This window comes from Vitis riparia, chromosome 10, assembly GCF_004353265.1.
Source record: "Vitis riparia cultivar Riparia Gloire de Montpellier isolate 1030 chromosome 10, EGFV_Vit.rip_1.0, whole genome shotgun sequence".
NCBI lineage: Eukaryota > Viridiplantae > Streptophyta > Magnoliopsida > Vitales > Vitaceae > Vitis > Vitis riparia.
The window spans coordinates 18,321,693-18,583,856 of NC_048440.1; the positions used below are offsets into that span (position 1 = coordinate 18,321,693).

Below are 262,164 nucleotides of genomic sequence, written 5' to 3' on the forward strand. Positions count from 1 at the left end.
TTATTTATTCCATCTAATTAACTATGGTTTTTAATTATTATTTTTTATCATTAATCATGAAATTGTTTTCTTAAATCTAATATTTCCTTTCTAGACAAAGATATTTTAAATTGTGACGATTTAAAATTAAATTAAAAATGAAATAGTAAAAAATTCCTATTGATAGATAAAAATAAATTTATACTAAAATATATCATTTTTTTCAACAATTATTTTCATTTTTTTCTAAAATTTCAATTTTTGACAATTGATGATTTAATTATCATAATAAATGGGTATTACAGTAATGTTATACCAATGTGGATGTCTAATAAGAAATGTTCAAAACCAATACTGACAACGATAATTTTAAGTCGAATTCATAAATGCCTAGGAGTCAACATCGACAATGACAATTTTAATAAAAAGTTACAAAATTATTCTGAATCTAATATTAACAACTATAGTATTAATGAATATACTGTTACCAATATTGGCAATTGTGATTTTAAATCATATTCAAAATTGGTCTAAAACTAATATTAATAAGATATTAGAACAATAGCTATAAATACAGTTTTAATTAATTTGTTAATATTGATTTTAAGCTTGATCGGAATTTGTACTGAAAATCAATGGCCATATTCACGTGGTTATCCACGTATTCAGCCGAAAAAACATCTATTACACGAATTGTTTCACTTTCAATCAATTCGTACAGTTTTTTTTAGATAACATATGTATTGTTCATAAAAAACAAGCATGTTGAATCAGTGAAATGGAGACTGATGAGGATAGATGTAGACATGTAGTATTGGAAATTAATGACTGGTAGGTCACTGATCAATCCAAGCGTGCTAAGTCTCTGGACGGCACGAATCCTTTACATTCAGACTTCAACTTGCTCAAAGCACGAGAAATCAAACACGGAACCCACTCCCATGTGAAGCTATTTTTTTGGTTGGATTCTCAAGATTCCTAAGGCCATCGGTTGCGGCTATTAAAAGAATTTGTTGGACCCTTAAAATTGTCCCAGGAATTTCGAAGGACAAGACCCCAATAACCACGGGTATTTTCTTAATTTTCAAAAGCTATATCTATATAATGTTTTCCTCTAGGAATTTGGTAAAATATTTTCAGTATAGGGGTTATTGGGAAGAGAGGATCTAATCTAAAACATATCTTCTAAACATGTTTTCAAAGTAATAAAAGTGAATTTAAGAAATGATATTTGCTAAAAGAATGATCCATTCTAATACATCTCCTAAACCCGAGGCAGTAAACTAGCACTTTAATGCATTTCCTATCCAAAGGTACTGAACTCTCGTAATGAAGTTGTTGTTCTCCTACTCAATAGTCTCTTGTATAGGCATACTAACTACACTATCATCTCTATTTAGTCCATTTCAAGTCATCCCCAAGTAACTCATCAACTCTAAATTATTGTAATGAGATAAGTATAGGTACAATCTCAATCATGTCACCATTTGTACCTCTAGGTTGCTCAACTCTATAAAAAGCTTTAAAGGTTTGATCTTTTAGAAATGCTACATCCTTTCTTCTCAAAGTCTTCTTTTGGCTAGATATTATAGCCTAAACCTAATTCATCATCATTACACTAAATGAAAATGTGTAGAATTACCTTATCATTGAGCTTAAATTTCTATTCTGTATAAACATAAACAAAAGCTTTATACCAAAGACCCTTTAGTGAAAATACATATTTTCTTATCCATGCTTTCTCTAAAGTCCCAAAGTTTAATAAAATTGATAAAGATCTATTTATCAAATATTATGCAATTTGAGTAACTTCATTCCAGAACATCTTAGGTAATTTTGCAGTTTTCAACATACTCCTAATCTTCTTAATAATCAAGGGCTGAGCTAGGAAAGTGTTTGAGATGGGGCTTTATATAGAACTTATTTCAAGGGGGTAGAATAGCATCAAACTTCTAATATAGTTTGGTAGTAATTAAGTTAGCTAATTACTTAAAAACTTTAGGTTTTTGGTTCAATTCTCATTACCTACTATATTTTTAGCAAAATTTCAAGGGGCATTTACCCCACCTAGGCATTCCTTGGATCCACCACTTAATGATGATATGATTCATTCTCTAAACTATATCATCATGTTGTAGTGTGTTTGAAACTTTTTTCTCACGTCTTATACCATACTTGAAGCAATAAGCTTCAAACTCCCTCACCTTCATTGTTAAATCTTATAAATATTTCAACTTTTTCCTTCTCTCTTTTACTACCATGGCATGGAACCATAGAAAAACTTAATTAAAGACTTAATCCTTTGACCTTGACAAGTAAGCTCATACTTTTTTTTTTAGTATCACTATAAAATTTATAAAAAAAAAAAAAAGAAAATTGAGTTTTGCCAACCCATTTAAGTTGGATTTAAGCTATCACAAATTTTTAGCACACCTACTCTATCACAAATTGAATTACCCATCACTTATATGTAATTTTTTCATCAACAATAATTGTAACAATAAATATTCGTTAACAAAAATGTATTATAGCGATGGATTTACACCATTGCAAATCAACCAATATATTTCGTTACAAGAATAATTTATCATAAAAAATAAATGATCACAAACAATTTTTTTAATGAAAATTACTATTCAACAAAATAGTATTGTTCCTATAATGGATTCTAACCGACAAAAATACCAATATACATAATTTGTTTTGAAAAAATTTTGTGTAATAAATATGAATTCTTTTTATAATAGTTATATAATAAATATGATCTAGCAAGTGACAAGATAATATAATGATGATTTTTTTTTTCAATTTCATATAATGTTAACCAATACCAATTTATAACAAAACATATTTTTTAATCATAAAATTTTTAATATTTCTATATTCTTAATATTTTCATAACTACTTTTTTTGTCCGGAAGAAATCATTTAAAATATTAATGTATTTTGAAATATTTTTAGCATTTAATTAATGTTTTGTTGTATGATATTGATAATATATTTGATTTATATATATTTTTCTTATCTTTTTTGTAAAAAAAAAATTAAAAATCATGATTCTTTTAATTTTTTAATAGTTAATTTTTAACCATAATTTGATAAAATAAAATAAAATTTTGGCTTTTTTTATTTTTCATAGGATAGTTTTCTAGAGAAAAATTCATGATTTTTTAAAATATCATATCCTTTTCTAAAAGAAATATAATTTTTACTTCATAATAAAATAAATATTAATTTGATTTAAAATTCTCATATATCTTTAAATAAATATTTCATTCTTTTTTTTAACTTTAACTAATTCTTTATTTTTCTAAGTTTTTTTTTGCTAATATTTTTTTTTTCTTTTTGGTTGAAGATGTTCTAGATTCGCTTCAACTTATTTTGGTAATCTAAGAAGTGTTCTAGAAATTTTTAACCGATGCTAATCTATACATTATTAAGTTTTTGTTATTTAGCAATAAGTTAGTGTATAATTTGTATTAGTTTAGTAACGATCTTTTCTATCTTTTTTTTTTGTCCTAAATAAATCAATAATGATTTTATATTGCAAGTATTGCATGGAGAAATATGTTATCAAGAAAGAAGATTTACAAAAGAATATATGTACCCTTTAGATTAAAATATCTTCTTCAACAAATGATTTATTGATAATAGTAACATAGGTTATCCGTTGGTAAATAAATGAAAATTAATTATTAAATCATCTTTATTCTTTATTTATGACTACCAACTTACTATATATATTGGTAAGAATGATGGTTTTTGTTTGCATTTTTTAAATCGGCTTATCCTATTGGCAATAATGATGGTAAAACTCCATAAATAGTCTATTACCAAAAACTTTTATTTTATTTACATTTTCCAACCAATTAATCCATCAATAGCCAAATTATACTATAATTATAAGGTAAAAACAAATATCATTTTTATGACGAATTCAAAAAAACAAAAATCTTTTGTTTGAATTTACAATAAATTGATTCAAAAAAATATATATTTTTGCCTTTATTATGCTTCTTAAGAAAATAAAAACCAATAATTTAGTTTTTTTTTATGAAATTCATGTCCTCTATAGGAATATTTTAAAAAAATTAATTAATAAAAAAACAGGTTTAGGATTACAAAACAATTAATTTATTATTTTAAGCCAAAATAACAACTTATTAGTTTTTTATTTTTCTCAACCTTAAACTCTATTAAAATAATTTAAAATTCCATTTTTATTCCATTGGGTTTTCAAAGAATCCACAAAAAAAGTATTTTAATTTTTTGTTTTCATCTCATTTTCGTTAGAGAATTTGGAGTTTTGGCATTTATTGAATTCTTTTACATATTAAAAAAAAAAAATCATTCACATTTATTAATAACGTTTATAGGATGTTTGCCTATTTTTATTTTTCAATTTTTGTTTTTTAACTAAAAATTTGGAAATAATTTGGAAAATCATGTTTGGTAATATATTTCTACTTTCGGGTTTTCAAATTTGATAGTAAAGATTAAGAAAAATAATTAAGGCATAAAAATTTAGGAAAAAAAATATAACATGTTTAGTTTTTTATCGTATAATTGAAAATTCATTTATAATTTAAAAATATTGGATGGGAGAAAGGGACACCCTAAGGTTCGTGCTTCACAAGGTTTTTCAACCACTTGTCTTGTCCAAAAAAGGAAATGCCCAAGCATCGCGTGAATTTCAAGTCTACACGTCTCCAGTGCTACTGTACCAGCCTGACGTGTTGAAAATTGTCGGTACATGAATGTCCTGGATCACGGAATAAATCAGCCACCGTATGAACTTAATTGCGGCGCTACCGTATATGTCACCATTAATGAATCAGCCACAAAATATGTAGCAGTATAAGTAGCTTGCTCAAGGTCGATGCTTTCACTCCTGCGCACATTAGTAGCTAGAAAAAGATACTTGTGTTTTTGTATCTCTTAATTTTCAATGGAATCATCGCATTCCATAATTGAAGCTCTACTTAGGAAGATCAAGGATGAGATGTTCTCATCTGTTGATCTCTACTCTTTTGTTTCCCCTTCTGCTTATGACACTGCATGGCTAGCAATGGTTCCAGGTGGGAATGATGGACGGCCCATGTTCGGGGAATGCTTGAATTGGGTTGTGAATAACCAGAGAGAAGGTGGGTTCTGGGGAGAGTCGGATGGATATGGCAATCCCACCATTGATTGTCTTCCTGCAACTCTTGCCTGCATGCTTGCACTCAAAACTTGGGGTGTTGGGAGTGGAAATTTGGAGAGAGGTACTACCATGGCTATTAATACATTGCCACCTTTTTCTTTTTGAATCTTTCACTGTGTCATAGTCATTCCACCAGTAGAAGGTAGGCTCTGTACTCCAACTGATAGAAGTGTAATTACCTTTTTTCCATACTTCAGGGTTGGCCTTCATCCATGACAACACAGAGAAGCTTCTCGCAGAAAATCATGCCCGCTGTCCTCGTTGGTTTGCCATCGTTTTCCCTGCAATGATTGAACTTGCCCAAAAAACAGGTTTAGAGATTGTCTTCTCAGATGAGTTGGAAGAAGTTCTGACAAATATTTTCCACCACAGACAACGGATTCTGGAAAGGTATGCGGTTTTGCATTTAGAAATAGGTGTTTAATTTTTAAAGCATTAATACTAGTCTTTTGTTTTCAATCATTTTGACTGAAACGCTTCTCCAACCAGACACTCTCTGTAAATAATCTTGATTTTGTACATAAAAAATAAACCCACGTACGTGCATGCATTTGCAGCGAAGAACTCGTTGATAAGTACCATTATCCCCCATTACTATCATACCTTGAAACCTTGCCTTTGTGGTATGGTATCGATGAAGAAGACATAGTGAAGCATTTGAGTGAGGACGGCTCCATGTTCCAATCTCCCTCTGCCACAGTTTGTGCATTCATTACTACCCGAAACAGAAAGTGTATGAATTACCTGCAAGCTCTTGTTCAAAGATTTCCTCATGGAGGTTAGAGAAGTTCTCTAACTCTTTATATCCACCAAACTAAATAATTAGTATGCAGGATTCATTTAGACACTAGATTTTTAACTTTACTATTTGATGCAGTTCCATCAATGTATCCCATGGATGAACAGCTTATACAGCTTAGCATGGTCGACCATTTACAGAAGCTTGGGTTGGCCTATCGTTTCGATAAAGAGATTGAAAATATTTTAGAACATGTTTTCAGGTACCGATCGAATTAATTACCATTGAGTTCGTGTTTGAAAATAGCCCCTTTTTAATTTGTCGTACGAAATTTCAGCCATTACCTGAGCCAAGAGCAGCTGCCGCAGCAGAGTTTGGTGCCAGTTCAAATATACAGGGACGCTTTAGCTTTCCGACTTCTGCGGATGCATGGATATCATGTTTCTCCATGTATGAATTTTGGTCCATCCTCACATTCACACACATAAACGGAAGATAGTTATACTAACTATATAAAACGTTTTTGCTTTTACAGGGAGCTTTGGTTGGTTTTTAAATCATCAAGACATTCTAACACATATGGAAGAGGACTGTGAATACTTCTCAAGTGTAATGTATAATGTTTATAGAGCCACTGACCTTACCTTTTCAGGGGAATATGAACTTCAGGAGGCCAGATCATTTGCAAGGAAGTTACTTGACAAAACATTATCACTGGGAATCAGAGGTGATAATGTCGCTATGTTCCCCAACTTTCATACACTGGTAGTTTTCGATTGATCTCTTCAATATCTACTGGCGGAACTTAGAACATATATTCTTCTGCTCTACTCTTTTTGTTGTTGGTGGTTGATTTTTTTTTTTTTCTTTTTCTGACTTTATAGATAATTTTGGACGAATAATTTGGAAAATTTGATGAATTTGTATGATATTTGTACAAATTTTTCACTTATCCAAAGTGGACAGTAAATTCAACTTCAGGCAAAGTTAGATTTTGACCAAGAAAATAAATGTTCAATTTCTGTCCCCAGTATCAAACAAGACACATGGAACAGAAGTCTTTGACTTCGTAACATGGAAAAGTTTTCTTGCCATTTGCCCGTACCCAGGACCAGCAGGCATTGTAACAGTGAAGATTTTTGTGGAAAAACCAAGCATGAAAACTTTCATGATAGTTTATTTTTTCTTCCATTTCTGTTTTGCAAGAAACATATATTCATTTTCTTTCAAAGGCTTAACTATACAAAAATGGATTATTCAATTGCTGATACCATCATCATCTATAGTGATACGATTGCATTATTTCATGCATGCATATAGATTGAGCATGAGCTAAGTCTTCCCTGGATCGCTCGGTTGGATCATCTGGATCATAGGATGTGGATTGAACAACAATATAAAAACAATACTTTATGGACTGGGAAGGCCTCATTCTACAGGTATAAAGATGTTCCAAGTTTGAATCCACTGAGCACGGTAAAAGGTCTCATTAGCATCTCCTATAAAAATTAAATGAAACCAGGTTATCATGTTTTCATGATGAAGGGCTAATGCAACTAGCGGTGAAGAACTATGAACTGCGTCAGGCAATCTTCAAGAGTGAGCTGGAGGAGCTTAAAAGGTCTTACCTAATTTTAAGATATAAATTCATAGTTGACATAAATGTCTGCGTATGCATGTAAATTCATCAATAGCATCTGAGCACAGTGAAACTGCAGGTGGTGTAAGGACTGGGGCCTCACTGACATGGGATTTGGTCGAGAGAAGACCACGTATTGTTACTTTGCAGTGGCCGCTAGTAGTTCCCTCCCTCATGACTCCGCAGTGCGAACCATAGTTGCAAAGAGCGCAATATTAGTTACAGTTGCAGATGACTTTTTTGATACCAAAGGTTCCCTGGATGAGTTGGAAAGCCTCACTGAGGCCGTTGGCAGGTATATGAACTAATAACAGAAACAAATTTCCCTAATTAATTTTTCTTTAATTTCATGTACACCAGTGTATAAGTAGTCCTCGTCTTACTTCCTCTAATTTTTGTATGACAGATGGAATGGTAAAGGCTTGAGCAGCCACAGCAAGACCATCTTTGATGCCCTTGACAATCTTGTGAGGGACATGACAGAGAAACACCTCCACCAACAAGGAAGTGACATTATCAATGATCTCCAAGATATCGTGAGCATTCCAATCAGCATTACTGTGTCAATTCTTCCCTATGTTATCCACTAAATTAATCCTGAAATATTCATGTGGTTTTTGTATGAAGTGGTATGAAACATTTGCTTCGTGGCTGGTGGAAACCAAGTGGAGTAGAATTGGATATATTCCATCCATGCATGAATACCTAGATACTGGCATGATCTCCATTGCTACGCACACCCTAGTTCTTCCAGCTTCGTGTTTTTTGAATCCAAACTTACCAAAATGCAAACTGAAACCTTCTCAGTATGAAACCATTACGAAACTGCTCATGGTTATAGCTCGTCTGTTGAATGACATACAAAGCCACCAGGTGATGAATTAATTAAAACCTGGTCATGGATATTTCATTGTTAATTAATTCTTGGGTTTAATACTATTATGAGAAGCTAATACCTACGATTAATTCTGACAGAAGGAGCAAGAGGAAGGGAAGTTCAACTTTGTGTCACTCTATTCGAAAGAAAACCAAGGGGCGGATACCGAAGATTCAATTTCTTATATGACAGACATAATGGATGAGAAGAAGAAAGGGTTACTGGAACATGCTTTAATAGATGGCTTGGATGATTTGCCCAAGCCATGCAAGCATCTCCACCTATCATGTTTCAAAGTGTTTCAGATGTTTTTCAACTCTGGAAACCGATTCGACTCCAACACTGAATTGGTTCATGACATCAATAAGGCAATTTATATTCCTTTGGAAGTTCAAACCTCAAAGCCCTTGAAGCCTCCGCCACCTCATGCTGGACCAAAGAAGGCAAATTCAACTATGAACACTCATTTTGATCAAATCTACAAACCTTGGCTAAAACCCAGTTTCACCATGCACTGGATTTCTCCGAAAATAAGAGACGGCTCTGGGAAAATGTCCATTTCCCTGAAACTCAAACTATGTTTCGTTTGAATCTGTTTATGAACCAATGTATGCTGCATGCTCGAATGTCTTTAGCTGGTACGGAATCTACGGATCATGTCAAGACGTTTTATGATGTTGTGTGTGGATGATATGTGCTGTATCCATCTAATTAGCTATAATTTTTAATTATTATTTTTTATTATTTATCATGAAATTGTTTTCTTAAATCTAATATTTCCTTTCTAGACAAAGATATTTTAAATTGTGACTATTTAAAATTAAATTGAAAATGAAATAGTAAAAAATTCCTATTGAAAGATAAAATTAAATTTGTACTAAAATATATCTTTTTTTTCAACAATTATTTTATTTTTTCTAAAATTTGAATTTTTGACAATTAATGATGATTTATCATAATATATAGGCTTTACTATAATGTTATACCAATGTGGATGTCTAATAAGAAATGTCCAAAACCAATACCGACAAGGATAACTTTAAGGCTATGTTTGGTTCCCGGAAAATTTGAGGGAAAATGCGAGGGAAAGAAAATACAAAGGAAAAGTAGAAGGAAAGAAAAAATGAAAGAAAATAAAAAAAATAGATTAAAAGTTGATAAATTATTTTTTTTGTTACTTCAAACTCATTTTATTTATTTTAACTCATTAATATAAAGATTAAATAATTTAAAAATACATAAGTTTTTAATTAGTTTTAATTATATTTGATTTTCTTTGATATTTTTCATAGGACAATCAAACATGAGAAAATCATTTTCCTTACCATTTTTTTCTTTCCTTTATACTTTTCGGGACCAAACATAGCCTAAGTCAAATTCATAAATGGCTAGAGTCACCATCGACAATGACAATTTTAATAAAAAGTTACAAAATTATTCTGAATCTAATATTAACAACTATAGTATTAATGAATATACTGTTTACCAATATTGGCAATGGTGATTTTAAATCATATTCAAAATTGGTCTAAAACTAATATTAATAAGATATTAGACTAATAGCGATAAATACAGTTTTAATTAATTTGTTAATATTAATTTTAAGCTTGATTGGAATTTGTACTGAAATCAATGGCCATATTCACGTGGTTATCCACGTATGCAGCCGAAAAAACATCTATTACACGAATTGTTTCACTTTCAATCAATTCGTACAGTGTTTGAAGATAACACGTGTATTGTTCATAAAAAAACAAGCATGCTGAATCAGTGAAATGGAGACTGATGAGGATAGATGTAGACATGTAGTATTGGAAATTAATGAATGGTGGGTCACTGATCACTCCAAGCGTGCTAACTCTCTGGACGGTACGAATCCTTTACATTCAAAATTCAACTTGCTCAAAGCACGAGAAATCAAACACGGAACCCTACTCCCATGTGAAGCCATTTTTTTGGTTGGATTCTCAAGATTCCTAAGGCCATCGGTGGACTCTTCTCAGTATTACGATAATTTAAAAAAGTTATGCTTAAATTATTGTAGTAAAAGAAGTTATTACAAATATATGGTAGTTTTTGTCATCTAGGAAAGAGGAGAGAGAAGAAAGGGTAAACGGATAAATTTTTTTTAAAACCAAAATCATCTTTTCAAATTTCAAAAGACGAAATCGTCTTTTCAAAAGACGATTTTAAAAAAATTTCAAAAGGGAAATCGTTTCTTCAAGAGACAAATTCCCATGAAAATATATATATATATATTTTAATTTAGGAATTTTTTTTAAAGAAAAATATTTTTTTTTCCATGAGAACTTATCTCTTGAAGAGACGAGGAATTGTTTTTTTTTTAAATATATATATATAAAATTTTTTTTCATGAAACTCGTCTCTTGAAGAGACGAGTTCCCTTGAGGATTTTTTATTTTTTATTTTTTATAATTGGGGAATTTTTTTTTCATGGGAACTCTTCTCTTCAAGAATTTTAAACTCGTCTCTTGAGGAATTGTTTTTTTTTTTTTTTTTAATTTGGGAATTTAAAAAAATATATATTTTTTTTTCATGGAACTCGTCTCTTCAAGAGACGAGTTCCCTTGAGGAATTTTTTTTTTTTTTATATAATTTTTTTTTTTTTTTATATATAATTTAATTTTTTTTTAAATATATATATATATATATATATTCATGGAACTCGTCTCTTGAAGAGACGAGTTCCCTTGAGGAATTTTTTTTTTTTTTTTTATAATTTGAGAATTTTTTTAAAATATATATATATATATATATATATATTTTCGTGGAATTCGTCTCTTCAAGAGACGAGTTCCCTTGAGGAATTTTTTTTTTTTTTTTTTATAAATGGGGAATTTTTTATAAAAAAATATTTTTTTTTTCATGGAACTCGTCTCTTGAAGAGACGATTTCCCTTTTAAAATTTTTTTAAAATCGTCTTTTGAAAAGACGATTTCGTCTTTTGAAAAGACGATTTCGTCTTTTAAAATCTGAAAAGATGATTTTGGTTTAAAAAAAATTTATCTGTTCACCCTCACTCCTCTCTCCTATCTCCTCTCTCCTAGGTGGCAAAAACTACCGTATATTTGTAATAACTTCTACTACTACTATAATTTAAGCATAACTTTTTTAAATTACCGTACCATTGAGAAAAGTCCGGCCATCGGTTGCGGCTATTAAAAGAATTTGTTGGACCCTTAAAATTGTCCCAGGATTTTCGAAGGACAAGACCCCAATAACCACGGGTATTTTCTTAATTTTCAAAAGCTATATCTATATAATGTTTTCCTCTAGGAATTTGGTAAAATATTTTCAGTATAGGGGTTATTGGGAAGAGAGGATCTAATCTAAAACATATCTTCTAAACATGTTTTCAAAGTAATAAAAGTGAATTTAAGAAATGATATTTGCTAAAAGAATGATCCATTCTAATACATCTCCTAAACCCAAGGCAGTAAACTAGCACTTTAATGCATTTCCTATCCAAAGATACTGAACTCTCCTAATGAGGTTATTGTTCTCCTACTCAATACTCTCTTGTATAGGCATACTAACTGCACTATCATCTCTATTTAGTCCATTCCAGTCATCTCCAAGTAACTCATCAACTCTAGATTGTTGTATTGATCAGATAAGTATAGGTACTATCTCAATCAAGTCACCATTTGTACCTCTAGGTTGCTCAACTCTATAAAAAGCTTCTAAGGTTTGATCTTTTAGAAATGCTACATTCTTTCTTCTCAAAGTCTTCTTTTGGCTAGATATTATAGCCTAAACCTAATTCATCATCATTACACTAAATGAAAATGTGTAGAATTACCTTCTCATTGAGCTTAAATTTTTATTATGTATAAACATATACAAAAGCTTTATACCCAAAGACCCTTGAGTGAAAATACATATTTTCTTATCCATGCTTTCTCTAAAGTCCCAAAGTTTAATAAAATTGATAAAGATCTATTTATCAAATAATATGCAATTCGAGTAACTTCATTCTAGAACATCTTAGGTAATTTTGCAGTTTTCAACATACTCCTAATCTTCTTAATAATCAAGGGCTGAGCTAGGAAAGTGTTTGAGAGGATGCTTTATATAGAACTTATTTCAAGGGGGTAGAATAGCATCAAACTTCTAATATAGTTTGGTAGTAAGTTAGCTAATTACTTAAAAACTTTAGGTTTTTGGTTCAATTCTCATTACCTACTATATTTTTAGCAAAATTTAAAGGGGCATTTACCCCACCTAGGCACTCCTTGGATCCGCCACTTAATGATGATATGATTCATTCTCTAAACTATATCATCATGTTGTAGTGTGTTTGAAACTTTTTTCTCACGTCTTATACCATACTTGAAGCAATAAGCTTCAAACTTCCTCACCTTCATTGTTAAATCTTATAAATATTTCAACTTTTTCCTTGTCTCTTTTACTACCATGGCATGGAACTATAGAAAAACTTAATTAAAGACTTAATCCTTTGACCTTGACAAGTAAGCTCATACTTTTTTTTTTAGTATCACTATAAAATTTATAAAAAAAAAAAAATTGAGTTTTGCCAACCCATTTAAGTTGGATTTAAGCTATCACAAATTTTTAGCACACCTACTCTATCACAAATTGAATTACCCATCACTTATATGTAATTTTTTCATCAACAATAATTGTAACAATAAATATTCGTTAACAAAAATGTATTATTGCGATGGATTTAAACCATTGCAAATCAACCAATATATTTGGTTACGAGAATAATTTATCATAAAAAATAAATGATCACAAACAATTTTTTTAATGAAAATTACTATTCAACAAAATAGTATTGTTCCTATAATGGATTCTAACCGACAAAAATACCAATATACATAATTTGTTTTGAAAATATTTTGTGTAATAAATATGAATTCTTTTTATAACAGTTATATAATAAATATGTCTTCAAATTGATTATTTGTAGTTTTTTTCATTCATACTTTCATTCGTTCATGTACAGAGTATATATAGAGGGTAATCACCATTCTAAGAATGGGAAAGAATGATACGAAGAAATAATGATATAAGGAAATAACAACTAATATCCTAATATCTCAACTTTCCTAATATCTCAATATTCCTAATATCTCAATATTCCTAGTATCTCAATATTCCTAATATCTCAATATTCATAATATCTCAACTTTCCTAATATCTAAACATTCCTAATATCTCAACACTAAATGATATAAGGAAATAATGATATAAGGAAAGCATTCCTAATATCTCAACACTCCCCCTCAAGTTGGTGCATAGATGTCACACATGCCCAACTTGTCTAAAAAATTTGAGAACACTTGACTTGAGACAGCTTTGGTAAGGATATCGGCCAATTGATCTTCTGATCGAATCTTAGGCAATTCCACAATCTTATCATCCAACTTTTCCTTAATGAAGAATCTATCCACCTCGACATGCTTTGTACGATCATGTTGTACTGGATTATGAGCAATATCACATGCAGCTTTATTGTCACAAAACAATCGGATTGGTTGCCTAGATAGGTAACCTAAATCCTGTAAGAGGAGTCTTAGCCATAATGCCTCACAAAGTCCTAGAGCCATACCTCTAAATTCCGCTTCTGCACTTGAACGAGCGACGACATTCTGTTTCTTACTTTTCCATGTCACAAGATTACCACCTACAAAGGTAAAGTAACCAGATGTAGATCGCCTATCATCCACTGCACCAGCCCAATCAGCATCAGTATATACTTCTATACTCTGATGATCAACATTTTTTGCGAATAAAATTCCCTTCCCAGGAGCATTCTTCAAATACCTCAAAATACGCATGATTGCATTCATATGTTGTTCTCCAGGATTATGCATGTATTGACTCACTACACTCAATGCATAAGCAAGATCTGGTCTTGTATGAGCTAAGTACATTAATCTCCCCACAAGTCTTTGGTATCTTCCCTTATCGGTTGATACTTGATTAGGCTCAACACACAATTTCAGACCTTCTTCTATTGGTGTGTTAATAGGTTGACATCCCGACATTCCAGTCTCTTGTAAAAGATCTAAGGCATACTTTCTTTGAGACAGAAAAATTCCTTCACTTGATCGAGAAACTTCAATCCCAAGAAAGTATTTCAGAGGACCTAGATCTTTCATTTCGAATTCTCTAGATAGATAATTTTGTAGAGCTTTTCTTTCTTCAGGATCATTTCCTGTAACTACCATGTCATCCACATATACGATGAGTGCCGTAATCTTACCATGTTGTTTTTTTAGGAACAAAGTGTGATCTGAATTACTTTGACGATAGCCAAAAGCTCTCATTGACTTTGTGAACCTTCCAAACCATGCTCTCGGGGATTGCTTCAACCCATACAATGACTTCTTCAATTTGCACACCTTCTGACATTGCTTTTCTGACACCATGCGTCCTGGTGGAAGATCCATATATACTTCTTCAGATAACTCGCCATGCAAAAAAGCATTTTTCACATCAAATTGTTGTAATGGCCAATCTAGGTTTGCAGCTAAAGACAGTAATACTCGAATTGTGTTGATCTTAGCTACAGGTGCAAATGTCTCTGTGTAGTCAATTCCATAAGTTTGAGTGTACCCTTTTGCTACCAGTCTTGCTTTAAATCGTTCAATACTACCATCTGCCTTGTACTTCACAGTATAGATCCAACGACACCCAACTGGCTTCTTTCCTGGTGGACATTCTACGAGTTCCCATGTTTCATTCTTCTGCAATGATTTCATCTCTTCATTCATGGCTGCTTTCCACCTTGGATCAGCTAAGGCTTCCTGCACACTGTTAGGAATAGCTACAGTAGATAATTGATTTACAAATGACTTATTTGATTCAGACAAACGATGGGTAGACACATAGTTGCTCATGGGATATTTGACTTTAGTAGACAATTCAGGTTCATATGTGGGTTTAGGAATACCTCTATTATGACGATGTGGTAACCGTTTCATGAATGGATCAGGCTCCAAATTAAGAACACCCTCAACAGACGACGATTGGTTTGGTATTTCAATGAAGACATCTTCGGACCCAAATTGTTAACCACTCATATCCAACTCATCCACTTCCTGGTTCACTAGTTCAGATTGTCCAGATTCATCTTCTTCAGAAATATGATAATCATAATCGAGAGTCTGAATTTCCTTATGGTACTCCCCCTGAAGTTCAGACTCGGATGAAAAATACATTGAATCTTCTTGAAACACCACATCCATTGTAATATACATATGTCGAGTTGGAGGATGGTAACATCGATATCCCTTTTTGTGCAATGCATATCCAACAAACACACATTGCAATGCATGGGAAGTTAACTTGGTGCGTTGGTGCTTGTGTAGATGCACAAATGCCACGCAACCAAAAACACGAGGAGGTAGATTTGGGACGGTTGGGGCAACTACGGCATTAGTAAGAGCTTGGAGAGGTGTTTGAAAGTTAATTGAGCTAGAAGGTACCCGATTGATCAAGTATGCGGCAGATGTGATTGCTTCTCCCCAATAAGATATTGGTGTTTTTGCTGCTATCAAGGAAGCACGAACAACCTCTAACAAGTGTCGATTTTTTCGTTCAGCAACTCCATTTTGCTGGGGTGTATTGGAACAAGTAGTCTGATGAATGATGCCATGTCCTTCCAAATACTTTTGAAGATCAGAACTTTGATATTCTCCACCATTATCACTACGCAAAACCCGAACCTTTGCATTGTATTGAGTTTCAATCATTTTATGAAATTTTTGAAACAACAAGTTCACTTCATCTTTGGTCTTCATCAAGCATAACCATGTCATTCTGGTACAATCATCAATAAAAGTAACAAACCAACGTGAGCCATTCAAAGTTGGGACTTTGGATGGGCCCCAAACATCAGAATGTATAACCATAAAAGGAAACGGACTTTTATTCAAAATTAACGGAAACGAAGCACGATGACTTTTAGCCAATTCACAAATATCACAACGGAAACCAAAAATATCACTCTTTGCAAACAAACTAGGAAACAATTTTTTTAAATAACCAAAGGAAGCATGTCCCAGACGTCGATGCCACAACCAAATTTCAGACTTTTTCTTCTCCCCCTCAGATCCATCTGCCATCAAGCCTTGTTGCAACTTATTTGAATCCTTTGACTGCAAGTCCAAGTAATAGAGTTTTCCCCGTTTAATACCACAACCAATCGTCTGTCTTGTTTGGATGTCCTTAATCACACAAAATTCAGGCCAAAAAATGACAATACAAGATAAGGCTGTAGTGATTTGAGAAACTGACAAAAGATTGTAATCTAAAGATGGAACAACTAAAACAGAATCCAAATTCAAAGTATCAGTAAGAGTTAAGGATCCTTCCCCAATAACTGGGGTTGTGTTACCATTAGCTGTGGAAACAATTTTTTGTGAGGAAGGTCTAAGGGGTGAAACCTGTCTAGAATCAAAAGTCATATGATCTGTAGCACCAGAATCAATTATCCATGTACTATTAATAACAGGTGTAAAAGTATTTAAAAACTTACCACCATGATCAGTAGCGGCTACCAATGCAGAGGCTTTCTCAGCAACATTAGCCTCTGTTTTTATTTCGGCAACAATTGCAGTCGAGGTTTTCTTGGAATCCTTCTTTCGTTGATCACGATTATTATAATTAATAACAAAGTGTTGATAGCCTAAACATGATCTAAAGGTCCATGGTTCAAACCCTCGGTTCCTTATTGTTTTCCTGGTCATACCAAAAGTCGTTGCTTTGAAATTGTGGGATATCCAGATTGGTGGGACCAGTCTTATTGCAGTGAGTGCATTTGAAGGTTGACTTATCAATATTAGGGCTTGTCTTAGGATGGTTGATCGTTGTCGGACTACCATAGCGACAAAATATCCAGGATTTCAGTTCCATGGCTCTGATACCATCTTCAAATTGATAAATTGTAGTTTTTTTCATTCATACTTTCATTCGTTCATGTACAGAGTATATATAGAGGGTAATCACCATTCTAAGAATAGGAAAGAATGATACAAAGAAATAATGATATAAGGAAATAACAACTAATATCCTAATATCTCAACTTTCCTAATATCTCAATATTCCTAATATCTCAATATTCCTAGTATCTCAATATTCCTAATATCTCAATATTCATAATATCTCAACTTTCCTAATATCTAAACATTCCTAATATCTCAACACTAAATGATATAAGGAAATAATGATATAAGGAAAGCATTCCTAATATCTCAACAATATGATCTAGCAAGTGATGAGATAATATAATGATGATTTTTTTTTTTCAATTTCATATAATGTTAACCAATACCAATTTACAACAAAACATATTTTTTAATCATAAAATTTTTAATATTTCTATATTCTTAATATTTTCATAACTACTTTTTTTGTCCGTTCGGAAGAAATCATTTAAAATATTAATGTATTTTGAAATATTTTTAGCATTTAATTAATGTTTTGTTGTATGATATTGATAATATATTTGATTTATATATATTTTTCTTATCTTTTTTGTAAAAAAAAAATTAAAAATCATGATTCTTTTAATTTTTTAATAGTTAATTTTTAACCATAATTTGATAAAATAAAATAAAAATTAGGGTTTTTTTTATTTTTCATAGGATAGTTTTCTAGAGAAAAATTCATGATTTTTTAAAATATCATATCCTTTTCTAAAAGAAATATAATTTTTACTTCATAATAAAATAAATATTAATTTGATTTAAAATTTTCATATATTTTTAAATAAATATTTCATTCTTTTTTTTAACTTTAACTAATTCTTTATTTTTCTAAGTTTTTCTTTTTGCTAATATTTTTTTTTTCTTTTTGGTTGAAGATGCTCTAGATTCGCTTCAACTTATTTTGGTAATCTAAGAAGTGTTCTAGAAATTTTTAACTGATGCTAATCTATACATTATTAAGCTTTTGTTATTTAGCAATAAGTTAGTGTATAATTTGTATTAGTTTAGTAATGATCTTTTCTATCTTTTTTTTTTGTCCTAAATAAATCAATAATGATTTTATATTGCAAGTATTGCATGGAGAAATATGTTATCAAGAAAGAAGATTTACAAAAGAATATATGTACCCTTTAGATTAAAATATCTTCTTCAACAAATGATTTATTGATAATAGTAACATAGGTTATCCGTTGGTAAATAAATGAAAATTAATTATTAAATCATCTTTATTCTTTATTTATGACTACCAACTTACTATATATATTGGTAAGAATGATGGTTTTTGTTTGCATTTTTTAAATCAGCTTATCCTATTGGCAATAATGATGGTAAAACTCCATAAATAGTCTATTACCAAAAACTTTTATTTTATTTACATTTTCCAACCAATTAATCCATCAATAGCAACAATTATACTATAATTATAAGGTAAAAACAAATATCATTTTTATGACGAATTCAAAAAAACAAAAATCTTTTGTTTGAATTTACAATAAATTGATTCAAAAATATATATATTTTTGCCTTTATTATGCTTCTTAAGAAAATAAAAACCAATAATTTAGTTTTTTTTTATGAAATTCATGTCCTCTATAAGAATATTTTAAAAAATTAATTAATAAAAAACAGGTTTAGGATTACAAAACAATTAATTTATTATTTTAAGCCAAATAACAACTTATTAGTTTTTTATTTTTCTCAATCTTAAACTCTATTAAAATAATTTAAAATTCCATTTTTATTCCATTGGGTTTTCAAAGAATCCACAAAAAAAGTATTTTACTTTTTTGTTTTCATCTCGTTTTCGTTAGTGAATTTGGATTTTCTGCATTTATTGAATTCTTTTACATATTAAAAAAAAAAAACCATTCACATTTAATAACGTTCATAGGATGTTTGCCTACTTTTATTTTTCAATTTTTGTTTTTTAACTAAAAATTTGGAAATAATTTGGAAAATCATGTTTGGTAATATATTTCTACTTTCGGGTTTTCAAATTTGATAGTAAAGATTAAGAAAAATAATTAAGGCATAAAAATTTAGGAAAAAAAATATAACATGTTTAGTTTTTTTTCGTATAATTGAAAATTCATTTATAATTTAAAAATATTGGATGGGAGAAAGGGACACCCTAAGGTTCGTGCTTCACAAGGTTTTTCAACCACTTGCCTTGTCCAAAAAAGGAAAAGCCCAAGCATCGCGTGAATTTCAAGTCTACACGTCTCCAGTGCTACTGTACCAGCCAGATGTGTTGAAAATTCTCGGTACATGAATGTCCTGGATCACGGGCCACCGTATGAACGCTACGGTATATGTCACCATTAATGAATCAGCCACAAAATATGTAACAGTATAAGTAGCTTGCTCAAGGTCGATGCTTTCACTCCTGCGCACATTAGTAGCTAGAAAAAGATACTTGTGTTTTTGTATCTCTTAATTTTCAATGGAATCATCGCATTCCATAATTGAAGCTCTACTTAGGAAGATCAAGGATGAGATGTTCTCATCTGTTGATCTCTACTCTTTTGTTTCCCCTTCTGCTTATGACACTGCATGGCTAGCCATGGTTCCAGGTGGGAATGATGGACGGCCCATGTTCGGGGAATGCTTGAATTGGGTTGTGAATAACCAGAGAGAAGGTGGGTTCTGGGGAGAGTCGGATGGATATGGCAATCCCACCATTGATTGTCTTCCTGCAACTCTTGCCTGCATGCTTGCACTCAAAACTTGGGGTGTTGGGAGTGGAAATTTGGAGAGAGGTACTACCATGGCTATTAATACATTGCCACCTTTTTCTTTTTGAATCTTTCACTGTGTCATAGTCATTCCACCAGTAGAAGGTAGCATGAATGCGCCTTAAAGCTACTTTAAGCGGCTTGCAGAAATAAATATAAATACGTTTCTATACATACCAGGTAATAATTGGTCAAAAGGAGGCAAAGTCTGGGAAAGGCGTGCGGTGTCCTATAATTGTGTCTTTCTTACTCATCATTTTGTTCACTTTATGGCAAGTTAATATAGTTTTCTTTTATGTTTTTTAGTTCTTCTTTTTTTAAAAAAAAATTATCTCTCTTATTAAGTGAATATAGGCTCTGTACTCCGACTGATAGAAGTGTGATTACCTTTTTTCCATACTTCAGGGTTGGCCTTCATCCATGACAACACAGAGAAGCTTCTCGCAGAAAATCATGGCCGCTGTCCTCGTTGGTTTGCCATCGTTTTGCCTGCAATGATTGAACTTGCCCAAAAAACAGGTTTAGAGATTGTCTTCTCAGATGAGTTGGAAGAAGTTCTGACAAATATTTTCCACCACAGACAACGGATTCTGGAAAGGTATGCGTTTTTGCATTTAGAAATAGGTGTTTAATTTTTAAAGCATTAGTACTAGTCTTTTGTTTTCAATCATTTTGACTGAAACGCTTCTCCAACCAGACACTCTCTGTAAATAATCTTGATTTTGTACATAAAGAATAAACCCACGTACGTACATGCATTTGCAGGGAAGAACTCGTTGATAAGTACCATTATCCCCCATTACTGTCATACCTTGAAACCTTGCCTTTGTGGTATGGTATCGATGAAGAAGACATAGTGAAGCATTTGAGTGAGGACGGCTCCATGTTCCAATCTCCCTCTGCCACAGTTTGTGCATTCATTACTACCCGAAACAGAAAGTGTATGAATTACCTGCAAGCTCTTGTTCAAAGATTTCCTCATGGAGGTTAGAGAAGTTCTCTAACTCTTTATATCCACCAAACTAAATAATTAGTATGCAGGATTCATTTAGACACTAGATTTTTAACTTTACTATTTGATGCAGTTCCATCAATGTATCCCATGGATGAACAGCTTATACAGCTTATCATGGTCGACCATTTACAGAAGCTTGGGTTGGCCGATCATTTCCATAAAGAGATTGAAAATATTTTAGAACATGTTTATAGGTACCGATCGAATTAATTACCATTGAGTTCATGTTTGAAAATAGCTTTTTTTTAATTTGTCGTACGAAATTTCAGCCATTACATGAGCCAAGAGCAGCTGCCGCAGCAGAGTTTGGTGCCAGTTCAAATATACAGGGACGCTTTAGCTTTCCGACTTCTGCGGATGCATGGATATCATGTTTCTCCATGTAGGAATTTTGGTCCATCCTTATATTCACACACATAAACGGAAGCTAGTTATGCTAACTATATAAATGTTTTTGCCTTTGCAGGGAGCTTTTGTTGGTTTTTAAATCATCAAGACATTCTAACACACATGGAAGAGGACTGTGAATACTTCTCAAGTGTAATGTATAATGTTTATAGGGCCACTGACCTTACCTTTTCAGGGGAATATGAACTTCAGGAGGCCAGATCATTTGCACGGAAGTTACTTAAGAAAACATTATCACTGGGAATCAGAGGTGATAATGTTGCTATGTTCCCCAACTTTCATGCACTGGTAGTTTTCGATTCTCTTCAATGGCCATTAGCAGTAACTTAGAACATATGTCAACCTGGGCCCAATTTGGTGAACTCATTAACCACAGTAATTTCAGAAATTTGGGCCAAAAATTAACAAGATAAATATATCATATATCTTTTTCTCCGCTTTACCTTTGTTGTTTTTTTTTTTTTGTGGTTTTTACTGTCTTTCCAGATACTATTGGAGGAATAATTTGGAAATTTTGGTGAATTTGCATTACATTTGTGAAAAAAAAAAAATTGACTTAACCAAAGTGGAGAAAAAAAAAAGGTTGAATTTCTGTCCCAATGCAAAAGGCAAAGGCCTTTTTTGTTGGGTCTTTTCTGTCCCCAGTATCAACCAAGACACATGGGGCAGAAATATTCAATTGCTAATACCATCAACAATAATCATACTGATACGACTGCATTATGCCATGCACATAGATTGAGAATGAGCTAGATCTTCCTTGGATGGCACGGTTGGATCACCTGGATCATAGAATGTGCATTGAACAATTATGTGAAATCAACACTCAATGGACTGGCAAGGCCTCATTTTACAGGTATATATCAAGATGGTGAAAGTTAGAATTGATTGAAAACCTGCAGTAAAAGGTATATATATATCATCAGCATCTCATAGCAAACTTCAATAAAACCAGGTTATCTTGCTTTCATAATGACGTTCTAATGCAACTAGCAGTGAAGAATTATGAGTTTCGCCAGGCAATCTATAAGAGTGAGCTGGAGGAGCTGAAAAGGTATTATACAATTTTGTCAGATGCTAGCTGGATATATGCACACGTGTTTGTAGATGTAGCCTGGAAAATATCTATGTATTAATTTCCTCAATAGCATCTGAGTACATAGAAATTGTAGGTGGTGTGAGGACTGGGGCCTTAGTAACATGGGATTTGGTCGAGAGAAAACAACCTACTGTTACTTTGCGGTGGCTGTGGCTTGTAGTTTCCTGCCTCATGACTCTGAAGTGAGAATGATAGTTGCAAAGAGTGGAATACTGATCATAGTTGCAGATGATTTTTTCGATACCAAAGGTTCACTGAACGAGTTGGAAAGCCTCACTGAAGCAGTTCGAAGGTATATATATATATATATATGAACTAGTAAGGGAAACAAGTTGCTTTCATTAATTTAATTCGGTTCTACAGTATATGTATAAGTAATGTTAATCCTACTTCCTCCGATTTTGATATGACAGATGGAATGGTAAGGACTTGAGCAGCCACAGCAAGACTATCTTCGCTGCCCTGGACAACCTTGTGAGTGGTATGGCAGCAAAGCACCTTCATCAACAAGGAAACGACATTACAGGAGATCTTCAAGATATAGTAATCTCTCCAATTAATCAACATTATTATATTAATTCTTTCATATGTAATCCACTAATTAATCCTGAAATGTGCTTTTTGTATGAAGTGGTATGAAACATTTGCCTCATGGTTGCTGGAAACAAAGTGGAGTAAAAGTGGATATATTCCATCAAAGCATGAATACCTAGATAATGCCAGGATCTCCGTTGCCACACAGACCATGGTCCTTCCAGCTTCTTGTTTTCTGAACCCAGGCTCACCGGAATGCAAACTGAAGCATTTTCAGAATGGAAGCATTACAAAATTGCTCATGGTTGTAGCTCGTTTGTTGAACGATACACAAAGCTACCAGGTGATTATTATTTGGACCTCTATGTTAATATATCCTTAATTTTATGAGAAGCTAATACTCCATGAGTTCTGACAGAAGGAGCAAGAGGAAGGGAAATTGAACTTTGTGTTACTCCACTTGAAAGAAAACCCAAAGGCAACCATTGAAGATTCAATTTCTTTCACGAAAGCCATATTGGATGAGAAGAGGAAGGAATTACTGGAACATGCTTTAATGGATGACTTAGATGATTTGCCTAAACCATGCAAGCAGCTTCACCTATCATGTTTCAAAGTATTTCAGATGTGTTACAACTCTAGCAATCGATTCGACTCCAACACTGAATTACTTCATGACATTAATAGGGCCATTTATATTCCTTTGAAAGTTCAAACGTCAAAGCCCTTGAAGCTTTTGCCATATCATGCTAGACCAAAGAAGGAAAATTCAAAGATCAGCAGTACTTGCTTTGATCAAACCTACAAACCTCGGGTAAAACCCAGTTTCATCATGCACCGGATTCCTCCCAAAATAAGAGACGGCTGTGGGAAAGTGCCCATCTCCCTGAATCTCAAACTATGTTTCGTTTGAGTCTTTTTATATAAATCAACGTATGCAGCTCTAATGTCTTTAGCTGACACGGATCCTAGCAAGACGTGCTGGCGCGTTGTAGTTTCAACCAAAAAACAGAGTAAACAGTCCACCAAAAACAGAGGATACCTTTTTATCTTTCAAATTTTTTTTTTTTTTTTTTTTGGTACAGTGCAAGTTACAAAACCAAATGTAAAGAGAATTTAACCTGAGCAAATCTCTCCACGTGGAAGCATACCAACCACTCAACAATAAAAAACAAAAAAATAATTATTACATAATTGCAACCCAAACATGGCATAGTCACATTATGTTACATTCTCCCCCCTGATGCCATGTTCTTCCACTCCCAAAATCTTTTTTGAAATGGACAAACTTCTCCTAAGGTAATGCTTTTAGTGAGGTATCAGCTTCCTGCACTTCTGATTTACGGTGCATCAGTTGAATCTCAGCATCTGAAATAGCTTTTCTAATAAAATGGATTCCACTTCCAAAAGCTTTTTAAAATGGACAAACTTCTCCAAAGTAATGCTTTAATTTAGTGAAGAAATCAACTACATGCTCATTTGATTTAGAGTATATCAATTGAATCCCACCTAAAATGGTTCTTTTAATAAAATAATATTTTACTTTAATATGTCTAGTCGAAAATCATAGTTTTTTACCATGGTTATAATAGATTTATTGTCACAAAGTAGCTTTGTTGCCCCATTTTCCTTCTCCTTAATATCTTCTAAAATTCTTCTCAATCATATGGTTTAAAAAGTTGTCAACCAAGTTGGAATGTACTTTGCTTTGGTAGAGGATTGAGCCATCTATCCTTGCTTTTGTAAGACCCAAGTTTCATGTTATCAACCCAACCACCCCAATCATTATCATAAATATTCTTGAAATGTTTTATTACATGTTTTATATTACCTTACAAATATCTCAAGACTCTTTTTGCTGCTCCAAAATGTGCATGACTAGAAGAGTGCATGAATCTTAAAAACAATCTTGTTGCAAACATGATGCCTGGTCTTATTGCAATGAGATATAGGATATTTCCAACAAGGCTTCTGAAGTCACTTTCATGAATCTTCTTCAACTTTTCATTCATGATTAAAAGAAAGGGTAGATGCAGGATTGTAACCGACCATGCCAAGCTTTTTGAGGATATATTTAACAGACTTTTTGACAATTAACCACTATGTTTTCTTCTTAATAGACTTCAATTCCCAAAAAAATAATACATTTTCGGTCTTCAAATCATTTTTGGTTATTATAGTACTTGCCCACTTTTTTATATATAATGGCAAAAAAAAATATATAATTATATTTTTATTATAAATAATATCAATTTTATATTTTAAAAGTATCTCTTAAATTATTTTAAGAGATACTTATTTAGAAAATATTTTATTAAGAAATAAAGGATGACAATAATACATTTCTCTCAAGTCCAACCTATTAAACAAGTATATACAAAGATTCAAATAACTAAACACATTTTTCTTATTGTTTCCTTTTAAAAAAAGGGGGATTTAAATAAATAAATAAACCCTTTTTTTCCTTATTTTTCCAATCAAAGAATAAGGTGTTTATTTTTTTTTCTTCATTTAATTATTATAATTATTATTTTCTTTATAAATATGTAAACATTTATTAATAATATAATCTAATATGTAAACTTTTTAAGAGATGAACTTTTTCTTTATAATTCTGCAGGTTTTTTTCTTGGTTTCACCAAATGTCTCCAATATGAGAGATTTCCAAGGAAAATACCCATCATGATATACTTTAGATATTTTTCCAAATCATCAAAATTTCTCCAATTTTAAATTTTGTTATATTTGGATAGAATCAATACCACCTGTAAAAGAATCAAAATATTGTACAGTCTGACCGAGAGAAACAATTATCAGTATTAAATTTAAATTTTTCTCGGATTACATATTAATCGATGTTGACTTACCAAACTAATTATAAAACATATCCTTTAAACATAGTTTTCAAAGTAATGAATGTGAATTTAAGAAAAATTACATGTTTTGCACTTCTCTATAGATTTAATAAACACTCAAATTTTTTAATTGTACCTGAAAAACAAAGAAAATAAATAAGAAAATCAAAACATCATTCAAAATTCTATCACAGGGAAATCACAAGAGCGTAAGATTGAAGGGTGAGATGTCTTGGTTTGTTGATATAAACTCTTTTGTTTTTTTGTTTTATTTATGATTTTTTTTTAAATATGTATAGACATTATTTGTTTTGATCCTAATAGATCCTATAAACTTTAAAATATGTGTATTTACACATTTTCTAGGGTTCTATAGATAGAATCTCATATAAGTTTGGGGATTGATGCTTTTTGAGAGATCAAATAGAGTCCCTCCTGTTGGGACGTCATTTGTTTTTGTCCGGGCAGGGCCGCAGAGTATTTTTTTGGCTCTGTGCCAGTCATGGGCATCATAGAGTGATCTCCCCAGGATTCGAACTTGGGTCCTGTAGGCCTTAAGGCTTAGGACGTTGCCCTCCTGGTACCATTTGGGCATGTCCAGATAGGGATATGCTATCGTCTGGATGCGATGTTCGCAAGTGTCGTGTGCTTCTCCCTGAAGGAGTCCGGATAGGGGAGCACGCCACGTGTCCTCTTGGAGGAGTCCGAATGGAGTTGTTCCGGATAGAGATGCGCGTCACGTGTCATTAGGGGAGGGGTCCCTGCACCTCCCATATCAGGGTTGAATATCAACTTTAGATATTATCCCCCACTTTGTGAAGGGAAATAGACAAAGTCCCGCAACAAGCTCCCTCTCATGTAGAATTTGACCATTTACATAATTTTCCTTTAATTTGCGTCACTTTGCTTCCTCAAATTTTTGTTCCACGGATGAAATGGAAAAGTCTTGAGCAGCTACAGCAAGAATATTATCTAATAAAGAGGTTTTCTAAGGGATACATCTTCGGTGACACACAGCTCATTGAGAGTGGACACTTCAATCACTTGATTTGTAGCATAGATGGCTAAGAGTTGACCTTTAGAGGCATGTGTATCACTTCTGTCGGATCATCCACTGTACCACGTAGTACATGCGTTCTATACATACAAGGACAATAGTGACATAATACACACCATTGAGGGCAAGAGTCCTCACAAACAATTGTCTTAAGACTCATTCACTCTTTCTTTGAAACACATGATTCACCATTCATGGGAAGCTTATAAATGATCCTACTAATTCAAACAACAGAAAATATATGAAGTCGCCATTTTTATTATATATCTTCAGTGAAAACATAGTCTTGCACCTATACTTCAGTATACATCTCTCAAAGTACAAAAGCGAGGAGGAATGGAGAGGATTTGGAATCTTTTAGCTACATGATTGCGGATAAGTAAATCTCTTGTCCTCTACTTTCTTTGCAGCCAAACAGGCTAAAAAAAGAAGGAAAAAGATAGTTATATTTAATCAAGAAAAAAAAAAACATTCATACGCCTTGTTATTTTCTGTTTCGGCTGTGTTCTGCTGCGTAAAACAAACCACAGTGAACATAGTTGCAGCCAGGAGAAATGAAAGTGGAGATTTAACTTTGACAAGGTGGAGATTCTCCCTGGAGAAAGGCTGAGAAGAATGCAAGTGACTCGCTTGGTTTGAAGACAGGAACAGCATGACCAGCACCTCTAAATGTGGCGAATGTGAGGCCCTTGTATTCTTGAAACCACCCACTAACCTGAACCAAATGAAACTCCACTTTGATTAGTAAAAACTGTACTTCATGCTTCATTCGATGCACATACAGAAAGTAAGTGGTGAAAAGAATAATGGGGCTTGCTTTAAATTAAATTTTGCATCAAGAAAAATGGGTTCCATTTAGAATGTCAAAGTACAATTCAATCAGCAGACTTCAAAGGGATTTATTGATACAGTCAGCCTGAAATTTTTTTCCAGTACCATCCAAGAAATTTAAGAATTTGATGATCTTAAATGCTAACACCGTTCATATTTGTCTGAATTTTTTACAATCAATCCAACAAGAAGAACTCATCATATAGTGACGCAACCAACTGATTTTTTATTATTAGCATGACACAATCTTTGAGAACTCTAGGAAGCTTGATTATATGTAATTCAGGCCCTTCACAATATTACCAAACATGAATTGTTAGTCCATGTTTAGAACAAAAATCTATTAACCCAACTTTTCTATCTTTTTTTTTTTCTTTTTTTTTTGTTTTTGCAATTTTTAGAAATTACATATTTAAGTCTAGGGATTACCTGTTGCTGGTGGTACCAGGGCCTCCATGCCCTAGTGATAGGCAGTTTCAGAGTACTTAAGCAGTATCTTGTGGAGAGCACAGGAACTCTTCCATCTGTATCTCCACTGAGACCAGAAAAGAATGTGTTAAAGATCAAAAGAACATTCAACGCAATCTCTAGAAGCTGGTATGAGGGGGGAACATGTACCTGTAAACCCATATTCTGAGTCCTCCTGCAATAAGCTTCCGGTATATGGGAAGAACAGAGGGCTGTGATTGTGACCAGTTAACAAATATATCCGCACTGCACCCAGACAATAAAGCAAACTGTTCAGCTACTACTAAAGAAACCATATATTTCTATGCACTTTTCCTCAATACTTTGAAGTTCCAAGTCGATTAATTAAATTCCCTATCTGCCCTTGTGGATGCTGCTACGTGGTTAAATGATATGAAAGCCATCAGAAAGAAGCAGGGAAAGGGAAACTTCATTACTTGCAGATGCTCCAGTTCTTGACTCGGTGACCATCGCTGACATGGAGGGCCTTCTGAACATCTGCTCTGTTGTAGAAAGCTTTTGCATAGTCATCAAGGCATGGATCATAACCACCCATGATCCTTGGCATCTAGGAAACAAATCCCATCACCATTACAAAAATTAAATTAAATAGATTGAAGGTGCCTAAATTTCTACACATCAGAATCTTTTTGTTTCACCAAATTGGAATTTGGTAAAAATAGGTCATCCATAAATATAATTTGATATCTCAAAGGATTGTTGCCCAGTTATCTGACCACTTCAAAGAAGTGAAAATTGCTGCCATACTGAAAAAGCAAAAACAGAATTGAATAAATTTGACTGATCACTCACCATCCTAGATGTTCGCTTAAAGAGTACTTGCATGGAATTGTCATCCGAACGTTTTGAAGTTTTTGTGCAGACTGAAGTGTAAAGGCTATAGATATCTATCCGCTTATACTGGTCAAGTACTTCACCCACGGCGTCACTGCAGTTATCGTTGCTCCATGGATCCTCGCTGTAGAAATCACAGTTTTCTCTGATAATTTTATGAGTTTCATCTGACACCACAGCGTGGCTCCAAGCATAATCCACCAGACCTCTCCAATCATCCGCATCACATGTTTCAGGATTACCCAACTGTGCTTCAACAAAGTAACCATAAATTGATTGCTAATAAACCATGATCAATTCGAATAAAAATGACAAACTCAGTGATGGGAGACAGCTTCTTACAGAATTTTATTTGAAACTATGCAAGATAAATCAGCAAAAGATGATGTGAGGGAATGAAGGCAATAACCATAAAATGGAATCATGGACAATGAGAGCAATTAAAGATTAGTAAAGAGATCCATGAGTAGTGGGTAAAGATTAGGTCTAAAAACATTACCAAGATACCCCTGAGATCAATAAAAAGAGAAGGATCCTTGTTCTTGTCATAGATGACCTCAGCCAGCTCTGGAACATATTTTCCTGTTGATGCAAGTGGTGGACTAGTGGGGTTATTACTAGGATGTCAATCAACATGTATGTAGAAAAGGGTTGTTGAGGTGAAATACCTGCATAGCTCTCCCCTGCAATATAAAATATCCGCTTTCTGTATGATGGGAACTTGAGGAACCACTTATGCAGGAAAGCATAATTGTCGTTTGCTAATATAAACAGTCCACAGAACAAAAGTTGATGCAGAATAATTAGATTAAAAATCACATGGTCTGAAAATGTTCAATATGTGTAGAGATATATCTGATAAATAGATACATGTCTGCAAAATGTGTAGAAGCAAAAGAATAAGTTAATTACAAGTATAGCTATTTTCATATGCTTTGGAAATTTGCTTATATCTGACCTGTAAAGTCATCCCCAAGCTTTTCATAGTCACTAGTTGTATTTGAGTATGAAAAGCCAACTCCAACAGGAGATTCCAGGAATAACATGTTGGCTTCTGCATGTCACAGAAAAAAGGAATCTTTACTGTAAGTTTTGTGGTCATCATGGTGTAGTACTATATTGAGGTGAGGGTATGAAATTATTTGGACTAAATATTCTTGGAAATGGGTAAACAGGCAAATGAATACAGTTACTTGTGATCATAAATATCCCATACCTCTATTCCATGAGTAGGGATTGAATTTAAGTCCATGGCCATCAGTGTCCACGATAAAAGGACCAATTTCTTGTGTTGCACCATATCCCACAGAAGAGCACCCAGGACCTGAAACATAAAGCATCTTGTCACCTTATTAGCAGACATGGAATCAAGGAATCAAATGGAGTTGTTGAATGGGAACTCTTTGGATGAGTTGTAAATGACGAAAAAGAATGACCTCCACCAAAAGATAACTAATCAAAGGGATAATCACAAATACACCCTTGAAAAAAGAACCTTATGTTTATTGGTGAAAGGCTTGTTGTTTAATATGTGGGATTGTCTAAAGACAAAGCAGCATAAAAAAATTTATATGGGAACATGTCTGTGGCCGTGTGTATGCACGTGTTTGTGTGTGTATGTATGTGTCGTGGTCAAAAGGTTGGTATTGGAATCTGGATGACCATAAAGGTTACTAAAAGATGATTAAAATTTCTTCCCACCAAATGTTGCAGATTTTAGAACGATACACCATGTTCAATTGTGCATCTTTTGCTTTAGACCCAGTCGGACTTGTTATTCCGGCATCTCCTAATTCATTATAGATGTCACCATGGATAGACTACCAGAATGGGGAAGGGCACCAGGCAGAAGAACTAATTACACGGCATGTCTGATGTCTCCAAGTAATGCCACCTATATAAATATATACATGTAGGGAGATAGATAGAGAGAGATAATAGAATATTGTATATGCTCACCTCCATTAAGCCACAGCACCAAAGGTTTCTCATTGGGTTGAGTTGTGGCCTCATAGAACCAGTAAAAGAGCGCCCTTCCATTCTCTTCATTCACTGTTACATACCCAGCATAGTGCCGGAAATCGACAGCAGGCTGGCCAGGCAAGTCGGTTACAAGATCCTCATTTCCCAATGAGTTCAATCCCTTGTCATTAGTCCATTGTCGACTATGTCTATCGGCCATAACAGGCTCCATAGAGAATACAGAAACAAGGGCCAGAAAAGTGAGGAAAACCATGACCTGCAGTGCAAAATCCATTAAAGGACAAATCAACAATTTAGAGACAAGTTCCTACACCAGGATGGAATACACCAAGATCAACATGCCTATATATATACTGATGGAACTACTTGTATCCGCTAATCCATGATTAATAAATCAATTTTTAAATCAAATATGAAAGAAGATTCCTACGTGGCAACTCTCTTTTATTGGGTCGACAATTATATGGCATGTGAGGTGGATTTGAGGCCGGTTGAAGGGCTTTTTCTGCATGAGCGAGGTTGGGTGGAGCTACCAGTTCTTTTGTGGGTTGTTGAAGTATAATCACGATAACAACATCCAGAAATGTTTTCTTTCTTTCCCTTTTTTTTTTTCCTAATACGTCTCAGCTCCTTTAGTTTCTTCACAAAGGAAGATCTTTTTCCTTGGTTTCAAGAATGACTTCTTATAAACGAGCAGAGTCGACTAATATGCAGAAAACTCAACTTATTGCCTTCAAGCAGACAACTCTGCATAACAAAAGCTTTACTAAATCTATAGTTACCAAAGATGTCATGAATAATTTTAGAGAAATACGAGTACGATCCTGGTAATTACAGCAGGTAGATTCACTAAATTCATAACAGCCATTTTAATTAGGAAAGGGTTATATTTAGACAAGATTAATTGTGAATATTTATATCTAGATTTCATTAGATTACATTGGGAAATCTTAAGTAACCTCCAAGAAATATCAATAAATCCCCTTTTTTAACCGTTACACACGTCATATACTGATATTTATATACATCAAGGCAACAAAGCACATAGAACCCATCTCAGAAAGCAATGATGATGAAAAATTAAGCCATTACAAATCATCCTTTCCATGATTGTAGAGGGGAGAAATGGCTTACTATGGAAGGACAGTGATATGGAGTCTGAGGACTCCATAATAATAGCTCAGCCCCGTCAAAGTAGGAAGTAAATATCTGCAGATTTTTTATCATATCGGATAGGATTGATTTCCTTATATTAGATCACTTGGTTATCTATACAAAAAAGTCAGGTCAATGCTGTCGAGTGAGCAATTGTAGTAGGTTCATGACTTTCTAATGGGAATCATTACTGCAATCCAATCTGACCTGCCAATGAAGCGGAACAACACTTAACTCCTTTCTTTTATAAAATAAAATAAAACCACTATTATCATTCTGCTTTCAAGTTTTGCCACTTCCAACAGAAATTTAAGCAGCATCAATCAACACTATATATTTAATATCCCACTGTACTGTCCCTGCCCTAGCTCAGAAGGTCATATAGATGTCCAAGCAAGATTAGGGCTGTCAAGTAAAGAGTAAAATTTAGATAAAACACAAACCAACCCCCCACTACACCCACAGAAGATACTACTGAATAAAAAATATGGCCTGTAGCCCAATCCAACTAGGGTTTCAAGACAAAATTAGAAGGCAAATTTCACTATTGGCCAAACCTGCATAAAAGAGGAAATCTAAGTGGTTTACTTGTGGATATGCCAACCAATGTACCGTTTTAGAAATCCCTTGATTCTAAACTAACCCATCACAATCCAAAGCTAAAAGATAGACCATTTTAACGTGAGAACTACTATTATAAAGTCAACAACAGGGTATAAATATTCATTGCATAAAATGGCTAAACTAGGTCACGGCACGTGGTGACTCTTTTCTGTGTTAATTATAACGTGGAAGTGCCAAGTGGAAAGACACTGGCATATATTCCAAAATGGTGGTGCCTTTAAAATATACCAAAAGGTAAGCTGTTTTTAGGAATCTCATCATCAAAGAGTAGAAAGATGGGGGTTTTGTGGCGAACCTTGTGGGCTGTGACTCTTGAATCCGAAAGGACTGAGAGAACCAAACAAGTTGAATGTTGAACAATGACTTGGACTCCAACTTTATTTAGTTGAATAATGAGATGGAAATCATCTCTTGATTATTCGATTAATACCCTAGTTGTATGTCTAGTTTGTCATAGGTTACTTAGAGATGATCTTAGATCAATCTACTCCATGGGGTTTGTACATGGCTTTTCCTACTTATAATGTGCCTTCAACATGAACATACATGGCAACCCTCAATTATATAGTTTAAACTAACTTACAGATAGTTATGTATGAATCTCGCCATATTTCAAACTCGGAAATTCTGAAGGATAGCTTACTGTATGCATACAAAGTCATCAGAGGATGAATCTAGGAATAGTTCATTTTTAAACCTAATTATGCTGTATAAATCTTTGTGGCATACATTTGGATCAGTATGGTCAGGAAAGTATGGAGAATTAAATTATTATTTTATGTCCAGAACGCTGCTTATATATGAAAGCATTAGACTAATGAAACATGCATCATCTTGGCACCACAACATGGTTCCAATGAGGGGTTTGCCACTTATACACCTACTCCACGCATAGCATGACCAAATTAACCTTATATTGGCCAATGGATCTCCACCTACTCTCTCTATAGACTCGTGAGGTCATTTCCTTTTGTATCGACTCACCAATCCGCACCATTTAAGTGGGGGGTCGGTCAATGTAAAGAAGGAAAAGTGCAAATCTGTGCGAAGCTCATTAGCATTTAGCTTCTCATTTAATTAATATTTCAAACTATTATGTATCACAGCATGAGCTTAAACACCCATAATGTTTGATGTATGACCTTGGTGCTCCGACTCAGTCCTTATCTGACCAATTATAACCATAAGGAGACACGTAATTAAATAGGATAAACTGCACGTCAATTTTTCATTGGTCGCACTTCTCACCAAGACCATTTACTAAACTCCTATAGGGGCTCAGAATCTATTTATTTTTCTCTTTAATTTCCACTGTATCATGTAAGCAATGATCCAACAAATGACCTCAAAGTTGATGTAAAGCGCACCATCTAATGGCTTCATATCACCTCTCCTAACAACTCTGATCTCATATCCTCAACAACCCACAAATAGTTGAGTGCCATGGAGACAAGATCCGATCGCTTCATATCGTGTCTTAGACCTAATAAACCATATAAATATTCATATATATACGTCGGAATGACAGCAAGCTCAGGTAAAAAGAAAAGAGGAAAAAAAAAAGAAGGAAAAGCTCATTAAAAGACTGTTTAACCTGAATCTGAGCAGCAGCTTTGCTCTCAGATTGTTTCCCATGCATTTGTTTAATATAGAAACTAGACCTAACAAAAGTTCAAAAAACTGGTACATGGCGTGAAGAGTAAGTCGTGGCATCCATGCTTGCAAACTACGCAAATCAGGCAGTTAAGCACTACTATATATCAAACTTCATTATCATACTGCATGCCCCAATGGGATTAGTGGCTTTAGGATGTTTTACAGTATGCATATGTGTATATATATTGCTTTATGGGACTTCCGTTTGTTCTTTCTTCTTTTTCTAGATTCGAACTCCAAGAAACCTAACAACCAAAATAATCTTCTTCCTTTGCTCATGGGTTCCAAAAGCAAACTTCGGAACACATAATGCATCATAACAAGCAAAAAGGACATAGCATATAATCCATGCCATGCTGTCCACTCAAAGGCGTAGTGCAGATAGTTGAACTTTTGAGACAAAAACCATGTCCCTGGGCTTTCCACAGAGCAGTTAAAAACTGAGAGAATACACATATATATTGTTGAATATTTTTAGTCTATATCGTTTGAGTAGCTAGTGCGGATGCAACATCCAGCATTAAATCTTTCAGTTAAAATAATATCCAATAATTATACACATATATACCTTCATTTGATTACTCGGAGATAGATAGCTATAGTGCATAAAGAGGTGCATCCAATGACCTACATATCCCCTATTTTTGTTCAGTCGAGAGACCAGAAATTAAGACACTGATGACTCAAATTAAAAAGTCGTGCCTCTTGCAATCAAGTTCAAAAGTTGCGCGATACCGAACATTACTAGTAATAATAAAGATGGCTGTGAAATGGCCTTTCTCACATCAAAGTTTCCCATTAAGGTTTATGCAAAGTCTAGGACATGTCTTGGAAAAGGTGAGAAGTCCAAGTTATTTTCTTCTTAGTTTTACCTAAAACATGAGAGATGTCTATGAACAATGGTATCTTTGCATTTAAAAGCATCTGATCCACTAATGTCCTTTCAGGTCTTCTCAAAAGAAATGAGGGAAAGATAGAAGGCGAGGCCCCAAGTCCTCTAGGCACTAGAAATATGTTTACACGGGGCTCATTCATTCCACCTACTATGCGCTTTCTCCTTGTCAGTCCATGACTATGAGTAGGAGAAACGTGGTCAATGTACAGATAAAAGAGTGGTTTGATGGGTGACGTCTGATAGGTGACGTTGGTGCTGCTATTCAAATTGTAGTGAATCATTTTGAAAGCACAAGAGGACATATTAGCATATGCGACAAACTGCGCCTAAAGTTGTACCTAACCAGAAATCAGATTCTGATAAGCCTCGGCTTGGGTGTTACTACTGTTTGTTTTTCTTCTCAATAGGTAATTTATGGTCTAATCTGTCACCTTATAGTTGGGACAGAGCACAAGCATTTGCATCTTTTCCTAATTATGGCGGGCTCCATTGTGAGAGTTATCAAGTTCATGATGATCTAAGGACCATAAAGCTCTATGATTAATCAACTCATAGAATGTCCCACAATGTAACAGTATAAGAGAAGACCCTTTGTCACATGTCACAAGTCACAACTAGCCAAATGCCATGCAGGGTCAAGTTGGGTTGTCAGGGAAGCGCACTGGTTCCATAACAGCTTTTCAAATCATGCATGGGCCAGTTTACAAGATTCAGATTATGAGGTTCCTTTCGTAGTAAAACAGCACCCCAAAATTTGATTCTTTTACCCCTCAAAATTTGATTCTTGTATACTCTTACATGTATAGCAAAATATAGCATTGATAAATATTTATATACAAATATTAACTTTGACTAAGAATGCCATCCACGCTAAAATATTTTATGCACAATGTATATTCTCAGTGTTGATATTAATTTCCAAAGTAAAAATGTTTTGTGGTCATTGTACGTTCTCCACATGGATTTTAATTTTCAAAGTAAATCTTTTGCACATGCTTATGACTATTGCATATTCTCCACGTGGATGTCAATTTCCAAAGTAAAAATGTTTTATATTCTCTACGCGAATATTAATTTTCAAAGCAAAATGTTTCATTGGAATTATATATTCACATATTAATTTCTAAAGTAAGCTAATGTTTATTTTTTTTACTTAATTTTAAATAGAATTTTAATGTTTAATAGTGTTAAGTATTAACAATTTATTTTTTTAATATTTTATTTTTATTAAGTATAAAAAAAAATTAACATGTCATTTTTTTTTATTTAAAAAAAATCAAATATTTTAATTTTTTTCTATTTAACAAAAATCTTATAATAAGTTATAAAAAGATAGAAAAACAAACGACTTAAAAGTTTGAAATCAAATTACTTTTACCAAAAAACTAAAAAAAACAAACATTTTCTAAATTTTGAAATATTTTTTGTCATCGTATATTCTCCATGTGGTTATTAATTTCCAAAGTAAATCTTTTTCAGAAATCTTTCCGGCCACCCACCTTTGCCTACCACAATAGAAAATGATGCCAAATAGAAAGCAAAATCAGGATTATTGCTGCAGCCTAAATCTATGCTACCAAACCCTATTTCCACATTCAGTTTCTTTAGGGTTTTTTGTTTTCTTTTTTTTTTATTTTGATGATAGATTCCTACCCTCCACTAAGAAAAGCAGCAAGGGGAGATTTGATGGCCTGCCTATTGTTGGTCTGGTTCCTTATCTTGAAGGATAAACCCAAAGCTTTAATGATTCTTATAGAGTAATCTGGCCATGGAAAGATATGCAGTCCTCTCTTTGGCCTCTAGTCAAATAATAGACTAAAAAGTGCAGAAAGAAATATTGTTACCTTATCTTAGTCGGACCATTATCAGACTTCGTCCAATGGAAATCTTAATTCTGGAAGGTATAGCTCTTGAGTTCCGAGCCTTCTCTCCCTTTTGAATTACTTTATCGGCCGTTCATACACTGTTCCTCGATCACGTTCCAACTTTTGACTCCCACAAGCCAGTATCAACTCCATGGAAAGAATAAACTTAAGTTACCTTTCCTCTTTTTTCTCTTTTCTGACTCGTCTCATTACCATAAAATTTGGTCAAGTGGACCATCTAATTTGAGTACTTTGAACAGCCCTGAAGCGAAAAAGTTTCAAGAATTCACAAATCAAAAAATTAGCTGTCTCTGGTCTTTTATTCTTTTTCTCTTCTTTTTTCTTTTTCCCATTTTCAGTGCTCCAATTTCAGAATCCTGAAAGAACAATAAGTGTTTCCCAATTTTGAAATTTGAGAGAATTTAATTCTTGAGAATAATTTTTTCACTAAAAAAACTTTTGCTCTCACAATTCAAAATTCCTTTTCCATAAAACTTACTTTCCTTATTTTTATACCTTTCCAATTTACTAAATATTTTAAATTTAGAATCTTATTTTTATAATAATTAATTCCATTAAAAGTATCCAAATATTAACTTTAATAATATAGGATTCTCCTAAGATAAATTTAAGAAAAATATTTAAAATCGTTGAGAATATTTTTTTTTTTGCTCTCACAATTCAAAATTCCTTTTCCATACAACTTTCTTTATTTTTATACCTTTCAAATTTACTAAATATCCTAAATTTAGAATCTTCATAATAATTTATTCTATTAAAATTATCAAAACATTAACTCTTAATAATATCATCTTTGATAAGTTCCTTAATAATAAATTATCGAAGTCCTTTTCATTTTCAGTCACCGTTGAGAGCATTTGGATTTAAATTTTAGTTGATGCATAGTTGTTTTTATTTTCAATACCAATTCACTTCTAGTAGAAAGTCCTTTACTTATGTCTACTGTCAGTTGAGTAAATGAGGGAAATAAGTGAGGAGAGTGAGTGATTTTTCTTCTTCATTAAGATACAAAGCCACAATTTTTTAGGTTGATTTTGGGTTAGCTAATGCAAGGGAAATTGCCTCATTGTTGTCACCACATGCCACCATTCCTTGAGAATGTCCTGAGTTGATGGTGGAGTAATATTCAAGGTAACGAGTCTTTAGATAGTTATACCCAAGTCTCCTTTAGAACCATTTGGATTAATCGAGGAAGTGAAAACCCTTCTAATGGTGTTGATCATGGACATGGGTCACCATATTTGCACTACAAGGAGACAAGATAATGAAGGCGATAACTCTCTCTCTTTCTCTAATTTTTCTCTTTGATTAATTTTCAATTAATTGATTGCTTATTTTCATCACTAAAGCTTAAAGAACCTTTTCCTTTCATTTTATTTAACACACCATAATTTCACTCTTTCTCAAGAGTCAATAGTAGCATTCCAAATTACCAAAAACAACTCACTATCCTCGTGAAAAAACAATACTCAAATATTTTCCCAACTATATTACCGTCGCGGTTCTTGCAATTGGGAATCCAACTTGTAGATAATTGATACTTTTTTAGGGAAAGATTTTGACAGACTTCGCCCAAGTATTTTTTTTAAGGGTAATTTAGGAAATTACTAATAATAATTTAATTAGTTAATTAATTAATTTAATAAAAAGGAAGAGGGGTAAAAGCGTAATTTTACGAATAAATATCCTAGGTATAAATTAGAAATTTTATTCTTTTTGTTCTTTTCTGAATAGAGTTCCTGTTCATAGAATCCCAGAGACGTAAGGTTGGAGTCAAATTTCAAGGTTGGAGTCAAATTTCAAGGTTGAAGAACAGATCTTTATAGATAAGATTCTAACCCCTAGTTTAATATTTTAGATTTATTGGTTAATTTCAAATACACTAGATATTTTTTGGAAAACCCAAATCTAGATTAGGGTTAGTTTATTTTATTTTTAATTCGTTTTAATATCAAAATAATAAAAAATTTAAGATTTTGATTTTATTATTGGAATTTGGGAGATCTTAAGTTTTATTAGATGAAAAAAAAAAGAAGAAAAAAAATTTCCTTGGAAAGTTTCGATTTTAGGTTAGGGTTAATTTTATTAAAAAAAAAAAAAAAAAAAGGAACGCGTGTGCACAGCACTGGAAGGAAGGAAGGAAGGGAAAGAAAAAAAAAAGGCGTATGCGTGTTCTGTGCTACTGGAAGCAAGGAGAGAAAAAAAAAAAAAAAAAAGAGGGCGTGTGCCAAATGGAAGGAAGCCTTTTATATATATATAATGAATCATGATGATGGCAATGGAAAAAAAAAAAAAAAAAACTTGCTTTTTGGTTTGGTGTACCCGAGACATGAGTGGCTTTTGAATTGGTTAATTAAAAAATAATAATAATAATATTTAGTTTTAGATTAATAAATAAGATAATAGTAATAATGTTTTTTTTGTAATAAATAGAATGAGAGAATTAGCAAAATATATATATTATATATATAGAATTTTATAATGAAATAAAATTGTAATTTAATTAAATTAGTAATGTGTTATTAGAAACAAATTGAGAATTTATTAATTTTAATTAAATAAGGAATAGAGTAATTAAATTATTACTTTGTTAATCAGAAATATTAATCTTAACATTTAGGAATTTTTAGGATTATCAGATTTATATTTTGAGGTAAATAGTAATAGTGGTCTTTTTATTGTGTTAGCCTGTTAGGTGAGGAGTAGACTTTTCAGGGTTATTTTTCTTTCAAGGTCTTTGCATATTTTGAGGTAGGGGAAGTTAATGCAATATTTATAAAATTAAATTATTTTATATGTTATTTTGAATTGGGGAAAAGAAAATGATATTTTGTTACCATGCATGGATCAAACTGTTTTGCACTAAATATTATATTGGAATATTTTGTTTTATTTATGACACAAAATATGGAGATATTATGTTGTGTAAATTTGAATACTTGAACAAAAACATCACTCTGGTTTATTTGGCCCTTGTCAACGGGATATAATAGTTGACTATTCGGCCCTGTCAACAGGATATAATAGTTGACCTTTACATTTCATGGTGGGAATATAATTAATTTGGACACCAGCCTCTAGGGGTTTGGTTAGAGGTTACTAGTACTAGTAGTGTTTGGTTCCGTCCACCAAGAACAATTTGAGGCTAGCCACCCATTTGAAAAGTCCCACCTAATTGGGCATTTGATATTTGATAACCAGAGTAATGAAAATTGAATGGATTTGATTGAATCTTATGTGAAAGTGTTTGAATTTGATATGAAAATGGTTGGTTGAATTTTGAATATATTAGTATTTTTGAAACTCTGATATTTGATGAGAAAAAAAAATGATGATATCTCCTATTTGAAATGAAAATATTTGATCCATGAACTACAATAATAATCCTTATTGGGCTGTGAGCTCATTCTCAATTATTGAAAACTTTTCAGGTACTCTTAGTTCGGGTGAGGAGTGATGGCTAGGCTGAGGAATGGTCATCATTAGGATTTGACTTAGGATTTTATGTTGGATTTTGTTTAACTGTTAGTTATGTTCATTTGGATCCTTTGGTATTAGGAAGTTATTTGGATATTAATCCTTCAAATTTTATGTTAGATCAAAGTTGAGTTTTGGAGATTTTGAAATTGGTTCTAGTACTTGAATTGTTTAAGTTTGCAAATATTTGGACAATGGATTTTGGATAATGGATGTTTTAGTTTTGAAATTGAATTTTGAGGATTTTAGATTTTGTTCCGCTACTCTGAACAGGTATTTGGTAGTTGGTAACTTCCAATTACAAGATAATTGTTTGGGTCAGGTTACATTGTAAGCCTTCAGGTTTGAAGTGTGAATTGACCATCACGCCCTTGGAGTGGGTCTTGGGGTGTGACAGAGTGGTATCAGAGCACTAGGTTTTGATCTTGATGGGAATTTGAATTGGTTTAGATTGGAGATAGATGAGTGACGCATTTGTTTAAGTTTTAGTTTCATTTAGTATAAATTCCAATTCTTTCTTTATTTGGAAATTTTCTAATTGGTTCTTTAGTGACTAATTTAGTTATGCCTTATTATTTTAGGACATCATGCCACCAAGAAGAGCAGCTTCTTCACAAAACAGTCAGCTAATGATGATGTACCTCCAGTTGAGGGTTTGCCTCCTGTGAGTGCAGAAAGGATCTATAGGTATCTTGGGACACTAGCTAGTTTAGTTGAACGCCAAGCTCAAGTTGTTGGGACTAATGTTTAGGGACAGTCTTCATCTTCAAGGGGTAGCTCTTTTGATGACTTCAAGAAATTGGGTCCTCCTTACTTTTCTGGTGCTATAGATCCCACAGAGGCAGAGGCTTGGATCCTTAAGATGGAGAAATTCTTTGGTGTAATAGATTGCTCTGAGGAACAAAAAGCCTCTTATGCAGCTTTTATGTTAGATAAAGAGGCAGATCATTGGTGGCGTATGACTAGGAGACTTTTGGAGGATCAGGGACCCATAACATGGAGACAATTTAGGGAGGCTTTCTACAAGAAGTATTTCCCTGATAGTGTTAGGCGGTAGAAGGTGGGAGAGTTTATTCTTTTGGAACAGGGGGATATGACTGTGGCTTAGTATGAGGCCAAATTTACAGAGTTATCACGTTTTTCCCCACAGTTGATGACTTTTGGAGGATCAGGGACCCATAACATGGAGACAATTTAGGGAGGCTTTCTACAAGAAGTATTTCCTTGACAGTGTTAGGCGGCAGAAAGTGGGAGAGTTTATTCGTTTGGAACAGGGGGATATGACTGTGGCTTAGAATGAGGCCAAATAAACAGAGTTATCATGTTTTTCCCCACAGTTGATTGCTACAGAGGAGGAAAAGGCATTAAAGTTTCAGGATGGATTGAAGCCTTATTTGAAGAACAAGATATCTATTCTGAAGCTTGGTGTCTATTCAGAGGTTGTTGATAGAGCCCTTATAGCAGAGAAAGATAATGAGGAGCTTCATCAGTATAGGGAACAGCAAAGGAAGCGAAATAGGAGTGATGGTGCTCGTGGTAATCAAGCACAGCGAAAGTCTACATCAGGAATAAATCAGAATAAAGGGAAGGCAGCGCAAAATTTAGATGGGGCTTGTTCTACTTGTGGTAAGAAGCATGGGGGTAGGCCATGGTATAGAGACACTGGAGCTTGCTTTGGTTGTGGGAAACAAGGACATTTGTTCAGAGATTGTCCAGAGAATAGGAAGTTCATCACTGGGAAGCCTAAAGAGGAAAATAAGGAGGATAAACAGAAACCCAAAGCCCAAGGGCGGGTGTTTGATATGACTCATCGAGATGCTCAGGCCACTTCTGATGTGGTGACAGGTACTCTCCGAATCCACACCTTATTTGCTAGAGTCTTGATTGATCCTGGATCAACACACTCTTTTGTTTCAGTATCTTTTGCTGGTTTGTTGGGTATGCATGTTGCTAGCATGGACTTTGATTTGATTGTTGCTACTCCTGTGGGAGATTCTGTTGTGGCCAATAGAATGCTTAGAAATTGTATTGTGATGATTGGTTATAGGGAAATGTCAGTTGACTTAGTACTCCTTGACCTTCAGGATTTTGATGTGATTTGGGGGATGGATTGGTTAGCTTCCTACCATGCCTCTGTTGACTGTTTTGAGAAAAGGGTGACGTTTAGTATTCCTGGTCAACCTAAGTTTAGTTTTGAAGAGAAGCATGTGGACAGACCACTGCGTATGATCTCAGCCTTGCGAGCTAGTAGCTTGCTCAAGAAGGGTTGCCAATGATTTTTGGCTAGTGTGATGAGTAATGAAAGTGATTTGAAGTTGGAAGACATACCCATAGTAAGGGAGTATCCTGATGTCTTTCCAAAGGATTTGCCTGGCTTGCCACCAGAGAGAGAGGTGGAGTTCACCATCGATCTAGTACCAGGAACAAGTCCTATGTCTAAGGCCCCATACAGGATGGCACCTGTGGAGCTTAAGGAGTTGAAAGTTCAGCTTCAGGAGTTATTAGACAAGGGTTTTATCAGGCCCAGTGTTTCACCTTAGGGAGTTCCTGTTCTATTTGTGAAAAAGAAGGATGGCTCAATGAGACTTTGCATTGACTATAGGGAGTTGAATAAGATGACAGTGAGGAACAAGTATCTCATTCCTCGAATTGACGATTTGTTTAATCAGCTACAAGGTGTTTGTGTGTTCTCTAAGATTGATCTTCGGTCTGGTTATCATCAGTTAAGGGTTAGAAGTGAAGATGTACCCAAGACTGCTTTTCGAACTAGATACAGGCATTATGAGTTTTTGGTTATGCCTTTTGGTTTGACTAATGCACCTGCTGCTTTTATGGACTTAATGAATAGGGTATTCAAGCCTTATCTAGATCAGTTTGTGGTGGTTTTTATAGATGACATCTTGGTGTACTCAAGAAGTAGAGAGGAGCATGATGGCCATTTGAGTATTGTATTACAGACCCTCAGAGATAAGCAGTTGTATGCTAAACTGAAGAAGTGTGAGTTTTGGTTAGACCGAATTTCTTTCCTTGGGCATGTGGTAAGCAATGATGGCATCTCAGTTGACCCTAGAAATGTAGATGCTGTAGCTAATTGGAGAAGACCTAGTACTGTGACTGAGATTCGAAGTTTCTTGGGACTTGCTGGTTACTATAGGCGGTTTATAGAAAGGTTCTCTAAGATTGCCCTATCTTTAACTAAGTTGACACATAAGGGAGTTAAGTTTGAGTGGTCTAATGATTGTGAATGTAACTTCCAAGAGTTGAAGAATAGATTAGTGTCAGCTCCTATTTTGACTATCCCTTCAGGTTCAGGAGGATTTGTGGTGTATAGTGATGCCTCTCATTAGGGTTAGGGTTGTGTTCTTATGCAGCATGGGAGAGTTGTAGCTTATGCTTCTAGACAGTTGAAGCCTTATGAAAGGAACTACCCTACTCATGATTTGGAGTTAGCTGCTATGGTTTTTGCACTTAAGATTTGGAGACATTTTCTTTTTGGTGAAACTTGTGAGATATTCATAGATCATAAGAGTTTGAAGTATCTATTTTCCCAAAAGGAGTTGAACATGAGACAGAGAAGATGAATAAAACTACTTAAGGATTATGATTGTATTATTCAGTATCATCTTGGGAAGGCGAATGTTGTAGCTGATGCCTTGAGTAGGAAGTCAGTTGGTTCTCTAGCAGCTATTAGAGGCTGTCAAAAGCAGTTACTTGAAGAGTTGAGGAGTCTACAAGTCCACTTTCAAGTTATGGGCTTAGGAGCACTTGTAGCAAATTTCAGAGTACAACCAGACTTAGTTGGGAGAATTAAGACCCTACAAAAGAATGATTCCCAATTAGTGCAAGTTATGGAGGAAGTTAAGAGGGGCAATAAGCCTAATTTTGTTTTATCAGATGATGAAATCTTGAGATTTAGGACTAGACTTTGTGTCCCAAATGATGAAGACTTAAGGAGGGAGCTTTTAGAGGAAGCTCATTGTTCCAAGGTTGCAATCCACCCAGGAGGGACAAAGATGTACAAGGATTTGAGGCAAAACTATTGGTGGTCAGGTATGAAGAGTGATATTGCACAATTTGTGGCTCAGTGTTTAGTGTGTCAACAGGTGAAGGCTGAGCATCAGCGACCAGCAGGGTCTTTGCAGCCACTTGCTATTCCTGAGTGGAAGTGGGAGCATATTACCATGGATTTTGTGATAGAATTGCCAAGAACCTTAGGAGGTAATAATGCTATTTGGGTGATTGTTGATCGGTTGACAAAGTCTGCTCACTTTTTGCCTATGAAAGTCAACTTTTCTTTAGATCGTTTAGCTTCTCTTTATGTGAAGGAGATTGTGAGAATGCATGGAGTACCAGTTTCTATAGTGTCTGACAGAGATCCTCGTTTCACTTCTAGATTCTGGCATAGTCTACAAAAAGCTTTGGGCACTAAGTTGAGTTTTAGTACTGCTTTCCATCCTCAAACTAATGGCCAATCAGAAAGGGTAATTCAGGTTTTGGAAGACTTGTTGAGAGCTTGTATTTTGGACCTGCAAGGTAATTGGGATGATCATTTACCTTTAGTAGAGTTTGCCTATAACAATAGTTTTCAAGCTAGCATTGGGATGGCACCTTTTGAGGCATTGTATTGTAGAAAATGTCGATCTCCTATATGTTGGAATGATGTTGGAGAAAGGAAACTTTTAGGGCCTAAACTTGTGTAGTTGACTGTTGAAAAAGTTGCTTTGATTAAAGAAAGATTAAAAGCAGCTCAAAGTAGACATAAGAGTTATGCTGATAATCGTAGGCGAGATTTGGAGTTTGAGGTGGGTGATCATGTGTTCTTGAAAGTTTCACCTATGTAGTCTGTGATGAGATTTGGGAGAAAAGGAAAACATAATCCTCGTTTTGTGGGTCCATTTGAAATATTAGAAAGAGTAGGCACTTTGGCACATAAAGTAGTCTTGCCCCCAAGCCTATCTAAGATTCATAATGTTTTCCATGTTTCAACCTTGAGGAAGTATAATTATGATCCCTCTCATGTTGTGGAGTTGGAGCCTATTCAAATTTCTGAGGACTTGACATATGAAGAAGTGCCCTTTCAGATTGTAGTTGTAATGGATAAAGTACTACGTCATGCTGTTGTCAAATTGGTAAAGGTTCAATGGAGCAACCATAGTGTTCGTGAAGCTACTTGGGAGTTAGAAGAAGAGATGAGAGAAAAACATCCTCAATTATTTCAAGACTCAGGTATGTCAAGTTTAGAGGACTAAACTTTTGTTAAGGAGGGGAGGATGTAACGCCCAAGTATTTTTTTTAAGGGTAATTTAGGAAATTACTAATAATAATTCAATTAGTTAATTAATTAATTTAATAAAAATGAAGAAGGGTAAAAGCGTAATTTTACCAATAAATACCCTAGGTATAAATTAGAAATTTTATTCTTTCCGTTCTTTTCTTAATAGAGTTCCTGTTCGCAGAATTCCAAAGAACGTAAGGTTGGAGTCAGATTTCAGGGTTGAAGAACAGATCTCTATAAGTAAGATTCTAACCCCTAGTTTAATATTTTAGATTAATTGGTTAATTTCAAATACATTAGATATCTTTTGGAAAACCCAAATCTAGATTAGGGTTAGTTTATTTTATTTTTAATTCGTTTTAATATCAAAATAATAAAAAATTTAAGATTTTGATTTTATTATTGGAATTTGGGAGATCTTAAGTTTTATTAGATGAAAAAAAAAATCCTTGGAAAGTTTCGATTTTAGGTTAGGGTTAATTTTATTAAAAAAAGAAAGAAAAAAAAAAAAAAAAAACGCGTGTGCACAGCACTGGAAGGAAGGAATGAAGGAAAAAAAAAGGCGTACGCGTGTTCTGTGCTACTGGAAGCAAGGAGAGAAAAAAAAAAAAAAAAAAAAGCGTGTGCCAAATGGAAGGAAGCCTTTTATATATATATATAATGAATCATGATGATGGCAATGGAAAAAAAAAAAAAAAACCTTGCTTTTTGGTTTGGTGTACCCGAGACATGAGTGGCTTTTGAATTGGTTAATTAAAAAATAATAATAATAATATTTAGTTTTAGATTAATAAATAAGATAATAGTAATAATGTTTTTTTTTTGTAATAAATAGAATGAGAGAATTAGGAAAATATATATTATATATATATAGAATTTTATAATGAAATAAAATTGTAATTTAATTAAATTAGTAATGTGTTATTAGAAACAAATTGAGAATTTATTAATTTTAATTAAATAAGGAATAGAGTAATTAAATTATTACTTTGTTAATCAGAAATATTAATCTTAACATTTAGGAATTTTTAGGATTATCATATTTATATTTTGAGGTAAATAGTAGTAGTGGTCTTTTTATTGTGTTAGGTGAGGAGTAGACTTTTCAGGGTTATTTTTCCTTCAATGTCTTTGCATATTTTGAAGTAGGGGAAGTTAATGCAATATTTATAAAATTAAATTATTTTATATGTTATTTTGAATTGGGGAAAAGAAAATGATATTTTGTTACCATGTATGGATCAAACTGTTTTGCACTAAATATTATGTTGAATATTTTGTTTTATTTATGACACAAAATATGGAGATATTATGTTGTGTAAATTTGAATACTTGAACAAAAACAATCACTCTGGTTTATTTGGCCCTTGTCAACGGGATATAATAGTTGACTTTTATATTTCATGGTGAGAATGTAATTGATTTGAACCCCAGCCCCTAGGGGTTTGGTTAGAGGTTACTAGTACTAGTAGTGTTTGGTTCCGTCCACCAGGAACAATTTGAGGCTAGCCACCCATTTGAAAAGTCTCACCTAATTGGGCATTTGATATTTGATAACCAGAGTAATGAAAATTGAATGGATTTGATTGAATATTATGTGAAAGTGTTTGAATTTGATATGAAAATGGTTGGTTGAATTTTGAATATATTAGTATTTTTGAAACTCTGATATTTGATGAGAAAAAAAAATGATGATATCTCCTATTTGAAATGAAAATATTTGATCCATGAACTGCATTAATATTCCTTATTGGGTTGTGAGCTCATTCCCAATTGTTGAAAACTTTTCAGGTACTCTTAGTTCGGGTGAAGAGTGATGGCTAGGCTGAGGAATGGTCATCATTAGGATTTGACTTAGGATTTTATGTTGGATTTTGTTTAACTGTTAGTTATGTTCATTTGGATCCTTTGGTTATAGGAAGTTATTTGGATATTGATCCTTCAAATTTTATGTTAGATCAAAGTTGAGTTTTGGAGATTTTGAAATTGGTTCTAGTACTTGAATTGTTTAAGTTTGCAAATATTTGGACAATGGATTTTGGATAGTGGATGTTTTAGTTTTGAAATTGAATTTTGAGGATTTTAGATTTTGTTCCGCTACTCTGAACAGGTATTTGGTAGTTGGTAACTTCCAATTACAAGATAATTGTTTGGGTCAGGTTACACTGTAAGCCTTCGGGTTTGAAGTGTGAATTGACCATCACGCCCTTGGAGTGGGTCTTGGGGCGTGACACTTCGTATTCTCACACATCAACACACTCTTAAAAAAATCGACAAGCACACCTAAATCAAAGCCACTTATCATGATTGTGTGCCTGACAATCAATGTCATGATGGTAGGTCTTATCCAACATATGAACCATACACATTTGTGCACTCATTATAGAAAACTCATCTTGATAATCAACATGAGTCATCTCTCCAATCAAGAGGTAATGTAGTGCTACAACCTCAAATGGATTATCTGAGTTCATGAACCAGTTATAAATAATTCATCAACTATTATGGAAACTCATGATTTAAATCTTTCATATAACTCCTAATACACTCAAGTCATATACAATGAAAGTGATGTAAGCTTAAATGCTTAAATTAATCATAATGCATAAATTAGATAATAAAGAGACATTGAAATCATAAATATAAATAAAATCGTATATTGTTACATCATATCATGATTTTCAAGGCTTTATCCTAACAATACGTTCACTATTTGGAAAAGGTCATTCATAATTTCCCAAGGTTTCTTAGATATTGATTTAAATAAGGGTGAATACATCTCTTGAATGCTTACATGATAACATCCATGTTACACACTTCCATACATAGCATAACTTGCCCAAAATTCCTCATGAAATCCTGTATAGATTCCAACTTCGACATGACATTAATATTTATGGTTACACATTAGATAGGAACTATGGTAAGTCATAACATTGGCTATTGGGTAGTCATGATCTAATTGGTGTCAATGAAAGTTATGGATAAGATTAATGGTGGTTAGTTAGCACTCCATGTTGCCCTCTCACTAGGAAGTTGTGGATAGATTTATCCCATCAACAATGGCTTAGAAATTGTTGTTAATGGCTTAGAAATTATTGCTAATGGCGCCCTAATGCCAAGAAGCCTTTGTTTCCTCTCCAGCACTAGAGAACATCGAATAAAAGACTCATATAAAATAATAATAAAGAAAAATTCACATGTCCATGCTAGAAGTTTTGAAATTCAAGTCCTCTAAATTCTCACCCTACCTTACTCATAGCATTCATTTTCCTACCTAAAAAAACCCAAGTAAGCATCTCATTGAACAATAGTAACTTGTCACCCTCAAAAAATGAGACATTAAAAAAGCCCAAGCCACTTAAGTGGGCCTAAGCATAAATAATCCCATCATAGGATTGAGTCTTAGCCCAACATTACCAAAAAAAAAACACCATAATGCATCTAACACATGAGAACAAGAACTAGCTTAGTGGGAAAGAGTCCATAAGTGTTTAGTCTCAAACACTAATGTCCAATCTTACAGATTGATTAAAATAGAAGGTGATGTGCTCATAAGAAACCATCATAGCATAAGGAGCCATCTTGTTATGGCAACTAAGGTGGCCCTACCAATGTTGCCACTATGAATACCTATCAAAGGGTTGACATGTCCTATCAGCATAAAACATTCATGATTGTCTATCTACTACAGTATGGACAAATCTGACCAACTAATAACAACCCAAGCATGATAATTATGGCCCCACCTATGAAAATAAGGTTGATCAATCAAACAAAGATCAACCTAACATCACTCCTAGTCCAACAAAACCATAGTTAACAAACAGGGGTTTACATCCCTTGAAACATCTGCTCACTTCTCATATACAACTTCATACTCAATGTTGAAGTTAAACAATCAATTTTAGTCAATCCTTTTGCTCACATTTCATCATAGGATGTTATACAAACTTGATCATCAAATGGGCACAATGGAGAGGTTTCGACTAACCTTGTTTGCAAGAGAGGTTGCCTTTATAGAGTGTATTAACCAACTTAATGCGATATAAATGGTATCAGAGTCAATCCTCGACCCCAATGTGAGGGTTTGTTTAGCTCTATAAGTAGTGTTTGTCTGTTTGGTCCCATAATCTGATGGAACACAATAAGAACGTTGTGTTTGCATAAGAAATGTTTGTGATATCTCACATCGGATAGAAAAGAAAATTATTAGCATTATATAAGTATAGGTTTCTCTTAATCTTGTAGATGTGTTTTAAAATTATGAAGGTCCCTTTAGACCCAAAGTGGATAATATCCACACGATTAGGTGTGAGTCATTATAAATAGTATCAGAGTACATCTTCGATTCCAATGTGAGGGTTTGTTTGGCCTCATAAGGGGCGTCTGTTTGGTTTCATAATCCCATGGGACACGATGAGGACATTGTGTATGCATGGAGGGAGTTTGTGATATCTCACATCGAATAGGATAAAAAGTTTTTGGCACTATATAAGTATGGGTTATTCTTAACCTTATAAACGTATTTTAAAGTTGTAAGGGTCTTTTTGGGTTTAAAGCGAACAATGTCTATACGGTTGGGTGCAGGTCGTTACAAATGGTATTGGAGAGATCTCCGACCTCAGTATGAGAGTTTGTTTAGCCCTATAAGAGGGGTGTTTATTTGTTTAACCTCATAATCTCATGGTATACAATGAGGATATTGTGTCTACATGGGGAGTGTTTGTACCATCCCACATTGGATATGAGGGAAAGTTCGTAACGCTATACAAATATGAACTTCTTTTAATCATGTACACATGTTTTAAAGCTGTAATGGTCTTTTGAGCCTAGAGTGGACAATATCCACATAGTTTGGTATAGGTCGTTATAAATGAAGTCAAAGTCAATCATCGATCTTGATGTAGGGGTTTGTTTAACCCTGTGAAGGGTGTTTGTCTGTTTGGTCTGGGGGTATTTGTGATATCCCATATCAAATAGAGGAAAAAGTTATTAACATTATATAAGTATAGGTCCTTTTTAATTTTATAAATGCATTTTAAAGTCATTAGGACCCTTTTAGGCCTTAAACGGATAACAAGACGGGTGTGCAATGGCCGGATGGTATTATGTTGATAGTGGCGGTACCTTCAGCAGCAAGCCATGAGTATAATATAGAAGTTTTGAGCATAAAGAGGCGGCCGGATTTGGTCCTGTTTTAGTGAGAATGCAACTTTACCATCTTGTTGCTGTTGATCAACCGCTCAACTTGCCATTGCCGAGTCAACCGAGTCACTCAGCCCAACTCAATCCCAAATCAGTAACCCAACACATCACGAAAAGTCAGTATTGAACCAACCAAAATCTCCAGAACCGAGTAGAGGCCACCACTGCTAACGCCAACCAAAAGTCCCCCAAGAATGGATGAAACAGACCACCAAAATCGCCCCTATTTTTGGGGAAACACCCCAGAAGAAGAGTACTACAATCTCCAAGGAATCAAATCCTCCAAATCACTGTTCACCTCTCCCAGAGGCCTGTCCCTCTTCACCAGATCATGGCAGCCCCTTTCCACTCCACCCCGCGCCCTTATCTGTATGGTCCACGGCTATGGCAACGACATCAGCTGGACCTTCCAAGCCACTCCAATTTTCCTTGCCCAGATGGGTTTCGCCTGCTTCGCCCTTGACCTTCAAGGTCATGGCCAATCAGAAGGCCTCAAGGCCTACGTCCCCAACGTCGACCTTGTGGTTGAAGATTGCGTCTCCTTCTTCAATTCAATCAAACAGGACGTTTCCTTCCATGGATTGCCCTCAATTTTGTACGGGGAGTCGATGGGCGGCGCTATCTGTCTGCTGATTCATTTATCAAACCCTAATTCATTTCAAGGCGCTATTCTGGTGGCACCCATGTGTAAAATCTCAGACAATGTCAGACCCAGATGGCCAATTCCTCAAATCCTCACATTTCTTGCCAGATTCTTTCCCACCTTGCCGATTGTACCGACCCCAGATATCTTGGACAAGTCTGTGAAAGTTCCTGAAAAGAAAATTATTGCAGCAATGAATCCTCTAAGATATAAGGGGAAACCAAGATTGGGTACTGTTGTTGAGCTTCTGAGGATTACTGATTACTTGAGTCAAAAACTGGGTGAGGTGAAACTTCCATTTATTGTGCTTCATGGCAGTGCAGATGCTGTGACCGATCCGGATGTGAGCAGAGCTCTGTATGAAGAGGCCAAAAGTGAAGATAAGACTATAAAGATTTACTACGGGATGATGCATTCTCTGCTGTTTGGAGAGACCGATGAGAATGTTGATATTGTTCGTCGTGAAATTCTGTCGTGGTTGAATGACAGATTTTGAATTTTTAGAAGCTCTGCATGACGCCATATATTTATCATCCATTTACATTCTGAGTCGAATTTCAAGCTTTAATATTAAGTTTTATATTTATCATCCATTATATTTCGGAGTGAAACTTCAATCTTTCTAAGATTCACTCATCTGCATAAGACTATGTTATTAGCATTGATGACAAACAATACAGAGAGCTGTGTGAGAAATCTTACAGAGTTCCATTTGTATGCTTGCCCAATTCCAGCTAAATTAGTTTTGGAGGTTTTTGTGGTTTATGTTTTTCTAGAAGAATGATAAGAAAACCCCCTAGAATTTCCAGGAAATTGCGAGGGAATGCAATGTACAGTGGTTGTGGGCATGCATGGTCCTGGAATGAGGCAAAAATGTTGGAAAAACTTGATGATAGTGAAACCAAATGGGATTATTCTGTGCTCATACAGGGAAGTGGTGTAGGATTGAGTGGATTAACCTAGTTATTGAAGTGTGATTTTATTCAGGTATATTTGACACTTTCTTCTCCATATGTTCAGGTGCTATGACTCTTATGACAATTAAATCTTAATACCATTAAAAGGCCTACTACAATGACTTCCCCGTAATACTTTGGTTAATTAACCCTCGAGGTTGTAAAGTGAAAGAGAGAAAAAAAAACACTAAATACAATTAGAATGATTACTAGGATGCCTGTTCGCATAAGGGAGAAAGAGATTTTTTTTTAAAAGAAAAAAATAAGGTCCCACCGAGATTTGAACTCGGGTTACTGGATTCAGAGTCCAATGTCCTGACCACTAGACCATGGGACCAAGTTGAACTGAAGAGCTTAATATTCACTTAAATCGTGTGCCCATCTTCACATCCAACAAAGAAGTTTTCCCAACTCATAACAAAAAAGATAGATATTTTAAATTTTAATTTAAAAAAATAAATAAATAAATAAAAATAAAAGTTCAGTTTATGGGGTCTCATTTTCTTGTTGAAGCACTTCAGCAAAACGTTACCCTGGACTGTGCTCAAAATGAATTAACAATTTAAGATTTAAACTACAATCCACCAAAGCGTACACAGACAGAAACATCAAACAGTCCCTCTCCTCCTGGTCGCCACCATAACAGACTTTGATGCTCTTAATTACATCTCAATGTATCAGACTCTGAAAAAGGGCAATAAAATCATGTTTCAACTTGTTTAACATCATTCACTGATGCATTGCAGCTCCTTGGAATGCAATAACAAATGCCTTTCCAAGTTAACCCCAGGACATAAAAAATAAAAGTGCTGTCCACTGAAAAGAAATATGATCAAATTTATGAATCAAACTACCATATATAAACATAATGTGTATTCTAAAACAAATCCAAAGTTGTAGATCAAAAATGAAGGTGGGGTGAAAGAAAAAAAATCCCTATCATTTACAAATTTGAAGAAAAGAATCCATCACTGAACTCTTCATCTTTACTTGCTGTAGGTTATTTAACTCCTATACAATGTAATGGGAGACAAATCATTAACCAAAAAATGGACCATGTGAGAAACAAAAACCAAAAAAATGGATCATGTCAAGTCTCTGCTAAAGACTATTCACATAATCTTCTTGTTAAAGGAGCCACCATTTTCCTTACTCCTCTTGGATCTATTGTTAAGTAAAAGCTTTTCATCTATGGAGCTTCTGCTGCTGCGGCCGCTGCCACTTCCAAAAATTTTGGGGGAAAGAGGGGCCCAGGTGGGCAAAAATGCCATCCGATTAACATTAAAAAATATCCCAATCATACCATGAACAGGTATTTCAAGTCATCCACTGTAAGGCGAGTCTGACGACTACCAGTTTCATCCTCTCCAAATGCAGATGCAACCATCTCTCTCTTCTTTTGCTGCAAAACCAAAGTATTCCTTAAAACATTGCAATCAAATTTGTTGTGGGAGGAACAAGAAACACAAACCAAGTGTTTATTCAAATTATGGTAATGATTAATATAAATCAATGTTATAAAGGAACAATTCTGGCACATAGTTAGAATGACCTTGGATCATGTCATTCTAACTCACAAATGCAATTATTTGTCATTGTTACTAAGCATAAAAATCAAGTTTTGATTGGAAACATAAAACCCACCTTAGTCTCGTCCTCTCCCCACACCCCCTTCCTCTTCCAATTTCTCATAACAGTATAGTGTACCAATTCCTCTTATGTCGATTAAGTACTCCCTCCAACTTAGCATACATGTAACCATATCTAATTCTATTCTATTTTATCATGCCACTCATCCAACATTATATTTTCAGTACTGCCAGTCATGTCATGTGTATTTTACTACTTAACTGCCCTAAATTACATTCTATGAGTCATTGCTGGTCTTACAGCTGTCATATAAGGCATTCCTGACAATTGAGTACATACCCAGAAACCCCTAATTCATCCATCCAGCTCAAGTTTTGGGCAAAATCCTCTTCAATCTCTCCTTATGGATAATGAAGGCTCTTTTTGGAATGGCTGGAAGCCAATTGGGCATCATTGTACCTTCTAGTTAAGTGCTTCCTCAAAAAAGAAATGTGTTTCACCCCCAGCTTTATTGAAAAGAGTTTTTTCAAGGCCTCATAAATCTTCTACTATAAAGTGTTCCAATGTATGATTAACACAATGCAAAACTCTTTTCACCAGTCAGAAAGAGCGTTTTTGGCCAATCAAGTAGCTGCATCAGAGAAGACCAAGTCTGGTCACTCAGTGATATCTTTTGACCAATTTCAATCAGATCCTCATACTTGAGCCCAGGCTCAAGTGGTAAGAGGTTGAAGTACGGATGTAGGAGGTTCCAAATTGAAGACCAACAGATACAAGAAAAAAATGAGACCTATAAAAAATAATAAATAAAAAATAAAAAAATCAATTAGATGCTCATTCTCATCTCAAAGTTCTCCACTATTAAATCCCATAGTAATAACCATAGTCCTTAAAAGAATTTGCTTGTAATGCATCTCACCAAAAGTCATTTGTATGTTTCCAGTTCACAAATTGCAAGCACCATGATTGGTTTATGTATCCCAATTAATTCATTAATAAAGAGTGGGAAAAAAAAGGGAAGGAAGTACTTGGTTGACCCTGGACAACTGAAAACAAAGGTAAAAATTTACAGGAACAGATGAAAATAATACCTGAAGGGCTAAAATTCGATCTTCAACTGTATCTTTTACAGTTAATCGTAAAACTGTGACAGGACGGGTCTGCCCAATTCGATGCGCCCTATCAATTGCCTGATCTTCAGTCGTAGGATTCCACCATAGATCCAGTAGAAGAACATGGCAAGCAGCAACCATGTTTAGTCCAAGACTAGCGGCTTTCAAAGACATAATCATAACAGAGACCTAGATGAAGAGGAATCAAACATCAGAAACAAATGAGTGGGAAAATGCAGGTTTCAGCATAATTGAATCAAAATGCTTTGAAATTAGTGCTCCATCAATGATGATTTTAGATACTTCTAAGATATCAAAGCATAGTATCAAGAGAAACAGATTCTCACAAACCTCTGGCAGGGTATTGAAATCTTTCACTGCTTTATCTCTGGCAACAACAGACATTGTTCCATCAAGCCTTCTGTACTGAATGGAAGAATTTTTAAGACAAGATTCAAGCAAATCCAGCATCCTTGTCCACTGGGAGAAGACAATTGCTTTCTCTCCCACTACTGTAATTGAACCTTTGTCCAAAACCACATTTTTTTCATCACAAGTTTCCTTGAGCAATCCCTCTGAATGAGAATCAGACAAGTTTTCAAGACCACTGGTGGTTTCATTAGAAGATTTCAAAGAACTATTTCCCAATGTACAATCCCGTGGTTTAGATAGAGATTGCAGAACCTCAAGTGCAGCCCTAATTTTGGAAGAATCATACAAGCGACTCTCTGGACAAGGCTCATGAGCTTCAACAAGTTCAGAACCCGAGCAATGATGGGAAATATCCTGAACAGGCAGGTCAGAGAGAGAACTTTTCAAAGTGGCTTTTGAAAACACTGAAGATACATTGAGTTGAACTTTGCAGTTGGTGCTGGGACATTGATTTTCATCACTTGTAAGATGTTCACAGATGCATTGGTTGCAGAAAACATGACCACAGATTGAAACAACAGCATCTTCAGGTGGATCCTATAAAACATCAAATAGGTGTGTCAGAAAGCAAAAGCCTCAATGTAAACTAAGTATGGATTTCAAAGAGAACTTAAGGATTTTTAGCAGAAACAGAAACAGATGAAATATCAGTTGGGGAGATATTCAGAGAACTCATGATTTATGGCCATGAGCAAGCAAATAAAAAATCTAATCCATAGATTTCCTGAAACTCACATTCATAAAGGAAGTTGATAATAAGAACCTTCATGCAAAAATATAACTGCTATCATCGCCACTATGACTATATTTCTTTTCCCATAATGAGATTCTGACCAACTAATCTGTCCTAAGTGAATGAATTTAGATGATGAAGATTCAACAACATAAAATTAGGCCACTTTCTTAGTTGAAAAGGATTATTTTTACCAATTTGCATGTACTTTGTACAACATGCATTGGACTATACAGCCACCTGAAACTGCACCACAACCCAAACCCAACACCCTCCCCCCTTTCATCCCAAACCACTTCACTGGTGGATGAACCACATGTAATCATTGCCAGGACAAGATTAAAAGACTAAAAGAGGAATAGCCATGCTAACCATAAGAAGTTATAACAATCAGCTAAGAAAGAAAGATGAGGAAAAACATGCAAGAAGGTTAAGAGCTAAATTTAACCCACATCAATATTTATCTGAAGTCGGGATGTACCTATGCGGTGTTAAAGAACAAAAAAAAAAAAAGACAATACAGATGAAAGTAGGTCCATAGGGACAATAAACATACATTGCAGATGCCACAAATTGCCAAAGAACCTTCTAAACAATTCAGAAGATAAATTTGTTTCTCCCGAGAAAGTTTCTTTGCCATCTCAACAGAAGATCTCCACACAGAATTAGAATTGTATCCCTTAACAAGAAGAGGGTGATCACAAGCTTGTCGAAGGCGCAATAGCATCAACAAAATGTTAACATAATTTTGTTTCACAGTCCCAGCAGCTGCATAGACCTGAATGATAACCAATCCATAAGAGGTTAAAAGTCATAATTAAGACAGTTAAATATGGTAATGAGTTTATCACATAAGATTATGTGTATAACTTTAGGCAAAATTTTGGACCAGAAACTATATTGGAATTATTTGAAGTATAAAATTAGTTTCAGAAGATATAAAATGCAGAATTGTAAATCTTTAGGGAAAAAAAAAATAGATTAGTAAATTCAGTGTCAAGCTCCAAATCACATTCCTATAAAACCATACTTCAAACTGAGCACGTGAATCGGCCTCTAGTCTGGAGTAGAAATCTCGTTCCTCCTTTGAAAAATCCACTTTCTTCAGTTCTACTGATTTGGGTGGCAAGGTAATAATCGGTTCCCCATCGAGAAGTGTGCCTATAGAAAACAATTACCATCAAATGTTCATGAGAAAAATAGGATCCACGATGACCAGGTCACTGTAGTTGTACAGTCTATAGAATACTCATCATAGTGGAAAAAATCAAGAAAAAAATGCATTTTCTATGCATATAAAATGACGATAAGGCCATGCAGATTATTATATGCATCAACAGACCATTAAAAAACTATTATTATAATAATAATTTAAAATTTAAAATATTAAAAAAAAAAAAAAGGAATTAAATAAAGAAAAAGGAAGAAGAAGCTGAAAGAAGTAACCTATCTATAGTTTATGTTTTACATTGAGGTTATCAGATAAAAGTTGAATTGGACATATGTCCAAGACAAGAGACGCACCCAAAGGGATACATCTCACCGGCATCTGTAACTGTAAACCAACTTTGTATTGTAAAAGGTTTCCCTATAAACCAGGCCCTTTAATTCCACTCAAGGCAAACAACCAAAAACCTAAGTGACAGTGTGACCCTTATTTGTACATATATATTTATTGGAGAAAGAGAGGTAAAACAATTTCCTTAAATATCAAAAAGTACCAGATGATTTTTATGACAAGTGAACAACATTTGCAACTATAGGATGGGGAGAGTCACGCCAGAAGAAACAGGCACTAAGCCTCCAAGTGGAATAGTGAAGGACAATTCAATGCATCAGAAATTTTACAGTTGAAGGAGGCAACAGGAAATGCTCTAACAATTTTAAGGTAATATGAAGCCAAACCAAGCATTGTACTCAAGAAAGATCAAAAGATTAACTTAGAAATTTATTAGGAAGAAAATGAATTAATGAGAACAAACCCTCATCAGTATAGTCTCACCTTTTGTGCGCCTTAGCATTATTGTCTTCAAGACAGCTTGCAGCTTCCTGTAACCATTTGTTGGATTCCTAGTAATGGGAACCTTTATTGTAGAACAGAACGACTTATAGACAGCATAAGGATCATATCTGAGGAATCTGAAGTAGCTATACAGATCATCAACTGCATTCTGGATAGGAGTCCCTGACAAGCACCACCTTCGTTTAGCACGAAGTCCCCAACAGGCCCTAGCTACTTGAGTTCTGTGATTCTTGATGCTCTGGGCCTCATCTAGGACAACTCTAAACCACCCAACCCTTGCAAGAGGACGAGCAACTGACTCAAGCAATGCACCATCCATTGCCTTCTTGTCCTTCAAACACTTTTTATCTGAAGAGGGAGGATATTTCCTTTTCTTATTCGAAGAAAGTTCCGTAGGTGATACATGAGCTTCTGGCTTCACCTTCTCCTCGTCATCTTTATCAACAAGGGGTTGCTTCGGAACCTCCATGCTAACAATGGAATATGTTGTAAGAACAACATCATACCTCGCGAGCTCACAAGGATCCTTCGTTCTATTGCTTCCATGGTACACTAGAACAGATAGCTTAGCTTTGCTAGTTACCTTGCTACGCAACTCCTCAGCCCATTGCCGAAGGACACTCGTGGGACAAACAACAAGGGTTCCAGCAGCTGGCCTTCCCTTTCCTTGCACAAAAGCATTTTCTTTTTTCATTGAACTTCCATGTGACATAACTTCACATGAATCAGCAGCCTGCTTTGTTCCATCAAGTTCTGGAACCTTATCATCATCTTCATCAAGATTTAATGTTTCCAGTTCACTTTGTTTCATATCCTCTTGACATGCTCGTGAAGACGTAGGCCTTTCCTTAAGTATAAGGGCAATTGTTGACACTGTTTTCCCCAATCCCTGCAAGAGAATTTTGTATAAACCAGATATAATTGATTTTATTGGCAGTGCACCACCAAGTGGTGTTAAGAAATTATAATCAGAAAAACATCTAGGAAATCAACCTGATCATCTGCAAGAATTCCTCCAGAGCAATGTAAGCTAGCTGTCTCCTTTTGGACCATCCATGACAGAGCTATTCGCTGTTCAAAACTTTAGTTAGATTTGATTGAACACATACATGCACAAAGAGTAAGGGGGAACCAAATTCTAGTTGGAGATATCATTTTCTGATAGCATGGCAAATTTTTTTTTTTTTTTTTTTTTTTGATAGCATGGAAACATGTACACAGTAGAAAAATGGTAGAAGACACACTGACATCAATTGCAAAAGAATATCAATTCATTTTGCACCAGTTGTTTTGATATCAATTAGTTGAACACCAGTTGATTTCTACCACTATAAACATTTAATCTAAGATTGTTGACTTGAGTTTAAATCCACTCCCCATGCAAAGCAGGATTTCCCTGCACCAGATGGGGAAATCTGGGTCCAGCTTAGTGTAAAAAGGCATCTTTTTCCATTAATGTTAAGCTGAAATCAATGGTTAAACATAACAAGTGAGAGGGACAAGAAGATATGTGGTAACCCCAGGAGAGGATTGAGAAATCATATATCCAAGGTGGAGAGACTGTCTAGGCTTTTTGGCCAACTGGTAGAATACAATATCCAATATCCAAGATTCGTGCAAAGCAAATAATGATTTTTAGAGCTTGATATTCCACAACAGTTCAGGGAGCAGCTATGCATACAAATATTACCTTGTTTTTTTAAAAAAAAACATTCGGTCTTACTATTATCTTATATGGTTCCAGTAAGTGTAGTGATGGATCAAGTTGCCAGCCACCATTGAATTGGTTTTTGGCTTAAGACACACCTTTAATGTATCAAGAATGTTCCCCATTCCAGGTACTAACAAAACTCATACCACAGATCACCCCGATTTATTTGAAGGTTGCCACATCAGATCCCTCAAAAAGCATGTCCTTATGACAACAAGACCTTCAACTGTGATCTATTCAAGTGTTCTCCATCAATTTCAGGAAGTTTAACAGCTCATCGATTGTGGAATTGTTGATACGCAATAGAATAAAATGCATTAAAAGTGCCTGAAGATGGATGCACCAAAGAACACAGGATGTATACAAGAGGCACCATCAGGCAATCAGAAAGAAAGAAAGAAAACAGAAAACAACCTCCCTGATAGAGACAAGTGGCAGCCAACTTTAAAAGTTTATCAGAGGCGCAAAGGAGTGGGCTCCAAGGCCCAAGCTTTAATTTGGCACTCTCTAGATGATAATGGGCTTAGTTGGGATCTTATATAAGTTAATATGAGTTTAGCCTAGAAAGTACTTTCAAAAATTAAGTTATGGGCTTAGTCAATGGTTAAAGTTACCATTTTTAGTCATTATTGTTGTCATTTTCCAACAGTCTTTAATGTGGTCGGTAATCAGTCCAAGCTTGTCATTTTCAAGTTGCATTTATTGTGTCTAGTTCCAAGGAGTTATAAGTCCCCAGAAAAGTCTTATATAGAAGTTGATTAATCTTTTGGAACGAATCAATCAATGAATGAATTTTCAGCAGCCAGTTTTTCCTTTGTGTGATGCAAAGACTACTTGGGTGTGAAGCCTAAGGTTTCTAGGAGTGATTCATAAGGTCCTTTCAATTATACTCTCCCTGCATTTTACTTTCTATACTGCATCACTCCCTCTTCCTACTTTGAACTCAATCAACCTACAAAGCCTATCATAGTCAAGATCCTGTCAGCTACATACACTCTAACCCAATCCAAAAAAGTACACAGAAAGGAATTTAATTGCTTGACCAAAACCGAAAATTTCCATAAATTCAAGCAAAAGAAACAAACTCCATACCTGGTGTCTCAAGAGAGGAACCGTCAAAACACCATCTGGTGGGCTAGCTTCTGACTTTGGCTGAGAAAGATCCTATAATGTGTCACAAAGCAGTCTTGTCAACCTTTAGTCATAAAAAACTTAATTTGAAAAGTTCAATAGCTACGAGGAAACAATTACTCTTTTAATAACAAGTCAAGAATCTGCAATACCATGTCCCCACATAGATATTCTGGGAGCATAACTAGCATGATGTATTTCTATACCATCACTGCTATGTAATAAACCAATCATTTTTGGTGTAAGCATAATTTTTCCCAAAACACCAAACGACATCTTAAATAGAAGAAAATCAATAATTGCACATATTTTAAATTGTGCCTACTAGGCCCGTCTAGCACAAAGTCCCTAACAGAGATTTAATGTGGATGGAGAGATGATGTGATGTTAGGAGATTGTGCACAGTACATACCACACCTCTAATTGTTTTTCTAAAAACAGACTATCAAAGAATAACATATATTTGTGGTATAGAACAAATCGATTTGGCCAGACAAATTAATAGCCATGGAAGAAAATAAAATTGGTATAAAATGGATGTGATGTCACCAAGGAAATATTTAAAGGATCTAAGCAATTCAACCAAAACATTATGCTACCCTTGATGCCTAGCATCCAAAATACACTTCATTAGAAACAGGGTTTCTGCAATTACAGGAAGAAGGATAAGAATATAATATAATAAGATGCAGTGTGTGATCAACAAAACATACCTCACGCAGTACTGCAGGACAACAAAACTTTCTGAGATCAATTTGATACTGGCTAATAGTGTAGATTTCATTTTTATTTCAAACCACTTCAAAATATTTCAATTTAGCCTTACACAAAACATTTCAAAATATCAAAAATCTATATCAATGTTAAATATAGAGTAAAAACTGTCATCTGTGCAATCAATTTAAAACACAAGAATATAATGACTTCCATACTTTCCGTAAAGACAACATAATTCAGTAAATGCACATTGAAACAAAGTAAATAATCAAAAGCAAGGCAAGCTAACCTGCAAAGCAACTCGGAAAATTAATCTTTCGTCATTTGTCCTATTCCTCATGCCTACCACACCTGTGTTATGAAGGGAATCACTATAACGTTGTGTACTAACAAGGGACTTTCCAAGCAGTAGAGACGAATTTGAGCGCACAGGCTCACTGATGTCTTCAAGAATGCATATATCAGTGTCATCATCAATGTGGGATCTGTGATCTAAGGAATTACTCTGAATTGATTCAGGGCTTACTTTTGAAAGATAGGACCCCATGCTCTTAGGTTGAATCAGTTTACCCTCTTTTTCATCCTTTATGTAATCCAACTGTTTATTGCTCACTGTGGATTGTTTAACAGATGGAATCAATTGCTCAGACACAGTATCCAAAGGACCACCCCCAGATTGGCTTCTACCAGAAAGTTCATCACCAATAACTTGACAATGACGTGGTCTTTTTGATGCCAGATATAAATCCTCATTTTCATCCTTAGCATCAAATAAATTTTTCTTACTTGATATAAAAGGTGGGAAACAACTCAGCATCTGCCTCGAGTTTTTGTCAGCAAAGACTCTAGCATCAACACCAAGAGAAAATTTGTCATTGACAGCTTCATCAACAACTTCATTGGGTTGGCATATTCCAGGTGCAACAAGTTCATCTTTTCTCTCATCCTTTATGCAAATCGCTCGCCTTTTGTTTGACATGTATGACTGGCTGCAAGTTGATAGCTGTATTGATCTAATATCATCATTAGATCCATAACCAGCATTAGAAGAAGAATTTCCACTGGTGGGCGAAACATAATTACTACCTTCATGATTGAAATTAAGTCCCTTTACATCAGAGTAATTATTCAGCCCTTTTTGGACAAAACTACTTGCTCTTGCATCCTGAGATAAATTCATCTTACTGTTTAAGCATGTATTCTCAGCTGAAAGCTCCTCGTTTTCATCCTTCATGTTGATCAGCATTTCTTCACTGCTTGGCATAAATTGAAGATCAAAACAATCAGGCATATATTGACTTGAAGGATCAGAAAAAAGTGAACCATCTGCACTGAGACAATACTGCACAGCTGAATAATCCTCACTATTTTCATATACAACATCAGGAATTTGACAGATGCTGGACTCAGTATGATTGACATCGTGTGAAGATATATCTGCATCTCTGAGAGATATTGTCATAGATGTACATGAATATTTTCCTCCTGTAACTAGGTCCCCTGTACTCTTTTCAATTGCAGGTTCATAACTTCCCAAACCTATATCTGAGTTCTCTGTGACCATGCTGTTTGAAGCATCTGCAAATGTCAGAAAACACAAGTCAACATTTCCATCCTAAATTTTAGAATCACACACAAAATGAACAGGAAGCAACAATAACATATCTCTAGTGGATGCTCACATACATTCAGAATGAATTTCCACTCCCATGTGCTTGAACTGAGCTTCAGTATCACCATTAAGGTGATTAAGATCCAAACCATTGGTATAATCTGAAGCATAGTTAGAATTTCCTGCAGCAAAACTAAATGCAGTACTACAATTAGGTATTTCATATTGGATTTCCTTACTATCAACTCTGTTGTATGACAGAGCATCTTGAGAAACTCCACTCCTCTCCTTGCAGCAAGTTTCCTGTCCTGAAACATGTGATATCCAATCATTGAGACTCCCAGAACCACTACGCACAGGAGAGCCAGCATGTGCTGAGGGCAGCTTTGCACACTCAATAATAGAATTCCCCGCAGACTCAAACAAACCATCCGATCCCCTTGTTATAGAATGTGAAGCCTCTGAGTTGAATGAATATCTCAGAAACTCATCCCCCAAAGATGATGCCCTGCCTAACTCCTGGAATCCTAATAAAATTCAAAGAAATTGCAGAAACTGAACATATTACAGCCTAGTCTCCCACAGTAAACCAAAACACATAAATCTCAAAAACAATCAAGAAGAATAAAACTCAGTAAGATTCATTTACCATGTGGCTGGGAGTTATCATGGTGGCCAAAATCAGGAGCAGACTCATCTTGAGACACATTTTTAAATGGAAAATCCTCTGGACTACTCTGCAAATTGTAGCTCATGTGTTCAGAATCTAATGAATGCTAATTAACAAACTAAAGGTTTCATTGACTTAAAGGACAAGCAGACAAGGAACGCCATTGACTAAAAAGCCTGGCATGCCACACAACCCATAATTATAGTTTTCTGTTTAGTATTTACAAGAGTGATTATTAATCCAACTATTTCAACCCTACTCAATTGAAGTCACATGGACTGCCCCATTCATATTATATAAGATCATCAATCCAAACCACCCAGTTATATCACAGAATGAAGATTAATAACCAATGATTCCCCTTCCCCGCCCCCGCCCCCCTTTTATTTTATTTTTATTTTTTATAGGCAAACAGGGAATTAATAACCACTTGATGCAACATCAACATCGAATGTAGGCATGGATAAAAATCAACAAGAAACATCCAAGTTCATCCTAGAAGCAGCTCAAAGTGTTGTTTCACCAAAAGTCCAACCCACTCCACTTGATGCCATATTATATAAATCAAGGTTAAAAGTAAACATTGAGTTTGAGCCCCAAACAAAATTAAAAAGTAAAAAAAATTAAAAACAAATAAGAAATCAGTAACAGAAGACCTGGAAGTAAACAGGTCCAAATATTTTTGAGTCCTTGCACTCTTCTGATTTTTCTTGAATACCCACAAAGTGAATCCAAAATAGTTCTAACCTAACAAGATCAGTCCCTTAAAGTTACAATCCAGTCAGGAACTTTTTTTTCTTTTTTTTGATTGGGAATCCAATCAGAACAATTAAATCCAATTTTTCAGATTATTACAGTGCAAGAAATAAATAGCATGATAATAAAAGATGCATGTACCAAAGATGTGTAGATACATTGAGAACAAGAACAAAAACAATGGAGCCCAACCACTGACACGATCCACTAAAAAGTTTAAATGGTTCCTTGCTGCTTATACACTTTCTGAAGACACTTCGAACCAATCATTGGGCTAATCTTGATGCAATCTGACGGACGTCAGAGTTCCAGATCATCTCAATAGGTAATTACTCCTGTTTAAATCCCACAAAGAAGTTCCACTTTGCATGTCTTCCACCTCCACCTTTCTTTCCTTGTGAGCTGTGCCTTCCGTACCTTCCAATTCTTCTAAGCACACACACCTTTCACTCATCTCATTCGCACCTCCACCTTTCATTTCACACACACTTCACATCTCCAACCTTTTTCATTCCTAATTAGTACCTTCTCTCAAGTGGGTTTGGAAAAGGTTTCAGTTTTTTTTTTTTTTTTTTTTTAGGCAATCAACCAATCTACAAAATCTATCATAAACAATATATGGTTCTCTATATACACCCTAGCCCAATTCACAAAAGTATACATAAAATCGGATTTGAAAGCTTGGCCAAACTACTCAACATCATTAAAATCCCTCTTATTCCTTTCCTTCCAAAGAGTCCACAACAAGCACAAGGGAGCAGCCCTCCATGCTTTTTTCGACTTCTTCCCCACGAAAGAGTCAAGCCAACCCGACAAGTTCCTTCTAACTAAAGAATGCATCACCAAAACCACTCCAAAAAGAGAATAAATCAACAACCACAATATTCTTGCTTAGGAACAATGCGGAAGCAAATCGTTTCCTCCTCACCTTGAAAAAGGTTTCTATATGATTGACCTTTTTCTCTCAAACAGCTTTTGAAAAAAATTCAAAAGTTACGAAAATTTTTAAATGATCTTTCTATTTCAAATAATGATTTTGAGAAGGCTAAATAAGAAAATTATGGTATAAAACCTAAGAAAAGCTTATTTAAACAGACTTGGAGAGTTTAATTTTATTGGGGGTGAAAAGAGGAAAGTTGAAACCAAATATGAAAGTAGAGGACTACTGGTCCAACCTCTCAATTTTACAAGAGGCAACCTTGATCAGCCGAGAGGTGAGCAACCTCAACCGACTGATCAGTAGGCCTCCTAAAAGCTTAAAGCCTAATCCATAATTAAATAAAAATTCAATCATTTCTACTTTAGGAAAACTTGAACTGAACTTGATTTTCAATTTAAAGAATTAGAACTCTTCAAAATTAATTTTTCAAAAAAATGAAAGTCTCATTTAAACGTAGGTTGTCAACTCGTTCACTAATTTTTTGGTTAATTCTTATAAAAATATTATGTTTTTTTAGTTGATAGATCCATATAAGCATAATTTTAAAATATATAAATTAAATAAATAAACCACTGTTTTTTATCTTTAAACTACAATTCAAACAACCATTTCCAAGAAGTAAAAGATATAGATAGCAGAATAAAATTGCTAAAAGATAAACATGAAACTTATGCTTACTAATGAAAAATGACTTAACATTTTTTTATTATTATTATTTGCTTCCTACAATAAAGATAATTTATTTATTTTTTGGATAGGTACAATAAAGATAAATATCGCCTTATCTTGACCAAAATATATAACTTGATATTTAAATTGGATAGTCAAAGCTCATCAGAATACAGAATTTGAGCTAGCAATTTTATACAATAACAATATGTATTAATAAATCTTGAATTTTCCAAAAAAAAATGGCAAGTAATACTAAATTTTTGCCACACCTCCTCCATGCCTTAAAACAATATGACTGGCGCATTAATAAAAATTGGCATTCTGGATCAACAAAAATTACAGTAGGGAGAGCTTTATACAAATATTTAATTTTGTTGCAAACAAACAAACATGCATGCACACATACATATATATAAAGGTTTCATCTTCAGCCATATCCAACCTTTTGCGTACTATGATGTGTCATCTCTTTGGCGCTTATTTATAAAATCGTACTATTTTCTTATCAAAAAAAATCAGCCACAAACCACCAAGGTGGCCTAGTTGGTTAGGGCAAATGGTGGGATGTGTGGTAGAGGCACACGGTTCTAGGTTCGAATCCTACCGCCAATTAAATAACCTAATTTACCCGATGTTGGTTGTTGTGGGCACCATTAGCACCCCAAAATTTGAGTCCCCATAAAGAGTCCTAAGGGTTTGGCCATGGAACATTCCTCAATCATCAAAAAAAAATCAATCATTTCCAAGTATCTACATGCATTATTGGCACCCCTTGCACCGGAGTGCATAAAAAATATGCAAACCTAGACATGTACCATCACACATTCCAAGTAAATTAGCCTCTTACTATTACTTGGTCTAGACACTCAATCCCACTTTGCAAATCATGAAATCACTAGTTTATATGAAACCAAGACTCTGAGCTTGCCAAGGTTTCTCTAGGAAGGTGATCTCCTAGATTAAACAGCCACAATATTTAAGTACTTGATGATAACCAGAGGTCCAAGCCACTATTTTACCAATTTAATACAAGAAAGTTCATCCTACCAAAATTCAAGTCAGTGGCAGTTGTAAGGTTGGGGGAAGAGGTTAGCATGTTGCAAGGTGACATCTTTATCCTAGGGAGATGGCTAATTTTACTGAAAATGTGCAAATTGTTGGAGAATATCCAAAGAAGTGGAAGGCTGGAGGGTTCAAATGATTCACATCATGAACAAAATAATAGCAAGAAAATGGACTGTGTAGAGTTGGTAGGGGAAACGTGGAGGGTGAAAGTGGGGGTGAAAGCAGGGCCATGTTCTTTTTTGGGAATTTAGGAGCTGGGGATGATTGGTTTGCTAAATGCTTAGCTTGTATGAAGTTGGACTTATCGCACAAAGATATCACAAAGAGATTGCAAAAGTTTCTGCAAGTGGTTATCTTTTCTTAGTTACCAGTTCTGAGGAATTCATTTCATCATGACATGTGGTGTAAGGATATCATTTTAAACTTCATTCCCATGAGTTCTTTTAGCATTGCACAGATTCAGGATAATGCACAATTAGGAGATTGAAGCAGCTCCCCCCATTTTGAGAATTTCAATATACAAGAACATTGATGTGGCAGGAGAACATGCTAGAATAGGAGGGAGGTTAATCAGAATGACTCCTTTTTGGTGAAGTCCCTTTCAGGGATGTTCTTATAAAAATAACGTTTTTAAAAAAAGGGTCCTATTTTGGGATGTTGACATCAAACAATGGTGAAGAAATCCTAGTTATGTGGTTTGGGTCTCATTTACCAAGCTAAAGGTAGCTTCTAACTTGACTACTGAAGGCAAGATGTTATGGTTGATAACTAGATTAGTAAGTGAAAGTGTTCTTAGTAATCAGTGCACCGAACGGGGGAAAGAATTGATGATTTAGTTTGCCAAGGCATTTTCCCTTTGTTCATCAGATAATTTTTCACTTTTTGGGAAGTTTTTGGCAATCCCTTGTGGATAGAAGTGTGTTGGTAAAGGGTGTTGTGGTGGGCCTGCTGAGATTGGGTCATGCTCAAAGGATCAGCCCAGAGGTCTTTTTTTTTTTTTTTTTTTTGATAAGTAAAAAAGAAGTGCATTAATAAAGAGGCAAAAAACTACAAAGCATACAGGGGGTATACAAGGCGGCTAGGGCCTCAAAAAATAAAGACAAAAAGATCACCTCCCCTTAAGTGGATGCTACCCACTCCAGGAAGCCTATAAGAGAGAAAGCCTCCTCACCTAAATACGATCAGCCCAAAGGTCTTTTTTGCAACCCTTTTAATAGTGTTGTGGGTTAAAAGGCCCAAGAGTGTTAAGTGGCATCCTTCTGTGGGAGATGCTTCAACGATCTCCATGGCAACCTTCATCGATCTCCTTCTAAAGGAGATGCTCTAGGGTCAAGTGGAGTGGGTTTCAAGAGTTGAGGCCCTCTTGGCAAAAGCGACTAGATTTGAAGGTAGGCCATCTCTTTCCCCTCATCCTCTTCCGTCTTTTGCTAGTCCACCCGTCTTCGATAATGACCTAGAGTTTCAATTAAAGGCAAGGCACTTCTTGGGGCTTTTGGATTTTGAAAGTCAACCGCTAAGGATGACGCTTCAATATGGCAATCTATTGGATCTTTCCAGGAGTACAGTCATTCGGATAAGGAGATGATGAGCAGGGCTGCGGAGTTGGAGCCCTTTGAGGGCATAGAGTCTGGATGCATTTAGTTGGGGGAGGAGCGTAGCCCTAATAGCCCTCCCAATTTGTTTGACAAGTTCAGTACCTTTGTGGGGATGCCAATTGAAGGTTTTGAAAAGGATATCAATACCCTTTTGAGGAAATTGGCGACAAAAAGTGGACATGAGGTCAAGGTCTCTAGGGAAAAGAGGAAATCTCTCTTCTATTCCCGTTTAGAGAGAGAAGTCTGAAAACTAGTGTGATCGGTTAATTACAATAGTTCTCGCTCATAGTCAGGGGAAGGGGAGGAGCTTCGGGGATTCAACACTTAGTTTGTGAGGCTGCTTTTTTGTTGCCAGGTGGTTTTGAGAGAGTTTTGGTTGCAACTGGGTTTAGGGGGGAGTTTGTGTCTTCTCCAGATTGTATCTCAATTGGTGTAGGTTGGGGGTGCCCTTTGGTTTAGGGGTTGGTCATTGTTAGGGCGCTGGGTGTTCACTTTTCTTTTCTTTCTTTTGCTTGCCTTTTGGCGTTAATTGTATACTTCATGTGTGCTTTGTTGCACCATTTTGCAAACACTTTTAATATATTTTTCCTTATTTACCTATCAAAAAAAAAAAAAAAGGTCTCTTTCGCCAATAACAGGTGATTTGTCCTAACATGGAAGTAGTCTATTTTGAGAGAGTGGCTTTTGTTGGGTGTATTTAAATATAAAAGAACAGGAAGATGTTTTAAATGATGTGGAGCTCCTTCTATTGACTATTACTTAAGTTCATCAGTCAGTGAAATTAACTTGTAAAAATTGAAAGAGTAAACCCCTTCATTCTCTATATTCTCTGAATTTTCAACCATGGTTGTGCCTTACCATGGAAGTAGTCTAATTTGTGGAGGTGGGTTTTGTTTGGTGCACTTTAAAAGAAGTGGAAGAAATTTGTTGATATGGAGATCCATCCATAGACTATGACTTAGTTCGACAGTAGGTGAAATTAACTTGAGAAAATTATTTTAGGGAAGTGTAAAAACCCTACATCCTCTATACTCTCTGAATTTTTTACTATTAATCGGATAGTCTATTTATTGAGAAAACATCAACACATGATTATTTGTGTCCATTCAGAGAATACGTCAGTAACAATTCACAAAGTATCATCTTGTGTTGGCCCAATACATCGGTTGAAAGGGTAACTGATTCATAAAATAAAGAACTGATTAATTAAACCATCAACCACCCACGATTCAAATAATAAATCTAGCACTCAAGCAGCAGACTCTCTTAAATCCTTGGCACTGCTAACATCTTCTGAAATTGCACATTAGAATTAACCGTCCCCACCGCCTGTACTACGAACAAACATATCCAATACCCGTTATACACAAATCTTGTCTGACAACATATATATTGGAAAACACTAACCCGAAGTTGAAACTAATCTACCGCCGAACAAATGAAGCAATAAAAAGTAACCCTACCCCACTAAACCAAAGCTGAAAACAAAAATCATACTAAGACAGTGCCACCAAAAAATCCACAATAAATTAACAAAGTGCATATCCAGAAACCGCAAAAATTTCCCTTATTGGTACATAATTCCAACCCTCTTGCAATAAAGCAGTACCAATTACCAAACCCTACCTGCATGGGATCTGGATCCTCGCCAAGAATGGAGTAAAACGACTCCAGATCGATCGATAACTCCTCGTCATCGGCCGAAAATTCGTTGAACGAAAAATCCCAATTATTGTCCGCCATCATCATCGGCATCAAATCATATGAACAAAAAAAACCCTAATTTCCTGAACCTGAAAACCCTAATTCTGTAGCAATCGAGGCAACCGCATTCCGAAGCCAACCAAGCACTAAGAATTTAGAGACAGGAGAGAAAGTTCCGAGAAAGTTCGGTGCGGTTTCGTACCAGAAGGATCAGTGTGAGACAAAGTCGTCGTGAAGAATATGGTGGCGAGGATGCGCAGTTTATAGGGTTGGGAGAGGTGATGGTGCGTAGGTTAAGGACTTTTTCTTTAATTTTTCGTTGCTGTGCCTCGGTTTTTTTCCTTCTATTTTTTTATTTTCCTCCTTTTCTCTTTATACTGCCGTTTTGAATTTCGGAGGAGGGGGGTGTGGAAAGTGAGGCACCCGGTTATTCTACGCCTTCTTGTCCTTTTCACACTCGGATTATGTTTACCAGACAGCAAGAGGATATTATCGTCAAACTACTACGTAGAACGGTAGAAGTGTAGAACCATGCCACCTCCATCTTTTTCCTCATTTGTAGGAGCCTAAATTCTAGATTATTGCGCCCAACATTCACTTCCACGCTTCTTGACTTTAACTCGCCTTGATTAATTTATTTTACCGCCTTCCCACTCGCCTTCTTAATTCTGATTATTATAGTACCTCAAAAAAAAAAATATATATATATATATATATTTAAGGCTTGAAATTAAAAAAAAAAATCCACATTAATAATATCTCGTGCGTGTTCTTAATTTATAGATGTATTGTATGAAATTAAATTATCACTGTTGCTATGGTTGAATAGCTTGTTTATTATAATACTTTTAGTTAGTCGACCACCTTATATTTTATTAATATCTTGTGGATAACTATGTATATGTGGTTCTACTTCTTAGAAAAGTATTACGAATCAAACAACTTTTTGTCTGATACAATCGAGAGTAAATGATCTTTATATGATGATAATGGCACAAGTTCTTTCGAATATCCTTCTCATCTCATCGTTACTAGAAAAATTTAGAAAAAACATAATAGCATCTAGATGAATTTAAAATTTTTTTTAAAGATCCTATTAATTTTATACAATTATATGTATTACTATGTAAAAATTAATTTAATTTATATTTAAATTCTTCATTTTTTAATATATATAAGGTAATAAATTACATCACTTTGGGTCTAATGTGAATTGCTTGATTTTAAAACCGTGAGGGCTTATTGAACCCGAGTAAACAATGTCTACATGATTGTGAGTGAATTGCTTTATAAATTATATCAGAATTGATCCTCTACCCCAATATGAGAGTTTATTAAGACTCATGATAAATGTTTATATATTCGAACTCCGTAATTTTTATGGGATGTTTGTGATGTCCCACAACGAATATGGGATAAAGTATTTTATTATATATATGTAAGGACTTCTCCTAATTTTGTACATATGTTTTAAAATTGTAAAGGTCTCTTTAGATAAAAAATTGACAATATCTAAAAGGGTGGGTTGTTATATATAAACTTAAAAATCATAATTTTTTTATTTATAAATTATATTTATTTTTAATATAATTAATTTTTTTATATTTTAAAAAGAATTAAATAATACCAAAAAATATGAAAAATTCTCTTGCAATCCAGGGGACAAGAGGATTGACGTGGACTCAACATTTCTGTTCCCGTGTGAAATGTGAAATTAGTCCAATGTGTGCCAACTGCCAAGTCATTGACTATCATTAAAAACATATTCCCTCATGCCATATATAGCTTAGTATTTTATTAACCGACTGAGAGTAGCAGAGGAAATAAGCGAGTATTTTACTTGTATTTTCCCGCTGGAAACACGCTTCACACGCGCAATCGGGAAGCGTGAAAATTTTCAAAATTTCTAGACATGGATGCTTTTATTGGTGAGTACTTGCAAGGAAGAAGAAGATTGATGGTCGTTTTTCAGTAATGAATTAGAAGGGTTGATACTGACGCCTCGACGCGATTTAGCCGACCTGCCCTATCGTATGAATCGTACAACTTTTAGAGTTGGAACATTATATGATGTCAGCGGTAATCCAACTTATTGTATAACGGTCAAATATAAGTAAATTTTTTAATACTTTTTTTAAATTAAAGTTTTTATATTTTAGAAATAAAAATAAAAAATACTTCTTCTTCTGTTTCTTCTAAATTTTTAACATAATATTAAAATATAAAAAATTAATTTATTCAATACTATCCCCAAATCAAATATAAAATTAAAAAATGCATCAAGTAATCCACTTTTAAATAAAATGATGAAAAATTAAAATAAATTAGATTCACAATTAAAAATAATTGAGAGTGTTAATTTCATTAATCACTTTGATGTTTAGGCTAAATACATTTAGATTACATTTGATTGACGGGATAGAAAAAAATATGATATGTATATTTTGAGATATCTTATTTGATAAAAGATATACAAGATGTGATATAATTTAATATTAAATTAAATGGGTATCATATCTTAGAGTAACATATCCAATAAAATGTGTTATGTTATATTTATATTTAATTTGTAGTACCAATAAAAAAAAATTAAATATAGCTTATTTTTCAATGTTTAAAATACAAAAATTATAATATTTTTATTTAAAAAAAAATAAAATTTATCTTACGTTTAACAATATTCATAATTAAAATATTTAAATTTTATAAATAAATTTTTTATATTGTTGAATATACACAAATAACACACACACACATATATATATATATATATAACAATACGACATTATTTTATTATATATTTTATAGATATTATTTTTTAGTTTTTTTTAACCTGAATTTAATTTTATAATAAAAAAATTATTTTAAGTAATATAACAAATAAAAAATTTGTTATAATGAGATATGTATACCCACTTTAGGTTAAGACCTCCTGGATAAATGGGATATATATAGAAAAAAGAAAAAATAATATATAAATATAATATATCTCCCTATTGATCCTATTGTGATTAGTCAAACATCTAATAGGATATGATATCTCCTTTCTTATCTCATCTTATGTTATATATAGTTAATAAAATATCACTTTAGGTTATATTTAGTTTGTTAGATATTACACGAGATAGGATAAAAAATAAATAAACAATACGTTTTATCTCATGTTCGATTAGTAATGCAATAAGATAAGTTATTTTATCACTATTCTTATTATATGTTTAAATAGATATATAGTAAGTGGTGGAATATATTATCATCATATTTTTTATATATATTTTACACGTGACATTTACATGGGATATGTAGATCTTATATTTTAATTTATTTACATATCAAATGTATAATTGATATAAAAATTACGGTGAATAATACATCTCAATGGTTATCATATTTTATGTTTGGTTAAAACTATAACGGGATTGGTAAAATAACTTATCTTATTAAATTACATATCAAATATAAGGTATGATCAATATTATTATTTTTTTTTCTATCCGATATTATATCCCATCAACTAAACATAACTTGAATTATTATCATAAACTAATTACTCCAGATATTTAATATGAAAATAAAAGATAACTTACTCAATAACTGGAAATTATACATAATATTCAGGATGTCGTAAATAAAAAAATCAATTTCAATATGTTTAATTTATGCATTTTTTTAGGTGAACCATTGTGTCAAGCAAGAAAATTAGAAAACATTTTAAGTTTAGGCTACAAGAAAATGGAAGATTTAGATGTTTTTACTAGTAAGATTTTTATGGTAGTAATCAAACTTACAAGAAATGATAATTTTAGACATGGTCTTCTTATAATATTTGTTGAAAGAGTTAAATTAAAAACCAACGAGATTAGAAGGAGTAATTCTATATGAATCTTTTATATATGATAAAATTATTAATCATATTAATCAATACATTTTCTCTTTATGCTATTTACTAAAAATAAACGTTATAATTAAAAATGATCTTAGACCAAGTGAAAAAGAGCTATGTTCATTTTGTAACCAATATAAATATTTGGCATAGTATTTTCATACATACTTCAAATATTTGGAATTGTAAGCTTACAAATATATACCTCTACATACTCTTGAGCTTGTTTTTTTGAACACTTTATTTGTCAAACAATCGAACTCCGTCTTGCCTATATATATATATATATTATGTTTGGTCTTTTTATTTTTTTAATTGCTCGAACTTCTAGATTCAGACTTTTCCATGCATGGATGTCAAATAATATTTTTCTTCTCATTTATATAGTATTTTTCATAATTTTTTTTTACTTCTAAATCATTTCTTAATTTTGCATAATTATTTTTCAACTTTTTATAAAAGGCTTTTCATGAAAAATTATACAACGAATAAGGCCCTATAAGAAAATCATATTATTCAAGCAAAATATATAAAAATAATTAGAATTGGTTATAAATGTGTTAAAATTCAGTTATGTTATCAATTGAACTTAAAAAAAAATGATTTTTTTTTTGCTTAAATTATGGTTGAGAATAATTAAGTGGAGAGATTGGAGGCTAATGCACAGGTAAAATTATTATTTTTGAGTTGATGGGTAAATAAGATAAATGCAAAGTTAAATTTAATAAATTCAAATATAATTTTCATTACTAGAATAGTAAAAAGATGTCAAAAGTAAAGTCAAACAAAACATATACAAGTTTTCACGTAAGTGTCGACATTGGACCCCTTCAAGAAATAGTTAAAAGCAAAGAATCCCATGACATAGGAAAAAAAATTAAAATTTTCATATCAAACAAAAATGTTCATATAAAATAAAAACAAATTAATTTTTAAAAATTTCACACAACTTTTATCTTAAGAACATATTATATAGCTCAAATTTTAGGATATTGGAAATATATTAAATTACTATTTTCGAATTATTACGTTCTAAATAAAAATAATAAACTATATAACAATCAATATTATAAATGTTTTAATCATATAAAAATAAGTAGATTTAATATTTAATAGTATTGAAACATTAACAAAAATATATAAACTATATAAATAAGATTTTTTTAGTAGGGTGATAGTTCTATAAGGATAGATTGCCTATCTTTTCTTTCATTTCAAGAAAAATACGATCCGGTGGGGGCTAATTCAAGACGAGTTTTCAAGAAATTGCTCGAGTTTTAATAATATCGATGAGATGAGTGAAATCGTTATCCGAATGCAAAAATATTCATAATGTTTAGTAGCTTATCGATGACTTCTTATTTATCAAATTGTGAAACTCAAAATTGATTTAAATATGATTAAATTTATCATGAATTGAAAATCCAAAACTGGCTTAAACCCCGATTAAATTGATCATGGATTAAAAATCTTCAAATCCAATGGATACTCCGTGTTACTACGAGATTTGAAATCAGCCCATTACAACCGAATGGTTCAAAGAAATAATTGATTAAATTGGGCCGGCTCAGGATCAGCCCATTGTCAGCTGTCCAATGCGAAACTTACGGTGTACATCGCTTTGGGGCTTTCGGTTGCAGTATAAGAAGCCCGGAGCTCCATCTGCACAAAGCATTCATTAATTTCGGTCCGAACGCTGAGTTTCGTTACATCGCTGAGTTCCGATTCATCTCCGAGTTCAAGGTACTGCTTCGATCTCTATTCCCAATTCAAACAATCTACTTCCAGGCGAGATACAATCCCTTGGATGTTGAGGAAATACTTCTAGGTTAGATAAAAAAACTCTGGATGCCGAGAAAATAATGAGAAAATGAAAAAAAAAATAGAAAGATTGAATTGTAATTTTTTTCCCCCACAATCTGGGGCTCCAGAAGAGAGAAGATAACACTTTATCTAGAACTCGTATGACGCTCTGGCTTAGTTGATTTGATTCTTTTGTTTCTTTAGTTCTTTGTTTGGGACTGGCAACCAAGAAAGTGGGAGAGCCGACATAGGAGTCAAAATGTGGTTTTCTTTTATCTTTCTTCATTTTCTTGGTAACCAAGCAGAGGATCGGATTTTACTCGAGTGCTTTATAACTTGGGAATGCTATTCTTGGAAGTTTTGAAATCTAGGGTTTCTTTTTGAACAGGCGAGGAACTATTGCAAGTTTGGATTACAGCTGAGAATGAAATTTATTTTAGATTGACTGTCTTTGTTGTTTGGGAATGTTTTCTGCTATAAAAATAGATTTAGTTTAGATGCAGAGAAAATATGATAAAAGTATATTAAATTTTGAATTGTAAAGTTTTCACCACCGATGATTCGGGGATGCAGAAAAATACCAGTTTAATTAAAATTCACACAGACTGATTGGGACCTAGATATTTAATTGCATTTTATATTTTGTTTTGGAAGTAAAAGATCAGACATAGCATAAAAAATGAAAACGTTGTTTTCTTTTATTGCTCTATTTTCTTTGAAACCAAACATAGGTTTTCTTTTTGAATGCTTTAATTTTTAAATGCTATTGCTGAAAAATTTGAATTCTTGAATTTCATTTTGGACTACAACTAAGCTAGAATTTTGGGTTGGAATTTTCCTTTTTCTTTTTATAATTTCCTATTCACACTCCCACACTTCTTTTGTTTTTTCTCTATTTTTGTTCACACACATTTTTGTTTTTTTGTTTTTTTTTTTCCTTTCTTTTTTATTTATTTTTTACCGACTTCATGGCACAAAATATTCCATTAGTTTATATAAAAGTACAAAAATTTGTTGTTTATAGGTGATGGGGAATTGCTGACTGCAAAAGAGGGGCCACAGAAAGGACCTGAGCTGGGACTTTGGGCTTGTGCTCAGACCTGATGAAAATTTTTCAAAAATCTGGTGCCATACACAAACTTTTAGAAAGGAAGGAATCAACAGAAACAAGGTTGAGTTGTTGGAAGAATCAAACAAAAAGGTCTGTTTCTTTGAAATTTTCTTGGAAAACATGCTAAAAATTTTCAACGGCAAGTTTTCCACACTGTTGTAGTTTATATAATATAGACATTCCACAATTGAGAACTTGCAATCTTTAATGTATTAAGGTTCAAGTCCAAAATCCAAAAAAAATGCCCAAAGGGAAATCTACTTCTGCAAACTGATATGGGGTTAATGCGAAGGGAAAAAGGAAGAGATAAAAAAGGAAGAGATCTTTTGAATGCCATGCTTATTTCAATTTTCATTTTAGTGTTTTTTTTTCTTTTTAATTTGTTGAACTCAAATTGTAGTTTTGCTGATTGGATTTGGTGTTTATTTGGGTTTTGCAGGGGATTTTAGCTGTTTTGATGGGTTTGGAGGCCATGTTGTGATGTCATTATTCTGTATTGTTATTCGTGAGCTTGAAGAGATTGTATCCATGGTAACTGACCCCAGTCCTGGTTCTAGTTTTCGGCTTGATTGGTTATTTATGGTTTAGGGTAGCCATCATATTTCAACTCCAAAATTTTCTGTATGGGCAGCACCATGCTTTGTATTTATGCAATTGCTACTGTCTCATTAAACAGAGAGGATGTAGCTGAATGAAAAGATCCAATCTAATGTATAAAGAAATGAAGATGTTATCTAGAGATAGATTTTGCTTTTTAATGAGTTGATGTCATGACAGTTGGGTATGAAAAGACGGTATTAAGTTATTAATTGATGTTATGACGATTTGGTATCCCATGGAACTGATCAGTTGTCTTCTTTAGAGAGCCAGGGAAGGGTGTTATTTTTTGGGACTTAAGGTGAGGGGGAGAGGTGGCGGGTTTGGAGGTGTCTCATTTTTTGTTTGCAGATGATACTCTTTATCTTTTGTGAGGCTTACTGTTATCAAATGGTCCATCTAGGCTGCTTGCTCATGTGGTTATAAGCTATTCCAGGGCTGAAAGTTAACTTAGAAAAGAGTGAGCTGATTCCGATTGGAATGGTGGAGAATGAAGAGGATGCATGGGTGTCCATCTGGGTGCATCTTTTAGATCAGTGGCCGTTTGGGTGGGGTGGAAGAGCAGTTTCGCAAAAGGTTGTCAAAGTGAAAAAGACAATATATATATATCCAAAGGAGGAAGGCTTATGTTGATCAAGAGCAGATTATCCGGTCTGCTCATATACTTTATGTCCTTGTTTAGTATTTTGAGGAAAATTAGATTGAGAGTTGAGAATATTCAAAGGGATTTCATATGGGGTAAAGAGATTTGAACACCTTTTATAGTCGAACATCCTTTTTTGTGGGAATGGAAAAAGAGTGAAGTTTTAGAAGGATAGGTGGTGTGAGGATGAGCCTTTGTGTATATCTTTCCCATGTTTGTATGCCTTAATCATATCAAAGGATGCTTGGGTGGTGGATTTATGGAACTAGATAGGGGAGTGGGGTTTTGTTTTTCTAAACACTTGAATGATTGGGAGTTGGACAATGTAGAGGCTTTCCTTTCTAGGTTGCAAGGAATGTCAATGAATAGTGTAGAGGACAAGGTGTTGTGGATGGATTCAAGGAAGGATAAGTTGTCTATTAAGTCTTTATATGCAGCCTTGGGCATGGGTACAAAGCTAGTTTTTTCTCATGGGAAGTGAGTTGTGGAAAGGTGTTGATGCCGAACAAGCTTGAAAGGAGAGAGTGGTCATTGGCTAATAGATGTTATCTTTGTAAAGTTGAAGAAGAATCCATTGATCATATCCTCCTTCGTTGCACTGAGGCGAAGGTTTTGTGGAAAAAGTGAGTGGTCATTTGCTCTGTTTTGTGTTTATTGAGTGCAATCTTGTTAGCGAGAAACTCTTTTAGGGTGACATGGATCCTTTGTGGGCAAAAGAAATTAGAAGGTTTAAAGAGCAACTCTCTTGTGCATTTTTTGGACAATATAAAAAGAAAGGAACTGAAGGTCTTTTGATTATGAGGAGCACTCAGATTATGCTCTGAAAAGTTCTTTTATTAGAAATCTTTTCTTGTGGATGAAATTGTTAATAGATGTAGGTACTATGCCTTTAATCAATTTTGATGATTGGTTGGGCTCTCGCTATGAGAGGGGTATTGTTTTTTGTATCCTCTCTGTTTGGATGTGCATTTTGGTGCTCATTGTATACATCATATTTACTTTGAAGCGCTAGTTTTTTTGTGTTTATTTATAAAATTTTATCATTTGCCCATCAAGAAGAAAAAAAAATCCCATGGAACTGAGTGGCTCCATCTTATGTTTTCCATGGATCTTTAAGGAGCAAACCTATTGTGTTCAATGGGACCAATGCATAAAAAGATAGGGTTTTAGGAGTTTTCAAAAAACAGCCTTTGAATTTTGTGCTGTCACTGGGATGACATTTCTTGTAATGAAATATTTCATGATGATTGATTTGTATGGTGAATTTTATATAAAAGACACATGATGCAATTCAATAGGTGTCCAAATATGGCATGAAAGTGAATTGGCATGCTTTGTGGTGGTGTCTAAATTTCTTTGATTCCAGTCTAAATAATATTTTGTTTGCCCATTAAAAAAAAAATGTTTCCAGGCTTCATCAAAGAAAGTGATCACGAGAGAGGAGTGGGAGAGAAAGCTCAATGATGTAAAGATTAGGAAAGAAGATATGAACAAACTAGTGATGAATTTTCTTGTCACTGAGGGTTATGTTGATGCTGCAGAAAAGTTCCGAATGGAATCTGGAACAGAACGTATCCTTTTGTGGTTTTTGATGCCCTATTACTTTTCTTGATGCCTAATATTGGTGTCTTGGCAACATTCGATTTTTAGCTGTAAAGCTTATCCTTATTGATAAATAGCAGACATAGATCTTGCAACAATAACAGATCGCATGGCTGTTAAGAAGGCAGTACAGTGTGGGAATGTTGAGGATGCAATTGAGAAAGTAAATGATTTGAATCCTGAGGTATGTTGATCTATGATCATCTTCACAAGGGAGTATTTTTGTATTGATAGTTTTGAATGTGAAATGTTAAATATGATTGCTTCATCCTTTACATTATTGCATCAGTCAAGCATGTTTCAATGAGGTTTTATATTACTAACATTCCTTTATCTGACCATTACATTTATTTATTTATTTGTTATTTTTTTTATTGTTGTGGGTGGGTGGTTTATTGGAAGTGGCATGAAGAATATGCCTATTTGACTTGAAACTGAGGGTCTGGACTTCATATCTTTTGGTTAATAAGGTCATGTAGAAGTTAACATTTGAAGTGGCCAACCTTAGATGGTTGCTTGTATGACATAATAAAGTTCTAGAAGTTTTGTTTTCCGGAGTACTTTCTGAATTGACCTTAATGGCCTTATAAATTTGCTTCATTCTAGAATATTTGGGGAAATATTAGGTTCTTTTCATTTCCTTGGGCCATTTATTGTATTATAAAGAATAATTTAGTAGCCGTAGGGACATTTTTCTGTCCCTATCTTTTCTTCTCTTAATTAAATTACTGGTATCATGAAAATTGAAGTGAAATGGTGTAGGTGAAATGGAAAAGAGCTTGTCCGCATGTAACGCAAAGGTTAGTCTGTCAGATACTGTATGCTACTAATGTCCCTCCTTAGCTTCTATTTAGGATCTATATTGCTATTTTTTGGCAATTGAGAGTTGATTTGTACGTATGAAAAATTACTTTATGTATCTAGAGAAAATAAAAGGAAAAACAAAAAAAAAGTATGTTGAGCTTGTTCTCAAAGTTCAGCTTAAGCATACTTCAAGTAGATTACGGAGACACAGTTCCGCCATCTATGCACTAAAAGTTGGTGGGGAATAACACTGGAAATATCCTTTGAAAACTTGCAAGAGAAGAGGAACCAGCTTTGATGGTCAAGTCTTAATTGGCAATTCTGATGATGATCTAGTTTCTCTTTATTTTGTCAAGTTTTTGCTTTAGTTTGTTCTTATTTTAATTTGTTAAGTTTCTAGTTTAGTTGGTGGTTGACTCTTTGTCAAATTTCTGTTTCTTAGTTTTCTTGGTATATTAGAAAAGTTTTTATTTCTTTTAGTTTCTAAATGATATTCATTTTCTATATCTTTTTTATTCTTGCATTAAAAAACAAGGAATTTGGAAAGTTATCCTATTAGGAAAGAGTGATAAGAGTCATATATACCTTTCTAGTCTTTCAAAGTAAAGAATCAGAATTTTAATAAAGAATTTCAGCATTTATTCTGCTTTCTCTTAGGCGTGAGATTGCTTAGAAAACCCTAAGTATAAACCTTGTGTGATTGCCAAAGATTTCCTTTCTTCTTTTTCAGCCGTCTTTTATTGTTTTCACCTCATTATATAACTCAAGAACCAGAAATTTTAAGATCCTGCACATAAATTCTCACCTGTCATGAGAATTTGTAAGCAAGAACTTCCTAAAGGTTGAAAATACATCCAGCATTTTCAAGAAGTCAATACCACCTTTTAGCCATTTTCTTTTATATCTATGGCTGCTTTATAGTTAAGTCAAACATGGTGCTCTTTCTTTTATTTCTTTTTTAATATAATTCTTGTTTTCATTTTCTAAAGTTGCAAGCCAGAGTTACATTCTAAAGTGGAACCTTGGAGTTACCCTTGCTATCTAGTATAGTACTAACTAGTAACAAGAACATGCTTTGATGTTTGAGAATCACACAAAATTCATATTTGCTGTTATGGTTCCTATAACTTTGGACATGTCGTGAGCCACAAAATTTATCCTTTTTGGTTTTCTTTATGCAGATATTAGATACAAATCCCCAACTATTTTTCCATCTCCAACAGCAAAGGTTGATAGAACTGATTCGGAATGGAAAAGTAGATGAGGCTCTGGAGTTTGCTCAGGAGGAGCTCGCACCAAGGGGAGAAGAAAATGTAATTCTCAGCTTCTTGTAACACTATTTTGGCTGCTTATCTTTGGATATAATAGTGTTGTTATGGAAGCCTTGTTTCACCCTAAAACAAATGATTTTTGTTCACTGCATTGTTCATTTACTTGTTAATAAAAGTTGAATGTTATGCCAAATTTGAAGGCTAGTATTGCTTTTATTGGAAGGCTCTTGCTCCTATGTTTTAGTATTGAATCTGTTCTCTTTGCATTGCCATGATGCTCATACCTGGGGCTAAGCAAATTGGAGGTTTTTGCAGCAAAGCTTTTTAGAAGAGTTGGAAAAGACTGTTGCGCTGTTGGCATTTGAAGATTTCTCTAACTGCCCTGTTGGTGAACTCCTGGACATATCACAACGCCTGAAGACAGCAAGCGAGGTGAATGCAGCCATCCTTACAAGCCAGAGTCATGAAAAGGGTTAGTCTTCTTTCCTTCTATAAATACAGCATATTGGATGCCCAGTTTGAATGTGCTGCTCAACAGTTTCTTTACTGCGTGGCAGTCACAATATATGGAATTATAGTTCTTAGTTGCTAGTCTGGTAGATTATTTCATCTTTTCAGAGTCATTTCGCATGTACATGCTTGCTACTGGTTAGAATTTTCCATTTTTTTTTATCCACAGTTTGCCAGGTTTGGTTTTCATTTTTAAATATATTGATAAGGAAAAACATCAACAGTAGATAATTTTTTTTTTGAGAAAATTATTTTAAAATTTTATAATTGGCTGGTTTCTAGTTAATTGGGCAATGACATTGCTAATTATTGCTGTCCCAACTGTGTTAATATCCGCAGTCTAATTCTTTTCAATGGAAATATCCAAGAGTTGTAAGTTTGCTGTTTGATTGAACCAGATCCAAAACTTCCCAGTTTGTTAAAGATGCTGATTTGGGCCCAGAACCAACTTGATGACAAAGCTGCTTATCCTCGCATAAATGATTTGTCTACTGCCAGGCTCGAAGATCCTGCTGTGTGAAAGGTGAGGAAGGTTATTCTAAGAGGTATTCAGGTTTGAGCAAAATGTAATTGAATGGAATGGAAATTCATGCATGTACTTCTATTTTAGAATCAATGTTGCTACTTTGTCCCCTCCATATTCCTTTTATGAAGCTTTGGTTGTTAACACTGTCTCCCCCCTCAAAATCTGTTCACTGGTTTTGAGTACTTGTACAGATGACTGTCAATGCTCTTCCCTCTCTTTTGAATGTTAAGACTGCAGGGATTCCTATTGTTAATGTGAAGCAAGACTATTGGGAGAATATATTGGTGATTGTGTTTTCCTTGCCAAACTGCATGTTATGCGATTATGGCAGCTAGCAATACTACTGACATAAACTGTGGTGCTCGATTCCATTGAGAACTGTATAGTTTCTGATAGAAGTAAAAAACACCATTTTTTGACTGGTGCGCTGTTGAGTAATGCACATTGGAACATGATTGGGAAGTTGGGATGCCATGTAACCTTAAGAGAGAAACATGGTAAAGAGCTAGAGATTCTGATTGAACGCAAAAGCACCATTGATTGATTGGCTCATACCTTGATGCTTACCTCTAGGTGGGGTTATGCAAATTAGCCTTAATGTTCTGGCCTCGATATAGCGTGATTGATGCTTAAGCCTCACTCTATTGAGTTTAGTCTTGAGCTATAGCCTTGAGGCTATTGAGGCTTAAGCCTCAAATATTCAAAGGGTTTTAATCGGTTTAGGCTCCATTATGGGCTTTTTGTAAATATCTTATAAGAGGTTTTTGGGTCCAAGTCTAAAGTTTAGCCTCTTACGAAGTAAGAGCTTAGGTGGCTATCAATTAATTCTTTAATTGAAGAGAACAAAAAATTGAGAATAAGAAATAAAGTTGTAATAATTGGTGAGATCTTAGATAATCATTATATAAATAAAGGAAAAAAGTATTATAGTTGATGGATGAAGAAGGAGAGGGGATTGACAATAACAATGAAAGGGAGGATAATAAAGCGATTTGGTATGATTACGATTCCTCTGAGGATTCTACTAATGATTTTGCTAAACATTATTTGATGAAAGATGTACTAAGTTGGTTGAGGTGCCTCACCTCGGTCCAAATCCGGCTTTAGCCTTTTTAAGCCTTCTAAAATGTGGGATGTTGGTGCAAGGAGTAATGCAAATTGGGAGAGAACCAGTTTGGCCTTTCAGAATGTAATGACACCATTGATTGAGTTGACGCGGTGATAACGCACATTAGGACATGGTGCGGATGCCATGACATAACTGCGTGTGAGAGCGAGTGAAGGTAAGTGATGCGCGAGGTGTCCAAGAGCAGAGAGAGAGAGAGGGAGAGAGTAAAATAAAATAATTAAGGAACTGCTTCTATTTCGCTCCGAAAAGTTTAAAAAAACAAGCAAAGCATAAAATAGTACCGCCTACAGATCCAGACTCGCAGAACAAACTGAAAAAGGCCGACTAGTGTCCCCGGATATAGACCTTAATTAGGTTTTACCCACAGAACATAGACCCAGGTAGTGCTGTTGCTCACTGGATGCTCCTCAAGTTTTCCCTCTTGAAATCTATCTGCTCCACCTTCCAAATGGCAGCAACCATCATCGAAGTTAAGCGCATAGCTGGAGGGATCATACTGGAACCTCAATTGCTGCTTTTTCCCATTCTTCAAAGCCTTCTTCAGCGCTGCCCTCATTCTCCAGAAAAGGCTTCTGCATTGCCTTTTACTGTAAGTATTCATCCACACTAAGCTTCCAACCACACCCATATTCATATATATTCTCTCTATCCTAGCCAATCACACTATATTATTTACTTTCCCCTTTTCAATCTCCACTTTCAAATAGTGACCCAGAAAACCAGGAAGTTGGTTAGCAATTTTTTCTGGGTCCGGAACTTCACAAACTCAAGAGAGAAGTGACTTGCAACGTCTGTTTAAGAGCCAGAGAGTCGAATAAAAACACCCCCTAAGGGAGAAGAGAAGAGACTTCAACCTTGAGAGCCTAAAGCAAATTCAAAATGCAATCTTTTGGGTCTTTCAAAGAAGCTGCGCAGTTTCATTTGCAGCCTCCACAGTGCTGCTTTACCCAACATAGGGATGCTAAAATTCCATGTTCCACAAATAATATATATTCTGTATATATAAAAAGAAAGAGAGGAAGCAGTGGGCAGAGAGCCTCTCTAGGGTCCTATCACCATCAGAATATAGTTGTGAGTTGTGACATTACAAATGGTGTTCTTATTCGTCATCTTTACCCCAATTCCTCGTCTCTCACACCCATCAATTCGTCGTCCCACTTGTTTTCTACTGGGTCTTTTTGAGTCACAGAATTAAAATGAATATTTTAATAAATTTACTTCAATTTCCAAAATTCAGATTCTTGGAGATGAAGGGTGATAAATGAATATGAGGTAGTGCGGGGGGATGTATATTGAAGATGATGGAGATGAGGCCCTGTTGATACCCTCAATCGGCCATTGATCCATCAAATCAAATTAACCTTTTTGCTCGTAACTGCTTTGTACCCAACAAAAGGCGATATTGGAAAATGTGGGCTTCTTCTCTTCCTTCTTTTTGTCTTCACCTTCAAAGCCATCTTGCTTCTCCATATTCTCATTTAAGTTCCCTTGTCTCATCCTGCAGCATCCTTCCCCCTCCTTCCTCTTGCCATCCAATGCTCTTCACCTTCATCACTGGTGATGGTGGTGGGTCCTCCGTCGGATGACCTGTCATTCTAGCCAATAAGGCAAACTTCTTTCCTAGACCTTGGCTTCCCCACTCTCTACACCACTGCTATGGATGTGGGTGTTGATGGGGTTTTCTCCTTACCCATGGATGTGGAAGGGTCTGGTTCGCCACTTGGCATTTTCTTCAAATAGGGTCCATCTTTTTCTGAATCCTATCATCATGATCAATGATTTTGTTAGGTGATCACATGTCTCGATCAATGATTGCCAAATTTGAAAAGCATTTGGCAAAGCCAAATTCTTCTTGCCACAATGAACATTCACTCATTACTTCCCTCCCCCCACTCCCCATCTCTCTCAAATATAGCTGGATTTTGGGATTTTCCCATGCAAGTCTCATCCCTTTCATCGCTTTCTTGATGGTGCTCGTTCATGAGCCTTTTCCAAAATGTTCTGCAGCACACCCAAAGTCCTCTGTGGGTGTTTGAAAATTCTTTCGGAAATCTGTAGTCTTGCCATCTCTTGTCAATTCTCTCTGTTTTATGGTGGGTACGTTTAATTACTGATCCAAATATTACCAATCTCTTGTCAATTTAGTTAAATGCTTACATAGCCACCAAGTCTGGGATTTTCAGTGGAACCAAGCAAATATATCATGGTAAGTCACTGTTGTTCAAGTATAACCATACAAGCCCCACTGGATAGCTATAAATCTACATTTTCAAACTATCAATTAATTTAGCACACTTTTTTTTATTATAAGCAGCAAATAAAACGTTTTTATTTATTTATTTATTTTTTATTTTTTTTGTTATAGTTTAATAAAAGCTTTTGAGTATGTGGGTAATCTTACAAAAAGAAAATAATGAAAATAAATCTTCTCATAAAAGATTTTTCTCTTTTAAGTACAAATTAGAAGCTATATCATAACCAATGAAACTTTAAAACTACTATTCTTTTCATCATTATAACGGCTTTGATTTTAGTCTAACTTCTAATTGAAGTCAAAAGCCAAAAAAGATTCCATACCAGACCTTTATCATGTTGAGAAAACATTGATTTCAAATGATGTGTTGTACTTGCACTTCCATGTATTGACAGCCCCATTAAAGATGTTGGATGGATTGTTCATGGTGTTAATTTCAGGCTTGAGTTGTTGGGCTTTTGATGATTCGTGATAGCCCAACCACAGTGTGCCCACATAAAGTGTGTATGTGGGCAGTCCATTTACTTCAAAGAAACTACCCAAACAGTTTGCTTGGTTTTCATCGCATATAAACAAGTCTGAAAGGTTCAAAAGTGGCTTCCTTTTCTTATTACATTTTTTTTCCCAATTTTGTAAGTTCCACAAGTTCACAAAAGGAGCAACCCAGTTAAAAAATTATGCCCTTTACTTTCTGAAAAAAGGAGGGTCAGTTCTTGATAAGCAAACCCAATGTCTAGAGCCCAACTTTATTGTATTGGCTCAAGGAAAGCAAGTGTTTGATATGAGATTCCAGATGTCATATCTATATACATATATATTGAGGATGTAGCTTCCTATTCTTTTCAGGTACCTTTTTCAGTTTCTTATCCTGTTTTTCTGTCACGCGGTTTTAGTAGGAATTGTTATTCTATAGTGAGGATGGGCACACTGAGGATTAAAGGCATGCCTTTATAGTGCTGGTGCCCCCTTTCTTCGAACATGTTCTTTAACCCAATAAAGAAATCAAAGGTTGAACAATCAACATGGCATATGATCTTTTCTTCTAGAATTAACAACACTTTCACATTGAGACCTCACAAGAGTTGGTTTGGCAGCTTCTCTCGTTTGATTCACCTGAGCTTTTCCTTGGATTTAACATAATTTTATGCTACAAGAAAGGACAATGTGAGAGACAATGACCCACCAAAATAAACCCAAAGAATTAATCAATGGCGACAACAAAATTCATGGAAATCCACTCCAATTGCTTTGATGCCGCCACACCCACCACCAATCCTAATCCCTGTTCGATGCTCACAATCCACCCTCCCATTGGTTTCTCCGCCTGCTTCTCCTATATCATCTACTCCTCTGCTATCTTCATTTCTCCCATTTGACAAATCATACATAGGAGTCTGTTGCAGTAATCCACCATGACCATCTCCCCCCCCACCACTCCAATGGGTTCCCTCCCCTCCCCACAGCGGACCACCACCCCACCGCCATCCCCGGAAAACACCTCCTCCAGGTATCGGGTCATGGCCTCGTTTTGCCTGAGAGAGCCAGCACCAAATGCGAATGTGTCCAATTGGATAGAGTGTTACAATCCATGTGACAACACTTGGACTTACGTTAACCCAGTTCCTGGACTCGCTGACAACCAAGTCTTGAAAGGCTTCGCCATGGTTTCTCTAGGCGACTCCATTTTCATAATTGGCGGCCGCCTCTGCCGCAAGGACAGGGCACGGGGTGAGGAGTTTATCGAGGTGGACGTGGAGGTTCTTTCAACAGTTTTGCGTTACAATGTGACTACTACCCAATGGTCAAAATGCACACCACTCGGCACCCCACGGTATGACTTTGCATGCACGGTTTGTGAAAATAAAATCTACGTGGCAGGGGGCAAATCCACCCTGGAAAGCGCACGTGGGATATCCTTAGCTGAGGTGTTCGACCCCGCCCTCAATGTGTGGACACCTCTCCCTAACATGAGCACCCTAAGGTACAAATGTGTAGGCGTGACATGGCAAGCGAAGATCCTAGTGGTTGGAGGATTTGCTGACAGGTTGGACTCGGACCGAACCGTGCCCTGCGCGTTGGAGCGCAGTTCAGCTGAGTTGTTCGACCCGAGCAGTGGAAGATGGGACCTGATGGTAGGGATGTGGCAGCTGGACGTACCACCTAATCAAATTGTAGTGGTGGATGGAAATTTGTTTAGCTCGGGGGATTGCCTCAAGGCTTGGAAAGGTCACATTGAGGCATATGATATGAACCTCAACATATGGAACATAGTGGATGGGTCACAGCTGCAAACCCTCTGCTCCCCACTTTACCTCACAGTGGCACCACTTGGAACCCTTCTATATTTCTTGGCAGGCTATAGAAGAGGAGCCGGGGGCTCATCCAACTTCATATCCATGGTCCATGTCTTCGACACTTTGGCTGACGAAGATGCCTGGAGGGACTTGGAGCCTATTCAAGAGGTTGGCGACAAAGAGCTTTGCAGCCATGGTTGTGTTGTTCAACTTTCTAAGTAACTTATATATAACATACATGCGTCTACCTATACCTTTTTCCATATATCATACAGTACTTTATGTCTATCTTCCTCAAGTCATCGCATTACTTGTGCTATAGAACAAGGTCAGATATACTGAGTTCAATGAGTTCAATTTCTCATGTAATCACAATCTATGCCAATTTTTTTTTTTTTTATAATGTTAAAAAATGTATTTGCCCAATCTAGTTTAAAATGAAAGCATTATTGCAAATTAACATTAATGGCAAGTCACACAAAGTATGGTGGTGGGCATGGGTTGCAGTGCACATGACTGATCTTGGGGGTTTGCCAAGCCCACAATAAATAAAAAAAGAAAAAGAAAAAAAAACAAGTGTTGATCTAAAATTAGTAAGGGGTGAGTGACCCAAATGATGATTAGATGTTGTTGGGTCGGTCTCAAAAAGGTCCAAAACTGCCCTTTGTCATGGTCCATGGACATCCACAATGTGGGCCCTGGCCCACAGGTGCAACCCCACTGGGCTCCACCCACCGTCTTGAGGTGGTTGGGTGCATCAAGTGTTAACCATACAGGCCCGCAGAAAAGAAATAGCCCAAGAAGAAGCCCTCTTCCAGCAGCATCAAAAGAAGAGAAAGGGGGGTCAACAAAAACTCTCAGAAAAGGGGGAAAAAAAGGTGGGGGGAGGGGGTCCATCACGTGAGCCACGCACGAGGCAGCTGACACCGTCAAAACTCAGAATTATTTCTACAGTCCAACACGCAATCGCACGTGCAGTGATGGAGCCAGAAGGGGGTGAAGGTGATGTTTGACCCGTGGGACATTGACTGGATCGGAAGGCAGAGCGGAAATAGGAGATAGGGAGAGATCGAGGCCGTCCAAAGGGGTGGTCTGGGGAGAAACAACGTGGGGATGGGAGGTGGTCGGGGGGAGACAAGAGGGTGGGGTTTGAAAGTCTTTAAGGGTTTGGGGTTAATGGGTTTCACACTCGGATGAGGACGCCTCCAGCTAAAGCCACGTGGCTAGAGCATGCTGATAGAGACACGTGGAATAGGAGGACAGGTGGGGACCATGGGAATCCAGGGGGCTTGGGAGACATGGAGCATCCCTCCGACATTTTGCATGTGACTATGTAACCTCTGTTTAATTAAAATGGCCCTCCTTTCCTCTTTGGCCTTCCCTTCACTTGTCACCCATTTAATTTCAATATAAATAATTTCCAAATATCCTTTATTTTATTTTTTATTTTAAGATTATCTTTCAGTTTTAGATATGGTACATGAATTCTACTTTCAGGCACGAATATCCACAATTAGGTATTGTGGTTCACACTTACAAATTCATAATCTTGATGACATGGCATGAACTGCCAGGTAAGACGATACGTGAGCAGCACACATGGAGGTGGGGGGTGGGAGCAAGCATGAGACAAGACCTTTTCTCGAGAAAAAAATGAGACGTACTTTTCTTTCTCAGTTTCCCATGAAACCCTTTGTGGTATAGGCTCTGTAGCCTCTCTAGGTCTCCAATTTCTTGACTTGGACTGTAGCACCAATACTTCACCCACACGTTTCCGCATAATCTCAGGATTGCCACTTATCCTGAGACCATCAGATAGGTTTCAGAACTGGGTTCCCTACCTCGATGAGGAGTACTGTCAGAGTGGCATTTTTTGTGTAAATATTGGTCCCAAGCTAGGGTATTTGTCAGGCAGTGAGTACATGCGTGGACAAGATATTGGGCCGGGCCCAGTCAGTTATATCTCTGATTTTGAAAAGGTAATTTATGGAGCTGGCGGGGCCCAAGCCACAGATTAAATTTGCTTAACAATAAAATTGAATCGATTACTTATGGAGCTGGACGTTGGCGCACTTGTTGTGCTTGATGGTGAGCCTTAATTCGATCCCCAACTACAAGTTGGCTGCCCTTTTTTAAATTTCCAAGATTGAGTAATTGGGTCAAGGGATCCATAAATGATGTCTACAAGGAATTGTTTTAAATTTGAGGTGGAGTTGTAGAAAGTGGGCCAAGTTAGATCCAGGAAAAATCTAGTTGTTTCAAAAAAAATAAAAATTTAGCCATGGAAGATGTCAACTCTCTAACTAACAAATGTATTTTTTTTTTATTGCATTATTATTATTATTATTTTAGGGTTTGGGGGAAGGGTAGAAGAAGAGAGAGACAAGGGATAACTGCTAAGACAGGCTGAGGCCCAAATGGAGGCCCAACTTGTTGTGATGCTTAAATAAATAAACTGAGAGGTCCATTTCAACTGCCAAAATCAGGTGCCATTTTGTATAATATCCCAAAAAAAAAAAGAAAAAAAAGAAGAGAAAAATAAAAAGAAAGCAAAGCAGAGGAGAAGTAGAAGAAGAATCAACCACCTATCCAAATTCCAAAGCGCTCTCTTCTCTCTCTCCTTTTTCCAACCTCAGCCTCCTCTCTGTAAAGCTACTCCCACATGCTCCTCTCACTCTCTTTTGGGAGGCTAAGTCACAGGTTTAAGTCCCAATACTGTTGCCTCTGATAAGGTCTAAAGCCCTACCATCACTCCATCCATATGTCTATTTGTCTACTTTCAACGCTTTCTTTGTATACAACTGCAGTGTCATGAAGAACAACTGGGCTACGTTGTTCCAGAGCTTCTACTTCTGGAGTGTGCTTTAATACGTGAAAAGAAAGAGAAATGGGAGAACAGAGTGGTTGGAGTTGGCCACCAACTGGGGCTCCGGCGAACGTGCAGAGAGAGGAGCACTGGAGGCATTTTGACAACTCTGTCAATGCGGTGTCATTTGGGTTCGTTGCCACTGCCATTCTCATCTCCATGTTCCTTGTCATGGCTATCTTTGAGAGGTTTCTCAGACCCACGCCACCTTCTCTATCGCCGGCCACCGGCAGGGACCGCGGGGATGTCGAGTCCCAGATGGGGTTCAATGGGAAGCTTGGTCACCCATCACCTAAAGTAAGTATAACCCATGTGTTTGCTTTTATTACATGCTTCTTTTTAACTTGTGGGTCACATCCTAAATTGCTAATTAGTGAGAAAATGCACAATTTTCTGTTTGGTTCTCGCCTCTCGGGAGCGGAAAGGAAGGAAAATGCCTGCAAGTGCCTCTGTTTTTCTAGTGTTTTTAACTTTTCCCTTTTCAAGTCTTCTCTTTTTCCTTTCTCTCAAGCTTTCTGTTGACCGAATGATTTTCATTTTGACAGAAAATTAATTGCTTTCTTTTCTCTTTTGTGTTTGTTTTGACGGTTTTGGGTGGTTATTTTGTTTTCTGTAGATAGTGATGATTACTTGTCTGACATAAAGTTTTTCACTTGCAAGTAGTTTTCTTTGTGGTAATTTTATGAATTTCAGAGATTTCCCAGTCCTATATTTGGCTTGTTTATACCACCTCTTTATTTAATAAACGATGTTTTGCAAAGGATTTATAGCATTTATGGAGGTTGCTGTAGATATTTCCTTTTTTCATGGTGATTTCAAGGCTTTTTTTTTTTTTTCTCCTCTTTTCATTTTCCCTTCCCCTCAAAATATATAGCCTTCTCAGTTTCATGGGGCTTGTGATTTTTCCTTTAACCACCATATCATCTCTGGAAAACCCAAAAGAGGTTTTTGATCACATTATATAGACCATTTTAATCTGCTAGACCCTGGCCTTCCAAATTCTTGGAATGGCCATACCCCCAGCCATGTCTATCATATTTGTCTGTGTTCTGTAATAAAAATGTTTCATCCCTTGCTGGTGCCTAATAGATAACTAGCTCAACATTTGGCTAATCATTTGAACTGATTTAATGGGCATTGAACTTCAGAAAATTGAGTTCCATTCTAGAATGGGCAAACTTCAATCCAGAGTGACCTAAGTTGATAGAATGATAGATTTTGTGTAGACCATGGCATTAGTAGATTTTCTGTTTGGTAAGGATTCAATTGCTTTTTACCCAATCTTATTTTCCAATCAACTTCTTCAAATGTCCACAAAAACTAGGATATATCTCTGGCAACATCATTGTCCTTTTGAATTTTCTTCTCATCCAAATTTATAATTTTCCATCAAAATTTTCTATGTTAATATTCTGTGCTGTCTTGTAATTATGATTGCTGGGCAATGGCCCGGCTAAGTAGTTGTCTGCTGAATGATTGGTCCCAACCAAACAGTCTGGGGACTATTTGTACTTCTTGGTGTCTAGCCCCATTTCTGTACATGGTGGGCATTAGGCCCCATCAGTGCCAACCTTTATGATGCTCCGCATGGCCATCACCGAGGGTCAGGGACAGGTAGTCAACCTTTCTTTGTGGGCGAGTCTTTGTTTATTGTCTTTTTGCTTGGAGTTTTAAATGTGTATCAAACTAGCTTCTATAAACTTATTTACCTACTAAATTATGAATTAGCATGTGTGTGCTTTGTCTAGTAGTAGGAGATGATCAAAGTTAATTTGTTTTAAAGTATACCCTGCGGGTGCATCGCTTTAATTGATACCTACCTTCTCTGGAACATGTAAGGCCCACCATCAAATGTAACCTTATTGTTCAATTGGAAGGAAACCTTTGGGGTTTGTCCTCTACTTAATGTTGCTTTTAGCTACAGAAAAAAGGAATAATCAAGGATTTTTGAGAATTCAAGTGGCCTTCAGTAGATGATATTATGATCCCATTGCTGTGGTAAATTTGAATGACAAAATGGGTATAAGTGATCAAATCTCCAAGATGGGGCCCTCCATTTGTGCGGTCTAAATCACTTCGTATGTTACACTTGTGTATCAATTGTGCTCGAGGACCCACATTTACTGTACTGGATTCAGACACTTGAGGCTTATGGTTTATTAACATTTTTAGGATCCAAGGAGGAAGTTTATAATTGTGGTCTTTTCAAGGCTCACCCTCACTGATGGTCACCAAGCACACAAACAAAGTATCTGAGTTAGTCCAATATGTAAAGACAAGTGACAAGAGCACCATGTACGATTTTGTTACTTGATGTGTTGTTGTCATTCATGGTGAATGTGATCTGAGATCATCAAAAAAATGAAGCCTAGACCCGATGTTATGAATTTGTTCTCAGATCTAGGTCTAGAACTTGAAACTTCAAATGTAATTCCTAAAAAAGAGAAAAAAAAAATCCCATGTGAGACTTATTGTTAAGTAGAAGATCCCTTTGCTTTATGGGAAAAAGAAATTATATGTTCTCCAGCTACACTATTTCTATATTATATCATCTAAATAAAGTGCCGACACGTCTCAGCCTCCACCATTTATATTCTGACCATTATATGAGAAAGAAGATGTTAAATATGTATGTAGGTTCTTGGGATAATTTATTCATTATGTGCTGAAGAAAACGAAAAACAAAAAATGATTAATAATAGGAAGAGACATGTAGGAAAACTGCAAAGAAACACCACCATGTGATTGGATTTGATGGATTTGTTTATTTTTTTCTGCTGTTGTTCACTTTCCTTTTTTCACTTGCCAGATGATTCCTTATCATTCAGTGATGTCCAAATGACAGAAAAGAAAAACTTGGGTATTTGTTAAGGTAACTGATGTGGTTGGTGAAGAACCTGCTCAATGACTTACTAGGGTAGTTTTGAGCCTTTGTGGTTATTATCTGCAGCTTCTAATGGTTTATCTTGTATGTACCTACATACTTGATACTTTTAAACCTAGTGACCTAACAAACAAACAAGTTTGGTTCTTGCCCTTTTTCATAATGCTGATGTTCTTATGGGATGTCATTTGTTTTGTTTCGATGAAGGTTTCAGTTCTAATTGTTATGTTTGTGGCTGGTATTGATGATTGTTCCTTGCCAATGCACCTGCATGCATGACACTGCTGATCAACTGACAAACAAACTAGCAGTTTAGTTTTTGCACATTTTCACGATGTTAGCATTATGTGATTTCTTATATTATGGCTTATGGCCCTTTGATAGGAGCAGCTGATAGAAAGACACTTGGCATATCCCCATAACTAGATTACTCTGGCTTTTCCTTTTCATTTCTGAACATCCTTCTTCTGGGCATGACATAGCTTCTTTAGATGCAATTTCCTATCATTCAAATCAATTGACTTTTCTCTCTTCAAAAATCTGCAGATGACTGTGTATGCAAGGGGAGTTTCAGTGTTGATGCCTGGAGAAGATATCCCGACATTCATTGCACATCCAGCTCCTGTGCCTTGTCCACCAGATCGCATCCCATGGCCTCTCAAAGAACATAATTCAACTGCCAATCCCTCCTCAAACTCCAACAATATTGCAGACACGACGAACCAAGCTTCAACATGATAACACTGAATACCAGAAACATCTGCTTTTCACATCATCATTCTCTGCTGATGAGATAAAGTTCTACTCTACTTGGTTGAAGGTGCACGAGCAAATATGTAAAGTTTGAACTTGAGGTCAAACCTGCCTGGAAGCTTCATGTTCTCTGTGTAAATAGGATTTAGTTGCTTACAGTGGGTTGGCTGGTTTAGTATATCCTTCCTAATCAGATCTGAAGCATCTGTAGGCACAGGCCTATTTTACATGTCCATGTTTTTCCATATTTTTCAGATTTTCCAAATGTAATTTGATTGGATTGCATATCAAATGGGTGAGTCTCCATGTACCAAAGGAGGGAAAAAAAAGGGGGGAAAGTAAGAGGCTACTATTACGTATTAAAAGGGCAGGCTGAGGGAGTATTTTTCAGTTTTCACAAGTATGTGCAAAGTATCCATTTGTGATATTTGAGAATCCATTCTTCTTTAATATCTGATGATCCGCTTTTCCAAGCACAAAAGTGTGCCCATTCACTTCCCCTACCTCAAAGTCTGCCCATTGTTGTGGTGCTTGGTAATTAAACCATTCTCCTGTACCAAGCATGAGAGTGCTCATTTGTTGTGCTTGAGACCCCATGATTCTTCATTTTCCTATCACAAACAGCAATTTAGATAATATTTTTGTTTCGCACCAGCCAAGGCCCATTGCCAGATCCTACGGCAGTTCAGTACTATGTTTACAATGTTACACCTCCTAAGCTAAAGGAGGCAGCCCCATTTAATAAACCGATGTGGGCAGGCACGTTGTTCCACCGTATTGAGGCAGACCTGAAGTTGGTTTTCGATGCGTCCCATCTTTACTCCCTCGTGTGGCACCCAACTTATCGATCCAGGCTGAGCTACACCATTATTACCGTCAACAAACTAACTAGAAACATTACATCCTAACAACTCGGCAGGCCTGAAAAGGGAGGAAGACAACGTTCTATTGCAAGGAACCCAAAGGGCAAAATTGGGGACTTCTTTATATGGGAAAATGGGGTTCCACCGCCCATAGCGTCACTCATAAAAATACAACTCATAAGCGCGCCTAGAGGCCTGAATGGCTGAATCGAACCGCCCAAAAGCCCAATTTTAAAATAGCAGATACTGAAGGAAAGTTCAGAGTGGTGGACAGGCTAAAATGTCACCATCCGAATCCCATTGAGTCACAAAAAAACAAAAATCAAATATAGCAGGCTTGAATTTTGAACTTGGGAAACTTCCAACATTCCTTTTCTTTCATTGATTTTCACACACGATTGGGTTGGAAAAGATTTGGTTTTGTCTGGTTGATAGACAAAGACGAAGACGGAAAAGAGTCCAAAAAGGCCCAATACTGCCTTTTCAATTCAATTCATAGAGTGTCCCCCACTCCCACCAAGTTCAGTTTTAAAAGAAGGATGGACTACTAAATACTAATCCATTCCGTTGTCTTCATGCCCCAACGGCTCTCCCACGACTGGGATTCCCGCTAAGATGCCCCAAACTTCAACCCATCATTTAATGTAGATTTGTCTTAAATAACCCTTTTTCGTCAGCATATTTTTGTTTTTAAACTCACTCATTTGAATCATATCACAACCTACTTATTTTTGCCTTCTGTTTTTGTTCTTCTCTCTTGAGCTAGTTTTTCTGGGAAAGACCTCAAATATAGTAGCTTGTTCATGCTTCCCCTTTCAGACTTGCCTCTTGTGCTTCAAAATAGTTTTTCCAAGGACCCTCGTTGATTTGGTGGGTTGTGAGGATATGTGTAGTTTGATGGGACCATAAGCTTACACAGTGGTACCACAATTTGTTGGCATTTCTCTCATTCAAAACTAGGAGTCTTGTCTTTAAGCTCCAACCATGACTAACCAAACACAGCACCAGAAACACCCAAAAAATTTAAATTTACATTTTACAGTCCAAGAGGTTCAAGTATGAGTGGAGTGTTGTGGGCTAGTCACTAGTGGACCAATGCCCATGCATCAGGATGGAGGACCACAGCACTTGACAATCAAGACACTCAACCACTCTGTGCTCATCTACCAAAACACATTAATTCCTCTTTCGCTTGCTAAAAAACAAAGTGAGGAGCCACCCAATCGAACACTTATTACAATTATAATTTTTTTTATATTTTGTTTTTCAGTTTCTAGTAGTACATTTACTTAATGACCAAAAATAAAGGGTTGGTTTGTGCCTTGTGGTACGTTGAAACCCATAGTGTGAATGCAATGTTGGTGATTGCGTATAAAGATAGGCGGTGCAGGAACAGAGTGAAAAAAATTAGGTCAATTACTGGCACTACGTAACCAGGTACCCAAAACTGTGACACAGAGCAATCATGGCAAGTTTCAGTGAGAGAGTGACAAAGCTTCCAATCCCGATATTGACCTTTGACTTCTATCTACATGACTACAACAAAACAAAAGTGGATGAAGAAAGAAGCGGGGTCTACTAGCCGGCGATCCTAATTCCGGCACTCTCCCTATCCAAGACCATTCACTGGAGGGACCACAATTTGATTCCCTCCCGGGAGATTCCTACAGAAAGATGAAACATTCTAACGACACCAGGGGATTTTCCAGTGACTCGTTCGTCGCCGGCGGCGGCGGCCACTTCCCTTCCTTCTCCGTCTGCTCTACATTTCTGCTACTTCCGGGCGCCCCCGCCGCCGCCGGAACACGGCAAGGGGATTGCCCTGTCTTCCTTGCTGATGGGCTCCGTCCGATGCCGGATCTAGAAGCTCCATTATCGGAACGCGTAGCAGGGGACCTGGACCTCCGTGCGCCATTCTCGCTAGAGTCCCGCCGGCGCCTATCGATTTGCCTCACCGTAGGCTGACTCCCGTCTCTGGCGGAAACTGACCTCACTTTGCCAGGCGACGGTTCGGACCTCCTGGCCGGTGACTTTCCCACCCCCCACTCTCTCTTCCCTCCTAAATCCCCAGAAGGAGGGCGATGGTTGCTCAGGAACCTGGCCGGAGACCTCAACACCCTCTGCCGCACCTCACACTCGTCCCGGCTCCGCTCATCGTCGTCTCTCCTCTCGGTAATGGTGGTCGTGGAAACACTCTCGCTCATGCTACAAATCTCAGAAATTTCAGAAATCTCTTCTACAGTACTAACTGGAACTTTCTCTTGGATCTTCTCCTCTTCTTCAACCTTCTTCAACGCCAGTTTGGGAGAGGGAGGGGTAGTATTCTCTTCTTCTACTTCGGTAGGAGGGGGTTTGGGTGCGGGAGTTTCGGAGAGCACTTCCTTGACAGCCTCCTCCTCCATCAAAGGAGGCGGAGTAGCTTTGCCCTCACATCCTCTGCTATAATCCGAAGGCCAATGCTGATGCTGCTGTTTCTGTTTCTGTTGCTGTTTTAGAGGGGTGGAGGTGCTAACACAACAACCCATCTGAAATTAATAGCAGTAGCTACTAATGATGGAGGTTTAGGGTTTTTGTCACTGGCATTGCGCCTGATTTGGGAGGCGACGTGATTTTCCGGCTGAGATCAGAACAGAAGAAGCAGGTGGGAGTATTAATAGGAGCTGGTGATGAAGACCATGGGAGTCATGGGAGGGAGGGTAGTTGATAATTGGCGAATGGATTTTGGGGGGCCACTGTAAATGTATTTAATGTAGAAAAGCTCCACGAATTCTATTTCCTTTTCACTGGGGAGTTGGGAGGGGGGGCCTGTGCCTTGGTTTCTCGTGATCCGTGCCGCATCACTCTCCCTGAATTTTCAACAAGTGGCGCATGTTCTGTTTTTTTATTTTTTTTCTTCTCTCTACTTTTTTCCACCGCCGATACATGTGATGTCCCCAGAATGGGCGTCCCACCGGGTCACCATTCCTAAACATTGAAGATGGACAAGTGGGTGGGCCCATGGACTAATGAGTGATCCGACGGAGACCATGTCTTGAATATACTAAACCGATAAAAGATCACAACCGTCCAATCAGACATTCTCAGGTCAATTCATGATGTGGAAGATATGGGGGCCCTCACAGCTATTGTTCTTCATCAAATCCCCCTCTTCTTCGAGAACCCAGACTGAGCAATTGATGACAGTGCAAAAAGCCAAACCTAAAATAAATGATAAAAAAGGGCAATAATGATGGGAAAGTGGCAAGACAGATGAGGCTACAAAGTGAAACAAACCCCATGTTGGTTCAGGTTTATTAAATAGAGACGGGGATAGCAGAGATCTAAAAACCGAAGATCTCCAATAAAATAGCTACTGAACAACATCTGAGAACAAATTGAGTTGAATATACAGGTGGATGAGCAGATGAAAGTAAAACAATAAATAAAAGAGTCAAAGACAGGTGGATAAGCCGCGATATTATTAAAGAACCTCTCTTTTTATTCAGGCAGCAGGGAGGGGTGAAGGAGATGATGACGCCCAGGACATGGCCCGATCTGCGTCAATCATGGACTTGATGTAGAATTCACCCGCCTTGTATGAAGACCTCACCATGGGTCCTGAGGCCACGTACCGAAATCCCTGCCCACACACGGGAGCATATGTTACATTTAACTGCCTAATAAAACAACAAATACATGTGTCTATTTGACCTTATATCATTCAGTGTTTGACGACCGACAGACATGCAAACACAGAACCCAATCCAGCCTTGCAAATCACTGGTAAAAACCACACAAACATGGTACAAAGAAAATGCATCCAAGGATGAATTCCCTTAAGCTTCCCACCCCCAATACCTTTCCTTGAACTCTAAGCACAGCAATACAGGGACTATGGTGTTCTCTAATAGAATTTTCCAGGTTCTACTCTTCTCAAACACCATATGAAGACAAAATTATGAAGTTACTAAGAAAGATGAAATGGTGAATTGGTTTGGGGTGTTAAAACCAAGGACAAGAAGAAAACAAAGATCTACCATCCAAAGGAAAAATAATTTTTATTAGCACCAGATTGACAAGATTATAAGTCACCAATTAGCCAAGGAGATTGGTAACAGTCTTAGTTGAAACATGAACAAAGCACTAAAATCATGCACAAAATTAAGCACTCTGAAATATCATCTTACAGGACTAGCCAAATCAGCATAAAGTGTTTAGATGCAACCTGAACAAAAAAATTAGAAGGAAAAGAAAAACTAAGAACTCATGCCAAGAAGTGAAAATCATGTCTGGCACAACTAGAACTTTGATGCCTGTAAATGATGAAAAGCACCTTAAGGTGGGACAACATTCAAACAAATGATGATCAGCACCTCAAAATGGTGACAACATTCAAACAAATGATGATCAGCACCTCAAAATGGTGACAACATTCAAACAAATGATGACCAGCACCTCAAGGTGGTGACAACATTCAAATTCTAGTCATTACAATCAGATAAAAATGATTAAAACAATGGTACATGCAATCAGGAAAATATGCAAAGGACCTTGATGGACCACAAAGATAATATTGAAGGGCACGTAATTCAATAATACTGTAAATTTACGTGCCCATACATATCGAACAATTCTAAGTGAGGTTCCCACAAGAAAGAAAGCACAGAAAAATATGAAGGAAACAAGAAAATGGTGACAAAAGAACTAAAAAAGAAGCAATCGAAGTGAAATTCAACGACACATGCAGGTGAAGTATGATATAGCTCATTGATGGTGTAGCAATGACAATCATAAGGATATGTATGGTCACTGGAATACATAAGAGAACATAAAACAATGAGGTTTTACATGTCCCAAAAGTAAATGAGGGGTCAAAGCATACCATATCCATGCCAAGTATTCGATATTTCTCAAAAGCCTCAGGAGTAATGTATTCAGACACTGGCATATGACGCTTTGACGGTCTCATATACTGACCAAAGGTCATGACATCAACACCTGCAGCCCTGACCTTTTCCATAGTTCTCACTACTTGATCAGGTGTTTCCCCACATCCCAACATTATTGATGTCTTGGTTAGTGTACCGGCATCAGCATATTCTTTGGCTAACTTTAGAACTTCCAAAGATTGCTTGAAATTAGCACGGTGGTCCCGAACTGCACTTTGAAGCTCTTCAACCGTCTCAATATTGTGAGCAAAAACATCTAATCCAGATTTAGAAACTTTTTCCACACAGCCAGGGTCTCCTCGGAAGTCAGGAACTACACAATTCCCAACAATAAAAACCAGGTTTAGAAAGAATGAACCATGAGAGCAACTGGGAAATTCTAGAGGTGAAAATAAAAATGATTCCTTGAAGGTTGGTTTCCATGAAATATCAACCAACGTTCAGTCTGCATTGTCATGGAGTGCAATCTGGTATTTTATACAAAAAGCAATAAAGCAGATTACTACCAAGGGCTTCAATCAGCATATTGGGCTTCAGAATCTTCAATTTCTGTACCGTCTCAGCAAAATGACCACTCCCTTGATCAGGTAAATCATCACGATCAACACTTGTAATCACAACATAATCCAGACCCCAGGATGCAATAGCCTCAGCAACCTTGGAGGGTTCATCTGGATCAGGAGGGGGAGGGGTTCGTGATGTCTTGACGTTGCAGAATCTGAAAAGAAGCAAGTAAATGTCTGTATAATAAAATTTCAGTCAAGAACCCTCACTTCTTAGAAAAAATCTCACAATTGCTTTTTATCTGAGAATTGGGGCAAAATCACAAACAATCACAAGCCACAATGTTTTGCTGTCAGATATTTACCTTGAAACAAATTAAAATGCTTCACCTTATATTTGCATTATCCACTTGACATTTCTCAACACTCGTTACTGCATTCATTATAATAACTCTTAAAGAAAACAACTACTGCGGCTCCATTTGGATTATGAAAAATTTGCACAAAAGTACGAGGAAAGGGGAAAAAAACGGAAACAGGAACAAGAATAAAAATCAAATTTATCATCAATAATTTTTTCTATCATGTTTCTGCAATTTTATCTCTTCTATATAGAGAATGAAAAATTTTAAATGTATAAGTATTTAATTTCTTTTATTTTCATTTCTATGCCATTTGGAGTCTAAACATTGTAATCCTCAGAGTGGCAAATACAAAGCAAACACCCCGAATCACCAATGGAGAATATGAAAACTGAGAACAATCCCAGTCCTAATCTTTAACAAGCAGAAACATTATTCATTGGCATAGTTCTAGCATACTATGTGGCATTAATGCCAAGTGTATCGGTGTCTAAAACATCAACCTACAGAATTCATGATATCACAACACAAGGATATTACCTTCTTTTTTTTTTGACAAAAAAATAATAATAATAAGGAGAAAATTTATGTTATTAAAAACAAACATGGACATATTAATATACTAAAAAAAACCCTTATTTATCTAATAAACAAAGAAACAAAAATACTGAAAAAGTATTCAAAACTTTAAAATGCTGACCTAAAAGGTTATGTGTCCCTTCACCATGAAATTGCATAGGCATACAACAAATATTAACACATTTTTATAATATTAATTGAAAACGGCATTCCTCTAGTTAAGAAGCGAGTTCTCACATATTGTTAATCATTTTCATGACAGATGGTATACTTATGAAACAATCAGAGCCATGTTTGAATGATTGATTGTGCAAGAAATTGTGCTGATTTTTTGTTTTTTTTTTTTGTGTTTTGGATTCATAAAATATATTATTTTTATTTATTTATTTTTGTCCTTACTAAGACTTGAAACTGGAACCTCCCACAGCCCTACCCCAACCTTGTACCAGCAAAAAGTTACACTGATTAAATGAGGTTTAATTAGATTCAGAAAAGGGAGAGAGAGAGATTGAGCAACATGATCAAAAGGTTTCTAAATGCACTTCAACCATACAAGGAAATTGAATAAAATCAAATGGCAATACTCATTCAATAATGCTGATTTTTTGGACAAATGATTTTTCAATTAAATAAGCCAACTACATGGTGTGATATTAGTTGATCATATATGAGCCCATGCTTCCTGACTGCAACAAACCAGCCATAACATTAACTTGTTTTTTTTTTTTTGATAGACAACATTAGCTTGTGACATCATCACACATTAGTACATTTACAAGGGGAGAAGTATAGGTGCCATCCTGTCTGCAACGTAAGTCATGACCAAAGCCTTTACTTTTTGTTTCCTGATAACATAAATTCAGAGGATGCTTGTAGTGTTACTTAACAAGCTTATTGTAGAATTAAACCTCTTGTATAGATATGGTAGCAGCAAGATGGAAGAGGATGGAGTTGGGTATTGCAGGATAATAATATGAAAACAAAGAATGAAAGTACAAAAAGAATGGTTCTAAAGAAGTATTAGTTCAAAAATTAGAACCAGTATTCAATCGCAATGTGACTATAACATTCATCAAAAGATAATAACAAATGTGAACACAACATAAACTACAAAAATGTAAAGTAGTTCAGAGTAGATGTCATGAAACAAAATTTTACTTCAACTAGTTAAAAACATAAACTTCCTCTGGCAGACTTAGTTTAACAGTCAAAGAGGTAAAAAGAATACCCACTCAGCGAGAATACAGGCTTTACCAGGAGTACCAACACCAACTGAAATTAACTTCACACCAGCTGAATCAAATGTTTCTTTTTACATATTTAAACATTTTTACAATGTTATGTTTGACATTTTATTTGTTTACCCTCTCTTTGCTTGGTGAGAAAGCTGCAGAATGGAAAGAAAGTGGTATATATTGTGATTTTTCAAGTTTAGTTTTTAATTTGGCATACTATCTGTTTTATAGGTTTTGGAATATTGGAAAATCTAAGCACCGTGTTTTTTTTTTTTTTTTCTCACTGAATATTTATTAGTTATGTAGTTTTGAATTTTTGAAAGCAATAATGTTGAATATTTATTAGTCATGTACTTTTGAATTTTTGAAAGCAATAATGTTGAATATTTATTAGTCATGTAGTTTTGGTTTTCTGAAAGTTAACTGGCTTGTGATTATTGCTGGAGTTTGGAAACTGGGATTCAAACTTTTGTTTTTCCTTCTCTTCCTCTATATTCTAAGCAATCTAAAAGAGGATTGGGGTTTATTGGTAGTTTGAGTCTGTAATGGCAATGAGAATGACTGTCAACCAATTAGATATTTTGGAAAATGATTGAAAATTTTAATTAAAAAAATTACCAACTAGTTTTTTCTCTTTCCCTTAAATTTTCTCTCAGATCAAATGCAGGGTTTGTGAATTTTCCGTATTTTGGTTGATAGATTAATAGAATTTATGCTTTATGCAGTTTTTTGGAATTGGTGGAGGTTCAGATGACAAAATCAGGTTTTTTGGGGGGAAAATTATGATGATTAGATGAATATAAAGCTTTTGGATAAATTCCAAGCTATGGAGTTCCCTTGTATTTCTGAATGGATTTGCTGATGTGGAATGCTACCAAGTGTTTGTGTTCCAATATTTTGTTGGAAAGTCTGTATATCCTGTTGTCCTAGAAGCTGCCAATACAGCGTTTCGTGATAAAAATGTAGTATTGATATTAAACTCTAACAAGAGAACTCACGACAGTAACATCAACTTTGGATGGGTTAAAATTTGTCATAGCAAAATGCCAAGAACCAAGATACACAGCATTCATGTGAAGCTGTTTTGAAATTCCAAGAACTTATGACTGTTTCCATTTTCAAAATCTAATATCCTTTTGCTTTTTTGCTTTTTTGTTTTTTTCTAAACTCTTTATTTTTAAAGAAATTTATATTCCGTACAAAATTTCTACCCAATACTGTTTCCTCCTGATCTTCTGATTATTCTTACCTTTACTTTCTTTTTCATTGTCATTAACTCTAATTCCCATTTCATAACGTTATAAAACCAAAGCCTAGCTTGCTGTGATTTGACTATAGGTAGCAACCTTAAGATTATTCTACAGTAGGTTTGGTATTGAAGGAAATTAGTAAAGGTTTTGAAGTTACTGGCACAATTTATGCAACCATGACTCAAGGCCATAGTCTCATAATGCAACAACGATTGGTTGTGCCAAAGATAAAACAGAGAAGGATCCATGTAATTAGTTCCCTCCTTCGATTTGCTGTGTGTACCCACAAACTCTCACCAAGATTTTCTTGCAGTAAGTCTAATAAGTAGATTCATTCCTCAGTATGTGTCTCTAATTTTGAGAAATTTGTTTGTGGTTGCCAAATGCCTAGAACTGAGAGGGAGAGGTTATATGCATTACCTGGGGAACCTAGTGTTTTAGTGGTCCAGAGAAAAAACCATAGAAAATAATGTGCTTGTGGGGTGCTGATGGTTCTAGGAAGAGATCTGGGATCAGTCTTTGAGGTGGGGCTACTGCTTTTCTAGGCATAGGGATATAAGATCAACCCAGATTCTCATACTTATTCTTCCTTGTCCTCCCACCACATTTAATGGAAAAAAGATAATACCCAGCTCCAAACATCCAGAGCCAGAAACAGAGACCTACCTCTGTGTGTGTGTGTGTGTGTGAGCCTGTGAGGGGGTAGGGGGGGTGGGGGGGATAGTGCTCATTTTCAGAGGTGGTGGAGATACCACCATGTTCAGTGTCATGAACCTAAATGGACCAGCTATTGCACCATATCCTAAACAGAGCGGGATTCTACATAACTACTACTTTCCTGTTTACCAAACAATTCTATGTTCTAAAGAGGAAAAAAAGAAGTGGAGAAAGATAACAAAATGTTGACTAACAAATATGATCTCTTTTTCTTCAATTCATCAGAAGTCGAGAGAGCTATTCTCGAAGCTGTCATAAAGGATTGAGGTTTCACATTTTAAGGGAAATTTGATCGAATTTAACATTATCACAATAAAATTCCAAAACCTTGAGCTAAAACCAATAAAAATTTTGAGCTTGATTACAGCCATGCGGATAGCAACTGTCACTGCACCAGCAAACTGAATTCAACATGCTAACAGAACATATCTACCATCTACATATGGGAGATCATGGAAAAATCAAAATCTGCAGCTTGCAATTTCAGTCCATGGAAAAAGGGCCCAGGGCCAAAAATGAACTGAATAGTGGTATTGATATTAAACTCTAACAAGAGAACTCACCACAGGAACATCAACTTTGGATGGGTTAAAATTTGTCTAAGCAAAATGCCAAGAACCTACATAAACAGCATTCATTGTGAAGCCAATTTCAAATTCCAAGAACTTATGACTGTTTCCATTTTCAAAATCCAATATTTTTTTGGTTTCTTTTTTTTTTTCCTAAACTCTTTATTTTTTCTTCCAACTTCAACTTCACAATCAAATCACCAAATTCAAATACTAGAACCCATCTAGGCAAATCAAATTCATTGGGCCGATATTGATGCTCCAGGTCATGTAGGACTGTGATTCATAAACCCAATCTAAAATGGCCAACAGAACACGACCGAATTCGGAGCATCTCGAATCAACGAAACAACCAAACATTCAAACATCAAAACCACCTACAAAAATCAAAATCATGAAATTGAAGGAATCAAAACTACCTGCATCCACGAGTGCAGGTGTCACCCAAGATCATGATGGTCGCAGTGGCAGTGCCGGTCTCGCCACCGGACCAGCACTCGCTCATGTTGGGGCAGCGGGCCTCTTCGCAGACCGTGTGGAGGTTCAATTGGCGGAGCTTTTTCTTGATCTGGGTATATTTGGCACCGCCCGGGATAGACTCCTTCATCCATTTGGGCTTAGGGAGAGGCTTCTTCTTGGTTCCTACCTCGACGGAATAATCATCGGAAGTCTGGAGGCGGACAAAGTCTGAAAGGGAGGGGGATTCAACGGCAAGGCGATGGCGGAGGGAGGCTAGGGTTTGAGGTGGTTCGGGGTTTGTAGGAGGAGAAGAGCAGTGGCGGAGAGAGATGAGTGAGGATAATAGAAGGACAGAATTGTTATGGTTATGGCGGTGGTGCCGGAGGGCCAGTGATGAAAGGCGTGTATACATTTCTCCGCTAATTTGGCTAATCGGCTGTGGCTCTCTCCGTATCTCTGATTTGGTGTGTGTAGGCGTGGAGATTGGGTGGCACAGGTCAGCCAACCAACCTTGATTCACTTGAAATTTTATTCCATCGTTGATCGGACTTGATGAACTATTTTTCTGATCTTATAAGTACATAACCAAGGGTTAAAAATATCAAAAATTACGAAAATATCCGTGATTGAATTTTACGAAAGCATTGCAAATTCAGACAAAAATATGGATGAAATAAAAATTCATAAAAATATGAAACAATTAAAAATAAAAATATAATAATACACCTATTAAATTTATTTTATTACAAAAATTAATATATATAATACACATAAAATAAAATTTTTAATGCTTCATACCCTTAAAAATTTGTGATATTTCAGGTGGAATTTGAAATATATTTTTTATTAAATATTTAAAAATAATAATATATATGTGTAGACCCTCATATGGGGCTTGTTTTTTTCATTTGCTGCAGGTCACACTTCTTGCCAAATGGAGGGCTCTTAAAGAGCCAAATGCTGCTTCCTGGTTGGGTGGTCAGTGAATCGGGTAGTGGGTTGAAAATGCAATGGGGTGGAGACACCTGTTGAAGGATATTCAGATGAGCTTTTTGGCTGTTAGATGGGTGTCTTTTTCTGTTGGAGAAGGAGCGTATCTGCAGGTGGAGGTGGTGCTTTTTCAGGGAGAGAGAATGAGTTTTTGAGAGTGAGGAGCAGCAAGCTAGAGGGGAGTGGTGTTTTTGGTTGCTGTTTTGGGGCAAAGAGGAGGAGCGTATGAGAGAGTTGAGAGGAGAGGAAATCTTCTGAGAACTTGAGGTGAGCTCAGAGAGAAAACCAGAGGTTCAAGGGTAGCTAGGGGAGGAGCTCTTTCTGGCGGGGGCTACTAGTTGAGGAGAGGAGAAACACAACAGTCTCCTTCCTCATTTCAGCTGAAGGGAAGCCTTTCAGGTGCATTTTCTGGACCATATACTTGTTGCAGTAGTTTTCCTTGATATTGTTATGACTGTGTTATGAATAGTATATGCCTTGTTCTTCATATAAAATTTATTTAATAGTGATTCGATTCCTTTTTATCTCTTCATTGGGTGCTTGAGTCATATCTTTGGGTCCCATTTCCACTTATTTTCCCACCTATACATGAGCCTATTGCCTCCAATATGAAAGAGAGTTTGGGTCAGTGTCTTCTTTGGTTCAGTTGATACTCTGTTTTTGTGCTTGTTCCCTTGTTGTTCATACTTTATTCTCGATGGCCATTCATGCCCTCTAAGGAGAAGAGTTTTTGGCCAGCATTGCCTTGATTTCTGCATGGGCACAGTTTGTGAGTTTGGGTAGCAGTTGTTTCGTTTGTTCGTGAGATTGCTAGGTTATTTTGCTAAAAAAGATTGGTGACGGCCATAGCAAGGCATTAATGCTATGTCTCAGCTATTGATGATTCTGGATACATATTCGAGCCTCAACAAGGGCAAGGTTGTCGCCCACCCATCAAATATGAGATACTGTTGCTTAGAGAATAGAGGTTTGGATGTTCAGTTGATAGTGTTAACAGAGAAGAAAAGGCCTCATTTGAACACTGTGTCATCCCCCATAGCCTGAAACTCCAGTGTTTTCCCCCGGTTATCGAAGCGTTGATGCAACTTACCTCCAGTGTCAGAATCAAAAGCTTGTTCAGCAGTTAGAGGTGCAGAAGCATGAGTTGCATGATCTTGAAGACAGAATCAAAGAATTAAAAGACGAGCCAACTTCATATGATGACATGTTGATTACCATGAACCAACTATGGAGTCAGTTGGTTGATGATTTAATCCTACTTGGAGTACGAGCGGGGAAAGGTCAAAATGCTATGCAAACCTTGGGCCATGCAGACCATCCTTGGGGTCTGATTCCGTCATGTCCTGTTGAGGAGATATTTCTCTGTAGGCTGCTACAAACATATTCTTTTGAAAGCAATGGGAGTGATGGAATTGTTAAAAATGCTAAAGAAGCCCTTGCTTTGCAACATTCTCCTACTCTGGAGTTGATGAAACCTCTGGAAGATACCATCGATGCTTAGAGGGTCAAAACAGAAAGCATAGCACAGGCTTTACATGGAAAGCTATCTGCAAAAGATGCTATCATCCAATTAAGTAAGATTGATGTTTTGATGAAAGAGGAGGCTAAAAACTACGTGAGTGTTGAGGCCTCGCGTCCTTGGTGATCCACGTAGTTTCCAAATGGGTGGACGCACGATCTCAACCAATATAGATTCTTGATTCAATCGTCCCTGCAAAAGGTGTCCAGACAGGGCGTCCGGACACACCCTCCGATGGCTTTGTCAGTCATGGTAAGAGAGATAAATCAGTTGGTCTTTTACTAGGTATTGCAAGCTTACCTTCCTCTTTGTGCGAAGGTTCATATATGTAGTACCAGAAGCTCTGTTTCCCTCTTTAATGGTAGGGAGATATTTTGGCTTTGTCATGATGCCACTAGGTGGTGGCAGGACCATCATCACCCTACGGGCGGCTGATAGAGATCGTGGGAGGCGCCGTGACTGTCAGAGATCGTGGGAAGTGACTTGCTGTCACTTCATTCCTATCCTTTCACTCTGCAGGTGGCGGAACGTGGGCCATGGCAGGCTGTTGTGATGACGTGCAAGACTTGCCTACTTCAATCAATGATCCGGACAAAACATATCCGGATAGGATATGTCGATCGTCCGAATGTGACATGGCGGTTTGCCCGGATGTGATGCTTGCGAGTGTCCGTGTGCCTCTCCTAGAGGAAGTCCGGATAGGAGAAGCGCGCCACGTGTACTCTTAGGAAGATCCGGATGGGTTTGATCCGAATAAGATTGCGTGCCACGTGCCATCAGGGGATATGCGCCACGTGTCATCAAGGGGAGGGGTTCCTACAATGCCCCCCTTTTTTAACTTGTCGATTTTGCCTGAGCAAAAATGGGCGGGTTAAAAAATAATTGCTTTTTTGAAACTGATGTTGCTTTTTGCGCTCATTGGGCCACGTGGCGAGCGGGGGCGAAGAGAGAGAGGAGCATTTATGATGAGCCGTCGTCTCTGGGTATTCTGAGGCAGCATGTCGTTTCAAATGATGGCGTAGCTGAGCATTTGGGATACCGAGGGGCTATCTCCCTATAAATAGCAGACCGTTCCTTCATTTTGCATTTTTTCTACTGCGTTTTTTCTGTTATTGCTTCTTCTATCTTCTGCGTACCTTCGTTTTTTGAGTGAAGCTTCTAGGGTTTTCTACCGGCAATACTTCGCGTCGTGATGGTGACTCCATTTGCGGTTTTCAACCCTATTTTTCCAGTTTCCCCTCGGTACGTTCGCTTTGCTTGTCTTTTGTGCTTGTTTTGTTGATTGTTTTTGGCTTGCTTTGGGCAAGTTGCTTACGACTGAGTGTTGATATTTGGTTGCTAGGGTTTTTTTGGGGGGTTCTTGTCTGTGTTTTGGGTGTGTTTAAGGTTTCTGTTGCCCCCATGTGCTTTTTGTGGGGTATTGAATCGTCTTTGGGGTGGAGTTTGAGGTTTGTGGGGTTGGCTTATTGTGTTTGACTGTTGGAATTCTTCCATGTAGATTCTGTTTCATCCCTAGGCTAAAAAATGTCTGCCAACAAGGAAGTTACCTCACCTGGTTCGTCCAGCGATGCTCATGCCGAGAAATCTATGGATAAGTTGAGTGTAAAGGAGTTTCGTGAGCGCTTTTGTATTCCAAATGGCGTGCTTGTGGAACTTATAGATGGAGAGGTCGTATCGACTGAGGAGTCGGAGGACCATGCCATTGTGTTCACCAAGGAGCAATTTAATGCTGGGCTCTGATTCCCCCTTTCGTCGCTGTTCAAGGAATTCCTTCACTTCACTCAGATTCCTCCAGTTTACATCCACCCTAATATGGTCCGGGTGCTGATGGGATGCAGCATCCTAAGCATGCTTTTCAACCTAGACCTCTTGCTGCTGGAGGTTCTTTTTGTCTACTCCCTGAAGAAGGGAAATTTTTAGCATGGTTGCCCATCTGCCTTCCCTTCAACTGGTGACTGAGCTGTCGGATTCGACGAAGGGAGGAGCGAAGGGACATGTGCTGGTCCGGGGTGCCTGGGCGGGGCTATTGGAGCATTCGGAGAGGCCATTTTCCCCCAACCATTCGTTGGTGCTTCCGGGTAAGACAGCTTGCGGGGTTTGTCCGACATTCGTTTTGTTGTTTTTCTTGTTGGGGTTTATCAGATGGCTTAATGTCTTTGTTTGTTGATAACGCAGGTCCGGACAAGAGGGGTCGCGTAGTCGAGTGGGTAGAAAAAGTGTCATTCGCTCGTCTAAACAAGTTATTTGAGATTACTGCTGTTGAGAGGCATCATAAGACGTTGCTTACTGCGCAGAACCTGCTGTCCGTTGTTCGGGAGCGCCAAACATATATTGTCAATATTCTCCCCAGGAAGCTGCCAAAGAAGGTAGTGCCTGGGGAACATTATGTTTTAAAAGACCTTCCATTCTACGCGGAGGTGCGGAAGGCAGACACCCGAACACCAAAGTCCGTCTCACTAAGCGGGAGAAGAAAAAACAAGAAGGGCTTTTGCGGAAGGCTCCGGGTGGCAAACGGCCCGTGTCTGCTCCACCTGCTGACTCTCCAACGAAAAAGAAGAGGAAGTTGGTCCTTAATAAAGGAAAAAAAATAAAACTCCCAACTCCCCCGAAGGAGTTTGTACCACCGCCGGTCACTTTTGTAAGGGGATTAACAATAAGAGAGCCAGAAAATCCCCTCATGCCTTCTATTTCAAGCGGCTCCGGACATCTTGCGGGTCTGAACCATTCGGGGCCTTCACTGAGAGTGGCTGGACGTCTGGCTGTTCTGGCTGAGGAGGCTACTTCAATAAATCAGCTCGGCTCTCCCTATCCGGATGCGGATGCAGCCGGGACCCCTTGTGCTACAACCTTGCCTCATTCGACACCTCCATCGGCAGAAATGGGGGCAGAAAGTCAAGGTTTGTCTCATTGCGAGCCAAGCCCTCATGCCCTTGTACCGGTGAAGGGACCAGCTACGAGGAGGTCGCGTTCGGCGCGTGACTTGAAGTCTAGCCTCGTCAGGCGGCTTCAGGATCGGTTCTTGGAAACCATCGAAGTCAGCTGCTCGTTCGTCCAGGAGGATCATCCGACGGGTAGTGAGACGGAGGCGGAAGAAGAGAACCCAGCCACCTCGGTGCTGGTCCCGGATGGGGTTTCACCCGGAGAGACCCAGCCGACCGGGAATGATGGGGCCCTTAATCCGGAGGAGGAGTCACACCTTAATGTCTCATCAGGGGGAAGTCCTGTTGATGATGCAGCTTGCATCTCCGCTAGCCCTTTCAGCTACGCGGAGATGGAGGAGATGCTGAAACGGATTCCATCCGGCTCAGACGTTGCTACGCCTTCAGCAAAAATGTTCGAAGTAGTGGAAATGGTATATTTTACTTGTTGATTTTTCTCACCACACTGATGTGTTTGTCGCATGGTTTGTAACTTTGTTCTTCTTGTTTGTGTGTTTTTTCTGCAGCTGGTGAGTGGCATTCGCGGCATGGCTCAACAACGTGATCTTTTTTCTGACCTGCTGCGAACTGCTAATTATACGAAGGCCTTCGTCTCTCAGCGAAAAAACGATGAAAAGAAACTGCGCTTGAGACTGGAGCAGGGCGAAGCCAGTTTATCCGCTGCTCGAGAGGACAACGAGGCTCTCCGGGTAGAGCTTGCTGAGGCAAAGAGTTGGGAGGAATCTACGGACGCCCGCCTGCTTGAGGCGGAGGACAAGATGGCCCTCTTGAGGGAGGAGGTGAGCCAACTCTGGACGGAGGTATCTATTGAGAAAAAGCAAAGAAATGATTTGCAACTGCGTTTATTAGCGCAAAAAGAGGAGCTGGAGGTCGAGTTTGCTGCAGAAATGGAGGAACTTGAAGCGGACTACCAGAAACAAGTAGATGAAATGTACTTCTTCGACTATCGCTGTTGTATGAAGAAACATGGTATCAAGCGGGACGTCCCTTCAATTTCCCCGGGTGAAGAGGAGAAGCTGTGCGACAAGCCTGCTCAATGAGAGCTTTTCTTTTTGTAATAATTTTTTTTACTGCTATCTTCTCTCTGTATTTTGTAGTCCGGAGAACTCTTTGTATGTAATTTTTCACAAGTATCAATAAAATATACTTATTCAAATTGCGTTTCTATCTTTTGTCTCATCTTTCATTGGTAATATTGTTTTATATTAGATACATTCCATGGTCATTGCAATGGTGTCCCGTCTAGCTTTTGTAGATGATAGGCTCCACTTTTACTTGCTTTAGACACTATATAGGGGCCTTCCCAGTTGGCTTGGAACTTTCCTCCTCCTATATCAGCGGTATTTTCGAAAACTTTTCTAAGGACCAGCGTACCATTTTTTAAGCTTATGGGCCTTACTTTGCGATTGTAGTGAGTTGATGCCCTTTGTTGATAGTTTGTCATCCGAATGGATGCAGTTTCTCTTACTTCGTCTGCCCAGTCCAAGTTTCTTCCTAACTCTGCATTCGCATCATCCTGGCTTCCTGCCTCAGTCCGGATAATGGGTAGCCCTATTTCTGTAAGAATGATTGCGTCCATACCGTATGCGAGGGCGAAGGGAGTGTTTCCTGTCGAACGTCCGGGTGTGGTTCGATAAGCCCATAGGACGCCGGGTAGCTCTTCCACCCACTTTCCTTTGGCTTGCTCGAGCCTCTTTTTTAAGGCAGTTATCAGTGTCTTGTTTGTGGCCTCCGCTTGGCCATTGCTTTGAGGATAACGTGGGGTGGAGTATGAGTTCCGGATGTTTAGTTCTGAACAGAAATTCCGGAAAACTTTACTATCAAACTGTGGACCGTTGTCAGCTATGATGGTTTGGGGAATTCCAAAGCGGCAAATGATATTCTTCCATACGAACTTGGTGACATCTTTGTCCTTGATGCTAGCATATGCTTCAGCTTCCACCCATTTACTGAAGTAATCCGTGGCGACGAACAGGAATTTCTTCTAGGCAGGTGCGGCTGGGAGGGGTCCCACTATGTCCATGCCCCACTGCGCGAAGGGCCAAGGGTCTGAAATTGGTTTCAATGCCTCTGATGGCATATGTGGAATGGGGGCATGCCTTTGACTTTTGTCACATTTTTTGACATAGGCTGTAGCATCTTTCTTCATTGTGGGCCAGTAATATCCTTGCAAATGGGCCCTATGTGCTAAAGATCGTCCTCCAGCATGATTTCCACATACTCCCTCGTGTAATTCAGCTAATACATAGAGGGCCTCTGAATAGTTTAGGCATCGAAGGTAGGGACCTGTGAAAGACCGTTTGTATAAGTGGCCCCCAACCATGGTGAAACTGGCGGCTTGTACCCAGACCTTGTGTGCCTGTTTGGGGTCTTCGGGCAGGGTACCTGTCCGAAGGTACTCTATAATGTCGTTCGTCCATTCTTGGCTATCTGCTTGATTTACCTCAATAGTATTGCAAGTGAAGACTTCCGTGACGGAAGGGTTGGTTTGCACATGTATAGGCAACAATATGGCTTCTTTGATGGGAAGGGAGGCGGCTATGCCTACCAAGGCGTCGGCGTGCCCATTTTCAGTTCGCTTAATTTTTTCTATCGTCCACTCGGCGAATCGTTGTAAGGTGTCCCTTACTTTAGCCAGATATCGTGCCATGCGCGCATCGTTAGCTTCGTATTTCTTCTGGACGTGTCTTACCACGAGTTGGGAATCACTATAGATCCGGAGTTTGGAGATGGATAGAGCTAGGGCGAGATCCATTCCGGATAGGATGGCCTCATATTCGGCTTCATTGGTAAAGGCGAGGAATCCTAGTCGGATGGCTTGTTCCAGATGTTCTCTAGTTGGGGATTGCAACAGGAGCCCTACCCCGGATCCTGACGATCGGGAGGCTCCATCGACTCGCAAAGTCCACCATTCTTCTTCGCTTCGTTCCTTGTGTTGGATGGGCCTTCGGGAGTATTCCAGCACGAAGTCAACCATCACTTGGCCTTTTATGGACAATCTGGGTTGGAACTCGATTCCAAATTCGCTCAATTCTATGGCCCATTGAAGCATTCTCCCGGTTAGGTCTGGTTTGTGCAGGATGTTGCGAAGGGGTTGGTCAGTTAGCACGACCACCGGGTGGGCTTGGAAGTATGGACAGAGTTTCTGGGTGGCACTTCGAAGAGTTAAGGCCGTTAGTTCCATTTTTGAATATCTAGTTTCTACGTCTGTTAACTCTCTGCTGACGTAGTAGATAGGTTTCTATTCCTTAGGCGATGGGCAACGGAATAGAACAGCGCTAATTGCCCATTCTGACACAGCCAGGTACATATACAATTTTTCTCTGGGGAGGGGGCTGCTTAGAATGGGTGGTTCCATGAGGCAACGCTTAATTTTTTCGAAAGCGTTTTGACAGCTGTCTGTCCACCCGCTTGCTCCCGCCCTGCGGATTGCCAAGAAGAAGGGTTGTAGTTCATCAGTGAAGCGGGCTATGAAACGCCCTAGCGCAACAAGCTTGCCTGTGAGGCACTGTAACTCCTTCTTGCTTCTGGGGGGTGGTGTTTCCATGACTGCCTTGACTTGATCTGGACTAATCTCTATCTCCCTTTGGCTGACCATAAATCTCAGGAATTTGCCAGCATTTACACCAAAGGCGCATTTAGAAGGATTCAACTTCATGCCATATTTCCTCAAGAGGTGAAAAACTTCTTGCAAGTGGAGAACATGCTCCTCTCGGGTTTTGCTTTTAACCACGATATCGTCAATATATACTTCTACTGTGCGGCCGATTAGAGGTTTGAATATCTTTGTCATCAATCTCTGATAAGTGACGCCAACGTTTTTGAGTCTGAATGGCATGACTTTGTAGCAATAGAGGTCGTGTGGTGTTATGAAGACTGTTTTTTCTTCGTCAGCTGGGGCCATGGGGATTTGGTGGTATCCAGAGAAGGCGTCCAAGAAGGAGAGCATCCCTTGCCCGGCGGTGGAATCCACAATTTGATCTATTCGTGGCAAAGGGAAACTGTCTTTTGGACATGCATTATTGAGGTTGGTGTAATCGACGCACACCCGTCATTTGCCTTCCTTTTTGGGTATCACTACTACATTTGCCAACCAGTCCGGATACTCTACTTCTTTGATGAATCTGGCTTCCAGCAACTTGTCAATCTCATCCTGGATGATCCTTTGCCTGTCCAAGTGGAAACGTCTAACCCTCTGCCGGATGGGTTTTGATGTTGGTAAGACGTTAAGTTTATGAGAGACGATGGAGGGGTGAATTCCCTTCATATCTGAATGCGCCCATGAGAAAACATCATGGTTTTGTCGGAGGGTGTTTTGAATGTTCCGGATCTCCTCAGGAGTCAAGAGGGAACTGGTATACGTAAGGTGAGTACCTTCTTCCGAAATTTGGATTGTTTGCAAGGGATCCGCTACCGGGGATCTTTGTCCGTCGGGCATAGTGATTGCTATTGGTCAAGAGCGTGGGTGGACTCAGGGAGGGGTTTGTCCTCTTGGCTGGTCCCTGCTTCTCGCGCTATCTGGTAGCATTGGCGAGCGGCTAACTGGCTGCTATACAGGTTGATTTGCCCATCCTCGGTAAGAAAGTTTACCATCTTATGATATGTGGAGGGGATGGCTTTCATGTAGTGCAGTCATGTGCGCCCCAAGATAACATTGAAGGGTGATAAATCTTGTACCGCCGAAAACTGAATGTTGAGAGTGACTGGGCTAGCTTAGACTGGCAGCACAATGTCTCCCAAGGAAATGGTTGATGCCCCGTTGAACCCGGACAAGATTCGTCCAGGGTTTTCGAGACCAACTAGATTGTGTCCCATGTGGCTTATCACCGATGCTTGCACCAGATCGGCTGAGCTGCCTGGGTCAATTAAGATGCGTCTTACGTCGAACTTGTCTATCCCCAAGGCTAGAATGAGGGCATCGCGGTGTGGTCGCAATATCCGTGTGGGGTCTACTGGTGGGAAAATGATTGTCCCGTCTATGGGGCGGGGGCCCCCCCAGTTACCCTAGGCCGAATGGAGTTGATACGCTCACGCGCCATTGCTTCCCGCAACAATTTCTGTCTTTTTCGTTTGGAGTCGTATTCCTCATCCGATGGGTCTCCATTAATGTAGTTTATGACGGCTTTAGGGGCGGCTGGAACCGTGGGGGTTCCAGAGTCGTGATTCCGGGAAGCGTCTCTATTTCTGGCGTTTGAGCGGGGGTATTGCCTCAAATGTCCAGCCTTTATAAGCCTTTCCACTAAATACTGGAGGCTCATGTATGTCTCCGTTGTATGGCCATGCTCCTTGTGGTAGACGCATTTTTTAGTATGATCCCTTCTGGATGGGTCCGTTCCAAGGGGTCTAAGCCACCTGAAATCGGACATGTCTTAGATCAAAGGGAGAAGCTTCTCATAAGTTATGGAGAGGGGTGTGAGGGGCGGCATTTCTGGGCGACTCGGCCCTTCCTGCCTTCAATCGGATGGCCTTGGCCTGTTTGGAAGTTTGGCACTCCTCTCCGCACCACTTTTGAATGTCTGTCCGGCAACCAAGACTTGCTGCTGGGTGACTGCTCGTACGTCATCCTCGAGCATTGAGTATTTGTTGGCACGCTGGAACAAGTCGCCCATCGTCGTGGGAGGCTTCTTAGCGAGTGATTCGAAAAATGGGGTGCCTGGACAGACACTTCGCTTGAATATCTGTAGGACAGCATCCATGCTGCAAGCTTCCACCTGTAGGACGGCCTGACCAAACCGCTTCACGAATTCCCTTAAGGACTCATTGTTCTTCATTTTTATGTTTTGCAGAGTGCTGATGTTTTGTTTATGCCGAGCGGAGCATAGGTATTGTCCCACGAAGACTTCCGATAAGTCTCTGAAATTATCAACAGAGTTGAGAGGTAGGCGGTGAAACCATGAGAGGGTCTGCCCTTGTAGGCTGGCGGGGAATACTTTGCATAGCAACGCGTCGTTGCCTATATCGAGAGTCATGAGCTGTCGATAATGCATGATATGATCGAAGGGGTCGCTGGACCCATCATACGCGGAGAATTTGGGTACGAGGAATCCCCTTGGGGGCTCGTAATGAATGATATGAGAGCAAAAAGGCGTGGAGAGCATGTCGTCTAGCCTTTTGCTGATGGAGCCAATGGGTGGCTCATTTAGGAGGTTTCTCCCAACTTGTCGTGCCGCTTGGTGTGGGGGAACATCCTGCACCATAGGGGTGACCAAGGGGTCACGGTGCGGGAGAACGTTTTGTGGCATAGGGGTGACCGTAGGATCATGGTGCACTCCCCATGTGGTGGCTATTGGTGGCCTTGGCCTACCAGGCTCTTGGGGGCCCAGTCTTGCACGCATCGCGCCCGACAACTGGGATCTTCTGTCACGTTGTCTTTTAGACGAGAAACGAGTAGAGTCTGAGTTTTCGTCATGGGGAGCTTGAGGCATGGGTGTGTGTGGCTCACGTGGCCTAGCGTTGCATGTTCCAGGGACTGCTCCCGCCGTTTCAGGGTATATCAACTCTGGCTTTGGCCTTGAGTTTGCTACCTGGCTTCTTGAATGCTGATGAGGGAGAGGCCCCGTCGATGAAGCCTGAATGCGTAGCACCGCGTTTTCTTTTCTTAATTTTATTGTTTCCTAGAGGAGAGTTTGCAGTTGTCGTTCGCTTGCCAACTGTCTCTTTTCGATGGCTCGGCGCCACTCAGAATTATCTTCTTGTCCCCTACCAGATGAACGGCTTCGGGAAGGTGTGGCCATCTTTGCTAGTGACTGAATCAGTAATTTTCCCACATACGGCACCAATGTTGAGACCTCGCGTCCTTGGTGATCCACATAGTTTCCAAATGGGTGGACGCACGATCTCAACCAATATAGATTCTTGATTCAATCATCCCTGCAAAAGGCGTCCGGACAGGGCGTCTGGACACACCCTCCGATGGCTTTGTCAGTCATGGTAAGAGAGATAAATCAGTTGGCCTTTTACTAGGTATTGCAAGCTTACCTTCCTCTTTGTGCGAAGGTTCATATATGTAGTACCAGAAGCTCTGTTTCCCTCTTTAATGGTAGGGAGATATTTTGGCTTTGTCATGATGCCACTAGGTGGTGGCAGGACCATCATCACCCTACGGGCGGCTGACAGAGATCGTGGGAGGCGCCGTGACTGTCAGAGATCGTGGGAAGTGACTTGCTGTCACTTCATTCCTGTCCTTTCACTCTGCAGGTGGCGGAACGTGGGCCATGGTAGGCTGTTGTGATGACGTGCAAGACTTGCCTACTTCAATCAATGATCCGAACAAAACATATCCGGATAGGATATGTCGATCGTCCGGATGTGACATGACGATTTGCCCGGATGTGATGCTTGCGAGTGTCCGTGTGCCTCTCCTAGAGGAAGTCTAGATAGGAGAAGCGCGCCACGTGTACTCTTAGGAAGATCCAGATGAGTTTGATCCGGATAAGATTGCGTGCCACGTGCCATCAGGGGATATGCGCCACGTGTCATCAGGGGGAGGGGTCCCTACAGTGAGGTGAGCTGGAAGAAAGCATGGCAGAACTTGAAGAAAGTAGAAGAAAGCTAGTTAATCTGAAAATGCAAAATGATGTAGCATCTGTTGGTGCATACCCCAATTCAGGGTGCTATAAATGGAAGCTTGTCCCCTGAAAAGCATGCAGACAGGACAATGGATTCCAGAGAATTGAAGGATTCAGTTGAGGAAACAAAGATACTGGCAACTGACCGTCTTTTTGAGCTCCATAAGGTGCAGGAAGATAATCTAATCTTGTCCAAACAGTAGCAAGATCTACAGAATGAACTGAAGGATGACAAATAGGTGTATTCATCTCGACCTCATACTTTACTCAATGATCAGCTCCAACATTGGAATGCTGAAGTAGAACGATGCAAATTACTGATAGATTCTCTCCAGGCTGACAGGGCTTAGGTTGTGCAAAGGTGGAAAGAACTGAATGATAAATCAAAATTGGCTGATGATGCCAGGCCACTTGGAAGAGCTAGAGATACAGGCCTTGCCTTTGGGGCTGTTGCTTCTGCTGATAGATCAGCACTAGTATAGATTGGTTGCACTACCATGTTGGTTGTTGTTAAGATGGAGGTCATGACACCACCAAAGGAGTCACCTGATGAAGGTTCGACAGCTATAGAATTCTACATGCCTCCAATTTGTTCTCCACTTGTCTGGCCTAGTAGGCCAGCTGAGGAAGCTCCAATTGTTTCAAAGCAACTATCTGACACTATTTTAAGTTCTGGCATGATTAATTTGAAAGAATTATCCTAGGTCAGTGGCAAAGCTGCTTGGATGGCCTACCTGGACATGTATTGTTTGGACGCGGATGGTTCTCCGTTTGATGCTGCATATAGACTTATGATGAATGAGAAAATCAGTCAGTCAATTTTGGTTAGTGACGAAATGCGGGGTCATAATATGTGATTTTTTAAAAAATATATTTAGAATTTTACTTACAAATTTATATATATTTTATATTTAATTAATATATAAAATATAAATAAAGACTCGAGGTTTTATATTTTTAATAATCTGTTAAAATCAAACATTCCATGTTTTTGACCCACGTAACCAATCCCAGATTATTGAAAAAAAATCCAAAATTACCCATAAAATTTCGGGAAAATCGGATATTATCGGAAAAAATATCAAAAAAATCTTGATAAAATCTTTTCACAGGTCCGGATATCGAAATTATCAGCTAAATATCTAAAAATCCAAAATATCGAAATTATGGCTAAATATCTCCATTTAATTATTAAAAAATCCAAAAAATCAATATGTAACCGTTTTTTAAAACATCTAACAATAGTTTTTAACAACATTTTTTAATATTTTATAAAATAAAACTTTATTTAAAAATTTAAATATTTTAAACTTATTTTTAATATTTTCAAAATAAATTTTATATTTGAAACTTTGTTTTTAATTATTATACATGTTTTTATATAATTATTTTTTAAAACAATTTTTTAAAAAATATAAGTGATAATAATTAAATGATGTTTTTTGAAATAATATATTTTTTGTTTTTTTTAAATATAAAATGGTTTTTTAATTATTAAAAATTTGTTTGGAAACTATTTTTTAATTTAGAATAAAAAAACACAATTTGTAACAAAAAATTATTTTTTATTTGTGTTTTTTTGGATAACATCTTTGAGATGTTTTATGTTATTTTTTGAATGATTATTTTAAAAAATAATTATATAAATATGTAGACTGTAATTTTTTTTAAATATATCTAAAAATATTTTAAAATGTTAAATTTTTATTTTATAAAAATCAAATAACAATTTTTAAAATGGTTATTAAAAAATTATTTTTCATAATTATTTTTTGAAAAAGTTATCAAATTACTTTTATTTTTTTATTTAAAAAAATTGTTATAAAAAACAGTTCCCAAACGTCCCATAAGGAAAATCTTCGGCATCCAACGATTCTGGGAGAAGACAGCTATACCTGTACGCGTAGATGATTGATTGCTACAAGTTAGTGAAGGAAGGAATGACACAAACAAATTTAAAAGGAATGTAATGGAAAAAGGATGCCCCCCTTCTAAGCAATGGCCCTATGTCGTCGATCATTCAGCGTCTCGTTAAAGCAACGGCCCCTGTGCGAGGAAGGTGATTTTCAGTGGGGGTGAATTGTTGGTTGATTATTACTTGCTAACAACATTTGTATGGTGGTCACTGGTCACACGCCTACCACCAAAAAGTTGGTGGAGGTTAGGGTTTTAAGGGCGGGAGCAATTGAATCTGACCCACTTTAAAGTTTAAACCCCCATCTAAATCATAGACCCAGTCACTTTTTTAAAGTTGAACCAAAAATTATGGCAATCTTTGTATAATCATATGATATTTGTGGGGTTCCACCCTCATACTTTTCTCTTTGATTATGGTCTAGTGGATTGGGTGATTAAGGACAAGTACAACTGGACAAAGGGAAAAGATAGGACGGAGGATTAAAATAATATATAAAATGAATAAAGAAGATAAAAGTTACACATAGAATTTTTTAAGTATGACGTGGCATTCCCTTTTTTAATTGAGGCGATGGGTAGCCTTGGGATATTCAAACTAAATTTTTCTAGACTATATTTGATTTAAATATTATTTAAACAAGATAATATTTCTTATATTATATTTGATTTTCATATATAGAGGTTTATCATATATTATTTGATGATAATATATTGATTATTAAACTATTTGTTATATACCATTTCAAACAAACAAGTAAGAAATAAGAAGTAGAAAAGGGTACTTATAAAGTTTGATAATTATGAACAAGTAGTTTTTTTATTAAAGTATATAACATGAATTTGATTCGAATTCACCCATTTAATAATTTATAACTCTAAATTATTTAAATTATTTTAAATAAATAAATCAATGTCTTATGTAATTTAACATGGTTATTAAATAAGAATATCTAATCATTAAATAAGTCATATGATAATTTACCTATTTAATAATTTGATAGTATCTGAACTTATATTTTTAACTTAATTATTATTGGTGTCGGATTTGGTTAGTCTCTAATATGATATTAACGTGATATACCGGCATGAATAATGACTCATAATTTAGTCAATTGTAAATAATTTTTATTTTTTTTTCATAAAAGAATATTAAATCTACATAGATAGAAATTCTCAAACAATAATGGACGGCTAATAAAATACTATAAAAAGCAAACATATCTATTTAAAAAAAATGTAAGGTGTCAATCAGTTAAATATTAAATATTATTATTATAATATAATCCTAACAATACTCCACTTTTGTTCCTAAAAAATTAAAATGGAATTAAATTACTTGAGGAGGTCAATGGGAATTAAAAGATTCAACTCATCCAAAACCTATTAAACCTTTAACAACTCCTTCAAAAATTATACAACATACATATGGTACCATTCAAATAGAATTTAGTTCAACTTCTAGATATTCATTTAATCAAGATTTTGTGTCTATGAGACCTTCTACTTCGAATGCAAGCTTAAATGATGTTGATTTTACTCAAAAAATTTCTATTCTTGTATATCAATAATAAGAATCTCCTCCTGTGTCACCTACTCATTCAGATATGTATCCTAATCAAGTCAATATTATTCATAAGAAAAATTATAAAATGACTCATTTTACTCATAATGTAGAATGGATAAAATCATATTATTTTGTCCCTTATAATAATATTAAAATAGCTTATTTTCAAACACTTCCTCCTCAAGCTATAAATGCATTAAGAAAACAATATGAAAAACATATGAATCAAAATAAAATGACAATTCATTTTTTCTATTGGTTTTTCCAACTTAGAAAATAAAGAAAACAAATTATAACTTTAAGAAATGAAGAAGGACATCAATAAGCAATAAAACATACAGAAAATGTTCAAAGAATTTCAACAATGGTTCCCAACCACCCTTAAATAATCATCAATTTAATTTTGATAACAATTCAATTTCTGCCTCACCCTTCAAAATTTCAAGAACTAAAGATGAACAAAGTCCCATAATTTACAAATATATTAGACAAGTTCAACAACAATTAAATTATACAAATCATTATCTTCAACATTTAAATCAACAAACAACAAAAATTTCTCAATTTTTGTTTTTTTCTGTCCGGGAGGGAGAATAGGAGAAACATCATCAAAATCTAAATTTCTTCAACTTTATCATCATCATCATCTTTCAAGACTTTAAAACAACCTTTTATTATTCCTATAAATGCTACAAAATCAAATATTCAATTAGCAACACCAGCATAAACAATGTTAAAAGAAATACAACTTAAATTAGATAAACTCAGTATTAATGATATTAATCAAAATAAAAATCAAATTCCAACTATAACAAAAAGAAAATCAGAAATCAATAAAATAGAAGAATAGTTCAAAATGTCTCATGATTCAATGGTAAAACCCCCTACAACGGTTAATGCAATTTCTAATAATTTTGTAAGTAGAAAAAATTATTATTCAAAACCCTATTTTTTCTCTAATGTTCAATTAGAAAAAATAAATTATCAATTAGCTGCTAGTTATGATGGTAGTAGTTTTTATGAATGGAATAGAGATGGAATAAGTGAACATTAAATAATTAATTTACTTCATGAAATGATTATGGTTGATAGTGCTTGTAGAATCAAGACTAGTAATTATAACTTTCATGTTATCGGTGCCTTAGTCATAGGATTCACTAGTTTACTTAAAGGTTGGTGGGATCATTATCTGAGTCAAAATGATAGAGAATACATATTAAATGCAAAAAAACAATAATCAAATAAAAAGGAACGTCAGTCAAATCTTATAAATAAATTGTTGTCAATACATTAATATTTGCAATAACAAAACATTTCATAGGAGATCTAGTCTATTTTCAAGAAAGAAGTTCTGAAACCCTTAATAATCTTAGATGTCAAAAACTTCAATATTTCAAGTGATATAAAGATATGTTTTTAGTCAAAGTTATGTAAAGACATGATTGTGGAAGTTATTATTGGAAATAAAAATTTATATTTGGTTTACCCACTTTATTTGCAGAAAATGTTAGACAAATAATAAGAAATATTCATAATGGAAAAATTCTCTATGAGTCATTAACATATGGAGAATTAATTACTTTCATCAATAATAAAGGTTTAACCCTTTATACATATCTCAAATTAAAGAGTCAAATGAAAAAAAGAAAAACAAGATAGTAAAAAAAATTAGGAAAATTTTGTTCATATCATGGTTATGATACAATAATAACCCCTTCAAAAATAAAAAATAAAAAAAGTAATACAAAAGGCAAAAAAAAACCCTCAACAAAGTCAAAATTTCAAAAGAAGTTTTTAAAATTTAATCCTAATAAATCAAAAACTTCAAATAAATCAATTATAAAAAAAGAAAACACCCACATGTTCTAACCCTTCAAGTTATGAAATGCATTGCATCCTAATGAATACAGATCTTGAAAGTTTTAATTGCAGGAAAATTGCAGAAGAATCTAAAGCTACATTTTCAAAATCTTTTCAAAATTATTTTTCAACACTTTTTGATAAAAGCCTAGAATTTCAAAATTCAAGATTTTCATTTTTCAAGCAAAAGATTTTGAATCTTCCTCAATACCTTAGACAAATAATCAGTCAAAAGACTCAATCTATATGGGAAGCAAAGAAATAGTATATCATGTGATTTCTTGCTGATTGTAACACATTTGGAATTATTATTCAAGGAATGAGTTTCACTTGGATTTCTCATTATGACAACACTTATAATGATTGTCCAAATATTGATCCTTTGTGTAAGGAAATTTCATTAGAAATGCATGACTGTAAGTGTACTCTTACTTACAGTATTTGCAAAGTCGACATTAACTTAGACAGTTATAAGTCGATAGTCATCAAATTCAATAATAAGTCAATAGAACGAACTTTTTCTCTCCTCATGGATTATGGAGTTTTTTTATCAACTAATTTTCGTCCATCTTGATCAAATTGATGGATTTGAAAGAAAGTTAGCAGTTTGTGTTTTAAATGTCTTCATCAAAGATTTCAAATCAGTTTAATTCGTTATCAAAAGCAAGCCTTTTGAATGGTCAAATGATGGAGGAGTTTACTTGACTTAACATATCATCATTCTTAAAGCCAATAAGAGAAAATATCAATTGTTTGGTACAAAGATCTCTTTGCTCTGTACTAAATTCAGTCTAAAAAAACATCAAACATTAGAGGTCAAGAATGATCGCAAGAAATCTTGATTATGAGATTTATAGTTCTTCTAACTATAATCACATTGCTGAATACAATATTCAAAAAATCATCTCTGCAACTAATTTTTCAGAAGTTCCTCTTTTGTTCCAAACTCAATTTACTTATCTTGTTGATAAGTACAAAAAATAGTATGTCATTGAAAAAGAAGCTCAACAAAGCTTTGAAAAATATCTCTTAGAAATGCTCAGTTAAGAGATATAAAGAATCTTTTGTACATTTGCATATTTGTACATTTGTCCCCTTATATTTATCCAGTAAAAAAAAAAAAATTGTGAAAAGTATGTAAAGAATGAATTGTGAAAAATGTAAAAATAAACAAATAAATAAAAAATCAAAAGTCAAAAAGTAATGAATAGTAGTGAATAGTAGTTTTTGTCTACTACTACAAAATGCAACCAAGGTGGAGAAAGGGAAAATAATGAGAATTTTTTCTCTTTTGAAGTCATCTGACAAGAAAAGAAAATTCTTCTCCTTCTGCATACTTCAAGAAACAAGGCTTGAACACGTGGTGACGGATTTCAAAAATTTATCAAGAATGAAGACTCAAAAAGACTCAAGTCCGACTTCATCGTCTATAAATAGCAAAACTAATTTTCTCACAAGGCAAAACTTGGGAGAGTAAGAAAGTGTTGGAAATCCTGATAGTTCAAGAGTGCAAGCGTAGTGTTCTAAAAAATTATTTCTCTTGCCTTTGTAATTTCCTCTTTCAGAAATTCTAGTTCAGAAATTCTAGTTCTTTGTATTCATTACCCTACTGTCAACAAACTTGTATTCAACAACTATCTGTAATCAAGGTATATTTTCATATTCAAATATTTGTATTTTTATGATTAAATTTCTACAACAAATTAGATAGTAATTATTTATGTTTTTATACTTGAAGATCATTAGACAAAATTAATTTATTGTTTTATGCTTGGAGAATTATGTTGTATGTATGAACTATTATATGTCCTTATTTAAACAAGATAATATTTCTTATATTATATTTGATTTTCATATATACAGACTTATCATATATTATTCGATGATAATATATTATTTGTTATATACCATTTCAAATAAACAAGTAAGAAATAAAAAGTAGAAAACGATACTTATAAGGTTTGATAATGTTTTATGAACAAGTAGTTTTTTCATTAATGTATATAACATGAATTTGATTCAAATTCACCGATTTATTAATTTATAACTCTAAACTATTTAAATTATTTTAAATTAATTAATTAATTAAATCATAGATATGTCGTATGTAATTTAACATGATTATTAAATAAGAATATCTAATTATTAAATAAGTCACATAATAATTTACCTATTTAATAATTTGATAGTATCTGCCTTATATTTTTAAAATAATTATTATTGGTGTCGGATTTGGTTAGTCTCTAACATGATATGAACGTGATTTACCAACATAAATTGTGACTCATAATCTAGTACATTGTAAATGATTTTTATTTTTTTCATAAAAGAATATTAAATCTACATAAATAGAAATTCCCAAACAAGAATGACGGCTAACAAAATACTATAAAAAGCAAACATATCCATTTAAAAAAAAGGTAAGGAGTCCCACAAATGAAAGTTGAAAGATATGAATAAAAATTTATTAGATAGGGGTGAAAAATGATTACAATTGAATTTATTTATTTTTTAAAATAAAAACATATACAAGACTTCTCTAGAATCATGGTAACGTTGGGAAAGCGTGGGCCCAGAATTGACTAAAAGATTCCGCTTTCAAAAATATTTGCTTTTGGCTCTCTACTGCTCACACCTTTTGCTTCCCAAAAACCAGAGGTTGCTGATTCTTCACTCGCTTAATCTCTCTACAGGGTTAGGGTTTTGTTTTCTGCATCGATCATCCATCAATTCTGTGGGGTTTGTTCTGCTACTGAAACTCTGTACGTAAGCGTGGATTTTGTTTTGTTTTTATGAAAATTTCTTTTGATGTTGTTTTAGGGTTGGAATTCGAGGAGTTTGGTTTGGGTTTTCCAAGAGAAGAGAAAGCTGTTGGCTTCAGGCGGGCTTTTAGGATGGGTCATTCGAACTGGGAGAGGTGTGCGCGTGTTTTCCTGGGGTTGGTAGTGATATTATCTGTCCGGATTTCGAGCGGATACACTGACCTGCGCGATGGTAACTACAGTGTTCGCGTTTCCTAATTTTTTTGTTTGGTTTTAGTATGATTTGGTAGCCTGATGCTAGGTTATGTTTTGTTTATGTATCATTGTTATGTTGGGTTTTAGTTTGATGTTTTTGGAATCTGAATTGAAGTTGTGTTTACGTGGAAGTTCAAGGGCACTGTTTTTAGTCCAATCTTTCTGGGCCTGAATGTAACTTGGTTTAGGTTGGTAAATTTCAGTCTAATCTTGGACAGAAGGAAGATTTCTAACTTTTTAACTGGTTGGTGGATCATTTTAAGGATTTTGTTTTTTCCCAACTGCTTAGCCTAACTAATTGAGAAAGTTGAAATGCTTTTCCTAAAATTTAATAGTTTCACCCAAGTTTCCAAATTTTCAGTTGGGCTTTTGGCCGACCAAATTTGCTCTCAGATTGGCTGTGAAACCCGATGTTTGGTAGACACTCTGACCTAATTTTAAAAACCATGATGCAAGTTTATATTGAATATTTTAATTTTTTGACTGATTCGTTTTTTCTCTTTTGTTTTTTTGTTTTTTTGTTTGTTTTTTTTTCAGTTACTGCAGTAAATAGCTTATATGTTGCTTTAGGCTACCCTCCTCTTCCTGGATGGGTTCCTATTGGAGGAGACCCATGCTTGGATGGTTGGCAAGGCATCCAATGTGTCAATTCAAACATTACGGGATTGTATGTCAGATCATTTTTCATAGTTGATGTTTAACAACAAATCTTTTAGTCAAATTTTCTGAGTGGTTTGTATCTACAGAATTCTTAATGGTGCAAATTTGGGAGGAGAATTGAGCGGGAACTTGGATCTTTTTACATCATTGATACAGATGTAAGTGACATTTTCTTGAATGCTTTGAGTCATCTTCATGTTACCATCACATGGATTAGGGGTAAGGTCTATAAGAAAAACATTAATCATTTTGTAGGCCTCCTGTTGGATCTATTAGCTCATACCCTGCTCTTAGTAACAAGCCTCGATCATGTATAGTCATATTGTTCTAAAGCGTAGTCACTGTCAAATTGTTGACTTGACCTAACCAGGACAAGTAGCAGTTGGTTCTATGGAATGATCAAATATCATCCTGGCTGATTTTGGATTTCTTGTTTTTGAGTCAACTTAAGAGTTATCTTATTGTTCGCGTGATCTCCCTATCATGTGTTCTGCATAGCCAAACTTTCATTTACTGGACATCATGGGGAACTTGCATTTGTTTATGTTCTTGAAGGCTTCAAATATCCTTTCTATGGATGTATTCATAGTTGTTAAAAACTTACGATACATGATGTGATTCAATGATATGATACATTTTTTATGGAAATTGACATGTATCACAATTTGTATCTTATTTTAAAATGTATCTTTTTTTAAAAAAATCAATTTATTATTTTTGGTTAAAAGAATTTATTACATTAATTGTTTAAAATATACTAAAAGATTAAAAATTGATTATAAAAAGGAGAAATAAGTAAAATAATCTTATATGAGAGGTTACAATCTTGTTGTCAAATGTTATATTATAAGTTAAGGAAGTTTATTTTTACAATGAATATTGAAGAATTTTCATTTGAATGGTTTGAATGTTCACAGTGAAAGTGATGATGATTAGTGAATAAAAATTTATACTTAATATATTAACTTTTTTTATTTCTTTTTTTGGTGGAAAATGAATGATGATGAACCTTAAAAGATGGAACTTTGAAGATGACACATAAAGGGATATATATATACAATGTGATAAGAGCATATGCCTAGTTAGAATTTGGAACTAAAAATCATAGTTAAAAATTAAAGAAGTTTATTTTTGTGGATTATGTGATGAATCTATATATTAAAGTCATATTTTGTTAATTTGAACTTGTCAAAACTTTAACATTCAATGTTTTGATTTGATATGATAGAGTTTAACTTTTTAGATCCTACTATCTTCCATAAAATTTGGTTATATACTACTCTATACTTCATACTTTAAATAGATATATACACATATACTTATTTTTTCTTTTTATCTTTTACTATATAGAAAAACTTGCGATACATGATACGATATGATACAGGATATAGAAAAATAGAAAAACGATACACGATACGTTTTACGAGTTAACAACTATGGATGTATTATGATACATTTTGTGCTATTTTTTTAACGCAGGGATCTGAGCAACAACCACATTGGAGGTAGCATTCCATCCAATTTGCCCCCTACGATCATGCAACTGTATGTTTTAACCTCTATTTTGATATCCGTAATTTATTTAGCTGATCTTAGCATGGCATTTACAAAGTATCCTTATTTAATTACTGCCTTAAATGAGCCACATTTCTTCTCTTGCATGTTGTAGTTTTCTTTCAGATAACCAGTTCAGTGGAAGCATCCCTGTTAATTTGTCTTCTTTTACTCAATTGTCTGCCGTGTAAGTTTTGTTCAACTTCCACCTCTCTTCACAACAAGCTGTTATTTTTTATTGATTTGTTTCTTCATATAAATATTAGTTCTCATTTCCTTCAGGTCATTAAACAATAACCATCTAACAGGAGGAATACCAGATGCCTTTCAGCAGCTTACGAGTTTGATAAATATGTAGGCATTTTCTTAAATCAGCTAGATTCGTCTTTGTGTTTATATTTTTTTATGGTTGTAGTGATGATATATCGTGGTGCAGGGATCTGTCAAGTAACAGTTTGAGTGGTCAACTGCCTCCTTCAATGGGAAATTTGTTAGCTCTTACCACATTGTGCGTAAATTCACTATAAGGTTTCTTGTCCGTAAACATCTTCTATCTCCATGAATTATATGGATTTCTTGGATTTCAGGCACTTGCAGAACAATCAAATTTCTGGAGTCCTTGATGTTTTGCAGGATCTTCCCCTAAACGAACTGTAACCCTCTTGCCTGTTCTGTGCCTTCAATCTTCAATTGAAATCATATTTTCTTAGAAAATTTTACTGCTGGTTATTTTCAAATTACTGTTTGATCAAAACTTCTTGCTTACTTTCTTCCTCACACCTTATTATTCCTTGTTATGCAGGAACATAGAGAACAATCTGTTCTCTGGGCCTATACCAGCGAAGTTGCTGAGTATTCCAAATTTCAGGTGAAGTCACAGGGTTGAGGTGTTTTCTTTTTTAATTTATTTATTTTTGTTTTTTGGTTTCTGATGCCAATGGTTTTTTTTTTACATAAATACCTTAAATTTGGGAAAAAAATTGTGTAGAATGGGTACTTCTAGTTAACATGATTTTATTTTTTATTATTTTTTTTAAGGTCTGAAACATCTCTCATTTAGCTCTCTCTCTCAAATATAGGTCTTCTCGTTTATTCTTTGGCCTCTAAGTAATTAACTCAGCACATAGAATATTATAAAGCATACAAAGATTCATTTTCCAAAGTAAAAAGATCAAAGCCTGAATGGAAAATGTAGGATGATGATTTTAGTTACGAATATCTTATTCTAACAGGAAATATCAATAGCCTCGATGTAATTTTGCTTTCAGTTGGAACATTTACATGTGCCTTTGACTAATTTTCTCTAATTTTCTCCATCATCTTTGATTGCATGGTATTATTTGTTGGTTTTATGGTTCTTGTGGTAACAGTAGAATCTGCTTTTCAGAAAAGATGGAAACCCATTTAACACCACAATTCTTCCACCTCCCCCGACTTCACCCCCGACTTTGCCCCCTTCATCAGCTCCAGCTATGCCACCACCATCTCTTGAAATTGCTAATTGGACAGCATCTTCACCTGAAACACTAACTCCTCCAGGATCAAGCAATTTTTTTACAAATAAAAGGATCGTTTGGATATCGATTGCTGGGGTTATACTGCTTGCGGCAATTGCATTAGGACTATGCCTTCTTAAGTCAAGATGCTGCGGAGGCAGGCAAGTGACTTACAAAATGACCAGTAGGGATAAACTGGGTGCTTTTGCAACAAAGAATCCTAAATACAAGGAATATTTGCTACAATCTAATAATCAAATGGAGAAAGGTAACTCTTTTCTCTCTCATCTTTTATTCAAAAGCTTTGTAAAACCATCTTTTGTTTCTTGTTACTATATATATATATATATATATATATATATATATTCCTGTTTTTGCTTGACAAACAGTCTTTTGCATTCTTGTAACAGTTACCACAGAGGTAGTTATGGGGCCACAGGATGGATATGGAACAGATCATAGAAAAGTGGGTTTAAGTTCAAAGCCACAGGATGAACAGGAGAGGGATGGGAAGACAATCAATGCAATCTCAAGGCATAAGAAGGATCATAAGATTGACATGACAGAGTGGGGTGTGAATAACATGCCTCTGCTGCCCTCACCACCACTTCCACCAGTTCTCCCACATAACTCTGTTGATGAGGCCATGGTGAAGCCATCTGTGCCTGCTGGAATGGCTATTAGGAGTCATCCTCTCAAAAGTTTGAGCTCTCAAATTTCTGTAAGCTATTTTTCCGTTGGATTGCTTCAACAGTATACAAATAGCTTTTCTCAAGGAAATCTTATTGGAGAAGGCACACTTGGAAGCGTTTATAGAGCTGAGCTTCCTGATGGAAAGGTAAACATTGTATAGACATAGAATGAACTACTTTTCTTATGGCAGTTATATTGAGTGGCCCTCCTGCTAGATTGCATCCAATACCTTGAGGATTGTGTTTGTCAGTTGTTTTTTTCTCACTCAGTTTTGTAAGAATTCTCTTCACCACTGAGTCAAGGTTAGTGTACCAGCTGCTGAAAACTAATTGATTGTTGTAGGGTGGGGATGGAGGAGGGTAGGATTGTTGGTCAAATGCTTGGTCCTTTTCTTTTCCCTATCCACTTACGCCTAATGTTGAGACCTTTGAATTTATTCCTGTATCTCAATTCTTTACAGCTATTGGCAGTCAAGAAATTGCAGCCTGCTGTTTCCAGGCAGCTGAGTGATGATGGATTTCTTAATCTAGTGTCAAGCATCTCTAAACTTCAACATGTCAACGTTGTGAAGCTTGTGGGCTACTGTGCTGAGTATGGACAACGGCTGCTTGTGCATGAATATTGCAGAAATGGTACACTTAATGATGCACTGCACTTGGAGGATGAGATCCACAGCAAACTTTCTTGGAGTGCACGCATCCGGATAGCGTTGGGAGCTGCAAGAGCCCTGGAGTAAGTAGAACAATCAACTCACTAAATCTAGGCATTCAGACTATCTTTTGAGATGGCCACTAATCTTAGGTGTAGGAGGTTTGAAGCATATTATCTTCCTAATTCCTCTTATATATAGGTGAATTGAGAGATGACAGCTGAATGGGAACTTCCAACTCTTTTTTGCATGCTTGTGCAGGTTGTGAGGCTTGTGCCTCCAATGTTTAATAGGTAATTATTTCTTGGAAACTAAGTTCTACCTGTTTTGTTGCAAAGGTATCTGCATGAAGTCTGTCGGCCACTTGTTGTGCACCATAATTTCAAGTCTGCCAATGTTCTCCTTGATGATGAGCTTTCAGTATGTATCTCAGACTGTGGTTTGGCTCCTCTACTATCATCTGGCTCTGCCAATGGGGTAATTCCTTTTCATACATTCTTATGTCTGTTATGACAAGTCACAACATATTTAGCTACTATTTTTTAAGTATGTTATTAAATTAGAGAACCTATAGTTTGATTTTGTGCTTGGTTTAGCTGAGTTAAGGAGACACCAGTTAATTCAAATTCAAGAAGTAAGAAAGTTTTGCATGAAAGTTGTACGCCAAAGAATTCTCAAGAAGAATGGAATTAATGATTTCAATGATGTCAAGGTTCAATACTTTTGGGTGTTTGGAAAGGATTTGGGGTTGGTGATAGTGATCATGTGTCTTTTACTCATCAAAACTTGGTCAGTATTTGTTTTATCTTGCACACAGCCAGGCAGTGACTGTTGTTTGGGTATGATGGTTCCCATTTGGGGACTTTGTGGTAATGGGGAAGTGCTGAAAATATTATGCCTGTTATCAATTTCCATCGAAAGTATCAAACTCAAATTTGAAAATTAAACTCGTTGTCTTCCTTCTATTAACTTCATTTTTTGCTTTATGATTATGTAAACTGGAAAATATTTGATAATTTAGAACTGTTGGACAGAATCTTATCTGGTAGTGCATATTTTTCTGCAAAATTGAGGCTCTCTGAAAATTAATTAACTAGATCTAATCCTGAACCTAACTTTCTGTTGGAGGCTTTGTGGACCAATATGCGTGAACCGTATGAGTAATGATTGTCAGTCTACCTATCAAACAAAAAAAAAAAAAAAAGTAATGATTGTCATTCTAAGCTGCTGAAAGGTAATTAGTCACCAGTAAGTGGGGCACTAGGTTAAGTGGGAACAATTGCATTTGGAAAGGTGAAAAGTAAAATTTATTAAATTACAAGTATATCATAGAATCCATTTAATTTTAGCTACAGGGCTGACCCCTTTTTTTTTTTGTGATTATTAAGCTTTCTGATATTGGACAATTGATTTTCAGTTGACAGGACACCTCCTCTCTGCACAAGGTTATGTTGCTCCTGAACTTGAGTTGGGAAGTTATACTTACCAGAGTGATATCTACTGCTTTGGAGTTGTAATGTTAGAACTCCTCACAGGAAGACGATCTTATGACAGGTTTGCAATCCTATTCAAGAGAATTTTTTGTTTCATTGTAATTCTTTTCAGCTGCATATTCCCAAACAAGCTATTTGTCTTGTCTAAAATTTTGGGTTTCACTACAATGATGTATTCTAATATACAAAAAAAATATCTAGGTCACGTCCTCGAACGGAGCAATTCCTTGTTAGATGGGCAGCTCCTCAGCTTCATGATATTGATGCATTATCAAGGATGGTCGATCCCTCTCTGAAAGGATCCTATCCTTCCAAGTCTTTATCACACTTTGCCGATATAATTTCCTTATGTCTTCAGGTGAGTCTGTTTTCATTTTCTTTTGATTTGTCTCCTGTGTCATTTTGAGACATGTTTACTAAATAGTTCTTGAAATATCATTTTGGGTGTGCATTACCCAGGCCTCTGAATTCTCTAGATTGATATGCTTGCTTGTGTTGATTGGTAGAACAGAAATTAGTAATCATCGTGAAAAGCACAACTCCCTCTTAGTGTAAAAACCTCTAATAGGGTGGTGTGTGTGAGGGAATTTGGAAAAAGGAATGTTCAGGCACTGGCTCTGAAGACTATTGAGCAATAAATAAATTGCATGTGATTAACTCATCTAAGGTTTTGTGAAAGAATATTTACTAGACAACATTCAAATCTGTGGTGACTGTGAAGTAATGATTAAACATCACTGCTTATTGCTTGCATGGTTTGTTTGCAGAGTTGGTGTACCTTTTAAAGAGTATTTCTTTGAAAATGGACATCGATACTCGAACCTAATGTCATCACAGTTTTTGGGTCATATGCCCTTTTTAATTTCCCATTGATCAACTGTCAGTTTAATTATTTTGTAATATAGCGTGCTTTGTTCTCCTTTTATTACCCTTTTTTTTCCCCCCTTTTTGGCACTGCTTTGCCTCATCCAGAGAAAATAAACCAACTTGTATTCTGATCATTTTGCAGCCTGAGCCAGAATTCAGGCCACCAATGTCTGAAATTGTCCAGGATCTCCTATACATGATTGAGAAAGAACCCCAAAATTGGGGAAAGAACTGAAGTAGGAAATGATCACAATACTAAAGAATGGTGAGCATGTAGCAGTCACAAGTTTCGGGGGCCAAATCCCAGATGATGATGTGATTTTTCAACGTAAAGTTTCATAATATCTTTTCTGAGGTTCAGCAGCCACAAAACAGAGGTTGTTTTCTATTCATGCCCATTAAAAATTGATGGGCCTGTCAAGTGTCAGTGTTTTGTATGCTAACTCAATTTCTTTCAATTTCGTGCTTAGTATTGATTATTTCCTTCTAATGCAATTTTTTGGTGTAAAATATGATACATCAACTTCATGTCCAATGTAAATATAATCCAGTTCTATATTAATTTGTTTAGATTCATGAAGTTTACTTGGGGTGGTGTTTTTCTAGAGCTCACTTTTGTGAAATGCTCTGACTGCAGCTAACTTGCCAGCTTGAAAGCTTGTCAAACTAGCCTCGGGCAAAATCAGGATTACAATCAATTTCCATATCTTTTCTGTTGTTTTTCTTTCCTATTGTGATCATAGGGCATCTCATTTTCTTTACCCCATATTAACTTTTTGTCCTTTGCCGTGTAGTTTCTGACCCATTTTAGCATCTCTATTTTGTGGGACGTTCATTTCTCTGTTCCTTACAGTGATTAAAGCACATGTGAACCCTTCTTTTACCCATTCATACCCTTTTTCCTTTTTAAAATTTGTCCTCTCACTTTCATAATTCAGTATCCGGACAATGAATGTGAAGTCACGACAAAGAAGGAGCCAATGTCCCCCACATGAATCACTGCAATAAAAAAAGACATAAAAAGGGAAATAAAATCGTTTCTTAAATAATTAAAGCAAGATACTGAGAACTAGGAGATCCTTCCTTTAGCTCCCTTGTCATTTATGTTCTCCCTTTTCAATTCACTTTGTAGCTTAAATTCAACTATAAATAACTAAATATACTTAACCTTTGGCTTAAGATTAGTACCGTTTGTATTTTTATATCTTAATCCTGTTCATTTATATTATCATCAAGTTAATTTAACGAACCTAAAATTCAATTAGGTAATGTCACATGTACAACTTCGGGTCTTATGATGGGTATATATTCATTGATCGAGATGTTTTCTCTATTCATGCATGACCATCCTCTCTATAAATGTGTGCTGCTGAGACATTCCCTAATCCTGAGACACAATCTGTCTGTAGACGCCACCAACCCCACCACCGCCACAACACGCCTCGAGGCGCTTGACTGGCTCTTGCAGTGGCAATAGGATAATGCATCGATGTTTAGACCAGGGCCTCACAGGACAAATTTTAATGACCATATATAATATTTTTCTAGCATGGTCCCTACGCAATGGTGAGGCGTGATTTTAAAATTTGTCCCACAAGAAACCAAGAGGTCTGGTCAGTAAAATGTCATGTAATGTCTGGTCATCACATCTTTCATTTTCTTATCTTCGGTTACAACCAACGAACAAGACGTTCTCATGCAAATCTGGTCTTAAACTAACGTATACTCCAAAAGGGTTTACACCCAATTACAATTGGGTTCATTTTTTTTAAGGCTATTTTTTAGGAAATCCAGAATGGAAGTAATCATTGTAAAGGGAATGACGTGGAAATGAGTGGACGTATTTATAATTATACTAAGCTTGAAAAAAATTTGAATTTTATTTTTGATTTTTGTCCGCGTGGTGGACTTGGAGCGCCAAAAATGAATATTCTTTCTGAATTTGTACGCCACTAAATATAAAACAATAAAAACAAAAAGAAAATAAAAAAAAAAGGAGAAAAATTTGGGGGCGCAAGTTGATTAGGTGTAATGAGTAGGGAAGTCGAGGATCCAAACGGAATGGAAGGGAGGGGCAGATTGGTCAAAGCGCGTGGAACACCTTAAACCTCCAGGATGGTCTGATTGCAATTCCAGTCTTCACTTTTGTCTCCGGGGTTCAATCTCTGTTATACCTTTTCCGATTCCCATCTGAATCCAATTCCGATTCTAGTTCTGGTTCCGACGCCGAAGTTGATTCACTTGAATTTCGCAGTCCTTCACTGCTCCGATCTCGTCTTTTTCAGCTCTGGTGTCGGGGGAGCTCGGCTTTGTCGGAAATGGCCAAGCGCGGATATAAGCTGCGTATCCTTTTTTGGTTTTGGTGGAAAGGGTTTGGTTGGGAACTAGCTATGTGTTTTGCTAATTTTGAGCAAATTCTAGGTTTTTTTTTTTTTTTGGTTGTTTGTGTTTGAGCTCCTCAGCTGTTTCTGAAACTGAAAAGCTATTTGTTTGTGGATCTGATTGCGATTCATTTGGAGCAGCGTTCCACTGAATTTTATTTTTCTTGGAAAATATTATACTCTGGTTGCTGAGAAAATGTAGGAAAAGAAAGAAGGAATCTGGCTTTTGGATCTTGGTGGTCCGTTTGGTTGCTCGGGAATTGGGTTATTCATCAGTTTTGGAAAACTGAAACCTCCACTAGCTGAAGATGAATTTCTGAAGACGAAAATTTTGTACTTTTTTCTTTTTTAAAAAATAAAATTCCTAGATTTTCAGCATGTGGAACCTGAGGAAACAAATTATACTCAACTAGTCCCTTTTCGATCATCTGAATGAGCTTGATAGAGTTTTCATTTTCAGACGAAAATTTTGTTTTGATTTTCTTTTTTAGAGTTATGTTGGTATGTGTTATGCATTTGTTTTCTTGACCAAATTGAACATAGAGGAATTTGTGGCTCATACTACAAATGTGAACTGTCTAAATATTGGAAAGAAGGCGTGCCGACTTCTTATATCTGGAGGAGATGATCATAAAGTGAATCTTTGGGCGATCGGGAAGCCTACTTCTTTAATGGTCAGTTGAAACGTTGAATTCCTCTTTCTTTGATTCCTAATAGAAAATTATAGATAATTTAGTAGGTCCATTTTGTTTCAAAGTGTTGTAGGTACCTTAATAACTTTAATTACCAAGGTTTTTGTTTTGGGGAGGTCCCACTGCTTTGAACCCAGTTACTGATAATGGCCAGCAAGTACCTAAAATAAGATTCTGTTTGGTAGGTTTCCTTGTTGAAAGGTATAGTTAATTTGGGAGGTGCAATTGTGTTGCAAAGAGATAGGGTGTTAATTTCTTTAGTTACCAAGGTGTATGTTGTGGGGGAAGCCCTACTACTTTGAACCCAGTTACTAATGAGTGATGACTATAATCAAGTATCTGGAATAAGGTTTCCCCTTTTTGGCAGCAGAGATGAAATTGGTTTATGAAAAATCTTATTGTCAAAACTAAAACCACAGACATGGTTGGTTTGGATAATTCTCAATTATCAAAGTACTTGTATTTTTTTCAAATGAAAAGGCTGTCTTTTTATTTTATTTTCTAAAAATGAACAATTTTCTGTATTTCCATTTCCCCCCGTTACTTAAATAGAAACCAGTTCTCAGTTCGATACCAGATGGGTCGATATTTTATTAGCTCTGGCAATCTTAGGAAAATGACCAAGGATCTTCTTTAAGAAAGAACATGGAGGAAATGCAAAACCCACGGTACCCACAATTCAATTATAAGACTAGTGGTTTATGTGGTTTGCTGATTTGGGCTACGTCCACTGGCAATTTGGCGGGAGATTACATCTAACTTTGAATCGAGGATTACCATATTGATGGATGCCTTCCTGTTACTCAGGTAAACCTACCCACCACCATGTCGTAGCCCATCTGAAACCCATACTTGTGGATATACTGCAACCTGCTTCTTTATTGCAACCTAACTTCAATTCCACTGTCACATCTGTACCATTGCATAATGGCATCATTTGATGAACCTTGACCCCATGGGCTTTTTTCATGAGTTGCTGCTACACCAAGAGTGCAACAAAGCTAGGGAGAGGACGGAGTTCTACTCTAAGGACTGCATTGTTCCCCTCTTCTCTCATATTCTGAAAACTGTTTCATTCCTTTTATACTAGGTAGTATAAAATTACTTGGTAGTTAATTTCCAAAAGAACAGTTTGTGTGCTAGCCATTGTCTTCCAAATCTTAGGAAAGAAGCCGTGTGATACTTTTGCCTATCTCCTGTGTTGAACTTTTTGTGGGAATTTTTTATTTTCATCCAGCCTTTGGTTACAATAGTTGCAGATTATTGAACTAAAGGTACTGTTTTGTTCACTGTTACACTTCACTTCTGGTGTCAAATGTCTATTATGGCATGGAGTTAAACTTGGGTAGAAGCTTTGGATGACCAAACAAGGATGTCTTTTTGTGTAAATTTGCAGAGCCTGTGTGGTCACACAAGTCCAGTTGAATCTGTAACTTTTGATTCAGCAGAGGTTTTGGTGGCTGCTGGAGCTTCTACTGGTGTGATTAAGCTGTGGGACTTGGAAGAAGCAAAGAGTGAGTTGACTGATTTTTTTTAATTCCTTAAATGATATTGAAGTCCTACTTTAAACATGTTGTTTCTTGGTTCTATTTTATGGAGATATGACAACAAAAAGATAAAAACTCATTAGACATGAACTTTAGACTAACTTATCAAAAAAAGAAAAAAAAGAAATGCACTTTAGACTAATGTCACTTACTTGGTGGGTGTGGTTGATTCTCAACTCCAAGTTTTTACTTTGGTGGATTCGGGCTGGCTGACCAGCAGTCTTTTAGTGTAACAGTTGTGGTATGAATCACATGCTTGTAAACTTCTAATATGGTTGCTATTGTTCTTGAAGTATAGTGGTTCGCACTCTTACTGGACACAGGTCCAATTGCACTGCTGTCGAATTCCATCCATTTGGGGAATTTTTTGCTTCTGGTTCGCTTGACACTAATCTAAAAGTCTGGGACATCAGAAAGAAAGGATGCATTCACACATACAAGGGCCATACTCGAGGAATTAGTACTATTAGATTCACTCCTGATGGTCGTTGGGTAGTTTCTGGTGGATTCGACAATGTTGTAAAGGTAATATGGAGCTCATTGTCAGCTGTATAGTAAGCTGGCTGTTCACTCTCTTTAATAACTGAATCTGTGTCTCTTTTAAACAGGTATGGGATCTTACTGCTGGAAAGCTCTTGCATGATTTTAAATTCCATGAAGGACATATTCGATCCATAGACTTCCATCCCCTTGAGTTTCTTTTGGCCACAGGTGTGTATGCCATTCCTATGTGGGTGTTTCACATTTGTCCGTTTGCATGTTATCATATTTTTTCATAGTTCTTGGCTTCTCCTTCACATCATCCAAACATTTAGTTGATAACCACTTTGTTCATCTTTGTGTCTTGACTTAGTATATGTTTCTATAAAAGCAGATCAGACATTTGGGGCAAGGTCACCTTAGGAATCCTGGTATAAGGGGAAAAATGATCTATGCGTAGCCAGGGCCACTCTCATTAACAGAAAACCTTATTAGAATGCAATTTCAACAGTTCAACATCCATTTGTTCAGGAGCAGCAATATGGTGCATCATCTAAGGAATTCTAGATCACATAAGAAAAGAACTGTCAGATTCATGTTCTTGTATCATATCAGATGGGAAGAGCAAAGGAGCCTTGAAGCCTAAAATCCATCAGGGACTCTTGAATCTGCAAGGAAAATAAAACAAACTTGTTGTATGATTGATCAACCTTGTGAATCCTGTTTTTATTCATGGTGCCCTATTTAGAGTCATAATCAGATAATATTTGAAACCTTGCAAAATCTTCCTCCTCCAATATCATATCCTATAAAGTTTTAAATTTGGCTGCAATAAAAATTACTAGAAGAAAGAAACGACAACAAATAAATCTTGAAAACAAAAAGTAAAAATAAAACAAAATAAAATTTTTGATCCTGCATTGGGTTGGGTTGGTCAAAGTAGATTAACTTAAATAGCTGACAGAGATTGTTGATTTTGGGTGCTTGATTAAATTAAAGTTAGTGTGGATTGTGGACCTTTTAGAAGCCATATTTAAGAATTTGGCATTAGAGACCTATTTATCCTCAATGAGGCTCTTCTTGGCAAGTAGAGTTAGAGGTTTTCTTTAGAAAGATGGCCTATGTGAATCAGGTTATCATAGGGAAGTTTGGAGGAAAGTGTAGTTGGTGTTCTTGTTAGGTGAGGGATGGGTTTAGGGCAGGGTTGTAGGTGATAAATGGAGATTGGAAATCATTTAAGAGGGTGTTTGGTAAATCAATTTAATGACTTAATGTGACTTAATAACTTAATTTAAGTCATTAAGTAAATCAAATATGTTTGGTAAAATAACTTAATATCATAACTTAAAATAAAAAATAACTTTAATTATTAAGTTAAAATAGTTAACTTATTCTTAATATCAAATCTCTTTTTACTTCATTTGTCCATTTTTAGTGAGAGTATATTTTATAACCATGACCTTACATTCACAACTCTTCTTTTCTAGTAAATATTTTTGTAGTTATTTTATGCATCTATAATACTTAAAATATGTATGTTTAACAAATAAATTTATTGCTTAAAATTAGTGAAAGTATAAATATCAGTTAAAATTAATGAGGGTAAATATATCAACTTGATTATTTAGAATAAATTTTAAGTAAGCTTTACCAAACAACTTTAATATTGAAAATAAATATTAAGTAATAAGTTTTAAGTCAACAACTTAAGAATAATTTAACTTAAAATTAACTTAAGCCATTAAGTAATGAGTATTAAGTTTTATCAAATACCCTCTAGAGTTGAACTTGTTTATTATAGATGGGGACAAAATGAAATTCTAGAAGGATGTTTCTTCCCCTTGCTATATATATATATTTTTTGATGGGTAAATAGCAATATATTAAAAACAAGTCACTCCAAAAAAAGTGCCCCAAAGTACACAAGAAGCATACAAAGGGCATTTCTTTCCCTTGCTATATGCTATAGTTACATCGAAAGATGGTCGGGAGGCAGTTATGTGGGAAGAGCCAGGAGAGGGAGTGATGTAGGACAACCCTAGGATGGTTGCCTACACTTAAGGGTAGGTGGGCTAGAGTTTTATTTTTAGGGTGTAAGAAGAGGAATAAAGAATAAATTTTATGATAGAGAAAAATACAAGATAAGAAATAGAAAAAAAGAAAAAAAAAATAACGAAGAAAAGATCGAAAACCTTAGAGTCTCACTAAGGCCTTATAGGAGTCTCACTTAGAAGAAAATCAATGGAGTCTCACCATTGAGGGTTGTAACCTTGCAATGGAAAAAAATATAATATTATTAATATCAATCATCCCTTTGATTTACATTGATTTGCCTATTTATAGGGTTCTCTAAGAAATCCAAAGTTTATTAGGACTTTAATAACCTATTATGATTCTAATTCTGATTATAACATTCAAAGTTTACTAGGACTCTAATAACCTATCATGATTCAAATTCAAATTATATTATAACTTAACTAGCTAATCCTAATTAGACTCCAGCAAATGATAATCCTAATTTTTTTTTTTTGATCAATAAGTATATAATTGTATTGCTATGATAATCCTAATTTAATTCCAAGTAATGCTAATCCTACTTTAATTGCAATTAATACTAATTCCCTTTCGTGATATATATCTTGGAGATTCATCCTCATTAATTCCCCCCGACTTGAAAAAAACTCGGCCTCGAGTTTTAGTGATTTTCCACGGTCAATTGAAATTCCAAACAATGCCTTCCACTATTTTTTTCTTCGTTGTCTCTTTACCGTGCTAAGACATGATCTCAATATCTCTTGAACTTGCAAGACAAATACTAGACTTAGAAAAACTTTTGATGTTGTAAAACAAGTTGATAATTTTCGAAATAATTATGTATCTTCAACAAGCTTGTGGAAAGTTGCTTCCCATACTCTTCTTGTAAATTGTCTTGTAAAAGAATAAGATTCTTAAATTCCCTGTGTTCAAAAGAAATTTCAACAGATCCTTCATGTTTGCCACCACTCATGATAATGTTTGGCCTTGGGAAGTCAAGCATCGATTTTTCTGAAGCTTCTACAACTTCTTTGAGCTCTTCTACTGGTTGATTTAGGATTAGTTCCATCACCTCTTGCTTTCTAGATTCATCATTGGTGATTTCTTCCTCTTTCCAGTAACTTTGACTTGCTTTTTAGTAAGAGTATTTGATGGCTTTTCGAGTTTCAAGGATGCTAATTTTTCCTCTGGTTGCTTATGTGGTGGAATTTCCTTCATTGGGCGAAGGATCTTCTTAAGCCCATTGTGCACAAGTGTGTAAGTGTTCTCATATCCATCATGTTGGACCCTTTCATAAAAAAGCCATGGACTTCCAAGCATAATATGGGCAACTTTCATCAGCAAAACATCACACCATGCTGATAACTCAAAATTATTATTGAAATTAAACGTCACTAGACAACGAGAGCTCACCAAAATAGACGTGTCATTTACCCATGCTATTTGATAGGGATTTGGATGAACTTCTAACTTTAGATTAAGCTTCTCAACAAATTCCTTTGAAGCTAGATTGAAACAACTACCTCCATCAATAATCAAAGTACATAGTTTCCCTTGGCAAGCACCATGAGTTCGGAAGATGCTAGTACATCGCTAATCCTCCTTTTCATTTAGCCTTGGTATGTTTACCTATGGTTGCATAAAAAAGTTGTAGCCTTCAACCATATTTGCATATGTTGCTCCACTCCTCAATTACATATGCCTTCATGTCCAGAATTTTTGCTCTGACACTAAAATTGATGTAGGACAACCCTAGGATGGTTGCTTACACTCAAGGGTAGGTGTGCTAGAGTTTTATTTTTAGGGTGTAAGAAGAGGAACAAAGAATAAATTTTATGGTAGAGAAAAATATAAGATAAGAAATAGAAAAAAAAAAAAAAAAAAAAACAACGAAGAAAAGATCGAAAACCTTAGAGTCTTACTAAGGCCTTATAGGAGTCTCATTATTGAGGGTTGCAACCTTGTAATGAAAGAAAACCTAATATTATTAATATCAATCATCCCTTTGATTTACATTGATTAGCTTATTTATAGGCTTCTCTAAGAAATCAAAAGTCTACTAGGACTCTAATAACCTATTATGATTCTAATTCTGATTATAACATCCAAAGTCTACTAGGACTCTAATAACCTATCATGATTCAAATTCTAATTATATTATAACTTAACTAGCTAATCCTAATTAGACTCCAACAAATGATAATCCTCCAAGTAATACTAATCCTACTTTAATTGCAACTAATACTAATTCTCTTTCTTGATATATATCTTGGAGATTCATCCTCATTAAGGAGGGCATTGGAGATCCTATTACTTAAGATCGTTTCATGACTAGGCTGAAAAGTATTGAAGCGCTCCTTTCAAGGCTACATGATAGATCCATGAAAAAAGATGGAGAGACATGGTGGTGTGGAAGTAGTCAGATAGCATAGGTGCTTCACCTGTGGAGTTAGTTTGGAATTTTTGAGTTCCAATGAAAGTGAGGTTCTTTGCTTGGGAAGCAGCTTGGGGGAAGATTGTGACGTTGGATTAGTTACAAAGGAGAGGTTGAATCTTGGTGAATGGATATTTTCTTTGCAAAGATGAAAAAGAAGTAATTGGTCATATTCTCCTTCATGATGCTAAAATAAGGATTTTATGGCAAACTGTGTATTCTCTTTGTTTGGTACAGAGTGGATGTTGCCTTTGTCAGTTTGAGAGATTCTTTTAAGTTGGCATGAAACTTTTGTAGCAATGAAGTAAAGGAAGGCATGGAGCACTACTCCTTGGTTGTTTATTTTGAACTTTGTATATCATTTGATAATGTGGAACATATTGATTGGACTCTTAAAATCTCATTTCTGTGTACTTGGGCTGGAGTGTTCAAAGATAAGACTTTAATGTTTATGTTTTAGGTTTTGTTTATTGGTTGGGTGCTACTATAATAGGTGAAGTGAGGGAGTTTTTGTTTCCTTTGTTTGTTCTTTTTTCTTTCATTTCCATGTTTCAGCTGTTGTATACTCCATCGACTCTGCCTATCAACACCACCCCCCCCACCAAAAAAAAAAAAAAGGGAAAAAAAAAAAATCTTTCTACTTTGGTGTGTCCTTTTTGCTAGGCGCTGTTAATAATAGTTTTTTGATTGCCCAAGAGGAAAAGAGTTTGTTTGATAGTTCATGGGAAGTCAGCAACATATATTTTGTTGATTTGTGCATGGTTTGTACAGCTGCTACATATTTACAATGCCCTATGTGATTGCCAGTGAAGTTCTGTAATTAAGCATTTATTTTTTCAGTTTATACAAGTGTTAAGTTTTTGTAGTATATAAATGGTTTTCCAGGTTCAGCAGATAGAACTGTAAAATTCTGGGATTTGGAAACCTTTGAACTGATTGGATCTGCCAGACCTGAGGTACATTAGCTTATGTTTCTCTAAATTGAACTCAGATACGGAATATTTTGAAGATTCTCTTTAGAACATTTTTAATTTCAGGAATAACTGCTCTTAGAAGAAGAATTGTGAGAAAGAATTATTTACTTTACTGCCTGAGTAGCCTTTGAAAGGCTCAAATTTTGAATTTTAAAATTTTGGTGTTCAGGTGTTACGATATTATTTAATACATAAAGTAGTGTTTCATAATTTTTTAGGTCCCAAATTCAAAGACAAACAGTTCAGTTATTACACGATATTGAGTCTCACTGCAGAAATTTGCATTGGGTTAATGCATTGAAATTCTTGTTGCATGCATCCCTCCATTATAAATTTAAGAATTTTATTAAGATTGCTTGGTGATATACATGGGAGTGTTACCAAAAAAGAGGCTGTCTCTAGTTTAATCAAGAAATGCTTCTTGGATATCCATGGATATATTATTTTTGTTATATTTTTTTTTGTAGGTAAATAAGAGCTTGTATTAGAAACGCCTAGAAGGCTAGAAGCGGTGAAAAAAGTATATATGAAGTATACAAACATTGCCCAAGAAGCTAGGCAAAAAGAAAGACAAAAAACCATTCTCCTAATTAGACAAAAAACCACTCTATAAAATCAATCATGTACAAAGAATGATCCTCTAAAAACACCCTAGCCCAATTCACAAAAGTGTACAAAAAAGAATTTTTTAAAGCTTGGTCAGACTGTTCAATCTCATTGAACACGCTTTCATTTCTTTCCTTCCATAAGGTCCACATTAAGCAAAGAGGGGCAGCCCTCCAAGCCTTTTCCCTTCTCTTACTCACAAAAGCTCCATGCCAACCAATCAAATTCCTTTTAATTGAGGAGTGCAAGACCCATTGCGCACCAAATAGAGAAAAAAGCAAGCTCCATAGCATTGTAGCCTTCTTACAAAATAGGATCAAGTGGTTAATAGTTTCTTCTTCCTCTTTACACAAGTAACACCTAGTCGACATATTCCAACCCCTTCTTTTGAGCTGATCAATGGTTAAAATTATGTTCCAAGACATTTTCGAAGCAAAAAAGCTTACCCTCATCGGAGCCTAAGACCTCCAAATAATACTCCAAGGAAAAGGGTTACTAGAGGCTTTTGTGAAGGAGCGGTAGACGATCTAACAGGAAAACAACCATTCTTGCTATCCTTCCAGCTCAAGACATCCTTCACATCTCTATTCAAAACCAAAGGATGTAGTTTTCAGAACAAGCCCTTCACCTCTTCCATCTCCAAATCATTACAATGTCTTGAAAAAAAAGGATTCCAGCTACCCACCTCCCCGCCCTCATCCTAAGCATCTAGCACCCACTCATCCTTGTTAACCTCTAATCGGTATAAATTAGGGAAAACATCTTTCAATGTTTAGTCCTCACACCACAAATTCTTCCAAAATTTGACCTCCCTCCCATTCCCTACGATAAAGCAAGATCTACAAGGAATACCTTCCCATTCTTTTCTAATAGCTTTCCACACCCCCATGTCATAGCCTTCCCTCACTTTTCTCGAACACCACCCTCCTTCCTCTACCCCAAATTTGTCGATGATGACTTGTTTCCACAAAGAACCCCTCTCTACAACAAATCTTCAGTTCCACTTCCCAAGCAAGGCTTTGTTTAGGGCCACAAGATTGCGAATACCTAGGCCTCCCTACTTCAGATCAACACAAATCAAACTCTAATTCAGTGAGTGCGGTTTTTTCTCTAAGGCACCACCGCCCCACAAGAGGTCCGTTTGAATATTTTCAAGCTTTGCGCACACCTTTCTTGGAATGACAAAGATATACAAAATAAATTGGGAGACTTGATAGAGTTCTTTTTATCAAGGTAAGCCTCCGCCCTACTCCCCCCCCCCCCCCCCAAGAGAGATATTGCCTCTTCCACAAGGACAATATTTTGCTGAATCTTTCTTCCACTACGTCCCATACCCTTGAGGATTTGAAAGAGGCACTCAAGGGAAGACCCAAATAAGAAGTGGGAAACTTCCCTAATCTACACCCCGACATTGAAACAACATCCTCCAAAGACTCAATTCTTCCTACAGGGATAACCTCACTTTTATCCTTCTTCACTTTTAAACTAGAAATCACCTCGAACCATAAGAACACCCAACTCAAGTATCTCAGTTGGTCACTGTTGGCCTCACAAAATATTAGTGTGTCATCAGCGAATAGAAGATGGAGCAAATCCCTCCCTTCTCCTCTACTAGCTCCCACCTTAAACCCCTCAATGAAACCCCCACATTTGGCTTTGAGCAACAGTTGGCTGAGAGCCTCCATGACCAAAATGAAGAGATAGGGAGATCACAGGTCGCCTTGTCTCAAGCCCCTAGTGCTGCGAAAAAAGCCTGAAGGGGTTCCATTAATTAAAACTGAGAAGCTAGCTATGGAGATGCACCACCTGATCTAGCTAATTTATCTCTGCCGAAACCCCACCTTAGACATAATTGAAAGAAGGCAGTCCCAATCGACATGGTCAAACGCCTTCTCAATGTCCAATTTTAGAAGGAGACTAGGAAAATTGTCCTTTACCTTGGAGTCTATATCCTCATTTGCAATAAATGCAGTGTCCAGAATCTGCTTATCTTGAATGAAGGTATGCTGTAACTCTGAAATCACCTCCCTTACAACTAGTTTCACCCTATTTGCCAAGACTTTGGCTAGCAACTTGTAAAGGCTTCCAATCAAATTGGTCGGTTTCAAATCTTTCAACTCTTCCGCACCCCTCTTTTTTGGGATTAGAACTAGAAAAATGGAGTTTATACTCCTCTAGAATGTGCCAAGGTGGAAGAAGTCACCAAAGAAAGCCATAATCCTATCTTTGTTAAATTCCTTGGAAAATTGCCAAAATGCCATGGTGAAGCCATCTGGACTTGGCGCTTTGCTGCCAGAGAGGCTGCACAGGGATTCAAATACTAATTCTTTCAAGAAAGACACCTCCAAACTTCTAGACCTTTCTGCCCCCACACCCGTTTTTTGATAACAAAGTCTGATAAGCCCTACACACCCCGGTCTTGATTTCTTCCTCACCAGTTAGATTGACCCCATTAATTTTCACCTTGGATAAACCTAGTATTCTTATCTCTCTCCTTTAGCCAGATTTCCCTAGATTTTTGTCTCTAAGAGGTTTCTTTCATTAAAACCCATTTCTTGTACTCCTCTAAATCCTCCATTCTAGCCTTTGCCTCCTTAATAGACGGGGATTAACTCTCTACTTGGAGTCCCAAAATTGAATTTGAGAAAAGGCTTCTGATTTTCTAACATAGACATTGCCAAAAACTTCTTTATTCCATCTTCTAAGATCCCTTTTAAGAGCCTTCAACTTGTTAGCAAGGCAGTGACTGTTAGACCCTGTAAATGAGTACCGAGTCCACTATTCTCTTACTAGCTCTTTGAACCCATTCGACAAAAGCCACATATTCTCAAAGTGGAAAGGAGTCTTGCCTTTTTTAACCCCTCCACCCTCCAGAGAAATGGGGCAGTGATCAGAAACAATTCTAGGGAGAGCACATTGAAAGACACCCGTAAAATGGTCCTCCCATTTGTTGGAAACTAGAAAGTGGTCCAACCTTGATGCTGCTTGAGAATTAAGACCACCGCACCACGTGAACTGACCACCAGAAATGGACAGATCTTTTAGTCTCAGTTCCTCAATGACCTCAGAGAACCTTCTCATTTCTGTTGTCAAACTGAACTCATTCCTCATCTTGGTTGTATGTACTACAGAGATATTCCAAATACTAAAAATATTTTTCCTCATTGCTTCTCTTCTTTTAGATGAATATCTATGTAAAGAACAGTGTGATTTGATTACATAATCATGACAAGTTTTCCAATTATGTGGAACACTACAGTTGTGGAGTTTCCTGTCATATTTTTCATTCCCAAGGGTGTAAAATATCCTACCAGAGTTAGTTTATTGAAAATAAAAAATAAAGATCTTACCAGAATTAGTTCTGCTAACAATGCCATTTCTTTGTCATGCTTGGCATTGGTTGTTTTCCTTATTTTTCAAATGTTCTATGGTTACCTTTTCTGGTTATTCTTGAGGATCTTTTTGTGTCTTCATCATTTCTTGCAATGAATTTCTCAAAAATAATTTTGAAATAAAAATGAAATTTATCCTACTTTCCTAACAGCGTTATTTTTCTTCTTTCCAGGCTACTGGAGTACGCTCAATTACCTTTCACCCTGATGGAAGAACACTATTTTGTGGACTAGATGATAGTTTGAAGGTTTGAATCTTTTTCCATAGTGAAAATATATAATCTGGAAAAGGGCATAATCTTACTGTTTCCATGCTCAAACTATAGGTTTATTCATGGGAGCCTGTAGTTTGTCATGATGCTGTTGATATGGGTTGGTCAATCCTGGGTGACATCTGTATTCATGAAGGAAAACTTTTGGGTTGCTCATACTATCGAAACTCTGTTGGAGTTTGGGTGGCAGATATTTCGGTAGTTACCTTTACTTCATTTATTTTGAATGATCTTGATTTATTATGTGAGCCTCCAAACCAATCTCAATTCTGATCTTGAAATTTGCCTTCTGTATCAGCAAATTGAGCCATATGGATCTGGTTTGTTATCCAAGAAAAATGGCTGTGTGGAGAGGAAATTTGATCTCCAGGAAAGTCATTCTGTTGAGAAAGTAGGGAGTAGTGTAAGATCTACTTCAGGGTTGCGTAGCATGTCTCCAGATTATGACACTAAAGAGATAAAGAACATATATGTGGATTGTAAGTTATCTTTGGGTTTCTTCTCTCTCTCTCTCACTCTCTCTAACTTTTAAAATTCCGATCTGCTTACAGCATGGTGTACACCTAGCTCTTGGGTGATCTGCTTGACTATTTTCTGAACTGAACTGAACAAGACCTCATTCACATTACTTGTGGTTGGCTACATGAATCCTTTTCTATATCGAACTCTGTCTAGAGTTGTATCTTCTGTAAAGTCCTTGACAATAATTTGTTTCTCACAACCTCTACCCCATTTTTTTTTTAACCTTTTTGCCCTTTTGGGATATACTGTTGAACCATCTTAAACAACTTCCTCCTAGTTTCTTCTCAATCTGTGTGAAACTTCACCTTCTCAAGGATACCTATAAAAAAAAATAAAAAGAACTCCACCTTCTTAAGGATGTGCTCATTTGTTCTATCTTTCCTTGTATTGCTCCTCATCCATTTTAACATCCTTATCTAAGCTACACTCATGATTCCATTATTCTGTAATAGGAAGAATAGCTTGTCTTATATGGCAAATTTTAAGGTTTTCATTTCTTCCTCTCAAAAACATTTAGGGTCCTTGATCATCTGAGTTGTATGTGATACATATTCCAACAGTTCTGATGTAAGCGTAGAATCTCTACTTGAGGCAACACTTGAGTTTTGTATTGCTCAACCTTGAAAGACTTTCTTGTTGATCAATCATGACAGTATATGGGCCTGGTCTAACTGGACAGCAGTCTGGTATAGCACAATTTATGGATGGGATTGGCTTGCACCAACTTGGGCCCAACCTGTCTAGCCTCAAGTAAGTTCTTAAATGCGTTTGGGCCAGCAGCGTTCGAGGCTGGATTGGTTTCTGGTCTGTATAGATTGATAGGGATGGGCCAAAATTAACTCTAATATGCAGACCTAGGTCCAAAAGCATGTGGGCTAAAGTGCTTCCATCAGTCAAATGGGAGGCTTATTTTGCTACACAAGCACACACCAAACAAGGACACATAATGGATTTCTAGTTTTCTGATGTATTTTTATCTTCCTTCTGACTTTTCACTAATTTCTGTTCATTTTTTGTTCCATGGAAAGCTTCTGGTGGAAACTCTGTTGCTTCACAAAAAGTGAGGTCTTTTAACACTCCCAAGGTTTTATTCCCATCGGATTCCGAGGAAATAACAAACCTTCCAACTCAGAAGCACAGTCCTGGAGTAGGCTTGCATGCCAAGACTCAGGGGCGAGCAATTACTAGATCATTTGTTGTGCCAAGTATTGTAACTCGGGATAACTCTGATGGAAAGGACCTAGCCAATTCTAGAAGAGAATCTATCACCCCTGCAAGAGCTAATACTGGCATGTCACTCAAGACGTCTCATATACGGAGGCCTTTGAATAGCAAATATGAGGCAGAGAGGCTGTTGATGGCTGTTGAATCTGGATCTTTTGACAGTATGCCAAATGATTTAGATAGTGCGATGAAGCAAAACTTCCATTCCAGGCTTGTAGTAGACGATGAAGCTAGTGAATCTTGTGAGGAGAAAAATTCTAATATCACAAGTGTTGCTGAGAAGTTTGAAAAAGTTTTATCACCACAGGCATCCTCTAATCAGGAAAACAGTTAAGTTCTTCTAATGCTGCAGCATCTTTCCTTCGCATACCATTTTATGGGCTTTATGGTCATATATTTCAATTATTAATCTAATTACTCTTTTTTGGCTCCTTGTCCTTCTGTTTTCACTTTGCTCTTTTCTGAGTTAAATTATTTACCTCTGATACTCATTTATTGGCCACCAATACCTAGTTTCTTCATTCTTCAGTCTAGATACATATTTTTTAAATTAATGACCAACATGCTGACAGCACCTTCAACCTTTACTATGTCAATTCTCTCACAGGTGCAGTAAATGGTCTTTGACACAGGTTCATAAATCAATATGCCTTGATCCATTCTACTTCTGAATCCTCACAAATCCATCTGTCTTTTATAATGTCCTCTCTTTTCTGGCTATCATTCATCTTATCATCCTCATTTCAGCTACATCCATTTTATAAAATTTTTCTTGGCTGCACAACCTTCTTTATCAAAAAGCATGATCGTTCTTAAGCTGGCTTAATTTTGAAAAAATTAGTTTGCCATGCACATAATGGAGAAACTCTTTGAGATCAAAATATTCCTCTTAAACCTTTGTTATCTTCCACCTAATCATTGCTTTTTGACAAATATTACAGTTAACATACTTTTTGACAAATATCACAGTTGTTAACATACAAGTTCTATTGAACTGTAGGGGCAATTTTGTTGGTAGATCTTTTTTTTCTACCTTCTTATATCTTACATCTGGATGGGTTTATCCCTCTGAAGTTTTTTTTGTGCTTTTGGTCCTCTCTTAACATGAGATGACTCATAGTTATTTATTCAAGCATGGACTAATGGTCTTCATTCCCAATCTTTATTACTATTTTGATGTCAAAGTTTCTTTCTTTTATTCTTTGTCTCTCCCTATTCTTTTGCTGATTACCTCTAATTTTCAATTATGTTTCAGGCAATGAGTCCCTCAATGACAACAAAAGAATAAACTCCATCAAAATTGTCAATGGAGGTATGCATAGAACGCTAGCTGTGTGGTTTTCCAGAATATGATGGATGAAATCTAATTCTTTTAGCATTCCACAGTGGCAGTTGTAGCAGGAAGAACACGAAGTTTGGTTGAGAGGTTTGAAAGACGAGAAAAATTCAATAGCAATGAAGATCAAACAACTAATGTTTCCTCCGACATGATGCCTGAAAGACAAGAAAGGTTCAATAGCAATGATGATCAGACAACTAAAGTTTCCTCTGAAATGATGCCTGAAACAGCTAGAACATCTCCCATGCTGGTAGGTTTGTTGCATCGTTGAAGTAAGCTTTTGTAGACTTTGGATATTGAAGCGTTGAATGTCTGCTACTCTTTTAGTAGATAACATGCAAGGGCACCTCTATTTTGTTTTAAGTTTCAGTTTTAGGATAAAGGTCAGTCAGAAATTACTGAAGTTTCAACCTATGGTTGAGATAGTAAAATTCTTTTAGGAAGGTAGCGTTTCATTAATAAAAAATATTAAGTATCTTTCTTCACTTTGAAAGAAGTAGGCACAGTAAGATGTCATGGTCTTGCAATCTTTCTTGCTTTTATTTGGTTGGTCCATTAGCTTTAATTTTAGCAAGAACTAGTGTTTTTTACCTCACATTGGGCTTGCTTTCTAAGGAGTTTCTAAGGATTTGATTGGTAAGCATTTTTGATCGGTGGTCTTTTTGTTTTGTTGGGGATGCCATTAAATGGGAGGATCTTGCTCTTCCTGAAGGTGTTTGAGAATTAAGGGGTTCATGGTACAGTCAATTGAACATAGTGGGAGGTTATTCTGCCATTATTGAATGGACATCTCCCATTCTCCTGGGTCTAAGCAGATTATTCTTCACATAAGAGAAAATTTGATGCACTCCTCCAAGATGGAAGTTGAGTTAAGTGGGTTCTGAAATCTTCAATGAATGAGCCATCATCCTAGCAAGGAGGGTGACTTACATTCTAGAGGAGTTTAAGTATGCCCTCCTTGATCCATGTGTTTTAATCAGGTTTTGGCCTTTGCACTTTGTTTTCCAGGAATTTCCATTTGCCCTTTTTCCTTTTGCAAAACAATGCCTTGCCCTTCTTTATATTTTCTTTTCCCTCTTCTTTTATACATAGTTGTTTTTTATGGGAAAAAAATGTGGGATAGACTATGCTGTGACAACCACATAATAAAGTAAATGCTGTGGGTAATTAGATATTGGTGCATGCTTGTGAAAAGGTATAGGAGTTACATCTCTCTCACACACACACACTCTCTCTCTCTCACACACACAGTGGCTGTCATGTTTGGAAGATAAACTAAGTCACTCCTCATTGTGCTTGCTTATTAACAGAAGGGACAACCCCAGATCTCTGGAAGGGAGTCAACAGCTGCTAGTGAGGAGAATACCATCAAAGATGTAATTCAAAATCATGATTTATTTATAAGTACACTTCGATCCCGCCTGACAAAATTACAGGTAATTTTAGCTGGTAATTTGAACTGGTATTAGCTTAGCAACAATGTTCAAACTATACTTTGTCATTTATTTCTCAGTTTCCTAGTAGTGACAGATGTACCTAGGTCATGAATAAAGGTGAGCTTTGCAAGTCTGACATGTTCACCTATTCAAACAGTTTTTGCAATGTAGTCTGCTGATTATTTTGCGTCAAAACTGGTTGAGATCATGTGGCAAATATCTTTGCTGCAAAAATGATAAGAAAATAAAAATTGAACTCCATGATTCCTTTTTCCAGTCTATTAGTTGCCTCTTAAATAAAAATTTGTTTCTAGCATGTGTTTTGTTTGAGTTACCAAGATCCTATCTCTATTATGGACTTGCAGGTGGTGCGGCATTTTTGGGAACAGAATGACGTTAAGGGTGCCATCAATGCCTTGAGGAAATTGCCTGATCATTCTGTGGGTATTTATTGAAAGTGTTCATGCATGATGCTTACTGTTTTTTATGGTTCCAATTGCTGAATGATGGTTTTATCCAATGTATTTTGTGTTTTTACCATACATTAACTACTGGTGCAGGTGCAAGCAGATGTGGTCAGTGTTCTCATGGAGAAAATGGAAATTCTCACATTAGATCTATTTTCTTGTTTGCTGCCTGTGCTCATGAGCTTATTGGATAGCAACTTAGAAAGGTAACTGTTTCATATTAAGCTCATGAGCAAAATCATAATAGTAGGTCTTGGAAGACATGGAACCTGGGATTGACATCACCTTAGTGCGGTCTGCACCATGTGCGGGCAGCTGCAACTAGAGTTAGTGAAACTATCTTAACTCAAGAATCTATTCCTGCAATTTCTAATGCTGTCAGATAAGTTCCTGGGCTGTGGACATGAATCCAATCTATCCAATCTTCTCGGTCATAAATTTTAAAACATTTTATGTCCTACATTATTTGTTAAATATACTGAAAGAGTTTGGGTTACGCAGGATCAAGAACTGCCTCAAATTGATCTTGATCCTTCTCTGCTTAACCTCACCAGTCGGCTGCTTTCTAGCAAAAGCTTGAACCATTTCATGCCCCCACACATGTCAAGGTTCTAGTGAGAAACATTTCATTCTATTCATCTAGCAATCAGTTACTTCTTCAAAAATTATTCAGAACTGAAAGATTAAATAGCCAACTCCTATGGTGGATCATAGCTGGGATAAACAGCCTTTTTCTCAGTCAAGATCCATTTGTATGATAAAGGCTTAATTGAAATCTTGTCCATGAGAGTACCCTCTTTTGATGCTGGAGCTTGGTATAGCAAAATTGCAACTTAAATGTTGCAGAGGGAAATCCCAACAGTTGAACCTCAGTCTGGAGCCTAAATTTGTTGGGTTCATGTGAGAGGATAAATAAATATTGAATTTTTTTGTTCCTCCCCCAACAGATGAAGTAAGAAAGCTCAACAACTGTAATCTCTTTTGTTTTCTTAAATTCCGGTCTTCACTGCGACCATATGAGTTTACCCATTTCCTTCTGCTATAAGAAAAGGAACAGGAAAGGACATGAACACTGAAAGATGATGCTTAAGAGATCTTCTATGAATTTTAAACAATTCCTTGGCCATCTTATTGGTTTTGTATTAACATAAACAATTCCTTGACCATCTTATTGGTTTCAGATTAACATGTCACCAAAAATCACTTTTGGTCTTTTTTTTCTCTTTTGGTTTTATTAGCACGTGCAAGATCAACATAAAGCTAGTTCTTCCTGTCTTGGTTTGCCTTTGGATTTGACTGATGCTTTACTAATGTTGCAAATGGACAGGCATGCAAATCTCTCACTTGATATGCTACTGAAGCTTGTAGCAGTCTTTGGGCCTGTAATACACTCAGCCATTTCTGCTCCTCCAGCTATTGGTGTCAATCTTCAGGCAGAGCACAGGTATCAGAAGTTGCCATTATATATGAACATTTTGCTGTTCAGTGTGAAAGATTATCACATGGTTTACTTTCTCATACTTGAAAATTATCACAGGCGTGAATGTTGCAATCAGTGCTTTATCCAGCTACAGAAGATCCAGAAGAATCTTCCAGTAATTATAAGGTAAGCTTGCTGTCTTGAGTTGTAAACTTAAAAATTTGTTACTGTATTAACAGGGTGAGGATGTTACGCCCTGTTCATATTGGCTTCTGAGAGGCCAAAAACACCTTTTTATGTTCAGTAAGAGCTTCTTTATTTGTTTGTGTAATTTTTTTAGAAGATCTAGTGAATTAAAAAAGAGCTTAATAAGGAAGCCAGAAAAATGTTGCTTCTATGACCGAAGCCTAAATCCTCATACACTCTCTTGTGTGTGTATGTGGATGTGGTGGGTGTGAAGATAGTTTTTTGATCATATTTAAAGTGATGGGCTTGTGTGAAACTTTTGTTTGGCTGTATTTCCACAATTCAACCCTCACTGGCCACCTCTATTATCATTAAGGTGCTGGCATTTTTTTTGGTTTCTCCTAATTCAAGTTTTTTAAATGAAAGTGTTAATATTATAGTGCATTACATTATATGGTATGGATATTTGGGACATTTGTGCTATAGATATGTCTTGGTTGTAGGGCTTTCCATGTACCTCTGTCAGTTGCTTTCTACCCATGTCAGATAACAGACCTGTTTCCAGTTCATTGTTACCCTGGTTTTCGACCTTCCTGTGGTCATGTGCTGTGACAAATTTTTGCCCCCCACAATTGAACATATATTTTTTTTCAGGGACTTGGATTCGGCTAGTGGGATGTTATTGTGCTGTTCTTGTTCCACTTATTTAACATTTATTTGGTTTTGCTCTTTAATATGTTGCAATTCTTCCATCTCAATTAGATGATAATCCCTTCTATGGTGGCATTTCTTTCAGGATCATCAGGGGTTAACATTTTTTATGAGTCATTATCTAGAAGTCATAATATTAGTACCCATGTCATAATATACTAAGAATGGAGACATTCCACCAGCAAGTGTCCTATCTATGCTTGTCTTGGTCAGTTGGTCAGTGGGTTCTACATTGCAGTTTGATTGTTCTCATTTTTCTTTTTATAAAATCTGATGTATGGTATGCCTGTTGTTTCAATAGCTTGATTGTTTCTCTTGGCTGTGAATACAACTATCAACAAAAAATTTGAGAAAATTTGATTGCTCATTGTGATGCTGCAGGAGGGGTGGTTTGCTGGCAAAATCAGCTCAGGAATTGAATCTAGTGCTTCAAGAATCATAACCAAAGTTGCTGTTCCATCCTGTTCTTGCCAAAAGCCTAAGGGTGTTGCTGGGCTGTTACAGTTCTACCCTCCGAGTAATAATTTCTCAGACCTCACAATTTTGTCTCGCTGCTTTCCACCTTTTGCTACCACCATTTTTATGCCCCTGTCCATAACTAGCAAGTACAGCTACGAGAGTTTTGTAAGGCAAAAGCTTAAAGACTCATCTTTAAGCTGGTCTTTGTGGCGGTGTGTAAGAGCCATCTAATCTCAATTCTTTGATTATGGACACTATCGATTTGTACATCTAGTGTTTTGTATGTAGTTACATTTGATATACACGACTTTGTATACTGAGCTTGCAATATTCAATGAAATATATTTGGCCCTCTAAATTCTCTGCCCCATTTTTCCTGCTTACGTGTTACCATGAGATAGTTTCTGCATGGAGATTGATTTTCAATAAAAATCTCCCCCTTTTTTCCTTTATCCTTTGTTCACGTCACTAAAATCCAAAGCGCCGCCTGGCAAAATAATGGCCTTCTCACAGTCGCCACCACATGGCTTAAAAAAAATTTAGAAGCACCAATTTTGAGTTTGGTCAAAATGGCCAATATATTAAAAAATAAATAAAACCTAACTACTTTTTAAAACTTATGTTAAAATTGGTCTCTTTGGTACCATATAAACGTCATATCATTAAAAAAAAAAAAAATCATCATTTTAGTTAAAGTCTCAGTTGATAACTAAGACTTCTTTTTTGAATTGAAGCCGCAGTTGTCAACTTTATTTTTGAATTAAAGTCGTAGTTGCTAACTAAAACTTCATTTTTGAACTAAAGTCAGTTGCTAATTGGGGTTTTAGTTAATTTTTTTTTAAATTTAAAATTTAATTAAAAATTATTAAATTAAAATTTATGATTGAAATTTAAAAAATATACTTAAATAATAAATTATTTATATTTAAACTTAAGAATCTAGTATTAATTCAACAAACATAAATTGATAAATAGAAAATATTATAAATAAATATTTTATTTATTAATAAATTAATAAACTTATATAACATATAAATAATATATAAAATTGTATAATTTATTAATTTAAGATATTTAATTTTTTGTTTTTTAAGATATTAATTTATTTGTATTATGATGAATTTGATGAATAATATTATACTTTCTTTCATTGGAAGATTGCGACCCTCAAAGATGAGATTCCATTGATTTTCTTCTAGGTGAGACTCCTAGAAGGCCTTAGTGAGACTTTAAGGTTTTCCATCTTTTCTTCATTGTTTCTTCTTTTTCTCTATTTCTTATCTTATAATTTTTTCTACCATAAAATTTATTCCTTGTTCCTCTCCTTACACCCTAAAATTAAACTCTAGCCCACCTACCCTTAAGTGTAGGCAACCATCCTAGGGTTGTCCTACTTCAATTTTGGTATCAGAGCGAAAATTCTTGGCATGAAGGCATATGTAATTGAGGAGTGGAGCAACATATACAAACATGGTTGAATGCTACAACTTTTTTATGCAACCATTGGTGAACATACCAAGGCTAAATGAAGAGGAGGATTGACGACGTACTAACATCTTCCAAACCCGTGTTGCTTGTCAAGGGAGACTATGTACTTTGATTATTGATGGAGGTAGTTGTTTCAATCTAGCTTCAGAGGAGCTTGTTGAGAAGCTTAATCTAAAGACAGAAAATCATTTAAATCCCTATCAAATGGCATAGGTAAATGACACATCTATTTTGGTGAGTTCTCGTTGTCTAGTGACGTTTAATTTCAATAATAATTTTGAGTTATCAGCATGGTGTGATGTTTTGCCCATGAAAGTTGCCCATATTATGCTTGGAAGACCATCACTTTTTGATGAAAGGGTCCAACATGATGGATATGAGAACACTTACACACTTGTGCGCAATGGGCGTAAGAAGATCTTTCGTCCAATGAAGGAAATTCCACCACATAAGCAACTAGAGGAAAACTTAACACCCTTGAAACTAGAAGAGCCATCAAATATTCTTATTAAAAAGCAAGTCGAAGTTACTAGAAAGGAGGAAGAAATCATCAATGATGAATCTAGAAAGCAAGAGGTGATGAAACTAATCCTATATCAACCAATAGAAAAGCTCAAAGAAGTTGAAGAAGTTTAAGAAGAATCGATGTTTGACTTCCCAAGTGGTGGCAAACATGAAGAACCTGCTGAAATTTCTTTTGAATATAAGGAATTGAAGAATCTTATTCTTCCACAAAACAATTTACAAGAAGAGTGTGGGAAACAACTTTCCACAAGCTTGTTGAAGACACATAATTATTTCGAGAATTATCAACTTATTGTACAATATCAAAAAGTTTTTCGAATTCTAGTATTTGTCTTACATGAAATTGAACAAATTCAAGAGATCTTGAGATCCTGTCTTACAATGGGAAAGAGACAATAAAGAAATAAAGGGTGGAAGGTATTGTTCGAAATTTCAATCGATCGTGGAAAATCACTAAAACTCGAAGTCGAGTTTTTTTCAAGTCAAGGGGAATTGATGAGGATGAATCTTCAAGATATATATCAAGAAAGGGAATTAGTATTAGTTGTAATTAAAGTAATATTAATATTATTTGGAATTAAATTAGGATTAATATTTGTTGGAGTCTAATTAGAATTAGTTAGTTGAGTTATAATATAATTAGAATTTGAGTCATGATATGTTATTAGAGTCCTAATAGACTTTGAATATCTTAGAGAAACCTATAAATAGACTAATCAATGTAAATCAAAGGGATGAATTTGATGAATAATATTATACTTTATTTCATTGTAAAATTACAACCCTCAATGGTGAGACTCCATTGATTTTCTTCTAGGTGAGACTCCTAGAAGACTGGGACTCCATTGATTTTCTTCTAGGTGAGACTCTTAAAAGATTGAGACTCCATTTTTTAATTAAAGCCGCAGTTAATAATTACGACTTCACTTTAAAAATGAAGTTTCAATTATCAAATGAGGCTTTAAGTAAAATGAGCTATTTGAATATAAGTTTGATAAAGTAGTTAGATATTATATTTTTTTTAATAAATGGGCGATTTTGACCCAAAACTCACCAATTTTGTTCTGTTTGTACTTCGTACATGCCACACCCCATAATTTGATCACTCATGGACCATACACGCGTCCCTATTATTATGCGATGATGAAGCTTCAAGGGAGGGAAAAAGAAAGGAAGGGAAAATATCGCAGGTGCATTATTGTCAAATGGAGATTCAAATTGCCATGGCTCTTTTGTCCCTTCAAAGTGCGACCCATTATTTAAAGTAAGACGTTGATGGTCCTAGAATTGAATGGTCCAAAACTCTGTATGGTCAACCCAAAAACTTTCCCATTTGAAAGAAGAATACTTCTTACAAAATCATTGAACATTTCTGGAAATTTCTAACTTGTTTCGCATCCTTTGACAATTGACTCTTGTCCCAGCTAACAAAATTTAATAGGTTGATTGGGAATCGGAGGACAAGAGCCTCTACCAACATCCTTCATTATTAATTTATTGTGAATTAATGGAGAAATAAAGAGAGATTGTTTTAGCTTTCTGAACCTTAAAAGAATCCGTCAACCCCGTGTCTCACGCATACCAAAAATAAACCCAAAAAAATTAAAAAGAAAAGCTAAAACCAAACACACCCCCCAAGACCAACACCAGTACCAAATACAACCCTTGTTCTGTTTTCTATAACAAAACCGCCCATTTATTTTCGCACCCAATTCCAAAATACCACTAAATCACTCTCCAATACCGCCTTTGTTTTGTCTTTTTTTGGGATACCTTTAACGCCCAATGGCGGTTTTCTGCGTATATCACAAGAGTTGATTTTGGTTGAAGCCTCGGGTTTTGTTTTTTTTTTTTTCGTTTTTTGGGCTAACGTGAGCCGGGTGCGTAGGAGAAGTGAAAGGAAGGGAAAGGGGAGGGAATAGAGGAGGTCGCCATACGGGTTGAGAGGGTGATGGAGGAAGGTGTAGTCGTTGGGGAGGGGACGACGAAGGCGGCGTGGGGAACGTGGGAGGAGCTCCTTCTTGGCGGCGCTGTGCTGCGGCACGGCGCCGATGACTGGGACGCCGTCTCCTCGGAGCTCCGAGCTAGAACGGCTTGTCCGTTCAGTTTCACGGCCGAGGTTCTATTTCTTCCCTCTTTAACCCACTTCAAAGAAAAACAAATTGTTTTTAATTTTTATTTTTTTAATTATTTATTTATTGGTTTGGTTAAGATTTCGTAAAACAAAAATATCTTAATATATTAGAGATTCTATTTCTCCTTTTTTTTTTTTTTATATGTGAATTTTTTATTGTTTGGTGAAATTACAATCTCCAACTGCAAAAGGCCCAAATTGCCCTCTCTCAGAAGAACAGTTTTAAATGCCTTTGGTTTCCTTAAAGTTTCTGAGCATTAAATTCCTAAAAACTACAAAGGAAAAGAAAAAAGGGAAGTTGAAAGTTGATTCAAGTGAATGTAGGGCAGTGGTCTGCTTCATTTTATGGGTATTGCATAAATGTAGGCTGGTTTGAATGGATGTGTCTCATTCACCATTCCAAATTTGCATTGAATATGACTTGATGATTGAACTATGAACCCTCCCAATTTTGATTTTAGAGCTTTCAGAGTTGGGTCAAACTCAGATAACAAGTTAAGGGGATATGAGTGGTTTTCTATTTCCATGTGAAACAAGGGTGGGGATGATGGAGGTTATAGGAAAAGGAAGACTTACCTATGGAAGAAAGGGTACAGAGGTTGTTGTTGTTGTTGTTGTTGTTTTAATTGTTTCAGTTTACAATTCTTTCTCTAATTCAAAGAAAAGAAAAAGAAAAGATGTTCTAGATTGGTCTTGGCCATAGGGATAGGATAGTGCCTCAACCTTGCCTACCCTTGGAAGCCCATTTCATTCCATGGCACTTGATGTTTCAATGGGTCCATGCTAGTTCAATTTTTTTTTTCATTAAAGTCTCTGAAATTTAAGTTCTTATTTGACTAAGCATTGATTTCATGAATCAACACATTCATAATGACAAAGGTGGTTTTCTAATTGCAGGTGTGTAAAGCCAAATACGAGGACTTGCAACAGCGATATTCTGGCTGCAGGTCAGTAGAATTTAATTATAATAATGCATTATTTGGTGTTGAATTTTATTGATAAATATGGGCTGCAGACATAATCATGTTCATATATTTTTCTCTATCATTAGATGCTAAACCAGGTTTATCACTATGATTCAGGGCATACATAACTCCCACCATTAGAACTTAAATTGTTTCTCTTATTTCCACATTTAGTGTGTCTGTGTGTTTGTGTCATGCTCCATTATTAACTTTAAAACAATAGGGAGAAACTTATGCATAGCAATTTTCAAGGCTAATTTGAGTAAAAGAATGAATGACTTTCCATTTTGAGGAAAATTAATCCAATGAAATTTAAGCCTATCTTGTTGTCATACAGGATCCATTCTTTTTACCTTTTTTTGTGCCCCCTCTATAAAGCCTAAGCAACTTTTAATTATGGGTGTGGGAACCAGGACTCTGATCAGATCACTTTTCTTTTTCCTACGAACTTACAGTCTGGACTGCTCACATTAGGGGGTCATAGGGCAGGGCACCATGGTAGCAATTAACATTTAGTTTAACCTGTAAGATGGTCAACGTGATGGTTTTTGTTACTTTCTTTTCATTCTTCACATTTTTATTATGGTTATTGTTTCCTGCATGCTCATCTACCTTTCTTCTCTTTTAACTCTTTTTCATGTATTTTTTAACAAGAAAACTCATACATTTGAATTGTCGGATTAAATTGTGTGAGTATTGATGAATGGCTTGTGTTCATGTCTTTTATGCCTACCTTCTCAGGGCCTGGTTTGAAGAGTTACGAAAGCAGCGGATGGCAGAGTTGAAGCTGGCATTGGAAAAATCTGAGGACTCAATTGGGTTTGTGATTCAATTGTTTCTGCTGTTGTTGCATTTGTGTCAAGGGACCCAATTTGTAGTTTTATTTTATTTTATTTTAGAACCAAACTACTCCCAGCTGTCAAGCTTGCATGAGCTTGAGTTCAAAAGATCACTAATTATAAACTGATATGTTCTTTGAATGGAGGGTCATGGTTTATGGTACAGTAGTTCTGTTGATTTATTTTTTGTTTGTATAGGGATCCATGTGGTGCGGTTATCATCCAGAGTGCATTTTTCTTTTGTGCTACAATTCACTCCACTTATCTGTTTCAGGTCTCTGGAATCAAAGCTCGAAAGTCTCAAAGCTGAGAAAGGGATTGCTTGTGACTTGGATAATGACTCCAGCCAGACGGAATCGCCTATTCCCTTCCAAAAATCAATGGAAGTTGAGTCTTCCAGGAAAGAGACATCTAAGGATGGACTTTCTGCTGGTAGTTTCACGCAGGACACTCGGACAAACTGGTCACCTGAATGTCAGATTCCAGCTGCAGTATCATCTGAAGATATGGAGGCTAAGCCAGAAATCTCAGAGTCCTCCAAACAAGAGAAAATTTCAAGCTCAGAAAAGCTGGGAGAAACAAGCAGTGGGCGAGGAGGACGCGTCAGGGGGAGGAGAGGGAAGAGGAAGAGGAAGGACTGCACGAGGGATGTAAAAGAAGGAAGTGTTGGAGAAAGCGACTTCTTGGGTTCAACTGATGTTGCATCAGCCTCCCAATGCAAGGAAATTTCTATGGGTGACCATGGTCAAGTTGTTGTATCTTCTGGTATTGATGATTGCAACAAGGGCTGCTCTAGTAGGGAGGAAATTGATGATCTGATGGGGATTTTTTATTCCATCATGGAGAATGAAAATGCCCCAGTATTCCGTGGGCGGCATGATAGCCAGGTATCAATAAAATTAGGTGCCTTCCAATTCTTTCTTGCTAAATTGGTTTCTGAATCATATCCCCATTATGCTATTAGATTTCTGGTGTCCTCATTTTGATGATGATGCTTAGCTTGATTTCAATTCTGCCTAACTTGTTTCCAAGGAAAAGATTTACAAACTGGGCTCATTTGTAGGTTGCTATAAATCTTTGCCACCACCATATGATGGTAGCTCATTTTAGTGTTCTGACTGTTTTTAACGACAGAGGAGAGCAAGATACAAGAAACTGGTCCGGCAGCATATGGATTTCGACACCATAAGGTCAAGAATAAACAGCCACTTAATCACAACGTCAAGAGAACTCTTTAGAGATCTGCTTCTGCTAGCCAACAATGCATTAGTCTTTTACTCGAAGAAGTCACGAGAACACAAAAGCGCAGTGCTCCTGAGAGATCTTGTATCCCGAAGATTAAAGCAGCATTACAAGGACTCCAGAGCAAAGGCCGCAGTTGCAGTCCTCTCTACATCACCAATTCAAAACCCTCCTGTAAAACCCCGAAGCATCCGCCCATCTAAGCAAAAAACAGCTAATGCTGGGAAAGTCATTACTGGGACTCCACCTCCTCAGTCGGAGTCCAAGAAAAGCTTTCCTCTGCAAGGAAAAGTGAAGACTACCAAACGTGTGACCGGGCCGCAACCTCCTCAAACTGCTTCAAGGGGAAGAAAGAAAGCTCGTTTAAGGTGAAAATGTTGTATATATTTTTGTAAATTTCCATTTTGGACAGAGACAAACCCAGCCTCTAATTTCAGGTGGTTGGGTCTGTTAGTCTTGTAGTGTATATAATGACCCTTTTGTTGGGATGAAACAATTGTGTGCCATTGCATTGTAATACACAAACCTCTTAGAGAAACTATTCTCTCTTTGTTCATCATATTCCCTCAAGCAATTTAATTATGCAGATAGGAAAAAATAATTGTGAGTTGTTCAATATGGAAATTGGAATTTGGGTTCGTGATGGCTCATAATGGTTTTTGGAAATATAGGCCAAAGTTGAATTGTGAAAAAGAAAAACCTTCGAAGTGTAGAATCACTAAAATCTGAGTTGTTATTTGAGCCACCACAGCTTGAATATCTGCAATTCTAAAGCATTAGTCCGTCCAAGTGGGAGCTGCTTTGCTAAAACAATCCCAAAACTGGGGAGACTAGTGACTCTTTTGGTTACTTTGCTTGTGATCAAAGGGTCTGGGACAAAAGGTACCCACTTGAGGCAAAACCCTTTCCTTCAAGATTCATAGGAAACCAAAAATCCATATTAAAGGACCCCGATGCAATAGCAAATTGGTACCTATCAAATAATGAGACTAATCATATTCTATGCATTTTAGGTCTCATTAATTTGTGATTATGTCCTTTCTATTTCTATATACTTTGGTCTTATTCTTTTGTTTCTTGATTTCATTTGTTTTTTACATTGATTCTATTTGTTTGTAATTCTCTTCCAATGGCCTAAATTTCATCAAACACATTTAACAATTAAGATTGAAGGTCCAATAAATAACCATTTGGAATCGTAGCAGAAGAAGATAAAATTCTTCATGAATAATTGAAAATTTTATTCTTCCACTTATTGGATACATAAAATGATTTTTTTGCAAGAAGAGGACATCATTGAGAATTTTTACATAAATTTGGAGTGGGTACAAGAGCTATTGAATTTCCAATACTTTATGTTGAGGGTTTTATATATTCTATTGCTTAGTGTTACAAGTTTTGAAGGCTTTTTGTGTACTCTGTTGAACTTTGGGCACATAAGAACAAGAGTAGTTTTACCCTATTACCCTATTTTATAGGTGTAGGTCAATCAGTGATCATTTCTTTTCGTGACCCTCGGTTTTGGGTGAAGTAAATTTTGGTAGTCTTGGTTTGATCTTCCATTGTACTACCTTTCTTCAAATGTGTTTATTGAAATTAGGTTTTGAGATATTTTATTTTGATTGGACCACTAGCATTTTATTATATTTTATTTTGATTACTTTTTCACTTTATCACATCATTAACCTTTTCAACTTTTGTTTACAAATTGAGAAATTAATCAAACTATAGTTTAAAAAAAAAAAAACTTTATCCTAATTAGTGAACCCCACCATCGACGTACCACTACTCCCCGCAGACTGGGCCAATGAATTGAGGATAGGGCATGCGATCCAGCCTGGTCTGGACAGGCTTTTTTGAAAAGCCCAATTTTGGAAATCGAGCCCATATGCGGCCATCAGGGCCATCACCGACTTTATTCTTTATTATTTATTTATTTGGATTAATTTTAAAAAATTTCCCTGAGCTTGGTACTAACATGATCAGAATGAAACAAATTCAAGCTTTTCAGGAGCAGAGTTGATCAAATTGTTCGATCAAAGCAATGCTGATGATTCATTGGAATGATCTCTTTTACTAGAAGCCAGTATTCTTGTAAGCTACTTCTTGTTTTTCCCTCTTCAGCATAAAATTTTCTCAACCAACCATGCTTCCGAATCCTTGCTTTCTAAGCTAACAACTCAGCCAAACCCATCATCCAATGGAAAATGTTAAGAGTTTGTTAAATGTAATAATTTAACGAATAGACCACCTAACAACTAGCTTAATATAAAATTGCTACAAATCTTAATCCAAATTGACCAGTTTGATTGCTAACTTTGTTGTTATTCCAGCTGCTTGTCAAATGCCCATTATTATCTTCAATGATTCTTATCCTCCTCATCAGCTGATTCAACCCCATCACCTAACCTGAAAGGGCATTAGTCACTGGACAAAGTCTCTACTTTCATAGGATTAGCCGAATAGGGTGGGAGTCGTAAAAGTAGCAAACACTTTATTAAATTTATTGCCATTTTCTCGTATAGTAGTAGAATGGAAAATTTTAATCATTTGCTTTATGGGTAAGAGTCCAATCATGTATTTGATTTGAAGGGGATTATGAGTAGATCCAGCAAACTTCTCATGGAAAAAGTCCTCGTTTGCTGTTGGACAAAGCTGACTTAAAACTTAAAAGACTCATGGCTGTCTCTTTAACCCCTTCGAGGGGGTGTTTGGGCTTTGTGTAGACCTAGATGTACCTGCCCCGAACCACTGCAACCTTCCCCAGACGTATTAGTTGAACCTCCATGGTGGGTTTCTTAACTCATGCCCCACAATCAATTTCCAGCTAAAACGAGACAACCAGTGGCGTGTGTATTTACCATTAAGTCGTGATCTGTTTGATTTAACTCTCCCAGCTACTCACCTTGGAAGAGTCTTGGTCGTGACTTGAATAGGGGTTTCTACGGCTGGATTTTCACTTTTCTAAATTTATTCGGTCAAAAAGAAATTAAATTAAATTAAAGGCCTCAATTGATGGTGACAAAGATTGACTCCCAATTAAGCATGAAATCCATGAAAATCCACTCACATGAAACGTATGCTCATCCATGTAAGCACCCAAAAAAACAGACCCATGGTTGCGCAGGTGAGCAGCGGGTCACGGGCGGTGCGCAGCCGCAGATTTGGACAAACTGCAGACGCCACATCAAATATGACATCTTAACCCGGAACATGTAGAGACCGGTTCAAAATCTGGCTGCTCCTATCTTAAATTTGACTAATACTTCCAACACATTAATTTTAATTTATTTTATTTTTTTAATAATCCACACGATCGACACACTTCAGCGTGCGTGGGTAAAACTAAACTACAATTTACAAAAACCTGGTTGAAACGGCAGGTGCTCATGTCTTTCGCCTTGGGTAACCAGTTCGATGCTGGTCGTCAAAATCCTTAATATTCGCTGAACCTGCGACGTGGCTTACGTTAATGGGCAAAACGTTAGCACGAACCGCTATGTAGCATTGTGTTTTGGGCTTCTTATTATTTTTAAAACTACTTTCATGTTTTTAATTTTCCCGACTGTTGCGGGTCACATGAAAATAGAAAAGAAATCACTGTCATTATGGGTGTTTTAAAAAAATCAGGCCCGCAAGACTGTTGATATTTGTAGGATGTATCGTAAAAACTGAAAACATGTTTGAAAAATAAAAAGAGAAAGGGAACACAGAAACAGTTTTAGGACAGATCCAATGCATGCGTCATATGGATTGAGTGTTGAAAAGAGGGAAAGAGGGGGCTGGGGGGCACCCGTCGCCGAGATTGAGAGAGTAGCGCATGCAGTCGCAGTGATTCCATAAAACGCGGCGTTTCCGATACGAGCTTCTGCGGACTCTTTCAGCATTCACGCTTTTTTCTCTATCTTTGTCTTTTCTTCTGCTTTTTTTTGGGTCTGGACGCAACTCATTCAAACTTGTCTCTAGGCTCTTAACCGAGATTGCCTCCTAGCAAATCGGTTTTGTTTCGGGGAATGCGCGGCTGGGTTTTGGGCGGGGGAGCTCGTGATCCTTGAATTGAGAGGTTGGTATTGGGTTGTGGAGTTGAGATCCACTGTTTCAGCTGTGAAACGGTGGAAAATGATGCGTTTACTCTTGGGCGTTTCCTTTTTTGGGAATAAAATTGGTTTGCTTTTGGTGGCTTTTCTTTCTTTTTTTCTGTTTTTTTTCTTTTTCATTTGAGGTACCTGGAAAGGGCTTTAGAAATGGTGATTGTCTGTTTTTCTCCGATTCTGTTGATGCTTGGAAGTAGTGGTGCTTCTGGTTGTCGGTGCCAGTAAATGTTGAACATCCCTTGTGTTTTGCGAGAGTATTTCCATCGTTTTTCTTGTTTCTTGTCCTGATTCGGAATGGTCACACCTCTTAATAGCCATTTTGCCATTTTCTTTTGTTTTCAGAACATACTGTTATTTTCCGGGAAAATATCCGTGACAGAACTATTTGTGGGAAAGCAGGAGAAATTTTTTATGGAAGGGTCAGCTGTAGTTTCTTTCTTTCTTTCTTTTCTTCTTCTTCTGTTTTCCCCCTAAGATATGATATTTTCCTTCTGGATTGTTTCTTTATTTTTTCATCATCAATCCCACGTATAGCTGCTACTATTTTTGGATGGGTACTATTATGTGATTTTCTTTTGTTTATTGTAGCTCTATTTGTTATTTTTCTCTCATGCTTTTAGATTTAGAAGTCTGATGGAAATCTTTGTCGCCCCTGTAATATTTAGGAGATTCTCTCTCCCACACCCACACCCACACACATCCACTTAGGATCAGATGTCATTCCTCATTTCACTTCTTGTTTTGCTTTTGTTTTGGTGGGGTTTGCAGTTTTTGCCTCTGAGTTCCATTTGTTTGGTAAAATAATGAGGCAAGGAAATGGATAAAAAAAAATAGGATAAACATCATGGCTTTGTTGACCTTTGTTGAATCATGATTGCCTCCTCTGAAAATATATTGGTCAGACCTATTTTACGAACCCAGCAAAATTCACATTTTTCCAAGTATCTTTTGCCCTGTTCATGCATATTTTTTGTTTCTAACATAGACTCAAATTGTCAAATATAATATTTTTCTGAATTAGTTCTGATATTTGTCTCTTCTTTATATGCATTCACTGCAGTTTGTTATGAGAATAGAATAGAAGCCTCCTCGTCTATGAAGGCATTCAAATCATGGAGGTGGCTGTTTAGAAAAAGAAATGCCGTCTTTGATGGGGTAGGGTTTGTACCTTTTGGGCTTATTTTTGGTTCTTAAAGTCTGAAGGGAAGGAGAATTTGTAAGATTTTTCTCTAGCTTGATAGTCTATGAAAGCGAAAGACAATCAAAATATTGAGAAATGCATTTTTCCCAGACTTTTCTCACCTTAGGGAGGAAATTTTTTTAGTATTTTCCCCGATCTTTTCCATAGTAATGACTTTCGGTACCTTTTTTCATGGTATCCCAACATAAGAACATTGTTTTATCTAATTTTTTTTCCCCTTAACACTTTCCAACAACCAAACATGGCTTTAAGTTCTCATTAGTTTAATACATGCTAGTGCGGTAGAGGTAACTACTTCCATTTTCTAAAGATTTTATTGATATAATGCAGGGTGTGCAGGGAAAACCAGGATTTAATAAGATGAAACAACTTCCTTTTATGGGAATTGTATGTATTGTAATGCTGGTCATTGTATACAGAACCACAAATTATCAGTATCAACAAACAGAGGTACAGTGACTCCAGAAAATCTTTGAAAGTCATGACTTCCTGTGATCATTTATGCAGACTAAGTAGATGAGCCATTCTACCAAGGGCATCATGCCTTGTTACACTTTTTCCCAGTATTACTGATGACATACGATTTGGTTGATCATAACAGTTGCCTAATGGTTCTTAAAAATAATAGACCCATGCAACCATTCATTTAGGATAGTATTTCACACAGAATTATCATCTTGGAAACCTTCTAAATTCTAATTACACCTCTTTTTGCCATCAGCAAGATAGATTTGTGATTATGGCTATCAGTCGGGTGCCTCATATTATCTAATTAGGTCCTATTCTTAATATGTTGCTTTGATCATTATCTTCCTGTGAAAATCTGCTGATTTTCTTATTTTGCCATCAGCAAGATAGATTTGTGATTATGGCTATCAGTCGGGTGCCTCATATTATCTAATTAGGTCCTATTCTTAATATGTTGCTGTGATCATTTTCTTCCTGTGAAAATCTGCTGATTTTCTTGTTTTGAATTGTCAGATGGAAACAAAATTTCAACCCTTTGGCACAGTAGAGGTAATGCTCTCAGTAGAAGAGTGACTTCTCTTACCAGTTCCTTTTTTGCATTTTTGTCCTTTTGATTTTTCTCTTGGTCAAAGCTTACAAGACATGAACTTACTCTCGATTTTTATGGTGGATTACATTTGATCACTGAATTACAAGTTGAATTGGTTCAACTGATTCTTTGCATCTGCATGGTTTTGATAACTCAATTTTGATTTTCCTTGTCTTCGTGCTTATTCTGAGATGCCTCTGTCGCTCTTCTCTAGGGCCTAGCATCTATGACTTTGGTTAATTTACCACGTGGTATAATTCAAGCTCGTTCAGATTTGGAGTTAAGGCCTCTATGGTCAACAAGTAGTTCAAGGTCAAAGGTGAGGTGCTGATTCTGTTGCCTCTAGCATTAGCTTTTAAACTTCGTTCTGGTTCATGAACTTACATTTGGGCCATCTAATAGACTATTGATTGAATACTAAATTTTACTCATTATTGTCTATCCATGTTTGTTTTTCTTTATCAGAGTTTTATGAGTGTGATGGCTTTTTTCAATTTTCAGGTTGATGATTCCAGCGAGCATAATTTGCTGGCAATTCCAGTTGGTATTAAGCAGAAGTATAATGTTGATGCCATTGTTGAAAAGGTATTATATTCCATTTATGTTCAACATCCCAGGAAGTGAACATTATTTGCCTAATCTCTGTGAATTCAGTTTCTTCCAGAGAATTTTACAATCATTCTATTCCATTATGACGGAAATGTGGATGGGTGGTGGGATCTTGATTGGAGTAGCAAGGCCATACACATAGTTGCTCAGAACCAAACAAAATGGTAAAATTATCAATTCATACTTGATTTTAGTAGAAGAGATAGTGAAATGAGGTCTTTCTAATTTCCCATGGACTAGGGTTTCTTGACTAAAGATGAGGCCCCAAACAACCAATATCTGATTTTGTTTTTGCTCTCCCTTCGGGGGTGAGGATGAGGATGAGGGCTTTTGGCAATTATAATCATATTAGAGTTTACAATGCCTGAAAATTGGTCTGTAACTTAGATATTCTGAATGGATGCACAAGACCCTCTGGTGGGCTTCTCAAATGGCAGGTCCTGCCATTGTCTTCATTGTTACATGCCCAATTCTATTTAAGTGCATCCAACTTGCTGAGAGAAAAGCAGTCAAATGATGGGTCCTACCATTGGCTTTGCCAACCAGTGTGTCCTTTTGTTTTTAGGTTGTTTGTCTAGTTTAATCCATCTAACTTTGGTAGATGACGGTAGTATTAATCCCAGTTGTGTGGCAATATATTGTTTTGATTTCAGGTGGTTTGCAAAACGCTTTCTACATCCAGATGTTGTATCCATTTATGATCACATCTTCCTTTGGGATGAAGATTTGGGAGTTGAAAATTTTCACCCAAGAAGGTAAATTTAATGGGCTTTTTGGACATGTCCTGTATATGGTAGTCTGATGTCATCTTCTTTTGGGAATGAAATGTCGTACAATTAATTCATCATGATAGCACTGAAAATCTCAAATTCAAAGGTCAGTGAGAAAGACATGATAACATATGGTGTAATGACAATGACCTTTGATAAAGTTGGATGGTGAAAATAATTGTGTAGTAGGCTGCAAGTTGGGATTTAAGGTTTTATCAAATTGAGTTTAAAGTCTTCATTGTTGTTTTGGATCCCTGAAAAAATTATTACATTGTGGCATTCTGGATCTTGATATCTTCAGTATTTAGGATACTGTTGGTACTAGTAGATTAATAAAATTGTCGAAAACTCAAACTCCAAAACACCCTAACATGAAAGATTTTGGAATACTGAGAATTTCTTTCTTGGCAGGATGTCTCATGTCTCCCTTTTAAAAATGCTTCCCATTCTTGATGAACATCCTTCTGTACGTTTATTTTGTTTCTATTGATTTTTGGCATTTTAATCAAATCTCCAGCTTCGTTATACACTTTTATGTGTACATTACATTGTTTTGTATCTCATTTGCTCTTGCTCATACTGGAACTATCTATTTAGGAAAAAGAAAAGGTTGATTTTTCTTAAGAGCTATAGATGATTTTATTGAGAAGAGCATAACAAAAGGGGATGTATCCTGCATACATAGGAGGTATAGAATAAGTACCTAAGGCACTAGCAACACCTTAGTCCCCCACCTAAACAGTCAACTAAGTATAACAGGATTTTCCAAATTTAATTTCCATGGCCTCCAACAAAGAGGGATGAGTGGCGGATACTTAGGAGTTGGAAGGAAAAGGGAATAGTTGGAGCCCCCGCTTCTCAAGGCAGTTTAATGATTGAGAGATGGCTGAGGTGGAGAGTTTCTTTCGAAAATTACATTTGATGGTAACTAAAAGGGAAGTGGAGAACAATCTGAGGTGGCATGAATCCAAATGCGGCAAGTTTTTAGTTGAATCTCTGTATTCTTTTCTTTCAAGGGCCCATAGTGTGTCCTTTCTAGCTAGTATAATGTGGAGGACTTGGGCACCTTTGAAGGTTAGCTTTTTCGCTTGGGAAGCGTCTTGGGTAGAATCCTTACTATCAACCAGCTCAAAAGGAGGGGATGGAGTTTACTAAGTAATGTTACTTGTGCAAAGGTGCGGAAGAAACGATAGATCACTTGCTTCTTGATTGTGTCCAAGCAAGAATCTTGTGCCATCTGATTTTATCTCATTTCATTTTGAGTGGAGTGGGTTATGCATTATTCAGTCAGATGGCACTTGTTGAGTTAGCATGGCTCTTTTGTGGGGAAAAAACGGAAAAAGCGTGAAGGGCTGCTCCCTTATGTTTGATGTGGACTCTTTGGAAGGAGAGAAACAAAAGGGCTTTCAATAATGCTGAGCAATCTGACCAAATAATCAAATCTGTTTTTTTGTATACTTTTGGGACTTGGGTTACGGTGTACATAGAGGATCACACAATGTTATTATTAGATTTCATAGATTGGTTGAGCTTAAAGTAAGGAAATGTGTCTTTTTGTTGTCACTAATAGGCTTTTTTTGTATACCTCATGCGTACTTTGCTATGCCTCCTTTTAGGCGCCTTTAATGCATGTTTGTCCCATTTGCCTATCAAAAAAAAAAAAAAAAAAAAAAGACCACGATAACAAAGTACATGCAGAGAGGCTTTTCAATTTTGGTTCTGAGCCTCCACACCCTGAAAACATCTTATGCTATGCTCTCTGCACATGGACTGAAGCAAGCAAAGAAGGATAATCATCCAAAACCTCTTCCTATTCTTTCTCACAAAGTTTCCATGGCATCCTAATGATAGTTCCATGATTAAGTGAGATAACACCCACAACCTCACTTAGAAAAGAGAACACAATGAAGCATAAACTATGTGACACCATATAATGAATAAAAATGCGGTTGGTTGATTCCTGATCTTGCTTGCATAGGAAACACCAACTCGCTAATGGTGAAGCCCGCCTTTTAAGCTGATCATAAGCAAAGATTTTCTTTCAAGTAGCTTCCTAATCGAAGAAACTGACATTTGAAGGTGTCAACGGAATCTAGAACTTCCTTGGTGTGAAAGGAGCCTTGCATCCTTGGACTAAAAAAATTGTTGAAAGGTTTCATTGGAATATTGTCTTTTATAGTTAGCCTCCACCCCAAGCTATCAACACAACCGCCTTTCACTACCATGGATTAAATATTTTGAAGAAAATCTGGCACCAAGAGTCAAACCAAAACCTTGTTTGAGATCCATCGCCAACAGTAACGCTTGGACAAGCTTAAAATGTTTCCCAACCTTCTCCTATAACCTTCCGGGGATTGATTCCATACCCTTCCTTGCTTACCTTTGAGATCCAACCCCCTTCCACTTCCATATTTGCTTTAGATGACTCTTCTCCACATAAAACCCCTCTATTGCATACCTCTAAAGTGATTTCTCTAGTAAGTTGTGTTGAGCTCTAAAAGTCTTGTAATAATCCAGAGGATATCTTTCTGAATATTCTCCAACCTAGTCCTGACTACATTTGGGATCCGAGCATTAACATAATTTATTTGTTTGTGTGAATGTTTTTACTTGGTTTTGAGTTATGGTTTGTTAGGTTTTATTTCATGCTGTGACAAGCTCCTAATAGTAAATACTGGCTATTCTAATTTATTTGTGGTTTTTCTCTTTTCAGATACTTGGACATCATGAAATCAGAAGGACTAGAGATTTCTCAACCAGCTTTAGACCCAAATTCTACAGATATACATCACAGGATCACCATCCGGAAAAGAATGAAGAAGGTTCATAGGTGAATGAAATTTAAAAATAATTGATAATACAAATATTTTTATTTGGAAACCTGTTATGCTAATATAGATATTTACTTAATGCAGAAGAGTCTGGGACCTTAGAGGTAGTGTGAAGTGTTCAAATATTAGTGAAGGACCACCATGCACTGGGTAAGTAATCATTTACTGGCATAGTTTTTTTTTTTTTTTTGATAGGTAAATTTTTGTCCCCATTGGGACTTGAACCTGGAACCTCCCACAAACCCTCCCCATTCCTTGACCACTTGAGCCAGGCCCCAAGGGCTTATTGGCATAATTATTTTTATCATGTACATTGGTCAAATATTATGTTTCATCTCACATTTTGAATTATTTCTATCATTCATTAAGCTGTTCAGTAGCATTTTGACCAATGCTTGATCTACTAGAGAAGCAATATAATTCTCCATTGCTGCAATCTTTTAATTACAAACAACTCGAAATTTTAGGAAGCACTCAGAGTTATAAAATATTTAACTAACAAGGACTGGGCAAAGGATGAGGATATCTGATTTATGTTGTTTATTCACATGTGATTTGTAGTTTTGTAGAAGGAATGGCTCCTGTATTTTCAAGATCTGCCTGGCGTTGTACTTGGCATCTCATACAGGTAAACTTTTGTCTCTGGTCCATTCAGAGTGCTCGTCATTTAAATTACTTCAAATATTTTCTGTGATCTCCACACCTACATCCACTTTCTCAAACTTTGGATTTGTTTTATATAAATACGTCTACATGATTGTTGCAAATTTCATGTTGAGTAGATGAAAGCATTGTGTCATCTGATGACTATAAAATACTAGCAATTTTATTCACTTTGAGGATTTTGGACCCATTCAAGATTTCTGGAGGAAAATATATATTTGTATCTGTAGTCGCCATCTTTGATTACAGGGTTGGGTCATCATCTTGATTGAGTTTTATAATTGTTTTTCATTTTTTTCATCTTCAAAACAATGAAGTTATATATATATATATATATATATATATATCAAATTGGTCAAACAATGGAAACAAGTGTGGGAATTTATTTATGTAGTGGGCTTTAGTTTTGTCAGGCTATGTTTGAAGCTATATGATACTTGTGTTACCTATGGGGTGTATCATGGAGAACCATGCTCCATGCTGTGTTGAGCAAACCAAGTTTCTAGAAGTTTAAGCTTGTTGGATTTGAGCCCACAATGTATATTACACACTCTAACAATCTCCCTCATGTGTAACCCCTTTGGGCATACATGTAGGTTTAATAAATTGAGGAAATAAATTTTGTAAATAAATTTATTAAATTTTTATTGAATTTAACTCATTGGCTATTGATAGCCTGTGAATAAAGTTTTAATGATGAGTTGTGATAATTAACTTTTTGTGGATCTCAATTCCACACGGTTTTTAACCACACTTTACTTCTGGAATTTGTAAACAAATTTATTAAATTTTTGTTTGAATTTAATGCATTGGCTATTGATGGCCTGTGCATAAAGTTGTAATGATGGGATGGTGGATCACCATTCTGCCTTTATCTACCAGAACAAGAAGAAATGGGCTTCTTCCTAAACTGTTGAAAGACAAATCTAGTTGTGCGGTCATGATTGATAGTGAAAGTTGTATGTAATATGCAGTGTGCTTGTATGTAATTTGCTCTTGCTTTCTGATTGACTCATCAAATGTAGCTAATTCTTATTGCTTTTTCAAATTTCAACCTTCTTATTTTTTTATTTTTTTTTCCACTCCAATTAAGTTTCTGTTTTCATAGATATTTGTCTGTATGCATAATTTGTAAGCATTACTCTGTATGTGGAAGCAAAATCTGGCAATTTTGTTTTTGTTTTTGTTTTTTATTTTATTTTATTTTATTTTAATAGATTTCATTATAGATTTGTGACCTTTGCCTTATTTCTTTTTTCAATTTTTCCTATCAGAATGATCTTGTGCATGGATGGGGAATGGATATGAAACTTGGGTATTGTGCACAGGTGAGACTTACTTTGCACATTTCTTGGGCAAGATTTAGTGCCTCATATTGTCCATCCATTCATTCTCTTTTGTTTGATGAGCACTACTGACGGTCCTGTCAGATTGCTTTCCTATAATATCCACTTGTTATTTATTTTTTTTTCAGCGGAACTTGTTTTGATATTTCACTGCTTCATCTGGATCACTTTCCTAGTAATCTAAATCCATATATGAATATAGATCCTCCCTTCTTTGGAATTCTGCAAACATCTTGATTTATCTTTTGTTGTTGATCTTATAACAGTTTGCTGAACTATGTATTCATAATTTTTTGGATGAATATGAATTTAGGCACTATTGAATAGCATGTGATGTACTTCTTTTCCTTTTGAAAACTGAAAGAGCAAAATGTTGTCTTTTAATAGAGAAAAGTTGCTTTGCAAGTCTCACTAGAGCAAAAAACTCATCTTAGGTACTTCATCTCAAAAGGAAAAAATGTTTTTCATTTTTATTAATAATATCACCATTATCAGTATTACTGTCAGTCCATTGCTTAGGCATGGTTACAAAGACTACTATTGCCAATGCTCCCTCATGCCTGCATTATTCTTCTTAACACTACCATTGCCACATCCCCCTTCCTCCAAAGCTGATACACAACCATTAACACTGCCATTGCCAACACACTGCTAGCTTTGTTCTTAAAGCAGCAATTAACCCACTATCTTAAGCTTACCAGGCTAACATTGTTCATCATGTGTGGTAAAACCTGCATCTGAAGAGTCAAACAGTAGAAACAACAGAGTAAATAAATTGGGGAGGAAACAGACCAAGGAACTTGACTTTGAGACTTGTAGAAACCAGAGTTCTGATGCCAAGTTAAGCTAGAAATTGACCCAGAAGCTTAAGCTTATCAGGGTAACAACTGCAGTTGTCATTGTGATCACTACAAATGCCATTGCCAGCATCACTGCCACCACTACCACCATCTGAAGATGCTCCTGCACAATCATAAACACTGTTTTGCCTCAGCCTCTGTTGCCAATTAGCATTACCTCTCCTACTAATATCACTGTTAACAGCTCCTCCTAGCTTCACCATTGGTACTAGCAGTACAATCTTGCACCACCATTGGCACTATCGCCAACATCACTTGTAAGACCTCTATCACCAGCACCTCCAACAACATAGGCTTTGCGTTGTATTTCACTTGCCTCTTCTAGTTGACTCCAACTAGTTGAGATTAAGGTTCTGTTGAATTGAGGAGGTTCGCTTTAGTAAAGTACTTCAGATTGACTAGAATATTATATTTCTGAAAAGAAAAAACGTGGCATTTTACAGGGGGACCGGACAAAAAAGGTGGGAGTCATTGATAGTGAATTCATTGTTCATCAGGGCATACAAACTCTGGGTGGTGGCAGTCCCTCTGCAAAAAAGGTAATTGGATTTGCCTTCTTTTTTTGGTACTTTGGGTTGCAACTGTTTCATTATTATATGTACTACTTGGATGTGATGTACAAATTCTTAAGCCCATGCATGGCTCTACTAAGAATGATCTCTTTAAGCATTATGCTGATCACCAAATTGCAATTGAATTCATTGCTAATGCAGAAAAAGGAGAGGAGAGGATTTAATTTGCATAAGCAGAAACAGCCTAGGCAATGCATTTTAGATTGGGATATTTGGAAACTTTGATCTTAACCAATATGTAGACTTTGATATCCAATAAAATCATTTTCTTGAATGGTGGTTTGAATTTGACAAATATTGTCCATTTTAGCTTTGCACTGTGGTTTATTTGATAAGAATCTTTTGAGCGGACTGATTGATTCACTAGATTCTGCATTTGTTGTTTTCAAGAACGAGATTATTAGCTAACTCAAAATATGCACTGATCTTAACAGCTGATGAAGGATGATGTGATGACTGAATTGTTTTCAGAATAGCCTTAGCCCACCTTTTCCTCCATTGTCACAACCCCCTCCCCCCCACTCTCTCTTAAGTAACAGAATAGTTTCAATAATGCACCAGAGCACATCATCAACATCATGAAATCATCATTTCTACTGTTACGGTGGTGTTTTGTGTATCTCCTGTACCTGGAGCTGTAAATATCCTTTATGTTTGTGCAGGTTTCAAAAGATACGTTTCTTGACGAAACAGTGAAGGTATACTATACACCTTTACTACAAGCAATAGGTGGCTTTTTTCCTTCATTGCTATAATCATTTTAGTCATTCTCAAATTTTATGTTGTTTCCCTCTTGATATTCAGAGACAAGGTGCTCCTGCTGTTGATACACGATCTGAGGTGAGAGTTGCTGAACTTGTAATCTAATAGCATCTCCAGTCTGGTTTCTCTTATTATGTGCCTAAGTTGCTTGTAGCTATAGTGATCATACACCTAGTTCCCTGGCTGGAGTGAGCCTGACAGGAAATACTTGAAAACCCATTTTCAACATTTTCCTTTACATTCATTGTTCTTTCAGATACCAAACAGAAGTTGACCTTAGATTCTTCTTCTCCAAAGCATAAGTGAATATCTTGGGTTGGGTTTGGGCATTTTGCATATTTGTATGTTTTGGATATTCAAAATTAGTAACATGACTAAACTTGGTTCCTCCATTTAAATTGGATTGAACAGATTAGAAGGCAGTCAACATGGGAGCTTCATGTCTTCCGAGACCGGTGGGATAAAGCTGTAAAAGAGGATAGGAAGTGGGTTGATCCATTTAAGAAAATTCAAAGACGCCGCATCCAAAAACGCAAAAGCCATCAATTCTGAGCTGAACCTCACCAAGCTGCTCAGAATTCTGAGTTGGCCTTCATACAGCTGCAGTTAGTCTCACCTATACTTTGTAACACTGTAGGATCCATTGAATCCTCATAATTAGTTCATTATTTGAAATCATTATAGGTTTTGTATTTGGTCACTCATGTATCTAGTTGTTGTAACTGTTTTTGATCCTGTATTTTCTTCATGCCTTCAATATAAAGGATAGTTATCCACAATGTTGATTATAGTGGGAAACAAAGAACTAAGAATTATTTTACTGTACATTGAATCACATTCCTTGGGATCTTCCAGTTCTTGGAGGTTTTTTCCTTGATGGTTGTGTCCTGGTTTGAATCCATAATCCAGTTTGTTGTCATGAGTCATGATCTGTCCTGGAGGCCTTTGAACCTTTTAGGGTGAATTTTATCCATTCAAGTGGAAGCCAGTGTGATATTGTGAGGTTTTTGCTGCAGTAGAAGAAGGTAAAAGCAAAAAAGAAAATTTCTATTGGATTCAAAATGAATGATGATAAAAAGAGTGGGAAACAAACTTTACCTTAAAATTTTCACTGTGCTTGCTTTTTCCTTCCTTGATGCAGGGAACAAAAAGAATCTTAATGGATTTAGTCCATTAAAATCTTTGTCGGATATCCAGTGGAGGAATTCAAATTGGGCATAAATCGAAATTTGTTCCTAGCCCTTTGTCCTATGGCTGAGTGTCAAACCCTGAGCCATGTACTTGAATTTTGAATTCAGAATCTTTAGACAAAGTCCCGCCCAGAAGAAACCTGATTTTCGATTTCATTAAATAAGCTGAATTTTCCCAAAAAAAAAAAAAAAAAACAGGGACCATTAATTAATTAATTTATTATTATTATTATTATTATTTTAGAAATAGACAACAACGTTCAAAAAGCGCAACAGTATTTTCTGCTGGGACGGTATTCATATCATCTAGAAGCAGACCACATAAGCAATGATCCGCAAATGAACATTCCTGGTGGCTGCAGGTCAAATCTCTCCGATTTCGTTGACAATTGTGTTCATATTAAATGGATGAAATTGTACATATACGGTTTCAAAAAATTTTGATTACAAAAATTAAGGTATTAAATTTTTTTTATTGTCTCAAATTTTAAAATTTTTGAAAGTGATTTTGTAAAAGCATATGTTTATATTATTTGTATAGGATTTTTATATATAAATTTTTATTTTTAAAAGCTAAAAAAAATAAAATTATCCAAACAAAGTTTTAGCATTAGTTTAATATATATATAATTTATTTTTACTAATTCAATATTTGTTGGAACACATAAGTATTCCTTTCACTTTTTTTTTTTTTTTTATAAAAAAAAACCATAATCAAACAACCATTTCACAAGTTAAGGCCTTTTATAAACAGTTTTTTGTTTATCATAATTTTTAAAAAAACTATGAAAACACATTGAACAATCAAAAACTATTTTTTGTTTTCCATTATTAACAAGTGTTTTTAAAAAGATATCATCTTTGTGTTGTTTTTTTTTTTTTTAATTATTTTTTGAGAATTATTTTAAAAAATAATAATATAAACATATAAAATGATTAAAAATAAAAATATTATATATAAAATTGATTTTTTAAATATTAAAAATAAGTTAAAAATATTTTAAATTTTTTAAATAGATTTTTATCTTATAAAACATTAGAAAACAATTTTAAAAAACTGTTTTTTACAACTGTTTTAAAAAACATTATTAAATATACCCTAAATACACAAATGGAAAAACAGCCAAATGAATCGTTGTGTTATTATTTTATGGAGAATAAAATAAAAACACACGATTTATTAAAGCGAAAGCATGACAAGTTTTGTTTAAATATTTATTTAATAAATAAAAGAATATTGATGGGTGGGTATGGTTGAAGAGTCGTTTTGCGGGGTTGGGATCAGGTGTGAGGTGAGCACATCACAATCTCAAAACAAAAGCGAAAACAAAACAGCAATTTACAAAAGCAACCTTAGAGACTTCCCCTTCACATTCCATTTTAATTTTTGTGTTTTCAAAAAGTGAAAAACAAAAAAAGCAAATCAGAAATAAAATATTGGGCAAGTTGGCCACAGTTTAATCTCAAATTCTTTACCCAAACCAAGTCGTATGTTTCAAAGCTTCTAAGCTGATCAAGGACAAGTTTTCTCCCTTTCTCTCTCTAGAATTTCTCAACCCTATTTGAATTTTCTTTCTTCGTCTTTAAGCTTTCTTTTTCTCCTCCTATATCTTACCGTGGATCTTAGATTGGGCGTCGTTTCTCTACTGATAGCGTAGTGATGGCCCGCCGTTACGACCCCAACCCTTTCGACGAGGAAGAAGTTAATCCCTTTTCTGTACGTTCTTTTCTCCCTCTACTGTTTTGGTGCTACTCAATTTGGTTGTTTTGTGGTTTCTTGGTCTGCAATTTACTGTAATTACGTGGGTTTCTTTTGTTTATGATTAGTTAGTAGAGTTATTGGGTTTTGTAGGAGTTGAGTGGATTTAGGGTTGTTTGAATTGTCAGATCTGGTTTCTTTTTGGTGGGTTTATTTTGTCTGTTGGGCAGTTGACGGAATGTATGAGTTTATGGTGGTCTTGACCTGTAATACTTGTTAAAACTGTGAACGGCGAGGTTGTTAGAATCATTTCTTTGGTTTGGACTTATGGGTTTTGGTGATTAGTAGAGTTGCAGCTTTGCTATGCGGGCTTTAATTCTTCCGGTGGATTGAATCCCGGTATGGTCTTTGTCTGGCTTAAGCGGATTTTGAAATGGGTCCACTATATTGGAATATTGAATTTTGGAGGAACTTTTGTATAGTTGCTTGCATTTCTGCACGAATAGAGATCCACTTCGTTCAAATTGTGTTATATTAGTTTAATTATGCTTCAGAGAGGTTTTCCTTTGTGCATTCTTGGCTCGTCACGTTTTGGGTGATAATGAGATCATGATAGGAAAGAAAGTCACGGAGTTTTGCGTTGCAGTTGATCCTATCATGTTGATTAAAGTTTTTCATTGTCCCCCATATTACATGGATATTCCAGAATGTGGAGGACCAAGGCTAGACACAGTGGAGTTAGGCATGAGCATGGTATGGCCTTGGAATATGTATCCAATACATTTGTTTAATGCATATCCGACAGGAGAATTCGAAACAGAGAGAGGAACACATCTCTATTTCACTCTGAGTTCCTCAGGATGCCTTCTCATTGTGCTTCTTAGGTTACAGGGATGAAGCACTCATATTTAACCATTTTTGTTAGGCGGCGAACTTATTTAGTCCTGAGGCATAAATGAAAGATAATTTGGGGCTGATGATTTAGGCATATATATATATATATATATATTAGTTGAACCTGACAACTAAACACATAGTGGTATCCAAAATGCATGAACAAGTATATGTCATGTAGTTCATTGTGTAATTCTGAAATTCTAAAATATGGTTTGTCAAATTATATATTCTAATACTCAACTTTGTTGTAAACTTACTCGTGTTTTTTGATATTGTTGCTACAGAAAAGTGATTGATTTGTCTTTGGCATTCTTTTTTGTAACCTCTCTTTTATTAATGTTTTCTACCAGGACCCAGCAGTTAGAGGGAAAACATCAACAAACTATGGTGGAGGAGCGTTTTATACAACAGTAAGCTTATGTTATCTTTTTATTTTCAAGCAATTATGACTGTTCCTTTTTCTGTATCAATTGAGCTCTAGATGGCTAGAAGTATTTTTGTCTTCATAAACTTGAAACTATTTGAAATACAAGGGGAGGTGGTGTGTCAATGGTCTGTTGTAAACCTGTGTTGGCTTCTTTTCCACTCCCTATCATCTTTTTCTTGATACCTCACATCATTTTCTTGCTGAAATTTTCAGAATCCAGGAAGTGTACCTCCTGCCTCAAACTCAAGACTTTCACCTCTTCCTCCTGAACCTGCAGGTTTCAACTATGATGGTGGTGCAACAATTGATATTCCTCTTGACACAGCAGGATCAAATTTTCAGGTTGGTGGGGAGATGACACTATATTTTCCATTAGTATTTTCCTCATGAGTATTTATCTGTGTTTCTAATGATAGTCCTCCTAAAATTTAGGATTTAAAAAAGAAAGAGAGGGAACTCCAAGCTAAGGAGGCTGAACTGAGAAAGAGGGAACAGGTATCTGGTGATGAAATTTCAACTTTTTGAGTAAAAGTACACATTTTCATAAAACTTGGACTACCTATACTTAGTATTGTTGATTATCAATCTTCTCAAAAACATGAGTTGCTGAATAGTTGTTTTATTTAATTGTTTTTTAAATATCTTTTTCTTTATGATTGACTTCATTTTACTATTTCTAGCAGCCCGGCTTATGAAGCTATTTTGAGGTTTTTGCTAGTTACTACTTGTTAATAATTCACATAAGATCTCTTTTCTCTTTGCTTAATTGTAATTTTGCACTTATACTTGTTTTAACATCTTTAACGAGAATGGGCACATGCATTGGCATCACACACACTTACTTTATTATTATGTATTCAGGTAGGACTTTTTGTCCATAAATTGTATAGTTATCATATGTGGATAGCATGCCTCTAATCTTATTGTTAATTTCCTGTGATGGTTGAGTTAGTGCACTACTACTATTATTTGTTATCAGCTTTCTTGGTGCTATGCAGGAAGTAAAACGGAAAGAAGATGCTGCTGCACGAGGTACTTTGCATTGCCCATTTTCTGTCAAAAAGAGAGATTAAGTTGGACAGTTTATGGGGTATTTGGATCTTCAGTAGGAATTCGTCCAATCTATTGTGTTTCTCATGGAAATTGTAGAGCCTATTGTGTTTTTTCATAGCATTCCAAAATAAATCAAATTAGTTTTCTTAGCGGTTTTTCTTTTTCTTTTCTTTCTTTTTTTTTTTAATGAAGGTGTCACAAGACTTCTATAATGATCTGATTTAAAATCCTTTTTTATTATGCCTCATTATGGGTGGTAGGTTGGTATTTTACCAGCGTGAATAAGGCTAATAACATTATGGACTTATTCAATTTCCTCGAACCTCCAAACACCCCATTAGTTTTTCCATGCAATTTATGTTTCAAGTTTTCTACTTTGTTTTCCAGCTGGAATTGTTCTTGAGGAGAAAAATTGGCCACCATTCTTCCCAATTATCCATCATGATATTGCGAATGAAATACCGATTCATCTACAAAAGTTGCAGTATGTTGCATTTACGACATTCTTAGGTATGTCTCTTAATAAGATAGTGACTTTGATATTCTTATATTTCTTTTACTAAATATTCAACTTCTTGCATGCAAATTTTATATTCCTCTAGATTCAGATACATTGAAATTGTTTTTAGGTGAACTTTGTCATAAGTTCCAATTCCGTAAAGCATGGGGAGGTTTGGAGACTGGCTTGCCTTCATTTCATTTACTCACACTCCACTTTTTTTTTTCTTTTGTGATTGATTAACTTGTTAATCCACATGCTCTCATTTTTCTATATTCTTAGACTCTCCTTCTTGCTAGAAATCAGATGTTTTAACCATTGACTTCTTTACTTTAATCCAATGAATTTATATGCATCCTGAGGCACTTATTAAAAACAAAAAAATTTAAATGCATTCTGAGGCATAAATTTAAAACGAGAAACATGACACCAAATTTCAAACTCAACCTCCTTCGTTGACTGCAGGACTGAGATCAACTTATGTTTAAAACCAGAATTGTGTAAATATACATGGTTTTAAACTTCATGTTTGGGTCACACTATTTCATTCAATCCAATCTCAGTTGAGAGAAAGATCCAAAAATCAGATAATAAGCTTGGTGCTTGTCCATATCAAAGCCCATTTCTCTCTGTTCAGCTCATAGTATGCTTGAAAGTCTAAGCTTGGTGTCCGAGTACAGGTTAATTGAAGTGGATTCACATCAAACATTTTCTGTTAAAGGTGAACACTCTATACCAAAGTGCTCGAGTGTTCACATTTATTGGTATAAAATGTTTGCATTTATTTTAGTTAAAGGTGAATACAAAGCCTAATCTTTTAACTGATGCCACTCTTATCTTGACATTGACATAGAGTGCTCATCTTTATGCTGATTCTTGGACCAAAGTGCTGTACAGCATGCACGGATTTACTAGACAGAGAATCAAAATCAATAAGTTTGTCCTTCACCGTCTGGGTCTTGGGACTTCCCAACTGCACCTTCCTTGACCTAACTGACCTCCTTTCCTCCCTTCCTTCTCTCTCTCTAGTGCAGTGCCCCTATATTCAGCCCTTCTTTTAATAAATAAGATCTGCATTACAGTGGTTTGAACACTTGCTATCTCATACATCCTCACAACACTCATACCTATGGAGGTTGGGTTCCTTTGTGTAATTCATGCTCTATCCATTTGAAATAGTGTGCTACAAGTATGAAGAAATGGATTGGGGGAAGAGGGTTGTAGTTTGTCTTTCATTTGTTGTATCACATGAAATTATGCCTTATTGATTTGAAGTTTCATGATTGTAGGATAGAGTTCATTGATTGTTTATTTAGTGTTGTAATTTTATTGCTATCATCCAAAATGCTTTAACATACCTACCCAAAGAATAAATAAATAAAGTGCTTTAAGACAAAACCATCAAGATGGTTCAAAGTAGATTTTATGAGCATTGGTGTGCTGCAGGATTGGCGTGCTGCCTTACATGGAATATTATAGCAACTACTACAGCATGGATTAAAGGGGAAGGGGTCAGTATCTGTTTGTGTCTTTGGATTTGCTTTATATTTTTGTATGCAGATTTGATGGCTAACACAGTACAACTTGATCTTATATTTTTTCCAATTTAGGGGTAAAAATCTGGTTTCTTGCTATTATCTACTTCATAGCTGGGGTCCCAGGAGCTTATGTGTTGTGGTACCGTCCACTTTATCGTGCTTTTAGGTATTTCCTTCTCCTTCCTGGGTGTGGCTGTCTGTATATTTTGGACCCAGCAAAGTCCTCAATTCCAATTCACATGTTTATTTGTTAACAAGAATGTTGTTGAAATTCTCAATTCACGGTTTTGTTTGCTAGGAAAAAATCTATCACTCGAAATTAGTGGATCATGTGGGAGACCTACTAAGTGGCCAGTTGTGAACTTAGTGGACTGGTGTGTTGAATACCTCCACTGAATTTAAGTTAGATCTTCTCAGGCTAGCAGTCTGATTGGATGGCTGTAAATTTTGGATTGACTGGAAATTTGAGCTTAATTATAAGTGAGACAAATATCTAATTGTTAGGACTATTGCATCATCAGATGACCTGTTATGTAAGAATACTGGGAGGGTTTTTGACTTAGTAGAATGGATGTAGTGGAGAAGTTTATCTCTCTTTGACCCAGCTGGAACTTGAACCTGACACCCCCCACAAACCCATCCTAGTCCTTTATCACTTGAGCCAGGCCTCAAAGGGTAGAATATTAGGAGGTTAAGGAACCATGGTTTTAAAAACCGGAACAGACAGGCCGGTCCGACCGCTTGCCGGTCACGGTTCCTGTTAATTAGACCGGAAACAGGTTGAATCGGGATTGGACCGGCTGAACTGGCGGTCCGACCGGTGAACCGGACGAATCGGCCGTTTCACTCCGAACCGTCTGGTTCGTTTCAATTTTTTTTAAAAAAATTTCAGCATCAAAATGACACCGTTTTGGAGGATATAAAACCTCCTCCAAACCGTAGCTGTCGCCCGCCTCCCAGCCCGCCCCCAACGCGCCGCAACAGGCTCCCACTGTCGATCATTTCACCGTGCAAAATCTCCCTCCACCGGCTGTTGCAAGGTCACCGTCGCCTGAGTCGCCTCCGACAAGCCCCCCCTGCCGCTTGAACCCGGATGTAAACCCCCTCTGGCCTGCTATAACCCCCCTGCCCCCGCCGTAACCGCCCCCCCCTCCGGCCTGCTGTAACCTCCCCCCTCCCGGCTATAAACCCCCACCCCCCTGCACTGTAAAGCCCTCCGATAATGTTTGAAGTATAAGAAAATGTTTTCTGTTTTTATTCTTCATTCCTTAAGCCACTAGTAGTTTAGACATCAAAGGTCGATGACTTTAACCAGCCAATCTGAAAAGGGATCCAACCATGGTTACTGCTTCCATCAAATCATCCTTTGCCGGTATCTTCACGCTTGACAATTGAACTTTGAGTCCTTGACTAAAGAGTCCGTGTACGTCTCCAATCAAACAATGGCAGATAGAGAGAACTTGTCGCATTTATGGCAATTGGGCTTGACTGAATCATCAATGGAGTCACTTATTTAGGAGAGGGACAACTTGCCTCAAAAATGAACACAGGTTCCATTTTGAGTGTTGGAGCCTTGGAGGACATCACACGAAAGTTTGGATGGTGGGTAGAATCCGAGGATTCAACGTTTTGCTTTATGCCCCCATGAGTGTATGGAAACCATGTGCCACCATTTTTGTTTTTAAAAATTTAATTTTTATGTTTTATATTTAATATCTTAATATTTAATTTTTTAATTTTTATAATTGTAATGATAGGTTTAATATTTAAATTTTTCGTTTTTATTTTATTTATTTCACATTTAAATTTTAATTTATTGAAATTATTGAAAATATTGAGTTATTGACATTTATAGATAAAAAAACTCTATAAAAAAAAACTCAGTAGATATTATTAAACTTTAGATATAATTTATCATTTTTATTTATTAATTTTAATAAAATATAAAAATATATATTTATGATGTTATCGGTTCGATCAATGAACTGTGAATCAGTAACTTTTCCGGTTCGATGACCGGTCCGGTTCTGAAAACATTGTAAGGAACTACATTTAAAGAGTGTAGTTGAAATGGGAGTGTTCAAAATGAATAGTGCCAATATATGAAAAGTTAGAATAATAAATGATTGATGCTTGAGAATTAGCGTTGCTCTGACAGAGGTCAAGAAACAGGAAGGTTATCTAAGATGGTTAGTCTGTCTGCGCAATGGAGCTGATAAATGCACTAGGTAGGAATGATTAAGAAAATGGATCGGAAGGAGTAGGATAGCATGATTGCTGAAATTTCAAGTCTTCAATAGAGGATATTGGAAAAAAAATGGAATTCATGTTGTTCGAATAAAGTACCTGGGATAGGCTTTATTGAGATGTGAGTGGTATGGATCTCCCAATCACATGATTGTCACTGTTACATTTTTTAATTGAATTTGAGTTATAAAATTTTGCTACTTTTTCGTAGTAAACACACTCAATTGTGTTGTCTTGGAGAGTGAAGAGCTTATTGAAGTCTTCCCTTTTATTGTTTCTGGACAGCTGTGCCTATGCCATGCATCTGGTTATTTACCAATGCAAAGAGATTAAAAAATAAAGAATGTTACTGGCTATGCAGTTGCCTCTTCTCTCCACCATCCATATGTGTGTGTGCATGTATGTTTGTATGTGTGTTTATGGTTTTACCTGACAATTTTCTGTTATCTGATCACACTACAACATTTCTTACAGGAATGAAAGTGCTTTGAAGTTTGGATGGTTTTTCATGTTTTATTTGGTAATTTTTTCTAAATTTTTTACTCTCACCTGTGAATCTGCTATCTACATTAACTGTTTTATTGAGATACTCTTTTCTTTCTTACTCTCTACAGCTTCATATTGCCTTCTGCATCTTTGCTGCTGTTGCTCCTCCTGTTATTTTCCATGGGAAATCTCTTACGTAAGTTCTTTAAAATATGTTGGTTTCCTTTAAGCTAGTATATTTACTCATACTTGCTTTTATCGCCAGTGGTATGGATGCTTATTTATTATCTCATCAATTTTTCCAAGAGTTCATGTGAAAAGATGGACAAATATAGATGTGCCATGCTGAAGTATTAACATAGATTCAATTACATAATTTCTTTTAGAAGTTACAATTGAATAATGGGGAAAAAGTGTTTAGTTTCTGTAGTGGACACAATGGGAGTACAGTGGATATTGTTTGGGAAAAGGTGTTCTGCTTCTGTAGTGGATAGTAGATGTGATTGATGCATATAGCATCATTTATACAAGAACCTTTTTAACTTTTATTCTTTCCAACATGCTACTAATGATTCCGTTGTGGTCCTTTGTAACAGTGGTATCCTGCCTGCAGTAGATCTTATAGGTGACCATGTTTTGGTTGGGGTAAGTTTGCTGCTTGTACCAGAGCGTATTGCTTATTCTTATGGATCCTTGTTCAAGATTAGTTGCTTACCTGGTCAAAATACATTGAAGTATCATGCACTTTTAAAATGCCTAATTTTTTTTAATTGTGATGAGTAGCAAAAACCTAGGTGACTTGACCTTGTATGAGATACACATGAGGGTCTCTAGAATATTGCTGGAAGCCTTTTACTGGATTGATTGATTTCTTCTTTTATTATAGATCTTCTACTTCATTGGGTTTGGAATGTTCTGTGTTGAATCAGTGCTCAGCATCTGGGTTATTCAGGTCCAACTTCTCTTTCCCATTCCTAATAATCACGGAAAGCATAGCTACCTCTGCTAATAGGATGAATCATGCAGCTCTTGTTCACTGTTTCTGTTGTTTCTCCTGGTTTGCAGCAAGTATATATGTACTTCCGAGGCAGTGGCAAAGCAGCTGAGATGAAGCGTGAAGCCGCAAGAGGAGCCATGAGGGCTGCATTGTAAGGCTGCAATTCCCGATAGAAGCGAGATATATGTGGATTCAGGCTGAATGGAGACTATGGAATTCCAGCGGACTCTTGTCATACTTGTTCCATAAGTTGTTTTTCTTTTTCTTTGTTTTGTGATAAAAGTATTGTATTGGAGAGGTTGCTTCAACTTGGGATTAGAAATCTTTTAGACATGATCTACTGTAAATTTGAATTAGAAAGGTGGTGTTCATTTATATCTGTTCATGTCCCTCGCTTGAAACACTAGTTTCATAAACCATGCTTGGCATCCAGAACATCTCTTGAAAGCAGAAATTTATTAACGCTTCAAATGATATCATTCAGAGGTGTGGCATAAACATCTCATCTTTAGAATTTCGCAGACAGGTGTGTTGCACTCTTTCAGTAAGTCCACTGAGATCATAATAAAAAAATGAACACATGCCTCAAGTGTCGTTGCTCTACTTGATTTCCTCCAGACCAATTCCTCATTGGGCTCTTCTTTCAAAAGTGCCGGAGGCTCAAAGGGGTTATTAATGGTGGACGTGGACCACATTGCCTCAGCTGCAATTCCACTAGCTGCTGTTACATTACATCTTCCAAGTTACCCAAGGGCCAGAGCAAGTGCCGTTGACTTGTTTGAGTTCCTCCAATTAGGTAAGGCTTTGGAGATAAAGCTACACCTCAGCTGCTTAGCAACCAAAGCTTTCCAATTAATACATATCAGTTCCCCTGTCGAAGATGTTGAAGGGGCCCCCTCAGGCTCCTCATCACTGTCCGGCTGTCCGCTGTCCTCTGTCCTCTAGTCAAACTGCTTGTACGCAATGTTACTGTTTTATAAAACATAATATCCAATTTATCATTTTTTTTTCCTCCTCAAAGGAAACAAGGAGTTAATAAAGAGAAGAAACGACATCTACATAAATATTATATCTTCTCATATTATTTATTTATATAACCACGAAGAAAAAACAAGTCAAAAATAAGCACTCATAGTCATAGAGATAACCCACAAACCCAAATCAGCATAACAACTTCCTAAAAGACTACATCACATACTAATAATAGAAACTATTACCGGCTACAGCCAATCCATAACCCACGCTCTAACAGTAAGCGGTACACTTCTTCTTGCAGTCCATGGTGCACCCACCCCCACCCCCGCCGGCGCCGTAGTTCTTGCCGGATCGGCTGTAAGAGGTGAAGCACTTGGCCGGACACGTCAGCTTCTTCATGTAGCAGGGACCCTTTTCCTTACACACCACCGTCGGCCTTATGGTTCCTCCCTTGGAGTACCCACCTGACGGCCCTCCGTACCCGGCTCCATACCCTCCGCCGAAGTTCCCCCACCCGTTTTCGAAACCCGGTACCCCGAACCCACCTCCAGGGCCGAAGAAGCCGTTACCGGGGTCTGTTCCGCTGCCAACGCCCTTGTTGTTGGGGTCGGTGGTGGGCTTCCCTTTGACGGCCTTGAGCTCGGGTGTGAAGGAGTCAGCTGGGCGGGTGGCGAAGGAGAAGGTGGTGGTTGTGGTGAGCAAAAGAAGCAAGAGAAAAGAGGTGGCGAGGGTGTTCATGCTTGGTTTCTTTGTTGGTTTGCCTTGTTAGAGATGAGTGAGAGATGTGAAAATAGATAGGAGAGGCAAATAAATACCCGAGATCAAGTGGGGGTGACTGTGAAAGGGCATTTAAAGGAGAGAGAGAGCTGGAGGACAGTTGAGAGGAGGAGGGCGGGCCTCCATCACTCATGGGTAGGTTGGGTGCAATTAGTGCGCTCTATTTTTTCTTCATTGCTTCATCTTTTTCTTTTTAAATATATCTGTATATTGTATTAATTATTCACTTCATTTTTGGCAAATCAACTTTTGCCACGTGATCAGCTCCATATCGGAATGGCAAACTAAAGTCGACACATCATTGACTATACCATAATGCTGTGTTACATTAATATTAACATTATCAGGCGCATCACGCATGGAAGAGACATAAGCACACATATATACAAACATATCGTGGGCGAGCAGTAGGGTGGCAAAGCATTATTGTGTAATCGACCCGATTCAAAGTCTGTCATATATTTTTCATGATCAAATACAATCCAATTCGATTTAATTATTTATTTGTGTCTGTTTAGATTGACCCATTGAATCAAATGACTAAATTTTGACAAGAAAAACAACCCATGATGCGAATTGTGCGGAGGAGTGCACGGGGGGGTATTCTCTAGGTTAAGGAATTGATGGCATGCAATGGGCAAGACCTTCAGGTGGATAGGGAAATAGAATATTTAATCTTTGGGATTATGATTCAGCTGTTGTACAGTGAATTTGTCATTACTACTTGCTTGCAGCTTCACAATTGAGAGGGGGTCCATCACACATGTTTGTACGGGTTGTGGGAGAGCTGTGAATCTGCGTCCCATCATGGTGATAAGGATAGTTACTACCGCACTTCAAATACAAGCCCCACACGCTTTGTGGACCATGGCACCGCCCCCATTTTTAATTTTTTATTGTCCTTTGAATTTGGTTTAGAATTGGATTCAAATTTTGTGCTTTCAATCCCCCAAAATACTCGATAATATTGATATTAAAAACAAAAATATAATTAAAACTATTGGAGTTTGCCTCATAAATGACAAAGTATAATGATAGCATCCAATCATATAAATATTGTTTACTTTGGGTTTAAGAGGTCATATATGCCAAATATCAAGATATATCATGAATTTGTCCCACAAATGGTAAAGTATAATGACCCATATCCAATTATGTGAATATTATTCATTTTGAGTTTAAAGAGGTCACTAAGATGATGTTTATTTTTTTACTTAATTCTAAATAGAACCTTAATACTTAATAGTATTAAATATTAGGTTGTTTGTTTTTGTAATATTTTATTTCTATTAAGTATTAAAAAGTAAAAAAAAAAAAAAACCAATATGTTATTTTTTCTATTTAAAAAAAGTTATATATTTTGACTTTTTCTATTTAATAAAAAGTTTATAATAAGTTATGAAAAAGTAAAAAAATAAACAACCTAAATTCTAAAAGCAAATTACTTTAAGTAAAAAGCTAAAAAAACAAACATCACCTAAATCTTTAAAAATAGTTTACAAAGTTAAGATAAATTGTATATAATGATACATACCTAACTATATAGATATTGTCTGTTTTAAACCTAAAAAACCCTTATAACTTTAAAACATGTATTTAAGGTTTAGAAAAATTCATATTAATATAATATTAGAGATTATTTTTTTCCCTTATTTGATGTGCAACATAACACAAAATAGTCCTAAGACGTATTTTATAACTCTAATCCATCCCAGTCCAAAAATTTTCCAGAAAATTTTGACGACCTCTTATGAGTTGTGAAGCAAAACAAAACTGAAGGGGACATGTTGCCGTACGTCACGGCACATTCATGCTATCAATTGGAAAAAATGTGGCTACTGAAGCTATGAAATTAAAGTGGAGGACCGACCACCGACCTAATTTTTTACATTAAATTTCAACACGAACCCCATACGGATGGATCGCTCTATTACATCGACATTAATGTGTTTATGGGTAAGAATTTGGACCACCCCATCAGCAAACCCTCTTTAAATAGGTTATTAGAAAGTCAATGCTGTCCATTTATAGACTGGGAAAGTCATCACATGATGAAAATATCCTTTTGCCGTTTAGCCCAAAGTATTACAACACGTGTTTTCTTTTATTTAAAATGTACACGTGGCATTATTTTTTTCCTTTTTTATAGTACATAAGGATTTAAATAAATAGAGTGAAATTTGAAGAAAGAAGTGTGATTATAGTAAGTCTTTTGTAACTAGAAGATTAAAGGTGAAAGCAAGAGTCATGCCCTGGTGCCCGTGAAAGAAGCTTCTTGGATTGAGAATTTTTGAGATTTGTCAAAGCAATAAAGAACAGATTTGACTTGGTGATTTTCCAGATGCAGTGGTGTAATTTATTTCGACCATGTGTCGCAGCTGTACGAATTGCAGTGGAATAAATAGGATTGGTGGTTCATCGTGCCAAAAATTCAATGGACTTGATGCTTCATTAAATATTTGTTTATTAATGTGAAATTTAAGATATTGTGATTTTGAAAGCCTCTACCGATGAATCTTTCTTAATTTATCAAGACATCTGTGGTTTGGATACAACTCGACTCAAAAACTAAACTTTTGCATAATTAACAAGGAGAGATATAAAATATGAAAAGATAAATATATCTTTTAAAATTATTTTTTATTAATAATTTTTTTTTATCTTAAATCTTTTTTTTTTAATAATTATTTTAAAATTTTATTATTTTTATAAAACTAATTTTTAAAAAAATATATTCTAAAAATACATTATTTAAATTTATTTATTTATTTTTTTGCATATTTTTAGTTATTTTTTATATACACAATTTTAAAAATATGTACTTTCCAATATGTTTGATTTTTAAATAATAATAACAATAATAATTTATTTTTATATTTTTGAAAATTTGTGTATTTTTTTCTAAATCACTAAATAATATTAAATTTTATTGAGGTTTACAAAAAGAATAAAATTTAAATTAATGTTTTTTTTTCATAGTCAATAAAAGTTATTTTCGAAAAGATAAAAAATTCATATCATTTTTTTTTTAATTTTCATACTTTCTTTGAGTCTTGGGTTTAAATAGTAAATTAATATGGACCAAAGTTTAATTTTTGGACCTAATCGATCCAAAAAGCAATTGTTTCCATTTTATTTATAAAATTCTAAATAATGAAATATCTCTAGAAAAAAAAGTGTGTAAAAATGGATTATAACAATGTTACTATAACCTTTTAAATCATATGAATATTATACGTTTTGAATCCAAGCATTCTCATGATTTTAAACACGAACCGTCTATAAGTTCATCTTTCTCGATTTTAGATTTTGAAAAAAATAATATGAGTAATGCTTTGTAATGTACTGTTCCAAATTATATAGATATTACTTGTTTTTGGTTCAAGAAATTCTCACAATTTTAATGATTACATGTTTGTAATGATTTATTTTATGTTATATGGATATTATATATAAAACGCGTCTACGTGATTGACGGTATTCACATGTATGTGAGATGAGGAACTTTTTCTCCTATGTGATCATCACAGACAATGTTTGGTATTTTCCACACTAATAACATATGATTGGACACGAGAGTGAATGACTTAAATCTGTGGATCAATTAAGTCATGGATGCGACCTTGTTCATGATGCATTCAAACACTAAACCCTCCACGCAGGGTCCACCTGTTCTAAGGTACATGTGATTCCACCAAACGCCCAAAAAGCCTTTATTCGTTCTGTCTCTTGCCGATTGCCATAGGCTTTGGGGGAGAGCTCCGCTGCAAGTCATTCAAATTACTCAGATTGGTGGGTCGGATCATTTCAAATCTTGCCCACATTTAAGCTTCTTGTTGGGATTGGGTCGAGAAAGCAACCGGATTGAGGCCGGCCGGCCAACTCACACCCACCAAACCCACCCATCACTTTCATTTATCATAGTTGGTCCGACACCCACAACTTTCTTTCTTTTATTACAAGCCCTTCATGGTGGGGATGAAGTTAGGAGCCTTTTTGGGGATCATATATCGGAGAGATTTTTATGAGATGTGCCAATTTTAAGAGGGAGAAGTACCTGACTGAATTAGTAGTGAGAGTTGGATCCAACTACCACTGCCATATGCTGTTATAGTAATGAGCTGTGCCTAAATTCTTGTTAATACGTGTTTTCAAAGAAATGAATTCATTGGTTCCATTTGTACATGCATCATCACCCTCTTACAATTACATGCTCTCCATGACGCTCAAACTGGGTTTGTGTTCGACTCCTGAGATGTTAGAGAAGCTGATCAGACCTAATCTCTAAGGTTTCCATCAAACCTAAGCTCATTTAGAGATGATGTAAATTCTGGTATGGATAGCTTGCCATTAGGACAAGGTACCATGGACAGCTACTTCAGAATTAGTTGTGATCTCATTTCTCTATAAATTCCTCTGTAAACAACCTGTATCAAATTCTTTGCACTCTCTGTTTTTGCATACGAGATGACAAGATTCAGGAGATTATTCATGAGGATGAATGGCAGTGGCTAATGGGTTTTGGTACCACCATCGGCAGAGTTTGATGCCACCCTTCAACTACTTAGAATTATATGGGGAGAGGGGGTTCCACCATCTCAATGTGAATATAAATTCAACAGCAGCATTCTACATTATTTAAGGGCCAACTCAATAATGTTCAAGCCATTCAAGATTAGAAAGTTCTTTTGCCTAACCTACAATGGAACTATGTGATTCAACAATATTTCAGGGAAGGTAAGACTGATGCTGATTGGCTTTCAAAGATTAGGCTTGCACTTAAATTGTACGGATGGTTTCACCTCAAACTTCACACTAATTCTTCCATGCATTAATCAGAGATGTAAATACATATGAGTAGGTGACCCTGATCCTCGTAAATATTAACTATATTGCAAAAGATACATGCCATTGATGAAAAATCAAGCATCTGTGACTTCCGTACACTCAAGCTATGAAAGGAATCCCAAGTGAAGGATCATTTGCAAGATGAAACAGACCATGGCGATATTTCTACAATCACCAGACTAGTAAGCCATCCACACCTGATATTCACAGTCAAAGATTCTCTAACACTGCTAGATTTACCAGTTGCTTTTCTTCAGCAACTCCTTTGAAGCAATTTGTGTTCCCTGCAATCCAGTTTGCCATTCCAGAAACGGGAGATCAAGCTGAAAATATTATGGCAGTTCAGGGTTAACAGTTGTGTAATTCAATGAAAGTGAATCGCTCCAGTGAACATTTGAAAAGTAATTGTTCAAATTTGCTTTTACTAAAAAAAAAGTTGTTGCAAAATAAAACAGAACTAATTCTCAATGGCATGCAAATCAAAATAGAAAGACCTCATTTCTTTATGGTCATCAAAAACCAGTTATCACTGAAGCTCACTGATTTTTATTTTTTTTTTTAATTCTTTTTTTTTTTTTTTAATTTTTTATGGCCTTCAAATGCAGAATGAGAAATGAACAAGAAAAGTTTCCTTACTTTGCCTAAATTTGAGTATCTTATGCTCTTATTGGTGATGTACAGCAATACCTCATAGACTAGAGGAGTTCCAGCTAGCATCAACAGCCATAATAATCTTGTCATGTAATTTGGCTCCAGAACAAGCAATTATTCCCCGATCAAGACCTTCTAAGTATATTCCCTTTGAGAAGTCCAATGGACGCCCTCCGGCATCAGTTACCATGCCACCAGCCTCTTGTATGATAGCAACCCCAGCTGCATGATCCCATATCTTTTCCTTGTAGCCAGCTCTTGCAAACTTCATAAAAATCTCTGCATCACCACGGGCTATGGCTGCATACTTCACCATGCTGTATACACGTAACGGTTGCTTCCTGCAGTTGAAACGGAAAAGAAACTACTCAATGAACACGTGTTTCTGTTTTCCATTTCTTCTTTTAATTATCTTCTATCTGCCATTTTCATTATCATTGGTTGTCATTCAAGTATTTGCACTGTTCCAACAGGAATCCATAGATCAGAATTGAATAATTTGTAACAAGACTGGAAGAAAAATGTAGGCAAATCTAAATTTGATCCTGGTTACCAATTTGTCTGGGAGCCTGAATGAAATGTATATGAAAGAGTAGAAACCCTGAAAAAAAAATAGTGGAATGGAAGAAATACAGACCTAAGCCCTACGCTGTGAGCCAGTCCTGTTGTGAAGGAATGGCTTGAATTTGCCTTCTCAACTGGCTCACAGAAGGTTGCCAATGCTGGATTATCAATGGAGGACACTTGAACTGGCCTAGCAGAGTTTGGCCATTCAAGCTTCTTATTTCCATTGAGTAATGGCTGCATCCAAGCCTTGCCACTGCCTCTCCTAGCATAAATTACACAACCTTTATCCCAAGAATCAGATGTCGGTGGAGTCAACTTGGATATAATCCTATAGTAGCGGTGATGGTAGCTCAACCATTCCTTCTTCATTGGGTAATTAGGACACCCAAGAACTCCAAGCACCACTTCTCCATCCTCTATCAATGCCAAGGCAATGGCATATTGATCCCCACGTACAAAGCCTAATGTGCCATCAACAGGGTCAAGCACCCAAAATCTTCCAGTATGGCCCCCTTCTGAGTTGCATCGACTGATGGCCTCAAGAACCTCTTTTGTCCCAAGGACCATTTCTGGACCTATTAATCCAAATCGAGGTGCATCAGCTAGACATTCATTCACAGTTTTCACCACAGCTTCTAGGAGTCCTGCTGTACCTGCCTTGGAGATATTTTGAACATCTTCTTCAGCCATTATGGATACATTTCTACTCCCAAAACACTTGGAGAGTAGCCAGCTGACAGTTGCTTGGACACTCCAATCTGTTTACATGATGGCATCAAGAGAATAAGCCAATCCAGAATGGAACGAAATAATGCTATTGTCATATTCCAATGAGAAAAACTAAATTAAACTCTACTTATCAAAAACTATGAATTGGAAAATAACATTGAGATTAAAAAATCATCAGGAAATATCAGAAAGATAACATATTGCCCCAAAAACAATCTAGTCATTTGATCAAGGCTATACCTAATTATGTGCAAGTAAACATGTTTATGCTTTAAATTGAAGTGTTAACCAAAGCAAAGTAAGAATAAAACAAAATGGTGCATCCATTTCAACTCCACTTTTACTTATTTATTTCAACATGTGAAACAGGACACATGAGTAGGCAAAAATAGAGCACGTATGCTTAAAAATGAATTAAATGACTTAAGAACAGAACCAATTCTGAACATGCAATATTGTCAAGCTCTGCACAAACGACTGGGGAAAGAAGATTCTATGAACCGTTGAGGGCATTTTCTAGAGCTTGCTAGAGAATGCCAGAGTTCTGTGGGCCATTCTAGAATTGGGTACAAGATTGTGGAATAGAGTGGAAAGCTCTGGAATAGTGTAGAATTGTGTAGAATATTCTAGAATAATATAAGAACCAGAGTATCTAAGTACTCCAAAAAAAAAATTTAGATGTTTTATATAGTGTAGACATTGCAAGAAGGGTGCTTTTAAAAGGGAAGACCTTCCTTCGGGACAAAAAGATTTGTAACCATTCAATCCTTGTAAAGTTCATTAATGCAATACATTTGCATTCTTTTAAGCTTCCAAGGGTATTCTCATCCTTCCCTAGAGCTTTCCTATTGTCTAGCATAGGTTGAAAAAGTGACTAGCAAGTAGGCTTTAATTATCTTAGAGCTGTATCGATATATTTGCATTCTTTTAAGCTTCCAAAGTATTTCAGCTTTCTCATCGTCTAAATATTGTCTAGCACAGGTTGAAAAGTGATTAGCAAGTAGGCTCAAGTTATGTAAGTGCAGCATGGGTGCCTAGAGATTAAATCTCAGACAATATGGCCACAAAAACTAAGACCTCGCTTCAAGTTGGGTATGAGAGTCTATCTTGATCAATTTTAGGCACTTGTGTCATTACTATCTTGTCATGGATTTCACTTTCAAACTGGAAATGATACACAAGATACTCTTTGTGATAATAGTTCACTTCAAATTTTAACTATTTTACATCACCACATAGTATTATCTAGAATCTATTGTGTTTTTGCTAATTCTAGCTTTTTATATATCAGAATATGCAAAATGTTTGACAGGAAAGCAGTCATGATGGCAAGAACATTTAAATCATTAGAGTGAAGAAAAGAAATTGAGCTATTAATTACATACTAGAAATTGGCATGTGCATATATGCTTCTTTAGCCACTGCTTTGTAAATTTGCCCTTTTTGCTCTCACAACAGGATGAGCAAAGTGTTACATTTTAAGTAATTAGATTCTTTATAAGCCTTAAAAGGCATCAAGACCCTTTTCGCCTGTGGTAACCGCAGAGTAAAGTATTCAATTCTTTGCAAAACCCCAAACTATGTGCTTCCCAATATCACCAGCAAAAGTCTTACCCTTGCACCTCAAAATATGAAATTCTTTTCACTATCAAATGAGCATAAGTATAGTTCTATGCTGAAAGAACCCTTTTAACAATTGTCCTATCTGGTCTTTGACATGTATTTCATTTCATAATTTATGAAGCTCAAAGGTAGAAATGTTCGCAATGTCTAACCTAGGATGTTAAGAGGAAGGTGGTAAACTGGTAATAATAAAAACAGTCAAGTGACATCAGAAAACTCCATTCTGCAAAAGATGCAATCCCCAAACACTCATATAGGACCTAAGTTAATTTCTTTTAGATCATCTGGTCAAGAATAATGAAAATTTTTAGTGATGTTGTTTCAGGAAAAAAGAAAAAAAAAGAAAACATGATCTACAAAGAAAAGAAAAAGTCGAATTCAGGTTCGAATTCCTCCACAACACCAAGAGCAGTCAACCGAAACAAGAGAAAATTTAAACCCAAGGTCAACATGTTTCATAAAATAAATAACCATTCTATTATAAACTATTTGGGTGCTGGTATAATTGGGAAATTTTTGCAAAACCCCAAACTATTTGGGTGCTTCTCTGTGGATAGATCATAGGCACCCAGGACAGAACTCTATGTGTGGAGAATCTCAATACAGAGAAAATCCCCAAGTATCCAGAGAGGGAAAAACACTAGAGAAAAGTTGTTTCAACATTGGTTGAAACTTTTGCCATTGCACCTTCCAATTATATTGTGCTACGTGCTACCATCTTGTGAGGACTGGGGAACTAGTAGTCAGCATCATATCTAATCCGAAGATACATGGGTGGCTAAGGATTCCTATACTTGTAACTCTCTTCTTACATTACTTTCATTCAAAAATGATCCTCATCAACTCAATCACAATCCTCAAGAAGTGAATGTTTGCTTTGCTCCCTATCTTTATTTGCCATAATTAAATTTCTAGTCCAAATTTATATCTTACATTGTGCCTGGGACCAAGAAATACTGAGTAACAGAGGAAAATAAAGATAAATTTCAAGTTGTCTTTGATATCAAACTCCTATGAGGACAATTAATTGTTCTAATTTCACTTTCTTCTCTCCTCCACCAGTTTCTCAGCAACTAAAGGGGTTACAAAGGAAGTTAACAAAATATGTACTATCCCAGAGCAACAATGTCAAAGACCCATCCAGGAAATGATGGTAAAGCTAGTGAGTCTAATGGTGTCAATCGATAGAGCCAGCTCTACGAACCACCCCACATGAAACAACAAACATTTTGAGGAATTTAAACATAACCAGCAAAGATAAATCAAAATTGGCACAATTAACAAGAACCCAATTCGAGAAAACGAAGAAACAGTAAAACAGTAAGAGAATTACCTGCAATAGTGACCGGAGAATTGTCATCCTTGGATTGAATCTGACCATTGGTCTTAGAAATCAAACTTTCCTGCACTCTCTGACAGAGAGAACATGCCATCTGAATAGCTCTGACAGCAACATCCAATTCTTTGCGATACTTGTCTGCTTCTGGGCATGCAACCGTCGTCTGGTACTGGCCCTCCATTGTCAAACAAGAGTGGGTGTGATTAGAGACAGAAGCAATGTTTTGGGAAGGGATATTGCGGCTTCTATTGTGGAGATTGAAGAACAGGAAGAAACCTCCTACATGGGTGGGGGTGAAGCTGCTGTTATTCCCTTTTCTCTCACCGAAGACATGTGGGACTTTAGCAGCAAAGCTTGCACAAGATATAGGCATTCTCAATGGACTCTCCTTCCCTCTCCCTCTGACTTGCTTCTGATTTGGATTATGCGCCTCTGGGTGACGTGGGAAAAAGACAAATATGTGAGAATGATTAGGCCCCTCAAACCTCTAACTCCAGTGTGCCTATGTATCTGTGAACGTTCATTAGAAGGAGCAACTGCCCTAGGAATAAACAGAGAGCTCTGTAATCAATGACGAATTGAAGTTGGGCTCCCATGGATTAATTTTTATAGGCCTCCTGCCACTTGGGTTGTCCATTCCTTTTGAACCTTACTGCCATTTTTGAGTAAATTACAGATATTATTGAAAACAAGTCATTATTAGGTCATTACTACAATTGTATATGAGATTTGTGGCTTTCATAAGCCAGGGACAGGGTTCACACTCATGTCATTCATATTTCACATTGGCCCAGTATTGTTCAGATTGTAGAATTCATGTGTGATATTTTGACGTAATGATTATCTCATGAGGACGTATAGGTATCAAATTCATGATCATAATTCATCTTCGATCTATCCCTACATGTTCCTATGGACCAGGGAGATAAATCAAGATGATAATGATCAAAATCATAATGATTAAATTTTATGATATTATTTGTAATGCAACAGATAAACACTAATCTGATAGCACAGCCCACTTGGAAAATTTGGCCCTCGACTACTTTCAATGAAAGCAAATAGAGAGCATTAGATACCGGAACCTGCAACAGGCTGATGGTGAAATTCTATTAGGACAAGAGAATAAAGTGCTGGGTGACTGGGCCTTTTTCTGTGTTTGGGTCTACCCTCATAAAAAAGAGTTTTAGATCTTATCTGCAAGAAGGCTCTGGGATGCTATCAATCCTCTTCACTTGAGGGAAACTCTGGGCACATGCTGATAGGTTTTGGTAAGAAATTGGGGTGACAAAGAAGGCAGGCCGCCCTTTTTGAAACTCTGGATACTGGAAGACAAGGAAACCTAGGTGAAAAAAGCTCAAATTCTACATCAAGCAAAGAAGTCCTCCATTGTAGAAAACCATATTTATTGACCTCCAACTCCTTACTTTACCCCAAAAAATACACTGATACATAACAGTCCACTTCCATTTGTGTAATAAGACATGACATTGGGCCTATGGTAAGAACTCGACATTGTCGCAACCTTGGTAACACGAGCTTCATGTTAAACAATCCAGGTGCCTTTCTGGGTCCCATAGCAGGGCCTGGAATTCAACCAGCGTGCTATTCCTCACAAAGAAAGCACTCAAAAAATGAATTCCTAGGTGATGAATCATAAATGCACTAGTGAAATGAATCGTATCAGTAGGTGGAATAACGGCTTGAAGCAAAATGTAAGCGGCAGCTATCCAATCTTTTCCTTCCTTATGGTTCACAATTTCTGTCGCCATCTTGATGAAATTATTGAATCTTAATCCACAGGTTAGGCTAGAGTCAGCATGAGATAAGCAAGCTGTCATCTAGCTCCACAATCAGTAACGGGTCCTTACCAAATCATATAGATACTCCCCGACACTTCCGCAAAATATCTATGTACTGTTAAAAAAAAAGAAAGAAAAAGAGGACAATATTTGGGATTTCAAAGTTTGAAGGGAGATGAAAGTCTGAATTTATTAAAATTTTCACTACTTTTTTCTATGCTTTTGTGCCAAATATTTGGATTACTATGGATGCGTGCAAGTTTTGCAATTGGTGGATGCTGCAATCTTTGGCTTTCACATGCTGGAATATGGATTCTTCTCCCAATCAGAGAACCAAAACTTCTGCTGAGTACTTGAATTTGGGATTTAAAAGAAAATTTCAAATTCATACTCAAGATTCTCTGAAAGTGGAGAAGGGGAAATGATTGAAGATTTGAAAATGAGTGGCTTCGAACCCATGAACTATATATAACTTTATATCAATAGTTGTCATCACAAGTGAAATGCAGTCTCTTCACTGAGAGAAAGAAAAGGGTCTTGGTTCAGTTCCTTCTGTTTATTTACAACAACAAAATATTGATGAAATTTTTTTAAAAAAAGTCGAAGAGCCAAATAAATCGTTATTATTTCTATTTTGGAAAATCAAACACAATCTGAAACTACACAATTTCTATTTTTGAATGATGAATACAAATCGAAACTTGGGAAGTTTTCTTAATCAAGTTGATCATCTTTTTGACATAAGTTGTCCATGGAATTTAATGATAAAGTTTACAAGATGGTAAAGATCAAAGAACAATGATAAGCACTCCTATGTCAAACCATCATCCATGCTACCAAGAAAGAAGATGGCGAGACCCATCTCTCTTGATCCTTTTGCCTATGAAAATACTTGATTGATTGTATTATATTTAGGAAGAAGTATGGGTTTTAGGATTGCAAATTGGTCTGAAGTCCATGACATACATATGGATAAAATTATGTTATGAGTACAATTCTCCCATTGTTCGAGACATGGGGCTATGAGACTGACTATAACGAGAAATTAGTTATATTTGGTGACATTGGAGTCGTACTTGAATTTTAGTGGAATCAAAATCACATCCTGGTCCTGAGGCCAAAGCCATTCTATGTAGCTTGGGTTGGATGTTGCTACAAGCAGTTCTACAAATTTGCTAAATTATTTTGAATGCAAACAAAGGAGAATGAAGAATGAGAATCCGAATTTCATCCACTCTTTCTACTGTTGTTAACTTTGATTTCCAACATGTGGTTAAATGTTGTGCCTATCAATTCTAACGCACTATCAGTAGGAAAAAGAAAAGAGGATAAAATATTAAAATCTAGATATTAATGGTAATAGTGGGATCTGAGGTCAAATTTGTAATGAAAACCATTTAATCAATTGATGAAGCAAAAATACTAGGAATCTCATTCAAGTGTAAAATACAGTCACTCAAATTGCAAAAATTAGTGTTTTGAAAAAACAGGTGACACTTGAGGGGTGGGCAAGTGTGCTCGAGCGCTTGCCTCGAACATGCTAGAACATGATAGATTACTTTTAAAAAATTCACGAGTTTTCTTTTTGAAAAAATCTAAATACCAATCTCCTAGAGTTTATAGGCCTATATTAATAATCTAGTTTAGAGTGGAGCACTCGTAAAGAGGTTTAGTCTAATTTGTCTTACTATTTTTAATCTTTTAAGAAATATTCAAAGCTTGAATTTTAGATTGTTAAAAGACCTGCAATCTTTTAGTGAGGTCAAAGAGAATTCATTAGAACAATTGGTGATTGTTGCGTTGCACACATGGATAAAATTATAGGTTTTAGAGAGAAAGTCTTAAGGGTAAGTTGTTAGGTAATTCGATATAATCTAATATCAAATAACGGATTTAGATTAGAGGTCTTATACCCTATGGTTTTTTACCTCTTTACCTCCACAATTGGCATGAATGTTTTCCATGTAAAAATCCTTATGTCATTCACTTATTTGTTTGATATTTGATTGATTTGATTATCCCTATTATCTCATAGGTTTATTTTCGGTAAATTTATTCAATCCTTATATTATAATTATTGAAATACACCGATTCACCCCCATCCCATATGGGTGATTTCCCACGGGACTTTATTTTTGTTATTTTATTTAATACATTTTGTGGAATATTGTCCTTAAAATTAAGGAGTTCAACAATAATTTCGTGTGACCCATAATGCATAAACATATAACCTCCAAATTGATGTACAAGATCTCTATAAGATTCATAATTTTGATTGTGAAATATGATCTCGACAATTATTTGGGACATTTTCTTACCAATATTTACCATATTTGCATGATCTTGAGAACAATTATATTAAAGTTTTGTCCTCATCATTATTTTTCTAAAATTTACGGACTTAAATGTTGACTATTATTAATTAAATTATGTTTTTTGTCAATTGATATTTAATTTCTGATTTTTTAATAATGAGGTAATAACATTTGTTCTTATTAAAATTGAAATAAAAAGCAATAAATCTAACATATTCCTCCTTTAATAATTTCTATATATATATAAGAAAAATAATTTTAAATACCATAAACCTTGTTTCTTCTGTCTTATTTTCTTTGGGCCATCCCATTCAAGAATATGTTTGGGCCGTCAATTGAGTCAGAAAAAAAGGCCTCTAACCAACCGAAGAGGCATAACATAATCTTTGCTATGGGCCCAGATTAAACTGGGCCCAGATTAAACTAAGTGGCCTAGAGAAGTCATTAATAAAATTTGGAAGGCGAAATAGCATAAAAAAAGTGGTTCTTCAACCCTCATTCACCAAGCTTTGGAGGCCGTTATGTATGTATTTTGGATGTATGGGACAGGGAGAGATCATGTGAAAGTACAGTTTGTCATCTTTTTGTTGGTTGTTTGGGTTATTTTTGAACAATTTTAACGATAAAAATGGTTTTTCTAACGTTATCTGTCTGCAATAACATGTGCTGTTCCAGACCAAAATGTAGAGATCGCGTGCATCAAGGTAATGCTGGGCTGGAGCTGAGTCCGTGACAAGTTCCTGGAGCCCTTGTCGGCTGGGTTTGAGGTTAAGTTTTCTGAAACTACGTATGTCTGGAGATTTAGTTCATTGGGAGGGAAGAAGGAGATATTAATGATCAGATGCTAGCTGTTGAGGCAGCTGGGCCGATCGTGTACTGCCATCTGGGAAACGGACGAGGATAATGCCATCTAATACAAACAAAATCACAACATGATTCATCAGCAACATGTCACGTGCAGTTATATATGGATTCCATGTTCATCTTCACTTTCACGTACGTTCCCCACCCCCACCTCCACCCTTATCGTCTTTATTCCAGAAGGCTTGGAAAAGATTACTGGGTGGACGGTCCATTATTAATGCCCAATTGAAAATTGAAACGGCACCAAAACACATGGGTCAAAGGTAATGGGTCTCAGGAGTGATGATCCCATTTCTTTCCTGAGTAGATATTGGAATCACTTCATGCATTACGTGGATTCCCAATACCCTCCATGACCTCAAGATGACACCTCATTTTTTGATCCCAAAAGCTAAATGTACATAGTGATATGCACCATTGCCCCACTGGAGCCTGGGGCCTGGGGCCCATAGAAGGAATTCAAATTTTGACTCCTCAGAATTCGACCTTTTTCGAAGTAGGTCCAGTGCCTAAACTTTGAATGGACTGCTGGCACCGTTCATAGTGATATGCATCATTGCCCCATTGGAGCTGAAAATTTTCTCCTCTTAAGTTCCACTTCCGCCAAGGGTCTGTGACTGAACTGGTTCTGAACTAATTTATTTATTAAAAAGGGGACACAGGACGCATTACTATGATTCAAAAGAGTCTCCTCTCAAGTATTGAAAGGGCAGCCGATGCCAAATCAAGAAAGTGCCATTTCTCAATTGGTCCATTTTAGGGCAGGGTCATCAGCTAGTGGCCCCAGGAGCATGTGCTAGTGCCTCAACTAGTTATCCTTGAAACGAAGGCATTTCAGCCACACCCCTCCCAAGTCCCACCAACATAAAGAGGCAAGTTGGCTCAGTGGCACATCACCCAACGTCAACTCCACTCCCCAGCTATGTACACTCGAAAGAAAGTTTCGGGTGTAAACACAGCAAAAGAAGAGGTGACAAATGCGAGAAAAGGTATAGGGAATGGTGGAAGGTTTTCCAAAAGGCATTCCGGGCGTCCGTTGCCCAAGAGGGGCCAGGTGAAAGTGGGGATTGTGGTGGGGATTGCCCACTCTTTCGCCTCCATCTTCTCTCCTAGAAGTTGGCGTTCCAGATCAGGCCGCCGGACCCAACTTGAAGGCTGAGACTTGAGACTTGGAGTGGGCTCTGCCCTCTTCGGTAGTTGGTAGTTTGGTAGTGTACATAGAGTAGCCAAGATTTCCAAGGGTTTGTAGCTAGTGATGTATCATGTACTGTATAAACTGAGGTTGCATACAATGGGATTTTCAATTTTTATTATGCTTTGGCCTTCTTCTTCTTCTTCTTCTTCTATGCTTTCATTTATTTTAGGGAAACATGTCAAATACACTTAACCACTCCCAAAATCATCCCATATGATCAGCTCTTAAATGACCTTTCAATTATAAAAGAGGCCTTAGCCCTTTTTTCCCTTTTTTTTTTGGTTGCTTTTGTGGGCATCGGTTTGCCGCTAATTAAAGCTAGATATGTCTTCTATTTCAATAATTGAGCTAAATTTAATATAATGATTGCATTGAAATGCTGAATAATTTCTATTCAAAGTATAGTTGACACATAACCACCACACTTTCAAAAATCAATTGAGTAACCATTTCAACACACCGGAAAATAATCTTCATCAAATTTGTGCAAGCCAATAAGCTAAAAACATGCTTGACTTTCATCTTCTGCAAGTTGTGTTGAGTCGTTTTGACCCGCAATGTGATAATATTGTTATTTTTGAATCTTAATTTTTCTTAAAGTCCATTTAATAGTAATTTTAGGAAGCACTTTTAGTTTGAATTTGTTTTTTTTTTATAAAAAAAAAAGGATATTTGACACAATTTAGGAAATGTTTTTAAAAATATAAAAAATCGTTTGTAATTGTTTTATAGAAAAACACTTTTACTAAAAGCACTTCAAGTAAAAACACTATTAAATGGGCTTTTAGTTTTCTTATTTATAGATTTTGATTGAAGAAAGACTAAGCGAGCGTTTGACAATGATTTTAGAAAGTATTTTTAGTATTTTTAACACATTAAAATTTTTATTTTCAAAATTTTAAAAATATTAGAAATAATTCTTAAAATTACTATCAAATGCATTCTAAATGAAAATTAAAATGATATAAGAGCATAAGACTCGAGAGAGGCTAAAGTGAATATTATTGGAATATAAGAGCATAATATTGCGTATTTTCTTCATAAATTCATTTTTCTCTTTCTCTGACCTTATTGAAATCATTTATTCTATCAAGCTTCTTAATATTAAATTTTATTATGATTTTTTGTTAATGACATTAGTTTTATTACCATTTTTTTTTTATGAAATACCATGATCAAGAACAAGAGCAAAAAAAAACACACACACACAAAGTAAATAATAATTTAATTCATTTTAAAACCTACGTTTAGACAAAACTTTTATTATTGTTTAAGAACATTACGATCTTATCCTTTTTCAAATCTCAAAACTCTAACAATAAAAAATAATAAAAAAAAATCTTTTCAGATTTTATCTAATTATTAAGGATACATAAAAATGGCCCACACAAATCCTTTTTTTTTTTTGTGTGTGCCCCCACGAGATGTATACAAAATTAAAAAATTTTAAATTGGATGAGGTTAGGCGGCTATGACTTTGATGAGAATCCAATTTCCTCAGCCCAACCCACTCCACCCTAGGTTTAGGATAGGTACGAAATATATTTTGATCATCATGACAGGTTTAGATACGGGTAACATTCAAAACAAAGACCCCAAAAGCTTATAAACTATTCAGCATTTACAACAGGAGCATCACACTTGTAGTGGAAAATTGGAAATGATATGAAGTCCAATTTTCAAATCCCACTCCTAAAACACCCAATAAAATTTGACCAGTTGAGCCCTTTTCCACTACCCATCTTCTTAGTCTCTTTATAATTGTTTCTCTTCATTCGGTCTTCTGGTTTGCTTCAAAAACAACCTTAAAATCTGGTAAAGCAATTCAGGATCTTATGAAAGATCTGGTAACTTCCATTTATCATATTATAATTAGAAACAGAATCGAAGAGCAATTCTATCCGGTGAACCGTCGACTTGATTCAATGTACACAACGTTAAAATTTTCAAGCTTACTATAATTGGATTTGATCGTTTATTTGTTTATTGAATTTGAGGCGGACAGCTCAGCTGGCAGCTTCTTTTAATCTTTATTCTCAATGGATTGAGACAGCTTCGCTTTGCTTTGTTTGGTGGACAACTGGCCATGAGCATCGTCTCTCTTTAGTCATGAGTCATGGGCCATGGGCCATGGCACTAGACGTATGAAATATAAAAGCAGACCCCAAAAGGAGGAAAAGGGGGAAGGTCAAAATGGTCAGTGAACACTGAACAGTCAAAAACCACGTGCAGGTATAGTTGTAATTAATGGAGAAAGCAAGGGTATTTGAGACCTACTTCCCTCTATATATATAACCAACGCCCTTTAACGGTTCAACCCACAACCATCCCACTGTCATACTCACAAAGCTTGTTTCTTTACACTCTCCTCATCAACCTTTGGATCTTCTGAGAAAAGCGATGGCAGGTGGGAGAAGAACCATGATCAACGGTGGAAATTTCTCGCAGAGGTTTTCCGGACGGCCGATCCCCAAGAGAGGTCAGGTGAAGGTTGGGATTGTGGTGGGTTTGGCTCATTCTGTGGCTTCTATCTTCTCTCTCGGTGGCCGTCGGTCACAATCTAATCGGAGAAGTCAGCTTTGAAGCTCTGTAGAGAGCGAGCGAGAGAGAGAGAGAGAGGGCGGGAGGATTTGCAGAGCTGGGGGTGATCTCAGCCGCTCCATCTTGCGAGGAATTAACGGATTGTACAGAGCGTATTTTACTTGCAATGTTTTTGAATGAATCAATTTAGTAATTTAATTTTTCTGCTTTACTACTCTCTGTTTTGGACACGGTGCATATGCTTTGAAATTTAAATGAAGCCCAGCGACGTCGTTTCGTTTCATACAGCATTTCCACCGCACGTGGGTAAAAACGGCACCGTTTTCAAAATATGCTTGCCTAATAATACACCACTTAACCATAAGGTCCACAACTCATGATATAGTGAGAAACTATGTCCAAAGCACAAACCTTACTGACAAAGCCAATATATATATATATATATATATTAAGAGTATTAATAAAATAAATGAAATCCTAAAAAATAAAAAGGAATAAAAATTTCTTTTTAAGTGTGAAAATTTTCCACTAATAGAGATTTCAACATAATAAGCTACACCGTGATGAATGTGTTGAATTTGGTTGTCTATAAGTTTTAATGAAAAAAAGAAATGAGAAACAAGTGGAGACATGAAGTAGAAGGATTAGGGTGAGAAAGATGATGAGTGAATTAGGTGGGTGTCAACAAAATTGTGAATAAATTTGATTTTAGAAGAATTAAAATTGAGTCATTTATGTTGGTTTTTGGCTTAATTAAGAGTTTGATATATTTTAGGAATACTTTGTTCCACAAGGATTATGATTTGATAATTTGTTATATGTTATGATTTCTTACCCAATATAAGAATAATGAATTAATTTTGTGTCCAATTAATAAGTTCAATAAAGAAGTCCAAGTCTTTTGGTCAGAGTGTGTGACAATGACTTTAATCGGAGTTATTATTAGAGTGATTTTAATCAATTCATGTGATTGGCAATCTCTACGGTTTCAACCGATTTTAATGACTTTAGTCAATATTGTTTGAAAAAAATGTCCCCAATTTAATTCATTGCCTAAGAACATGGATGACGTACCCTTATCAAACTTCATAAATATTACATCACCTTTTTTTATCTTTTTTTCTTTTAATATTTATTATGAGTGGCTTTAACCAATTTTGTGCATAAAAAACTCTTCCAATTTGATTTTGTAATTAAGATTTAAAGATTAGTAGATTGATCATCATTAATTGTGGTAAAACATTTTTATCGGGCTTGGTAAATATTATGCAACTTTTTTATTTTCATTTCTTTTTATATTATAATCTATTTTAGTTTATATTTTATTTAATACTCTTAGAAGTTGTGTGTGATTGATTAGGGTAAAGAAGAACAATTTGAAGTTCAAAAAACTTAAAGAGTAACTAAATTTAGTACCGTAAATTAACCTCAAGAGCATGTGGAGAGGGAGTAGTCCGAAGGTGGAGGCTTTACACGGAAAGTAAAAGGAGGTAGTAGATCTCTTCTCCTCACATTTTGGATAAGGACAAGGACATGGCATGTAATTAAAAAACCAAACGAAGTAGGCACATGATTTATATGCACCATGCCGCACATGCTTCATATCTCACTCAAGTGTGGTCCAGGCCTCGCTTTCTGAATTTGCTTTAAAATAATGGATTCCCTCCTTAGTGCTGCATAATTATGAGTGGTAATTAAAAATTGAAACGGTGCCAATAAACGAGGCTTAACTGTTAATTTCAAACGTGAAAGTTCACACTTCACCGGTGGCCCACACATGACACATCACCACTCCAATCAGAGTCGTTAAAGATATGAGAATCGCTTTGGATTTGGTTTACTTGGATGCGCGTTACCCAATGTGACACCACCTTATATACCTCATCTATATGACCGCATTTCTCAACTTTCATCCTACCCCTTTTTAATCAGGTGGCAATTTTCCCTCTAAGTTAAATGTAAATCTTTCTTTTTAATTTTTTATAATAAAATCCGTACATAGTTATCAGATACACATTCAAGATGATAATAATTGAAAGCCACCATCTAGAGTGGTGCCAGGATTCATCCTATGCTTTAATTGCTTAGTTTCCCTTTCAGTCCTCTCAAGACTTGAAAATGCCAGCCAGTGCCAAACCTCACGCACCCCCTCTATATAAAGAAGCAACTTGGGGTAAGTGGCATATCACCCCAACTACAACAGCACTCCACACCTACACTCAAAGAGAGTCTCTACTTCGATCTTTCTAGTGTGAACATAGCAGAAAAAGAGATGGGAGATGCCAGAAAAAGTATGGGGAGTAGTGGAAGATTTCCTCAGAGGCCTTGTGGGCGACCGATGCCGAAGAGGGGTCAGGTGAAGGTGGCCATAGTTGTGGGGATTGCCCACTCTTTGGTCTCCATCTTCTCTCCCACCAGTGGACGCTCACAACCGAGCTCCCAACCCAGTTTTGAAGGTTGAAATTTGCGTGTCAAGCGGCTGGAATAGTATCTGAGCCGCTCGGTGGTGAACATAGAGCAGCCAAGAAGAGGTTGTAGCTCGCGATCTATCGTGTACTGATCGGCTGATCAACAAAGAGAGTTCGCATATAACGCATGGAATTTTCATTTTCAGTGTTAACCTCTGGTTTCTTCTTTTTATCTCTGTGTTTATCTCGAGGCACACCTCTCTGGTTATGTTTCGCATATGTAATAGAATGTTACTCTTTGGCGTATGGAAATGAGGAATGGGAACGCACCATCTTCTTTCTTTTCCTAATTTTGTCTTGAATAGGAATAAATTTAACGATAAAAAATTAAAATAATTATTTGTTTCCATTTCCATAGTAAGAACGAAAATGAAAGAAAAAAAAAAATTGAAAAATCTCACATTATGTATAATTTAAAATATATATATTTTTATTTTTATTAGAAAACCGAGATTTTTTTTTTTGGCTGAATGATAAAAATCTATTTAGATTTATGATTTACAAATAATTTTTTAAAAAAAAATTAATATTATTATTTAGTTGTTGTTTTTGAAAAATAATTTTTAAAAACAAAGTAATAAATTTAATAATTTTTAAAAAATACTATTAAAATGATTGATTATAAAATGTTATTATTTATTTTTAACAAAATAAATCAAATATACTTTTATAAGATTTTAATATACATATTTTATAATATTTATAAAAAAAAAATATATGACTCTATTATAGAATTACTATTCATATTTTACTAAATACTATTTTTTAATTTATTTTTATTTTTAATAATATTTGAATTAAAATTATTTTATATTATTGAAATTAAATTTACAATTTTATTTTTACAAAATCAAAATAAAAAATTATTTTTAAATTTTTTTACATTAAAAGAATCAAAATGCCTTCTCTTATAAATGAATTGAAATTTTATTTATAAACTTAAAATTATTTTTAATTTTATTACCATTATCATTTAAATTATTTAAATATATATATATATAAAAGAGTTAAAATACCAACATATGCATTCTCACTCCTCATTCCCTCCTAACCAATCTAGGAAGAAGATAATGTATTGATGATCCATAAGGAGTAGCTCCTATAAAATGATGGAAATATTGACGATACTAAAAACAAAGGGAAGGCTAACTATTCAGAAGAACAAGACAGCTATGGCGTGAATCAAAGTCAGGGTCAATTTTCAAATCCCATCCTCGTTTCTCACCCATATAGTACTATAGTAGAGAGGAGAGAAGTCTTTTCAGGCTTTACCCACCACCACCTTTTAAGCATCCAATAAGGCATGATCCACACCCAACTTTATCCCCTCACTATCCCAAGCGGGGTCTAATGGACACTTGTCACGCTGCCTCGAGAACTTTACATTTTTTCCTTTCGTTCACAGGCATTTTTTTGTCTTTCTGAAAAGGAAATTCGGAATCTAAAGATAAATTTCCTAATCATAAACTATAGGTCAATAATTATGGCTCAATTAAAGAGCGTTTTGTATTCAATGAAGGTAGTTGGTGGCTAGTACTCTTGAGTCTTGATTCAAGGTACCAGCTTTAAATTGTTGAAGATAAGTACAATTGGAATCCTATTACGTATTGGGTACTAACCAAGCCTGTCAGCTCAACTCCCAAATTATTGACACATTTGTTTACAAAATCATAGGTCGGGAGTCGGGACAGCTTCACGTTTCTATGTTGGCTCAACGTTGAGCACCGTCTGTCAATATAATAATTGTATTTTGAACATATTTGTTAGATTCTACTTTATAAAAACCGGGTTGGGGTCAAGTGGACCGAGTAGGGAAGGGAAGGGCAGGGCAGGGCAGGGCCACTCTGCAGGACGCCCCCCATGTGATGCACATGCACATTTTTATTGTCTTTTATTTCTCCCACATTTCGAGATGACTCACTCCGCCCAAATGACAAAAGTACCCTCACATATTAGCAACGTGGGTCAAGTCAAATGCGCATAAGGAAAAAGGAGTATGAACGGAAGGGTGGACAAAGGGGTCAAAATCGTCAATGAACAGTCAAAAACCATGTGCAGGTATTTGGTAATTAATGCAAAAAGTAAGGGCATTTGAGAACCACTTGCCTCTATATAACCAAACAAAGCTGCTGGCCTGCTGCATCAAGATACAAGTCGGTTGCTCTTCTGTGAAGCGAAAGCAAAAGCGATGGCAGGTGGAAGAGGAGACATGATCAACGGCGGAAGTTTCTCACAGAGGTTTTCAGGCCGTCCAATTCCAAAGAGAGGTCAGGTGAAGGTGGCGATTGCGGTGGGTTTCGCTCATTCCGTGGCTTCTATCTTCTCTCTCGGTGGCCGGCGAACAGGCCTCAGTCGGAGAAGCCATTATTGATAGTTGGGAGAGAGAAAGTGAGAGATTTTTATAGTGCTCGGGAAGATGTGAGCCGCCGCTCGATCTTTCAAGTAGCTTAACAGATATGTACAGAGAATATTTCGTCGTAATGTTTTGAATGAATCAATTTTGCCCCCTTTTTTTCCAGCTCTACTTCTATGATCTATTTTAAGAAAGTGAAAACGTCGTCGTTTCATACAGCATTCCCAGCACACATTTGATCTCGCGGTGGCAAATCATTAGAATCGACGGTCATTATTCATTTTCAATAGAATATTTTTATTGTTGGAATTGAAGGGTTATTAGTTTTAAAAATGTCAAAATAAAAAATTATTGACAATCTCTGGTCCAAATAAAATAATGACCCAATGGAATGTAAAGAATTTGTTGATGTAATTAATTTATTTTTTCAAAAAATAAAAACTGTATTTTAACCAATATTATGTCCTTAAGAGATTTTCTTTTTCCTTTTTTTTTTTTCTTTTTTTTTTTATTTTTATTTTTTTTAAAGTAGGGTTTATTGCGCAAGTTATTTGAATCTATATGAAAATTTAGATTTTTTTTTTCTTTTCTTGTATGCGTAAAAAGTGGAACTCATATTTTTATATCATATTGATTTATTAGTGGTTAAAAAGGTTTTAAATATGAACTGAACTTAAAATTTTGATGACAAAGCTAACCATCAGTGGCACCAAAAACTAAGATTTATGAATGGGAGTGCAACAATGTTGTTTTGATAAATCAAGGGGCTGTTTGGAAGTATTTTTGAAAATAATTATTGACAATACTTTTTAAAAATAATTTTTTAATATTTTTAAAACAGAATTTTGTTCTATAACTTGAAATATTATCCATTATCTGTATTTCTAAATAATTTTTATTTATAATCTTTTATTTTTAGTCATTTTTCATATTTATATAATTACTTTTTAAAATAATTCTAAAAAAATAAGTGAAAATAATTAAAACATATTATAATGTCATGTTTTTTAGAATAAATTTTAAAAACTTATTTGTATTAAGATTAATTATTTTATTTTAAAATTCTATATCATTTAATATAAATAATTATTATAAAACTTAGAAATAACAATAAAATAAGTTTAGTAGGATGAATTTTATGTTTATTTATATTTATTTTCATCCCTTAAAAGATATTTAAATGGGATAAGGATAGGTTAGGAAATTCATTCTCATACCTGTTTTATCTTGATTAATTTTTTTTAAAATTTAAAATTTATTAAAAATGAATATGATTTATAAATGAAAAAATATTTATAATTTATTTTTATGAAAAAGTAATATTTTATTTATATTTAGAAAATTAAAAATAAATCAATTAAAACAATTTTTTATTTATAATTATGTATAATTGAGATCAGGTGAGACCGAACAAAATCATACCCAAATCCGTCTAGAACTTACCCAACTTTTTAAAAACCTTTCAAATTTATTCCAAACTAATTTATCTTTATTACAAACTTGTTCGTGAGGAGCAGGGTGGGACGATTCCAACCGTACAAGTACCCAAAAAAAAATCTACACATTACCCTCCCCAGTACACGAGCAACGATTAAAAAAAAATAAAGAAAACAAAAGTTAGAAGATGCTTTATTAAATGTTAAAGAGAAGCGTTACGGTTACGGTGGGGTCAAATTAAAGTGCCAATTTTCAAATCCCACGACCACCCATAATGGAGGGAAGTCAGTGTTCAAGGCCCTACCGCTCCACCACAGGACATGACCCGCACTCGTAACCAGTTCAGAGGATGCTGCACTCACTCTCTCTGGGTATGGAATACTGTTTCTCACACTTCCCCCAAGTGCTTCTCACTCTTCTTCCTTTTCTCTGGGGTACTTCAAAGAAATGTTCAAGGGAATCTACCCTACCATAATTATTAAGCTGCTTTAAACCATTTAAAACAAGTAGTGTATGGTTGGATTCAATCATTTTCATTTTATACTAAGCTTTGTCTCCCCCATCTCACAAATTATTAAGATGCTTTGCCGCTTCACCTTCAGCATTGAGACAATCAAAATATTAAGTAGTTGCTAATCGTTAACAGCCTCTTTTAATTAGAACCCTTCACAAGTATTTTTACAATTTATAAAAGCTGTAGGGGCATTTGCAAACCAAGCCACCTCACAGCTAATTCCCCACCAGCAGCCTCAGGATCTTCCGTGGAAAGCGATGGGAGGCGCGAGAAGAGCCGGGATCAACGGCGGGAATTTCTCCCAGAGGTTCTCAGGCTGCCCGATTCCGAAAAGAGGCCAGGTGAAGGTGGGGATTATTGTGGTGGGCCTTGCTCAGTCAGTGGGCGGCGGTCACGTCCCAATCGGAGAACTCAATTTTAATGCTTTACGGAGGGAGAAAGTGAAGATTTTGCCGTGCTTTGAATTATGATGGCTTTTTAATGAATGAGTCAATTTTTCTAGTCTCGTTCTCATTCAGCATTCCAAGAACTCGGACAAAGAACGTCACCGGTCACCACAGTGGGTTCATTGTACTTGTACCATACTCTTTGTGGGTGCACGGCAATAATGAAATGAACTCGTGGATAACTGTTGAGATGTGGAGGCTGGTGCTGTGCGATGGGCCACGCCTTGGACGTCTTTTTCAGTACTGTTGACATTTTATATTAATATTGCTTATTATTTTACATTAAGTTCTACATGAAAATCTTAATGACTTAACCAAGACGTTTCATATTTAAAAAGATATTTTAAAGGATATTAATTGAAAATGTAATAGAGCAAGCATGTGGTCATTGTCCGGGCATCAACTTGCTTTGTATAAGCATGTGGTCCTGCTCATGTGGTCTTGTTTCTGTTTTGTCCTTTTGCAGGATTTTCAGGTTTTGAAATAAAGTCAAAAGTTTGAGTCACATGTGATATCCGCATGCTTGCAACAATCTATTTACACTTTACACATGATTTTTAGGTGTTGGGTTTTTTTTCCCAAGGTGCTTCTTTCTGGAGGTCAAGCTCATTCTTCCCCTTGGAGGGGATTTGAAGGCTTTTTACAGAGTCTAGTGTCGCCTAGTTGCAAAGACTTTACTCAGAGATGACTAGAAGGTACTGCTTTGGGATGGTTTGCTTTTTGTCTGCTTTAAAATCCCTTTCCCACATCGAAAGGAAGGAAGCAACATTAAGCACGAAATATGTGATTGTTGTCATATTCTCCTCAAAAAGGCAAACTAGGGATATATATCGTTTGTTGTAGTATGTGACTAAAAATAAAGAGGATAAACGTCGTCGTTTCACTCTGTTCCACTCAAGAATGTACCTATAATATGGTTTAATGATATTTTTAAAATTTTAATACACGAGGATTAATATAAATATTCTTTTATATAATCATAATTTTGATATAATAAAAGCTTTTTCTTTATTTTCGTAGGTATTTTGTCGAATCACATTAAATTTGTATATTTTCTTTTGTTTTTCCCAAATTTCTTCATTAGAAATTGTTGTAAGAATCACAGCATAGTTTATTAATTATTGGAAAAGATGAAATTGAAACCATGGTAATTTTCATTTTATGCGTTTAATGGTTTATTAATTATTAGAGGATATTCATATTTAATTGGAGATACTAATTATTGGGACTTGGGAAAAGACATAAAGCCTAGGCAGACCCACTCTGCCCCGTGCCAAATGATGCCTAATTCACTTTTTATAATTTTTATTGATATACACACAATTGGCATGTGATCTTTACGCACATGTTGAATTAATTCACTTTCTTAAAGCCTTGCTTGACTCCCACTTTAAGACGGCACCTTTTATTTTGCTCATATCATAGCTTTTTCCCAAATGACAACAACGCCCTCATTAAAAGGCACTAAGATTAGAAAGTATTATTGTAATTTGACGGAAAACTAAGGGCATTTTAGAACCGAATCCTCTATATAACCCAGATGCCTCCCACCTCACCTCTCCACCAAGCCCACTTCAATTAACACTCGCAAAGCTTTTACCTTTACACTTACAAAGCTTCCGCATCGACAACCTTCCAATCTTCTGTGAAACTATGGATGGTGCAGGAGGATCCATGATCAACCGTGGAAGCTTCTCACAGAGGCTCTCTGGCCGTCCGATCCCCAAGAGAGGTCAGGTGAAGATGGGGATCGTGGTGGGGTTCGCCCAATCTGTGGCGTCCATCTTCACACCCAGTGGCCGGCGGTCACATCCCAATCGGAGAACTCAATTGTGAGACTTTCTTTTTTCCTTAAGAGATTGAGAGGTTTTGCAGCGCTTGGAATGATCGCAGCCGCTTCATCTTTCAAGTTTCTAGTGACCACCAGATTGTAAAGAGAATAGACCCCCCTTTGTGTTTGTAACGTTTCAGGAATTTTGAATGAATTGATTTTGTTTTTGCTGTTGCAAATGTTTTCAATCATGGAAACGACGTCGTTTCATATTTCAATTTTGCCTTATCTCGCTGTGGCAAATCATTAGAATGAACGGCCATGATTCATCCCAAAACAGTGCATTCCACACGTGTCTTATGAATGTCCGGTGATACATGCGAGAGGAAAATGCATTCCACGCGTTTGACAGACAAACCCGCACGCGGTAGGGACGATGATGTCACTATGACGGAACCTAACTTTACTCGGCGGCCGCACACCATAAATAAACACGTGGGTAATTGCTCGGTTGCGGTGCTTTTACGCTGACTGTTTAAAAAAAAAAATTGACTTAAAGTGTGACCAATTGGATTTATGAATTTATTCAATTGGAGTGACTTGGTTCAAAGTAACCAGAACAAAAAAACATAAAAAATAAAAATAAAAAAATAAAAAAATAAAATGGTTTGTACATAAAGGCAGCTGTGATAATGGCAATTTATTTTTCCTAGGGTATGGTCTCACCTTGCAGGCCAATAATAATTAATGTGTACCGACCACCCTTATTTGTAGGAAAAAGAAGGCAAAGTCAAGGTTGAATTGGAATGCCTTCACTGAATCTAGAAAATGGGTGATGCGAGAGGCGTGTAACACATTAGGCTTGGGCCATAGGGTTCATGACAGTTCAACCGATGCGCGAGTTGTCTCTACCAAAGACCAGCGTGGTAGCCCAGTTGACAGCCACGTAAAAGCGGTTCCTCCAACTCACGACACGAGTCAAGTAGGCTGAGCGCCAGACGAGCCAGCTGATGAACCCTGCATGTGAAATGCCCCTGGCATCCTGCCAAACATAAGTCACAGAGTCAGAAATCATGACTCGTGAGTCATCCCATGTTCCCCCAAACGATTACAAAACGTGATGGAGTTGAATTGAATTGCAAGTGTGAACATAAGAACATAGTCAGCAACCAGCGTACCTTGGACTGTCGGAGATCAACCAGCGCCTTGTAACGCCCCACCGATGCCATGCTGCCAAGGTGCTTGTACACGAAAGGCTCTCCCATTGTGATGTCTTTCCCACTCAAGGCCTTGCCTCCATTTTCCTTACCTATCCTATTAAACAACTCTACCAGAAACTTTCCTTGCCTTTCTGCAACCTGTTCCCACAATGTCGTTTAACCTATTAGTTTCAAAATCAATGACAAAAATAAAATATGCTAGTGGAATAACATATCTGACCTGAGCCAGGGCTGGAAGCACTTGCTTTCCTGTCTGCTCAAGAAAACCTGCACAATCTCCCAGTGCAAACACATCTTCCACTGAAGGAATCCTGAACCATTCATCCACACCAATCCTATATACATCCATATGTTAAGTTAATATAGAGGAGAAGAACAAATACGAAAATAAAAAATGTAGTGTAAATAACCATACCTTCCACCAGGGGACTTGGAAACGTTCAGTGATTTCACAAACTCTGAAGGACCCACGCCTGTAGACCATACCAAGAGGCCATATGGAACATCAGTTCCGTCGCTGAGGACTATCTTTTTTTCATGCACCTCTTTCACAACACCTCGCTTAAAGTGAACACCAGACTGATACAAAAGTTCAAGTGTCATACACAATACAAGAAACCGAGCAAGAGACTCTCCTCAAAAGATACAGGAATGCATCTCAATTACCTTAGTTAGGTGGTTTGTTGCATATTGCCTCAGCCCAACTTCGAATGATGACAAAATCTCATTTGCCTGTTCAAGGACAAAATTTGAACTTAGGGTTGATATTAACATATTTGTACAGATTTGGAAGCAGGTGTAGCAAAGAATTGTAGGGATACCTCTATTAGGGTGACTTGGATGTAATCCTTAACATGAGTACTGTACCTCTCACGGACATCTCTCATGATAAAATCACTCAGTTCGCCACTAAACTCCACCCCAGTAGGGCCTCCTCCAATAACAACACAGTGTAATAGGCGCTTCTTTTCTTCTTCTGATATACCTGCAACAATGGATTCAATCCCAACATTAAAACTCCATTTAGGAGCTTAAAATTCTGGCTTTAGTAAGGTGTTGATGATGGAAAAAGCTAAAGCAGTCAATGGCGAAAACTTCAAACAATGCACTCCATATTCTGAAAATTTTGGATGGAATATGGCTCAGGATGAGAAAATGGATTGCAATGGACAAATTAAACTTAATGTCAAAACAGAGCAACTCCCATTAAAAGCTTCTCCGAAGTCCAAACTTGAGAAGAGTGGCTACTATGTTAACCATGGCAACTATCACAAGGACTGATTTGAATAATCAATCAGTATGTTGAACACAACATTTACCTATTTAAGGGATTGATACTGAAATTTGGATAAAGACACACAGCTGCGTGTGTCCTTCTGTAGGATTATATCATGTAATATTTTGTAAAGCCTTTTATATACAAGAAGATAGCGAAGATTGAAGACAAGAAATCCACAGTTCAGGGCAAACAGGAACTCTACAAGTTTTCGCAAATTTTGTCAATCTGATATATAAAATCACAATGAATACAGGGGATTCTTCCTTTCCCCTTCCCCTGCTTTATGTCCTCCTTTCCCCATCTGTAGTCCAACATGTCCATCTATTGGTTCCATTAATTTTAATTCAAAATGATGTTTGCAGGTTTTGTAAGAGGTCAATGTACTTAACTCTTTACAACTAGGGAACCTAATGAAAGAAAAAACATCAGTTACCTGGACTTTCAGAGAGCATGAGGTTCAAGAGAAGCTTCTTCCTTATTTCTTGAGCATGGTTTACTTCGCGAAGGAAAAATGCATGTTCGTTCACTCCCTTGATGCCAAAGGTCAATGGCTCTGCGCCAGAAGCAATAACAAGCTTGTCATATGCAACTCTAAACCGGTAAGGCTCATGGGGTAGTCCAACATTGCCAACCGTCTCACAGTATACCTGATCATGAAGAAATGATTTTAGGTTTTTAATTGACATGGTCTTCAACACAACATAGACTTTCATAAGTGGCACTCACGAAGCATAGATACAATAAAGAGGTTCACTCACTTCGTGTTTGTTTGTGTCGATGCTTGTGCATGAGGCCAGATAGAAGTAGGAATTGGGCTCCGTTGCCAATGCAGACTGTATTCTACCAACAGGTTCAGTCACAGAGCGAAATTCCAGGGTTCCGACACAAGTGGAAGCAAGCAAGGGAGTGAAAACCATGTGGTTCCTTGGTGCTATGCAAACAACATCATAAATTTTGGTGTCAAGTCCTTTGAGGAATCGACAAGCAGCCCACCCAGTACCAAGGACAACAACCCTTGGCTTCTCCCCTGGCTTAGTTGCCTCCAGTCCTGGATAACTTGGGCTATCATTCTCTAAATCAGATTCCTCTGTGACCCTCTCTGCATAAGGAGATTGATATTGGGGGGTTGCCCTTATTCCCCGGCTCCCGAAACTTGTGATATCAACCTTCCTAACGCTGGAAAGTTGCGACAAATTGCCTCCTGATGTAATATTTTCAAAGGAAATTAAAAACTTCTGCGTGTGTCCCGCATCAAAGAACACATCTTTCCCACAACTGTAACTGGGAATGGCGCCTCTTGACCTAAAGAAGCCACTCCTTGCAGCCCTTGCCAGTGCCATTGTAGACTGCTTCTTAATGCAAGACCAGTCTATATGCTTAGAAAGTTCTTATTCAGAACCCAATCCCACAAATGGACCTATTCAAATTTGCTGCAAGATGGAGAAGAGAGAGTCAGCCACACAAATTGCAAATATTTGAAACAAGAACACCTTAAAGCAGTATTAAATAGAGGAAGCCTAATTAATTACTCTCTCAAAACATGTGTGGAAGAAAAGAAATAACCACTTGAGGTTGGAGCTCTCGTCCAAAGGGAATGGACAAGTTCACGCATCAGAAACGATGCTTTCCAAGACTACTCCATGCCCACAAAACAAAAACCAACTTAGCTTTGCTCATCAGTTGATGACAGCAACAAAGACCAAACACTTGCACTATTATAGAAGATCCAAACACATAGAAAATCCCTTACTCCTTCATTGCCAAACACATTTTTGTATACCAACTGGCACAATCAAATCCTGGAACAGCACAACACGGTGACCACTGACCAGTTCTTGAATATATCCAAGTTTACCTGACTTGATTCCCAAGTTTCCTAGATCTACTACCAGCCACCTTAACCTCACCTTTTACTACAGAACATGAAGCAGCCTAAACTCAAAATAAATGGGCAAACCAAACCAAACCAAACCAATCAGAAGAAAAACTTAATATGCTAAGCCCGTGTTCTATCTGCGTCTTGGGTTTCCCACAAGATACCATCTCTTACCAGAGGTACCAGAAAAACAAGATTTCACAACAAAGCAGCATCATTCAAAAAATCAAGGACTACATCATTAATTCCACAAGTAATGCATTAAAAACTAAGAAAACAGAAGACAAGCCATATGAAATTGGAGTGTTAATATCAGAGCAATGAAGAATGGGGGAGAAACTCCATGAAAATTACTTTTCAATTTTGAAGAATTCAGCTTTCTGGCTCAAGCTCAAAGGTTGGGCACGTCCAAAATCTCAGGAGTTGTAGAAAAGAGTTACGGACTCTTCTTCGTAACCACATAACACAACAAAGCCCATATATATGGCCAGTTTTAACCTAGAATAATGTAAGTATGGAACATTGAAAATTCAAAAAAGGCGACTTGCAAAGCAAGAAACTCATTGGAGAATGGAAAGTTTCCATCTAAAGTCTTAGACATTAAAAAAACAGTTTCCATGTTCCTGGCTTATGGGCTGGCGGTGAGAGAAAAATGTGAAAAGGAAACTACTAGGAAATTGGCAGTTTTCGTTTCCACAACTAAAACGACGTCGTTAGAGGGGTTCATTGAACCGACGTTGGAAATCGAGGTGAAAAGGACGATGCTGCTTCTACTGGGATCGCTTCTCAGCTGATCTAGAAAAGGGTAATTTGGGGTTTTTGTCACGACCGGTCGCCAGCTGTATAGCAGCCGAAATCCGACGGTGAGTTTTTATGGGGGGTTTTGATCTCAAGTGGTGCAGTTCATATTACTGCGTGGGCCCAACTCAGTTCTCCATGCTCATTGGTCGTTCTGAGTGGGACCCAAGCGGCACCGTGAATGTTGCGAGAATCGTGGAAGTAAAGCAACGGTTGAGAGAGGTAGAGATTTCGTGTCAAATTCATCTGGAAGTCTTGTCCGTCGTGTTTCAAATGTAGAGGGTTGAAAGCTGACTCTCCCAGGATCTCGGAGCCGTCTGTCGTCGAGATTATTAAATTTTCGTTGTCTGTCATTCCCATAGATTGGACATCACATGAATAGTTCATATCTGTCACTCCTCCAACTACCCCGCATTGAATTTAAACAAGAACAGATCTCGCTTCGTGAAGGTTCATGAATGAGACTATACATCCTATTTTTGACCATACCGTCTCTTTTGTTTCTCACCAACTAGAACAAGTGACGATGAAATAGTAATTCATATTATATACGTATAGAAAATGAGGGGTTAAGATTTTTCATGTGGCATGTTGTTGAATGGATGTAGTGCAAAACAACTTCTCTTACTTTTGCCTTTTTTAGGGTATGTTTGATGAAAAATATTCTTAGTATAAAAAATGTTTTTGAAGGGAAATGAAATATTTGATAAAATTAAAAAAATTATTTTTAAAAATTAAAAAAAAAAACTTTGTAGCATTTCTTGGAGAAGCATTTAATAGACGATTCTTCTAAAAAATGTTTCTATAAGAAATATTTTAGCTAAAAACACTTTCAGATGTATTCTTATTAATGTTTCTTCTTCATTCATCTTCTCATTGCACTCTTTGCTAGAATTCTTACCCCTAAGATTTGTCCTCATACAAAGTTTTGTTAGCTCCATCGTCATCCAAAGCAAGCTATATTTGTTGATCACCATGACGTGACAACAACTTTCAATTCATGTTATAATGATTTAGAAAGATAAAGAAAAAAAAATCAAGAACCCTCTTTTGTAAAAGAGTGAGATAAAAGACAATGAAAGAGCTAATGCACTATCATAGTTTGTTGCACCCACATTTATAGATTGTTTTCATGGGCCATAATTAAGAAATGTAATTAGAGTTTTACAATTGTGTCAATGGAAACTCTGATACCATTCATTATATAAGCAAAAAAATTAATACACACATTAATTAATAAAAAAATATAAAAATAAAATAATCTAAATGCAAAGGTTTACAAAGTTTTAATATGGTTCAACCAATCATATTTATATCAATGGATTAGAGATATTATTTCACTAAAACATAGGGTAAACACATATACAATTATTAGGTTCCTTAATATTATATATTTCTCTTACTTTTTATATCTACACCATCTTTACTCTATGAGTGTTTGAGCCCTCTTACTTGTTTCTATTCTTTTTCACATCTCTATCTATCATATATAGTTTTCACAATTTCATCTTCCATCATATCTCATAATTGGTTCCCCTTATAAAAAAAATGTTTGTAGAGATATTTCTATTAATTTTCCTTATTTTATAAGTATTTAATTATAATAATGCATGAATTTAAGAAATATTTTATACAATATTCTTTTTATAGAAAGAAATATATGTTAATTAGGAACTTGAAACACTTCCTAATAATCCCCATGGTAGATCAAATTTCATTGGGTTAATCTTTTATCTTTGTATAATACAGTCTTTCAAAAAACTTGTATAAACCAAATCTTTATTCCATACTTCGGGTTTCTTGTGCGTCACACTCTTCTTTGCTTCATGTATCACATTTCAATGAAAGAACAATTGACTTCATTTTCAACTCAAATCCATTTTGTAATCCTCTTTTATATTCTATTATTTTCTCTTCAAAAAATCTTCAACGGAAGACTCTTATACCATTTATTAGGATGAAGGATTTGATCATCTTATCTAAAATCTAATTAGCTATTTCTCTCTATATGGTTTGATGTCACACTCTTCTTAGGGCTTAACCATCCACAGGTATACAATGATTACTCATTCCACACAACGCACCCATCTCAAGGCTTATAAAAATGGTTTAATGTTACAATCATTTACACTCATCTCACTCACAATTTAACCATTTGGAGGTACATAGTAGCTTTGATTCCTCTCACGCAACACACCCATATAGGAGTCTTAACTCATACTGAGGCTTATAATAGTGGTAATTAGTCATCTCGGGTATTACATGCTCATCCTAGTATCATTTTTCAATAACCATTTTTCTTAAGGAACAATATTGTTGTATACATAACAATTTCTCCCTAACATGCAATTCAAACCCATGATTTAGCTCTAATATAAAGAGATTTGAACCTATTACATTCAAAATTCTCATACCCTTGTTTTTGGGATTTTCCTTGAAGATAGGGTAGTAAGGATGATAATCCAGTGACCTTATTTTGATATCGTCCTTATTATTTAAATGTATTATCATTTTTCTTATTATATTTAAAAATATGTAATTTATAAATAAATAAATATTATAAATTTTTATAATTTGCTTTTGGAGAAGTCAATTTTTGTAATAAAAAAAATTGTATTTTACTTTGTTGTATATAGTAAGGGCAAATCGGATACCCGAGGTTTGGGGAAAAAAAAAATCTCAAATCCCCTCTTAACCCGGTTATCCCACTTATACCCGAATGCCATCCTATATGGGCTAATTTGGGTCTGGGTCTAATTGGCTGGAGGTGCTCATCATGCCCCCAGACTCATTATGCACATGGCCGAAGGCTCAAGGCCCAAGGTCTGTTCATGTTAGGCCAGCTCAGCCCTTGCTTCATTGGTCCATGTCATGGCTGCCCCCCCTCAGGCTTCACCTGTCTTTAAAGTTAAAATTTGAGTTTTATATCTCACATTAAATTAGGATTAATAAAACTTAATCTTAAAATTAAATAATAAAATTATCTTAGTAGAACCAAAGAATATTCTCTAGATTCCTATTTGAGGAGGATATGCTTTATGCTCTATAAAATATATATGTTTTTTTAAAAACACTTGGTTTATTTAACCATTAAAATGTTAAGACATCGCACTTAATAACATTGACTATAATTTCGGTCAAAATTAAGAAAATTTTACTTAAAAATGCAAATAAAAAAATCCCAAAAGAAAATGTCTAATATCTAACCACTATAAGCAATTTCTTAATACCTAACCTAAACTCAATCCATTTATATGCCTAATTTTGGGCATAGAAATTAGGCATAAGGGTATTCAGTGAACTTATTCAGCCAACCTTCTCAACATAAATTTGAGTCATACAGTACTTGCATCCTTTGTATGAATTAAGCCTTCAAGAGAAGTTCAGGAAACTGTACATTCTTATATGGTTTTTTTAAAGTCAAGTTAGATTAATTAATAAAACTTAATTTTGAAGTTAAAAAAGTATTATGATATTGGTAGAACCAAGAGAATATGCTTTACTTGTGATTGGGGTTGGGGATTGTATAATTTAATTTTGAGATGAAACAATTATGATAGTCTTGCAAGAATAAGAGAATATGCCCTCTAATTCATACTTTGTAGTTGGAGCAAGAGAATATAGTTCAAATTGGTTGGATCATAACCAAAACTTGCTGACCCCCTTGTATGACTATTCATACAAGAAAGGCAGCAGCTGCTTGAATTGCAGACGGCTTGTTTACTTCTAGCATGATTAAAAGTTAAATTGAAGGAACAGAAGAATGAGGACACCACAGAAGCCAATCCTCTTCTCCTTAAGACATGACCACCATCCCAATTTGGCAGGCCAAAATCTCCCTCACTTTGTGGCCAATTCCCCACTCTTATTCCATTTGCTTCTGTCGTTTGTCAATGTCATGTCCAACACCCTGCTGTATTTTTTTTAAGGTCTCCCTTATTTCATGGTCGAGGTCCTCTATTTTAGCCATTTTTCTTTTGTTGCAAGTGAAAGTGACCTCTGGCTTAGTCTTTGTCATTGGGGAGAAGCTTAACATAGAGCACATTTTATTAATTGAAGTCCATACATCAATTAAAGATGGTATACATTTGTGGGTGTTCTTGGACAGAACTGAAATGAATGAGCTTTTCTGATATGGTCAAGCTAATACATGAGAGATGGTTAACCAAAGAATACAAGCAAACTTCCAGGATTTTGCATTGTTATGTGATTAAGTTGCTGCTGACATTTTTCCATGGGAGTGGCCGAAGACCCGGTTCAAAATCATGGACAATCGAACTCCACCCTGAGCAATTCGTTTCATGACTATTGGCATCCTTGAATTGAAGTACTCGTCTGTTAACACACAATTCTCAAAATAGTTACTAATCATCATCCTATAGTTAACAAGCTAATGAATGGTCTTTGGATTATAATAATGAACTGAAAAAACAGGTTCTCTTAGAACTCCATCCATGTGGAGAGCTGGATTGACTTACCTGCAAGAGTTGAACCAGGCTTAGCACCCTTATACCCCCATTTACAAGCTATGCTTATACTCTCAGAAGCATACCTGTGTATGTATAGAAAGAAGCATAGATGAGAACCAGAAGTAAGTAGCTAGGAGGAAACACATATAGAATACAGAAAGGTGTTTCTTGGGGAGAGAAATACTTGTTTGGACAAGTGAGGAGATCATTGCACTCTTTCCAGGATGAAACATCATCTGCCCAAACTCCCTGTGTTGTATAATAACCAAAAACATGAAACAAAAATTGATTATATTTTCTTTGTTTTGGTGAATTTATCTTTCTGACAATTCAAAGAAAATAATTTCCCATTTAGATGCAGGAAGGGTGTTTAGTTGGTCTTACATCAGTGAAGTTCCCTTTTATATCTTCCAGGAGGAGGTCCATGTCCTTTGTGTAGAAATCTGCAGCAGCTGTAAGAATGATCTCCCTATCCCATACCTATACACAGCAAAGAGTTGCTGATTATTTCTTTCAGGATATTAAGAAATGGGGCTATGCCCAATCATTTGCTTTCAAAATTTGTCCTTTCCAGTCTTGAAGCTGAAAAAAGAAGCCATAGTTGTTGTTACTCACATGGTGCAGATTAGATTTGTGCCTAAACCAGTGTAATTCTATGGTGTTTCCACCTTCATCGCTTGTGAACCCAACATGCAATGGCTGAAAGAACAAGAAAGAAGTAAAATCTGATCAAGAAAAAGACGTGAAAAGGATGGATAAAATGGACATTCAAATTACATCACATACCTGATGGATGTCTCCCATGAAGTGTGATAAGAACAACAAGGCCTCAGTCAGATTATCTGCAAGGCAAAGAAACCAGGAAATTGAAGCAAACACCCACCACACCTAACATGTTTGAGATGAATGAAAAAACTCATAGAAGTTGGTATCCTTACATCTGCGATCAGAGGATCCTTCTCCATAATGAGAAAGCTGAGAGGTGAAATTTTTTATGGCACCAGCAACACACATGTCCTGCAATCCATGGGGATCATGACAGTCCCCTGTGTGACAAGAACAAGTTCACGTTACTAATGCATTGCCTTTGATAACATCTCAGAGAATTTCCAAGAATTAAGCTTACTTGAATAATCAAAGGTGCAGGCTTCGTCGGGTGTATCGATGAAGTGAAGTGAGCTCGTCCACCGGTATTTGTACCAATGCCGGATTTGATCAGGCCATGTGCAGAGCGCCGACAAGTCTCCATTGACATAGTCAGGTAACAAATTTCTAACAGCTTCTGCCGCCTCTGGCTCCAGAAGAGCCTATTATTTGAATTTATAGCGATTGTTAATCACCATAATCTAATCTATGAGTACTATGGAGGACAGTAGCGTCTGTTTTAGGTTCCAGATTCTATAAAATATTGGACAAATATTATGTATAAGTTGGCCAAGAAAATCTGTTCTGCTAAATAATAGCAAAAACGAAAGAAAAAAAAAACCAATATTTCAAATACACAATTTTCCTCCCTGAGTCAGAGGGATATAAGAATCCAATAGTGAACTTTCACTCTTAATGATTCTAGGTTAAAATAGTCAACTTTCTTGATCTTGAAACCTAAAAATGAGATTATCTAGTGCTCTTCGGCCAAGGCCTCCATGGAAGGAAGACCCACAACCTACAGGAACGAAATTGATGTTACCTGCGCAATTTGGCATGTCATGATATGACCCTCTTTGCTCCAGGCCAGAGCGCCAGGCCCCATAACAAAAGCGAAAACCACCAACAAACCAACGCCAGACCGAGACAACCTCAACAAACGTCCAAACTTCCCCATTCTCTCAAAAGATTTGTCGACTTAGGTCACCAGACAATTTAGTTATGTAAGATGAGAAAGCATGAGCAATGAGTGGTTATATATATATACAATGCTCACATAAGGTCCTTATTGAGTGCAAGTTTCACATTCCGCATTTTTGGGTGCCCCAAACCCCCAACGTCTAATACAAGCAAGAGAAGATGATGGGCAAAGCAACTGATAAAAAAGGAATAGTGTGACATAGTAAACACAATATACACTTGTTGGCTTGCCTTAAAGTTAACTAAATGGTAGATGAAGATTGCAGTATGACGAAGTTCAAGTTATGAAAATTGTTGCAGTGGGCTCCACTCTATATAATCCACTGGAATTGTTTTCTCTACCCTTTTATCTTCATGCTTGAGAGAGATTTTTGGTTGAGAAGCAAAGATACGGTTAAGGGTGGCAGCCAGGCGGATCCCACCTTGGGCTAGCCTCTTCTCCACAATTGGTAGCCGAGACAGGAAGTAATCATCTACAGCACAACAGAACATGAAAACATAAGTAGGCTGCAGAAAAAGAAATGCTCCAAGCAATAAATTCAACTAGCATATTGAATGCTTATAAGGAACATAGTTTGTCATTTATGGAAACATGATAAATTTTTTTCTGGCACATTTTCCATGCCTTATCCACAATTGTATTGTGTTCTGTAAATTCCCGGACTCAGTTGGCCATGTGCAGCATGTGTTAGACAATCCCACCATATCTTAACTCAACCTACATTATGATTATTAATTTTGCATAACCCAACTCCCCAACCAATCTTAAACTGATCCAGAACATGAGCTTAGGCTTAGCCAAGTTGGGCCAGGCTAGGAGTAGGGTTGGTTCCATGGTAATATATTTGGGCTTATGTTGACTCGTAACCCGTCCCGACCCACCCAAGTTGCAGTGATGCTTCATGTGACAAGCTCTTAATGACATTATAAAAATTAGTTCTGTATTTGAATTTAAATATTACTTAAGACAGGAAAAGTAAATCATATGACGGGCACCCATCCCAACCTGCCCAAGATGCAGTGATGCTTCATGTGACAAGCTCTTAATGACATTGTAAAAATCAGTTCTGTATATGAATTTCAATATTACTTAAGACAGGAAAAGTAAATCATATGACGGGCTCCATTCCCCTGCTTAGACCTTTGAATTTGAACAAGGAAAAAGAAATTGCCATAGATCCCTTACTATCATATGAGCAAGGGAGATGACGATTATCTTTATCTTCTTAAACCACGCAGATTTTATTTACATACTGAATTTCAATAATCAGATTCCTCAGTTAATTTTAGCTATTAGATGATGCATAGATCACATTTATGCGTTAATGATCTGTAAAGCTAGAGTTGGTAGTCCAAATTAATGTGCCATCCCTATGGAAGTTCCATATGTGATATATTTTTTATGAGAAGCAATGTAACATGCATTGAAGAGACCAATATTTTATTTGAAAAGAGCACAAATAAATAAAATTAAAAATTAAAAAGTCATTTACCTCCTAGAGTGCTTCCTGGTGTGGCATTTCTGTAAGCAAACTTGCAAGCTAAACTAATGCTTTCAGAAGCATACCTGCAAAAGAAGAAGCACTCAATCATGTCTAGCTACATCTTGTTCTCTATAACATGACAGACAATGAAGTGAAATCTTTTCCATCATATGTTTCCAAAACTTGTTAGTTTGTGAGAAAAAACAGTTTTTCCATATCAACCAAGTGCCAAAGGCACATGGGAATTTTTATGTTGTGAGAATCTACTGAATTTTTTCAGGAAACATCGATATGCATATTTCATCCAATTGTTTTAGTGAAGGTGAAACTTAGTAACAGAGTAAGCAATTCCCTAGCATTAAGCTATGCAAATGCCTGAGCATGCGCATCAACATTGGAAAAGGATGCTTAATAGTAAATATTTTCAGTACTCTAGTTCCCATGTTCAGTCTTCATTCAAATTATACCTTGTTGGTATCTGTTAATAAATCCACATAAAGGAATGGAATGAGAGTTGAGTTATCAAACATCAGGAATGGATCAAATCAAGCACAACAAAACCAATTTTCGAGATCACAACTTATCAATTCTCATTTTTCTTATCTTGTCTTAGTACTATATATTTTGGGAATGCATGTGCCAGGTATTTAATTAAACCAATCACCTAAAAACTATAGTGGCAGAAACCAAAATTCAAAGGATGCCAAATCAGCACATCCAAAAGGCACAAGAAGGAAGATGAACTTACAGGTTTGGACAAGCCGTATCATCAGATGCACAATTTTTCCATGATGAGATATCAAAGGACCAATCACCCTATTTACATTAAAAGGGAACCGAAAAGAAAAAAAAGGTAAATACTGTATATTTAACTCCAAAACAAGGTAAGGAAACAGCACTAAAAAAATGAATTTATCTTGGAGCACTTGATTTTCATTGTCAATTGAATAATACACTTGAAAAGGTTATTAGATGTAATAAAAGAAGCAGGGACTACCAAGGGAAAAAAACCAGGAATTCAGTCCCTAAATTAATAGAATTTTGTAAAATTCCTTTCTAGCTCTCATTAAATGAAAAACAAATGGAAAAACCAGAATATATACTACTTTGCCACTCAAATTATCAAAATTGTTCAGCTAGAATAAGAATCTTTGGTTCTGTTATGAGCCCCAGGGAAATCTTTCACCATTACTTGACATCTAAACACTTATTAACTTTGTGGGAGAACCAACCAAGAGTTTGAAGTGCCCCTCCAGTATATGCAACTGCTCGACCCAGAAACATAAACAGAAGGAAAAAGGAAAAGCGTACCGTAATATTTCTTTGAATGGCTTGTATCATGATTGCAAGATCTGAATTGTAATATGTCTTCAGGGCGGAATCAATGATCATGTTATCCCATATCTGGAACAAAACCAGTTTAATTGAATCTGATCACATAACAATAAGCATGATTGACACTTGCAACACCACAGATGAACATGAATTCCAGAATTAGCAACATTTGATTAACATCTTTTATGTTAGATCAACTAGTCTGGCCAGAAAGAGGAAGAAGAGCACTAAATCATTTTTCTTTATTCTAGCATTAGGTTGTTGATCATAAGTAGTTTCATAGATGCAAAGGTTTGTGATATGGATCATAGGGATAGGTTTTCTAGATTCAAAGTCAGTCCATTTCTTAATACCCGTCACACGGGTTGGAAGTCCTTGATTTCATATAGGATAAAACATTCAATGAAAAGCATAAATGTTTGTTCAATGGGAGTTCAATGCCACTGAAAAATAGTGAGCTATATCTTCTATGTAATTTTTAACTGAAAGACATTTACAAATATCTCATAACTCATGGTAACCACATTATTCAACCTGCTCCCAGGAAACCCTGCTTTTTCTTGTTAATAATGGCTGAAATACCCTGCTCTTTCTTGTTAAATAAATGGCTGAAATACCAAAACTTGTCAGATAAAAATCCACCTAACTCAAATTATTTGTCTGCAAATCAACCTTGAATAACTTGAAATAGTTAAATCATTAATAATGTCAATAGGCAATGAAAAAAGAAACATAGTCTTCGATGGTGTTTGGTAAATCAACTTAATAACTTAATTTAAGTCATTAACTTATTCTTAATCCCAAATCTCTTTTGCCTTATTTGTCCATTTTTAGTGAGTATATTTTACAAACATGACTTCACATTCAAATCTCATCTTTTATAATAAATATTTTTGTAGTTATCTTATGCATTTACAATACTTTAAATATAGATGTTTAACAAATAAATTCACTGCTAAAGATAAGTGAAAGCATAAATATAAGTTAAAAATTACTTTAGGGTAAATATGCCAATTTGATGATTAGGAATAATTTTTAAGTTAACTTTACCAAATAACCTTAATACTTAAAGTAAAAATTAAGTAATAAGTTTTAAGTTAACAACTTAAGAATAATTTAACATGAAGTTAGGTATAAGTTTTATGAAAGACCCTCTTAGTCTCATGTAGAAATCCTCAAATTCCCTGTTTTTTGTTTTCCATCTCACAGGAGAAAAAAATGCCAAAGATAACAAAAAGAGAGTCAGCAACAGAGAAAGAAGAGATTTTCTGAAATCCTGCCAGCTCCAGTGTATGTGCACACATGACATGTGCCTGCTTACAATCCAGCATTCCTATAATGCATCCCTTTTTTTTTTATACACATTACTATATTGCACCTTATCAGCACTCAAAATAACTTGTGTACTGTTTATGACATGTTACCCCAATTAATGAAGGGGGAAAAGAAAACAGAGAATGTGAGAGAACAAGGAGGGAAATTTCATATATTAAAAAGAACTATCCAACACTTACATGATGCAAATTAGTCTTCCTCCGGTACCAACGGACTATTATTGTGTTCCCACCTTCATCTCCAGTAAAACCAACATGTAGGGGCTATCATCAAGAAACAAGATGAAGTCTTTAATTAGTTTTGTTTTTCAATTTTTCCCCCTGGAATCTTTTGTATCAATTTAGTTTTGTGGGTAGACAAGCAAAAGTAGACTGATACAAAGTTAACCTTTGAATTAGGTAAATGATTAGTAAAGTAAATGGGTGATTATGGTGATCACCATGGCTCTGCAGCCATTCTTCTGATTCCTGGGTATTAATCACAACTATATTGATATGGTGTGTTATATGATATATATATCATTGTACAGAACCAGGAGAAAAAAACTAGAATTTCTATAAATATTAAATATAGTTGCAAGGAATTGTGTCCCATATAGACTACCCACTTTGCTACACTAAACAGGTGGCTCTCTACAAATGAATCCATCCTATGGAATATTGAATGGTATCTATAGCAAAAGGCATGCAATCCTGGTAAATTTGTGATACATATTCTTTCAAACTGGATTTCACTCTATGAATGATCCTTTCCACATGAGGCTGCCACCCACTTATACATTCCAAAGAAATCTATGGTAAGATATATTTAGCAGGACCTTATAATTGAAAGAGAAAAAAAGAAAGAAAAGAAAAAGAAAAAAGGAAAGACTTATAAACAATCTGAGGTGCCAAAAAGAGCAAACCTGATGGACATCCCCAATAAAATGTGATAAGAACATGAGTGCCTCTGTCAAATTGTCTGTATGTAACAGAGGAAGAGTCCTTATAATTAGAGCCATTAAAGTTACAGAAAAAAATCAGATTGAAGACCATGCAAGTATTAAATCGAGTAAAACATTGGTGCTTACATCTTATTTCTGAACCTGAATTGTGATAACCAGAAGTGAGTTGCTTTGTGTAATTGTAAATTGCTCCAGTTACACATATATCTTTGTGTCCTCTGAAGTCATGGCAGTCTCCTATAACAAAGTACATTATTTGAGAATAATGTTAAAGGAAACAAAAATTTCTTAGCTAGCCTGTCAAAAGGGGATGTAAATTTGAAAATATAACCAAGAGGGCAGAATCAGCTAGTGATCAAATGCAACATAACTTCACCAGATTTAAGGTACATATTATGAATCGGATTTCAGTCCATTGAAAAAAAAAAAGACGCATGACGAAATGAAAACTGTAAACTAGGGTATTCCAACAAAAGTATGACATAGACTGACATTCTCCAATATAAAAGAAAAGGCAATGATTTTGCTTAATTTTGCAAGTTGCTTTTCTAGGTTAAGTTTTACTGCTAACTATACACACATTAATTAGCTTACTTTATGCACGATTTGAACTAGTAAGCCATCATTACCTGCATATCCCCAGATGCCTTTTCTAAAAAAATTGATACACTCCTAATGATTTGTTTTAGAAACAAATGAAACCAAAGAGAACTTAAACATGGTACTGCATGCTTGAAAAATAGAGGAATATCTGCAGATCCAAAAGAGCATGCCCTAGCAGCCTCCCTAGATCAGAGCATGTAATCTATCCTAGGCAACCTGCCCCAACACTGACAACAGTATTGAAGAAGTAGGAAGCAGCCCACTCAATTCAGACCTTAAAACTCTAGTTTCATCCATGAAGAAGTCAGACAAAATAGAACACGAGCTCAATCGTTTTGATCATCCAGCTTGCCCCCCAGATGTTATGGATGAGCAACAGTTACTTATCAGAGTAGCATAAAGGTTAATGGTTTTCTTTGTAACTCCAAAGTCCTTGGGAATAACTCAACATAGAAACAGCAGTAGAAGTGATTCAAAATGCAAAGAACACAATAGCAGAACCTGGGAAAATAACCACCACACCAAACTTACTGCAGTATTCATAGTTACACCTGTAATCTGGCGTATCTACATAATGTAAAGGGCCACTCCATCGCCAATGGAAGTTGTGACGAATCTCATCAGCCCAGGAGCAAACGGCAGCCAGATCACCTTCAGCATAATCTGGAAGCAATGCTTTCACTGCTCCTAATGCATCTTCAGAAAGGAACCCCTGAAATATCCAAAAAAATTTCACATCATCCTTCCTGGTGAAGGGATGCATCGGGCTGAGTGCTAGCCCTTTTGGGACATACTGTAGCAGGATCAATGAATAGTACCTTGCTTCAGTGCAATAGTAGTGCACATAAAGGCCATTGAGACTGATTAACCCAACTTAGAAATTGGACTTTCCCCAGATCCAGAAACTTATATGAGAGTTAATTAGAGTCAGATGATCATAATTATGGTTGTCTAATCTGGTTTATTTTATCATCTGAGGCTCCCCTGAGTGAGATGCATTTAAATGATGAGTTCCAAAAACTGTTGCATGTGAGCTATGCAAAAAGCAGAACGGGATAAAAACTTCTTCCATTACTCCCTTTTGCTCAACTTGAACATGCTCATCCGATTGTTTTTTCTTTTCCTCTTATTCATTCGATAGAATACTTGTTTACCATGAGAAGCGATTCTCTAACTCAACAGAGCACTTAGTCCTAGATAGAGTTGAATTGCAGACAAGTATCCATTTACAGTCACGCTTTTAATGTAAGCAATACCTTGAGATTGCAACATATATCATTTCCCTACTTAGATGTCATCTGATTCATAGAATGTACTCCAAAATTGAGTTTTCACTTTCAACAAGTAAATGAATACTAGTAGCAACCAAGGCTACAATTTAAGGCTCCATTTGGATTTAGACCAAGGAAATGTCAAGAGGACAAAAGAATTTTCTGAAAATTTAATTTAAAATGGATTTTTTTTTCCTCAAGCCTTTTCGAGATCCAAAAGGAAGTTAGGCTTGGCCACATTTCTGGCATTGGTTCACTAGAATGTTATTCCAAGATATTCATGTAAAATTTGAACTGTTGGAACTATAATAGAAAAAAGAATCACCTAATTCCCGAAACTCAATATCTGAAATTATGAAACTTTACCTCAGCTATTTTACAAACTGCATAGTGTCCTTCCTTTCCCCAACTCAGAATTCCAGGAATCAATTGTAGAAGAACAAGTGCCCTCACAATCAACAAGACCCCAGACCAAGCCATATCTGATAGATAGAAAGAGCTAATTTAAACACTGAACAAAGGTCTTCAATCCAATTGCAATTTACAGATAATCCATTGTATGTGTTCGGTCGCAGAGAAAAAGGAGAAAAATAAAACAAAATCTGGAATCTTGCGTTTTAGATCACTCCCTCCAATCCCAAAATAACCCAAAAGAAATCTTAAATTGAAACTTAATTTCTACATTTCCTCAGCAACCAGCGGGATCATGTACTAATCAGGATCAACAGAGCACAAAACCTAGGTGCCAGGATGAGTAGCTGCCGATAAACCTCTACTTGGGACAAAATTTTCTCACCAACCAAACCGAGAATCAGTTCGTCGTTTTCTTGAAACTGTGTGTCAACGTTAAAAGGAACGTGAAGGGTTAATTGGTAATTTAATAGTAGAAGGTAGTGGCCCATCCGGTACCAGAAAAACACTTACCAATTACCACCACTCGATCATCCCCGTGGGTCCATTTTGTTACCCATTGGATTTCTGCATTTTAAATATGAGAAGTTTTTTCTCAACAATTTTGGAACAAACATTTTTTTTTTAAATAATAATTTAAAATTACATAAAATTTTAATTATATTTTATTTTCTTAATCAAATATAAAAAAATTATTTTTTTGCACTTTTTTTTTTCTTTTTAAAGCATTATTTTATAATAAACTCATATCATTGAATCAATGGTTTATTGACTTTGCTTCAAACTTACAACCAAATAAAAGGTATGCCATCTTACATGTAGACATACAATTTTCTTGCAGTGGAAAACCAACATCAGTAGAGAAGGACCACCACAAGCCTTTCTTAATCCTTATTTCACACAGCAGTTTTACTGTCATAATCACCTTAAACGGAAATCCTTAAAAGCTATTTCAAACGAACATCACACAAAGGAAGAACCACATTTAGTCCTTCATTTCCTGCACACTATTCCATTGCCGCTCCCAACCCCACTGGTGCAGTCAAGTGAGGCATATTCCATAGATAGCAAGCCCTCTCCTGTCACATTGTTGCTGGGAGAGAACAGGCAAGACTTACAATCTGCCGAGAGAAGAGAACTGGTCCTGTACTTTTCCGCCCCACCCACAATAGGCATTGCAACACCTGCCTTTGCTGTATTGTGGAAGTTAGGTTGGTAAGTCTGTCCAAGAACGCCCTCAACTTGAGCTGACAGATTAAAGAACCTGAATTGTACTTCCAAGTGGGCGAAACTGTCGTTGGAAGGTATCTGGTAATTGTGGATTCTGTTGTCTTCCTCCGTCACTGGAATCACATTAACTGATATCTCTACAGCTTCTGAGAGGGTGACTGTGGCGCTGTTCTTGCTTGCAATCCTCTCCACTTTGAGATTGTTCTCTGGAGAGGTCCATTCCGAGTAAAGGCCTTCTGGAATGGATAAAGCTTCTCCATCGTAAGAGAACTGCAAGTGATCCTCCTCGTTGTCCCATTTTTCTGTTCTTGTGGCTTCAAGGGTAAAGGTGTGAGAGCCAAACATGAGACCCAAGGCCTGGATCCATGTATAGTCCCGGGTTCTTCCAGCAGGGCGGAGACCAATGAATCGGGAATTGATTTGGAGATTGATATCAGAGACCAGGCTGAAATGCTCATTGCCCTTGCCATGGAAGTAGAACACAATGCCATCTCCACCTATGAAGCGAGGGTCAAAGCAGGCAGCTCCCACGCCATTGCAATTTGGTTTACGCCCTGTTTCATCAATAATAATACAGATTACTTCCATTTTCCTGATAATTCAAGACAGTCATTGTAAACAGTTACTAAAATTTGCAAGCATAATTCATACCTCTGCAAACAGCCTCACATTTGGGGGAGTAACAATCAAGAAAGCATCCCTTAGATTTCCCATCTTTAGGTTGGACCTGGGGACACTGAGCTGGGCATGTTACATATTTCAAAAAGCATTTGCTACCATGGTTGTAGCATGTCACACGCTGTGGTTTGACAGGCCGTGTTGGCTTGGCTCCCGGAGGTGTTTTGCCAGTACCTGCCCGTGTTTGCGTCACCCCCAATGAGACACATAATAGCAGAAGGATCACCATGGATTGAATGCTTGATGCCTCCATTTTTTTTCCCTCTAATGGCAAAAAAAAGAAGACTCAAAACAGTTAATAAGAGAAATGAAACTGATACTAAGTTGATCCATACTCTTGCTGTTTATATAGGGTTTAGGAAGTGGATTAATGCTAAATTTTGAGGATTGGTTTTCCTTGAATCTGCAGGAAAAATGAGTGGGAAATTAACAAACATATTACAAATTAGAGGGATTGAGTTTGGTTTTTGAAGACTTTATCTTGCCATGTGGTGGTGGTGGTAAGTGGCCAAACAATTGCCTGAAATTGAATTAAGCAAAATTTGAGCACACCCTTTTGAAGTCAGTGATGTCTAGTCGGAGAGATGAGAGACCCACAGTTGGGTATGGACTAATATGAATTAATATTCTAACATTTCTGCGGTGGGATATATACTTCTTTAAGCTTTTCAACCTTTGATAGAATTACAGTGTATATATATCCTAATCCTCATGTCCAATACAATAATAAGAAACCTACATTTCCACTGGACGTCGTCTTTGCTTTTGACGTGGAACAACGTGATCTCCCAATGAAATATTGACTTTGAAGTATGTATTCAGTGAACGCCTCTGGCTTGGTTTGACAACTTGCTGTGGTGCGAGTAGGAGTACCAAATTATTGTCAAATGATCAAATTAACCTCTTTTTACCATTAAAAAGACATACCATGTGAACCCCATGAGTTTTAATTAGTAATATTAATTTTGTGGGACCTCTCAGGCTCTCACTCATGTGTTAATACATTAGGAGGTCCTTTCTAATTTTATTTTTTTTCACATGTATGTTGTTGGCTTTTGAAATTTTTTAGAAGTTTTAAAGCTAATTTTGGATAAATTAAAAGTTCAATGTTAGGCTTTTATGATATTATACCCTTTTTTGGGTCTACATGCATCCACTCGGGTGCCTATGTGTGCCTTACCAAGTCAAACTTTCTTTAGCATCAAGACCCTTCATCATGTGTTGTGGGTATCATGTCCTTGTCAACCCAAGGTTCATGCATACGAGCATACGAGCATATCCCATCGTTAACATGCAACCCATGCACCAAGTTACCAATATCCCTTATTGTCTTGGCCACACAACTCATATCCCATATTTGTCATGCTCCGCTCTTATCTCTGTGTATGCATTCCCATGTCTCGTATGAAGAGTGTAAATAATTTTTATTTTTATTTTTGGGAATTATTTTTAATTTATTTAATTTAATTTTATTAGTGTTATATTTTTTGGAAGAGTCCTATTGGGATTGTGCTAGTAGAGTCTCATTTCTTTTATAAGTAGAATCTTCTTCCACTTTGAATCATATTCTAATTACAAGTAGATTTGCATTGAGACTGTGTTAGTGCATGGCTTATAAAAGCAGGTCACCCCTCACTCTCTATATACGAATACCAATTTTTCAGAAAAAAAAAAAAAATTCAAAGAGTTTTTCAGGGAGTATTTTCATACATCTACCTCGAGGAATTTTTTCTAAACTCGAGCTTACAAAGTGCACCCAAGGCGAGATCTACTTGTTAAATCCTGGAAGTAGACCACTGGTACCCTAATACATCGAGTTCATCTTTGAGGGGGTGGATTTATTTCAAGGACAATGTTTGTCACGCCTCAACCGATAAGTTTTTCTTCTTATTCATTTTGTTATTTGTTTGTGTCTTTTGGGCTAATATTTTGTTTACATACTCTTAAATCCAACAATCTTGAAATATATCCAAATGGAAGCTTCCCTAGTTCACACCCGTCCTAACACCTCTAAAATTGATCCCTTCAACGAGATATTCTTTAAGAGATGACAACAAAAAGTTTTCTCTGCAATTGATGTAGTGAACTTGGGACACATTTTGACTGACCCAAAACCAGAAGATGGTTCTTATCTGTTACCAACCTAGAAAACCGGTAAAACTCCTTATGAGTTGTGGAAGGGTTATGCACCTAATATAGCATACCTGAAAGTGTGGGGATGTTTAGCTAAAGTTCTTCTCCCTGAACCTAAAAAATGAAAACTAGGTCCTAAAACGTTTGATGCAATGTTGGTAAGTTCAGGAGCACCCTTGAACTTGTGGGGGAAAGCTATTCTATCCGCATGTCATATTCAAAATAGAATACCTTACAAGAAATTTCTAGGTTCTAAGTTTGATATGAAAGACCTATGAGAGGCAGAAGTGATTCTATGAATTAAAATAACTAGAACACCTAATGGTCTTAAACATTCTCAAGAACACTATGTTGAAAAGATCCTAAGGAAGTTTGAACACTTTGATTGTAAACCAATGTCAACTCTTTATGATCCTAACTCACAGCTGAAGAAAAATAGAGAACATAGTGTTACCCAAATATAGTATGCTCATATCATAGGGAGTCTAATGTACTTAATGAACTATATCGGACCTGACATTGCTTATATATGCAGTAGGTAGATTGAGTCGGTACACCCAAAGTCCTAATCAGGACCATTGGACTGTTGTTCGTAAAGTCCTTAAGTATTTGAAAGGCACCATTAACTATGGTTTGTGCTTTAGTGGATTTCCAAGTGTCTTTGAAGGATTTAGTGATGCAAATTGGATCTCACATTCAGATGAAATGAAATCCACTAGTGGATATGTTTTCATCCTTGGTAGAAGTGCGGTTTCTTGGAAGTTTGCCAAGCAAACTTGCATTACTCGGTCTACTATGGAGGTTGAGTTTATTGCCTTAGAAAAGACAAGTTCTGAGGTTGAGTGGCTTAGAAACCTCTTAACAGATATCCCTTTATGGATGATATCGCCCCATTTATGTCTATGCGTTGTCATAGTCAAGCTGCAATTGCTAAGGTTAAGAGTAAAATATTTAATGGGAAGAACAAGCATATATGCTTAAGGCACAATATTGTGCGACAACTGCTTGAAACAGGGATTATATCCCTAGAATTTGTGAGATTAGAGTTGAATTTGGCTGATCTTTTGACCAAACCACTAAATAAAAAGCTAGTGGAAGAAACATCGAGGGGGATGGGCCTTATGCCTATTACAGAAGTCAAGAGTGGTGGTAACCCAACCTATTAAAATGGAAATTCCATGAAGTAAGTTCATATGGGTAATATCAAATCACTTGTTGACTTGAGGTTCTCTATCAACTCTAATTGTATGAGAGTTCATCCCTATGATATAGATAGAACGTATTCTGCATTGACTAAGGTTGAGTGTTTACTCTTAATGAATACCATATTCTTTATGGATGGTATGTTTAAATGCAGAACATACTTGATGGATTCACCTATATGAGAGTGGAGGTGGGGTCGCTTCCTATGAAAACTTAGACAGGTTCTCTAGAGCTCTCATGAATATCTAGGTAGGGCACATGGCCTATTTGTGCCAACCCGTTTTGTACAACTCGTAGTGTAGTTGAGAAAACCAATGTGGATAAAAGTCCCTTGAGTTACATAAAGAAACACTAGTTATAGAAATTTATTTTCACCATGTTTTGTGTTTCAATACTTATTTATCCTAAGACTCGTTCATAGCCTTTGGGCACTAGTACTATTGCATTGAATTCTTTTTTCCTCAAAAAAAAAATTGTATTTACACTCTGTGGGGGATTGTAGGAAGAGTGTAAATAATTTTTATTTTTATTTTTGGGAATTATTTTTAATTTAATTTATTTTATTCTATTAGTCTAATATTTTTGGGAAGAGTCCTATTGGGATTGTGCTAGTGGAGCCTCATTCCTTTTATAACTAGAATCCCCTTTCACTTTGAGTCATATTCTAATTACAAGTGGATTCCCATTGAAACTGTATTAGTGGCTTATAAAAGCAGGCCACCCCTCATTCTCTATATACGAATACCAATTTTTCAAAAAAAAAAAAAAAAAAAAAATTCAGAGAGTTTTTCAAAGAGTATTTTCATACATCTATCTGAAGAAATTTTTTCTAAACCCGAGCTATACACATCTCACTTACAGAGTGCACCTAATGTGAGATCTAATTGTTAAATCCTAGAAGTATACCACTAATACCCTAGTGCACCGAGTTCATCTTTGAGGAGGGTGGACCTATTTCATGGATAATGTTTGTCACGTCTCAATTGATAAGTTTTTCTTATTCATTTTGTTCTTTATTTGTGTCTTTTGGGCTAGTCTTTTATTTCCATACCTTTAAATCCAACATGTCTTGGTTGAGCTACTTATCACGGACTTAGTTTTTTTTCTAAGCTCATGCGACACTTAAACAAGTCAAGACCTTTGATCTTGCTAAGTAAGGCTTACTCACGATGCTTAGCTTGTTAGGGTAAGACGCACCCAACTTAGAAGCTTTAGAGGACATAGCAGACAACACTTAAAGAATGGAAGCTTTATTGTTTTCAAAGGAAACTATACAATACTTGAAAGCCTACTTGCTTGGTTAGGAAAGTGATTTTTAGTGATTTTGGGTGGTGCCTTAGCCAAATAAAGCTTTCACTTCACTACAAGAAATAAGATTTTTGGTGACGATCGCCAACCGTCACCAAATCGTGTATATCCGTGACCAAAACCAATTGTCACGGTCTTATGAAACTGTGACCGAGCGTCACGGTATGAGGCGTAGCTAAAGGTATTGGTCACGATCAGGTAATAAATCGTGACTATATGTTTAACCTTTAGTCACAGTCAAATAATGAACGTGATTAAATGTACACTTATAGTCACGCGTAAAATTATCGACCGTGACTATATGTAAGCTTATGGTCATGCTCATGTAAGTTACCGTGACTAAATGTAAACTTAATGGATTAATGTAAACTTATGGTCACGGTTAATGCCCTAAACCGTGACTAAATGTATGTTTATAGTCACGATTAATAAAATGACCGTGACTAAATGTAAACTTAATGGATTAATGTAAACTTATGGTCACGGTTAATGCCCTAACCGTGACTAAATGTATGTTTATAATCACAGTTAATAAAAATGACCGTGACTAAATGTATGTCTATAGTCACGGTTAAGAAATTGGTCGTGACTAAATGTATGTCTATGGTCACGGTCAATGCCCTAACCGTGACTAAATATAGGTATATGGTCACGGTAATTAAGTGACCATGACTAAACATTAAGTCTTTTATGGCCGTTATCCCTAACTTTTGGTGACGATTCATTTTAAGCGTGACTAAAAGTACACTTATGGTCACAATTTTTTAGTGGCTGTGACTAAAATATGTTATATTTTGGACGTTGGTTTTTTATAAATTAAAATTTCTCAAACCTATTAAAAACTTATATATCAATATAAGTCATTAAATAAAAAAAACATAATATAACAAAAAAAAACCAAACAAACAAAAAACAAAGAGATTCAAATTTAGTTTTACATTCTAACATAATATAACAAATCAACCAACCAAACATCACATAATAGTCATAGAAAGCAAAAAAAGTTAGGAGAATCTATCATATAAATAAGTAGCATAATCTTCAAAAAAATTAAGAGAATCTATCATATAAAGATGTAGCAAAATCTTCAAATTTCTACTGCTTTTGCTGAAATTGTTGCATCATTTGCATCATCTGTTCTTGAATTTGTGCTTGCATTTGTGCTTGCATTTTTCTTTGCATTTCCATCATTTTTTCTTCAAACTCTTCTTTCACTGCTTCACGTGTCTTTTTTTGAACTTCTATCAACCTCTCTTCAAATGTTTCTTTCACATGTGAGAGTTCATCTTTCACATTTAAGAGTTCTTCAATTGCAGTTGTAAACTTTTGTTCTGCAGCTATTAGCATCTCTTGGACGTTTTCAAGTTGTGTTGAAAGAATAACTCCTGATCGCCTTCTACTAGTAGAACCAAAGATTGAGGTAGGAGTAAGACCAAATTCATACCCTCGAACACGACCATGCCTCTCTGGACCCATGACTTGAGTATATATCTCATCTACATATGTAGATGCTACAGATGTAGATGCTCCAGATGATGCAGAAGTAGAAGAAGATGTCCGCTTAGGTTGGGACAATAATTGTTGAACTTGATCCTGGAATTATAAAAAAAAAAATTGTTAGATTTTTAAAATAATTTAGTATGAGGCTATGATTGAAATACAAGTATATAAAATTTATTTCCTTCATTACCATAATCTCCTTAGAATGATCATCAACAGGCGTCCCATCTTTTCTTGTGTGTGTCAGGGCAAACATCTCAATTCTATTGGGCTCACTTCGATCCTCCTTCTTTTGTGCCTATTCTTATAAGTAAAACAATTGAGTTATTTATGATGAATTATTTATGTACAAACAAATCATATTAATAATAAATTTTCAACCTGTTCATATCGAATTTGAGCATAACTTTTTGATCTCGATGTATGCTTTATAACTTGTTTTGCCCTATTTGCCTTGTTTTTTTCTGAGATATCCTACATCAATTAAAAAATAGCAAGTCACCTATATAGGTAATAGAAACATAATAAAAGTTATATACATGAAGTATTAGGTTAGATATAACTAATAAATATCATTTTATGTGAATATGAGTATCATAAGATACATTATCAAGAAAAGATCATTATCTTTACCTTGGCCTCAGGTGTACCCCAAAAGTGGCTGAGCCACCTCCAATCATCATCCAATAGGTGTGGAGGTCGATGGCACAATCTTTCCTCATCTGTATTATAAGGGTTATAATACTTGGCCTTCATTTTATTTCTATAGCTTCTAAACAAATTTCCACAACATTGAAGAATGTAGCTCTTACATGTTTCTTCTAGTTCATATTTTTCCTGTATTGCATTAAAATGTCATGTTTAAATAAGAGGTATCATTTTTAAATAATAACATAACAATTTAGATTGAATAGTAACTAGCATATACCAATACTAAGGCCCAAATCTTTTCCTTCACATCTTCACTAACATGATTCCAATCTTGAACTTGGATGGGTACATTGTGTTGAGATCGCACCAATGTTCCCATATAGCTTGACAATATTTCCCATTTTCCATCATAAACAACTTGCCCTCTGGTATTGAATCTTGTAGTTTTTTTTTCCCCGGGTTTCATACTAAGTAAATCTAAGTTACGTGTTAGGCCACGTGTCCTTTTTTTGCTAGAGGATGAACCTATTAAGAGTAATAATGAAATTAAAAGAAACATAATTTACTTATCTTATATAAAATTAAACATTAAAAACCTATCATTCAAGAAATTAAATATATGTAAACACATTTATCATATGTAAAGTTAAACATAATCTTCTTAATCATACCAACAAGAGAAGGATCTGAAGAATCAGAAGGATCAAAACTACTAGGAGTAGTAGTTGCAGCAGGTTGTATGTCTAAGAGTTGTTGTAGATTGTCCAACTCATTTTTTGGAGACACTATTTGTACTCTTCCTCTTCGATGTGACATTTCCTACATAATAAAGTAAATTAGAAAAAGTAATACAAAATAAGTTACATAAATAATATGAAATAAATTACAATTTGTATATCTGGTAAATATATATTTATGTACTTACCAATACTATTAGCTACACATCATCTATATCATCATCATGAATGAATTCATTATCTCTTTCAACAATGTTTTCTTGTCATGATAGTAGAACATATGTTTGGATAGTTTCTCCTGCAATATCATTTCTATCCCAATTGATTAAATCATTCTCGATCAACTCATGCATATCACGTTGACTATGAAGTGTTATAAGTTGTTGATATGGCTCTGGATCATTAGTAGATACTTTCTGATTCATATCATAAACCCCTCGAGTTTGTATCTCTACAACGGTGTGCCAATTTTCCTCATTTGAATTTTGAACATAGAAGATTTGTTTTGCTTGAGATGCAAGCATAAATGGTTCATCTGTGCATATGGTACGTTCAAAATTCAAACACGTGAACCCATATTCATCATTCTTTATTCCTCTTCCACTATTGATTACATCCCACCAGTCACACTTGAATAAAATAACTCTATTTCCACCAAGGTAATGTAACTCAATTACATCAGTTAGCACACCATAGTAAAAAACATGACCAGGAATTGGGTTCTTATCTCTTGCACTTGCAAAGCTTGATACCTCTGTGGTCACAACAACTCCACTATTTTGAGTTTTTTTCCCTTTTCTCGTTCTCTTGTGTGAAATCTGAACCCATTAATGATGTATCCTCTATAACATGTAACTGATGTACTTGGTCTACGAGACAATGATAGTATGTGTTCAGAAATTAGACCTTCATGTCGCATTTGTATAATCTATAGATTTAAATATAAGATGTTAATACATACATGTGTATTAGATAATAGAACAATTTATGTAGTGAATGAACTTACACGTTCTTCAAACCAACTAATGAATTCTCTTCTGTGAATCAAATATACATCTCATGCACGAATACGAGGCTTAACCCTTATAGATTGCTTATGCTCTCTGATAAAAATGGAAAAAATTAATTATAATGCTCACAAAGACCAAAATTAAATTTTTGTATGAGAATTAATATAAAGTTTTATTCAAATAAGTGTCTTACTCAATAAATGACGTCACTTCCTCACAATTTGTCAACACATATAAATGTGATTGGGATCATTCTTCTATGCTAAGAACACGAGATGTTGACTTTCCTATTGTACGTCCCATGCATTTGAAAATGGTTAACCCTCCACCATTTGTTATGTTATTTTCAATGACATAATTTCTTTCTTCATGGTCATGCTTCGTTTCAACATCATGCAAATATCTTGAACAAAAGGTTGTACATTCTTCTGCTATGTACCCCTCTGCAATAGAACCTTCTGGACGACTCTTATTATGAACATAAGACTTTAATGTACGTAAATACCTGTCATTCCACAACATGATAGATTTGTTTCATGAACTATACGAAACCTAATATACATAAGATTAATTGAATGAGAAGATACCGCTCGATAGGATACATCCATCGATATTGCACTGGTCCAACGATCTTTGCCTCACTTGCAAGATGAATAGGTAAATGCACCATAACATCAAAGAATGATGGAGGAAATATTCTTTCTAATTTGCAAAGTGTGACTATTATGTCATTCTCAAGGTGCTCTAATTGATCAGTTTTTATCACTTTAGAACACAACTGTTTGAAGAAACTACATAGTTCAACTATAACAGCACAAACATTCTTATGTAGAACTCCTCAAATTGCAAGTGGAAGGAGTTGTTGCATGAGAACATCACAATCATGAGACTTCAACCCAAATATCTTTCTTTCATTCACTTGTACACATCGAGAGATGTTAGAAGCATAACCATCTGGAACCTTTACTTCTTTCAAAAATTTACAGAATTCCTTTTTTTCATTTGAAGTTAGTGAATAGCATGCAGCAGGCAATATAACCCTATTCCATCTTTGTATGGGATGAAGTTGATCTCTGATACCCATAGCTTGCAAGTCAAGACGACTATTGAAGTTATCCTTCAATTTACCATCGATACTTAACAAGGTGCCAACTATACTGTCACATATATTCTTTTCAATATGCATTACATCCAAATTGTGACGCAAAATGAGAGTTTTCCAATATGGCAATTGGAAAAAAATGATTTTTTTTTTTCCAATTGTGCTCAAGTTCAACATGTTCTCTTTTTCTTTTTGCTGACATCTTATTTTTTGATGTCTTCCCTAAAGTAATATGTTTCATTCCATCTAATTGATGTAGAACATCTTCCTTAGACAAATGTTTAGGTGCTGCTCTATGCTCTTCATTTCCATCAAAGGACTTTTTATCACGTCGAAATCTATGATCAATCGGCAAAAATCGACGATGACCCATGTAACACCATTTCCGTCCGTTTTGTAATCGATATGAAGAACAATCCTTATTACAAATAGGACAAGCAAATTTCCCTTTAGTACTCCAACCCGAAAGATTTGCATATGCAGGAAAATCATTGATGGTCCATAATATAGCTGCACGTATACAAAAATTTTGTTTTGTTGAAACATCATATGTTTCAACTCCAACCTCCCATAAGTCATTCAACTCATCTATCAATGGTTGTAAGTATATGTTAATGTCATTCCTAGGTTGAGTTGGACCAGGAATAAGTAGTGACAACATGAAGAATGTTTGTTTCATACACATCCAATGTGGTAAGTTATATGGAATAAGAACCACCGGCCACATACTATATGAAATTGACATATTCCCAAAAGGATTGAACCCATCACTTGCTAAACCGAACCTAACATTTCGAGGTTCTAGTGCAAATGAAGGATGTACATTATCGAAATTTTTCCAAGCCAAAGAGTCCATTGGATGCCTCATCATCTCACCTTCCATGCGACCATCAACATGCCATTTCATGTGAGAAGTTGTCTTAGATGACATATATAACCTTTGAAGCCTTAGTTTTAAGGGAAAATAACGCAAGACCTTAGCAGGAATTTTCTTTTTCTTTACTAACTTAGTGAACTCATCTGTAAAATGATCATCACTCGATTTCCATCTGGAGACACCACAAACAACACACTCATTTGCATTTGCATGCTCTTTTGAATACAACATGCAATCTGAGGGGCATGTATCAATTTTGATATAATGAAGGCCAAGGTCACAAAGTATTTTTTTTGCTTTATAATAGTTGCTTGGCAATGTCTCACCCTCAGGAAGTGTTTCCTTCAACAATTCAAGCAACATTGTAAATGACTTATTGCTCCATCCATTAAGACACTTCATATGAAATAATCTTATGATAAAAGACAACTTTGTGAATTTTTTACACCCTGAATATAGTTCGTGATCTGCTTCTCTTAACAAATTATAAAATTTGTTTGCATCCTTATTCGGGTTTTCAAACTCCTCATGCACATGTGGATTTCGTTCAGATTCCTCATTTGGCATTAACATTCCAAATGCATCATTTAACATTTCTTCCATCTCATCATGCATATTAGACTCATTAGTGCTAGTATTTGCAGGTTCACAAAACTCATATTCCCCATGCATCAACCATCGCACATAATTTCTAGCTATCTCATTGTCCAACAAATGGTCATACATGATTTCTCGCTTCTGCATAACACAATTATTGCAACGAATGCAAGGACATGGAAGCATTTCTTTTCCAGGTGCATTGGTAAAGGCAAAATCTAAGAACTCCAAAACTCATTTATGATATTCACTACTTACTCTTGACTTCTGCATCCAACTCTTATCTATTGGCATTTTTCTCGTACTTCCGCAAATTAAACCCTTCAATCACATAACAATGAATCTTCATATCAACTTATAATGAATGTGATATTTTTTTTTCATCTCAAACTCCTATATTTGTTAGTGGTTCATATCCTATTTAGAAATACATAATCCCTATGAATCAATCACTAACATGCTTAGTTTCATTTTGATAAAATTTCGGCAGCATTTCCCCATAGTTCTCCAAGTACACGAATTGTCTAAGGTATAAACATACTATTAGTTAGCTTAACTAAGCTGCTAACAATATGTCACCTTGTCCAAATATGCACCCAGAGAATAAAGGGAATCACTGTCAAATCTTATCAATATGTTAAAGCATAAGCATGTGATTTCATAGATATTATGTATTTCCAAACTGTCCAAACGGACAATTCAAGCATCATTTGCAGACAATTCTACCAATCATATATAAAACATATAGGTTGAAAACTTGAATATGACCACAATAAATAATCATATCCACACGTCTACAACTTATATGTTTTTAATATATGATAAAAAAGACATTTGTTAAGCAAGGATACTTGAACGGGAATTCTAGGGTTTTCTAATATGAAAATGAGTAAATGATAAAATTAATGACAAATAATATTAGAAAAAAATAGATAAAAACACACAATGAGACTAACACACTCGATAATTTATATAAATGAATTACTAATATTTCTATTGCATAAAATCAACGAGGGTTAGTTCACAGATAACAATAATAAAATATAAAATCATAGATAAGGCCTCACAATAGATGCAACATATGCATATCTTAGATCATGAAGTAACGAAAGGGTAAGGTATAAATAAGATGAAACAAAACAAAAATTTTCTTAATTTTCTAATTTGGGTGCAAAACAAAAATTTTCTAAATATTCCTATTCTTTTTCTAGAATAGGTTTGATATTATTTTTATTTATTTATTTATAATAAAAAATGGTTTTTGTTGAGAAGTTGTTTTGGAAGTAGGATATTATTTGAGATTATATTTAATTAAAAATATTATATAAGTTTACTATCTTTAAACTTTAAAAACTAATTACTTTATTTTAAATAAATAAAAAAGACACAACTTAGAAATTAAATCATAAAAAGAAATATATAAATTTGAGAATAGATTTTATTTGTATCACTTTTAAAATTTTTATTTTTTATTTTTTACTTTTGACAATAATTAAAAATGTAAATATTTCACTAAAGTCAAGCATGATTTAATTAATAGTTCTTAAATTATATTGGGGAATTCAAAGATAAAAAAAAAAAATTATTTTCTCCATCTATTTTTCATGAAGGTACATATAATATAATTAATAGTTCTTAAATTATAATTTCTTTTTATCTACTTTATATTTTTTTTTTATCTACTTAAAATATCATGAATTTTATATTATAATATATATACAGATTTATGTATAAACCCAATTTTTATAAATAATTCATTTAAAAATATTGTGAAATGCATTTTTTCATAAGTCACATAATTATTTCCTTAAAATATCATGAATTTTAGATTATAATATATATGCAGATTCAGGGCTTATATCCAACTCAGCATTAGTGGTTGTAACATGTAGCTCATGTGGATTGGGGGTTTGGTTGATTGCCAACTCAAACGCTATCCAAAAAAAAAAATTATATATATATATATTAAAGGAATTTGGAATCAATGAAAATTAAATGTATTCGGTCAAAATTTTAATAAATCACGTATAGGAAGTTTTATCTAATCTAATTTATTACCTAAATTCAATTCAAACTTTTTTTTTTCTTTTTTTTAAGAAAAGTGGGTTTTGACTCACTTATTTTTAAAAATATATAAAAAATGATTATTTGTATATATAAAATAAAATATCTACTTGTATCTCTTATTTGTATCTCAACGCCTATAAAATAGTTGCCAATTAAGCTAATCAATAATCCATCCTTTATTATTTTATTCATTTCATAATTCTAATTTATAAAATTTCTTTAATCATGTAAGTTTGGATGCATTGAGGGATTTACTTTAACTTTAATTAATCCACCATTGCAATCCGGTTTGCACCATTGTAAATTTCTTTATTTATTTTAGGATGGAAATGATTTGACTATGACATGATGTCATGCCACATGGAAAATCATTAAATTTTAGGGGACTTACGGTGGGGGCTATTACATACTTAAGTTTCATTCTATATTATTAATTGTATAATGAATTTATTTAGAAAAAATTATGATTCAAAATTTTTAATAGCATGTTTGATAATTATTTTATAAAAGAGTTTTATAAAAGAGTTTTAATAATTATGTTTAATAAAACAAAAGAATATTTAAAAATTTAAAATATTTTTAAAATAAATTTTATGTATAATATTTTATTTTATATATTTCTATAATTATTTTTTAAAACAGTTATTTGTATACAAACTTTTCCATAATTATTTGTATCTCTTATTATATAATTAATAGTTCTTAAATTATAATATTTTTTTTATCTACTTTCTATTTTTTTTTTATCTACTTAAAATATCATGGATTTTAGATAGTTGGTAATATGAGTTCCCAAAGCTAAAAAAATATTATTGAAAAGGCAATTTAAAATTACTTTAAAAAAAAAGATAATTTTAATTTTAATTTTAAATTGTCTTTTAAAAAATATTTTAATATTTAATTGAAAAGGCAATTTCCTAATACACTTAATGGGTATCATAAAATTTAAAATAATTTTTAGGACTATCTTAAAAAATATTTGTTTAAATTACCATATCCTTAACTAAAGTGTGACATATGGTATAAAAATCTATCTTACATGGAAAATAATATTCATAAAGGTAATGTGTCTTAATTGTATGATTATAATATTTGATATACAAATAAAATATTTAAAATTTTGTAAAATATTATTGTTTGTGAGACTCATAAATAGGACAAAAAAAACAAAGAAACAAAGTTACAAAAACGTGGAGTGTGGAATATATAGTTTTAATCCATATCAACATGTTCACAAACTCAAAGCTATAAAAACAAAGAAAAAACAACATTGTTGAAAACTAATCAAATTTTTAACACAGTAATTAAACCCAATGGAAATAGACAATTGAAGAGAATGCAACACACTAAAGAAAAATTATTTCATTACATAGTAACAATGGAAATAAACCCAATAACAATGAAATCAAAATTAAATCATAGAAAAAATAGAGAGAAACTAGAGAGAAATTGTACCTTAGGAAGTAATTAAGTGTGGTTTTCCAAAAGCACCAAACCCTATAACAATGGAAATAAACTCAATAACAATGAAAATAAACCCAATAACAATGGAATCTCAAACCTAATCACAAACATTTCCAAAATACCAATTAACAAAACTCAAAAAAAAAAAAAATCCCAAAACTCACCAAAACCTAGAGAGAAACGATTTTTACGGGAGTTTATTGGAGGTGGCTTTGGCTTTACGGACCATAGCTTCCATGGGGCTTCTTCGGCATGGCTTCCATAAGCTTTTTCCGACAATGGCTTCCTCCAAGCAATGGGGGCTATGGGTAGGTTTTGTGGGTTTTATGGCCGTGGGTTTTGGAGAGGAAGAAAAAATGGGTTTTGTTGGCAGGAGAGAGAGGCTTTATATTGGAAATGTTTGCAGGAGAAGGGTTTTACTCAATGGTTAAAATGGGTTAAAACGTTGCCTGTGTCTTTTATATTGGAAAGTCAATGGTTAAAATGTTGGCCCACATGGTTAAAATATTATATTGGAAAGTGATATATTATATTGGAAAGTGATTTGAGACTTTATATTCATGGCTTTATATATGGTTATTATCAAATCTCATTTTAACATTTTATGGGTTAAAATGTTGGCCGTGGTTATTATCAATTATTTTAAAATTTTAAATTTCCAGTTATTTTAAAATTTTAAATTAATTTTGAAAGTTCAATGTTTTACTCAAAGTGTTGTTTTAAAATTTTTATTAAGTTTTATAAAGTTTTTCAAATTTTAAAATTATCAAGTTTAAAATTTAAAAATTTTATATTAGAAATTTATCAAGTTTTATATTTAAAATTTTTTTTATCAAGTTTTAAAATTTTAAAATTTTCAATTATGTATGAGAAAATTATCAAGTTTTATATTTTAAAATTGTTATTTTCAAAGTTTTATCAAGCTTATCAAGTTTTAAAATTTTAAAATTTTATATTAGAAATTTATCAAGTATATTTTAAAATTTTAATAGTTAAACATGTTTAGTAAATTTAAGTTTACTAAAAAAGAAATAACTGCTCTTAATGATGTTAATATTAATGATGATAAAATTAATAAAATCTTCTAATAATAAATTATCTTATTATAAAATCTATTATTTATCATATATAAAATGTTCTTTTTCTAAAATAATTCAAAGGTATAGGCAGTGTTTGCTAACGAGCTTTTAATTATAACAGTTTTTTATTCTTAATAATAAATAAATAAATAAATAAGTAAACCATAGAGGGGAAACAATTTTTTGTTCTTAAAAACAAAAAATAAGATATTTTTAAAAATATTAATATTTTTAGTTATCTTAAATTGTTTTCACTTATTAGAGTAAAAGATATTTTCAAAAATAATTATATAAATACAAAGAATAATTAAAAATAAAATATAACATATAAAAGTTATTTTTTAAACATATTTAAAAACATAAAAAAATATATTAAGAATATTATAGGTTTCTAAATCGACATTTATTTTAAAATACATCCGCAAACAAATTTTTAAAAATGTTTTAAAAAACCGTTTTTGTATAACTGTTTATGAAAATGTCAAAATACTTCACAAATAAAACTATAATTTATTAGTATTTTTGTGGGTCTTAGGTGCTAGGAAATGTTACATGTGCATTATACTCCTACTTTGTCTTCATTATTTTCAATCACGTGTCCCTTTATATCTTATACCAATCTATTATTATTTTATCATATGGTATCATTTTTTCATATTTAATGATATTAATTTCTACCTTATCCCATATGCTTGTAGCTTAATTTCATCATACATTTGGACAACAGAATTTCAGACTTCCATTTGATACTAAATATAATAAACATAAACAGAGAATGGTGCGTTTAAGAATATTTTTCCATGAATTTGAACTTTATAAATTTGTTAATTTTACAAATTTAAGAATTATAAAAGTTTAGAACTTTTATTTTTAATCATAAACAAAGAATGTTATTTTTGTAGTTATAAACTATTTCTGTATTGCAAAAATCATAAGAATTAAAAAATATTTTATGATTGAAAATTAAATAAAACTATAAACAATTTTATTAGTAATTGTTCATAGTAAAATTTAGTTATCACGACTATTGATACTTTAAATATAATAAGAATTATTTATCATATATAAAATCAAAATTGTTTTTTAATTTGCTAACTCACTTGCATTTAAACTTTTTATCAAATAATATCAAATTGAACCATCATATTTTTAAACTAATATATTAAACTTTATTTTGCTTCTTATTAAAACATTAATCATAACAAGGAAATTAAATAATTTTAATTAAAGAAAAATAGATAACACACTAATTTGTTTCTTAACTTAAAAAAATATAGTAATATAACTTTAAACTTTTTATAATTAATAAGAACTATTATTATTACTATTAATGATAATTTCTATTTATGATATATATATAATTTTCTAAAAAATTATAATAGATAATCCAAAAAAATGGTTTAAAATAAATAATAGACTTTTGGTCACGATTAAGTGAACCCCGTGACCATAGGTTCAAAATATTTAAAATAAACCTTTATGCATTTGGTCACGGTCATGAGAAATTCGTGACTATAGGTTCCCTTACAGTCATGGTCAATCAATGGCGTGACTAAAAGTCACAATATATATATATGGTCACGGTTTCACAAAAAACCGTGACTAAAACATCTTTTCATTACACTTTTTGTCACGGATGATAAAATTACCGTGACTAAAATTATTGGCGCCAAAATTTCCCTCCATAAATTTACAAATAGTTACGATTTCAAAAAAATCCATGACTAAAATACCCTCTCATCAATACTTTTGGTGACGGTTGATAAAATTACCGTGACTAAACATGTTTTTTTTCCACATTAACACATATAGTCACAACTTTATCCTGGCCGTGACAAAATAATATCTTTGGTCACTATATTTGTGGTTATGACCAAAGATTCATCATTAAAAACCTATTTTTTTGTAGTGCCTATTTATAGGCACTAATGGAACTCTCTAGAACCCACAAAGGTTCCCTACTATCCTAAAATTATTTAGAAAACTCTATACAAAAGCTATGTATAAGTATTTACAAGACATGTTTGGAAGTTTCTAGAACATCCCATAGGTTTCCCTTATCTTCCACCCTTGATGTAGAGAAGTGTGGGTGTCTCTAACCTTTTCTAGAACATTTCACAATCTTCCCACCAATGGCTAAGTGTAGGTGGTTCTAGGAGTCTTCAGAAGCTTCTTGTCCTCTATATAAGCCTATGGAGAGGGTCATTTGAAGCATCTTGTGACATACTGCACACTTAAGTGTGTGCAAGCCTTAATAATATGTCCATGCTAGGTCATAGTCATTCCTTTAGGTTACACCAAGTGAGATTATCACCCACTTCAAAGAGAATTCTAAATCATTTTCAATTTGTTAGTAGAAGACATCAAAGATGCTTCAATAGACATAATGAAGTTTCTTTAATTATAAAAAAAAACTTGAAATATACTCCATTTGGATAATTCTTTTTAGGTCTCCAACAACTTAAGGAACTTATCAAACAGGTGTTGTTGGTTTGTCAGTAGCCGCAAGTGTTTCCATCACCACAATGACACACATAAAAGCAAAATGATGACCATAGATTGAAAGCAAGATGCCTTCATTTCCCTCCCTAATTAGCGAAAAAGAAAACTCAGAACAGTTAATAAAGAAATGGACAATTGTGTTTTTGACCTAATTGGACCCAAAAATTAAGTTTTGGTTCATATAAGTTCACTATTTAAGCCCACGACCTAGAAAAAGTGTGAAAATTGAGAAGAAGGATATGAAATTTTTATCTTTCAAAAAATGACCTTTATTGACTATGAAAAAAAAAATAGAAAAACATTAATTTAAATTTTATTCATTTTACAAACCTCAATAAAATTTAATATAATTTAGTGATTTGGAAAAAAATACACAATTTTCCAAAAAAAATAAAAATAAACTATTATTATTATTTAAAAATCAAACATCTTGGAAAATATATATATTTAAAATTATGTATATAAAAAATAAAAAATATGTTAAATTTTTTTAAATGATATATTTTAAAAAAATTAGTTTTATAAAATGGTAGAAAATAGTTTTGAAGGGTATATTGGTATCTTCATATTTTATATCATTTCCATCAATTATGCAATTTTTATGGGTCAAATCTTAATTTTTAGGTCGAGATCTAAAAGACAATTGTCCCATAAAGAAATGCAATTGATATGAATTTGATCCATACTCTTGATGCTTAGATAGGATTTAGAAAGTGAATTAATGCTAAGAGTGGAGAACCGGCTTTCTTTGAATCCGCCGGAAAAGGAGTGGGAAACTAACAAACATATTAACTAAGATGGGCTGCGTAGTTTTTAAGACGCTCTCTTGACCTGGTGGTAAGTAGCCAAACATTCGCCTGAAATTAAAGCAAAACTTGAGGGCTTCCTGTGAAGTCTTTGTTGCCTGGTCGTAGGCCCGCAGTCGGCGGTGACTATTAATGAACTATGACTCTCGCTTTTCAACCTTTGTTAGAATAATTTGTATATATATATCCTAATTTATGTGTAATTATCATATTTAGACGCATTCCCACTACATATTGTCTTTGCTTGACATTGAATAATGTGGTCTCACAATCAAACATTGACTCGGAAGTAAGCGTTCAGCCGTTCAGTGAAGGGGTAGGGCATGGTTTGACAAAATTTCTAAATGCCCATTAATCTTTTGTCAATTGGTCAAATCAATTAACCTCGTACTGCACCCACTACTAAAAGACATATAGGTTTGCATTCAGTCAAATAAGAAAATGTAAATTAATAAAGTATATTTCTCTTTAATTAATCTTAACCAAGAAGTTAAAAGCCTCCAAAACTTAATAAAAAGAAAATTAATTATCCTATAATCAAGGCCCATTGCTACTTTCATGTCGCCCCCTAGAAAATGTTAAAAGCAAATTATTTTCACCAATTTTTATTATTTGTTTGCAAGTTAAAATTAAAAAAATATATGATATAGTTAATTTTGGTTAAAGATTTATAGATTGTGTTGTCTTCTTTTTTTTTTTCATATTTAGATAAGTCATAATTGATAAATAAAATTTTCCAAATAATGAAAATTTTTATTTAATTATTTATTATCTCTATAATCAATGATAAAGTATACACTAACTACACTACTATGATCGATGTGCTTCCATTCATATCATATCATTTCAATAGAAATAAGTTAACATAGAAGAAATCCAAACAGCTTTG

The 262,164-nt window shown here is 35.6% G+C and overlaps 23 protein-coding genes, 1 long non-coding RNA gene and 1 other non-coding gene across 38 annotated transcripts; 11 read left to right on the plus strand and 14 right to left on the minus strand.

The window, feature by feature from the left end:
- The first annotated feature begins 4,927 nt into the window (after nt 1-4,927).
- LOC117924269 ((E,E)-geranyllinalool synthase-like) lies at nt 4,928-9,109 on the plus strand. The gene is made up of 12 exons (XM_034842864.1): nt 4,928-5,243; nt 5,380-5,572; nt 5,740-5,960; nt 6,060-6,183; nt 6,259-6,371; nt 6,457-6,686; nt 7,242-7,360; nt 7,444-7,542; nt 7,640-7,855; nt 7,967-8,096; nt 8,188-8,433; nt 8,536-9,109. Exons 1-12 carry the CDS (start codon nt 4,928-4,930, stop codon nt 9,025-9,027), a joined length of 2,499 nt encoding a protein of 832 aa, XP_034698755.1. The 3' UTR covers nt 9,028-9,109.
- A 10,755-nt stretch (nt 9,110-19,864) lies between these two features.
- Nucleotides 19,865-24,220, plus strand: LOC117924274 ((E,E)-geranyllinalool synthase-like). Its single transcript, XM_034842869.1, has 12 exons — nt 19,865-20,180; nt 20,562-20,754; nt 20,922-21,142; nt 21,242-21,365; nt 21,441-21,553; nt 21,638-21,867; nt 22,317-22,435; nt 22,535-22,633; nt 22,752-22,970; nt 23,092-23,221; nt 23,310-23,555; nt 23,631-24,220. Exons 1-12 carry the CDS (start codon nt 19,865-19,867, stop codon nt 24,123-24,125), a joined length of 2,505 nt encoding a protein of 834 aa, XP_034698760.1. The 3' UTR covers nt 24,126-24,220.
- Nucleotides 24,221-27,362: 3,142 nt separating this feature from the next.
- On the minus strand, nt 27,363-31,505 carry LOC117924177 (serine carboxypeptidase-like 31). The gene is made up of 10 exons (XM_034842757.1): nt 31,238-31,505; nt 30,495-30,602; nt 30,237-30,332; nt 29,947-30,039; nt 29,778-29,860; nt 29,237-29,524; nt 28,861-28,991; nt 28,574-28,669; nt 28,385-28,490; nt 27,363-27,839 (listed from the first exon to the last, which is right to left on the minus strand). Exons 1-10 carry the CDS (start codon nt 31,470-31,472, stop codon nt 27,693-27,695), a joined length of 1,383 nt encoding a protein of 460 aa, XP_034698648.1. The 5' UTR covers nt 31,473-31,505; the 3' UTR covers nt 27,363-27,692.
- Nucleotides 31,506-51,449: 19,944 nt separating this feature from the next.
- LOC117923357 (caffeoylshikimate esterase) lies at nt 51,450-52,954 on the plus strand. The gene has a single exon (XM_034841616.1). It carries the CDS (start codon nt 51,632-51,634, stop codon nt 52,574-52,576), a length of 945 nt encoding a protein of 314 aa, XP_034697507.1. The 5' UTR covers nt 51,450-51,631; the 3' UTR covers nt 52,577-52,954.
- A 347-nt stretch (nt 52,955-53,301) lies between these two features.
- Nucleotides 53,302-53,373, minus strand: TRNAQ-CUG. Its single transcript has one exon. It is a non-coding gene; the product is annotated as a tRNA-Gln (tRNA).
- A 490-nt stretch (nt 53,374-53,863) lies between these two features.
- LOC117924395 (helicase-like transcription factor CHR28) lies at nt 53,864-71,828 on the minus strand. Its single transcript, XM_034843029.1, has 12 exons — nt 71,422-71,828; nt 64,747-64,834; nt 64,172-64,624; nt 62,775-64,063; nt 61,730-61,801; nt 59,920-59,997; nt 58,906-59,815; nt 57,934-58,064; nt 57,460-57,681; nt 56,090-56,707; nt 55,718-55,927; nt 53,864-54,438 (listed from the first exon to the last, which is right to left on the minus strand). Exons 1-12 carry the CDS (start codon nt 71,548-71,550, stop codon nt 54,334-54,336), a joined length of 4,305 nt encoding a protein of 1,434 aa, XP_034698920.1. The 5' UTR covers nt 71,551-71,828; the 3' UTR covers nt 53,864-54,333.
- Nucleotides 71,829-77,027: 5,199 nt separating this feature from the next.
- LOC117923929 (protein GID8 homolog) lies at nt 77,028-84,528 on the plus strand. Of its 2 annotated transcripts, XM_034842426.1 has the most exons (8): nt 77,028-77,125; nt 78,210-78,386; nt 78,736-78,827; nt 80,948-81,107; nt 81,216-81,322; nt 83,124-83,255; nt 83,529-83,685; nt 84,122-84,528. In XM_034842426.1, exons 3-8 carry the CDS (start codon nt 78,777-78,779, stop codon nt 84,241-84,243), a joined length of 729 nt encoding a protein of 242 aa, XP_034698317.1. In that variant the 5' UTR covers nt 77,028-77,125; nt 78,210-78,386; nt 78,736-78,776; the 3' UTR covers nt 84,244-84,528. The 2 variants fall into 2 exon arrangements, with proteins under 2 accessions (XP_034698317.1, XP_034698318.1); XM_034842427.1 differs by lacking the exon at nt 78,210-78,386 and having other exon boundaries at nt 77,071-77,125.
- A 4,379-nt stretch (nt 84,529-88,907) lies between these two features.
- On the plus strand, nt 88,908-90,301 carry LOC117924292 (influenza virus NS1A-binding protein homolog A-like). The gene has a single exon (XM_034842891.1). The coding sequence runs from the start codon at nt 89,045-89,047 to the stop codon at nt 90,146-90,148; it is 1,104 nt and encodes a 367-aa protein (XP_034698782.1). The 5' UTR covers nt 88,908-89,044; the 3' UTR covers nt 90,149-90,301.
- A 2,161-nt stretch (nt 90,302-92,462) lies between these two features.
- Nucleotides 92,463-96,879, plus strand: LOC117923288. Its single transcript, XM_034841514.1, has 2 exons — nt 92,463-93,089; nt 96,223-96,879. Exons 1-2 carry the CDS (start codon nt 92,814-92,816, stop codon nt 96,412-96,414), a joined length of 468 nt encoding a protein of 155 aa, XP_034697405.1. The 5' UTR covers nt 92,463-92,813; the 3' UTR covers nt 96,415-96,879.
- A 1,811-nt stretch (nt 96,880-98,690) lies between these two features.
- Nucleotides 98,691-100,464, minus strand: LOC117923287 (serine/arginine repetitive matrix protein 1-like). The gene has a single exon (XM_034841513.1). It carries the CDS (start codon nt 99,815-99,817, stop codon nt 98,957-98,959), a length of 861 nt encoding a protein of 286 aa, XP_034697404.1. The 5' UTR covers nt 99,818-100,464; the 3' UTR covers nt 98,691-98,956.
- Nucleotides 100,465-100,555: 91 nt separating this feature from the next.
- LOC117923286 (lipoyl synthase, mitochondrial) lies at nt 100,556-108,427 on the minus strand. The gene is made up of 4 exons (XM_034841512.1): nt 107,855-108,427; nt 102,727-102,938; nt 102,154-102,533; nt 100,556-100,911 (listed from the first exon to the last, which is right to left on the minus strand). Exons 1-4 carry the CDS (start codon nt 108,304-108,306, stop codon nt 100,774-100,776), a joined length of 1,182 nt encoding a protein of 393 aa, XP_034697403.1. The 5' UTR covers nt 108,307-108,427; the 3' UTR covers nt 100,556-100,773.
- Nucleotides 107,201-107,847, minus strand: LOC117923289. The gene is made up of 2 exons (XR_004652602.1): nt 107,430-107,847; nt 107,201-107,302 (listed from the first exon to the last, which is right to left on the minus strand). It is a non-coding gene; the product is annotated as an uncharacterized LOC117923289 (long non-coding RNA).
- A 6,137-nt stretch (nt 108,428-114,564) lies between the features above and the next one.
- On the minus strand, nt 114,565-116,526 carry LOC117923162. The gene is made up of 2 exons (XM_034841400.1): nt 115,373-116,526; nt 114,565-115,291 (listed from the first exon to the last, which is right to left on the minus strand). The coding sequence occupies exons 1-2, from the start codon at nt 116,524-116,526 to the stop codon at nt 114,565-114,567; spliced, it is 1,881 nt and encodes a 626-aa protein (XP_034697291.1).
- A 1,792-nt stretch (nt 116,527-118,318) lies between these two features.
- LOC117923164 lies at nt 118,319-118,708 on the minus strand. Its single transcript, XM_034841401.1, has one exon. The coding sequence runs from the start codon at nt 118,706-118,708 to the stop codon at nt 118,319-118,321; it is 390 nt and encodes a 129-aa protein (XP_034697292.1).
- Nucleotides 118,709-127,835: 9,127 nt separating this feature from the next.
- LOC117924165 (protein STRUBBELIG-RECEPTOR FAMILY 1-like) lies at nt 127,836-137,265 on the plus strand. Of its 3 annotated transcripts, XM_034842745.1 has the most exons (18): nt 127,836-127,900; nt 128,945-128,990; nt 129,072-129,245; nt 129,806-129,935; nt 130,015-130,086; nt 131,408-131,473; nt 131,598-131,669; nt 131,765-131,836; nt 131,919-131,990; nt 132,070-132,135; nt 132,285-132,350; nt 132,870-133,246; nt 133,389-133,816; nt 134,132-134,403; nt 134,659-134,797; nt 135,738-135,874; nt 136,015-136,171; nt 136,823-137,265. In XM_034842745.1, the coding sequence occupies exons 3-18, from the start codon at nt 129,146-129,148 to the stop codon at nt 136,913-136,915; spliced, it is 2,319 nt and encodes a 772-aa protein (XP_034698636.1). In that variant the 5' UTR covers nt 127,836-127,900; nt 128,945-128,990; nt 129,072-129,145; the 3' UTR covers nt 136,916-137,265. The 3 variants fall into 3 exon arrangements, with proteins under 3 accessions (XP_034698636.1, XP_034698635.1, XP_034698637.1); XM_034842744.1 differs by lacking the exon at nt 127,836-127,900 and having other exon boundaries at nt 128,857-128,990; XM_034842746.1 differs by lacking the exons at nt 127,836-127,900; nt 128,945-128,990; nt 129,072-129,245 and adding an exon at nt 129,637-129,685.
- Nucleotides 137,266-138,747: 1,482 nt separating this feature from the next.
- On the plus strand, nt 138,748-159,614 carry LOC117923440 (katanin p80 WD40 repeat-containing subunit B1 homolog). The gene is made up of 18 exons (XM_034841723.1): nt 138,748-139,023; nt 139,605-139,735; nt 141,150-141,267; nt 141,599-141,825; nt 141,909-142,011; nt 147,134-147,204; nt 151,394-151,468; nt 151,547-151,690; nt 151,791-151,971; nt 153,043-153,567; nt 154,494-154,550; nt 154,625-154,827; nt 155,888-156,013; nt 156,379-156,453; nt 156,574-156,686; nt 157,808-157,924; nt 158,018-158,086; nt 159,179-159,614. Exons 1-18 carry the CDS (start codon nt 138,999-139,001, stop codon nt 159,237-159,239), a joined length of 2,421 nt encoding a protein of 806 aa, XP_034697614.1. The 5' UTR covers nt 138,748-138,998; the 3' UTR covers nt 159,240-159,614.
- Nucleotides 159,615-163,077: 3,463 nt separating this feature from the next.
- On the plus strand, nt 163,078-167,008 carry LOC117922890. 2 transcript variants are annotated; one of them, XM_034841097.1, is made up of 5 exons: nt 163,078-163,388; nt 164,301-164,350; nt 165,110-165,187; nt 165,482-166,094; nt 166,342-167,008. In XM_034841097.1, exons 1-5 carry the CDS (start codon nt 163,221-163,223, stop codon nt 166,819-166,821), a joined length of 1,389 nt encoding a protein of 462 aa, XP_034696988.1. In that variant the 5' UTR covers nt 163,078-163,220; the 3' UTR covers nt 166,822-167,008. The 2 variants fall into 2 exon arrangements, with proteins under 2 accessions (XP_034696988.1, XP_034696989.1); XM_034841098.1 differs by having other exon boundaries at nt 166,271-166,486.
- Nucleotides 167,009-170,068: 3,060 nt separating this feature from the next.
- On the plus strand, nt 170,069-182,133 carry LOC117923801. 5 transcript variants are annotated; one of them, XM_034842257.1, is made up of 17 exons: nt 170,551-170,797; nt 170,886-170,962; nt 171,604-171,698; nt 172,075-172,194; nt 172,726-172,761; nt 173,016-173,120; nt 173,303-173,386; nt 173,456-173,574; nt 174,064-174,165; nt 176,894-177,010; nt 177,096-177,161; nt 177,573-177,639; nt 178,949-179,002; nt 180,324-180,419; nt 181,115-181,150; nt 181,257-181,292; nt 181,626-182,133. In XM_034842257.1, exons 3-17 carry the CDS (start codon nt 171,639-171,641, stop codon nt 181,764-181,766), a joined length of 1,239 nt encoding a protein of 412 aa, XP_034698148.1. In that variant the 5' UTR covers nt 170,551-170,797; nt 170,886-170,962; nt 171,604-171,638; the 3' UTR covers nt 181,767-182,133. The 5 variants fall into 5 exon arrangements, with proteins under 5 accessions (XP_034698150.1, XP_034698146.1, XP_034698149.1 ...); XM_034842255.1 differs by lacking the exons at nt 170,551-170,797; nt 170,886-170,962 and adding an exon at nt 170,074-170,512; XM_034842256.1 differs by having other exon boundaries at nt 170,551-170,962.
- A 1,692-nt stretch (nt 182,134-183,825) lies between these two features.
- On the plus strand, nt 183,826-192,648 carry LOC117923802 (secretory carrier-associated membrane protein 3-like). The gene is made up of 13 exons (XM_034842261.1): nt 183,826-184,121; nt 185,351-185,410; nt 185,641-185,769; nt 185,860-185,922; nt 186,426-186,459; nt 186,868-186,990; nt 188,426-188,490; nt 188,592-188,683; nt 191,239-191,284; nt 191,379-191,446; nt 191,847-191,895; nt 192,137-192,202; nt 192,316-192,648. Exons 1-13 carry the CDS (start codon nt 184,065-184,067, stop codon nt 192,400-192,402), a joined length of 939 nt encoding a protein of 312 aa, XP_034698152.1. The 5' UTR covers nt 183,826-184,064; the 3' UTR covers nt 192,403-192,648.
- Nucleotides 192,649-193,301: 653 nt separating this feature from the next.
- On the minus strand, nt 193,302-194,091 carry LOC117923803 (heterogeneous nuclear ribonucleoprotein A2 homolog 2-like). The gene has a single exon (XM_034842262.1). The coding sequence runs from the start codon at nt 193,958-193,960 to the stop codon at nt 193,493-193,495; it is 468 nt and encodes a 155-aa protein (XP_034698153.1). The 5' UTR covers nt 193,961-194,091; the 3' UTR covers nt 193,302-193,492.
- A 4,704-nt stretch (nt 194,092-198,795) lies between these two features.
- Nucleotides 198,796-204,367, minus strand: LOC117924391 (PAP-specific phosphatase HAL2-like). Of its 2 annotated transcripts, none has more exons than XR_004652771.1 (4): nt 203,751-204,365; nt 200,136-200,823; nt 199,484-199,839; nt 198,796-199,170 (listed from the first exon to the last, which is right to left on the minus strand). XR_004652771.1 is itself a non-coding variant. In XM_034843018.1 (4 exons), exons 1-3 carry the CDS (start codon nt 204,127-204,129, stop codon nt 199,536-199,538), a joined length of 1,371 nt encoding a protein of 456 aa, XP_034698909.1. In that variant the 5' UTR covers nt 204,130-204,367; the 3' UTR covers nt 198,796-199,170; nt 199,535. The 2 variants fall into 2 exon arrangements, 1 of the variants encoding a protein (XP_034698909.1); XM_034843018.1 differs by having other exon boundaries at nt 199,535-199,839; nt 203,751-204,367.
- Nucleotides 204,368-221,080: 16,713 nt separating this feature from the next.
- Nucleotides 221,081-226,350, minus strand: LOC117924190 (internal alternative NAD(P)H-ubiquinone oxidoreductase A1, mitochondrial-like). 2 transcript variants are annotated; one of them, XR_004652739.1, is made up of 10 exons: nt 226,192-226,350; nt 224,720-225,391; nt 224,395-224,608; nt 223,504-223,667; nt 223,349-223,414; nt 223,098-223,261; nt 222,903-223,017; nt 222,641-222,820; nt 222,189-222,504; nt 221,081-221,993 (listed from the first exon to the last, which is right to left on the minus strand). XR_004652739.1 is itself a non-coding variant. In XM_034842771.1 (9 exons), exons 2-9 carry the CDS (start codon nt 225,299-225,301, stop codon nt 222,349-222,351), a joined length of 1,641 nt encoding a protein of 546 aa, XP_034698662.1. In that variant the 5' UTR covers nt 225,302-225,391; nt 226,192-226,350; the 3' UTR covers nt 222,022-222,348. The 2 variants fall into 2 exon arrangements, 1 of the variants encoding a protein (XP_034698662.1); XM_034842771.1 differs by lacking the exon at nt 221,081-221,993 and having other exon boundaries at nt 222,022-222,504.
- Nucleotides 226,351-230,652: 4,302 nt separating this feature from the next.
- Nucleotides 230,653-232,951, minus strand: LOC117923826 (endonuclease 1). The gene is made up of 9 exons (XM_034842300.1): nt 232,792-232,951; nt 232,231-232,411; nt 232,043-232,150; nt 231,891-231,946; nt 231,720-231,803; nt 231,489-231,584; nt 231,289-231,353; nt 231,114-231,187; nt 230,653-230,970 (listed from the first exon to the last, which is right to left on the minus strand). Exons 1-9 carry the CDS (start codon nt 232,924-232,926, stop codon nt 230,846-230,848), a joined length of 924 nt encoding a protein of 307 aa, XP_034698191.1. The 5' UTR covers nt 232,927-232,951; the 3' UTR covers nt 230,653-230,845.
- A 37-nt stretch (nt 232,952-232,988) lies between these two features.
- Nucleotides 232,989-240,777, minus strand: LOC117923825 (endonuclease 4-like). Of its 4 annotated transcripts, none has more exons than XM_034842299.1 (10): nt 240,697-240,777; nt 240,287-240,402; nt 239,181-239,361; nt 238,173-238,283; nt 238,008-238,063; nt 237,283-237,366; nt 235,745-235,837; nt 235,182-235,249; nt 234,443-234,516; nt 232,989-233,422 (listed from the first exon to the last, which is right to left on the minus strand). In XM_034842299.1, exons 2-10 carry the CDS (start codon nt 240,398-240,400, stop codon nt 233,232-233,234), a joined length of 972 nt encoding a protein of 323 aa, XP_034698190.1. In that variant the 5' UTR covers nt 240,401-240,402; nt 240,697-240,777; the 3' UTR covers nt 232,989-233,231. The 4 variants fall into 4 exon arrangements, with proteins under 4 accessions (XP_034698190.1, XP_034698189.1, XP_034698188.1 ...); XM_034842298.1 differs by having other exon boundaries at nt 240,659-240,747; XM_034842297.1 differs by lacking the exon at nt 240,697-240,777 and adding an exon at nt 240,603-240,690.
- A 308-nt stretch (nt 240,778-241,085) lies between these two features.
- LOC117924174 lies at nt 241,086-242,523 on the minus strand. Its single transcript, XM_034842755.1, has 2 exons — nt 242,213-242,523; nt 241,086-242,115 (listed from the first exon to the last, which is right to left on the minus strand). The coding sequence occupies exons 1-2, from the start codon at nt 242,490-242,492 to the stop codon at nt 241,325-241,327; spliced, it is 1,071 nt and encodes a 356-aa protein (XP_034698646.1). The 5' UTR covers nt 242,493-242,523; the 3' UTR covers nt 241,086-241,324.
- Between the last annotated feature and the right edge of the window lie 19,641 nt (nt 242,524-262,164).

Excerpts from the sequence above, each read along its gene's own strand:
- LOC117924292 (XM_034842891.1), top strand. The coding sequence starts at position 89,045 with ATGACCATCTCCCCCCCCACCACTCCAATGGGTTCCCTCCCCTCCCCA.
- LOC117923357 (XM_034841616.1), top strand. The coding sequence starts at position 51,632 with ATGGATGAAACAGACCACCAAAATCGCCCCTATTTTTGGGGAAACACC.
- LOC117924177 (XM_034842757.1), bottom strand. The coding sequence starts at position 31,472 with ATGGAGCCTGTTATGGCCGATAGACATAGTCGACAATGGACTAATGAC. Across the intron at positions 29,861-29,946 it reads TGCAGGGGAGAGCTATGCAG|GAAAATATGTTCCAGAGCTG; the intron begins GTATTTCACCTC and ends TTGCATCAACAG. Across the intron at positions 27,840-28,384 it reads CCTGGTACCACCAGCAACAG|GTTAGTGGGTGGTTTCAAGA; the intron begins GTAATCCCTAGA and ends CATTTGGTTCAG.
- LOC117923826 (XM_034842300.1), bottom strand. The coding sequence starts at position 232,926 with ATGGGGAAGTTTGGACGTTTGTTGAGGTTGTCTCGGTCTGGCGTTGGT. Across the intron at positions 231,947-232,042 it reads AGGATCCTCTGATCGCAGAT|ATAATCTGACTGAGGCCTTG; the intron begins GTAAGGATACCA and ends TTTGCCTTGCAG. Across the intron at positions 231,804-231,890 it reads TCATGGGAGACATCCATCAG|CCATTGCATGTTGGGTTCAC; the intron begins GTATGTGATGTA and ends TTGTTCTTTCAG.
- LOC117924391 (XM_034843018.1), bottom strand. The coding sequence starts at position 204,129 with ATGCCTATATCTTGTGCAAGCTTTGCTGCTAAAGTCCCACATGTCTTC. Across the intron at positions 200,824-203,750 it reads TTCTCCGGTCACTATTGCAG|ATTGGAGTGTCCAAGCAACT; the intron begins GTAATTCTCTTA and ends TCATGTAAACAG. Across the intron at positions 199,840-200,135 it reads GCTCACAGCGTAGGGCTTAG|GAAGCAACCGTTACGTGTAT; the intron begins GTCTGTATTTCT and ends TTTCAACTGCAG.
- LOC117924269 (XM_034842864.1), top strand. The coding sequence starts at position 4,928 with ATGGAATCATCGCATTCCATAATTGAAGCTCTACTTAGGAAGATCAAG. Across the intron at positions 5,961-6,059 it reads TCAAAGATTTCCTCATGGAG|TTCCATCAATGTATCCCATG; the intron begins GTTAGAGAAGTT and ends TATTTGATGCAG. Across the intron at positions 6,184-6,258 it reads ATTTTAGAACATGTTTTCAG|CCATTACCTGAGCCAAGAGC; the intron begins GTACCGATCGAA and ends ACGAAATTTCAG.
- LOC117924190 (XM_034842771.1), bottom strand. The coding sequence starts at position 225,301 with ATGGCACTGGCAAGGGCTGCAAGGAGTGGCTTCTTTAGGTCAAGAGGC. Across the intron at positions 223,415-223,503 it reads TCCAAGTCACCCTAATAGAG|GCAAATGAGATTTTGTCATC; the intron begins GTATCCCTACAA and ends GTCCTTGAACAG. Across the intron at positions 223,262-223,348 it reads CAACAAACCACCTAACTAAG|TCTGGTGTTCACTTTAAGCG; the intron begins GTAATTGAGATG and ends CTTTTGTATCAG.
- LOC117924274 (XM_034842869.1), top strand. The coding sequence starts at position 19,865 with ATGGAATCATCGCATTCCATAATTGAAGCTCTACTTAGGAAGATCAAG. Across the intron at positions 22,634-22,751 it reads GAGCTGGAGGAGCTGAAAAG|GTGGTGTGAGGACTGGGGCC; the intron begins GTATTATACAAT and ends TAGAAATTGTAG. Across the intron at positions 22,971-23,091 it reads CTCACTGAAGCAGTTCGAAG|ATGGAATGGTAAGGACTTGA; the intron begins GTATATATATAT and ends TTGATATGACAG.
- LOC117924174 (XM_034842755.1), bottom strand. The coding sequence starts at position 242,492 with ATGGAGGCATCAAGCATTCAATCCATGGTGATCCTTCTGCTATTATGT. Across the intron at positions 242,116-242,212 it reads ATGTGAGGCTGTTTGCAGAG|GGCGTAAACCAAATTGCAAT; the intron begins GTATGAATTATG and ends TTGATGAAACAG.
- LOC117923802 (XM_034842261.1), top strand. The coding sequence starts at position 184,065 with ATGGCCCGCCGTTACGACCCCAACCCTTTCGACGAGGAAGAAGTTAAT. Across the intron at positions 184,122-185,350 it reads AAGAAGTTAATCCCTTTTCT|GACCCAGCAGTTAGAGGGAA; the intron begins GTACGTTCTTTT and ends GTTTTCTACCAG. Across the intron at positions 186,460-186,867 it reads AGAAGATGCTGCTGCACGAG|CTGGAATTGTTCTTGAGGAG; the intron begins GTACTTTGCATT and ends TTTGTTTTCCAG.
- LOC117923286 (XM_034841512.1), bottom strand. The coding sequence starts at position 108,306 with ATGTATACACGCCTTTCATCACTGGCCCTCCGGCACCACCGCCATAAC. Across the intron at positions 102,534-102,726 it reads TATGCTGATTGAAGCCCTTG|TTCCTGACTTCCGAGGAGAC; the intron begins GTAGTAATCTGC and ends GGAATTGTGTAG. Across the intron at positions 100,912-102,153 it reads GAATACTTGGCATGGATATG|GGATTTCGGTACGTGGCCTC; the intron begins GTATGCTTTGAC and ends GTGTGTGGGCAG.
- LOC117923288 (XM_034841514.1), top strand. The coding sequence starts at position 92,814 with ATGGGAGAACAGAGTGGTTGGAGTTGGCCACCAACTGGGGCTCCGGCG. Across the intron at positions 93,090-96,222 it reads TTGGTCACCCATCACCTAAA|ATGACTGTGTATGCAAGGGG; the intron begins GTAAGTATAACC and ends AAAAATCTGCAG.
- LOC117923801 (XM_034842255.1), top strand. The coding sequence starts at position 171,639 with ATGAAGGCATTCAAATCATGGAGGTGGCTGTTTAGAAAAAGAAATGCC. Across the intron at positions 173,575-174,063 it reads GCTCAGAACCAAACAAAATG|GTGGTTTGCAAAACGCTTTC; the intron begins GTAAAATTATCA and ends TTTTGATTTCAG. Across the intron at positions 174,166-176,893 it reads GAAAATTTTCACCCAAGAAG|ATACTTGGACATCATGAAAT; the intron begins GTAAATTTAATG and ends TTCTCTTTTCAG.
- LOC117922890 (XM_034841097.1), top strand. The coding sequence starts at position 163,221 with ATGGAGGAAGGTGTAGTCGTTGGGGAGGGGACGACGAAGGCGGCGTGG. Across the intron at positions 163,389-164,300 it reads CGTTCAGTTTCACGGCCGAG|GTGTGTAAAGCCAAATACGA; the intron begins GTTCTATTTCTT and ends TTCTAATTGCAG. Across the intron at positions 164,351-165,109 it reads CAGCGATATTCTGGCTGCAG|GGCCTGGTTTGAAGAGTTAC; the intron begins GTCAGTAGAATT and ends CTACCTTCTCAG.
- LOC117923287 (XM_034841513.1), bottom strand. The coding sequence starts at position 99,817 with ATGGGTTGTTGTGTTAGCACCTCCACCCCTCTAAAACAGCAACAGAAA.
- LOC117924165 (XM_034842745.1), top strand. The coding sequence starts at position 129,146 with ATGGGTCATTCGAACTGGGAGAGGTGTGCGCGTGTTTTCCTGGGGTTG. Across the intron at positions 130,087-131,407 it reads TTTACATCATTGATACAGAT|GGATCTGAGCAACAACCACA; the intron begins GTAAGTGACATT and ends TTTTTAACGCAG. Across the intron at positions 131,837-131,918 it reads CTTACGAGTTTGATAAATAT|GGATCTGTCAAGTAACAGTT; the intron begins GTAGGCATTTTC and ends ATCGTGGTGCAG.
- LOC117923164 (XM_034841401.1), bottom strand. The coding sequence starts at position 118,708 with ATGTCCGATTTCAGGTGGCTTAGACCCCTTGGAACGGACCCATCCAGA.
- LOC117923162 (XM_034841400.1), bottom strand. The coding sequence starts at position 116,526 with ATGGAACTAACGGCCTTAACTCTTCGAAGTGCCACCCAGAAACTCTGT. Across the intron at positions 115,292-115,372 it reads GACCCTTGGCCCTTCGCGCA|TAAATGGGTGGAAGCTGAAG; the intron begins GTGGGGCATGGA and ends GGATTACTTCAG.
- LOC117923825 (XM_034842299.1), bottom strand. The coding sequence starts at position 240,400 with ATGGCTTGGTCTGGGGTCTTGTTGATTGTGAGGGCACTTGTTCTTCTA. Across the intron at positions 239,362-240,286 it reads CAGTTTGTAAAATAGCTGAG|GGGTTCCTTTCTGAAGATGC; the intron begins GTAAAGTTTCAT and ends TGGATATTTCAG. Across the intron at positions 237,367-238,007 it reads TTATTGGGGATGTCCATCAG|CCCCTACATGTTGGTTTTAC; the intron begins GTTTGCTCTTTT and ends TCTTGATGATAG.
- LOC117923440 (XM_034841723.1), top strand. The coding sequence starts at position 138,999 with ATGGCCAAGCGCGGATATAAGCTGC. Across the intron at positions 139,736-141,149 it reads GGAAGCCTACTTCTTTAATG|AGCCTGTGTGGTCACACAAG; the intron begins GTCAGTTGAAAC and ends GTAAATTTGCAG. Across the intron at positions 141,268-141,598 it reads GGACTTGGAAGAAGCAAAGA|TGGTTCGCACTCTTACTGGA; the intron begins GTGAGTTGACTG and ends CTTGAAGTATAG.
- LOC117923929 (XM_034842426.1), top strand. The coding sequence starts at position 78,777 with ATGTCATTATTCTGTATTGTTATTCGTGAGCTTGAAGAGATTGTATCC. Across the intron at positions 81,323-83,123 it reads TAAATGATTTGAATCCTGAG|ATATTAGATACAAATCCCCA; the intron begins GTATGTTGATCT and ends TTCTTTATGCAG. Across the intron at positions 83,686-84,121 it reads AAGCCAGAGTCATGAAAAGG|ATCCAAAACTTCCCAGTTTG; the intron begins GTTAGTCTTCTT and ends TGATTGAACCAG.
- LOC117924395 (XM_034843029.1), bottom strand. The coding sequence starts at position 71,550 with ATGCCGATGATGATGGCGGACAATAATTGGGATTTTTCGTTCAACGAA. Across the intron at positions 56,708-57,459 it reads CAATTTGTGGCATCTGCAAT|GATCCACCTGAAGATGCTGT; the intron begins GTATGTTTATTG and ends GATGTTTTATAG. Across the intron at positions 54,439-55,717 it reads ATCGAATTTTAGCCCTTCAG|CAAAAGAAGAGAGAGATGGT; the intron begins GTATTATTTTCA and ends TTGGTTTTGCAG.
- LOC117923803 (XM_034842262.1), bottom strand. The coding sequence starts at position 193,960 with ATGAACACCCTCGCCACCTCTTTTCTCTTGCTTCTTTTGCTCACCACA.